This window comes from Petromyzon marinus, chromosome 32, assembly GCF_048934315.1.
Source record: "Petromyzon marinus isolate PM22_M1 ecotype Great Lakes invasive population chromosome 32, UKy_Petmar_22M1.pri1.0, whole genome shotgun sequence".
NCBI classification, from domain to species: Eukaryota; Metazoa; Chordata; class Hyperoartia; order Petromyzontiformes; family Petromyzontidae; genus Petromyzon; species Petromyzon marinus.
Window position 1 is genome coordinate 7,119,581 of NC_133698.1, and position 288,358 is coordinate 7,407,938.

Sequence of the window (288,358 nt, forward strand, 5' to 3'; positions counted from 1 at the left end):
GTCCTGCTACGTTTTCTCGGCCTGGGGCGATATCGTTGCTGTGTAATCCGAATTGAGTTATTTGCAGGTATTTGTGTTTTAAATATCCGTTTGACTATGGGAATCACTGGCCAATACCAATTACGTGGTGCTTTTTTTTAGCTCTGGGAGGATACTCAGGGGGTGGACAATACAAACGACGCAGAAACGCGACCAAGTCAGGGATAGAACCCAGGGCCTTCTTGTTGTGAGGCACACGTGTGATACCACTGCACCACGCTGTCACCATAATATGGTTGATTACTTTATTTTAGGCAAGAGATATTCGTATAATGCAAAGTTTTCATTTGATTTATTGACCAACAAACCCCCCCCCCATCCCCCCCGTATGTATATTTTGAAGTAACGTTGCATTGTTGGTATGTATGAAAAATGGAAAATGAAGTCACAAAATCCTCTGTAGATTAAACACCCCTGCAACAGAATCACAACCTCCTAATAATGTCCTCCAAATCTCTAAGCAAATCACAGCACTTACATTTTGTGGCATGTGTAAGATTGGAGTGTACCATTCCTTATAACAGAAACTCGACAAAAAAAATCTCCTGATCAATGACTTGTACCTTTTGTTAGAAAGATCGCTATTTTTATTGTTTTAATAATTATAACACAGTACAATGCCTAAATGGGAAGGCTGAGATTTTTGGTAATCATGCCGCAGAGGAACAGAGCAACACGCACCGTTACAATATTAATTTGTAATGGGCTGCATCACTTAGGCTTTATTAGGTTTGGGTGGCCCTCATACCGGCTGCAGTCCCACAAATTCCAAACACAGAGGGCTTTTTTTAATGTACAACTGATTTTTATAAGGTAATTACTTTTTTTATTTTAACGATTCAGACAAGTGCAAATCACATAAGGCAGGACTTCCAAGCGTAAATACTGTCTTACTAAACATAAATGAAAACAATTAGGCCTTTAGCACAGTCCCAGTTAACACATGAGTATGGTGGGCAATTGTTAGTCCGAGGGTTCCATCCCCATGCCAACGTTGGCCCAACGTTGCATGTTTACTGGGGTTAATGTCAGGGGCAGCCCGAGACTAGCTGCCAGCAACTGGCGCCCTAGGCGAACCAATCGGCGCCCCCACCCCCAAACCCCAAGGGCAGATCTAGGCTGAGGTTTCTGGTAAACTGGGAAACATTTTGCCCCCTATTTTCCGTTTAATGTTTTCGTAAGCGGGTTTTTTTTTAAACAGAGGCGTAATTATTCGGATTGTCCGTCCATCCGTCTGTCGAACCAATACATCCTCAGACATGTTGAGAAAATGAATTACAATTCACATTCCTTCTGTAAGCGCACGGAAATTAAAATAATGACATCTTCGCTATTTGGATTTGAATTTGTATTTTTTTTCCTCGAAATTGACGCCCCACTTAGTTCGCTTATATGGACGGGCCGCCCCTGGTTAATGTATTATGACTGCACCTTGCTCTGGGTCTTTAATCCAGAGGGCTTTCACGCTTAGACCAATTCGCTCTTGAGACCACTTCTTTCGGTCCCTTGGGTGGTTGCAATAAAGGTTTTCCAACATTATTTATTTTTTTCTTCCCAAAATACCCAGGAAATTACTCAGAGGTTACTTAACCACTCTTCCCAGCAGCGTTAGGCAATTATACGTCATCCCATATGCCAGGTCACGCATGCACACTGTCAATACAGAGCATAGATTAAGCGTAGCATTCATGCAATATGCAATGGTTATTCCTTGTGCTGATTATCTTGCAATTTTATGCATATATTTTTTTGGTAACAACTAGTGCACATTTGCATAACGGTAGTTGCATTCAAGTGACAATGACACGCACCGACCAGCGCACAACGCGTACAAAGACCATCGTTCATAATAACGGGGGGGTTTTTTGTTGTTCAAATTGATTTTCTAAATCCATGGTGAGGATTACGCAGAGGGCTCAAGAGAGATGCCCGTTCATTCGCCGGGTTAAACGAACCCACGGACGAGGGTCAGGGAGTGCGTTTTCCAACCGTGATGCTTCATTTCAGTCCAAACGCTTCCCCGCAATGGACTAATTACAGCGTTACTCATCGCTCGGAGCTCAACGGGGCAAACCCCAGCTCAAGAGCAAGCATGGCCCGCGGGGTCTTCGCCACTCACCCCATCCCCACCGTCTCACTTAGCTATAGGGATGCCCAGATAGTCAAGGAAATTAACTTTGCCGTGCTCCTGCCGACCCAACAACGACTCCAAAGGCTTACAGCACCTTTCACCTTCTGTCAAAATGCCCCTAAGTTCAACGTAAACAGCTCCTCGCTCCCGTCCTACGCCCTAAAGTGGTTATAATTAGCCCATAGATCCCACTCAGTTGACCCAGGGGCTCCCAACTTCGATATAAAGGCCCCCTCAATTCTACCTTCGTAATGATCATCATCATCGTAAGCCATGGTCTCTGCCCAAAGGCTCGTTAATTGGGACTCTCTCGGCTGCACCCATTCGATCCCCTTCCAGTTAGCGACCCAAATCTCGAGGAATTCTGGTGTCGAGTCAGGTAGGGAAAGGCATCAGGTCACGTGGACTGGGCGCTCGTACTTTATTTTAAGTGGACAAAAAAAGAAGACGGTGATTATTGCACGGCTTAAATGTAATTGCCAGGTTCATAGAAAGCAGCCGAAATCAATGGTAACTTTGATTTGTGTTAAATTCAAGAGCAATGCTATTTTATCACAAGCGTAGATGTATGCAAGGCAGTTCTATTGAGATTGTTACAGCTCATTCGCATAGGCAGTCCTGGGCCATGGGTAAATACATTAATGTTACAGAAACGATTGTTCTGTTAACGGCAGCTTGACTGTTTTTATTTTATTTCAACATGGTTAACTTTTGCTTCCTGAAGTTACTGAAGTCAAGCATTAATGCTGTTTCTATTGCATGCAAAAATATTATTCAGTATTATTCAGTTCATTTGAACCTGTTACAGTCTTGTATCACGTATCAAGCAAGTCATACAATGTCAGACCTATTGTATACATTTTGAATACACCAATGTTATCTGTTATGGAGCCACTTAATTAAAACATAATTCATTTTAGATATCTGTAAAAGACATCTACTTCATAGACGCACGCGATTTAAAATGTACAGTTTTCATGGGAAGGGTGTTGTGAGCTATTTTGTAGGCACTCATACTGTATTGAAAATATAGCCTCGACAAATTTAAACCTTAAAACAAATTGGAAACTCAAAAGCTTCCTTCGGGGGTTAGTTCAATGAAAATGGGCAACATTTGCCAATGTAATTTTACTGTAGCCATGTCGATTCACGACTCTGCTTGTCACAGAAACTCAAATGAAAAAGGCTGCCACGCTTTACAGCCGAACAACTAATTGCTTTCAAAAGAAAATCAGTTTTGCCACCTGCATGGTCATGCGGCTCAGGGTTGATTGCCAAGCCTCTATTGACATGTTCGTGGAAAAAAAAAACAGGTGATTCACCGTATTCTCCTGCTTATAAGACGCCCCCTATAATGGACATCAGTGAAAAAGAGCTTTCCAGCTCATCGGGTTCCTCCAGTATAAATAAATAAATATTCTGATTCTTTAATCCTGGTATTTAAAAATCAAACGCTTTGGGGTGCGTCTTAGAAAGCAGTGTCACGAGGTTTATGTAACTTTTCTAACAACGGGCACAAGTTTTGAGTGCAACGAACCATACAATCCGGAGAATACGGTAACATTTGTATTCCCAAAACAATCCCCTAATGTTCCTGGATTCCTAGCTCTGAGTTTGGGATCGAAAAGTATCGGTTAATATTATTATACCCCTGAGCTCTAGGTTCAAACTCTCCTTGCAGAGAGACTCCTAAATGTGGAGCGCTGATGTTGTTGTCCGCTTCAACCTGCATCGCTGGGGTAGTGATTTGTGATTTTTTTTTTTACTAAGTCATGATCAGGTGACGGCAGATTACACGGGTACTGCTTGGAAGCACTGGATTAATTGTGATTTCTACTGGTGCAAATACATGTTTCTTATAATAATAATTACATATTTCGCTACTGGCAAAGGAGGTTCCAATGGTACATGTTTCTTATTGTATACCTATGTGTACACACACACATCCGCACGTATTACGTACACACGTCGTTACGTGCATGTTATTAGGACAACACAGTGTTTATTTGTTGCATGTGACTATCCCCTTCGTGATTCATTCCTTTACGAATGAATAAAAACGAGCACTCGTGTTGGGTTTCCAATGCTAATGAGTCAAATGCATTCTTTTTACTGAGGTTACGTATACCATGGAATTGTGTTTAGCGTGTTATTTTCTAACGTTATTACTGGCTACAGATTCAGAGCGGAGACGCTTTGTTTGCGTCTTTGCTGATCCCTTTGATCGTGGAACTCAAAACACACCCTTTTGCAACGAACTGCCCTGGCACGAGACATGATGGAACTCCTAATAATATCGCAGCAAAACTGATGCATATATTTTTTTTCACCTGCCCTGAAAAGGAAGTTCAAGAGTTCCAGAACCAGGCGTTTCTTCTCTTCAGTTCGAGCATCACGGACCGACTGGATTGGGACCATCAGACTCATTGCGCGTTGAGAACTCCTCTGTGACCTCTGAGAGGTAAAATCACGTCCAAGGCTCTCTGAAACGCTGCGTCGCCAGCAAACTCCACGGGGTTGCTGACTCAGCTCCCTGCCATCTGCCACCGAAACTACGCGGCCACCTACATAGTGTCTAAGTATATATATACACACACACAAAAGAACGTGATTGAGGTTTGGGTGTCTGTTTCACCAGAAGAGGTGTGGCTATTGGGACCAAGAGGGGGGTGGGAGAGTTGGGCTGTGGGGGAATTATGAAGCAGGCTGGGCCACGGACGTGCAAAAGGCAAGGTTATGGGGAAGGTGTTGGTGGAAGGCGAGGTGTGAATTGAAGCCCAGGCAAAGCCATGAGCTGCCTCACGTCATGCACACGTACATACAGTACCAACGGAGCATTGCAAGTCCATTAAAACGTTTCCATCGTGTGACTGTCGCGATCACGTAAGCGGATGACTGTTGCACCGTGCAGTGTTAATCCGCGATTTTTGGTGTTCCGTTTCCCGCGACAGATGTCGTTCCGATTCGAATGATGCACAAGCTGCCGCCACGGTGACGTGGGTCATTTAACTAGACCCCCAAAAGAAAAGGGATACATCTGTGGTTGATTTTGTTTTGGGGAATGGAGCGGGTCGTTGGAAGAGCGGCATTACGAATGTACAATCTGCGAAGCCAGAGAGAGGGCGCTCGACATTACCGGGTTTTCTTTGTCGGGGCGTTGCGTTCCGAATTTGCACGTGAACAGTTTTTGGGTGGAGTGTTTTTTTTTTATATATCAACTCCGCGTCGAGAAAGATTTCGCGCAGTGTGTAGAACTCTCGCGGTTCCAGAAGTGCACTTTGAAACGTACAACGTCCCGCCGTTTCCCCGCCTAGGATGCGCGAACGAGATTCGAGTGCGGCGGTTAAAGCTTCCTTTTGTTGTTGTCAGCAACAAGATTTACAATCCAAGGAAAGGTGGAAGTGGCAACTGCAAGAAGGCGCGCCGTTGAGCAGCAGGAGGAGGAGACGCGACATTTGGGCGAAGGTCCACGCATACGTGAGCGCACTCGCCGCACTCAAAACTCGTTGGTGCCATGAAGGCGGCGGCCAAATGCCATCCATAAGCAGACTGTTCTCAAAAAAACAATCTAGATCGCCGCTAATCCAAAACATTTGAAGGGGGCACACACAAAATGCAACGATAGGCCTGACGACACATTTTTTTTCCTGACGTAAATTTAAAGCTAAACAGAACCTAAACAAATGGTCAACTCTTATTACTTTTCACGCACGCGCCAATTTTCTTTTTTAAAGTAAACGTGGGGACAACAAGGGAAAAAGTAGCACAGTACATACGGCTATATATATAAATATGAATTACAAATCTTGATGTGAAGCTTTCGTGACTGCAGGAATCCATACTCTTTGGTTCTTTCGGTAAAGTCACGTAGGTATCTACGTGACTTTAGGTATCTACGTGACTTTAGGTACCTACGTGACTTTACCGAAAGAACCAAAGAGTATGAATTACAAATGTATGCACACATATCACAGCATATTTGTTATACTGGTAGGAACCTCCTGGTTACACCAGCCCACAGGGGATTATTGTAATCCGTCCGTCCGTCGTGCATCCAAAAATGGGAGGGGTGGGGCTGGGTGGAGAGGGTGGGGAGGGGCTGGGTGGGGAGGGAGGGGCTGGGTGGGGGATGGGAGGGGTGGGGCTGGGTGGGGAGGGGCTGGTCACCCCGTGGTGCCCTTATAAAACTCAACGTTTAACCTACTCACGCCGGCTTGTGCCCGCCCTCACAGTCGGGCATGTTTGCGGAATACACCACGTGGTGCCGCCGTTGACTCTGGCCATTGACCGAGCAACCCAACGTTCCTACCAGCTCCCTCCGCAGGAGAATGTGTTATGCAGCATCCAAAGAAAATTTTGTATTTTGATGTTGACAAAAAAGCAAACGACATCGGTTATATACTGTATACACACACACACAACAGAGTTCTGACGCATATTGATGTTAGATGGTGAATGGGGGGCATTGCAGTCTGGATTTATACAAATGCCGAACGAGATCCTTCAGGCGACGTCATGTCCCCCGCTAAAGTTCTCGCCACTCATTCGGAAGCAATTTTATATCACGAACATAAAAACCCCAACGTAGAACTCTGAGGCATCCATTGATTGTGCAGAGCCCCGTTCGTGTGTACGTGTGCATGCGTGTATGTACATGCGTGCGTGTACGTGCGTATGTACGCGCGTGTACGTGCGTGCGTGTACGTGCATGTACGTGCGCTGCGTGTGTGTTCGTGTGCGGCGTGCGGGTTTCTCGACCGTCAAGCGAGCCAGGAGGCTCCACGTCGCTCACAACGGAAGGGGCACGCGCGCGCGGGGCTCTGAAGGTCTCTGGAGTAAAAAGATGAAGAAACAAGAAAAGCCGCTGCTGCTGATGATGACGACGACGACGCCGATGAGAATGAGCTCCGGTAGGATGACGGGTGGGCATTCGCATGCAACGCGCGAGGTCGTCTACACGGCAATCAATTTGACTCAAGTAAAAACATTTTTTGTTAAAACCATCAAATGATTTTCACGTGTTTTTTTTTTCTTTCAACTTTTTTGTTTTGTTTTAAACTGCCAAAGCGCCACTTGATTCAATTTCAGATTGGAAGCCTTGACCGTCACCGGAACTGCGTTACCAGAAAACGAGATTCCTGACAAGGAAACGGCACTGTGCAACAGGCGAGGCGCTACAGGCCCGTCCACAGCGCCAATGTCCCTCAACTTCACCTCCTGGCCCTCCACTCCCGTCCGCAATGCGGGCCTTATAACCTTTTCCCTTGTCCCCGATACATTTTAAGTGTCCTAAAATAGGGGGGGGGGGGGGTATAGGCATCATATTGAGTGCAAACATTAATTTATAAACGGGGCCTGTTTTGTGCAAATCGTGCAAGCAAATGGGACCGAGGCCAGCGCATTTTATTTTGTCCCAAACAAGGAAATCAGGGCTTTTAAGCTAACGATCCTAAGAGATTTTGGGATCTGTATCTTGAGATGTGAATAACGGTCTCACAGACATGCTCGATCAATCGGGTCCACTCGGGCCATTGCGGAGGCAAATCGATGTCTCCAACGTCACCCCCTGCCCGGGGCCGACGAAATGGGATGCTCCAAACCATGATGGCCCGCTCCACGTGTGAGGAGGGATCAGGTGCGACACAACGGGCTGCTGCAGCTCATACAGGTGTGGCGGTTTATCTGTGGGTCATTCCATTGCACACAGTGGCGGGGTGGGTGGGTTGGTGGATAGGGGGGGGTGGGTTTATGAAAATTCCCTTTCACATGAGCAGACACATTTTGAAGTATGGTTAAGTGCGAGCATAACCTGCGGAGGTCATTGACCAGTCTATGATACATCGCACGCCACTGATAAGTTTGTAAAAAAAATATGTGACTTACTTGACGATATACAGCATGTGTATATGTATGTGCATATATACACACACATATGTAAGTGTGTGTGTGTGTGGGTATATATATATAAATGACATTGATAATCATGTATGTTTTTCAGAATTTGGCAGTTTTTCGATTTCAGTGCATGTAAGCATACATTAGATTTCATAGTGCATATCAACCGCTAAATTTACATTACAGTATTAGTTCAATATAGAACCGTTATAGAATAGCTAGCCCTAATATATACGTGTCATATAATTATATTTTATGTACAGTATACGTATAGAAAATGTATGAAGTGCAATGAATTATTTTATGCATTGAGTGATTTGTTTCAGAGTTTTCTCAAGTAAAATTTGCCTCAGATCCCCGATGGAAAAGCGCGTAGAAGCTGCATTGCACTAATTGATTTATATCTCACACAGTTTAGCACTTCATGCAAAGTTTTTTTTAAAAAAATGTTTCCTTGGTTGTATAAGCCGTGATGTCGCGGGTCGTCTTCTGGGTGCCATCGCTTGACCTTTGCTTGACCTTTGCTTGACTTGTTGACCAGGAGATTGTCCACCTCCCGCCCCCCCGACACAGTCCGCAAGGCCTCCTGCAATTGTTTGGCGGCGACAGCAACAACAGGAAGGGCTGTCATCGACACAGCCACATCACTCATTTAAATGTGCACGTTAAAATGTATTTATTTATTATTCATAATTTACTCATCATCTCTAGATTGAATACTCGTTTCTTTAGAATTGCTTTTTGTGTTGGCTTCGTTGTTCTCGCCCCCCCCCCCCCGCACCTTCGATTAGTATTGAGTTAGACTTAAAATTTTAATCTAAATTGTATTATGATCGTTATTGTGATCTCGCATCAAAATGAGGTTTTATTTTGCACAGCTTAGTACGCAGCATAAACAAATGGTGCTTTTGCTGGAAGATGTTATAGTTTTTGTAGGGGATGTCTCAAATTGTGTACAGTAAATTTTATCTTGTAATTTTATTGTTTTCTGCGGTTGCACCCGAATCAAGAGCCTAATGGCTCACAGGGTTATTCCAAATAAATGAAACTGAAAACTGAAAAAGACTGAGCACGGTTCGCTACATACAGTGCGAAAGGAGTGCAACGTACATACACACGTAATAGATTTCTTGGGTGAGGCCGCATTATGATCTGAGGCCCTCCGCCACCCCACACAGGCAAACAACATGAATTGTTTTGTGCACGACCATTCACCGTGCCAATTTAATAAATAAATATTTCTCGGTTCACCCATGGGGAAGTTGAAAAACGATTCCATTTGCTAAATTTGGTTGTGAGTATTGCTCTATAACTCTTTAAAAAAATATATACTGTGGCATTTTAACACGCAACAGATTTCACACGGACAAGCGAAAAGGCAGCCAGAACAGGCACGGCCAACAATTGCCCAAGCTCTGTAGCCCTATATTGGGACGTTTGGCCAACTACATTTAATGAGTATTCATACACACGGCAGGATACTGGAGTACCTGGAGAAAATGAATACACGCAGAATGGGGGGGGGGGGGGGGCTAACACAAAATCCTGTACAGAAGAAAATCAATCCACTTGCACTGCCATACCCTCGTGAGCCGGGAGATGACAACTTTGGGACCCACTGGTCGGCAGTGCCATGAATTTGTGTGATCTGCACAACCTCCAAAGTGCTGGATTTACAAAACTCATATCATCTGCTCCGCTCCTGTAACTCTTCATGTTTAAGTGTTTCCAATGTAATCTCTGTTGGCTCACGCAGAACGAGATGCTCAGGATGTAATCGTGCCAAAAAAACGTTGATGGCAATACACCTCCGGACACTTTATACCCCCTGCCAGAATCCGCAGCTGCTGGACAGTAGACATTTGCATACCTGTCAACTCCTTATCAGTGCCTACCTTAGTACAGACCAATTCAGACCTTATTGGTCACCCCGTGCCCTTATAAATCTCAAAGTTCATCCTAAAACGTCCCATCACAAGAGAGAAACAGACATTTTTTTATGAACCTAAAAACTAAATTTCCCTGTACAAGAATACGGGGTAAACTGTATGGGTTGACAGGTTTGCTTTTGACCTCCACGATCTACTCTAACGGTGTCCCAGTCTGGCCTTCCCCTTGCTCGCCAAACTCACGGAGCATCTTCGAAATAACTTTACAGTCATTATGAGACCTCCTTTGCCAGTAACAAGATATAGAAATTGCTTTTACCCTTTTAACTGGCACAAAAAACTGACACCTTTATTCAAGGACAGTGCATATTATTATCAGAGTTGTCTCTTTTGTTTGCATTTTGACTGCTTGTGTTGTGGTTATTGCAAACATGATGCCTTGAATAAAGGTGTCAGTTTTTGTGCCAGTTAAAAGGGTAAAACCTATTTCTATAAAATTTACAGTCGTTATTTTTTGGCCTGATCATATCTACAACACTTACCGACCTTGTTCTCTAATAGACGTCTGCAGCGCTTATCCTGTCTAGCCACGAGATTCCTAGCATCCGTCTCAGACACCTGTGCCCCAACAACTTCGGTTCCAGCCGCTGAGTTTGGGGTCCAGCTCTCTGATCCGTGCAGCAACACGGATGACGCAGATGATGCCGTTTCAAACGTAGGCAGCCTGTCCGTAACGGCCGTGTTTTGAACAGGAGCTGTCTGCATTTCAGACAAAATCCATTTGCATTTGTACGCATCGCTGGCTAGTTTGTGCTTACTGTCTTGATTATCAGTCAAACGCTCGAGAACACATTTCTGCAACAAACTGCCCGCCTTCAGCAGAAACAAGCTGGCAATTATTTAATACGCTGCTATCCATAACCTCCGTCTAATGCCCTCATCAATTATTCCTCTCTTGCCTGCCGTGCTTCCTCCACTCTCTCTGCTCGACGATTCGTCCCAGTGGGAGCCGCAATGTGAAACGAGATGCGAGCGTATTCGAGTTACACGCCCGGGCAAAAAGGCACGGCTCATCAATAGAGCGACTGAACGATGCGGTCAGCAAATCAGAATGGATCGCGCTTAATGGTGTCGGTGAAAATTCAGCATCCACAACATAAATAGCACCCGCCTACCATATTTGTCTCTCCGCAAAATTAAATAAATATGGGAATAATTTATTTATTTTTCACGACCCACAGCCTTCTGAGAGAGCATCGTGTTGTCAGCAACAGCGGTTCAAGACAAGCAAACACAGGGCCGGTATCGACGATGGGTCAGGGATTCATGAAACGGGCCAACATGCATGGCTATGCCTTGGTACTTCAAATCTGTGCTTAACAAAATCTCAAGAGCGCGCCTTTAAATGTTGCATAATGTATGTCGGTGTTTTACAAAAAAATACATACAGTGCTTTTCAACACTTTGTTACCTTATTATTTATCACGTCCGTGCCTGAAGGAGTTTTAGTTTTAACGAGCTACGCAATAGGATCAAGCTTTTTGTTATTCCAATAAAAAACTCAAATTTTGATGTTTACTTTGGCAAATACAATTTCTCAAACTGGGTTCCACTGTAGATTTGAAGCTTTCGTGACTGCAAGGATCCATACTCTTTGGTTCTATTCGGTGAAGTCACGTAGGTAAAAAATAAAACAAAAATCACGACGTTTTGGCCACAACACAAGTGGCCTTCTTCAGGTGAAGGAACAGAACTGTCGGGATGACAGCGCTTCAATGACCGCTGCTAAGATTCGCAGCGTCTTTTAAGCTCGGTGGGAGGAGCAGGGAGCCTTGACAAAGGAGTTTACATATCAAAAATAGCAGTGTTAAAGTGTTGAAACAGCAGGGTGTTAAAGTCAGAAAATTAGCATGGGGGATTAGCATGTTTTTGTTGTGTAGAGGGAGCGGAGGATGGGTCACTGTGTGTGTGCAATAGAAACGGAAAAATTAAAGATCGGCAAGAATGTGCTGTGAGGGGAGAGTAGAAAAAAGGGTTTAATAGAAAGTTCGGAAGGAATATGCTTGGTATACCATTACTTGAAATTGCTGTTAGAAATTAGTTGACGTTTGGTATGATTTAAAACGTATTTCCAATGGTTGCTTAATTTGAAGCCATCCGCTCGGTTGAAGTTATGTCTGTGTTTGTATATCTGAATGGCTTCGTGGACAAATCTCTGGTGATAACCTGCAGGTTTACAGAGAACCTTGGTATCGGAGAAGACAATCTCATGATCACTTTACCGAATAGAACCAAAGAGTATGGGTTCCACTGGTTCTTACACGACAGCATTTTTTTTCAGATCTGACAGTTTCCAACTGTTTACAACGGTGTACTGTGCCAGCACAAAGCTTTCAATTGTCTCATTAAATGTATGAAACAATCATCATTTACGACCCTCTGTCAATCCACTGCTGGATGAAGGCCTCCACCCCCCCCCCCCCCCATAATGTCAGTTTGATCACACTTCACTCCTCTGGCCAGTGGAGGATGCAGAAGAGGGGGATCCCGGGACCGATTCGGATTTCACTCCCCCACAATGCCACCACTCGCCCCGTTTATTGCCAACGTCATAGCAAAACCACTGCCCAAGTCCAACATTCTAGCTAGAGGTGGCTTACTTTTAATAAGGTGAAGTGAGTGATGAAGCGACCCCCTTTCTTTGTAGGAGCACCCCATCACACAAATGCCACCTAATGCATGAATTAATTTTAAATGCGTAAGACAGTAATGTGCACAATTTATGCATAACGTGTACATTATAAATAAACCAGGAACACATTTTCCACGACATTGATGAATGCCACTTAAAATGTTACGTGCATTTTGAAGTTGTGTTTGCGAGTTACTGTACGGTCTGTGGTGTATTGCTTCAAAAAGTGCATTCATCAAGTCACGGACGGCTGAAACACAAGCATCACACAACATTATGAATACGACACAATGCGTTGCACAGCCCTGACAGATTAAGTGTCCTGTGATCGTCGTTGAACACAAATGAGACATCACAAGGACTGCTTTTGCAGTGAGGTGTGCTACCCAAAATAAAATCGATAGCTGGGCCTACATCTTATAATTCGGAGCGAATACAGTTCTCTTCCGCAAGACATATTTTGACATATCTTCTTTGGGTCTTTCGGTAAAGTCACGTAGATAGGTTGAAAGAAAATAACAAAAAAACTACGACGTTTCGATCACAACAAAAGCGATGACGATCTATCTCCGTGACTTTACCGAAAGACCCAAAGAATATGAATTTCTGCAGTCACGAAAGCTTCAAGTCAACATGTTTTGACAGTTGTTCAAAATCGTCTTCTGGAAGACGGTTCTCCACAATGTATGTGTATGTTGAACTTCTTTCGCACCGTACGTAGCCAACCGTGCTCATCGCAGGCGTGAGGGGGGGTGCTGCAAAAAAATCCCTCACTAACCGAGGTGACAGAAAGACACCACCACCACCACCCAATCAGAATAATCTTCCATAAGACATCTCTCGCCATGGCTCTCTGTATAGTACGTCACAGCCTATGCAAAGTAAAAGCAAAAACAATCATGGCCCAAAAGTTCAACGTGCGTCTTACTTTCCCAAGTGTCTCATAATCCGGAGAACAGAGTAACCTTAAATTTTGATTTAAAGCTTTCGTGACTGCAAGGATTCATATTATTGGTAAAGTCACGTAGAAGGGAAACAATAAAATAATACAAATATAAAACAATACAATTCTCACGACGTTTCGACTGCTAACGTTAAAAAAAAAACGCCACTGTTTTTTTTTCAAATTTTCTTGCTGTGGTTTTCACACCTGATGATGATTGCTTGTGTTGCAGTCGAAACGTCGTGAGAATTTTATTGTTTTATATTTTTATTATTTTATTGTTTCCCTTCTACGTGGTGACTTTACCAAAAGGACCAAGAATAAAATTAACAGAGTAACCGTTGAACTCGAGATCGGCTTCGACAGCAAGCTGGACAAATTCAACATATCCCGAAGTTTACTCCCTTCAGCCGAATCTAATACACATGTAGTGGAATAAACAGGCGCATGGGGGTAATTGGTGCGTTTGCGCGGGAGCAGGACACTAGGGGGTCATATTTGGAACGATGAGGTAACGATTGTGCCAATTAAGCTGGGGGGAGCCAAGGACGGCTGTGATTGGCTGGTGTTGTTATCAGGGCTGAGTGGCGTCTTGAAGTCTGGCGAAGTAACAGGTGCACGGACACGTGGAGCGTCGTTGGGACTGCGGGTTAATTAATTGGGGTGTAATGAGAGCGGGGATAAATTGGGGGCGACGCGAGGAGAAACGGTGAGTTGGAGTCGGGGGCTGGACGAGGCAAGACGTGGAGCAGCTGGAGAGAGAAGCAGCTAGCAGTGGAGAGAGCAGAGTGATAGCGAAGAGCGGAGAACAGAGACGAAGCAGTTAGCAGTGGAGAGAGCACAGTGATAGCGGAGAGCGGAGAGCAGAGACGAAGCAGTTAGCAGTGGAGAGAGCACGGTGATAGCGGAGAGCAGAGAGCAGAGACGAAGCAGTTAGCAGTGGAGAGAGCACGGTGATAGCGAAGAGCGGAGAACAGAGACGAAGCAGTTAGCAGTGGAGAGAGCATAGTGATAGCGGAGAGCGGAGACGAAGCAGTTAGCAGTAGAGAGAGCACGGTGATAGCGGAGACGAAGCAGCCAGTAGTGGGGGAAGCACAGAGACATCGGAGCTGACGGAGAAGTGGAGAGTGGAGAGACAAAGGCGGCGAGCGAGTCGAGTGAGGCACGGCGAGCGAGCTGTGGCAACAAGGGAGTTGTGGAGCATTGAGGACATGTGGAGAACTGTAAATAAAGTGGTGTTGGAAGAAAGACAAAGTTGTCTGAGTGAAATCAACCACCACACACACAAATCCAGCTTAGGAGCTGGGCGATTCCGCAGGCTTGGAGGTCAACCATGTACCGTGACCCTATTTAAAGGGGGGGGGGGCATGTAAAACTCAAGGTGGGCACGACAGCCACTTTAAACTTTAAATAAACGAAAAATGCTAAACACAATGAGTAACGAAGCGATCTGATTTTGTCTATCGTACACTCACGGTGGCTAGAAGACGTTAACTTCCTCGCCTGGCATACAGAAGGCTGTGGGTTCGATCCCGACCCTGACACCTGTATATTTGAAGTTTGCGTGTCCTCCCCGTGGTCGTGTGGATTTTTCTCCGTGACCTCCGCTTTTTCCCTCACACATTTAGAATCAACAAGCATATCGAGTATTTGCCTGCTACACATTTCCACACGATGATAAGCCACTTTGGTGAGCTACCATTTGTGGCCAGGTCGCTTCTGAGAAATAGTAGGCCTTACCTGGTAAACATTTTTTTAGCTTAGTTTTAGTTTGCTGTAGCTCTCACACCCCGTGTATAGGAGGAATGACTGCCATGCCCGGCACTTGATTGTGCCAATGTGTTTTTTTTTCAGCAGGGGGGGGGTTACACTTTCAGTAGGGTGGGGGGCCCAGCTCCCTCCCGCCCCCCCAGACGCTACGGGGGTGTGCGGGGGGGGGGGTAAGGGAAGTACCTGGCTGGGGTGCAGAAGAGTGCATCACGGGTTGGAAGCTTTCTCCACCTCCTCCTTGGAGTTGTTGATGCAGTTTTCCACATTATCATGCTGGGGGGATGAGTTGACCAAGCAGTCTTTCCTGGTGGCAACATACAGGGGAGTAACATCACACACGGAGGAGTAGCATCTCATCTGCATTTCGTTTACAATAAATGTTTCCTCCCTGACCTATTAGTGGGGGTGGGGGGGGGGAGCGGCGGGGCTGGTGGGGCATTGTGCCCTAGGCCTCAGATTTTGAGAGGGCCTCAGCAATAACAACAGGGGCTTCATCTCGAATTTTGTTTCCCCCGAGCCTTCAAGAACCTTTCGGCTCGCCTTGACAATGACGCCCCTCTCTGCCCTGAGAATATCCGTCCATCGTGCCGCCAACCAAAAGGCACGGCCGGGTTTGCGATACCAATGCGAGATTCCACCCGCTGTCGTCCGTCCCATTGCCTTGGGCCTTACTTCTCCTTGTTGGCGTGCATCCTCATGGCGAATTTGACGACTTTCTTGATGATGACGAAGAGGATGAGGAGGCCGGCGAGTCCACCCACCGAGGCGCCCACGATGAACATGAGGGTGCGGTCCTTGGGCTCGACTTGGGAGGTGGAGACGCGGGCACGCAGCAACGGGGGAAAGCAGCACAAGGGGTTGAGCGATTAGGCAAGCGACCGACCAGTCAACTCGTCCTTCCAACCAAGCAAATGACTGATTAGTCAAACACCGACGGAGCAACCATTCACCCAATCATCTACCCAGTTAGCCATCCCACCAGTTAGCCAACCAACTCACATGTCCAAACAAACAACCGGCTGCCCGATCAGTCAACCAACCAAACAACAGATAAGTCAAGCAACCAACTGATCGACCGATAAAGCTCCCAATCAGTCAACCAAGCAAGAATCCAAGCTAGTTCGCAAACACTACCAGCCAACCAATTAGTCAATCGACCAACTCATGGTCCAATGGCCCGATCAGTCAACCAGGCAACTGCTGATTCAGTGAGAGCTGCAACTGACGACTGCCGAGTCTGGTGAAATGTCGCCAACCATGTTAACCGGAGGCGAATGTATGTATGTTGAACTTCTTTCGCACAGTACGTAGCCAACCTTACCAATCGGATGTGCGGGGGAAGGACACGTTTCACCGGGGGGGGGGGGGGGGGGGGGGGGGGGAGATGGGAGGATCCAGCAGGACACACATACTCTCCGAGACGACGTTGAGGTACAGCAAGGTGGACGCGATCTTGAGCTTGTCGTCGAGGTGCCGGGCCGAGCAGTTGTAGACGCCCGAGTCCTCGAAGCGCGTGTCGTAGAGCATGAGCGACGCGTCCTCCTTCGCAATCTCGCCCGTCCACTGCAGACGCCCGCGGAACTGCGAAGCCTGCGTGTACCACGCCTTGCCCGCCTTCATGGAGAAGAGCTGCGTCGTGGCACCCCAGGCACGGCAGCCGAGCGCGCGGGCCGGCGGCAACGCACGCCGGAGAAATCGGGAGCGTCGGTCGAGAAGAGGAGGGAGAAAGAGGAGGAATCATCGCACTGCAGGATCCGACCGTGTCCATCCAGTGCTCGCCGAGCTGCATTGACTCCCGGTTGCCGAACGAAAACATTACGAGGTCGCGCTCATTACGCACGAAGTGCTTGCCACAAACGAACCACAGCACCTTGCTGATCCCGTCAAGGAGCATAAAGCATCACACGACCTCCGGTCATTCTCGCAGCGACTTTTGGCGAGCCGTCGAACAAAGACGGTCACCGCATAGCGCGTTTTCAGATGCGCTTCTGCGGCCGTCTGGAACGCTCTTCCTTGCGATATTAGGAAGCCACTGGAGCCGTGCACTTTTAAATCTGTATTAAAACTAATTTCCTTTAGAACTGCTTTTTTGCGTTACCTCCAATTAGCACGGTTAGCTGTGTACGGCGAGAAAGAAGTTGAACATACGCATGATCTCGATTTAAAGCTTTCGTGAATGCAGGGATTCATATTCTTGGTTCTTTTGGTAAAGTCACGTAGAAGGGATATAATAAAATAATACAAATAAAACAATTAAATTCTCACAAGCAATCATGATCAGGTGATTGATGATTGCTTGTGTTGCAATCGAAACGTCGTGAGAATTGTATTGTTTCATTTGTATTATTTTATTATTTCCCTTCTACGTGACTTTACCGAAAGAACCAAGAAAATACATACTTATGATCGTTCGGGTAGAAAACTACAGGACTATGGATAGGCGCTCCCAGTGCTCCATCGATACATGGCATGCCCACCTATCACTACGATGATCTCCACTCAGAGCCAGCATAGCAGCGTTACGGAGAATACCGAGTTGAACCTAAAACTCGTTTTTTTATGTTACCAGGTAAGGCCCACTGAGCTAGACACCACTTTTTCGGAAGCGACCTGGCCACAAATGATAGCCCAACAAAGCGGCTCATCACATGGTAATTTATAGCAGCCGAATACTCTAAGCGCATGCCGATTCTAAATGTGGAGGGGAAAAAAACCGGAGGATCCAGAGAGAAAAACCCACGAACAACCACGGGGAGAGAGAGACACGCAAACCCCAAATATACAGCAGGCGTCGTCAGGGTCGGGATCGAACCCACGACCTCCTGCACACCAGGCGAGGGAGTTAACATCTCCTAGCCACCGCGACGTGCAGCCTGCGGATGAGGGCACGTGCTTTGTCAGTGGGTGTCCTGCGGGGGGGGGGGGGGGGGGGAGGGGGTTCGGCCGGGCCGTACCGCGCGCTGTCTCAGCGTGGAGTTGAGGCCGTAGAACCAGTGCACGTTGATGACCGCGGCCTTCATGCGGTAGCAGGACATGATGCGGCACTTGAGGGTTACGTTCGTCCCGTTCAGCACCGTCAACTTGTTATCTTTGATCTCCACCTCGATGCACGCCATCGGCACGGCTGCAGGCAACAAAGACAACGATGCCCCCCACCCCACCCCGTGCACCTCGTTATAGACTGCTGGGGAAAGTGCCGTTCGCGGCCCACAACGGAGACTTGTGCGGCCGGAACCAAACCTCGGCCAATCGCATTTGCTTCTCCCCCTCCCCCCCCCCCCCCCCGTGCCGGTGTTTTGCGCACCGCACCAGGCACTCATTTGAGGCCGGGTCAACCTAGCGGATGCCCGGGAGAACAACTGAGATCATTCGGCACGATCCTTAAGGCACGGCCAGGAATTGACAGCGCAGTGCGCAAAACCACTGTGCCACCGCTCGCTTGCACGGCGACGAGCACGCGCGCGCGCACGTGAATGCAACCAGACTGATGTGCGCACACACACACACACACACGTGTGTACACGCATGCACACATGAGCACCACTGTTAGCCGTGGCGGCTGGGGATTTCACTCAGGTCGCTGGTTTCAACACCTGCGGACCGATGCGCTGCTGCTCCACCACCGTGCAGTCATTATCCTTGGTTGCAAAAAATATACATGCGGGTCAGCGGCGTACACGAATGTGCGTTCAGTGCACCCTCAAATGGCAACGCCCCCGCGTTGACGATGAATTTCTCGTGAACTATAAATGTGCCGTCGTGCACGGGCGTCGCATTCGCTGGGCTGCCGCTCCCTCAAGCAGCAACGAGCAGCGCTGTTGAAGATGTACCGGCGACATGTGTTTACTGAGCCGAGCAAGGTCGTCGTATGATCTTGGGGGAAGAGAGACGATGGGAGGTGTGAAGCAGAAACAGAAGCCACGTGGCCTGAAGTGCGGCAATGGTGGTGGTGGTGGTTGAACGCGCTGTGCGGGATGAGATGGAGCAGCCAGTCCTCGACGTGTACGGAATCGCGTGCGAGAGAACCGATGATTCAGAATGTGCGCGAGCTGTATGCAAACGCTGTGGTGATGCCCCTGTCGATGTTCCTTTCGGGCTAATGGAGTGAACGGAATGGTCAAAACAGGAAGAAAATGCGACCAAAGGATACACGGGCAAAGAGTGAAAATTCTACCGCATTTTAAAAAAAACAAGTTCTTCCTATCTATGTGTGTATGTTGAACTTCTTTCGCGTCGTACGTAGCCAACCGTGCCAATCGGAGGTGCGGGGGAAGAACAACAAACCAAAACACAAAAAGCAGTTCCCAAACAACAACGACCCTTCTTCACGGTGGTTCAAATTCATGGAAATATTCATGGCAATATGAACCACGGTATTAGCGATAGAGGAGCGATAAGAAAGAGGCGCCTTGACCGCCAACGAGCGAGTGACCGGAGTGAATCGAGCGTCGGCCTGGTAGCCTCGACATGGGATTCCCCGCCAGTGTGGTGGGCGTTGAGCACAAGGCGAGTGTTCGTGTGCGCCCTCCTCACCCAGCGCTAGGCACACCACCACCACCACCACCGGCGTCAGCCACGCGGGCCAGCGGCTGGACCCGCTCACCGCTGCTTCACTCCCGCTCGCCATACCTGGGGGGGGGGGGGCAGGGGGCGGGAGGGGGTCAGAGGTCACGCAAGCAGGGCAGAGGTCGCATAAGGCTTGACCCGCTGTTATTCCTCGTATTATTATTTTTTTTTGTTTGGCAGGGTGTTTAGGAACGCTACACGTTGAAGTTGAGGTTGGCGGGCCAGTGGAGGGCTGCAGGTGTGATGCTGTGAATATCTCAGAGGCTGTCAGTGAATGAGCAAAGTGGACATCATTGGACGATGCATTCCACGGATTTCGCTTTGATAGCCACCGTCACAATGTGGGCCGCTTCAATGAGCCCCACTGACATGGCCCTACTCAGCCACACAGCGCTAATCAGCTGCGAGGTGGCCAGAAGATGACAAGGCAGCAAATCCATCTAAAATATTTCATCTGTCGCAGCTTCTAAAGACACAAAAACCCAACACATTTGTCAATAACACTGTGATAATAGGTTTTTCCCCTTTTTTCTGGCAACAAAACAGGTGTTAAGATGTTAAAACACCAAACTGAAACATTTTTTCAAGGAATCATGTCTGCATTAACCACAATACTTGTGGTCAGAATGCAAACAAAAACACACTCTGATAATATATTGGCATTGTCTTTTAAACTGATTGGTCCACAGCAGAGACAGCTTTCTTTTGAGCCTCGTCTCAAACGGTGTTAGACCAGCGGACGCCAAAAGGCACTGTGCTAAAAGGGATATATATCAGCCAACGTTTCTAACAATGGTCCTTTTTCATAGCCCATTGCCCCAAAAACGTCACCTACGATGTGTCGTTTCCTTTGCAGGGCAGTGCTATCGGTGAACGCGCCGAGCTTTTGTTACACGCGTGCCTTGTGCGCCGGGACCAACGCGTCGGCGTCGCAAAAACAACTGTCGGAGAAACACAGCGGCGGTAAACAAAAAAAAAATACACCGCTCGAATCAACCGCGCACAAAAGCACCTCCGATTAGCACGGTCGGCTACGTGCGGAGCAGAAGAAGTTCAACGTGCAAAACGGTGCACGCCACGCCCGTTGAATGAAACACCGCGCGCGAGCGGCGCGCCTCAAGCCGGCCCCAGGAGCGGCGTAGCTTGGGCGTTTTGTTTTGGAACATTTCGCTGCGGCAAACGGAACGAAGCGGTTGTCACCTGTGAGAGGCCGTCGATCCACGTCGCCATGGCAGCGGCAGCCTGGGACCGGCCATCATCAGGGGGACGGTGGCCAGGATGCACGCTCGAGTAAGTGAGCCTATTTATATATATTTTATATATGTACTCTGTAAGAGTGTGTCTGTGTCTGGGGAGCGGTAGCATAGTGGTTAGCGCGCTGCTCTACAAACTCAAGTTTCCCCGAGTTCGATTCCCCCGCTCATGGCCGAACACCAGCGACGAATATCTGAACCGGTCCCGGGGATACTCATTTGAGTCCCGGGACAAATGAGCACCTGGTGTCGTGTGTAAACTTCCCCACTTGGGAAACAAAGGCAAACTAGGCGTGGTTCCGGCCAACCACCTATTTGTGTGCCATGCCGGCCTTCATTAGTGTTCGCTAACAGCACTTGCCCCGTAAAGTCTATTAAGGCTATACGGGGGGGGGGGGGCGGGGGGGTCTTTGTCTTGTGTATGACGTGTATTTGGGTGTGTGTAATTTGTTGGTATTATTATTTGTACGCGTGTACTTTGGATTTCTTTCGCTGTGTTTTCCAGTCGCGTCCCTCTTGTGTGCCCCTGATTATTGTTCCAACATTTTTTTACCTTCCAGAATTTTCCATCGTTCGTCGCCATTGTTTGCCATGACGACGAAGTCATTGGCAATTATGAGGTGGCCAACGTGCTCCCTGTTGATCTCCATCCCTTTTGTTCCTCCAAATGCAAGCCTCCTAATTGATTCCAATTGTGCAATCGGTGTCATGCCATGAGACAAAGGGCCCCATGCGCCAGGGAACAGCTTTGGAAGAGTTTATAAAAATATATATTTAAATGATATTCTTTCCACAGTAAAGAATGTACAGTAAAGAATATGATAACCCATTAACACCAACAGGAAAACTAAAAGTTGTAATTGTTCGGGAGAAAATGGAAGGAACCAGAAAGAGGAAGACCTTGCAGAGAACGGCTTGATGAGACGAGGACGTAATCATGAGAAGAGATCGGTGCCAGAAAGAAGTGGCCACTAGCTGAGCGATTTGGCACAAGACAGAGGGGAAAGTGGAAACAAATGACGAAATGTGTGTGCAGTGGACACCTACTCTGCCCACGGAGCGTGATGATCATGATGATGATGGCACCTTGGGGGTCGCACTTTACCGACACATTCTGCCCGGATATTGTTTTGTCACGTGACAGTGGAACCAACATTTGTTTTAAATCGTAGAGCTGGAATTCACTCAAATCAAATGTAAGGGCGGGGGGGAGGGGGGGTGCTTGCGTTTTATTGTCGTAATAATTGGTGCGTTCGTGGGTGCCTACCTGGCTTCTAAAGCAGGACCACAGCGGTGCCAGGCCAGCCCTCTGATCTCTGAGCCACCCAGCTATCTCCACCAGCAGTTCTCAATGACACGCGCCAACAACAACAACACACACCATCACCTAGGGGATTATCTCTGTCCCAACATGCATGACAAAGATTTGCTGTCATCCTTATATACTATCCAGGAACACGATGATAGCAAGCACGCATTAAGACCAGAAGGGCACACGAGGGAATTCACGTGGCCAGCCACGATCTCAACCACCTTTGTATCTCCGGTTCTGATATTTATACACAGCACCAATTTTCTCGCGGATAATGTTTACACACTTAAGGCGGATACTGTACTCGTATATCAGTTTGAGTCAGCCTAGCGGAGAGTTTCCGAGAATAGTTCCGGCACTGGTGTTAGCCGTGGACGGCGATTGAACTCGGGTTACCAGGATTGCATTGCGATTGCACGTACACAAGCGACAAAGGTCCCCCATATAGCCTTTAAAAGTTGAGCGAATACCTATTGTTCACAGACGTCTACTGCACATCTTGTAAAAAAAGAGCGTTACAGCTCATCGGATCCCCCACCCCCCCCCCCCCCCAGTAAAATACAGATTCTGATTAAATCACGTAGATAGGTAAACATTTAAAAAATATATAATATATTTTTTATTAGACCCAAAGAATATTAATTCCTGCAGTCACGAAAGCTTTATGTCAAGAGTCTGATTAAGCCTGGCACGGCACAAGGCGCGCGAAGGGGTGGTGTGACCAGCACCATTGCCCCTGCCACCTGTCTTCACCCCATTGCCTCCCTCGTACAAGAAGAGTCTTGTGCAAAGACAAAGATCCCCCGTGTAGCCGTAACCAGATTGTTGGGGCAAGTGCTGTTAGCGAGTAGCACCTATGATGGCCGACACGTCACACGAGGCAGTCTCGGATTATCCTAGTAGCACGAGTAGCTACACGTGTAGTAGCTATGGGCCCCGTACTTTCAAGGGCCCCGCGCTAAATGCTTTCAATTCCGGTTCAGTGATTCTGCACTTGCTCTATTACTAGAGTACTATACTGCCTTCGACTTTTATGAACGACTGCGGTGTTTAAGGTTAGCGATTTGTCGTGTTATCTGGCTGTATAGCAAATGAAAAAACACAATTACTTTACTGTGAAAGTAAAAAAGGTATGTTTTAATATTTACGTTTTTTTTATTTAGGGTCCCTTTATAACATATGCTACAGGCCCTGCACTAGCTTAATCCGGCACTGCACATGATGGTGGTGGGTGGCCAACACCCCGCCCGGCCGCCTTTGTCTCCCCCAGTGGCAACGTTCACACACCGCACCGGGTACTCAATTGAGGCTGAGTAGACCCAGGGGAGATGCCCAGAACCGGTTCATATAGTCGTCACTGGCGTTGACCGTGAGCGGGAATCGAACCCGGGTCGCCGGAATCGTAGCATAGCACGCTAACCGCTACACTACACACACGCAAACGTGGACACACACACAAACATGGACACACACACAAACATGGACACACACACACACACAAACATGGACACACACACAAACATGGACACACACACACAAACACACACACAAACATGGACACACACACACAAACATGGACACACACACAAACATGGACACACACACACACATGGACACACACACACAAACATGGACACACACACAAACATGGACACACACACACAAACATGGACACACACACATGGACACACACACACAAACATGGACACACACACAAACATGGACACACACACAAACATGGACACACACACAAACATGGAAACAAACATGGACACACACACAAACATGGAAACAAACACACAAACATGGACACACACACAAACATGGACACACACACAAACATGGACACAAACATGGACACACACACAAACATGGACACACACACAAACATGGAAACAAACACACAAACATGGACACACACACAAACATGGACACACACACAAACATGGACACAAACATGGACACACACACAAACATGGACACACACACAAACATGGACACACACACACAAACATTGACACACACACATGGACACAAACACACAAATATTGACACAAACACACACAAACATGGACACAAACACACACAAACATGGACACACACACAAACATGGACACAAACACACACAAACATGGACACACACACAAACATGGACACACACACAAACATGGACACACACACATGGACACACAAACATGGACACACACACACACATGGACACACAAACATGGAAACAAACACAAACATGGACACACACACAAACATCGACACAAACATGGACACAAACATGGACACACACAAACATGGACACACACACAAACATGGACACACACAAACATGGACACACACACAAACGTGGACACACACACAAACATGGACACACACACAAACATGGACACACACAAACGTGGACACACACACAAACGTGGACACACACACAAACGTGGACACACACACAAACATGGACACACACACGCAAACATGGACACACAAACACACGCGTCCACAAATTAACCTATGGGTCAAGCACTCATTTCCAGCCTCTGCCACTCTTGGAGGGGGGGAGGGGAGCGGGCGGAGTGGTGGTAAAAGGTGGATGAGAGACTCTCATTAAGCGGCAGAAGCTTCTAATTGTCGCAGAGAGAGAGAGAGGGACAACAGAGCCCTCGGGCACTCCCGTCAGGGTCGGCGCCGCTCGGGACAAATTCATTGAGGACGTCTCGCCGACGTCACTGCCCACGATTGGGACGTCACTGCCCCAGCGAGAGAGACTTTTTTATGCAAAGACAAAGACCCCCCCCCCCCCACCCATAGCTTTAACAGACTGTTGGGGCAAGTTGCTGTTAGCGAGCACCTACGAAGGCCTGGCACGGCACACGAGGGGATGGCTGGCCAGCATCACGCCCGGCCGCCTTTGTCTCCCCAAGTGGCGATATTTTTACACACTGCTCCAGGTACTCATTGGAGGCTGAGTCGACCTGGGGAAAGGCCCAGAACTGGTTCAGATAATCGTCACCGGTGTTGGCAGTGAACGGGAGTCGAACTCGGGAGGTGCCGGGTTCGGAGCGCAGCGTAGCGCTAACCGCTACACCACCGCTCCCCACTTCTTCAATGCACCCACGCACACCTCTCCCGACTCAAAGAGACCCAGAGTGAGAAACAAAAACAAAATTCCACGGAGCTATGTGCTGTACTGTTAAGTCATGCTGTGCACCACTAAACCACCCTGTTTTAGACACCAGTAATGGGTAAGTAAATGTTCCTGTGCCAATCTTGAGACTGTTCATTCCGGGAAACATTTAATTCAAATGTCTATCAGGGCCCCGTGGTGCTTCGTATTGTGCAAGTCTACAACTATTATTCTCTCTGGCCTCACGATCTGTTGCAAAGTAGAGGGGCCACACCACGTAACGTTGCCTATTATATATGTTTTTACCTTTAGGGCAATGTCGTGCTTATGCACCGCTGCCAACGCGACATCACACAAAAAAAACAACAACTTCTGTTTGCACACAGAGAGGTGAGCGAAATTAGAAAAAAATACGGTCCTCGCGTTCCTCTATCTGATGCCACGGTTGGCCACATCCATCAACGTGATCGGCCATGCTCAATCCACTGCTGGACGGAGGCCTCCCCAAATCCGCTGCCACCCTTCACGATCGTTCGACGTAACAACTCCCGACCAGCGGCTGCGCACGAACCGATTTCACCACTCCGTCTCCTCGATGGGGCATTCTGCGGGACGCGCTGCGTTCCTTGGGAGATTAAAAAAAAAACACAACAGCGCAGGGCGACGGATGTTTATTTTTCGTGAGCGCACTGCAAGGACGTCGCGGAGGAGGGTCCTGCATTTTTTTTTTTTGGAGGTCAGAGTTATGTCTGAGATGAATTTCCTACACGTTTGCGAGTTTGTGATTTATTGCGGGTTTTAGAAAAGGGACCCCTCTACGTAACCAGAGCTGAGCCCAATATAGACTCCCGTGCGACATAGAGAACATTGGGCCTTGCGTTTTCGACTAAATTTGCTGCGCATTTTTCATCGCTTAGGGAACGACCGGATGGTAAAAGCATGGAGCATTCGTTATCCAATCCAAAAATGCGATGCTGTTAATAATAACCATAACGCATTTGTTAGACACAACTACATGTAAATAACTTTTATTTTATTGCACGCGATGATATTTATTCATTTATTTTTGTAAGACGTCTGAAAATTGTGACTTTTTTAATTTTGGAAAGTGAAAATGTTTACGAATGAGCCTTACGAAATGGTTTTGTGTTTTATTACCACCGTAAACTGTGACATGGATACATTAATAGGCATTGGCGATATCATCCACCATCTATCCGCTGCTCGATGAACGTCGCTATTTCTCAGAATCTTTTGACGCAACCATCCATCCAGTACCAGCCCTGGAACTGACTCCATCGCAGTGTTCACAGTTGACGTTCTGCCTGGGTGTGCTCCCGCGCCTTTGACAGCCACTCCATAGTTAGTCTTGACCATCGGACCGGAAAGTGTTCGCATGGTCGCTTACAGATTAGCCATCGAGAACGTATAGTCGCGTCTGTGTTCCACATCGGACAAACACGATCACCGCATCGCGCGCTTTCTTGATGCGCGTCCACAGCCGTCTGGAACGCTCTTCCTTCCGATATTCGGAAGCCACTGGAGCTATGCACTTTTAAATCATCTCGATTAAAAACGCATTTCTTCAGAACTGCTTTTTGTGTTTGGTTTGTTGTCCTTTCCCCGCGCCTCTGATTAACACGGTTGCCTACGTACGGTGCGAAAGAAGTTCAACGTACATACACGAGGATTAATTATCGCTCAGGTGAGGGCATGTATAATTCTCATTTTCAATCACAAGTCCTTGGTACGCGGAACCCAATCATTGTAAAGCCGATTGAAGCCTCGTTGCGCTCGCCTTACCAATCAGCTTCACATAGCCACGCTGCACACGCGCGCGTGTATGTGTGTGTTTGATCATCGCATGCTACATGCCGTATATATATTTGGCAGAGAATAGTGGGGCGTACAGTATAGTATTGATATGGGAGCGCAGAAGCACAACATATAACGATGGATGTTGCTACACTGCCCTCTGTTGTTCTCCATCATGTGGCCCAGATGCAGCCTATAATGCTGTGGTCACCCATCCAAGCACTATCCGGGCCCAAAAATTCATGCTTAGCGTTCCAAACTTGACAAGACTGGGTTTGTGCATTCTGGGTGATATGCATCATGCACAGAAATGAACTGACCAATCGCGGGATGGCACAGCTGCCAAGTGGCTGTCTTAGCAGAAGTTTTTCATTCGGTCTTCGGAGTCATTAAAAACTAAACACATATATTTTTTATTTTACAAGGTAAGGCCCACTGAGCTGTATAGCTCTTTTTCAGAAGCGACCTGTCCATCACAAATGATACCTCAACGAGGTGGCCGATCACGTGGAAATTTCATAGCAGCCAATTTATAGCACCCGGAGGAAAAAAATCCACGCAACCAGACAGTCTCGTCCCTTCACCTCATGAAGGCCGCTTGTGTTGTGGCCGAAACGTCGTGAGAATTTTATTGCGTTATTTTATTTTATCACTTTATTATTTTATTCTCATTCTACGTGGCTTTACCGAAAGAACCAAAGAAGATGAATCCTTGCAGTCACGAAAGCCAGAACATGTTTATACGTCTCCGTTCATCCTTCCGGTGGCTGTGAGATGTTAACTAAGATGTTCTGACCCCTCCACTCAGCGATGGCCTCCGACCGTTCAGAGCCCCCGATCGTCAACGTTGCCTCAAACACCCATCGGAAACGCCACCCGGGTGCCGTAACCGCAGCGGGGCTCGCGCTTATTTTAAATCGAGATCTTTCCGTCCGCGCGATGAGCACGGTCGGCTACGCGCGGTGCGTTCGGAAGTCCAACGTGCGCGCGTGCGTACAGAAGCACCGGACTCGCACGCAAGTATCGATGGCCCATTTCGTTTGAAAACCGTCCTTTAATCCGTGGCCCTGATTGAAGCGCCCATTCAAGGCGGGCATCAGAAACAACACTGGGCCAATGAAAGAGGCTTGCGACCGCGCCCACCGCGATGAAGTCCTCTCTTGTATTCACCCACACACGCGCGCGCACTTTAAGACACTTTAGACTGCAAATAAAAACACTGAAGAATCCATACAGGAGGGTGTACAATTTGTTCAGCCTCGGTTCATATAATGAAAGTTTTTGTTTTTTGTTATTTCGGTGCAAAAACCCGCAACTCGACACTGAATCAGGACAAAAAGTGGACAGAGCTTTTGGGGGGGGGGCGTGGATCACGTGACTTCGGGAACTTGTGAGCGAATAATCCCCCCGAAATTCAACGACATCCTCCACCGGCACATCCGCCGTTCTTTGTCGCGGCTTGGATGCGACGTCGATGGATTTCCATCGACAAAAGTGACGACGCAGTGAAGTGACGTGTGAATTCGATACGCGACTATCGGTTGTCTTTTTCCCCCTCGTGCACGGCGGCTCCGAGATGACTGCCGGCGTCTGGCGCGACGCCTCTGCCCAGGGTCACCAAGACAGGGCCGTTCGCCGCAAGGCTGCGGGCATCGATGACCGCGCATGTGGATAAGTAAATAAATAAATGGTTTGTGCGCTGAGAACGAACGTCAGCGCCACGTTGCGGCAATGGAACACGCAGACGCCGGTGCACCACGTGGAACGAATGCCTCACTGACGCAAAGACAAAGGTCGCCCGGGTAGCCTCAACAGACTGCAGGAGCAAGTGCTGTTAGCGAGCACCCATGAAGGCCGGAACGACACACGGAGGGGGTGGGTGGCCAGCACCGCGCCCGGCCGCCTTTGTCTCCCCCAGTGGCGATGCTTACTCACCGCACCGGGTTACTCATTTGAGGCCGAGTCGACCTAGGTGAGGCCCACGACCGGTTCAGATAATCATCACTGATGTTGGCCGTGAGCGGGGAATCGAACTGGGGCCGCCAGGTTTCGTAGCGCAGCGCTAACCGCTCCGCCACCGCTCCCCACTCACTGACACAAAGCACACACACATACACACGCGCGCGCGCGATTCAACAAAGGCCTGTGACTAAACCCGCGCCGATTAAGAGGCGTGGGCAACGTCGTCTCTCCCCCTCCATTGTGGCCTCAACTAATTTGGAGAGTGCGTGGTGCGGAGGGGTCCACAGGAATCAGTGGTGTTGATGTGAAGGGGGCGCGACATAACGAAACGCGAGTGAGAACCACTGGATTCATATTGCCGCTGGTTGTGCATTGGCACCGTGTTTATTATAATACATGTGATCGTCCGACGTGTAATTGTGCAGGGTAACACACTCGCAGGGAGTCACTTGTGAAGCAGATGTGAAAAGGAAGTTGAACCGTGGTGGTGGTGGTCATCATCAGAATAATGCCTTGAGCAGAACGGTTCTCCATTTAGAGAGTGAAAGCATGACAGGATGTCCCAAGATGCCTTGCAAGTCAAGACGACAACACCGTCCTTGGCTATATTCGACACGCAGCCTCCTGTGATGGCCATCGGCTCAAAAGTGCTGGTAGTGAGGCTGCTGTATGCACGTGTGTGTTGAACTTCTTTCGCACCGTACGTAGCCAACCAGCAGAACAACAAGGTACCTGTATACAGTACTTGCATCATCCTTTAAAGACTCATCAGCAGAGTAGAGCTAACGGTGCTCTGGCTGATTATTTGTCTAAACGATCTTTTTTTTTAAAATCATGGATCGCACGTCAGTTGTTCTCGGAAACATCCTGGCAGATGGGTCTTCTCTTTACCTATGGCACAATCGCGATAACAATTTGATGCAATACAGCATCCACGTTCGATCGCGTCTCTCAAGGTATCGTACGGAAACAGTTGGGCATATTTATTTTCTCGAGAGCGGCAGTCAGTTAGAGGCAAGTGACAGAAGGATGGCCGGAAGCCTGGACTTGAGCAGAGGCAGGGAGTGGGAAGCATAGGGTGGATGGGGGCAAGGGCGTTCCAGACTCTGAGGTGGGAGAATGGGCGACCGCCCACTGCCTGAAGGTTGACTAGGACATGGACAGAAAGTCGTGGTTACCGTAGTGGAGAGTGCGCGCAGGGGAGTAGAGTGAGATGAGAATGGAGAGGTAGGAGAGTGCGTGGAGGGGAGTGGAGTGAGATGAGAGGGGATATGTAGGAGAGTGCGTGGAGGGGAGTAGAGTCTGATGAGAGGGGTGAGGTAGGAGAATGCGTGGAGGGGAGTGGAGTGAGATGGGAGGGGAGAGGTAGGAGAGTGCGTGGAGGGGAGTAGAGTGAGATGAGAGGGGAGAGGTAGGAGAGTGCGTGGAGGGGAGTAGAGTGAGATGAGAGGGGAGAGGTAGGAGAGTGCGTGGAGGGGAGTAGAGTGAGATGGGAGGGGAGAGGAAAGAGAGTGCGTGGAGGGGAGTAGAGTGAGATGGGAGGGGAGAGGTAGGAGAGTACGTGGAGGGGAGTAGAGTGAGATGAGAATGGAGATGTAGGAGAGTGCGTGGAGGGGAGTGGAGTCTGATGAGAGGGGTGAGGTAGGAGAGTGCGTGGAGGGGAGTAGAGTGAGATGAGAGGGGAGAGGTAGGAGAGTGCGTGCAGGGGGGTAGAGTGAGATGGGAGGGGAAATGCAAACGAGAGCGAGTCCATGAAGCATGTTTAAGAAGGTGAGCGCTGTCCTGTATTACAATTCATCTGGGATTGGATTGGGCGGGGTAGTGGAGACATTTGGAGCATTGGAACGATGTGGCCTCATTTATGGGTGTGCGTGAGAAGTCTATCATCGGGAGCATTCTGGATCATCAAGGATGTGGAACCGAGCCACGGACACTGCACGAACCTGAAGCCCAAGCAGTTGTGAGCACATCACGTGGCTGACCCCTAGACCTGCGAGGGATGAAGTTGAACGGAGGAGCGATGCCTTTAGCCTCCAGAGGCAGTGCATGACGCGCCTACCCACAATCCCCTGTGTGTGTCTGTCTGTGCCACGACTCTAAGCGTCAGCACAAGCTGTGCCAAACGGAAACTCGGGGTTAATGGACTGCCGGCCCAAGGACAAAGGGACGTTAACAATCACCATGTATATATATTGCCCGGGCGAATTACCAGCATGAATAATACACGGATACAAAGAGGGCATATATAATTAATAGGGCACGTGTGCCGCATTAGCGTAAATGTGATAATAATTATGACCACGAATACGCTCCCCCGTGCTATTGCGGCATGAGAGGTCGCACCTCGGTATGGTGATGCTGAGATTTTACACGGGGAACAATGTGGGTTACAAGGGAGCTCCTCTTATCCGCCACGGTGATATGGGGAGACTCAAATCGCAGATCTTATTATCTGCTGGGGTTTCCCGCGATGTTACTCTACTGGACATCTGTGAAAGAGAGCTTTATAGCTCACCGGATTCCTCATCGGATTCCTCCACTACAACTAAATGTTCTGATTCTGATTCATCCGCGGGGTGAAACATTTGCGGATAATCGGCAGAAATTGGCCCGCGGATAATGGAAGATTTTGCCGACCCTAGCAGCTGCCGTGGATAATGAGAGTCGCGGGTGACAGGGCCGCGGACACTCGAACAATTCTCCCGTACGTGCACGAAAGAGATTTCTCATGGACGTGTTGCACGAGCCACGCACGCGTGTAGCGCAAGCAAATTGTACTCAGTCGCGCACACCCAAGAGCATCACACAACTGGTGGCGGAAAGAGGTCACGAATGCAGGAGGAGACAGCCCATCCAAAGGCCTCGAATACAGCCCATCCAAAGGCCTCGCTGGCTCCCTGTCCGTGCCCGTACTGATTTCACGATTCTCTTTGCCGGTATTCGAGGCCTTTGGATGGGCTGTCTCCTCCTCCTACATTCGTGACCTCCTCCCGCCACGAATATTCCATCAAGATCGTGAAGATCTTCGGGCTGGGCGTTGCTCGAGGTCCCACGGTCTCCATGCTTCACACTTTGGGGGCGGCGGCGCCTAAACTCTGTGACTCCTTGCCCCCTTCGAGGTCACCACTTCCGAGGCACTCACAAATCTTCAAGTCTCGACTAAAAGCCTATCCGTTTAAATTGGCGTTCTCTCTCTTTAAGCTATTTTAAATAAAAACCGTCTTCGTCGCTTCTTCCTTACTTGCTTATTGTTAGACTATTTTTTCCGCCTTCCCATGCACAGCGCCCTGAGAACGACTGTTAAAGGGCGCTTTATACATTTAAATAATAATAATCATTATCAATCCACGCATATTCATTGGCAGAGCAGCAGAAAGCCGGGATGGGTCACATTGAACGCAACGGAGCACGTGTGCATTTTTTTGGGGGATAACGGCAGTGGTATGCGGCAGCGATGTTTAAAATAAAATGAAATGATCCCTGTACACGTTGTCACATCGCAATGAAGGGTCATCGTTGTACGCGCGCGTAAACCGTGATGATGCAGACCGGGTCGTGCACTGCATGAACACATCGGGATACGCACACGTACAGACAACACTCTCATTATAGCAAAGACAAAATATCCTCCGTTACAGCCTTTAAACGGACCGTTGGAGCAAGTGCTGTTAGCGGGTTAGCGCCTATGAAGGACAGCACGGCACACGAGGGGGGGGGGGAGGTTTGGAGGCCACGCCCGGCCGCCTTTGTCTCCCCCCCACCAGGTACTCATTTGAGGCTGAGTTGACCTGGGGGAGACCCAGGACCGGTTCAGATAATCGTCACTGATGTTACCAATGAGCGGGAATCGATACCGGGCACCGGGTCCATAGCGCAGCGCGCTTCCCGCTACACGACCACTCCCCAAAGACAAAGGTCCCCCGTATAGCCTTAACAGACTGCTGGGGCAAGTGCTGTTAACGAGCACCTATCCCCACGCACACACACACGCACGTGTGTGTGTGTGTACAGTGCTATAAAATATTGCGTGGACTGCCCAGCCTTCACTCGATGAAATACCGCATTAACAAAAAATGGGCACTGATCTGGCCTGCAGTGTTCTCTCGTGCACTGCGCTCCGGCTATGACTGTGATGTTCTGCAGTCAAGCGGTGCAAGAGGTGTGACGACTCCGAGTAGCGACTGGAAGTCCTCATTACTATATGGATGGGAGGGCTTCACATTTGTCTAGCCAGGAGACATTGCTGTGAACATGTCAGTCCAAAAACACAAAGATAAAGATGCCCCCTATAACCTTCACCAGGCTGCTGGGGAAAGTGCTGTCAGCGAGTAGCACCTATGAAGATCGGCACGGCACACACGGGGGGTGGGTGGCCAACACCACGCCCGACCGCCTTTGTCTCCCTCGTAGCGATGGTTACACACCGCACCATGTACTCATTCAAGGCTTAGTCGACCTAGGCAAGGCCCATGACCGGTTCAGATAATCCTCACTGGGTGTTGGTGATCGTGAGCGGGAATGAGTCCACACGCAGAGACACATGACACGTTACATGTGTAAGTTTACACTATGTATATATGAGTACTGTGTATATATATTTGTCCATGTGCAGGAGTAAGATGGATTATGGCATGGGGAGGCCTTCCTCTAGCAGTGCATTGGTTATGGCTGTGGATATGTTACTCATGTACTGTGTAATGTTAGTATAAGTAGATATACAGAGTGTATTCTGTAAGCATAAAGGTACAGCCCCGACATGTGTCGCTTATACCACTGCTGGCAGAAAGGCCTCCCACGAGAGAGGAGCTCTAGTGAGCCCCACTAGGAGGCTATTTTGGCCTCCTCTTCCACAATGGCCAGACGTCTTGGAAGAGCATTAGGAGCAGAGACACTTCACCCGACCATACACTACCTGACAATCGACTGCTCTGTGCTGTACCCAATTATTCGGTGGACAAAAGCGGTGGGGGGGGGGGGGGGAGGATTTAAGAAGCTTGCCACCATTGTTTAAACTGCCGCGCCCAGAGATCGAATCGGCGACTCCGAGATTGCAAGTGCAATGCGCTCACCATGACACCACAGCAGCACCCCCTGAAGTGCAGTGTACAAACTGTACACCAGGAGGCAATTACACTGCGGCACATATCAATTGTTATTAACCCATGACGATGTGGGTTAACGGTGGCTAGGAGATGTTAACTACCTCGCCCGGTATACAGGAGGTCGTGGGTTCGATACCGACCCTGACGCCTGCTGTATATTTGGAGTTTGTGTGTCTCTCTCTCCCATCATCATCATCACGGTGGCTAGGAGATGTTAACTCCCTCGCCTGGAACACAGGAGTTCGTGGGTTCGATACCGACCCTGACGCCTGCTGCTGTATATTTGGAGTTTGCAGGTTCTCTCTCTCTCTCTCTCCCGTGGTCGCGTGGATTTTTCTCCGGGGCCTTCCGGTTACTTCCTCCTCGTTTTAGGAACAACTGAGCTATCTAGCTCAGTGGGCCTTAGCTGGTAAAATAAAACAAAAAGAGTTTAGTTGAACGTTCGTTATATACATTGGCAGGAAGGTGGCAGTTTGGAATCTCCTGCACTCTGCAATGCTGCAGGGAACTTCCATAACAAGCATGGCATGCGTCGTAAAGTGGTCACACTAAATATGTCGGCACGTGAATTTACGTAATTAACAAAAGTCAAAACGCGGAGCCACTTCGTATGAGTCTCTTGTCCCAGGGGTTTCCTGTCAGGTGGCTCAGCGGTAGAGTGGTGATAGACTCACAATACGTGAAGGTCGCGAGTTCCAATCCAAGTTCTGGCGATTGACTCAGCCCATCATCTCTCTGGGGGGGGGGGGGGGGGGTGGGGTCGGTAAATGAGTACCACTCTGTGGGGAAGTCAAAAGCAGTCGACTCGCTCCACGGTAGGAATGGCGAATTTCCGCTGCTGGCTCAAGGCTATAAACGGGAGACGGGGGGAGGCTGCTTGAATGCTAATTTGAGTAAGACATCAATCTGCCTTTTGAGTGGGAGGCGATGAGGAGACGTAAACAATAACAAATCCTCCTTCGTGGACTTGTTGGGGGGGGAGGGGGGTAATAAGCGCCCATATTGAGATTGGAGGGTCTATCCGTCAACGAACTAGAAAAAAAGGTAATTAACAAATAACGTTGTCTATCACAAGTTTTGTTCCTGGGTAGTAAGTGATATTTTTTGTTTATTGCTTATGCCTCAACAGTATAGAAAATGGCCATTCTTCCCCACAAACTTTGCTTTTGTGACCAGGACTTTACGTGAACGAAAGACACAAATGCACACTTTTTATAGGTACATTTCAAAATATCACTGTCCTGGTCACAAAAGCAAAGCTTGTGGGGAATAATAGCCATTTATCTGTACTTTTGAGGAATAAGCAATTAGGAATTAACACTTACTAGCCAGGAACAACATGTTTTTTTCGTTACACAGTGTAATTAACGTGAAGGGTATCTTGAAAGTTGAGGTGGGTGGGTGGGTGGCTGCGGGGTCAGAGTCGGCATCGCTGAGATCCAGGACTCAAAGCCGGATTGTCACTACCCGTGATTAAACGGCGTTCTGCCAATGCAGTGAGCTGATGGTCAGCCGCTTCTCTCAGATCCTGCTTTGGAATCCGCTCATTGATAGTCCCGGCCCAGTTACAAATGCCCGCACACACACACGAAGACAAACAACCTATCATATTCAATGTCTTTTTTTTCCTTCACTTAACTTTCGTTTTTGCTTAATTTGACAAAATTACACTTCTTTGAGATAAAAAGGGAAGGTTGATTGGCAAAGTACCTTCAAAGCTGTTTTTTTTTAAACTCGGGTGCGGACGAAGGGGCCGATTGGCAGTGATTTCAGAAGTAGTTCTGTGACCTCATCTTCCGGAGATGTTCTCTGGCACAGGGTGATGCACTGCTCTCTCTCTCTCTCTCTCTGAGAATTCTGAACGGAAATGTGTTCAGCTCACCACACGTGACAATTTCAATAGAATCGGGGGGAAGGGGGACAGAGCGTCAGGACTACTTTGCGGCGAATGAGTTTGCACATTTCTCAAGCAGCAACCTCAAACTGCCCATTGCAACTACAGTGAGGGAAAAAAAGTATTGGATCCCCTGCTGATTTTGTACTTTGCCCACTGACAAAGAAATGATCAGTCTATAATTTTAATGGTAGGTTTATTTGAACAGTGAGAGACAGAATAGCAACAACAAAATCCATAAAAACGCATGTCAAAAATGTTATAAATTGATTTGCATTTTAATGAGGGAAATAAGTATTTGACCCCCTCTCAATCAGAAATATTTCTTTGCTCCCAGGTGTCTTTTATACAGGTAACGAGCTGAGATTAGGAGCACACTCTTAATGGGAGTGCTCCTAATCTCAGCTTGTTACCTGTATAAAAGGCACCTGTCCACAGAAGCAATCAATCAATCAGATTCTAAACTCTCCACTATGGCCAAGACCAAAGAGCTCTCCAAGGATGTCAGGGACAAGATTGTAGACCTACACAAGGCTGGAATGGGCTACAAGACCATTGCCAAGCAGCTTGGTGAGAAGGTGACAACAGTTGGTGCGATTATTCGCAAATGGAAGAAACACAAAATAACTGTCAATCTCCCTCGGCTTGGGGCTCCATGAAAGATCTCACCTCGTGGAGTTGCAATGATCATGAGAACGGTGAGGAATCAGCCCAGAACTACGCGGGAGGATCTTGTCAATGATCCCAAGGCAGCTGGGACCATAGTCACCAAGAAAACAATTGGTAACACACTACGCCGTGAAGGACTGAAATGCAGCAGCGCCTGCAAGGTCCCCCTGCTCAAGAAAGCACATATACATGCCCGTCTGAAGTTTGCCAATGAACATCTGAATGATTCAGAGGACAACTGGGTGAAAGTGTTGTGGTCAGATGAGGCCAAAATGGTGCTCTTTGGCATCAACTCAACTCGCTGTGTTTGGAGGAGGAGGAATGCTGCCTGTGACCCCAAGAACACCATCCCCACCGTCAAACATGAAGGTGGAAACATTATGCTTTGGGGGTGTCTTTCTGCTAAGGGGACAGGACGTCACCGCATCAAAGGGACGATGGACGGGGCCATGTACCATCAAATCTTGGGTGAGAACCTCCTTCCCTCAGCAAGGGCATTGAAAATGGGTCATGGATGGGTATTCCAGCATGACAATGACCCAAAACACACGGCCAAGGCAACAAAGGAGTGGCTCAAGAAGAAGCACATTAAGGTCCTGGAGTGGCCTAGCCAGTCTCCAGACCTTAATTCCATAGAAAATCTGTGGAGGGAGCTGAAGGTTCGAGTTGCCAAACGTCAGCCTCGAAACCTTAATGACTTGGAGAAGATCTGCAAAGAGGAGTGGAACAAAATCCCTCCTGAGATGTGTGCAAACCTGGTGGCCAACTACAAGAAACGTCTGACCTCTGTGAGTGCCAACAAGGCTTTTGCCACCAAGTACTAAGTCATGTTTTGCAGAGGGGTCAAATACTTATTTCCCTCATTAAAATGCAAATTAATTCATAACATTTTTGACATGCGTTTTTCTGGATCTTTTTGTTGTTATTCTGTCTCTCACTGTTCAAATAAACTTACCATTAAAATTATAGACTGATCATTTCTTCGTCAGTGGGCAAACGTACAAAATCAGCAGGGGATCAAATACTTTTTTCCCTCACTGTAAGTGGCAGAGGCTAATGATGCATGCATCGTGACGTTGCTGACTCAGCGATGTAACTATCAGGAACATTGCATAATTTAGTACGCAGACGCTCTACAGGGAAGATATGCACTTACGTAAGTACTGCAGAACGTTTGTAAGATGGAAAATATTTGGTGATATGATGATGATCAATAATGACCATTATGATATGATTATGTGATTGCAATGATTACAGTATCATGATGATAATGATAACAATATGAATGACGATGTTGGTGATTGTGATGTTGTTGGTGGTGATAATGATGATGATCATATCAATGATGATGACGATGCGGACATGTCCATGTACGATGTGGGGTCGTGGCGCCATCTGACTACACTCCACCACGCTGGCGATGGCGGGCTGATCAAGGCGGGAGAGAATAAATATGGGACTCATAGAAGTACACTACAACAACGGATTGTGCTCCCGCTTCTGCTGCCGCATAGAAATCAGGCAAGTCGTTCAATGTGCAACACGACGGAGTGACAATCGTGAGATAAATTAGGAACACCACTGATGATACCACCAGCATTCCATTGGGCTATTATGCCCAATACTGCAACTGCTTTAAGCACTCAGATATGCAGTGCTGCAATACACTGCAGACACGCGCGCGCGTGCACACACGCACACACACACACTGCCACCGTCTCATACCGACACAACTGTAATTTTTCGCGCAATGCAAGGAGCGAAAGTGCATTTGAAAACACGACGACACAAAAGCACCTTTCATCTCTGTCGTCTTATAAATAGACCGTAAGGGGGCCAAGCGCTGGTAACTGCGTACCTATTAAAGGCAGAACATTTCACACGTACATACACACAGACACACGCGCGCACGTACACACACACACACGCGCGCACGTACACACACACACGCGCGCACGTACACACACACACACGCGCACACACTGACACTCTGCGCTTGAGTAGCCGCATGCTGCAGTGGCTACTCACGGCCACACTCCCGACAGGCGAGGCAGTCGGTCGCGGCACTCGCAGAGTCACGAGAGTCAAGAGCCACTCATTGTCGCACTGAAGTCACTGAAAGCCGGACACGAACATTTGCACCCCGAGTCAGTGATTCGAGCCGATTGTCGTGAGAGTCATAGAGTCACTAAACGTACAGCTCGTTCGAGACGTAGCTACGAAAAACGCACGGTCGCTGGGGTCAGAGTCACGACAGAGAGAAGAAAAACAAAACAAATTTTTTTTCTACACGAGAGCCGGTCAGTCAATGACGGTCGGTCGGTTGAATCGGTCATTTAAAACGCCCTACCACGAGCGTGGCGTCCCCTCGAGTGGTAAGTCACGGAGCCCTCTGGCGTCGCTGGGCTCACAGTCACGGGGCGACCGGCTCGCAGTCACGACAACGACCGCGGTCACGGAAACTCCGACGAGTCAACGCGGAACCCGTCGCCCGGCCACGCGACCCATCGAGGCGCTGTGCCGGTAACGGGACGCTGGCCGGGGTGGCGTGTAAACAAACAAAAAAGGAAGGAAAAAAAATTCACGCAAAATTATAACAAACAAACAAACAACAAGAACAACAACAAAAATCCCGAGCCGGTCACGGGGGAACGAACACTCGCCGGTCGCGGCATCGAACACCGCCAAAGTGTCGCGGGTCGGCGTTTGTCCACACGGCCGCAGCTGGAACGGTCGCGCGCGCCTCACCTGGGGCGAGCCGACGACGGCCCCGGCGGGGAGACGTGAAGCAGGGACGCCCGAGCACGAGAGCGCACGCACGGCCTCGAGCAACCCGCCCCTGCTGCTGCTGCCACTGCCTGAGACCGCTGCTATTGCCCAGACTGCTGCTGCTGCTGTTGACGCCCCTGACCTTGGGAGACGACGTGAGTCCCTCCTCCTCCTCCTCCTCGTCTCCAGCCTCATGCGCGTTGCGCACCCGGGGGGGGGGGGGGTGTGGAGGGGGAGTGAGGGAGCAGCAGCAGCCCCTGAATGGATGAGAGAGATGTGGAAACAAAAAATCCTTTGGGGGTGAGTGGGGCTGTAGGGGGTGAGAGAGGGAGTGTGGGGAGGTGAGGGAGGAGAAGGAGTGCGCGGTGAGTGAGTGAGAGAGATGCATTGGGAGAGGGAGGAGAGAGGGGGGAGGTGAATTGTGTAACGTCACTGGAACTGTGCTTGCTTCGACGGGTGAACGAATTAAGAATTTGCAAATGCTGCGAGATGGGCCTTTTGATGATACGTCTCTGTGTGTGTGAGTCGGCGTAGCTGTGTGTGAGTGAGTCTGCGTGGCTGTGTGTGTGAGTAAGTCTGTGTGGCTGTGTGTCTGTGTGGCTGTGTGTGTGAGTGAGTCTGCGTGGCTGTGTGTGTGGCTGTGTGTGTGAGTGAGTCTGTGTGGCTGTGTGTGTCTGTGTGGCTGTGTGTGTGAGTGAGTCTGTGTGGCTGTGTGTGAGTCTGTGTGGCTGTGTGTGTGAGTGAGTCTATGTGGCTGTGTGTGTGAGTGAGTCTGTGTGGCTGTGTGTGTGAGTGAGTCTGCGTGGCTGTGTGTATGTGTGAGAGTCTGCGTGGCTGTGTGTGAGTCTGTGTGGCTGTGTGTGTGTGAGTCTGCGTGGCTGTGTGTGTGTGAGTCTGTGTGGCTGTGTATGTGAGTGAGTCTGCGTGGGTGTGTGTGTGTGAGTCTGTGTGGCTGTGTGTGTGAGTCTGCGTGCCTGTGTGTGTGTGAGTCTGCGTGGCTGTGTGTGTGTGTGAGTCTGCGTGGCTGTGTGTGTGTGAGTCTGTGTGGCTGTGTGTGTGAGTGAGTCTGTGTGGCTGTGTGTGAGTCTGCGTGGCTGTGTGTGAGTGAGTCTGCGTGGCTGTGTGTGTGTGAGTCTGTGTGGCTGTGTGTGTGAGTGAGTCTGTGTGGCTGTGTGTGTGTGAGAGTCTACAGGGCTGTGTGTGTGAGTCTGTGTGGCTGTGTGTGTGTGTGAGTCTGCGTGTCTGTGAGTCTGCGTGGCCGTGTGTGTGAGTGAGTCTGTGTGGCTGTGTGTGTGAGGGTCTACAGGGCTGTGTGTGTGAGTCTGTGTGGCTGTGTGTGTGTGTGTGAGTCTGCGTGTCTGTGAGTCTGCGTGGCTGTGTGTGTGAGTCTGTGTGGCTGTGTGTGTGAGTGAGTCTGTGTCGCTGTGTGTGTGTGTGAGTCTACGTGGCTGTGTGTGTGTGAGTCTGCGTGGCTGTGTGTGTGAGTGAGTCTGCGTGGCTGTGTGTGTGTGTGAGTCTGTGTGGCTGTGTGTGTGTCTGAGTCTGCGTGGCTGTGTGTGAGTGAGTCTGCGTGGCTGTGTGTGTGTGAGTCTGCGTGGCTGTGTGTGTGTGAGTCTGTGTGGCTGTGTGAGTCTGCGTGGCTGTGTGAGTGAGTCTGCGTGTCTGTGTGAGTGAGTCTGTGTGGCTGTGTGTGTGTGTGTGAGTCTGTGTGGCTGTGTGTGTGAGTCTGTGTGGCTGTGTGTGTTAGAGACTGTGTGGCTGTGTGTGAGTCTGCGTGGCTGTGTGGCTGTGTGTGTGAGAGTCTGTGTGGCTCTGTGTGTGTGAGTAAGTCTGCGTGGCTGTGTGTGTGTGAGTCTGTGTCCGGCAAAACAACCCCCTACCTCCTCGGGGTGCCGGAAGAGCAACTCTGTCGTGGACAGTGATGTGGGGGGAGGTTCCAATTGTGATTGGCTCCTCCCCTCATGGCATATGTGTTCACCACAGGGGCTAAACGGGGGCTCTGGACGGGTGTGAGGGGCTGGTAATCCCTCCACCTTCAATTAATTACCACTAAACTGCGAATTAAGTATATAACTAATAAGCTTGTGCCGGAGGCCCCGGGGGGCCAGGCATCTATGACGTCTCCTGGCCAAACCCCAATTGGCGGAGTCAGGAGATTGAATATCTACCCTCGGGGCTCCTCCAGAAACAACAAAAAAACACTACGGGTGGCCACGTGGAATGTTCGAACGCTCACTGCGGAGGAGAGGCTGCCACTCCTCTGTCGGGAGCTGGACCGGTACCGCCTGGATCTATGTGGCATTCAGGAGGTCCGGTGGACCGGCTCTGGCTCCTGCCACCATGAGGGGTGGACAGTCCTCTACTCGGGGCAGCAGACTGCCAAACAACAGGGTGTGGCTCTTCTTTTGAACAAAAGAATGAAGGGGGCGTGGGAGCGTGGCAGTGAGGTGTGGGAAGCTGTAAGCCCCAGGCTACTTTGGGCTCGCCTTCTCATCAACCGGAGGCGAGGAATGGTGGTCGTGGTTACTTATGCCCCCACCGAAGATGAACATCCGTGGAGGGATGCAGGCAAAGCCGATGAGTCGGATGCCTTCTATGACCTCCTGCCACAGGTGCTGGCTAAAGTGGCCCCTCGGGATAGAGTCATCATGTTGGGTGACTTCAATGCCCGAGTTGGTCATGATACTGGCACCTGGTCTGGAGCGATTGGAGGGCATGGGCCAGATCAGCTCAATAACAACGGTAGGAGGCTGCTAGATTTTTGTGCAGCCCATGGGCTTGTAATTACCAACACGCTGTTCCGGCATCGGTGCATCCACACAACATCATGGATGCATGCCGGGTCCAAGCAAGAACATCTGCTGGACTACATAGTGACGGACCAGCGGATGCGAGCCCATGTCCTTGACACCAGGACCTACCGTGGAGCTGATCTACCCTCTGACCATCGACTAGTCATCTGTAAGATGCGCCTGCCATTCTTCCACTCCGGTGGTGGGTGTACACCCAGGACCCCATTCCAACCTAAAGTGGCCTGGTCTCAATTATCTGATGAAAGTTGCAAGCGAGAATTTCATCATCGCTTGCGGCTGGGATTGGCATCGTCCCCGACTCCTCCTGATGTCGAGGGTAAATGGGCGAGGTTTAGGACTGTGACTCATGCAGCTGCAATGGCTGCTTTGGGTATGCGGTCCAGACCTCCCCAGAGACCCTGGCTGACAGAGGAGGTGTTCAGGATGATTGAGAAAAAGCGACAGGCCCACTGTCATCGGCTACAGAATCCCACGTGAGAGAATGAGGAGGCTTACCGCAGCCTTCGCTCAGAGGTTCGGAGAGCCGTGAGGCGCTGCAAGGATGGGTGGTGGTCGCGGGTTGCTGAGGAGATGGAGTCTGCCTCAGTGGCCCGTGATCACAAATCTCTATTTAACTCCATCAAAAAAGTAATCTGCAGCACCACACCTATTACCATCATTAGGGGAAAAACGGTGACCCAATCTCCAACCCCCAGGAACAGGTTTGCAGATTTGCTGAGCATTTCTGTGAGGTCCTGGGGGAGGGAAAATCCCTCAGCCAGGAAAACATCGTGGCACAAAGTGAGGATGACCCTGCTGAGGCTGCGGTGCCTCAAATATTGGAAGAAGTCACCCCCTGTGAGTGGCTGGCTGAGGTGCCATCTGTTGAGGAAGTACTGAAGGCGATCCGGAGTCTGAGACCAGGAAAGGCAGCGGGCAAAGATGATCTCTCAAGCGAAATGCTGAGGGAGGGCGGCGTTTGTGCACAGACTGCCCTATATGACATCATAACAACAGTCTGGACCACTGGACGGGTTCCGCAGGATTGGAAGGATGCCCTGGTGGTCCCCCTTTTTAAGAAGGGGGACCGCACAGACTGTAACAACTACAGGGGCATCTCACTCCTCAGTGTGCCGGGAAAGGTCCTGGCAAGGATTATTCAACATCGCCTTGCCAGGCACGCTGAGGAGAGGCTTGCGGAGTCCCAATGCGGTTCAGGAAAGGGCGGTCCTGCACAGATGCCATATTTTCTGTCCGTCTGCTCCAGCAGAGGTGTAGGGAATTCCAACAAGACCTACATCTCTGCTTTATTGACCTGGTCAAGGCCTATGATACCATCAGTAGGCCTGGGCTCTGGGTTGTTCTTCGTGCTTTTGGAGTACCTGACCCTCTGCTCACGATCATTAAGGACCTTCATGATGGTGAGCGGGCCCGGGTAAAACTACGTGGCCGGGAGTCAGAGCCATTCCCTGTACACCTTGGGGTGCGACAGGGATGTCCTCTGGCTCCCACATTATTTAACATCTATTTTGACCACGTAGTTCGTGAAGCCTTCAATAGCTGTACCGGGGGAATCTCCATATGGTACAGATATAATGGGAGGCTGATCGATGCCCGGGTGCGGTCAAGGGATGGCTCCCTATTGCTCAACCACGTTATGTATGCTGATGATTTGGTAATAGCTGCTCATTCAGAGGAGGAGTTGGAGACGCTGCTTCTGAGACTGGAGCGTGCCACTAAGAGGTGGGGCCTTACCATCAGCCCCACCAAAACTAAGCACCTGCCTGGGTATTTTGTACCATCGGACACTCCACCCCCACAACTCCCAATCGGTGATGGGGCAGTTGTGGAGAGAGTGGAGAGTTTCCCATACCTGGGCAATGTGCTTATGACCGGCTCCAGTTTAACAGCAGAGGTCTCACTCCGAATCAGTCGAGCGGCAATATCTTTTCATCGGTTGCGTAACGCTGTGTGGAAGCTACCTGGTCTGTCGCTCCGCACTAAGCTTCAGGTCTTCTCGGCCACGGTCATTCCGTCCCTTCTCTACGCTTGCGAAACGTGGACCCCCCTAATGGAACATCTTCGCCGGTTAGAAACATTTAGGCTGGCCTGCCTACGATCCATCCTGGGTTTAACCAGACTGGATTGTGTGAGCTCACAAATCCTTGAAAGATCTGGGCAAGGTCCCATCAGTGAGCTCCTCCGGCGGGGAAGGCTGCGATGGCTGGGTCATGTAGCCGCATGCCCAGCCACCGCATGCCGAAACAGCTTTTGTTCGACCCGTGGCAGCTGGGTCTGCCCCGTGACCTCCTGCCAGCGGGCGTTCGACACTTCACGTGGCCTCAGGGTGCACATAGCCTGGCACAAGCGTCGAGGTGACGTCACCGCCACTTAGTGGCGAATGGCGGTTGTTGTTGTTGAGTCTGTGTGGTGGGGAGCGATAGTGTAGCGGTTAGCGCGCTGCGCTATGAACCTGGCTCACGGCCAACAGCAGTGACGATTTTCTGAACCGGTCCCGGGCCTCCCCTAGGTCGACTCAGCCTCAAATGAGTACCTTGTGCGGTGTGTAAACATTGCGACTCGGGAGACAAAGGCGGTCGGGCGTGGTGCTGGCCACCCACCCCCTCGTGTACCGTTCCGGCCTTCATAGGTGCTCGCTAACAGCACTTGCCCCTACAGTCTGTGAAGGCTATATGGGGGATCTTTATCTTTGTGGCTGTGTGTGTGAGTCTGCGTGGCTGTGTGTGTGTGAGTGAGTCTGTGTGGCTGTGTATGTGTGTGAGTCTCGGTGGCTGTGTGAGTGAGTGTGAGTCTGTGTGGCTGTGAGTGTGACTGTGTGTGTGAGAGTCTGCGTGGCTGTGTGTGTGAGTCTGCGTGGCTGTGTGTGTGAGTCTGCGTGGCTGTGTGTGTGTGAGTCTGCGTGGCTGTGTGTGAGTCTGCGTGGCTGTGTGTGTGTGTGAGTCTGCGTGGCTGTGTGTGTGAGTCTGCGTGTGTGAGTGAGTCTGTGTGGCTGTGTGAGTCGGTGTGTGTGTGTTTCACGGTGTGTGTGGGGGGGAGTGGCTACCGCGCTACGAACCTGGCTCTCCGGGTTCGATTCCCGCTCACGGCCAACACCGGTGAGGATGATCTGAACCGGTCCAGGGCCTCCCCAAGGTCGACTCAGCCTAAAATGAGTACATGTGCGCGATGTGTAAACATCGCCACTAGGGAGGCGACCGGGCGTGGTGCTGGCCACCCACCCCTTTGTGTGTGTTGTGCCGGCCTTTATAGGTGGTCGCTGTGTGTCTGTGTGTGTTTAGGGATTATATCGTATTGCCATGAGGCCAGTCGTGTTAAGTGACGATGATCGCCGCTCATGCTCACAGCCACAGCCCTTTGTGTGTGTGCACTCTCTCGCGAGCAGGTAGATGGGCACCTGTACAGCAGTGCACGGACCACGTGCACCTGCGCAACGTTTACGGGCGTCATAATCGGTGTGTACATATATGTGGTCATCATGCTGACACTGTGTATGTTGTTCCGCACACACGTCTAGACAAAGATGCACGGTGTGGGTGTGGGTAGATCTACGTGTGTGTGTGGGTGTGTGTAGATCTACGTGGGTGTGTGTAGATCTACGTGTTTGTGTGGGTGTGTGTAGATCTACGTGTGTGTGTAGGTGTGTGTAGATCTACGTGTTTGTGTGTGTGTAGATCTACGTGTTTGTGTGGGTGTGTGTAGATCTACGTGTTTGTGTGTGTGGGTGTGTGTAGATCTACGTGTGTGTGGGTGTGTGTAGATCTACGTGTTTGTGTGGGTGTGTGTAGATCTACGTGTGTGTGTAGGTGTGTGTAGATCTACATGTGGGTGTGTGTAGATCTACATTATGGAACGTATCGTACAGAGTAAACCACTTTGGTCTGCGCTCCTTCCACGGAGGAGGAGGAATAGCAAAACTACACGAACTCTCTGCTGAAGCCCTCTGATAGCTTTGCAGACCTCAACGTTGGCATTTAGCTCCTGAACATATTTCCATCATACGCAATAAAATAAAAGTTGTATACAGTCCTACAAACAAGTGTAACCTGTATAGTTTATTGGTCTATTTATCAAACAGAGGATCTGTCGGTTCAGATTCAGTCTACGACCGACTCACTCTCAATGCTCTTTATCTTGTCAGATTTCAGAAACTATGCAGTACCACGGTGGCTAGGAGATGTTAACTACCTCGCCCGGTATACAGGAAGTCGTGGGTTTTTGCGTGTTCTTCCAGTGTTCGTGTGGATTCTTCTCCGGGCCCTGCGATTTTTCCCACTACATTTAGAAAGATGCGTTTAGAGAATTTGGCTGTTATAAATTTCCACGTGATAAGCCACTTCTTTGAGCTATCATTTGTGGCCAGGTCACTTTTGAAAAAGAGATATATAGGTCAATGGGCCTTACCTGGTAAAATAAAAATGGTTTAGTTGAATGCGCATTATATACATTGGCAGAAAAGTGGAAGTCTGTAATCCTCTGTACCCTGAAATGCTGCAGGGCACTTTGATAAAAGCACGCCATGCGTCGTAAAGTGGTCACACTAAATATATCGGCACATTAATTTACGTAATTAGCAAAAGTCAAAACGTAGAGCCACTGCGTATCAGTCACTTGACCCAGGGGTTTCCGGCCAGCTGACTCAGCGGTGGACCTGGTAAAATAAAAAAAAGAGTTGAGTTGATGCAGGGAATGAGTCGGGTTGCCACGCATTGTAGGCACGTCGCTCCCGTCTGTATCCAGGGGAATGCCGGTGCGTAAGTGGGTGGTTTATTTTAAATTCAGGGCTATCTGGTCTTCTCCCATATGACGCCAAAATCTTATTCAAGATATTGACATGACACATAGCTACTCAGTGAACGTGCAACGTTGCGCCAACGTTGGCCATTCGCCCCCTTATTGGCAGACCAATGTCAGGAGCTGAGTTGACTTAGCTTGTGCCGCATAGGGACAGCTGCCACTAAGGGGGGGGGGCGGGGGGGGTTCCCTTCGGATGCGCTGAGACGAGATGTAATCATGTAAGGCGCTTACCTCTGAGATCCCCGGTGTTTGAAGGGAGCTGGATCCTAATGAATGATGCGACTGATGTTATTCGTGATAGAGTTGTTGTTGTTGCTGTTTGGGTTAGATCGCGTAAATGTGTCGTACACCCACCGCCACCCAACACAGCCAATCAGTGAGGTTTGTCACGTGAACCAAACGTGTTACTACTTTAGCACCACGGCATTTACAATTAAGGACGACGTTTCGCTGGTGATTCACAACCAGCATCGGCGAGGCGATTGACAGGAATGTGAATGGCGCGGGTTTGCTCTCCAACACACCGGCGGTGCTGAAGCAGCAACTAATTGACGCGTTTTGTTCACGTGACAAACCTCGCTGATTGGCTGTGTCGGGTGGAGGTGGGTGTACGACACATTTACACATTAACGCGATCTGACCCAACAGAAAGAAAACAAAAACCTTATCATCAATCATTTATTTTGTATCATTATTGGCTAAACATCTCAAATGCAGGACTCTCTTTAAAACAAGCCTCGAGACTCAGTGAGTCTCTTCACGGATTAGTTGTCCACTATGGAGGTTTCTCAGTTCGCGATACGATGTTCTACATCATAGGCCGCCTTGCAAAATAAAAGACGTTGTATGTCTGAACGGGGTTCGCCGCCCGGCTATAAATAAACTCCACGTGCTTTGCACGCGCGACCGTACGGAGTACGCACGCGCGCGCACGTGTAGGTAAGTGTGTGTGCACGTGTAGGTATGTGTGCACGCACGTGTAGGTAAGTGTGGACGCACGTGTAGGTGAGTGTGTGTGCACGTGTAGGTAAGTGTGCACGCACGTGTAGGTAAGTGTGCACGCACGTGTAGGTAAGTGTGCACGCACGTGTAGGTATGTGTGCACGCACGTGTAGGTAAGTGTGCACGCACGTGTAGGTAAGTGTGTGTGCACGTGTAGGTATGTGTGCACGCACGTGTAGGTAAGTGTGCACGCACGTGTAGGTAAGTGTGTGTGCACGTGTAGGTAAGTGTGTGTGCACGTGTAGGTAAGTGTGTGTGCACATGTAGGTAAGTGTGCACGCACGTGTAGGTAAGTGTGCACGCACGTGTAGGTAAGTGTGTGTGCACGTGTAGGTAAGTGTGTGTGCACATGTAGGTAAGTGTGTGTGCACGTGTAGGTAAGTGTGTGTGCACGTGTAGGTAAGTGTGTGTGCACGTGTAGGTAAGTGTTCGCGCACGTGTAGGTAAGTGTGTGTGCCCGTGTAGGTAAGTGTGTGTGCACGTGTAGGTAAGTGTGTGTGCACGTGTAGGTAAGTGTGTGTGCACGTGTAGGTAAGTGTGTGTGCACGTGTAGGTGAGTGTGTGTGCACATGTAGGTAAGTGTGTGTGCACGTGTAGGTGAGTGTGCGCGCACGTGTAGGTAAGTGTGTGTGCACATGTAGGTAAGTGTGTGCGCCACGTGTAGGTAAGTGTGTGTGCACGTGTAGGTATGTGTGCACGCACGTGTAGGTAAGTGTGTGTGCACATGTAGGTAAGTGTGTGCGCCACGTGTAGGTATGTGTGCACGCACGTGTAGGTAAGTGTGCGCCACGTGTAGGTATGTGTGCGCGCACGTGTAGGTAAGTGTGCACGCACGTGTAAGTAAGTGTGAGCGCGCGTGTAGGTATGTGTGCACGCACGTGTAGGTAAGTGTGCACGTACGTGTAGGTAAGTGTGCACGCACGTGTAGGTAAGTGTGCACGCACGTGTAGGTAAGTGTGCACGCACGTGTAGGTAAGTGTGCGCGCGCGTGTAGGTATGTGTGCACGCACGTGTAGGTAAGTGTGTGTGCACGTGTAGGTAAGTGTGCGCGTGCGCGCAGGCTGGAGGAGTGGGGAGACCGCTGCGGGATGATGTTTGTCTGAGGGGTGCGCAATTGGGTCGGTGTTTAATTGTGCGCGCGCGTGTCAGCGGCTAAACGCGTGCGTGCGCGCGGACCCGCCAATGTGTCCTCGTGCATGAGCGGACTCTGGCTCTGGCTAGAGATGTCAACTACCTCGCCTGGAACGCAGGAGGTTCGTGGGGTTCCATCCGGAGACTGCCGCCTGTATATTTGGAGTTGTGCGTGCTCCTCTCTCCATATCTAGAAACGTGATTTCGGAGTATTTGGTAGCGAGAAATTTCCACGTAAAAAGCCACTGTCGCTGAGCTCGCATTTGTGCTGAGGTCGCGACCTGAAAAAGAGCGAGACAGCTCAGTGGGCCTTACCTGGTAAAATAAAACAAAAACAAATAGTTTATAGATACATTTGTAGAGTTACTATACGTGCACAATTGTACCGGTGAGTGCACGCGTGTATATATTGTATAACTGTGCCGTTGTGTCAATGAGTGTGTTATCCCCTACGGGAGTGTACGTCACTGAATGTGTGATCGGAAATAGTACTTGTCCCAAAAGTGGGTGAAGGCTACAAGGGGAACTTTGTGTGTGTGGGGGAGGTGTAGTGCTTAGCGCGCCGAGCTATAAACCCGGCGACCCGAGTCATATTTCCCACTCACGGTCAACATTCGGGGACGAACAATCTGAACCGCTCCTGGGCCTCCCCTGTCTCGACTCAGCCTAAGCCGAGTGTATGTACCTGGTGCAGTGTGTAAACGTGAGTACTAGGGAGACAAAGGCTAGCCACCCACCACGCTATCATAGGTACTTACTAACTTTACACCACAATCAGTGTGAAGGCTATGCAGGGGGTCCTTGTTGAGTGTGTGAGTGCATGTCAGTGTCTATGTGATTGTTGCGCGCGTGTGTGTGTGCCGTGTGTGAATGTGTGTCACTGCACCTGTGAGCGCATTTCATCACAGTATGTGTGTGCATGTTTGTATCTTTCGTGTGTGAGTACATGTGAGTGTGTGAGTTTGAGCGTATCTGTCTGTGAGAGTTGATGTGTCGGTGTCTATGTGAGTGCACGCCAATGTCTGTATCGGTGTGTGTGCTTACGCGTGAGTATGCGTCTGTATCTGTCTGTGAGTACACGTGTCTGAGTGTTGGATGAGAGAGCCGTAGATGTGTGTGTGTGATGAGGGAGAGTGAGGTGTGTGTGTGTGATGACAGAGAGAGAGAGAGAGGTGTGTGTGTGTGATGAGAGAGGTGTGTGTGTGATGAAAGAGAGGTGTGTGTGTGTGATGACAGAGAGAGAGTGAGGTGTGTGTGTGTGATGAGAGATAGTGAGGTCTGTGTGTGTGATGAGAGAGAGAGAGGTGTGTGATGAGAGATAGTGAGGTCTGTGTGTGTGATGAGAGAGAGAGGTGTGTGTGTGTGTGTGTGATGAGAGAGGTGTGTGTGTGTGATGACAGAGAGAGGTGTGTGGGATGAGAGAGTGAGGTGTGTGTGTGTGTGATGAGAGAGGTGTGTGTGTGTGTGATGACAGAGAGAGAGAGGTGTGTGTGATGAGAGAGAGTGAGGTATGTGTGTGTGATGAGAGAGAGAGAGAGGTGTGTGTGATGACAGAGAGAGAGAGGTGTGTATGTGTGACGAGTGTGTGTGTGTGTGATGACAGAGAGAGAGGTGTGTATGTGTGACGAGTGTGTGTGTGTGATGAGAGAGAGAGAGTGAGGTGTGTGTGATGTGTGTGTGATGAGTGTGTGTGTGTGATGAGAGTGTGTGTGTGATGAGAGGGTGTGTGATGAGAGTGTATGTGATGTGTGTGTGATGAGAGTGTGTGTGATGTGTGTGTGATGTGTGTGTGATGAGAGTGTGTGTGTGATGAGAGTGTGTATGATGAGAATGTATGTGATGTGTGTGATGTGTGTGTGATGAGTGTTTGTGTGTGATGAGTGTGTGTGTGATGAGAGTGTGTGTGATGAGAGTGTGTGTGATGTGTGTGTGATGAGAGTGTGTGTGATGAGAGTGTATGTGATGTGTGTGTGTTGAGAGTGTGCGTGATGAGAGTGTGTGTGATGTGTGTGTGATGAGAGTGTGTGTGATGAGAGTGTGTGTGATGAGAGTGTGTGATGAGTGTGTGTGATGTGTGTGTGATGAGAGTGTGTGTGATGAGAGTGTGTGATGAGTGTGTGATGTGTGTGTGATGAGAGTGTGTGTGATGAGAGTGTGTGATGAGTGTGTGATGTGTGTGTGATGAGAGTGTATGTGATGAGTGTGTGTGTGATGAGTGTGTGTGTGATGAGAGTGTGTGTGATGAGTGTGTGTGTGATGAGAGTGTGTGTGATGAGAGTGTGTGTGATGTGTGTGATGTGTGTGTGATGAGAGTGTGTGTGATGAGTGTGTGTGTGATGAGTGTGTGTGTGATGAGAGTGTGTGTGATCAGAGTGTGTGTGATGAGAGTGTGTGTGATGAGAGTGTGTGTGATGTGTGTGTGTGTGCGCTCTGCATTGCAGTGGCTCCAACGCGCTGACGTCAGCGCAATCTGAGCGCCTGCAAAGGCGTCGAGTCACGTGCAGCGGAACATCGCAACCCGCAAAACACGGGCACGACGAGGCGCCCCACTTCGAGATGGCTCCCCTACCCAAACACCCCCACACCCACACATCCACACCCACACAGCCACACACCCACACTCCCACGCACCCAAACGCACACACCCACACACCCACACATCCTCACCCACACACCCACACACCCACACATCCACACCCACACAGCCACACACCCACACTCCCACGCACCCAAACGCACACACCCCCACACCCACACACCCTCACCCACACACCCACACACCCACACATCCACACCCACACAGCCACACACCCACACTCCCACGCACCCAAACACACACACCCCCACACCCACACACCCTCACCAACACACCCACACACCCACACATCCACACGCACACATCCACTCCCACACAGCCACACACCCACACAGCCACACAGCCACACACCCACACCCACACACCCTCACCCACACAGGCACACACCCACACACCCACACGCACACACCCACACATCCACTCCCACACAGCCACACACCCACACAGCCACACACCCACACTCCCACGCACCCAAACGCACACACCCACACACCCTCACCCACACAGCCACACACCCACACACCCACACATCCACACGCACACACGCACACACCCACACATCCACTCCCACACAGCCACACACCCACACAGCCACACACCCACACACCCACACGCACACCCACACACCCACACACCCACACACCCACACGCACACATCCACACACCCACACGCACACACAACAACCGCCATTCGCCACTAAGTGGCGGTGACGTCACCACGACGCTTGTGCCAGGCTATGTGCACCCTGAGGCCACGTGAAGTGTCGAACGCCCGCTGGCAGGAGGTCACGGGGCAGACCCAAGTGCCACGGGTCGACTGACTGAGATGACTGGCTGATGCACCACCTTGTGCCCCCTACTGTGCCAACCTGCTGTGCTTTAGCCACCCGGCGCTCCGCTCGTTATTCTGAGCGTCGCTCCTCCGCCCTCCGTTGTTGTTGGAGGGCGACTGCCTCCAACTGCCCAGTAGCATCCTTCACGAGCCTCCTCCACAGAGGTCGATCTTGACACCGCTGGTACCAGTCATCGGCAAGTCCACTCAGCTCCACGTCATCCTGTACCACATCACTCCATCTCTTGTCTAGCCCGTGCCGCGCCCGCTTAGCCCCCTCAATCCTGCCGAACAAAAGCTGTTTCGGCATGTGGTGGCTGGGCATGCGGGCTACATGACCCAGCCATCGCAGCCTTTCCCGCCGGAGGAGCTCACCGATGGGACCTTGCCCAGATCTTTCAAGGATTTGTGAGCTCCTCACACAATCCAGTCTGGTTAAACCCAGGATGGATCGTAGGCAGGCCAGCCTAAATGTTTTTAACCGGCGAAGATGTTCCATTAGGGGGGTCCACGTTTCGCAAGCATAGAGAAGGGAGGGAATGACCGTGGCCGAGAAGACCTGAAGCTTTGTGCGGAGCGACAGACCAGGTAGCTTCCACACAGCGTTACGCAACCGATGAAAAGATATTGCCGCTCGACTGATTCGGAGTGAGATCTCTGCTGTTAAACCGGAGCCAGTCATAAGCACACTACCCAGGTATGGGAAACTCTCCACTCTCTCCACAACTGCCTCATCACCGATTGGGAGTTGTGGGGGTGGAGTGTCCGATGGTACAAAATACCCAGGCAGGTGCTTAGTTTTGGTGGGGCTGATGGTAAGGCCCCACCTCTTAGTGGCACGCTCCAGTCTCAGCAGCAGCGTCTCCAACTCCTCCTCTGAATGAGCAGCTATTACCAAATCATCAGCATACATAACGTGGTTGAGCAATAGGGAGCCATCCCTTGACCGCACCCGGGCATCGATCAGCCTCCCATTATATCTGTACCATATGGAGATTCCCCCGGTACAGCTATTGAAGGCTTCACGAACTACGTGGTCAAAATAGATGTTAAATAATGTGGGAGCCAGAGGACATCCCTGTCGCACCCCAAGGTGTACAGTGAATGGCTCTGACTCCCGGCCACGTAGTTTTACCCGGGCCCGCTCACCACCATGAAGGTCCTTAATGATCGTGAGCAGAGGGTCAGGTACTCCAAAAGCACGAAGAACAACCCAGAGCCCAGGCCTACTGATGGTATCATAGGCCTTGACCAGGTCAATAAAGCAGAGATGTAGGTCTTGTTGGAATTCCCTACACCTCTGCTGTAGCAGACGGACAGAAAATATGGCATCTGTGCAGGACCGCCCTTTCCGCACATTCCCACACACCCACACCCACACAGCCACACAGCCACACACGCACACATCCACTCCCACACAGCCACACAGCCACACACCCACACGCACACATCCACACCCACACACCCACACATCCACTCCCACACACCCACACATCCACTCCCACACGCACACACCCATACAAACAAAACAAACAAAGATCCCCCATATAGCCTTAACAGACTGTAGGGGCAAGTGCTGTTAGCGAGCACCTATGAAGGCCGGAACGGTACACGAGGGGGTGGGTGGCCAGCACCACGCCCGACCGCCTTTGTCTTCCTAGTGGCAATGTTTACACACCGCACCAGGTACTCATTTGAGGCTGAGTCGACCTAGGGGAGGCCCGGGACCGGTTCAAATAATCGTCACTGGTATTGGCCGTGAGCGGGAATCGAACCCGGGTCGCCAGGTCCATAGCGCAGCGCGCTAACCGCTACACTACCTGATGAAGGCCGCTTGTGTTGTGGCCGAAACGTCGTGAGAATATTATTGTGTTATTTTATTTTATCAATTTATTATTTTATTCTCATTCTACGTGACTTTACCGAAAGAACCAAAGAAGATGAATCCTTGCAGTCACGAAAGCTTTAAATCGAAATTTAAGTTGAACGTGTTGTCTATATTTATTTAAAGTTGCGCATTTTGATGTGACGTCACATTTCTCAACCCCCCCCCCTCGTCACACATCGTCACAAATGTCTGACCCCTCCCCCCTAGGTGCGTGACGTCATTTATGTACGGCCCCTTTGCAGGGTTGCACATTACATAAATCATTTTTAGACATTTTTGGAACGGAACCATGGAGTGTGGTAACAAGGGCACAAAGGGATATTGTCTTTATCTTACCAGGTAAGGCCCACTGAGCTATATAGAGCTCTTTTTCAGAAGCTACTTGGCCACAAATGATAGCCCAATGAAGTGGCTTATCATGTACAAATGTACAGCAGCCAAAGATTCTTAAAGCACGTTTCTAAATGTGGAGGGAAAACCCGGAGGGACCGAAGAAAAATCCTTGCGACCACAAAAAGAGAGACACACGCACACTCCAAATATACAGCAGCAGTAGGCGTCAGGGTCTGGATTCAACCCACGACCTCCTGTGTACCAGGCGAGGTAGTTAACATCTCCTAGCCACCGTGATGATGAGAGAGACATGCACACTCCAAATATAGAGCAGGCGTCAGGGTCTGGATCGAACCCACGATCTCCTGTGTACCAGGTGAGGTAGTTAACATCTCCTAGCCACCGTGATGATGATGAGAGAGACATGCACACTCCAAATATAGAGCAGGCGTCAGGGTCTGGATCCAACCCACGTCCTCCTGTGTACCATGCGAGGTAGTTAACATCTCCTAGCCACCGTGATTATGGTGAGAGACAGAGACAGAGACACACACACACTCACAATATACACAGCAGGTGTCAGGGTCTGGATCGAACCCACGATCTCCTGTGTACCAGGCGAGGGAGTTAACATCTCCTAGCCACCGTGATGATGATGATGAGAGACAGAGACACACACAAACTCCAAATATACAGCAGGCGTCAGGGTCTGGATCGAACCCACTACCTCCTGTATACCAGGCGAGGTAGTTAACATCTCTTAGCCACCGTGATGATGATGAGAGAGGCATGCACACTCCAAATATAGAACAGGCGTCAGGGTCTGGATCCAACCCACGTCCTCCTGTGTACCAGGTGAGGTAGTTAACATCTCCTAGCCACTGTGATTATGGTGAGAGACAGAGACACACACACACTCACAATATACACAGCAGGTGTCAGGGTCTGGATCGAACCCACGACCTCCTGTGTACCAGGCGAGGTAGTTAACATCTCATTCCCGAGACACCCCTCGGTGGCCAGTTCGTCCAATGCCACCGTTTAATGAAGGCAGCTGACTTAGTCGGTACACACTGGCCTCAAAGTACAGGGCCTCTCGCGGTCAAACACAACAACAACAGGGCCATTCGCCTCTTTGGGTCTTTTGGTAAAGTCACGTCGATAGAAAAATAATCGAATAATAAAAAATCACGACGTTTCGATCGCAACACGAGCAATCATCTTCAGGTGAAAAAATACAGCAGGCGGACTGTTGAAGCAGGACGAAATATTTTTTTATTATTATTTTATTAATATTTTTCTACCTTCGTGACTTTACCGAAAGACCCAAAGAGTATGAATTCCTGCAGTCACGAAAGCTTTAAGTCAAGGCCATTCACCTGTTGTCATTGTTGTTGTTGACAGTGACGCCACCCCAGCGCCTGTGCCAGGATAAGTGCACTTTGAGGCCATGTGCAGTGTGTCTAAGTGTCAAAGCGACGGGTGACAGACCAAGATGTGATCGGTTGACTGACTGGGATGACTGACAGATGCACCACCTGCGCTCCTCCTGCTGTGCCAACTCGCTGTGCGGAATCCGCCCGACGCTCCGCTCGATGGCGTCAGCCGTCGCTCCTCTGCACTCCGCTGTTGTCGGAGGGCGACTGCCTCCAACTCCCCTTCAGCGTCCTTCACGAGCCTCCTCCAAATCCTGCCGTAGCACATCAGTCCATCTCGTCTACACAAACTCCTAGCCTGACGAAGAGAAATCAGCGAAGGTCAGAGTTCAGGACGCACGCGCGGATTACGTTGAAGAGGGGTTACGCCGTTGGGTTAGATTTAGTTTCAGGGCAAGCGGCTTGGAAATTGTTATTACCAATCTCGGCGATTGATGGCGAAATTAATTGCGGGACAAACATCGAGCAAGTGCCACGTGCTGGCGATGCGGACGTGGATCGCCGGTCATGCCGCATGCCGACCCGCTTGAAGGCTGCATCTCTGCCGTTGCTTGCTCAGCCGTGACCCAAGTTCAATAGCAAACGCCGTAATTGCGTTTGCCCGGGACCGAATTTCCACCGATTATTTCTAAAAATATGCTTCATCTCCCGTCGGGGTGAGGTGCGGGAGGGAGAGCGGGGCAGGTGTCGGTTGTATCCCCGCAGAAGACGGGACAATGCCGAATTGAGTTTTCAATTAGATATTTTTGGGGGGTTTTACTTTGACATATTTATTTTTCAACATTTATATAATTCTGTACGGTATTTCTATGCACGGTAACCACTAGCAAAGCAAAATACACTTTTATGATTACAGCATGAATACCGTATGAAAGTTTAAGTTAACTTGATATGTTTGTAAATAAAGGGTGCTTCAAAACAACATTAACACTTCGGAGAATTTGCAACAAGACCACGAGAAGTGTGTCTCAAGCGCTGTAGACCACCTGCAGAAAATTCACGGCACGCGTTGACAATGATGGCGAACAAGTAGAGAGACTCTTTGACTTTTTGATGCCATGAACACACATTTGTTATCATGTTACAGTGCATTATCAACTATCAGTTATTTTTCCATCAACATGTGAGTGTTCACATTCTTTTGAAGCACGCTCTTTATATGCATGTTGAACTTTCTGTCGCACCGTGCGTAATCGGAGGTGCGCGAAGCCACACGGGCGGTTTCCAGGCTATTTTACACGGGCGATCCGTGGTGCCGAGTAAGCAGCAGCAGCAGCTAGCAGCTAGCAGCAGCAGCAGCTAGCAGCAGCTAGCAGCAGTAGCAGCTAGCAGCAGCAGCTAGCAGCAGCAGCAGCAGCAGCTAGCAGCAGCAGCTAGCAGCAGCTAGCAGCAGCAGCAGCAGCTAGCAGCAGCAGCAGCTAGCAGCAGCAGCTAGCAGCAGCAGCAGCTAGCAGCAGCAGCAGCAGCTAGCAGCAGCAGCAGCTAGCAGCAGCAGCAGCTAGCAGCAGCAGCAGCAGCAGCAGCTAGCAGCAGCAGCAGCAGCAGCTAGCAGCAGCAGCAGCTAGCAGCAGCAGCAGCAGCTAGCAGCAGCAGCAGCAGCTAGCAGCAGCAGCTAGCAGCAGCAGCAGCTAGCAGCAGCAGCAGCGCGACAGAGCCGACGTCAGGACTGTTGCACAGAACGAGTTGCAGGGCTCTTAATGGCGATCGTTCAGCTCACACAACGAGGTGTGTGTGTGTACCGGTCGCAAAATCAAGTTGTCCGATTTATTATTGTCGCTTCATGTTGTGAACCGTGCACAGCGCCCGCAACACGCTTTGAAATAGGTAAGTAAACCTGTAATTCATAGTCATTAACGCTATTTACTCAGTTCAGTTTATTTATTTGGTATAGCCCTGTGAGCCATTCGGCTCTTGAATCGTGTGCAACCGCAACAAACAAAAACATGAACAAGAAACATCTTAAAGTGACAACACGCAACAGAAAAATCCAGGAAAAAAACAGCAAAGTCTTCCAGGAAAAGCACCGCATATCAGCGCTGTGTGCAAAAATCCCAGTGGGATGCAAGTCAAACAATAACAACCATAAGATAATTTAGATTGAAGTTATCAGTCTAATTTTGTACTACAACAAACAAATATGGCGAAACCAAAACGTTTTCGAAATCACCAAAAGAAAGTTATTAAAAAAACCACTGTAACAGTGATCATAGGAACTCTGATTCAAATGTAACAATAAACGATATACATAACATACATGTACGACCAAACTTTGCAGCCATACTCAGGAAAGCCTCGTGAGTCTTAGGACCATATTTGCAAGAGGGTCCCGCGTTTGAACGTTTGACCGATTCCGTGCATTGAGCGTTTGGCGAGTGGCAGGAAACCGGAGTACCTGGGGGGGGGGGGGCATCGTGCACGTGGGGGGGGGGGGGGGACATACCCCACGTGCACGTGGGGGGGGGGACACACCCCACGTGCACGTGGGGGGGGGCCCATCGTGCACGTGGGGGGGGGGGATTCCCGTCGAAGCGCCACTCTGATGGATACAAGAATGCGTTTTCTCTACTGCTCTCTTCCGGCATCCTTGCAAATACAAATCGCTGCTTAATGTGTATATATATCCACGTGTGTGTGTGTGCGCGCACGTAAATTTAGGTCAGCTCAGCATGAAATGAGTAATGGGTAAGGTGATCTGGTGAGGCGTGATAACGGAGACAACCATCCCCTGCACACCCGCCCGATCGTCTGGCCATGCCACCAGCCTTCGTGGATGTTCGCCGGCCTCGCCGCGATGTCGCTTCAACAACACAAACACCATGGGCGAGCTGCTCTTTGTGCTCGGCCTGTTGTCCTTCCCACCCCGCGGTTGGCTACGTACGGCGCGAAAGGAGTTCTACGCACATGCATGCGATCTGAATGTTCATGCAAAATTTTGATTTGTTGTGATTGCCGTTTTGTCCGTCACATTCGACTGTAACGGTGGATGCAGGGGGCGTAGAAGTACGGTACAACAATTGATGTTTGCTGGTACTGCCCTCTGGCACCTGCTTCATGCGTGACGGTCACCCCTCTACTCGACTCAGGCTCAATCGCCGCGTAGCTCAACGAGATCTGTGCTGGATTGCGTCACAGGCAAGTACTTTTGAGGACTTTTCTTAAATTATCGACTGCTGTGCTTTGAGCGAAAGCGAAACTCTTGGACTGGCAGGGGTTCGTGCAGTCAAGCGCTCGATGTATGGTTTCCGTTTTGCCCAAACAGCGCCAGTGCTTGTCCGATCGCGCGACAGGAACGCCTGGAGCAAAACACGATCCATCTATTGGAATGCATTACGCGTGCACATTTTATTATCTCATGGAAATATTAGAGAGAGAGAGAGATAAAAATCAAATCAGTCATCTGAATTTTTTTTTTCGCTCCAAATCTCTACAAGACAAATGATTTCATCCAATTTCCTGGTTGTAAAAATATATATAAAGGATTCCGTTCGATTGTGTCAGACGGCAGCGGCATTATAACTCAAGCCATCAATTGATCCGTCAGCACGTCCATTCATTTGGGATAGATCGCCCCCTAATAAAATGAAATATGTAAGGATAGATAAGCACACGCACAAAAAAACCCCCAGCAACGGTTCGTATTTACGACAGGGTGCCCTAAATGTGGTTTTAGTGCAAAGTCTGCATGCCTCTGCAACGCTGACTGTGGGCATTGCTCAGAGTCTGGGGGGGGGGCGGGCTAAGGGACGGGGGGGGCTCGGGGGGGGGGCTTTGAAATGTGCGCCCGTGCAGTGACATCACGCCCGGTCCGAGCCATCACGCCGTAGTGCCCTTCTGAGAACCTCTGCATTTCTCTCTCGTTCCAAACGCAATTTTCACTCTCGGCCACTGAGGCTGAAACACGCGGGATTATTTTTTTCTTTCTTTTAGGGGGTCACGGAGGCAGAATGCCCTTTAAGTTTAGAATAAAAATAAAATTGATGGTGTGAAATTGAAATTTGCTGCGTGGAAAGAATATGGCTTACGTGCGCAGTTTATATCTCCACGCTACACTTATTAGCAGGAGTTGTATAAATGTATTCCCTAGTACTGGACAATGCTCACAATCCCCAGACCAGGAGGTAAGATGCGATCCAATTGTTGAAATTGATCATGAATTATATTGCAAACAGGATCTTGCCGTGGTTGGAATCACGGTTTCGCCAGTGTCCTTGCTATGGGACTTGTCAAAGCCATGCCAATAGAATCGCAGTGGAATGTAGATGCATGAATCTCCATTGAAGTTAAGGGTTATTATGTGGCCTGTCAAATTCTAATTAATTTCAATGTCATTTCCAGCATCTCCATTCCAATGACTGCGATTCTTCAAGTTTATCAACAGAATCCCAGTCATTTGACTGGAGGCACAGAAACGAGCGTTGATAAGAATAGGAAATTATTTGACAGCTATAGAATCACCAATTCCTTTCAATTTGTGATTCCTGTTTCCTTTCAAATTATTCCCAGAATCTCCACTCAGTGGCGTTTTAGAATCCCATTCAGGCGTTATGATCTCATTCAGGTGAGTTTTAAACATTGGAATCGGCCAGAGAAGAGTAATGATTCCTGAAGGAATGTTCCATGGTGGTGAGATTGGTGGTAAGATGTTAGCTACCTTTCCTGGTGTACAGGAGGTCTTGGGTTCGATCCCGACCCTGACACCTGTATATATTTGGAGTTTGTTCTCCCCGTGGTCACGTGGATTTTTCTCCGGGTCTTCCGGTTTTTCCCTCCACATATAGAAACGTGCGTTTAGACTATTTGGTTGCAATAAATGTCCACGTGAGAAGCCACTTCATTACGCCATCATTTGTGGTCAGGTCGCTTGTGAAAAAAAAAAAGCTCAGTGGGCCTTACCTGGTAAAATAAAAATGTGTTCTTCATAGTTTAAATCGTGCAAATCGTGAGAGTCAAACGCGATTCTTATTCTAATCTCCTCGGAGTATAATCCACAGGCTCGCATTTTCTCTAGTGATCACGATACTCAGCGAAGTCTCCAAACTAGGCAACACATCGTCTAACGATGTGTGTATGGAGAACTTCTTTCGGACGGAGCCACCCGTACTTATCGGAGGTGCGGGGGAAGGGCAACCAACTAAACACAAAACGCAGTTCTCAAGAAGTAGGTTTTCAATGTTGATTTAAAAGTGCATAGCCCAAGTGGCTTCCTAATATCGGAAGAAAGAGGGTTCCAGACGGCCGCAGAAACGCATCTGCTAACGCATGAAGCAGTTACTGTTTTTGTTCGATGGATAGCCAAAAGCCGCTGCTGCGAGGATGACCGGAGTTCATGTGACGATGTTTTATGCTCCTTGACGAGATGAGCGAGGGTATTGTGCTTCATTTGTGGCAAGCACTTGATGTGTAAATGAGTGCGAACTTATAAAACGATGTCCGATGCGTCACATTTCAGCATTCACAACATCGCCCCCTAACCGGATCACCAGGCTCCACATCACCACGTGGTGTTCATAATCACTCTGTCATATGAAAGACGAGCAAGTGAAATTACGAAATAAACTAAACTATTTTTTTTATTTTACCAGGTAAGGTCCACTGAGCTATATACTGTATAGCTATTTTTCAGAAGCGACCTGGCCACAAATGATAGCCAAACGAACTGACTCATCACGTGAAATGTATTGCAGTTAAATACTCTGAACGCGTGCTGATTCTAAATGTAAAGGGGGAAATTGTAGGATCCGTAGAAAATCCACACGACCACGAGGAGAACATGCAAACTTCCAAATATGCAAGCGTCAGGGTCAGGATCGAACCCCCGACCTCCTGCACACCAGGCGAGGTAGTTAACATCTCGCCACCGTGGTGGCCTCCACTAGCCCCACAGTACACAAAGACAAAGATTATCCACTCCCCGGTATAGCCTCGACAGACTATTGGGGCAAGTGTAAAGAAAAATCGAACGAGCACCTATGACAACTAAACTATTAAGCTCATTTTTAAATTAAATTTTACCAGGTAAGGCCCACTGAGCTGCTAGTGAAATGTAGTGAAGCGCTCCTTCGAATTGCTGTGAGTGTTCCAAAAGTAAAACACGGCATGGAACCCCAGCCTGTGCTCGACTGTCACACGAAGCCCTTGCATGAGCGCTCAAACTCCGCCCAGATACAAAAAAATTAGAAACTTGTGCGGCGTCTTGCAGAATCATTTAGAAGTGATGTCAGCACGAACGTGTTCGTATCGTCTGCGTCCATCGCGAATGACAGCTGCGCTCCCACGCGATGCCATGCTTGTGTCTCGAGCTTGTGAATCGATCTCATTCATTGCGTCGCTACGCGCCACGTGGCAATCACACACAGGGACGTTTTAGTTTTTTAGTTTATTTATTTTGGTATAGCCCTGTGAGCCATTCGGCTCTTGAATCGGGTGCAACCACAACAAACAAAAAAAACACGAACAAGAAAAACATCTTAAAGTGACTATGTGACTGTGCAAACAGAAAATCCATGAAAAAAACAACAGCAAAATATTCCTGAAAAAAGCACCGTGCTGACATCACTGTGTGCAAAAAATCCCAGTGGGATGCAAGTCAAACAACAACCACAAGAAAACTTAGATTAAGGCCATCAGTCTAACTCCGTACTACAACAAAACAAACATGTCCAAACCAAAAAACGTTTTCCAAATCACCAGCACCTTATTCATATTCTTAGCTCTTTCGGTAAAGTCACGTTGAAGGAAAACAATAAAATATATATAAAACAATAAAAATTCTCACGACGTTTCGACCATTATTATTTTATTGTTTCCCTTAAACGTGACTTTACCGAAAGAGCTAAGAATATGAATTACTGCAGTCACGAAAGCTTTAAATCAAAATTCACCAGCGCCTTGTTCATCATCATCATCTTGATTATCATCATCATCAGCAGCAGCCACGATCTATCCACGGCTGCCCTCCCCAAGCCCTCACCTTCACACCGCCGCTCACTCTCTCGCGATGCACAAAGATCCTCCTGGGCTCCTGGCGCACGGGGCAACTTTGTCGCTCGCCGCCCGGGTCGGATGCGCCGCATTTCAAATGCGATTGGTCTCTGAGACCGGAGTTGGTTCGAAGGTGTGCACCCGGATTGCACCTTCTGAAGGTGGTTCGCTGATCCTCGAGGAGTCTGAACAGCACGGACAATTTGTTCATCGCCTTCCACGAACCGACGGCCTTGGTCTGGCCTTGCGAGTCTCACGGCACCGAACGCTGTGTTGCGCGTGGGGGGTGGGGGTTCATGAATTTTACGCAGAGTACTCTTGCCGATGTGTGGTCTGGTAATCCGGCAGGATTTGACGAACGACCCTGACTCTGCTGGATGAGAGCCAGGGGTTTGGGGTTGGGCGGGCAGAAGGCCGTGCAGAGTTTTATTTGCTCAAATGAAGAAACGCTGCTTCGACCCTTGTCGTTCTGGGCAGCTCAATGTGTACATCCGCCTAGCACGGTTGGCTGAGTTGCGGTGCGAAGAAAGTTGAACGTACGCACGTGGCCGGACGAGAAAATAGATTTACGTGTTGGAAGAGGTGATGGTGGTGGGGTGGGGGGTGCAGAACGGAGCTTCTGGCTTTCGTTTTCTCCTCACCCGGCGGTTAAAGGCAGAGCGACAGAGAGCGACAGAGAGAGAGAGGAGAATGCGGTGAGAATCTCGCAGGGCTTTGATGATCACGAGGGGGGAACGCGCCCGCCCTTCGCCCGGGTCCCGTTCGGCAACGTGTCGATCCGCGCTTCCGAGCGGAGGGGAAATGACGACGACGCGGCTCGCTGTCGGTGCCATCAAATATTAAAAACGAAGGCGCTCGTTGGAGAGACCTTGAGACTTCCCTCCAAGGAGACACGCGCGCGTGACGGTGAAGAGTTCGCGGCGAAGGGATGCGGCACTCGAGACGAGGACCCTCTCTCGGAGCAGCCGGGAGCCGAGGGCTGCTGGGGAGACAAAGGCGGCCGGGCGTGGTGCTCGCCACCCACACCCCCTCGTGTGTGCCGTGCCGGCCTTCATAGGCGCCTCGCTAACAGCACTTGTCCCAACAGTCTGTTAAGGCTATACGGGGGAGCTTTGTCTTTGTGACGGTGTGTGTGGAGAGCGGTGGCGTAGCGGTTAGCGCTACGCTGCGCTACGAACCTGGCGAGCCGGGTTCGATTCCCGCTCACGGCCAACATCCAGTGACGATTATTTGAATCGGTCCTGGGCCTCCCCCAGGTCGACTCGGCCTCAAATGAGTACCCGGTTAGGTGTGTAAACATCGCCAATGGGGAGACAAAGGCGGCCGGGCGTGGCGTTGGCCACCCACCCCTCGTGTGCCGTGCCGGCCTCTATAGGTGCCTCGCAAAAAGCACTTGCCCTTACAGTCCGTTAAGGCTATACGGGGGAGCCTTTGTCTTTGTATTATCTTTGTGCTACGCAGGATGTGTAGCACAACAAAGAGGAACACCCCCCCCTCCCCCCACATGCGTGCCATGGGCGTCCATCCATGCGGGATTAATCAATCGTTTGACTAGAGCTCATTACGCATTTATTGAAAAACACACACACAAAAGCAGTCAGTTTGTCGAGGAACCCCTCGGTCCAAGCCCGCACGGCTCCACACCCAAGTGAAGTCTTGAAGCGGAGCGGCACTTTGATTTGCCCTGGCGAGAGAAACGACGGCACTGACGGACAAGGAGAGACGTTGAAGAGAGCGAGATTTCAGTCGCCGAGTCAAATAATAATTACAGATAATTTATCTTAGACACGTGACGGTGTCGCCTCTGTCTCTCTCTCTCTCGGGCTCAGGGGTTTTATCGCGTGGAGGTGAAGCGGCGTTCCTTTTCACAGAGACGAGGGCGCACGGGAAGCGTGGCACAACAATCGAGTGCCGTGCAACAGCGGCAAAACTCTTAATAGTTTGGCACGATGTATGTACGCGTGTCGAACCTCTTTCGCACCGTACGTGGACAAACTTGCCAACCTGAGGTACGGCGGGGGAAGGGTAAACAAACTAAAGACACAACAACATCAATTTAAAGAAATTCGTTGTTTTTTTGTCAATCTAGATAATGATTTAAAAGTGCATCATGGCTCTCGGTGGCTTCCTAATATCGGAAGGAAGAAGCGTTCCAGACGGCAGGCAGAAGCGCATCCGAAAGCGCGCGGTGCCGGTGATGGTTTATGATCCTTGACGAGATCAGCGAGGTATTGTGGTTCACTTGATTCGAGGTAGGAGGAATAAATTCGATAAGAAGAACAAGAAGCAGAAGCAGCAACAGCAAGGGAGAAAGGAACCGAGTGAGCGGAGAGATAGGAGACGGTGACACGCAGACTCGCAGATGGGCTTCAGAGCGACAGGCAGAGAGAGAGAGAGAGATCTACAGAATTGTGAAAATTCAGAATACGAATTCAATTCTAACCAAGAATGGAAGGAAGAGCGGGGTGGGGGGTGGGGGGGTGGAGTTAAAGAGGGCAGTGAATAACCGCGTAGTGTAGACGAGAGGTGTGGGAGGTGTGGACGTCTGAGTAAAGTCGGGGAAAAGAGAGAAGGATAATTACTGAAAGCAAAAGAAGAGTGACTGCGAATGTTTAACGTTCTGTGAGCATCCCTGGGAAGCGGTGCACTCTCACGGGAGACTCGCAGAGGTCGTTCAAATCCTTGCGGCCCTCGTAGCAAGGTCGTGACGCCGACTCGCTGGAGGACCACAGACCCTCACGAGCCCCCCAGGTCACTGGCGTCAGAGCGAGGTCTGAGTTGGCCATTGTGCCCACACGTGCCAAGGTTCATCAGAGCACAGCTCATCTCACGAGGTGCTTATGCCGGCAAAGCTTCAGGCTTCTTCTCGATCAGTTCATGATGTGGGTTTTTTTTACTTCATTTATTTCTTTTTACTCCTCTGTGTCATCTTTGGTGACCCAGGTCGATCGCTCTTGCAAACTGTGAGACGTATCTCTTGAGTTCTCCCATGGTTACGTGAAATACACTCACCTGGTTACATTGAATACACTCACCTGGTTACATTTAATACACTCACCTGGTTACATTGAATACACTCACCTGGTTACATTGAATACACTCACCTGGTTACATTGAATACACTCACCTGGTTACATTGAATACACTCACCTGGTTACATTGAATATACTCACCTGGATACATTGAATACACTCACCTGGTTACATTGAATACACTCACCTGGTTACATTGAATTCACTCACCTGGTTACATTGAATATACTCACCTGGTTACATTAAATATACTCACCATAACCGTACCAATGCCAGAAAGAGCTAAGAATATGAATTACTGCAGTCACGAAAGCTTTAAATCAAGATTTGTATTTTACCAGGTAAGGCCCCCACTGAGCTATATAGCGCTTTTTCTAAAGCTACTTGATAGCATTTCTATGCCCCTGTTTCATAGCATCCCTCTGCAATCAAAAAGATCCATTGCCCGAAACGTCGCCCATTATAGCTCGTTCCTTTTAGGGCAGTGTTATTGACGAAAGTTTGGTGTTATTTGTGATTGTGCACCGCTGCCAACGCAGTATCACAATTCTCTGATTACACGACAAAGACAAAAGTCCCCCATATAGCCTGTAACAGACTGTTGGGGCAAGTGCTGGTAGCGAGCACCTATGAAGGCCGGCACGGAGTGCGAAGTGGTGGGTGACCAACACCACGCCCGGCCGTGCTTGTCTCCCCATTGACGATGTTTACACATTGCACCAAGCACTAATTTCAGGCTGAGTCCACCTACGGGAGGCCCGGTTCAGATAATCGTCACCGCTGCTGGCTGTGAGCGGGAATCGAACTCGAGTCGCCGGGTTTGCTAGCGCAGCGCGCCTACCGCTTGATTGCATGAGCTGCATGGGTCACCAACAACAGTCTCAGGGAATTGGTTATTTTTGGTGTAACACGGAATTTGCGTGTTCTCTCTTCACAGCAGCGCCTGGCATCGTGCGCTTCAATTTACACATCGCGTTAACTACAGCATCCTCATCCTCATGGTGGCATCGCTCTGTGCAGCTTGTCCGGGTTTAAAACTTTTACAACCGCAATCGCCTCGCAGTGGCTCCTGCCGCGAGGCCTCTGTGCAGGAGCAAGAGATCGTGGCGCGAAATAAGTTCAACATGCATACAACATGCATACAACATGCATACAACATGCATACAACCGTCTACGGCTGCGAGGTGCGTCGGGGAGTGCCGGGCGGACTGATTTTCCCCACACGTGCTGGAGGAGGCTGTCCCGTGGCCTCGTGGCTACGTGGGCTGACGTCCACTCACAGAACAATGACGTTCATGTGCGATTCATTGATTGGCTTTTTCGTGTACCTGGTGCGTGAAAGCCACGTGTAAAAAAAACATTCGCTTCAAGAATTTATAACGACTCGTGATGATTTAACAAACAAAAATCTCGATTGCAAAACTCATTTATTTAAAACCGCTTTTTGTGTTTGGTTTGTTATCATCCCCCCCCCCCCGCACCTCCGATTAATTATCATGGTTGGCTACGTACGATGTGAAGGAAGTTCAACATGCATGTGTGTACATATTGGCAGGTTTGTTCCGACAGAACCGCTTGTGGTTGGATGCTATATTCCTCGCCTGGTGGTGCACGATGGGTCTGGGGTTCAATCGCCGACCTCGACGCCAGTATATTTGGAGTCCGCATCTTCTCCCCGTGGTCGTGTCGAATTTTTCTTCCACGTTTAGAAACATGCGTTTAGATTATTTAGATTATTTCGCTGCTATAAATTTCCACGTGATAAGCCACTTTGTTGAGCTGTCATTTGTGGCCAGGTTCGCTTCTGAAAAATAAGTTAATAGCTCAGTGGGCTTTACCTGGTAAGGTAACAAAACATAGTTTGGATTTGTTTACTTTAAAGGTTATTTGTTTACCTCTCCTATACTTTGCACTCCAATCGTGATTTTGGAATTGTTTGTTGCTCTTACGGTCTGACCCGCCCCTACTGGGCATCTGTGAAAAAGAGCTTCATAGCTAATCGGATTCCTCCAGGATAAATAAATATTCTGATTTTGAGTCACAGATGTGCAGGGAAGGAACCAGAGACCACAGGCGTAGCAGGTAGAAGGCCCCACATTAAACTGAAAAAAAAACTTTCATTTAACTTTTTACTTTACCAGGTAAGGCCCACTAAGCTCTTTTTTCAGAAGCGACCTCGCTACAAATGATAGCTCAACAAAGTGGCTTATCGTGGAGAGAGGTAAAGCAGCCAAATACTCTAAAACGCGTGACGTTGATTCTAAATGTGGAGGGGGGGAAAAACCGGAGAAAAATCTACGCGACCGCGGGGAGAGAAACACGCTTGCTTACTCCGAATATACAGCAGGCGTATGAGTCGGGATCGAACCCACGACCTTCTGCATACCAGGCGAGGAAGTTAACATCTCCTAGCCACCGCGGTGCCCCCCCCCCCCCCACTCACCCCCCCACTCACCCTCCCTCTATTAATTTGGCGTTGTTTCCCATCGTGACCTTGATCCGCGTGAACTCGACACGGAGCGGTCCGAGCTCTTTATTTTGTAACCCGAGTCAGCTCCAATTAAGTCCTCGGGCGCTGCCTCTAAATGAAGCTTCCCCCGCTCCCCGACCTTCCCGTTAGTGGGGTGGGTATCGGATAGCGCTCTTGGCGGATGCCTGCTGCTTACACGCGGGGTTTCTGCCAGGTGCTTATTATACACGCGTCTGCGCGGGGTTTTCCGAAATAGACGGAAGGTTCAGTTGCTCCCCTTGACTTTCAACTCGACGTCGTTGTGCGTAATTGTAGCTTTCAGGAAGAAAAGAAACAACACAAACAACACAAACAAACAGCTATCAGCTCCATTCCCTCCGCGTGTTGTTTTTTTTTGCTCATCAAGAGATGCACGGAAGGTGGATTTGCATCGAAAGATACTGCGTTTAATCAATTGTATTACAAAGAGTTTATAGCCCGGGGCTAATTATTTTGGTCAAATACAATGATGCACCGATCTCGGTGTTTGTATGATCATATTTTTCATCAATGCTGGTCAGCGCAGGTTGGTAAAGGTAACAGAGGTTGGTTGCCAAGTGGTTACCACGCCGCGCTATGGACGCAGTTGCCCTCCATTCAAATCCTGGCCACGGCTAAACATGCGTTTAGATTACGTAGATTATAAAATAATGATTTGACTGCTAGAAATGTCCACGGTGATAATCGACTTCGTTAAACTATCATTTGTGGCCAGGTCGATTTTGAATAAAAAGCCAATAGCTCAGTGGGCCTTAGCTGGTAAAAGAAAATAAATAAAATAGTTTAGTTAAATGTGCATTACTGTATACAGTGAGGGAAAAAAGTATTTGATCCCCTGCTGATTTTGTACGTTTGCCCACTGACAAAGAAATGATCAGTCTATAATTTTAATGGTAGGTATATTTGAACAGTGAGAGACAATAACAACAACAAAATCCAGAAAAACACATGTCACAAATGTTATAAATTGATTTTCATTGAGGGAAATAAGTATTTGACCCCCTCTCAATCATAAAGATTTCTGGCTCCCAGGTGTCTTTTATACAAGTAACGAGCTGAGATTAGGTGTCTTTTATACAGGTAACGAGCTGAGATTAGGAGCACACTCTTAAAGGGAGTGTTCCTAATCTCAGCTTGTTACCTATATAAAAGGCACCTGTCCACAGAAGCAATCAATCAATCAGATTCCAAACTCTCCACCATGGCCAAGACCAAAGAGCTCTCCAAGGATGTCAGGGACAAGATTGTAGAGCTACACAAGGCTGGAATGGGCTACAAGACCATTGCCAAGCAGCTTGGTGAAAAGGTGACAACAATTGGTGCGATTATTCGCAAATGGAAGAAACACAAAATAACTTGTCAATCTCCCTCGGCCTGGGGCTCCATGCAAGATCTCACCTCGTGGAGTTGAAATGATCATGAGAACGGTGAGGAATCAGCCCAGAACTACACGGGAGGATCTTGTCAATGATCTCAAGGCAGCTGGGACCATAGTCACCAAGAAAACAATTGGTAACACACTACGCCGTGAAGGACTGAAATCCAGCAGCGCCCGCAAGGTCCCCCTGCTCAAGAATGCACATATACATGCCCGTCTGAAGTTTGCCAATTAACATCTGAATGATTCAGAGGACAACTGGGTGAAAGTGTTGTGGTCAGATGAGACCAAAATGGAGCTCTTTGGCATCAACTCAACTCGCAGTGTTTGGAGGAGGAGGAATGCTGCCTATGACCCCAAAAACACCATCCCCACCGTAAAACATGGAGGTTGAAACATTATACTTTGGGGGTGTTTTTCTGCTAAGGGGACAGGACAACTTCACCGCATCAAAGGGACGATGGACGGGGCCATGTACCGTCAAATCTTGGGTGAGAACCTCCTTCCCTCAGCCAGGGCATTGAAAATGCAAATCAATTTATAACATTTGTGACATGCGTTTTTATGGATTTTGTTGTTGTTATTCTGTCTCTCACTGTTCAAATATACCTACCATTAAAATTATAGACTGATCATTTCTTTGTCAGTGGGCAAACGTACAAAATCAGCAGGGGATCAAATACTTTTTTCCCTCACTGTATACATTGGCAGCAAGGTCTGGGCAGTTTGGAATCCCCTGCTTCCTGCAATGGTGCAGGGCACTTTTCTAAAAGTACGCCACGCGTCGTTAAGTGGTCACACTAAATGTGTCGGCAGATGAAGTTATGCAATCATTTTGTGATTTGCTTACCCTCCCTATACTTTGCACTCCTATCGTACTTTCTTTCATAGCGTTTGTCGTTGTAACTTGCTAACCCGCTCCGCTTACTGGGCATCTGTGGGGGAAATAAAGAGCTTCATAGCTCATCGAATTCCTCCAGTCTAAACGAAAGATTCTGATTCTGGCGTGTTTAGGGCCTGTAAGCGAGGGCCACGTCTTGAGCTTCGGCGTTCGGTGCAAAAGTGGCTTGCTGCTGTCGGGGGCATCCTTGGTCTTGGCTCGAAGGTTCGAGCAGACGGGAGTTGACGTCTGGGTTGCGCCGTGAAGATTAAAACGCCGCCTGGCGCAATCGTGGCCGAGATGGGCAAAAACCGCACGATCGCGTGACAGATTTTAACTCCACAAAACGCGTGGCCCTTAAGCCCCTTACCAGAACTAGCGGCACCACCCAGCGGTGCCACCGCCCTCCCCCCATCAACATCGTGGCGATGGTGAAAGGAACAGCCGCTGGCCTGCACATCGCCCGCTCACGCCACTGCTGGCGGAAAGGCCTCCAATTCTCGGGTAAATTGGCCTACTCTTCCAACCCGGCCAGACGTCCTGGAAGAGATAGGAGTATCGACTGGTTACCCCTCCGCACGTGACCTGCCGATTGTCTAAATGTGGTGTACCCAGGAATAGTGTACGGCCAGGTGAACAAAGGTGGGGGTGAGGTGTATGTGTTTTTTTTATCTGTGCAGCTGGTATACTATTGCCTAAAAAGAACAATGTATGAAGCATTAATAAAAAATAAAATAGTATTTATAATAATAATGTACTGCCCCTTTGTCAGCCCACTGCTGGATGAAGCCCTCCCCATGCTGTCATAGTCAGGGGGTAGATGTTTGACCATACTTTACCATCGGCGGGAATCGAACTCAGGTTACTCCTCGGTTCAGAGCAGTGTCACCGCTCTCTGCGTGTATATTTTGAGTGGTAAGCGAATACTCTAAGTGTAACGATGCATCGATTAATTAATATTGACTCTGAACCTCACAATGCGTGGATTGAATTGATCGTGAAAGATTGTTTTGTTTTACTCTTGCTTATGTAATGACAATAGACTGGTGGCCACTGGCGGCAATGACAGAGGAGTCAGTTGTGAGTGCGAAGGGACTGGTGGCCACGGGAGGTAATGGCAGGGGAGTCAGCTGTGAGTGCGAAGGGACTGGTGGCTACGGGAGGTAATGACAGGGGAGTCAGTTGTGAGTGGGAAGGGACCGGTGGCTACGGGAGGTAGTGACAGGGGAGTCAGTTGTGAGTGCGAACGGACCGGTGGCTACGGGAGGTAATGACAGGGGTATCAGTTGTGAGTGCGAAGGGACTGGTGGCCACGGGAAGTAATGACAGGGGTATCAGTTGTGAGTGCGAAGGGACTGGTGGCCACGGGAGGTAATGACAGGGGTATCAGTTGTGAGTGCGAAGGGACTGGTGGCCACGGGAAGTAATGACAGGGGTATCAGTTGTGAGTGCGAAGGGACTGGTGGCCACGGGAATGTTGGCCAGGTGACGGAAGAGGATGGTGGAGTCTGCCGGTGGAGCGAGCGTCCAGAGTCGGCGAGAATGATCGAGAAGGGGGGAGGGGCGTGGCCTCGTGTTGGTATATAAAAGGGAGATGCGCGGGAGACTCGGGGCTGTTGCGGTGGGGGTCTCCGCCTGATGTCAAGTGAACGCGTTTCCAATAAAGTGCCATCTCAAGAGAAGTGTGTCAAGTCGTCATTACACAAATGTTCTTTACGGTGGCCACCTTTCACCACCAGAAAGAGAAACTCGATTCTCGTAGCGAATCACATCCATGGAACTGGGAATTGTGTGGAGGGGGTGAATCGTTAATAAAACCATTAGTAATCCGGTCTAATATTTGTTTAAAAATAAAAACATCAAGATACAATTACCACTCACCTGTTGCCCTTCCGCCGCACCTTCGATTAGCACAGTTGGCTGCGTACGGTGCGAAAGTGGTTCGACACGCGTACATACATCGTGCCAAACTATTTAGAGTTTTGCCGCTGTTGCACGGCACTCGATTGTTGTGCCACGCTTCCCGTGCGCCCTCGTCTCTGTGAAAAGGAACGCCGCTTCACCTCCATGCGATAAAACCCCTGAGCCCGAGAGAGAGACAGAGACAGACAGAGGCGACACCGTCACGTGTCTAAGATACATTATCTGTAATTATTATTTGACTCGGCGACTGAAATCTCGCTCTCTTCAACGTCTCTCCTTGTCCGTCAGTGCCGTCGTTTCTCTCGCCAGGGCAAATCAAAGTGCCGCTCCGCTTCAAGACTTCACTTGGGCGTGGAGCCGTGCAAGTTTGGACAGATGGGTTCCTCGAAATACTGACTTTTTTTTCAACAAATGCGCAATGAGCTCTCGGAAAAACGATTGATTAATCCTACAAGGCTGGACCTCTTGTCCAGCGTCAGGATATGGATTCTTAAATATATCCGCAGAGTGCTTTGAGCGCCGCCGACCCATAGCACGTGTGTGGGGGGGGGGGGTTCCCCTCCGAGCTCCTTAACACACGACGTGAGAGAGCTCGTTAGCGGGCACGGTCAAACATCCCGATTTAGAATATTCTTCGAAAAGGAGTCTTGAGATATTAAGTGTGGGCTCTTTACTTTGTAAGTGAAAGACAAAAGGGGGGGGGGGCATCGTTATTATAATTTAATTATTTTTATTTTAAGGAGATGCAGTCGAATAAGTTTAACGAGCATGCAGTTTTGGCCGGGCGGTGGTGGCTATGCACACGTGGGCTGCCTGTGATCCAGCACTCTGTGGGGGCAGCAGCGAGGGTTGGTGGATCACCGCAACAGTTTTGTGAAACTCCCTCCCCGTGGACGTCGAGGAGGTCCCGTACCCTGGCTTTACAGGACAATGCAGTACGGCAAAAATGTGGCTTACGCCTTTTCGGTCTGAATCGGTTGGAGTGTTTCCCCCTCGCACACATGTGGGGTTTCTCTGGGTGCTCCAGGTTCCTTACATGTGTGTAGTGGGTTCAATTGAGGCGCACACGTGATCTTGGAGGCAACACGTTTATTAGCTAACACAACTGGTAACTTTTTACTACGGGATGACGACTAAGGGTGGTGACCGCCACGGGTAACTATATACACTGGGTGGGTCGCTTTACATGCTGGATGGGATAACTACTAACTCGGACCAGGACAGCCAACACGCTGCCTGGTCTTTCTGCATGAAGACCGGAGACCGAAGGACCCATGGAGACTGAGGATTTCTTCCCAGAGATGAACGACCCCGATCCCGACCGGGACTCGGCTTTTATCCGCTCTGGGCGTGGCCAGGCCCTGCTCCATGGCCACGCCCCCTTTCCAGATCCTTCTCGATGGTTCAGGACCCACATCACGTGTTCCTCTCACCTCCTCCCTGGTCCTCGTTACCACCTCATCCGGTCACGTGCCCCCCCTCGGGTTCACCCAGACTGTCATGACCTCACCCGACCTCTTCCCTGGTATGCTCACTCAGGTGTCAGGCAGAGGCTCCGCACATACAGTTCCACTCACCCGGTACTGTCGCTACGCTATAGTGCCATTATCTATGACACTACACATGTAGACACATTATTTTACCGATAACACCTTAATATATAGAGAGGGCGACAGAGCTTGGGCAATTGCTGACGCCGGTTCACCACGTGGCTGCCATCCCGCTCGTATGTGGCTTCTCGCGCTTCTGTTCACCGAGCCTTTGTCTCTCGCCGTGTCGATGAACGCACGGCGAGTGACGGATCACTTTAGGACCAAACCAATCGACGACTTGAAACATCGTAAGGGCACGCGACAATAAGTTTCCCCTTTTCTCATCAAAATCGTATTCCAGCAAAATCATAGGAAGGGGGAAAGGGCAAAGAGGGCGTGAGATGAACTCTGAACTCTCAACACGTGCTAAAGGAGGGGGCAGGGGGATGAGGGGGTTACATTTGTGAATGAGCGCTGCATGACGTATGGGGGGTGGGGGGGGGTGGCAACTGAGATTATTTATGAAGGCTTCGGTTTAACGACAGATGTCATGGAAGGTCAAGAATCTGTTTCGCGTTGTAGAACTTTGAGAGCCCAGTGGAAAGGGACCTACAGACACCGGGCGTGCTTTGGTAACTGCAAATCCGTGCTTGCAAACACCCCCAAAGCGCGCCTGCTCGTTTGAATGTTCCCTCGTGTGTATCGGTGTGCTACACACAAATACTCGCGCATATGGTAGTTTCAAACATCTATGTATGTCGAACTTCTTTCGTACCGTCCGTAGCCAACCGCGATAATTTGAGATGCGGAGCAAGGACAGCAAACTAAGCACAAAAATAATTTCTAAAGCAGTGAGTTTCCAATCTATATTTTAAAATGTATAGCTCAAAGGGGCTTCATAATATCGAAAAGGAAGAGCGTTTCAGACAGCCGCAGAGGCCCATCTGAAAGCGCGCAATGCAGCGACCGTCCTTCTTCGATGGTTAGCCAAAAGCCACCGCTGCGAGGATGATCGGAGTTCGCGCGATAATTGATGCTCCTTGACGAGATTCGCAAGGTACAGGGTGTTTAAAGATGATGGACCCGATTTGAAATCTCTGCAACCACGAACGGTCCATGAATGAAACTCTTACCACTTGAAAGGGCGGGGCATAGAGTTTCAAATGATTTCCGCGAGATGCCTCTCCCAGCGCACAAACAGCCCCTAGCCTCAGTCATTCACAAAACAACACTGCCTCAATGTTGGATAGGTCGCACGGTGCCCCAAGACTTGGCGCTACACTCTTGGCCCCCAAGATCCACAGACATGACACCCTGCAAATTTTTATTGTGGGGATACGTCAAAGACCGTGGTGTTTTTGTGCCACCATTAGCGACGAATCTGGATGACCTCAAAAACAGAATCACGGCAGCGGTGATTTCAGTGGAAGAAGACACTTTGAGATGCGTTTGGGATGAATTCCACTATCGTCTCGATGTTGTCCGTACAGCAGGTGGAGGGCACATAGAGCATTTATAAAATGGTTAGTAAAACTTTATAACTCATTCAATCGTTTGTAACTTTTTGTGTAATTGTAACATGTTAGCCATCGTGAAATATATTGCTTTGAAATTGGGTCCATCGTTTTAAAACACCCTGTATTGTGAGGTTCATTCTTGGCAAGCAAACAAGCCGCAATGCTTGAATCCGTTGGGGTTTTTTTTTTCTAACGGTGCTGGGTCCGTGTCTGGAGGAGGTTTTTTTTTTTAATTCGTTTTATTTAGCGTCTGCGTAATTGAGACGACCTAAAAACTCCAGGCGGAGGGACCGTCTCGTCAACCCAAGCCACGATCGAAGCCGGGTTCAAGGCATTTCCAAGTGCGTAAGGATCGCATTTCCGGGGCAGTTAATGATCACACAGTTAACACGTGATAGCCATTACGCTCATGAATCCGTGTGGGTATACTGAGAGACGCCTCATCGGTCACATCCATCCATCCGTGGCGTCTTTCATGACCGGCCTAGAGACTCGTTCGTTGCAGCACCGCGGTGGTGGTGGTGGTGGCTCTGCTCACGGCTTCCCTCCTTCCACCTTGCCCGACCTTCAACCTCTCAGATCAGCCAGATGTGGTGGTTGAATTCCATCAAACTCTGCCATGCTATGAATTCAAGTCTTCTTATGGGGGGGGGGGGGGGTGTCCACTTATTTCCCAGTCCACTAGAATGGCTCTAGTTCCCCCCCCCCCCACCTCTCACCAAGGCCGACTCTGCCTAAAATGAACGAGCGTGTAGGTTAAATCGACTGAAAGTTCGCTCGCAAGGGACGCTGCGGTGGCTAGGAGATGTTAACTCTCTCGCCTGGTATACAGGAGGTCGTGGTCTCGATCCCGACCGTGACGCCTGCACATTTAGAGCTCACGTGTCTCTCTCCCCGTGGTCGCGTGGATCTGTCTCCGGGTCCTCCGGGTTTCCCTTACACATTTAGAAACATGCACTTAGATTATTTAGATTATTTTGCTGCTGGAAATTTCCACGTGACAAGTCACTTCGTTGAGTTATCAATTGTATAAAGATCGCTTCTGAAAAAAAGCTATATAGCTCAGTGGGCCTTACCTGGTGGTAAAAAAAAAAAACAGTACCACATTCTCCTCAAGTTTTGGAGCCGGGTTGCCAACAAACTTCGGCGGCTCCATGCCATCATCGGGGGGGCTTCTCAGTCCCGTTGATGCGACGTCCTCTGCACGTTACTCAGCGTGAACGCAGCAACAACAACAACAAAAACCCATAAGCGCTAATTGTAGGACGAGTCACGTGCAAAACAAATTATCGACCCGACGGTCATATATTGAGCGGGATGTCCTTTAACGCCAGACGTCCTTCCCTGTGTCCCTGTATTTTTTTGCCACGTCCATTCCAACAAAAGGGGCATATTTCAAAATTGATTCTCATCGAGTTCAACATTGATTCTCAGCCTACAAGGGCGGCGCTGAACCTCGCAGCAAAATTGACTGCTGGGCAGAGTTGGCAATGGTGCCAGGCGCGAGACTTCTGCACCGATCAATCTGAGCCCAACTTGTGCCCACAATAAAAAAAAAAGTTGTTTTCGACCAGGGCGGTGTGCACACCTGTAACGCGCAAAAAAGTGAATGCGGGGTTGGTGGATCGTGCGGAGATGGCATCATCGTGCATGTGCGGTGAGATGCCTAGCGACCCGAGTTTGATTCCTGCTCACGGCTAACACGGGTTCTGGGCCTCCCCTAGGTTGGCTCAGCCTCAAATGAGTACCTGGGTCGGTGTGTACGCATCGCACTAGGGAGACAAAGGCGGCCGGTTCTTTCTAACATCAGCTGCTCCAAGCGTCTATTAAGGTTGGAAGTGGCGGTTTTGTTTTGGGGAGCAGTAGTGTAGTGGTTAGCACACTGCACTTGACACGAATTCGATTCCCGCGAATATTTGAACTGGTTCTGGGCCTCATCTACGTCGATTCAGCCTTGAACGTGAGCACCTGGTGCAGAGTGTAAACATCAGCACACTGGTGGAGGCAAAGGCGGCCGGACGTGGTGATGGCCACTCACGCCCTCGTGTGCCGTGCCGACTTTCATAGGTCCTCGCGAACAGCACTTTCCCCGATAGTCTGGTGAGGGGGGGGGGGGGAGGAGTGGGGGTCTTTGGCTTCGTTTATCTCTGGGAACGAGATCATTGTCGTGGCTAGGTCAGTGCGCCACGCATCACTGTGTAGCACACAGGCCCACGTTCGGGTACCAGAGATGAGTCAGTACCACCACTGAGGTCATGGTTTGGAATTTCAGAAAACACCGGGTGCTTCAGCCAGAAACTCAAGTTTTTGTTCGACGGTGTAGGTAATGCTGATCTCGTCAAGGAGAGTAAAACCATCAGCACTCGAACTCCGGTCATCCTCGCAGCAGCGGCTTTTGGCTTGCCGTCGAACAAAGATGATCACCGCACTGCGCGCTTCTGCGGCCGTCTGGAACGCTCTTCCCTCCGGTATTCGGAAGCCACTGGGAGCAATGCAACTTTGAAATCTAGATTTAAAATAATTTCTTTAGAACTGTTTTTCGCGTTTATTGTGTTGTCCTTCCCCCCCCCCACCCCCGTACCTCCGATTGGCACGGTTGTCTGCGTGCTGTGCGAAAGAAGTTCAACACACGCACATAACAGTGTCAGACACAGCCCCCCCCTCGGGGAACATCGCGCGAGCCCACGTGACGTGGTGGGAGCGGGCGGCACCGACAAGGATGCGGGGCACCGCGCTCCTCCGGGATGTGCGTCCACACATTTGGTACACTCGCGTCTGGCTGTTGCCTGATGATGCTGGTTGTAATCACTGGCGGAACGTCGTTACTCGAATTCTAAATGTTTCGGGTTTACTCTCTCAACACACCGGTGTGCTGTACCGGGAAACGAATTGGCACGTTTTATGTGCGTGACACACATTACTTATTGGCTGTGTCGGGTTGGCGGCGGGTTTATCGACACATTTATATCTTACGCGATCTAACCACCAACCCCCCCCCCCCCCCTAAAAAAAAAACCTCCCTCTATTATGGATAATATTGGTCGCGAAAGCCTCCTACTGCTGCTCCGTGTTAAACTGCCACGTCCATGCACGATCCACAATGGACCACGCATGGGCAATGGCACGGCCTCGAATTTCGGGAAAACGCCAACGTGCACCGTCTTGCGATCCGTGAGCACATCTCCGATCGCTGATTTGCTCGGGTGTCCGATTGGTATTGTCGTGGTCGTAGTCAGTATTATTATTATTATTGCCACAATGCCACGCACCGCGCAACGTCCGGCCGATACCCCCGCCGCCGCCGCCACCGCCGCCGCTGGCTATTTGGGTCCGAGTGGATCGGTAATGAATCCGCTCCGCCGAGTGGGGTTCTCGTTTATTTGGAATGGGAATGGCGGTGGATGGGTGGGGGGTGGAGACGAGTGGGTGGATGGGTGGTGGGGGGTATCGCATGCCAAGGCTCCTTCTAGCCGCCCCCCCCCCTGCTCTTGCTCCACCGCGTGCCAGCGCCGCGTAACCCTAGCGGGGGGGGGGGGGGGCTGGCACCCGTCGCTGGCACCTGCGCGCGGGCATTACCCCCTGACAGCCTCCAACGGCTATTGGGCCACCGCTGACTGGGATTAATAATAGTAAGTATTATTCTTATTACGATTTTCCATAGTTCATTTGCTTGTTATTTATTTGCCGGAGCTCAGCCGTGGACATCTCCGGCGGAAATGAAGCCCTACGTCGCGACCCGCCTTTGCCCTGCGCTGGCGAGATGTGAACTACCTCGCCTGGTACGTAGGAGGTGGTGGGTTCGACCCTGATCCTGACACCTGCTGCTGTATATTTGGAATGTGTACGTTCTGCCCGTGTTCGTGTGGATTTTTATCCTCCACATGTAGAATGAACATGGCGCATTTAGAGTATTGGGGCGCTCTAAATTTCCACGCGATGAGAATCCGCTTCGTTGAGCTACCATTTGTGATGGCCAGGTCGCGTCTGAAAAAGATCGACAGAGCTCAGTGGGCCTTACCCGGTAAAATGAAATTAAAGTTTGAAAAGTCTTTATTTTTTTTTATCTGCAACGACTTCATCAGACCGGAGGAGTAATGGATGGACATTTAAAGTTGAAAAGTCCCAAGTTCCGGACAAGCAGGCGGCTTGGACAATTCAACAGCTGCCGTTGAATGTGTAACAACAGCTGCCGTCACGAATACGCTCGTGGGTGATTCGGGAAAGATGAAGCCGCATTAACCCCAGGGCAAGTTTTTTTTTTTAAATTCCTTACCGCATCGATCATCGTTTTACGGGCAGACGCAGCTCATTGTCGAGTGTACGAGCACGAACTCAAAACTCGATCCATCACGAAACGGACTCCTTTGCAGAAGATCAAAGCGTTTCACCAACCTGCGCCGATGCTCCCAAGTCGTATTTACGTGTTCAATGCGTGAATTATTGTAACAGTTGTAATGTATCATCGTGGGAATGCGCGGCACTTTGTCAATGCGCTGCTGGATGAAGGCCTCCCCCCACACTGTGTCGGTAATGGGGGATTGTTCGACTATACTTCACCACGCTGGTCAGTGTGGGTTTGATGGAGGTGGGGGTATGGGGGTGGGTTGGCCAGAGCCGGTTCATATCACTCACCACTGATATTTCACTCACCACTGATGGAATCCGTGACCGGGAATTGAACGAAGGATGGCGTGTGCATAGCGCAGTGTGCTAACCACCGTGCCACCGCTCCTTTAAATCACCAAACACACATCCCGTTAAATTGCCCCTTCACATAAATACAAATACACTGCACGACGATAGCAGGCCCACCGTTCATCCTGACAACGTACGTTGACACGTGTCTAATTATTACAGCAGTCACACCTTAATGTCCCCACTTACACTTACAATCGCATTGTGCTATTTTCATTCACCTATTCTGCAGTGCGGCACTTTGGGAATGGCGATGTTTGTCCCCAATCCTGAATGAACGCGCAAATTTACATTGCCTGCTTATGAGCCACAGCATCAAACGCATCCCTCATATGTTTTCGTGCATATCTGCCGCCGTGTAGTCATGGCTCTAGCACGCATGGACTTGCACGACAGAGGTCGCCGGTGCGATCTCCCGTCGCGGCAACTGAACGAATGTGGACCACATGCTTCAACCCCCAACCCCATCACCCACCGCGTCTGTCCACCCGGCAATACACTTGGGTAGACCACAGTCGATCTGTAGGGGATGCCGTGCGGTGAGGAAAGCGTGGGTAGCTCCCATCTCTTGCAAGACGTCCGGCGTAGCGTGGAAGAGTAGGCCAAATGCTCTCCCGAGAGCTCCCTAGAAGTGGAAGCCCTTCCACCGATAGTGGCGCGAGTAAGCACTTGTAGGGCTGCACCTTTACCAACTGTGGCACGGTGATGAGACGTCAACTCCCTTGCCTGGTAGACGTCGAATGTCCGACCCTGACGCATGTACATTTGAAGTTTGCGTGTTCTCCCCGCGGTCGTGTGGATTTTTCTCCGGGTCCTCCGTTGTTTTTTTTTAATCTCCCCTCCACGTTTATAAACAACATTACGCGCGTTTCGAGAATGTGCCTGCTATACATTTCCACGCGATGAGCCAACTTCATTTACGGCCAGGTTGCTTCTGAAAAAAAAGGAGTTATATAGCTCCAGTGGGCCTTGCCTGGTGAAATACAAATTTCTAAGTAGTTTTTTTGCGTCCAATTTTCAAGGAATGGCAACCACTCGGGGTGTAACACGCGCCACACGCGCCACACGGGGTTATTATGCAAGGGGGGTGGGATGCGGAGACCCACGCGTGTGATAATGCGACGGCTGGCCACAGACGCAGCTCAAGCTCGTGGTTTCATAACAAGGGCAGAATTCACACGAGCAGCGCCACCACCACGATTCGGCGATACCACGATATGCCGCCGTGCGATATAACAATTATTCAAATGTATAATTGCGCATTCCATACGAGGATCCGAATGCGCAATGTGTGAAAAGCAGGAGACGAAAAACAGAACCAGGGGCAAGACGACCAAACGAAAGAGGGAAGGCCACTTCAAATGGATGGGGTTTTCAAAACAGATTCCAATGTATCTACGGACTCTGATTTCCTGAATTCAAGTGGCGAGGCGTTCCATGGTTTTGGTGCCACGCGATAATCGCATCGTCCGTTTGACAAACAAAATTGGTCGTGATTATTGTTACGAATTTGTTTTAAATATTAAAATTTCTTCTGACCAAATATGAGATGACTATAATAAAGTTCACGTTAATAAGGACAGCGGTGGGGGGGGGGGGAAGCGAATTTAGTAACTTTATCTAAAACGTTGTTTGGAGCATTTGGCGGCCTAATTAGGAGGTGCTATGAGGCCATCGTTTTCGGATGAGCTCGCGTTGCAAGCGGCAGACATTGCTCGGTTCTAACCGCGAGACGTCACTTTGGCTGGCTTGTTGAGCGAACATCAGTTGAATAACCTTTCCGCGATCTTTATTTGTATTTGAAGTACATCAAAGCGTAAAAGACACGAGACGATAACATTTGCGAAATGCAATTGCAAAGTTAAGAAAAAATATATATTGATATCGCCATTATTGTCATATCGTGATATTTAATGCTTTATCGCAATTGTGAAAATGTTGTATCGTGGCGATCCTCAATGGCCCACGTAGCCAATGCAACTTTCTTTCCACCAGGCGGCGCAAACAGCAATCTAGCAGCCTCTGTCCTGTGAACATTGAGACGCAGGTACATGAAGAAGACATTGCTGATCTATGCCGTCACGATATCGATATTGTCCACAGCGACTCCGATGATGTCTTCGGGTTGTGCAACCAGAAAAGTTCGTGCAGGCTGGAATCAAGAGAATCACCGTATTCTCCGGATTACAAGACGCTCCGGGAAAAAAAAAACAAAGATCCCCCGTATAGCCTTAACAGACTGTTGGGGCAAGTGTTGTTAGAGAGCACCTATGAAGACCGAAACGGCACACGAGGGGGTGGTTGGCCAGCACCACGCCTGGCTGCCTTTGTCTCCCCAGTGGCGATGTTTGCACATCGCACCAGGTTGTCATTTAAGGCTGAGTCGACCTAGGGGAGGCCCAGGACCGGTTCAGATAATCGTCACCGGTGTTGGCCGTGAGCGGGAATCGAACTCGGCTCGCTGGGTTCGTAGCGCAGCGTAGCGCTAACCGCTACACCACCGCTCCCCACAAATCACGTCTCACACACACGCACCTAGCGGATTATAAGACGCAACCCCCAACGTTTGCTTGAAATGGAGCTGGTAGATCTGCAAACCGTGTTCACTGCAGGCCAAAGCGGGACACATTTCTCAGTCAGTACTCGGCCTATTGCCAAAACGGTGCAGTCTCTACACAGGTTCAGCACGAATACCGGGCGCCACCAGATCACGGTACAAAGTCCTGCTGCCACCCCGTAAACACAAACGCCAAATCCAGAACTGTTTGGGTAAAACCTGGAGAGGTGGCAACCCTAAAGACAAGATGAAGGAGGGGGAGAGGGATCAGTGGGGGGGGGGGGGGGATGTGCCTTCTAATAGAGAGAATGTGGTAATGGACACAGCCTTGTCGAGACCACCAACTCAAAATAATCAAAACTATGGCCGCATCCTTTTAGACTGCGCGCTGCACGGACGATTAATGAGATAACTTCCAATTAGCACGGTTGGCTACGTACGGTGCGAAAGAAGTGCAACATACACACACGTGTTATACGGTCTTCATGCTGGATAGTTTAACACGTGGGTTTTCCCGACTAATACTATCCGTAATACGATTCTGGCAAATCGCCCGATGAAGCTGGTTGCAATCACCAGCGAAACGTCCTACTCAAAATGTAAATGTTGCGGGTTTACTCTCCAACACACCGGTGTGCTGGAGCAGCAACTAATTGGCACGTGTTTACGTGACAAACTTTATTGATTGGCCGTGTCAGGTGATAGTGGGTTGACGACACATTTAAATCCATGCGATCTAACCCAAAACAATAAAACCTTCATCCTTGTTAGCAAGGCAATGGCCAATCTGGCCAGATTGATTGCAGATGTTATTGGTGATTACATTGGACACTTAACGAAGCCATGGATTCGCGTCGATTATGATTAATTCTTATGCTCACGATTACACGCATCAAACGGGGCGCGTGAGAACCAATTGTCATCTAATGCAAGCTGTGCTCCGGTGGAGAGAGGAACGGTGGAGCAGCGATTGGCGCACTTTGCTGTGAACCTGCTGACCCGTGTCTGATTCCTGGCAACAGCCAACATCGGTAGCGAGCGATATCCCAGCCAGTCCTGTACCGCACGACTTCATCAATCCGCACTTTCTGTTCTATTATATTTCGCATTTATAAAGCGCCCTTTCCAGCACACTTTAAGATGCAATCCGACGGCGTTCGGTGAAGAAGGTGATGGAATGTATGGAGGGATAGGGGCTGGGAATGGAGCTGACGTTGCTGGGGTAGGTAATGCAGAATAAGGTGGAGTGTGATGGTGAGTGAGGGTGTCTGATGGGTGCAGCGTGGACGAGAGGCAGTGGGGTATTGGGGGACATGCGTGAAATGGGCACGGATGAGGATAGGTGAAGGGGTGGTAGGGGCAGAGGTCTGGTGGCCGGACAGTTGAGCCGATGGAGGGGGAGCACAGTGGAGGGCCGGTTCGAGAGATGTGGCCCGGTGCACGTAGAAAGCAAGACTCCGGGTCAGGAATTAGGGTCGTGGGAGGAAGGTTATTGGGGAGGGCTGGCGGAGCAGGTTAGAGGCGGGCGAAGGAACCGGTCGGGGTGGAAGCAGTGGAAGAGAAAAAGCAAATCGAGATTAGAAAGGAGCTGAGGGCCGAGCGAAAGGTGGAAAGCGAGGGCAAGAAGAGAGAAATAACGAAAGCGATGCATTCTGGAAATTAATGCCACATAACTACTACATAGCTTATGAAGCATAAGTAGTTGCGCCGTGTTACACCTTCCAGATGTAATTTAGCAAATTAAATTAGAAACCAACATGTCTCGGTGATTTGTCTGTAGTCATTGGTGACCCAGGCTGACACCATCAACTCTTTGACATCCCAGTTTAATCGAGGGCGGTTACCGGGTTTCGAACCCAGGGACCTCAACGCTGCGGGCTCAGTGCTCTGAGACGCAAAAGTATGAGCTGTCTAGATTAACCTCTCTAAATCAACTCTCTAGATCAACTCTCTAGATCAACTCTCTAGATCAACCTCTCTAAATCAAATCAACTATCTAGATTAACTCTCTAGATCAACTCTATAGATCAACTCTGTAGATCAACTCTCTAGATCAACTCTGTAGATCAACTCTCTAGATCAACTCTCTAGATCAACTCTCTAGATCAACTCTCTCTAGATCAACTCTCTAGATTAACTCTCTAGATCAACTCTCTAGATAAACCTCTCTAGATAAACTCTGAAGATCAATCTCTCTCTATATGCAAAAGTACGATGCTCTCTAGATCAACCTGACCACGTCCGTGATTGTCATTCTTTCGGAGACAAGGTGGGAGGCATTCTGATGGAGATCAGCCACCAAAGTGGGTCTCGTGCTACAGCTGTCATCCAGAGGTATTGACAGTCGTGCACTTAAATAGGCCACGCAGACGCACGTGTAGGCCTTACAATCAATACATATACAACATCACACCCTCCTGGGTGTGATATCGAGAGAGAGAGACAGAGAGCTCCGCTGGTGATGCATCAGGAAGTAATTGATAGGCACTTATCAACTTACACAGACGAGAGGCGAGTTCACAGTGTGGGAATGCAATGCTGCGTGGAACGTGTTTGACTTATATAGCCCCTGCTACAAAATGTTATTGGTAATGCAAGTAGAAAAGTAAAAGTGATTTCCTGCTCAAATGGGCATTGAGCCATTGGCACTTGTCTCTCTGCTGTTTACGGCCCTGAGTCTGTGGGTGGAAATTCCACATTCCTATGGCAGTGGCGAGTCAACCCATATGAACAACAATTGTTGATTTCCCCACGACGAGGTTTCTAATTTTATTGACTCCGGGGTGGATGATGGGCTGAGGTCAACGCCCCAACCACGAGTTGAACTCGCAAGCTCCACGTTTGCGAGTTACCGTTGAGCCACCTGGCCGGTGATGAGTGATATGCTATCAGTGTATGTACGTATGTTGAACTTCTTTCGCACCGTACGTAGCCAATTGTGCTAATTGGAGGCGCGGACGAAGGAACACAAAGCGAACACAAAAAGCAGTTCTAAAGAAATGAGTTTTTCAATCGAGATGATTTAAAAGTGCACAGCTCCCAGCGGCTGACTAATATCGGGAAGGAAGAGCGTTCCAGACGGCCGCAAAAGCGCATCCGAAAGACCGCCGTCGTTTTTCGATTCGATGGTTGAGCCGCAAGCCGCCGCTGCTGCGAGGATGATCGGAGTACGCGCGATGCCTTTAACGCTCCTTTGACGAGATCAGCAGTACCTACATGGTCAATCAAACTCGGGAGCTTCCGGCTCAAGCACGGGCGTTTGCTGAGATTCTGAACCGGGATCTCAGCGGTACTGACTCGCACATCTGAGTCCCCCGGAGCCATCTGGTCACAAACTACTTTTTACTTATTTTAGAATTATCATTATTACATACAATATAACTTAAACAATGCTGCACTGCGGATTCACTCCCTCCTCTCTACACCACAGACAATCAGCTTGAAACAAACACGATAAGTGCACAGACGTAGCGAGTGTTGGGGTGGAGCGTTTCGCGACTGGCGCGCGTGTGCACGCGGTGGTGTACGGGGGATCTTTGTCGGGGGATCTTTGTGTGTGTGGGGGAGTGGTAGTGTAGTGGTTAGCGCACTGCATTACAACCCGAGTTCGATTCCCGCTCACAGCCAACACCAGTGACGATTATCTGAACCAGCCCTACGCCTCCCTTAGGTCGACTCAGCCTCAAATGAGTACTTTGGGCGATGTGTAAACATCAGCACTGAGAGACAAAGGCGGTCGGGCGTGGTGCCCGACACCCACTCTCTCGTGTGCCGTGTCGGCTAATCGCTAACAGCACTTGCCCCAATAGTCCGTTAAGGCTACACGGGGGATCTTTGTCTTTGTTGTGTGAGTGTGAGCGCTGCATCTACCGGTCATCTCAGTCAGCCGACCCATGGCACCTACTGGGCTCTGTCCCGAGACCTCCTCCCGTCAGCGGCGAGCCTTCGACACTTCACGTGGCGGCCTCAAGGTGCACCTAGCCTGGCACGGGCGCGGCGGTGGCGTCGCCGCCACTTCGCGGCGAACGGCGGCGGCTCTTGGGTGTTGTTTGAAAGGCTCCGAGCGGGGTGAGGCATGAGACTCCGCCGGGAGCTCTTTAATGAAGGGCCCCAGGCCGCCTCTAATGCCTCTGCCTCCCTGGAGCCGTAGGCGACGTGGAGGCGTCGGTGCGAGGCTGAAGCCGTGGCAGCACACAGGTGCTGCTCATCCACAGGTGCTGCTCATGCGCAGCTCAGCAAATTTCCCCCTTGGAGGTCAGAGGCATCATCATCATCAAGGACTCCCCTCTCTCTGTCTTTATCTCTCGCGCGCGCCCACCAAGATCGCTCCTCTCATTTCTTTACGCTGGGCAGCCTGATATATTTTTTTAAAATCTTAAATATGTATTGCAACAACATTGGGGGGGGGGGGCGGCCAAGCACACGGGGAGAAATTCCAACAACAACAACAAGGATCCAATTTAATTCGTACAATCCGAGTACGAAACGTCGTGCTCGGATTGTAAACGTTGTGGCTTTGCTCCCCAGCGCACCGGTGTTGCTGTACTAGTGACGAATTGGTCACGTTCTGTTTAAGTGACAAACCCCTTACTAATTGGCTGTGTCGGGTGGTAGCGGGTTTAACGACACATGTATACATTTACGCGATCTAACCCAAGAAAACCTCCTGTTTTATGGACAAGGATCCAACAGAAAAAATCCGCGGACATCCAATTCCGGAACGGTGGCACCACATTGAAGGTGGGGACACGAACGGAGGGGAAAGGAGTAGCCCCCCCCCTCCTCCCCTAATGCCCTAGCCAAGTTGTGGGGGGGGGGTAGACGATTTAAATAGGGAGCGGAGACAGGGTTGGGGAAATAACCTCATCCAGGAGAAGATAAGGAGAGGCTTTACCCTATCAGGCAATTAAACAGATTCTACCTTTTTGCAAGGCATCAAGTCTGCATTGACCTACACGCGCTTGTGGCAAAATAAAAAAAAAACACGCAAACAAACATGCACTGATAATATACGCATCGTCCTTGAAACTGGATGGCCTACACTAGAGACGGCCTTCTCTATGGCCTTGTCTCACCAGTTTCAGTAGAGACCAGAGAACGGCACAAGGCGAACAGTGACAAAAACAATGCGAGAATCAGAACACTTAACAACTGTTTTATTTTTCATCATTTTGGATACTGGCATAAAGGTCCCATAGAGACACTAAGGGAAGGCCCTGGGTGGACAGAGGGGGTGGGAGAAGAGGGGTTAAACAACGGAAGAGGGGGGGGGAGTACGGATACAAGCTCTAAGAATTAAATTTAAATTAACCTACATGCGGCTCGAGGGTTTTCATGCCGGGGCTTCGCTCGCTCCCAATTGGGCATCTTTCATGTTTAACACCGACAGCGATGCCCAAAGCGGCTCTATTGGGGGGGGGGGGCGTGGCGGGCTGAGGCTCCTGGTTCGCGCGCTGCGCTCCGAACCCGGCGACCCGAGTTCGATTCCCGCTCACGGCCACCAACTTCAACATCATCGAAGATTATCTGAACCGGTCCTGGGTCTCCTTCCCCCCCCCCCCCACCAGGTTGAACTCAGCTTCCAAGTAGGTGCGACAAAGACGGCCGGGCGTGGTGCTGGCCACCCACCCCCCATCGTGTGCGGTGCCGGCCTTCATAGGCGCTCGCTAACGACACTTGCCACAACATTCTTCGAAGGACATGCGGGGGATCTGTCTTTGTAGTTGCACAAAAGTGCCGGGACAAGTTGTTTTGTTGTTGTTGTTGCGAGCAACGGCCGATGAGCAAATCGCCTTGAATGCCCCCCTGAATGTCCTCGGCAGATATAAAAAGGGGGGGGCGCTCGGAGCGATGCTCGATCATGCTGGGAGGGGGGAAAGGGCCGACACATTTCTGCAACTGAGCAAGGTTTCAGTTTTTTCAGTTTCATTTATTAGGTATAACCCTGTGAGCCAAGCGGCTCGTGACTCGGGTGCAACAAAACAAAAACATGAACAAGAAACATCTTAACAGAGAAATCCAGGAAAAAAAACAGCAAAGTCTTCCAGAAAAAACACCGCATTTCAACGCTGTGTGCAAAAATCCCAGTGGGTTGCAAGTCAAACAATAACAACCATAAGACAATGTAGATTAAAGTTATCAGGCTAACTCTGTACTACAACAAACAAACATGGCTAAACCAAAACGTTTTCAAAATCACCAAAATAAAGCTATAAAAAAACACTGTAACAGTGATCACAGGAACTGTGATTCAAATGTTAACAATAAATGATCTACATAACATGTACGACAAAAAAAAACAGGTCATGGGGACTTGAGAAAGGCGACGATGGGACGGATGGAGTTCCAAAGTCAAGCAGTTCCGAGCAGCCCAAAGAGGGAGGCTGAGCACGGCGCGCGTGAGACGAAACGACGGAGCTTGTCGAGAAAGTCCCGAACGCCTGGGGGAAGGCATCCAGGCGTGACGATCTCGAGTGCAACGGCCCCGATAGTTGGCGATGCTCACCACCAAATAACCCCGATCGAACTCAACGAGTACAATCTGGATTGCCGTCGCCTGGTTAACAATCGGCGCAAGGCTCTAGCCACGTGAGCGCACAATGTACGCCTGTGCCACGTGACGAGCCGACGGAGAGTGTACCCTGACTCCTCGTGATCCTCTCTAAGTGCCATCCTGGAGGGTGGGCGAGCGCGCGTTTATCCTGCACACCGCCGCAGTGGCGAGCGCGCAACAAAAAAAACCCCAAAAAATAGAGCGAGATGAAGACATTCCTGGAACAGTTCCAAACTGTTGCGGCAGGGAACATTTCTTGTTTTTTTTTTTTTTAACGCACAGGGGCGACGATAATGAATGATGATCGGGGCCCATTCCTCACGCCCCCCACACCTGGGAACGACGGCTGGTCGCTGTGGGGCGTAGGTGGGTGGGTGGTGGGGGTGCTGGTGGTGGTCGTGGTACAACGCGGATACTTGGCATTAATGTCCGGTGACAGCTCTGCTGTGTGGAAGTTCCCCCCCCCCCTCTCCCCAGAGAAGCCACACTACAGGGCAGCAGCTCTCATATAAACAGTGGTGGTGATAGGGGGGGGGGTGTCTCGGCTCTGTGAGCTCGTCCTCGTGCGGACAAACAGGTGAGCTGCTCGCAAAGGTGCCTTCTACACAAACACGGCCCTCGACGCCATGCCCTGTAGCCCGCAGGTGTGTTGATGTGGCCACCCAGCACCCCCCCCCCCCTTTTCTGTACCGTTCCGACCTTCGTCGGTCCTCGTTGGTAAAAAATAAAAGGACTGTAAGGGGTATCTTTGTCTTATTTGGTATGTGCAGGGCTATGAAGCCGTCCACCCGAGTTCCATTCCCGCTCACGGCCACCAACACCCAGTGACGATTATCTGAACCGCTCCTGGGCCTCCCTTAGATTGTCTCAGCCTCAAATGAGTACCTGGTGCGGTGTGTAAATATCGGCACTGGGGAGACAAAGGCGGTCGTGCGTGGTGCTGGCCATCCACCCCCTCGTGTGCCGTGCCGGCCTTCGTAGGTGCTACTCGCTAACAGCACTTGCTCCAAAAGTCTGTAAAAGCGTACACGGGGGATATTTGTCTTTGCCAACTTACTAAAAGCACTCTGTCTCTCTCTCTTTGTGTCGGTCTACTCGTTACTAGGGATTCGTGAACTGGATGATGAAGCGACTTCACCCTTCGTGATTTTGGCCTTCGCTGTGACGTTGGCTTAACACTCTCCTCCCGGTCACACGCATCTGTGCGTGGTGAACTTCTTCCGCACCGCACGTAGCCAACCGTGCTAATCCGAGGCACGCGTACACCACGATCCTACCATCTTAGTCTCTCTTCACTTCTCATTCCACTACCGACCGTTTCTCCAGGTGTTCCCTGTTAGTTTCTAACCCTTCTACGACGGTGCAGAGTTTGGGGTTTTTGTTCTCTCGTTCTCTCGCCAATCTCCTGCAGAGCACCGTCGCCGGTTCTTGCTCCCCTACCTGTCCGTGGCATTGCTCGCCCACGTGTTTTTTTGCCAAGCGTTGTCGTTGTTGTCGTTGTTGTCGTTGTTGTTGTCGCTACAAGGGCACGCGACAGGCCGGCGTGCCACGTGCCCGCGTGTTGTGTAAAAGAAGACACCGGCTCACCTGTGGACAGCGGTTAGCGCTGCGCTGCGCGACCACACGAGTTCGATTCCCGCTCACGGCCAACGCGCAGTGACGATTATTATCTGAACCGGTGCTGGGCCCTCCCCTAAGTCGACTCAGCCTCAAATTGTAGTGCGTAAAAACACACATCGCTAACTGGGTAGACGAAGGCGGTAGTGCGTGGTGTTGGTCGCCTTCTGTTGTACCCTGTCGACCTTCATAGGTGCTCGCTAACAGTCTGCGGAACGCTACATTAGGGATATTTGTCTTTGCAATACATGACACCACCGGTTTAGCGAGCCCACGCGCGCCTGTGTCTTTGCCTTTGTGTGTGGCGGTAGTGTCGCGGATTTGCGTGTAGCGGGTTTGCGCGTAGCGGGTTTGTGTGTGAGCGGGTTTGTGCGTAGCGGGTTTGCGTGTCGCGGGCTCGCGCACTGAATGACAAACCCCTCTGGCATTGAGGACAGGGCCATTCCGAGCCATCGGTGGTCGATTGGTGGGATTGTAAACATGGCCTGAGCCACACCTAGGTTGACTCGGCCTAAAATAAATACGTTGGTGTCGACGCCAGTACAGATTTCAGTCAACAGCCCCTCCGCATGCTCCAATCTGCGTTAAACTTGTAACACGTGCTCGCTTACAGCCTTGCCCACGCAGTGCATACATACACCCAGGTTTCTCTCGCTTTACGCGGGTTCCATTTGTGCGATTTGGCGTACGTGCAACTAGCCTATTTCCACCCAAAATCCGCTCTATTGTGCGGATTGATTTCGCTCACTCATATGCGGCTCTGCGGGCGGATGTGTGGAACAACATGTTGTTGTGTGTGTGTGCCGTGTTCGGCAGTCAGCTGTCTTCGTGCGTTTTCGCGCGGTGCGCTTTTTTTTTTTAGACGCATCTACCGCGTAATAATTTTTTCTTGGGGTTCTGTCGGCGGCGTACGTACATTGAACTTTCTTCGCACTGCACGTAGCTAACCGCGCTAGTCAGAGGTGCGGGAGAAGGACAACAAACTAAACACAAAAAAATCAGTTCTCAAGAAACGAGTCTTCAATTTAGTGCACGCCGCTACCAGTGGCTTCCCAAAGTCGGAAGGAAGCGCCTTCTAGACCGCCGCAGAAGCGCATCTGAAAGGCGCGAGCGATGGTTTAAAGTAGCTCACAAGAGCGCAGGCGGTGCAACTGCACCAGACTGCCCACGAAGAAGTCGGGGGAGGAAAATCGGACAGGGCTCTCTGTCCCTGACCCCCACCCCAATTCATTCACGGCACCAGGAACCCATTGGCCACCGGGCTGCGTCTCCGCTGTTGCGCACCGCGTGCTCGTGTCGGGGGTTACCGGTGCGGATGTCTCAATGCGCCGATATCACCAAGGACAGCTTCGTGCTGCTCTACCTCCTGCCCCTGGGGCTGCTGGCGCTCGTGCTCGTCGGCACGGTGGCCCTGCTGGGCACTGTGCTCGCGCTGCCTCGCCTGCGGACCACGCCGCGCCACCTGCTCTTCGCCAACCTCGTGGGGGCCGAGCTCATGGACATGAGTTTCACGGCCTCGGTGGCCGCGTTCGACGCCTGGTCAATCGTGCAGGAGACGTTTGCGGCTCGGCAGACGATTCAGCGGCAGCAGCAGGTGGCGGCGGCGGCGACGATGGTGCCACCTATTCCTCCGAACGGGACGTGGTACGACCTTCGACCCGAAGGTTCGACTCCTGGTTAACGGCGTGTGGGATGATAAGGCTACTGTTTTGGTTTGAGATGGAGGGTGGCATGGGCTCGATGGTCAGCGGCGTGGGAGAGTGCGTGGACACTCTGGCCTCCCTGAATTATGTGCACAATTAGGACAAGAATGATGCAATATAGACCCGTGTTTTATTCTGAAAACGCGGACATTGGTTCTGTGTCAGTTATAACATGGGTGGAGAGCAGTAGCTCACGACCAACTCCACTGACGATTATTTGAACCGGTCCTGGGCCTCTCCTATGTTGACTCAACCTCAAATGTGTACCTGGTGCGATGTATAAATATCGCCAGCGGTGGAGACAAATGCGACCAGGCGTGGGGTGCTGGCCTCCCCACCCCTTCGTGTACCGTTCCGGCCTTCATAGGTGCTCGCTAACAGCACTTGCCCCAACAGTCTGTTCAGGATTTTCAGGGGAATCTTTATTTGTCTTATTGATTCACCCACGATTGGAGCGCACTGTAATTCCTGGGACCAGCGTTAGCGCATTGTGAGAGTCTGAATGAAAGATAAAACGAATTCCGTACATTTAGGACTACAGTTGAGGCACGGTTAGGTTAAAGATTTAGATCACGGCTAATAGTCGATTGTATAAAACAAATTGAGAACAACATTCCCTTAGTTCCTATTTAATTCACACCTGGTTTGAATATTCCATGTAGGGTGCAAAGTCACGACCGTATTATATTGAAGTCTGCTTTGAAAACCCATCTCTTTAAAGTGGCCTTACCTCTCTCGTTTGGTCGGTTGCCCCTTGGTTCCGTTTTTGTTTCCTGCTTTTCACTCATTGCGCACTGGGATCCTAGGATGGAAAGCCGCATTATAAATTTGGATAATTATTATTGTTGTACGGAATGGATTGTAAGACTCGCCGGAAAGTAAGACGCGCCCAAAACCAGTGCCGGATTATTCTAGCAGCAAAAGTAGCTACACGTGTAGTAGCTAAGGGTTCCGCACTTTCAAGGGCCCCGCGCTAAATGCTTTCAAGCTATCAATTCCGGTTCAATGATTCTGTACTTGCTCTATTGTTATAGTACTATACCACCTTCGATTTTTATGAACGACTGCAGTTTTTAAGGTTAGCGATTTGTCGTATTATCTGGCTGTATAGCAAATGAAAAAAAAAAACATGCAATTACTTTACTGTGAAAGTTAAAAATGTATGTGTTTAATATTTGTGTTTATTTATTTATTTAGGGCCCCTTTATAACATCATGCTACAGGCCCCGCACTAGCTTAATCCGGCACCAACCAAAACATGTGCCCGGTGTCAATAAAGTTACACAAATCTGACAAAGGCACACACACACACCCCCACCCACACCTGCCGAATTATAAGACGCACCCCCTCCCAACTTTTGCTTTAAAATATTGAGGCGGAAAAAGTGCTTCTCACAATCTGGCGAACACGGCAATATTTTACCACGTCTTTAACCGCATTGCATTTTATCCATCCCCGTTAATCTGCCCGACGTTCCGGGCAATGTATCTTCAGAGCACAAAGATCAAGGAGGGACATTGACCGAAAACGTCACCTATTATGCATGCGGTATTTCCATTCAGCGTAGCGTTATTTACGAACGTTTAACATTTTTAAAAAATTTGTATAATGTTTTGTAACTACAATCATTTAGAGAGGAGAGTACGAATTGGGGGGGGGGGGGGGTTAGGGCGAGGTGGAGGGTCAGGCAGGGGTGGGGCCTTGAGTCATCGGGACTTCAGCAGTGGAGGTACCCCCCCCCCGCCACCCTTTACCCTCCTACGCTACGGGGCGGCGGGGGGCGACAGCTAACACAGCGTGGTGGCCTCTTCCTCCCCTTCCTCCTCCTCCTCCTTCGCGCTGTTGGGGAGCAGCTGAGCTGGCAAACTCCACGGCGTGGTGGCCGGGCCTCGTGGCCTGCCTCTCGGGGCAGGTGCTGGCCCTGACGCTGCACGCTGGCGCCGTGTCGGCCCTCGCCTGCATCTCGCTCGACCGCTACGTGGCCGTGCGCCACCCGCTCCGATACCTCTCGCTCTGCTCGCCCGAGCGCGTCAGCTGGTGACCGCTAACGCTGAGGCAGCGCCACCCTCCTGCTCCCACTCCCATCCCACCACCACCACCACCATCATCCCCCATGCAATTAAAATCATCGCGCTCCTTCATGTCCCGCGGTGGTGAGATGTTAACTACTTCGCCTAGTGAGATGTTAACTACTTCGCCTAGTACGCAGGAGGTCGTCGGTTCGATCCCGACCCTGACGCCTGCTGTATATTTGGAGTGTGCGTGTCTCTCTCTCTCTCCGTGGTCGCGTGGGGTTTTTTGTTCCTCCGGATCCTCCGGATTTTTCCCCTCCACATTTAGAATTGACGCGCGTTCAGAGTATTTGGCTGCTATAATTTCCACATGATGATAAGCCACTTCGTTGAGCTATCATTTGTGGCCAGGTCGCTTCTGAAAAAGAGCTACACATAGATCAGTGGGCCTTGCCTGGAAAATAAAACATAGTTTCTAGTTTGAGTTTGTGTGTTACCCGAGTTCGATTCTCGCTCACGGCCACCAACACCAGTGACGCTTATCTGAATAGATCCTGGGCCTCCCCTAGGTCGACTCAGCCTCAAGTGAGTACCCAGTGCGATGTGTAAAACATCGCCGCTTGGAGCAAAGGCGCCGGCCGTGGTGCTGGCCACCCACCCACTCGTGTGCCGTGCCGAGATTCATAGGTGCTCTGTTAAGGTTGGGGATCTTTATATCATAATAGGGGTTTTCCCCTTTTGTCTGCATTAACATGTCTGCATTAACCACAATACTTGCAGTCAAAATGCAAGTCTTGTGGTTAATGCAGACATTAATTCTTGTAAAAAGGTTTAAGTTTTGTTGCCAGAAAAAAGGGGAAAAACCCTATTATTATATTTTGGTACTGGCAAAGGAGGTCCAATGATATAGATCTTCATATTCTTTGGGTCTTTCGGTAAAGTCACGTAGATAGAATAATAACAATACAATAATAAAAATGAAGTGAATAAAAAAAAGATGATTTTAATTCACTTTATTTTATATATTATTTTATTGTTATAATTTTTTCTATCTACGTGACTTTATCGAAAGACCCAAAGAAATTGAATCCCTGCAGTCACGAAAGCTTTAAGTCAAGATTTGGGCATCTTTGTTATTACATAGAGCACATTCGTCTATAGCACTGCGTACGTGGCCTTAAAATACAAAATAATAGCCGACGTTTAGGGCAATGGCCCTCCTTCATAGCACCTACATCACGTACTATGCAGAATGGCCAAATCACTGATCCCTTATTCTGAGCCTTAAGAACACCGATCAATGTGATGTCTATAAGTGCGCGCTATTGAATTGGCTCTGTGCAGCGTCGAGCCACGTTAATGATAAGCAGCAGCAGCGGCGACAACAAAATCCGTGCACCGCGTGCCGCTGAACGTCTGGCTCCGCGAGCCTTGGGAATCGTTGACTGCATCGCGCGGCACTTTCAGACGCGCTTCTGGGGCCGCCTGGAACGCTCTTCCTTCCGATATTAGGAAGCCACTGGAGCTACGCACTTTTAAATCATCATTTAGATTTAAAACTCACTTATTTAGAACTGCTTTTTGTGCTTAGTTTGTCGTCCTTCCCCGCTCACCTACGATGAGCACGGTTCGCTGCGTACGGTGCGAAAGAAGTTCAACGTGCCCACGTGCACATTTACATCGACCAGTGGAATTGTTGTTGCTGGGTTGTGGCCACGGCAACCCCCACCCTCCCCTTGCCATCCCAGGTGCCTGCTGGCCACGTGGCTGTCCGTGCTGATGCTCGCGTGCGGACTGCGAATTCCCAGCGAGCAGCGTCAGAGCGCCGGCTGCGAGATGCTGATCCTCGTGTCTCACGAGAAGTCGCTCAACATCTTCTGGCTGAGCTTCATGAGCGCCCAGGCGGCCATCATCTCGTTCCTGCTGCACGGCGTGTGGCGGGAGGGGGCCCTCTTGGCCAAGGGCGGCGGCATGGCCAGGGCCCGGATCACGGTGGCCCTCAACGCGCTGCACGTCGCCGTCTACGTGCTGTCCACGCCCGTGCACAACGCCGTGCGCCTGCTGCTCGCGCACGGCGGAGGAGAGCCGCAGGGCGCCCCGGAGCAGCAGGTGGGCGCGGCCTGGAGTTTGCATGGAGGGTGCAGAGACGGGGAGCGGTGGTGGCGGTGTTGGCTATGGGGAGCGGTGGTGGTGGCTATGGGGAGCGGTGATGGTGGCTATGGGGAGCGGTGATGGTGGTGGTGGCTATGGGGGAGCGGTGGTGGCGGTGGTGGCTATGGGGAGTGGTGGTGGTGGCTATGGGGGGCGGTGATGGTGGTGGTGGCTATGGGGAGTGGTGGTGGTGGTGGCTATGGGGAGTGGTGGTGGTGGCTATGGGGGGCGGTGATGGTGGTGGTGGCTATGAGGAGTGGTGGTGGTGGTGGCTATGGGGAGTGGTGGTGGTGGTGGTGGCTATGGGGAGTGGTGGTGGTGGTGGCTATGGGGAGTGGTGGTGGTGGTGGCTATGGGGAGTGGTGGTGGTGGCTATGGGGAGTGGTGGTGGTGGCTATGGGGGAGTGGTGGTGGTGGTGGCTATGGGGAGTGGTGGTGGTGGTGGTGGCTATGGGGAGTGGTGGTGGCTATGGGGAGTGGTGGTGGTGGCTATGGGGAGCGGTGATGGTGGCTATGGGGAGTGGTGGTGGTGGCTATGGGGAGCAGTGATGGTGGTGGTGGCTATGGGAAGTAGTGGTGGTGGCTATGGGGAGCGGTGATGGTGGTGGTGGCTATGGGGAGCGGTGATGGTGGTGGTGGCTATGGGGAGCGGTGATGGTGGTGGTGGCTATGGGGAGTGGTGGTGGTGGTGGCTATGGGGAGCGGTGATGGTGGTGGTGGCTATGGGGAGCGGTGGTGGTGATGGTGGCTATGGGGAGCGGTGATGGTGGCTATGGGGAGCGGTGATGGTGGTGGTGGCTATGGGGAGCGGTGATGGTGGCTATGGGCAGCAGTGATGGTGGTGGCTATAGGGAGCGGTGGTGGCGGTGTTGGCTATGGGGAGTGGTGGTGTTGGCTATGGGGAGCGGTGGTGGTGGCTATGGGCAACAGTGATGGTGTTGGCTATGGGGAGCGGTGGTAGTGGCTTTGAGGGAGTTTTGAGCAATTAGCTTATTTTTCAGAAGCGACCTCTCCACAAATGATAGCTCAACGAAGTGTTCTATCACGTGGAAATGTATGAGCCGGCGACCTAAGTTCGATTCCCACTCACGGCCACCAACCACCGGTGACGATTCTCTGAACCGCTCCCGAGCCTCCTCCTAGGCCGACTCGGCCTTAAATGAGTACCTGATGCGATGTGTAAACATCGCCACTGGGGAGACAAAGGCGGCCGCGCCGTCATGCTGGCCACCCCACTTGGCGGCCCATGATCCAGAACCGTGGAGGCGGCAGCGAGGGTTGGTGGATCACACAGCCCGGCTGTGAAACTCGCCTTGCCCCTGGGCGCCGTTCCCTCGCTCGCCAGCAGACAGCGGTGCAGTACGTGGAGTAATCGCCACCTGCTTCCAGCTGCGTGGGGATAGAGCGTTGCCCCCTCGCGCGTGTGGGTCATCCCACGTGCATAATAAACACCGCTTGATTGGCTGATAAATAACTGTAGGGTAAATGAGATTGTTAAGAGAAAAAAAACACTCGACACATTTGTAAATGACAATGTTGTCGGCGATGCGTCGGACAGTGACTCTTCTTCGTTGTTCATGAGGGGCTATGCTAATTATCAGATGCGTGTACACAGTCCTTTTGCCAATCTACTGCTGGATGAGGGCCTCAAGATTCATGGCGGGGGGGGGGGGTGTATTAGACCATTCCTCACCGCCACAACTCGTCAATGCGGTCTGATACAGCCGTTCTCATCTGCGGTGCTATCGACATTGCTGTTAGCGTCAACTGGTGGAACAAAAGCAGTGTTCTTCACTCATTTTCAGAGGGTGGGGTGGGGGGAGTCACTTTCGCCGATAGACACCATCAGTGCGATGGCCGCAACACCGCCTGTAACAAAGGGAGGGGAGGTGTTTTCACGTTTGTGTATTGCCAGGGAGGAGCACGTCAGGTACAGCAAGGAAATGCGAGTGGCTTCGCGGGCCTTGCATTGAACTAACACAAACGTTTTGGTTTAGCCATATTTGTTTGTTGTGGTACAGAGTTCGACTGACAACTTTAATCTAAATTGTCTTATGGTTGTTATTGTTTGACGTGCATCCCACCGTGATTTTTGCACACAGCGTTCATACACGGTGCTTTTTCTGGAAGACTTTGGTGTTTTTTCCTGAAAATTTTCTGTTGCGCGGTCACTTTAAGATGTTCCTTGTTCATGTTTTTTTGTTTGTTGCGGTTGCACCCGAGTCAAGAGCCGCATGGCTCACAGGGCGATACCTAATACATGAAACTGAAAAAAACTGAAAAACTGAACTCTAAAGCGGGGCAAAACAAGCGTCACCCCTACTGTTTACCGCAGGACCTGTGCCAGGGCACGTCCAAACAGACGGAGGCGAGAACGCACCTGCTGATCGTGACCCTCGTGCACCTGGCACAAGGAGCCACCCTCCTGGCGAGTGGCCTCCGCAAGCCCGACATCCAGGCGCTCCTCCAGAGGGCCCTTCGCAAGCGAGTGGCCCCGCGCCCCAAGGCACAGATTTAGCACGGTCCTTTATTGGACTTCAGCTGCACGGATGCTGCTGCGCTGGGTAATATTTACTTTGTATTTTACCAGGTAATACTATTTACTTTGTATTTTACCAGGTAATACTATTTACTTAGTATTTTACCAGGTAAAACCGACTGAGCTGTTAGCTTGACCCGCCCCCACTGGACATCTGTGAAAAAGAGCTTTGTAGCTAATCGGATTCCTCCAGTGTGAAATAATACAGATTCTGATTCGGAGTCACGGTGGGACAGGGAACCCGAGTCCACATGCGTCGCAGGTGGAGGGCCCAAAATATTAAACAAAAAAAAACATTACTTGTATTTTGCCAGGTAAAGCCCACTAAGCTATACATCTCTTTTTCAGAAGCAACCTGGCTATCACTAAAAGATAGCTCAACGAAGTGGCTTATCATGTTTAAATGTATTGCAGCCAAATACTCCCAACGCATGTTTTCTAAATCATCGTTATCATCGCCATTAGCCACGGTCAGTAACACTGATCGGATGAAGGCCTCCTCCTAGCTGCTCACGATCCGGCGATATCCAAATCCACCTGCACGCGCGCTGAATTCACCGTCTCGTCCTCTCTCGGACGCGTTCCGTTCCTTTGCCGTTATTGCTCCTAAACCATCGGCCAGCGTCCATGACGTATACTGCCCAAAGCCCGCTTACATTTCTGAACGATTTGAATGATGTCATTAGCCTGTGTACGTTCTCCAATTCAAGTGTTCCTCGTTGTCTCCCAATTGTAGAATCAGAATCTCTATTTATACTGGAGAAATCCAAGAGCCAAAAATATTTTTTTTCACATGTCAAGTAGTTTTACAGATGTCCAGCGGTGCAATTCCAAGCTTGCCTATCCCCATGCTTCTTTGCACCCATTTCAGTTCTTAAACTGGTTCACAGGAGTCGAATGATTCACCGTCCCCCTCCCAAACGATTCGATAAATTGTCACCAATCTTGGTGAGTGTCACCAATCTTGGTGACTATTTTATTCAATCTACGTTTGTGGTTTCGTTTCGCTCCATTCGACCTAAATGTAATCCACAAATGAACATTTGTTTGCATAATTTTATTTCAACAAACTAATTGTCAGAAGGAATAGGTCACGCATTCTCACACCAACAATGCACACTGTATTTATCACGAGTGTAAGAATCAATTGTTAAATCAACACGTTGATGCATGGGCCACGGTAGTTTTTCTTTTTACCGTTTCCATGTCACCATCGCTCTCACGTCGTCCTCACCGCGAGAACGACGAGCGTGACCCCATCTCGGTGGCGAGATGTTAACTACCTCGCCTGCTAAACAGGAGATCGTGGATTTGATCCCAACCCAGACGCCTCTATATTTGTAGTTGGCATGGCTTATCCACACGATAAGCCACTTCGTTGATGTATGTTGTATGATTAATTTATTTCGCACCGTACGTAGCCAACTGTGCTAATCGAAGGTGCGAGAAATGTATTTACTGTTTGCGTGTTCTCCCCATGGTCGCGTGGATTTCGCTTGGGTCCCTCAGTTTTCCCCACCACATTTAGAATCAAACATGCGTTTCGAGTATTTGGCTGCTATACATTTCCACGTGATAATCCGCTTCGTTGAGCTATCATTTGTGAGAGGCCAGGTCGCATCTGAAAAAGAGCCATGTAGTTCAGCGGGCCTCACCTGGTGAAATAAAAAGTTTAATCTTTTTTTGTCCTCAAAAATTGTAACACCCATCTGCTTTGGGAATTGTCAACCGTGGGTCATGAAGACGGCGACCCGGGTGGCCACGCCGACTTGAAAAACAAAGGGCCCCAGAATGATGTAACCCCCCCTGACCCCCGTAGCGAAGCACTGCATCACTACTACAGCAACATAACTCGTTTGGAAATATGACCCTCGGAAAATGCAGCTGCTGAAATGCTAACTTGCCCACTTATATTAATGCATTAACTGATGTAAGTTATGTCAATATTTAAACCCATAATTTCACTGCTAAAACAGAACACTGTATACACGTTAGTCAAACTACTAATACCTAAACAAACCTCACCTGGGGCATAAACAAGGCAGACCGGATAATGATCTTTGCTCAGCTGTGTAGACGCTCATTCGGGCACCGTTTTCGATTAAGAGAGGGGGGGAGCAGGTCAAGTTAAATATCAATTTTATTTCAAAATAACACATTTTTCTTTAACTTATTCATTTCTCACACATGTCAACACAAAACAGTGTCAAGCCATCTGTTAGAATCATTCGCCGAATCTGAACTGGATTTACGTGGCCGAGAGCGTTTTAGAGATCTGCAGAAGAGCTCCATTAAATTTCAATCAAGGAAGTATTACATGCTTTGGATGCCACTCCAATTTGCTTAAACATAGATTCGAAAATAGCATGAAATGGTGCTGTTTTTCGATTCCATAATTTATTGGTCAATGTTATCCCGCGTTCATCTCATTTCAGTGCCTAAAGCAGATTTCTACAAAGCCCTATTATTCGTTCTGCCACATTTGAACTCAATTCAACTTATCAAATCTTGAGCAATCCACAAAGTTAACTTGTATAACCAATCGGCTCTGACCCAAAAAAAATCATTTGCGTATTAGAGTTGACATTCATTCACAAGTTTTAAAAGATAATTTAAACAAATAGCGGTAAATTCAACGTTATAATTAAATTAGTGCCGCCTCTACATCTCGCTGGGCTAAAGGATATGTTTTAAGGTTTATCAAAGGAGTGCTTCGGTCAAAATATCTACGTTTATAAATCAACCTTAAATTCACAACTAAAACATAACTTTCATCATAAATACTGAATTTGTACTTAATACAACTTTAACAGAAAACTGCGGCACTTCAAGTTCAAAGAAAGAAACATCCACTTAAGTTGTTTTAAAAAAAAACATACGTGTGTTAAAAAATTAAATTTCATTGCTAGTGTGTAAACGTTATACACAATCAAAAAACAACCCAAGTTCTCTCTCTCCCAGCTGACAATTTAAGCCAGTGAAAGCATTCTTCAGGGATTATTTAAGGTTATTTTTTTCCTTAAATCAAATTAAGACGTGTTTGCATCAATACTAGAAACATCTAATTGGGTGTTATAACGTGTTTTTATAGTACAGGATAAAACAAAATACACATGCTCTAAGCCCTTACTTATTTACTGTCTTGGGTCACTTACAATGACTGTACGCAGGGCCCACAGAAGTACACTCACTGCCTTATGTGCCCACTGCTTCCTGAAAGTTAAGGAGACTGAAATGGCCTTTGCTGCAAGGTTCTCACTAGGGGTTGGGAGAGTAGGAGGTCTTGCGCACACACACACACAGTGCTTCCAATGGGAAGAGACTCGTCGAATTCCTGCAGCCAGTTCTTGGAATAACACAAATCTCCCAGAACAGCAACTCAAAGTAAAACAACAAATATTGGGAGTAACGCACTTTCTCATGTACAGATTAGGCAGATGTTTTGCTTGATGTAAAAAAAAAACAATGACTTCAATGACATTAAAATAGCAAAGAAATTAAATACACATGCTCACGTTACCTCTGTTTCCTAACGAGCATTGCTTGGGCCTTTCGCTGCAGGTAACGGTCCCACTTGCCACCCAACTCGCCCAGCCACATTAAGCCATCACAAACAATGCAAATCAACGGCTCAAAATGTGAACGCAGGGTCAGTGTACGAAATAAAGAGACACCCCTCGGGGATCGATTCGCCGATCGACAAAAAAATCGAAATCGACTCAATTTTTTGTTGTTGCGGTTAAACTTCGCGGGGCCCCTTTAAAAATAGAGGCCACCCCCCGCCCCCCCCCCATAAGCCACGTCCAGCGTGACGCGGACGATGATGCGGATGACATCGTCAAGCCCTGCCCCATCACCTCCCGTCCAGCGGCACACGTGGAAACAAAAGCCATTTTTTTACTATTTTGTTGTTGTTAGTTGAGCAATCGAACAGCATCATCATGAGAGTAATGGTTTTCCTAAATAATCACGTAGCTCAACTCTCCCACAAATTGTAGTGTGTGTGTAAATGTACATTATACATGAATAAATGTATATAAACATTACATAGTATCAACACACACATACACGTATCGAAACAACTAGATACATGTATGCATGTCAATAATATGTATATATGCATATATACACATTGAGTATATATCTTGCAAAAAATGTTTTCGTAAAGTGGAAATCGCAAGTATCCAGATACTTTTGTTGGGCCATTCTCCACACACACACATATAATTTATGCATTTCAGTTCATATATTTACATATGATCAGTGACTTGGGAAAAACCCAGCTCAAGTCAACAAACGAGCACAGCGATCGGACACTGCCCGTAGCTCAATCATCCACACGCGCCAAGCAACGTAACCTGACCTCACCATTCTAGGCGTTCCACATTATTGTGTTAAAGACTAAATGTCATTGCCGATTATTTAGCAATTAACGTCAAGGGCAACCCCCCCCCCCCCCCACCTTAGGACGGCTTGCAAGTGGCGTTGCACTGTGGCAGAATGAACGAGCCGTCACCGTCACCAAAAACAATCCGCGGAAGCTCCAGATTCGTTTCAGTGCCGCAGACGCGACGTTGCATTGCGCGCGAGCGCGCGCTCCACTGACGGCGAACAGGTCAAGCTGGAATAGCTTAACGATCCGCCAAACGAGTAAATCAAATTGCGTTTCAATACAAACGTAACAAGGAACTTCCGCAGATTTCTATCGCCGCTATGGAAACACGCAGGGTCAGCCTCCCCCATAGGCGAATAGAGTAGCGCTCTGGGACTACCGGTACACATGTGGAGCATGGCATTAGTGGTCCAGATACTCCAAAGCACAACTCAAAATAGCCACTCTGTAAGGTCACTATGCAGATTCCCTGCTGCCCAATATAATGGAGCACACACACACACATACACACACATATACACACGCACATTGTACGTCTCTCCATTTCCAGTCGTTAAGAGACCAATACAATAAGGAAAACATGTCCTTTATCACCTTCAAGTCATTTTGGTAATTACAATAAATATCTTGGAGGGGCACATTGTTGGCAGAGCTTACCATCTATGGTTCGTGTAAATGTTTACGTTAGTTCTTGAATTACCTTCTAAAGTGACCACACAATGGTGCACGTAATGTGGTCGTACAACAGCAACTCAAGACGTATTTAAATAGTGCTTAGGCAACAGTAGATGCTGCTAAAAACATTCAATGTTTAAGGGCTACAGTACTTCCAGATGTTTTCAGAGCACGCGGATATCTCAATAAAGTTACCCAACCTTGAAGGTGCTTTCAAATAACCAAGTATCAAAGAGTTTTCTGAGTGGACGGTGAACAGTTGCCAGCTGTAATGGGGACCCCAAATACAATGATCCCCCCGTATAGCCTTGTATAGTGAACTTCTTTAGCACCGTACATAGCCAACCGTGCTAATCAGGTGCCTTAACAGACTGTTGGGGGAGGTGCCGTCAGCGAGCACCTATGAAGGCCGGCACAACACCACGCACGCCCGACCCCCCTTCGTCTCCACAGCGGCAATGTTTTTTTACACAAGCACCAGGTACTAATTTGAGGCTGAGTCGACTCAGTGGAAGCCCAGGACTGCTTCAGATAATCGTCACTGGTGTTGGCCATGAGAGGGAATCGAACTCGGTTCGCCGGGTTTGTGGCGCAACGTGCTACGAAACGTTTGGAATCCTGCGATTTTGGTTGGTACGATACATTTCCACAGTCACTTCGTTGAGCTATCGTTTGTGGCCAGGTTACTTCGGAATATTAAGCTAATAGCTGAGTGGGCTTTACCTGGTACATTTTGAAATAGTTTATAGTCTGGGGACCCCTAATAGACTGGGACATCCGTATTATGCCAATATTCTCAGAGTAAACATGACTTACACAAACTCGTGCGTTGCTGTGGAAGATTATGGGTAAAATCATAAACCGGTCCAGAGTTTGCTTGCTTCAACAACTGCTGCCGCTTGAAGAAATATTTGTCTGGAAAACCAAATAAGCTGATGGAGTAACATATATATTAATGTCTGGAGACATATCTGCGCTGAAACGTAACTTTAGTCAGAATGCACAAGAGTTTCCATCTTCTTTGGTTCTTTCGGTAAGGTCACGTAGAATGAGAATAAAATAATAAAATAACACAATAAAATTCTCACGACGTTTTGGCCACAACGCAAGCGGCCGTCTTCAGGTGAAAGGTACAGACCTGTCGTCCCGTCCCGACCTTTCACCTGAAGACGGCCGCTTGCGTTGTGGCCGAAACGTCGTGAGAATTTTATTGTGTTATTTTATTATTTTATTCTCATTCTACGTGACCTTACCGAAAGAACCAAAGAAGATGAATCCTTGCAGTCACGAAAGCTTTAAATCGAAAGAGTTTTCCAAATAGTCCAGAATCCTTCCTCTCTCTGAAGGGCAGCAGCGATTTGCCTGGTGTAAGTTTAATTGTAGTGGTAAGATGTGGTGATCGGGTGAGTGTTATAGCATCGAGAACAGAAGGTCGAATTTGGAACAAGGGTAATGTTAGGAGCACAATGGATTTTAGTTTGTGCACTTATTGCTCAGGGTATGTGCAAAGAATCGTGGAGAATTGCAATCTTGGAGTAAGATTAACAGACGGCTGGAATAGCAACATGTGGAGTGGAGAACGCATGACAGCTTAATGACATTTCCAACTGTTCAGCGATTGGGCTTGGGCAGGACACGTCATGGCAGCTATACGCGATGCTGGGCGACGGTTGACAATAATAATGGAAGTTGCTAACCGATGAATGTTATGCGTCCCAGAGGACGGGCACTGAGGAGATGGAGCGATAAAGTCAGTTCGTGCGCAGGTGCTCGGCGGATTGTTGCATCGCTGGAACGCGCGAGAGGTGGCGGCGGTTTTGGGAGGCCTCCATGCAGCAGTGGATTGAACATGGCTGGTTATGATGAATTCAGTTCAAATTGTGATGACGCGGGGGAGTCATGAGTCCATTCAATAATTGAGTTATTTACCGTTTGTAAACTCCATAATTTGCAAAAATCATAATCGATTGCTACAGGCACGGCTAGAAGAATGCATCGTTAGCATAATTGGTTTAAATCCGTGAATTGTTAAGATGCCTCCTGAACAGAATCCAAGTCTGCATTCTTTTTGTTTTTTTCGGTAAAGTCACGTACAGTGAGGGAAAAAAGCATTTGATGCCCTGCTGATTTTGTACGTTTGCCCACTGACAAAGCAATGATCAGTCTATAATTTTAGTGGTAGGTTTATTTGAACATTGAGAGACAAAATAACAAAAAAAAACAGAAAAAGGCATGTTAAAAATGTTATAAATTGATTCGCATTTTAATGAGGGAAATAAGTATTTGACCCCCTCTCAATCAGAAAGATTTCTGGCTCCTAGGTGTCTTTTATACAGGTAACGAGCTGAGATTAGGAGCACACTCTTAAAGGGAGTGACCCTAATATCAGCTTGTTACCTGTATAAAAGACACCTGTACACAGAAGCAATCAATCAATCAGATTCCAAACTCTCCACCATGGCCAAGACCAAAGAGCTCTCCAAGGATGTCAGGGACAAGATTGTAGACCTACACAAGGCTGGAATGGGCTACAAGACCATTGCCAAGCAGCTTGGTGAGAAGGTGACAACAGTTGGTACGATTATTCGCAAATGGAAGAAACACAAAAGAACTGTCAATCTCCCTCGGCCTGGGGCTCCATGCAAGATCTTACCTCGTGGAGTTACAATGATCATGAGAACGGTGAGGAATCAGCCCAGAACTACACGGGAGGATCTTGTCAATGATCTCATGGCAGCTGGGACCATAGCCACCAAGAAAACAATTGTTAACACACTACGCCGTGAAGGACTGAAATCCTGCAGCGCCCGCAAGGTCCCCCTGCTCAAGAAAGCACATATACATGTCCGTCGGAAGTTTGCCAATGAACATCTGAATGAGTCAGAGGACAACTGGGTGAAAGTGTTGTGGTAAGATGAGACCAAAATGGAGCTCTTTGGCATCAACTCAACTCGCCGTGTTTGGAGGAGGAGGAATGCTGCCTATGACCCCAAGAACACCATCCCCACCGTCAAACATGGAGGTGGAAACATGCTTTGGGGGTGTTTTTCTGCTAAGGGGACAGGACAACTTCACCGCATCAAAAGGACTATGGATGGGGCCATGTACCGTCAAATCTTGGGTGAGAACCTCCTTCCCTCAGCCCGGGCATTGAAAATGGGTCGTGGAACACACGGCCAAGGCAACAAAGGAGTGGCTCAAGAAGAAGTACATTAAGGTCCTGGAGTGGCCTAGCCAGTCTCCAGACCTTAATCCCATAGAAAATCTGTGGAGGGAGCTGAAGGTTCGAGTTGCCAAACGTCAGCCTCGAAATCTTAATGACTTGGAGAAGATCTGCAAAGAGGAGTGGGACAAAATCCCTCCTGAGATGTGTGCAAACCTGGTGGCCAACTACAAGAAACGTCTGACCTCTGTGATTGCCAATAAGGGTTTTGCCACCAAGTACTAAGTCATGTTTTGCAGAGGGGTCAAATACTTATTTCCCTCATTAAAATGCAAATCAATTTATAACATTTTTGACATGCGCTTTTCTGGATTTTTTTGTTGTTATTCTGTCTCTCACTGTTCAAATAAACCTACCATTAAAATTATGGACTGATAATTTCTTTGTCAGTGGGCAAACGTACAAAATCAGCAGGGGATCAAATACTTTTTTCCCTCACTGTAGGTAAAATAAAATAGAACAATTAAATCACGACGTTTCGGAGGCAACACACGCAATCTTGACACAGATATTCTGCTGTGACTGTTCCACCTGAAGACGGAAGCTTTTGTTGCCTCTGAAACGTCGTGATTTAATTGTTCTCAAATTTTACTAAGTTTGTTTGATTTAGTGTTGCCTTCTTCTCTTTCTGTCTCCCCTCGGTTGTTGCTTCTCTCCTCCAGCGGTGGCACTGGATCTCTCATTGACATGCTAATTCCTCTAACCCCCCCCGTCTCTCTATCCCCCCTCTCTACCTATTTAAGGCATCGACACAGAGGTGTTGTTTCTCTGTGTGCCCATGCGTGTGTCTCTCTCTCTGTGTCTCTGTGTTAACTCTTCCTGCTTATGTGTCTATATATGTGTCTCCGGTTCTGAGTCTTATCTCTCTCTTAAATCTAGCAATCTTTAGAAGAACTTAACCAGGTAGGGTGTTGACTGTCATGTTAGCCGACTATCTGCGCCGTATTGAATTATATTTCTAAGTTTACTAGGTTTGTTTATCTTTCATTTGTACCTGATGATGATTGCTTGCGTTGCAATCGAAACGTCGTATGATATTATGTAATTTATTTTCTATTTCTACGTGACTTTACCGAAAGAACCAAAGATGAATTGTTCTCTTTTATTTTATTTTACCTACGTGACTTTACCGAAAAAAAACAAAAAGTATGAATCCTTGCAGTCACGAAAAATTCAAATCTAGAATCAAGTCTGCATTGTTACAAATGGAACGCGGCCAAAAATAAAAACACAGAAACTGCGCATTTTGCAAATGCTCTCAAAACGTGGGCAGGCGTGGGCAATGGAGCTGAATGAAATGTACCTCGTTCAGCACCGGCACTCAATCCGGGACTTGTGTACACAGCAAGCAGCGGCGATCATCGCCCTCCATTTCCAAGACTCGTGCCCCGAGTCGCTCTTGCAAATGGAGACTCTATCCTGACCTCTCGAACTTCTCGCCCGGTTCAAACAAAATCAGTTTTGAGACGTACACGGAGCGCTCTCGTTATAGCAGCACACGGGGGTTTGGAAATGAATAACGCAAAGGGGAAGAAAATAAAAGACGGACAACTCTGCATCCCTTCACCAAATGCCGCACACGCACAGCAACAGCCACTTTCACTCGCCGAGTATTCCGAGGACGGGTAAACCTCGTTGCTTACTTACGTTAAACACATCTTACCTTGCTTTGCATGTCGTTAATTCTCTGTTATCCATGGGCGGATTATCCATGTTGCAGATAAACTGCGCTATTTTGCACCCTTCATTATCGTGCACGCCGGTTTCATTATTAACTCTTAACTTGTTAAGGGTCAGTGACGCCAGTGCGCACGTGACAAAACATGTTGGCAAGTAAACTGATTGCTTCCCATAAACAATAAAATAAATGATGTAAATAATCCGTGTTTAAAGTGTTAATCCAGGTAAAAATCCTCTGGCCCCATTACTCCGGGTAATCAAGAGTTGAGAGTGTTTATCACCTTGCATTTAAACGTTATGTGCGGTTGAGTTGAAGTGTGATTAACGGGCTGAGGGATCGCAATCATTGTATTTCCAGCCCTCTTTCCTCTGGGGATAACACAGCGCAGATGTCGACATCGAGATAATCTTCTCTGCCTCGGAGTGAAACACAAAGTATGGATCGGGGTGGCGATCAAGCCAGACTTAACACGAACACGTGCACAACGCAGCTGGGCTCCGATGGACCTTGACGGGAGAGGCCGGGAAAACGAACAGCGCACTCCGCGCCTCCCTGCCCCAGTGCGATCGACTGGTTGCAATGAAAACCCGACGAGGAATTTCTCCACCCCTGCCTGGCTGAACAATTTGCGAAGCAAGTGGCGTCGACGACGAAGGGACGAACGCTGAGCAAACGAATGATAGCAGCCAACGTTGGTGGCAGAGCCGTGGTTTGTTTCGCCGCCGGTTCTCGCCGGTGCCCGTGGGTTTGTGTCGCGCGAGACCACACAAGCCGTGAACATGGTGAATCCTATCGCTTGGGTTCTTCCGGTAAAGTCACGTAGATAGGTGGACTTTACCGAAAGACCCAACGAATATGAACGAAAGCTTTAAGTCAAGATTTATGGTGAATCCTCATTAGCACCCCCCACCCACGTTAGTATGACCACGTGGATGCCGTCCCTGGCAATGGGAATCCGAGGGCTGACTCCCAATTCTGCCAGTATTGGCATCTCGGGGCGCACGGCTTGTGCGATGGTACTCAATGACTGAGTTTAAATGGACGACTACCGTGCATTGCCTGCCAGGTGACGTGGGCATGAGGATGTGAGGTTTGGCCAGGAGATGGCAAAATGTTGAGTGATGCCCCTGATCTGTGTGGGTTTTCCACAGGTACTCCAGTTTCCTCCCACGTGCTCAAACACTCATTAATGGTATTGGCCAAATATGCCCTAAGTAGGGCCCTCCTGAAAACCTGAGTCTCGTGGGTCAATAATAACAATGATGATTGTTATAGAAGCTATGTGAACTGAAATCGACTTTTGGTTGGGCTTCTGCAGCCGTCTGGTACTCTCTTCCTTTCCATATTAGAAAGCCACCGACGCTATGCGCTTTTAAATCAAGATTGAAAACTAACGTATTTATAACTGCTTTGTGTGTTGAGTTTGTCGTCCTTCCCCCCCCCCCCCGCCCGCACGTCCGATTAGCAAAGTTGACTACGTACGGTGCAAAAGAAGTTCAACGTACATACGTGAAGTAGGCGGGGGGGTGGGGGGGGGGTGTCTCAGGGACACCGCGCTTGCCCATCACCGCCACAACCGCTGCGTTTGAGTCGTCAACCCCTCCACCGATGACACTGCGCGGGCGTGCGCTTTGACCAGCACTGTCCCCGCCTTCAAACGGCGCTTCCGGAAAGTCCGAAAGAAATACAACTGTTTTAATTTCCCTATTGTGGACGGGAGTTTATTCGCTTTTCGTCAATCGCCCTTAACAGCTGTCCAAATCCATGCGATGCAAAGATTTTGTTCACGAGTTCCACAGATGTGAGGCAGGTTTGTGTGCGAGCCTACGATCTAAGCTACGGGGCTACGCATCCTGTCCTTATCTTTAGCGCCACTCGTTAATGGTTTCACAGGAAACATTCGACGTGAAAGGCGTTGAAGACACCTTTAACAAATCTATGACGTCGCAATCAATGATATTGATAATAAGTACGTCCCCTTTCAATGTATTTTTTTTTCCATGAACCTTCCCATGATCGACAAAAGTGTCTGTGTTCCTTGCTGAGGAACCATTCTCAAAGAAAGAGAGTCTGGAAAATAGGGAAATTAAAACGGGACAGATTTGGGCTTTAAAAAAAGAAACCCCTTAAAAATATACCGTTTGTCAAACAACTATACAACAGGTTCACTCGTGTTTAAAAAGAAAAGAAAATGTCCTTGCTTTTTGTTTATACATTCAAGTTTCCCACCTCTCTCCTCCGGTTACCACCGCGTGTTGCCTGGCTGAATGGATACAAAGAGACGCCCTGGTGGGAGGCAGCGATCTTCAATAACTTCCAATTGGCCGCTTCCCTCACTTCCAAACTTGGATTACAGTAAAATGTAAATTGCACATGTTCCATGTTTTCTTCACAGGAAGAGCAGTTTGTGTTTTTTTTCTTCATTTTCCTTCAGCATGTTTTTTTTTAACATTCTTGTTGTTTGTAAATTTCAGGTGCCTTCAGGAACCTTCATCCCCTCCCCGCCACGGAGTGGAAGAGTCCGGAGAGTGAACGCCGCGGTGCAGCCTCGCCAGAGACTCACGAAGCTGCGGACACAAAACCAGGGAGGAAGAAAAATAAAAATGGTGCTTTATGCACGGATTCCGGAACGTGCTCCGACACGCGCTCATACTCGGAAGTCATTTGACCCTTTCCCTTTCCGAGACGTCTGCAAGTTGTAGGGTGGGGGTTCCCGTTCACCGTTGAATCTCAGAATGCGCAAGCGGTTCAGAATTAATTTTATTTAGAGACGCGTAGCGTCGCTGTTTTTAAAGACATTGTATTGTACTCACCGCAGAGAACTGTAGCGCGACACGACTGTGGGAGCCTCGGTACCGATAAAGTTGATTCTTTTCTCTTTTCTTCCGGTTTCGTTTTGATTACACCATCCGAACGGAATCGGAAGAAAAACTGACGAAGTGCACGAACGTCATCGGAATCGGAAAGGGTTAATCAGCCATGACGACGTGCCGCACAACGAGATGATGTTGCACGCCCGTGACGTCACGAGGCAAGGCGCCCGTGACATTTTAAGTCATCGCCTTGGACGAACAGGTTTATCCTTTTAGCAGTTTTTTTTTTTATCGCCAAGTATTGGGCAACCCTTGGCTCAATCTGGCTGGTCTTCTCTGCAGGGTTCGTAATAGCAATACAACTTTATACTTAACTTTGAATTGTAATGAATCATCTTTACAGGATTTAGCGTGACCCCACGTTAGAGAGAGACGGAGGGACAGGGCGAATGCATGAACGCTTTCAACCTTCGTTGTAAAGCGTCACAAAGGGACTACGCGTGGTGCGACGTAGCTCAAAAAGCAGGCCAAGATACTGTTTGTAACGGGACTATACAACCTGGGCAAATGAGAACCGATGCTTGACCTCGTATGAAGGCCACCGAATCGTGGGCAGACGCAACGATCGGCTGCATGCCTATTTAACACGTAATAACGCACGTTGGCACGACGAAAGCGCGTCGCGTTCGGCGCGCAGACAAAGCTGCTGCTGCCTGCTGCCGCCGGTGCCGGTGCCGCTGCCGCCCGGTGGTGCCGCTGTCTCTCGACGGCGCCCTCACCTGGTCGATGTGCGACAGCGTGAGCTTGAGAGCCTCCCTCCACTTGCCGAGCTGAGCCTCGTGAGCGCGTTGCTGCTGCTCGATGACCCGCGCCCACTCGCGCTCCGACTGCGGCACGTGCGCCCTGCCCGCAAACCGGCCACGCACCGGTCAGCAGAGCCGCCGTCGCCGCATTTCCGACCTGGGGGTTTGGCTTTTTTTTTTTCTTTTCCCCAAATTGAGCAAGCGCCGTTTATACTCTTTGGTTCTATTCGGTATAGAATAGAACCAAAGAGTATGGATCCTTGCAGTCACGAAAGCAATTAAATCTAGAATTGAAGCGCCGTTTACTTGACAAAATTGCCGGCGGTGTGCCCGTGTGGTGCCACGGCCTCTGAGCAACTCTGCAAGCGCCGCGACTCCACCCCCTCGCCCCCACACTGTCCCCTGCCAGGACACGACGCACACGGAGTGTCCTGGCAGGGGATCGCCCGGCACAAAGGGTTTGAATCCGAAGGGTCCCTCGGAGGAAAGTCCCACGGTTTCCCGGTGCCAGGAGATTGGCCGACCCTCGCGGCGCAGGTCACATCGCGGTGCCCCTGAGTTGGCTTAAAATTGTATGGGCGCAAAAAGGTTCACCGGGCCAGCAGCAATGAGTCATACGCGACATCGGGAGGGGCTGGGGTGGAATAATAAGCGAGAGGAGCAGACCATAAGGTCAGGGGATCGCAGTGCCACAACCCCCCCCCCGACCCCCACACTGAATACACACTCGCAGGGTGTGTATTTGCCAGCCGGACGTCCTTCCAGATTAACGAAGGTGAGTCACAAATGAATGAGTACGGATGGACAGACAGACAATGGGTCGCAGAAGCACCCGCCGCAGCGCTCGACACAAGGAAAAAAAACGGGCGATAATCACAGGTAGGCGCAGGATTGGCCGCGCCGTAGAACGTGACCCCGGGCTTTTAAAGTCAGGGGGATAAAAAGAGGAGCCTGGGACCGTTCAAGGGGGCATCTCGTCTTCATCCTCTTGGCCGCCAAAGAGCCACTCCCTGCCGTCCTGCCTTCTCGAGCCGCTCGCAGCGTCCGTGCGACGCCAGCGAATGCCGCCACGAGGCAGTGATAGGCAAAGTTATCTTTCGTCCTCCTCCCTCGGACTCTCACAGCGTCCGTGCGACGCCTTGAGTACAGCTGCGAGGTACGTGGTGGGGCGTCTGAGTGTCTGGGGGACTTGGGCAGCAGTAGGCTAGGCTCTTCTCGCAAAATATTCCCCTCCGGGGAGTGCAGAGTTTGCGCCGACAATAAAAGTTAGTACAGAGCATAGGCGTGGTGTCTGTGATTCCTGTGTGGGAGCGGCTGCGTGGGAGAACGCGCGGCGAGAGTGAACGCGGAGCCACAGCGTGTGTGTGTGTGCGCGCGTCGAGGTAATCGCTCGCAGGTGTGAGTGCAAGCATGCCGCTGTGTGCGTCAGGGTCGCGATCGAACCAACAACCCTCCCCTACACCAGGCGAGCCAGTCAACGTCTCGCTACCGTGGCGCCCTAATCAGCGATTAAGTGGACAACAATTTTGAGGTGGTGTGGTTTACGAGGACAGATGGAGCGCAGCAGCAGGTTCCTATGAACAAAGGAGAGCAAGGGTGAGGGATCCACAGATGCCAATCTTGGGATTAGGGGTTGACACACGGTGGTGGTGAAATAGTCTATGCATCCTGGGATCTTTCTTTGCCGCCTGATGACGATTGCTTGCGTTGCGATCGAAACGTCGTGATCTATTATTTTTTCTACCTACGTGACTTTACCGAAAGAACCAAAGAGTATGCATCCTGGGATGTCGAATACAAGTTTGAAACTTTTAAATTACAGTCTGGTACTCGCCATAGCACTCCAGTGACTTTACTGGTAGGAAACGTAGTGGACTGGAAGCCCAACCGGGATGAATTCACAGGAGGCAGGGGATTAATTGTTGTGTATGTCTGTGGATGTCTGTCCACGTGTATCCGGACACCCGGATAAAATGGGAGGGGTGGGGCTGTGTGGAGAGGGGAGGGTGGGGAGGGGCTGGGTGGGGAGGGGAGGGTGGGGAGGGGCTGGGTGGGGAGGGGCTGGGTGGGGAGGGTGGGGCTGGGTGGGGGGTGGAGAGGGTGGGGCTGGGTGGGGCATGGGAGGGGTGGGGAGTGGGAGGGGTGGGGCTGGGTGGGGAGGGGCTGGTCACCCCGTGGTGCCCTTATAAAACTCAACATTGAACCTACTCACGCTGGCTTGTGCCCGCCCTCACAGTCGGCCATATTTGCGGAATACACCACGCCGCCGTTGACCCTGGCTATTGACCGAGCAACCCAACGTTCCTACCAGCTCCCTCCGCAGGAATATGTTAAAATAAATAACCACAGTGACATAAACACGTGCCTGACCGTAATGTGACAGTAGAGTCTCAAATCTTGACTTAAAGCTTTCGTGACTGCAGGAATAAATATTCTATGGGACTTTCGGTAAAGCCACATAGATAAGAAAAAAATAATAGAAATATCACGTTTCGATCACAACAAAAGCAATCGTCTGCTTGTGTTGCGATCGAAATGTCGTGGTATTTTTTAAATAATTTTTCTATCTACGTGGCTTTACCGAAAGACCCATGGAATAAGTATAGTCTCATTCACAAAACCTCAAACTTGGCCTGGGTATATATCTAAGAGTCTTTTGGGGATGGATTTGCCCTTCAAATACTTATCGATACTTACAGTATATATTTTTTTGAATGCGTTCAGAACGCAGCGAGTGAGTGAGGATAAATAAATATCCATGTCATTTGGTCTCCCACATTTGACTGGAAAATCAGTTATGCGTTGCTCACCTAATAGCCCCTACACATTGACCACCGGGTCAGTACGTACGGGCAGAAGGCGGCCCAACACGTCAATAACAAGTCCATCAATTATTCAATTAACCAGCCATTCAATCAGCCAGTTATTCTTTAGGTGGGTCAATTAATTACTCATTCAATCAGTTACATGAAATAGACATCAATGGGCAATTGAAGGGCAAACTGGAGTGAGAGGGTAGCAGGCTCAAAGGACAATGGAAAAGCTACTTCATGGATGGATGTAGGAGTACAGTGAGGCTCTGCTGTATAAATTCGCATGGGTCATTAGCCCAAGGGGGCCTTCATCCAGCAGTGGATTGACTCACTGGCGATGACGGATCGTGTTCGACAAGTCAACTTTTATACGTGCGGCTGAAACACGTGACCAGTAAATTTTGGAACAACGTGTGTACTTTTCATAGCGATGCTTATATAACATGGTTAGATAACAGCAGGAGTCTATTTTTTTTCAAATTGGAAACTGGATATTTAATTTGTACATGAGTTTGAACATGGGAACGTATAATTAAATTAAAAGGTCACGGCGGAAAATAATACAAAACGGAAAGATAAACCACACTCAAATTAAAATGTGCAGCATTCATTTGTGCTGGACTCAGCGAAACTCAAAAGGGTTGAGACCCTTTTAATTTGACCTTTGTTTCAGGAAAAAAAAAAACCCCAGGTGTGAGGCCCACGTGTATTTTGTGCATGTGGCTGTGTGCATTTGTGTTGTGCTGGCCTCAATTGCTTGCGGGGGGAGCGGTCGTGTACTGCTGGCCCAAAGGGAGCGGGAGTGCAGTGGCTAGCACACGGCGCTACAAACTCAGCGACCCGCGCTCCATTACCAGTCACGACCAATAACAGTGGAGAATATTTGAACCGGTCCTAGTCCTCCTGAGGTCGACTCAGCCTTAAAAGCGTAGCTGGTGGGGTGTGTAAACATCAGCACTGGGGAGACACAGGCGTGGTGTTGGCCACCCACTCCCTCGGGTGCAGTGCCGGCCTTCACACGTGCTCGCTCACAGCACTAAACAGTCTGTGTAGGCTATGCTGGGGGAGAGGGATTCGTGCACCGCTACAAAGCCAGCAGCACCGAGTTCGATTCCCGGCCACACCTACAGTGAGGGAAAAAAGTATTTGATCCCCTGCTGATTTTGTACGTTTGCCCGCTGACAAAGAAATGATCAGTCTATAATTTTAATGGTAGGTTTATTTGAACAGTGATAGACAGAAAAACAAAAACAAAATCCAGAAAAACGCATGTCAAAAATGTTATAAATTGATTTGCATTTTAATGAGGGAAATAAGTATTTGACCCCTCTGCAAAAAATGAATTAGTACTTGGTGGCAAAACCCTTGTTGGCAATCACAGAGGTCAGACGTCCCACTCCTCTTTGCAGATCTTTTCCAAAGTTTCGAGGTTGACGTTTGACAACTCGAACCTTCAGCTTCCTCCACAGATTTTCTATGGGATTAAGGTCTGGAGACTGGCTAGGCCACTCCAGGACCTTAATGTGCTTCTTCTTGAGCCACTCCTTTGTTGCTTTGGCCGTGTATTTTGGGTCATTGTCATGCTGGAATACCTATCCACGGCCCATTTTCAATGCCCTGGCTGAGGGAAGGAGGTTCTCACCCAAGATTTGACGGTACATGGCCCCGTCCATCGTCCCTTTGATGTGGTGAAGTTGTCCTGTCCCCTTAGCAGAAAAACACCCCCAAAGCATAATGTTTCCACCTCCATGTTTGACGGTGGGGATGGTGTTCTTGGGGTCATAGGCAGCATTCCTCCTCCAAACACAGCGAGTTGAGTTGATGCCAAAGAGCTCCATTTTGGTCTCATCTGACCACACCACTTTCACCCAGTTGTCCTCTGAATCATTCAGATGTTCATTGGCAAACTTCAGACGGGCATGTATATGTGCTTTCTTGAGCAGGGGGACCTTGCAGGCGCTGCAGGATTTCAGTCCTTCACGTTGAAGTGTGTTACCAATTGTTTTCTTGGTGACTATGGTCCCAGCTGCCTTGAGAACATTGACAAGATCTTCCCGTGTAGTTCTGGGCTGATTCCTCACCGTTCTCATGATCATTGCAACTCCACGAGGTGAGATCTTGCACGGAGCCCCAGGCCGAGGGAGATTGACAGTTCTTTTTTATGTTTCTTCCATTTGCGAACAATCGCACCAACTGTTGTCACCTTCTCACCAAGCTGCTTGGCAATGGTCTTGTAGCCCATTCCAGCCTTGTGTAGGTCTACAATCTTGTCCCTGATATCCTTGGAGAGCTCTTTGGTCTTGGCCATGGTGGAGAGTTTGGAATTTGATTGATTGATTGCTTCTGTGAACAGGTGTCTTTTATACAGGTAACAAGCTGAGATTAGGAGCACTCCCTTTAAGAGTGTGCTCCTAATCTCAGCTCGTTACCTGTATAAAAGACACCTGGGAGCCAGCAATCTTTCTGATTGAGAGGGGGTCAAATACTTATTTCCCTCATTAAAATGCAAATCAATTTATAACATTTTTGACATGCGTTTTTCTGGATTTTGTTGCTGTTATTCTGTCTCTCACTGTTCAAATAAACCTACTATTAAAGTTATAGACTGATCATTTATTCGTCAGTGGGCAAACATACAAAATCAGCAGGGGATCAAATACTTTTTTCCCTCACTGTAACATCGGCGGTGATTATCCGTTATCTGTCAGAGACATCACATTGACTTTTAATAAACGTTAAGTGAGCACTGAGAGGACATGCCACGGCTGGAAGGGGATGTTTGGACCCTTGCCATGGTCCCCTGTCCTACTCAGCCCTGCCCACTCTTTCTTCCACACTCATGTAAACATCTTCGTTATTTCTGTAAAGTGTCTTGAGATGCGATTGTATCGAAACTACCACACACATCCAGGTTGCTGTCCCATTCTAAAGACCAGACTGTGTTTGTCTATGGGAGACGGAGCTTTTTGCAGCCAGGCTCCACGATTTGGGAATTCCCTTCCTCGGTCCCAATTAGGTTAATCTGAATCCGTTACACTTTTAAAAATCGTGTCTTACAAGTCAACTGCTTTTACACAGGCGTTCCCTGTAACTTAAAACTTCATGCAAAGGGCTTGAGGCCTTGTGCGAATTGCGCTATATTAATACATCATTATGAGTGCGTCGTTGCCTTTGGTTGCAATTCGCGAGATTTCTGCCGCTCATCGGCCTTCCGCGCCGTAATCTCGCGCCGCCGTGACGGAGCTCACGCGCGTTCGGGCTCACCTGCTACTCCTCCTGAGGCTCTGCAAGAGCTGGAGGTTTTGCGTTGTCGTCTCGAGGGCCCAGAGTTTGTAGAAGAGGACTCCGTTGAGGCACAGCAGCACCAGGAGGCTGCACGACAGCAACGCACGCTCGTCAAGGTCTCAAACGCGGACACGTCGGGGCTCTCAGGTGGGGCGCAATGCCACCGTCTCTCCCGTGCTTCGGCAGTCTGCTCATGCAACGGCTGATCTGCTAAACAAGCCGAGACCCTTTCTCCAGCTGATGAAATTCTCCAAAACATGGAAATAAATGTATAGCCTAGACCAGGGGTTGGAAACCTGCGGTTTTGGAGCCGCATGCAGCGCTTTATTAAGGACTGCATAGTGACGTTATTTATTAAGGACCACCGTCTCGTATTCACATGCACTGAGGTTCATAAAATATTGAATTTTTTTAGGCCATGGCAATCCCATGGCCTAGACTGTACAATGCTGATGATGCTGATGATGACCTGACAAACACCGAGGATGGTACGTTGGTTTTCAAGTTGATTTATTGGCCGTCTGATCTAATGCAGCCTCCCAATGCGTATTTTAAACATCGACACGACTTGTGTCACGAGATATGTGAAGAGCATTGTGGGATTGCTCGTGGATGAAGTAAAGGATTATCTGTTTGGGCCACTGTTCCCAAATCGTGGGGGAAAAAACGGGTGACCCCCGTGATGATTGGCCACACCAATAAAACGGGTGACCCCCGTGATGATTGGCCACCCCAAAACAAAGGGTTACCCCCGTGATAATTGGCCACACCAAAAAAACAGGTGACCCCCATGATGATTGGCCACCCCAAAACAAAGGGTGACCCCCGTGATAATTGGCCACACCAAAAAAACAGGTGACCCCCATGATGATTGGCCACAAAAAAATGGGTGCCCCCCGTGATGATTGGCCACACCAAAAAAAAAGGGACCCTTTTTTGCCAGTATCAACTAATGAAAAATTTCGCCTTTTGCCGTTCGCTGGTCTAACACTGGTTGAGACTAGGCCCGAAAGAAGGCTGTCTCTTGTGTAGGCCAATCAGTTTCCAAGACAATGCATATATTATCAGAGCATGGTTGTTTGCATGTTCACCACAAGAACGTGTGGGTAATGCAGACATGATTCTTTGCAAAAGGTTTCTGTTTGGTGTTTGAACATCTTAACACAAATTGTTTTATTGTCAGAATGGGTAAAACCTATTCTTATTATTTTACACAAAAAACATTTAGCATTCCGTATACACCAATGCTCTGAGAGTAAAATAAACACATCAGCTTGTGAATTTGAGAACCTTGTTAGTTAAATAAGAGAAGAAACCATTGATTTTTTTTAAAGTTAACTTTCCAATGACAATTATAATTTGCGAGTCTTCATTTTATTATATTTACAAGCACGTAACTAGATTTCCAAACATTCCTGGGCCACCGCCATGCATCATCAGCCGTGATCATCAAGCCTCACTTCACCCTAAAGCGCTCACTTTTATGGCAGAGAAAAAAAATCAGTACCTTAAGAAACTCCTGACAAGTGTGCGGAAAGAAGAAAAAAAAAGGAAGGCAAATTAATTTAGGAAGTCCTGATGTGCGATCGAAATAACCCGCTCAACAATGAATGTTTCGTAACAGATCCGCCGTTTCTCACCACCCTCGAGACCAGCGTGGCATCCGCGGAAGTCACACCCAACGTCACAAACATCCGATAGGAGCACAATATTCCCTTTGTATATCGTTAAACGCTTTACCAGGTATGAGCTGAACTTCATTGTTCAAGTATACAATTTGATTTTAGGTATTTTGGTAGCCATTATCATCGTCAGCTATGATCGATCCACTGCTGGATGAAGGCCTTCCTCCAAGCCGTTGCCATCTCTTGGTCCTGCTAAGCAACATTCGACCAAGCACCTGCACACGAGCTGATTTCATCATCGCTCCATCTCCGTGATGGGCGCCCGCTCGGGCATCTTCTCTTCCTGAACCACCACTCCGTCGTTAAACTCAACCACCCGCTTGACATTTCATGCGGTCCTCCACCAACCCGCAACTAACCCGGCGTGGTGAAGTATGGTCAAAGCACCCCCACGTTCATCACGGCTTTCACCCAGACTTACAAAGCACCGAATGCTTAACATTTTAAAATCAGTTGCTCAGGGACCTATCTGCCGAGTGACGCCTCAAAGCATGCGCGTGTGTGCGCGTGTTTTCTCTGCTCGCTCCGGTTGACCGTGGCACCGCTGTTCAAACCGTGCACGGTGACACACGCACGGCACCGTGAACAGCGCGCAGGCGAGCCACGGCACACGCGACAAAGCAGCTGCGCGCGAGCAGCTGCCGGTGGGCCGACCGGTGTTTCGGAGAACGACACCAGGAGATGGTTTCAAAGAACTACTTCTGAAAGCACTTTGGCAGAACCTTCCTGATAGAGAGGCACTGGGGGTACACTCTTTTAAAATGCGCTGAAATGAGTTTCCAGCACATGGCAATGATACCGATTGTTTCAAATGATGTAGCTCAAGACGTGCCTGACTGAATGTGGACTGTAAGGAAAAGCCAAATATAAATCAGTTTTCGTTTTTTCTTCCACACCTTGCCCATCCCACAATCACTGGTGGCGGGGTTGAGACAATGACACTCGCTCCGCTTATTCCATCACGGGTGGCTGGGCAGCAGTGATCGAAGGGGTGTGCCGTCACTCACACAAACGCCATGAGCAGCAGCACGCGGGACAGCGGTGAGCTCCCGGCGTCCCGCCTCTGCCGACTGTCGTCGTAGAGAACCCGGCAAGTGTTGGAGCCTGCGTGCGTGTGGGGAGGTATGGGGAGCAGGGGGCGGTAGTGCAACGATTAGCATGCTGGGCTACGAACCCAGCGACCCGAATTCGATTCCCACTCATGGCCACCAACACTGACGATTATCTCAACCGGTCCCGGGCCTCCCCTAGGTCGACTCAGCCCTCAAATTAGTATCTGGTGCAATGTGTAAACATCACCACTGGGGAGACAAAGGCGGCCCGGCGTGGTGTTGGCCGGCCGTCATAGGTGCTCGATAACATCACTTGCCCCAACAGTCTGTTAAGGCTATATGGGGGATCTTTGTCTTTAGAGGTACGGGGGCCACAGAGACAGCATGCGGTCAGAGGCAAGGCTCGTCACACAAGAGTGGAGGGCTACGTGAGAGTTGCAGAGGTGTTCCAGGTCATACAGGTCAGCATTATAGACAGTACACAATGGAAGGTGAAACACGAAGCTCTCCTGCTCACATAGTAGTCGATATTCAGACCGGTGTATGGGCGTTGGCACGCAGAGAGACAGCACGCAACAGGCATCGGTTGCCATGCCCCAAATTAATGTTTCACGTTCTCATTCATGTCACTGAAACTAAAGTTTATACTACATACGTAACAATGCAAATTGATAAGCGAATTACCCTAGAGGACCCGGTTTCATCACGGATGGTTGAGACCTAGATGGAAACCCAGCTCTGAGCTCTGAGCCACTTAGCCTCCTCAACATAACAAAACGTGAATCTACATCACAGCACCTACGATCGTAAGATCCACGGCACTCAAGGCCTAAACCAGATCCTCATAGCAGGCTACACAGATGAAAGCTACTCATAGGTTGGATGCTTTAAATAGAATGATTCGAATGTAAACAAAAGTATACAAGATGATGGTGACCTCAATACATCAATACGGGCAAGAGTTCCGGATTATCTGGAGAGCTGATGTACACCAACTGCTATCCTGCAGAGGTGGGGTAGATGAACTGAATGCTGGTTGTTCAATAACTTCAGAAAATAAGGGGTCAGAACAAGAGGCAATGCCACTGAAATGGTTCAGGACATGTTTTACGAATGAATATGGAAAGGACACCACGTCTAGCAATTAGTCGTGTACAATGAAAAATTTACATAGGGAGATAATGAATGAGATGGATCGATGCAATAAAGAATGACACTGAAGGGTGCTTGTGTGACTGAAGCAACAACGCTGGTACAAGACAGACAGGGATGGAGTGAGTTAATTCGGTTCTGTCGACCCTCTTGAGGTGACGGATGGAAATGTAATAATAATGATAAGACTATTTATATTTTACCAGGTAAGGCCCACTGAGCTAAATAGCTCACTTTGACAAGTAACCTGGCCACAAATGATAGCTCAATGAAGTGGCGTATCGTGTGGAAATACATAACAGCCAATTACTCTAAGCACACGTTGATTCCAAATGTGGAGAAAAAAACGGAGGACCCGGAGAAAAACCCAAGCCATCACGGGGAGAGATAAATACCAACTACACACATACAGCAGGCGTCAGGCTCGGGATCGAACCCACGACCTCCTGTATACCAGTAGGGCCAGTTAACATCTCGCCACTGCGGGGTGCTCCCCGCTAAGCTAAACCCCCGTCCGTTTGCCGCACAGTGGATCGCGGCGGAACGAGAGAAACTTTGGCAGTGGTCGGGCACCGGTGGAGGCGCGTGGCCCCGGCACGATGCGGCGAGGGTCCACGATGTCCTCGTCCGTCGGCGTGGTGACGGGCGACGCGGCCGATGCGGCCGCCACCCCGACGCGGTGCAGCAGGCGCTTGCGCCGCCGCAGCCCCAGTGGTTTGTCCGTCTCGACGGCCAGCAGCAGCTTCTCCGCGCGGCCCACCTCCGACTCTGCCGAGAGATGATATGGGGAGGGCCCAAATCAAAAACTAAACAATTTTTATTTGACCAGTAAAGGCCCACTGAGCTATATAACTCTTTTTCAGAAGCGACCTGGCCACAAATGATAGCTCAACGAAGTGGCTTATTACGTGGAAATTTATAGCAGTGAAATACTCTAAAAGCACGTCTCTAAATGTGGATGGAAAACCCAGAGGACCCGGAGAAAAATCCACGCGACCACGGGCAGAGAGAATGCACACTCCAAATATACGGCAGGCACCAGGGTTGGGATCGAACCCACGCACTCCTCTATACGAGGCAAGGTAGTTATCATCTCGCCACTGTGGCGCCCCAAGCGTACAAGCATACTACCGTCTCTCTTGGATGCGGGTGACGCCGCGCCGACCGGATCGTGGGAATTTTGGGCTGGGGTGATGGGGCGGTGGGGCGGTGGAGTAATTGGGCTGGAGTGGTGGGGCGGTGGAGTGGTGGGGCGGTGGAGTGGTGGGGCGGGATGTACCGAGATGCCGGAAATAATCGTCGATGCCATTCCACGTGTTCCTTTCGATGAAGGTCTTCACAAGACCCCAGGGCTGCTTACGGTAGCGAATCTCTGAAGATACCCTGCAGTGAAAGATGCGCGCAATCAGCAATCGGGAGAGATGAGAACACATCGGACCATGACTAAAGCACATCATGACCCACACGTGCAAAGCAAGTCCAACGATCTTCCACCTTCTTCCACGGGCACAGCCGAGCTGTTTCGAGCCAACGCAGAGCCCTAATGGTATGGATGCTTTTCCACTGGCGATTTGCAATTCCGTGATATTTCCCTTCCTGAGGCCATTCTCGAACAATGACACGAGTGATTTTATACTACTTCGTGTAAGAGTTTCACGCTGAAATATCGTCCTTTTCGTCACCTTACAACGATGAAACGCAAATGTAATGTAATTGGGATAAAACACAAGCATATAACGAGGCAAGGGTACTTTTGCCAATGCTGCACATGTTGTGATTATTAAATAGAATAACGTTCTCCTGGCATGGTAAACTGAAGGAAAAAAAAACCTCAAATGATATGGACACGAATGATCAAATGCACAATCAATGACTTCCAGCACAATAAATGGCCACCACGGTAGAGGGGGAAACGGAGGTCAGGGAAGACCGAGAGAATGAAGACAGATCAAGGACGCGAGCGACAGAGCTCAGAGAAACACCATGGGCTGCAAAACCAACAATACCTACTTGGGGCGCTCTTCCTTCCGATATTCGGAAGTCACTGGGAGCTGTGCACTTTTAAATCAACTAGATCGAAAACGAATTTATTTTTGTTTTGTTTAGTATGTTGTCCTTCCCCCGCACCTCCGATTAGCATGGTTGGCTACGTACGGTTGGAAAGTTCAACATACATAGAGTTGAACTTAAAAAGAGACTTTCAGAGAGCCATTGCCAACAAGCCATGCACCATGCAGCTTCTGTAGGTTAGAAAGGGATGAGAGATGGCCCGAGGCGAATCTAGAAACTTCCCAAAGAGGTGGGAGAAACGGTCCCAAAATATCAAGCTTTAAAATGTGGCTGTCCACTACAACAACAAAACATTCAACGTACTGCGCCAGTGAATACAATTAAATACCAAGATTCGGTGTCTCAAGGGGGGGAGAGGTGGTGGGGGATTGCATCTCGCCCCCCCACCCTCCCGAATCGTCCACTAGAAGTGGCGAGCCTGTAACGCAAAGCGACTATCAACCTGGAGGCTTCCATCATCCGAGCTGAGCAGTTTCGGAAGACGAAGAGGAGAAGGCGGAAAAGCGACCCTCGGACCGCGACCGACGTCAGAAGGTCGCTCACCGAAGTCGGCACTTGTGTTTGGTGATGCGCAGGATGCAGTAGCGGTGGGCCGTGTGGAAGTAGTCCTGGTAGGGGATGTCGTGCGTGAAGATCTCGGCGTCGACCACGTAGCACTCGCCCTCCCGGCTGTTCTTGTACAGAGTCTGTGTGCGTACGTACGCGCGTGCGGTTAAGCGCACTGCGCTGCGAATCCGGCGACCCGAGTTTGGTTTCCGCTCACGGCCAACACAAGTGGCGATTATCTGAATCGATCCCGTGCCTCCCCGAGGTCGACTCAGCCTCAAATGAGTACCTGGTGCGGTGTGCAAACATCGCCACTGTCGGCCTTCATAGGTGCTCGCTAACAGCACTTGCCCCCAACAGTCTCTTAAGCCTATCAGGGTGATCTTTGGCTTTGTGGCCACACAAACAAAAGTGGGGACATAGAGACATTAGTGATTGATGTCAGAGGAAGACCCAAAGACTTCCCAGGTGGGGTGGTGGGGGGGGGAGGCGGTGGGGGCGGGCAAGTCGGTCTCGAAATGTCAAGCTTTTCAAATAATCCATCGGCCTATTGCCTTTCCAGACCAATATTATACAGCAAAGTGTCTAATTAAGCAAACAGACACAGAACTGAGTTTGCTTTCACAGGTTGTTCCTGTAAACTCATGGCAAATATTTCAGAAGCCGGATCAGGTGACACAGTTAATCTGACTTCCCTGGGTTCTGATCTGAAAATACAGTTCCACGTGAAACGTTGTTTCTGATTGTTCAATTTGGTTGTGACAATTGTTCAACTTACCGGTGAGCTGGAACAACAATAATAGGTTTGGTAAACGCTTGCACACGTGACAATTTATGTTGGTCAGTGGAAGTGGTGTCAAAACAACAAAATCTGAAAAAGATCGTAAACTAAACTAAACCTATAAACTATTTTTCTTTTACCAGGTAAGGCCTACTGACCTGGCCACAAATGATAGCTCAATGAAGTGGCTTATTGCGTGGAAATACATAACAGCCAAATACTCTAAACGCATGTTGATTATAAATGTGGAGTGAAAAACCGGAGGACCCGGAAAAAAATGCACACAACCACGGGGAGAGACACGCAAACTCCAAATATGCAAGCGTCCGGGTCGAGATCGAAGCCACGACTTCCTGCATAGCAGGCGAGGTGGTTAACGTCTCGCCACCGTGGTGCGCCTTTACGTGGCCAAACCCAAACATTTATTACGGAAAACAATACTGGCTGCAAAAACCTTCTACATGTGTTAAGTTGCGTAGGTTTGTTGTTGTTTTGGCCGCTGCTGCCAAACCTGTGTTTCCGTTCCGTTGGCCGACTTTGGCGCGAGCGGGTTGGACATCGCCACGCCGTAGGTGAGCACTCGCGTCATGTGACCCGTGGCCTCTTTCCTCCACGGCTGCACGCAGAAATCTGAGCACGCACAAGGGGACGTGCGTGGCGGTCAGTGCAGTCGCCATGGCGCGCGCAACTCAACGCAATGCACGACAGAAATGTGTCATTTCATTGAGGCGCCGTGTGTTGTCTTTGGTGTGGTTTGGGACTGGTTTAGTTGTTGTTCTGCTGCCTTGCCCCAAGCGTGCATATGTTGTTGGTAAAATGACAGGAATTCAAGTACAATATGTAGTTGTTATGTAATTCATTAATATTTATATATTTATTCATAGTGGCTTTCTTACCTTCTCAATTTTGCACTCCTATCATTTTTTTATATTGTTTGTTGCTGTAACTTTGCTGACCCGCGAAATACTGGGCATCTGTGAAAATGAGCCTCGTAGCTCATCAGATTCCTCACGTGTAAATAAAGATTCTGATTTTGAATCTGAACTGCAGAAATGCCACAGTATTTACACACAGCCCTGAAAGTAAGCAAATTTAATTCAAGTGGTAATCATGCATTAATTATTCACAGTATGCCGGACATCTACCATAAGCGGAAATTGCGCTCCCCTAATTTAATCCTGATTCGAGAGATTTTACCGTACAAATGAAAAAATATGAAAGGCAAATGGCTGGCTTTTTTACTGTGATATGTCCACGTTTATTATTTTTATCTGTTACACTTGTTCACCCAGGAAAGCCTCACTGAGTCTCACGACTCGTTTTTCAGGAGACGCCTGCCACGTCTTCACAGTAGGGGGCGATGATTGCTAAGCGATATTTCAATCGATTAATTTGCGGTGTAATTTTCCAAATTTGACAACATTTGGACCGCGATGCCGTGGGCACACGCAATGGCCTGCTCTTGCGAATGACGTCACGGGACCGTCAACCGTGCAAACGGAAAGGCTTAAGTACAAATAAGTTGCACCTATAAACCTGTTAAACATTTATTTGCAGTCACTCGCAAAGCCTTTTAAAAGAAACGAGCCGTTTGTTTTTCGTGTTGCACATTCCATTAACGGAGCACGTCGCGCCGAATGCACGTAATGCAGAGAGACACGCGGCGCTGGTCACGCGACTTCAAGGCACGGAGGTCACGCTCCCCTTCCGCGCTCGAGCAGGTACCGAAGGCTGACACCCATAAACCCTTGTGCACAACCAGCGCTTGGACAATCACCGGTGGGGGTCGGGGGGGGGGGGGCCTCACCCAGCAGCTTGCGAGACTCGGCAAAGTTGCGGCCAAACTCGGGGTCGTGAAAGAGCAGGTCGAAGAGCTTGTCGGCGCCCAGGTGGAAGACGGCGTTCACGACGACGCGGCCCGACAAGTCCCCCATGCCGCAGTCCACCTCGCACGGCGCTGCACGCACGCACGCACACACACACACACGCACGCACGCATTCCACGACACACGTCGACAATCACGCCGCCATGCAGGCGCACGTAAGTCAATAATAAATGAAGCGGTAACGTGCCAGGCCGCCCCTGGAGGAGAGGGCCTTGCTCATGCCGTGCGGGTCGTGGGGGTCATTTGGGCATACCCTCGTCCAGCAGTGGAACGACAAATGGACTGCACGTGTGCACATGCGCTTGTGCAAACGGTACGTTTCAATGTACGTTGTCTACGAAGGGAGTGAACAAAAGTGTACGAGACGAGACAGAAATAGCACAAGCCACATGCAAAAAATTCGTCGAAAAGTCACGCACGGCCATGGGTGTTTATAAAATGGTTTCCAAAACGTGCCCTGTCCTCGAAAGCATTTCGTTACAAATGATGACCGCTGCGTTTCAAGCTGCACAGTGGGATGACATCACATATGGCGCCCAACGTGTGTGACGTCGTGAGATGATGTCACACACGTAACGACGCCATCGCCTTGGCTGCCAAGAACAATCCTCTTCGCTAGGTTTTTTTAATCGCCAAAACTGACCAAACTGGCCAGTTTTCTTGAGGCTATATCGCTTACAGCAACAAAGCGCATTCACGCTTTCAACCTCCGTTGAATCCACTCTCCAGTCACATTGTGACCGCTCCCCGACTGTGATGAGCTTCATCAAATGGGCTGCAGGTTACAGCGCTGGGTGAGCGGTTGAGAGGCGAGAGCGCTCGCGCTCCACACGCGTGAGCAAAGACGAACTCACCGTGCTCGTCGGACGTCTCCGAGGAGTCGCTGAGCTCCGTGGGGATACCCTCGTTGGTGTTCATGTCGAGCGACGGCGGCGACGGCGTCTGGGGCATCGGCACGTCGCCGCCGCCCAAACCCCGCTCCGAATGCCCGTCGCCCGAGCCCAGGTCGTCCCCGTCCCCGTTCGCGAGGGTGTCGAACTGTAGAGGGGGTAAAGCGACACGCAGGGGAAAGGCAGGGGCAAGGTCAGAACAGCATTAAAATGGGGTCAGGATAAGATCGAAGTGGTGCAAGGTCAGGACAGGGTCGGGACGGGATCAGGACAGGGTCAGAGCAGTGAGGCAGGGCAGCAGGGCAGGGTACAGGCTATTACTACTTTTGGTATTTGCGTCATTATTAAAGTACAAGGCTATCACAATAGGTGCCATGTTTAACAGACAGTGTGCAGTGATTTTGCAGTATGGGGCGACGTTGCTGTGTTTTCTCAACTTTGTTAGGTAAATTCTCCATTGTGGCTCATGTGGACCACGACGCAGGCAGACATCGCCTGTACATGTGCACATGCGCTTGTGCCCACTGTGAAGCAGGCGGCGCGTAGTGATTACGGTTACCACCCCCGCAGCGTTAACCCAGGCGGCCGTAAGGGTTCGAACCGCTGCAACGAGCGGGAGTCACGTCGCCAGGTCGGACCATGACACCGCTCCGGGTGGCAGTTTGGGGCAAGGCACGGAGCGTGGTGACTCACGGAGTTGTACTTGTGGTAGAGCCGGGGGCTGGGGTTGGAGCGAGAGTCGTTGGTGGCTTTTGAGGAGTCGTTGAGGTCCGGGTCCTCCCCGACCAGCTCCTCCACGAAGCTGCAATGCAAGCGAGAATCACGTTAAACACGGCCAAAGCGCACATCACCGCTACACCCTGTCCAGCACTACCAACGCTACAATAAATAAAGTTCATAATACCCCCCGATATATATAGTATGTGCTTAAAATATCTGACAATGTTACCAAATCTTTCGGCTGTGTATCATACGACTGTTACGAGCGCCACCAAAATTTGAAATAATTAGGAAGGGAGATGTGCAGCCCTGAAATTGTCTTGCTCACGCCAGAAGGGCTTCTACCATAAGAGAAGGTTCTAGAGCAGTGTTCTTCACTTATTCTCAGATTGGGAGGCACTTTTGCCGATGAGACATCGGTGTGTGTGGGCCGCCACACCGGCTGCTCAGGCTGTTTTCACATGTTGTGTATTCATCTTCTTTGGTTCTTTTGGTAAAGTCACGTAGAATGAGAATAAAATAAAAAAAAGAACACAATAAAATTCTCACGACGTTTCGGCCACAACACAGAGCTTCAATTGAAGCTCTGTCGTCCCGACAGTTCTGTTCTTTCACCTGAAGAAGGCTGCTTGTGTTGTGGCCGAAACGTCGTGAGAATTTTATTGTGTTATTTTATTTTATTATTTTATTATTTTATTCTCATTCTACGTGACTTTACCGAAAGAACCAAAGAATATGAATCCTTGCAGTCACGAAAGCTTTAAATCGAAATGTTGTGTATTGTAGGGGTCCGCACTAAAGACCACCAGGGGCCAGCCAGTGGCCCACGAGCCTTGCAATGAAGAACACTGTTTTTCGAGAGCTCCTCTGCACGGCATTTGGCCTTCTCATCCAAGCTGACCAGACGTCTTGGCCAGACGTCTTGGAAGAGGTGGGAGTACCCACACACTTTACCCCACTGCATGCCACCTACCGATCGACTAACGTTGGTGAATCCATTTATGCTGCCGGGCGGACAGAGGCCAGGGGATTTAAGAAACCTGCCATCTCTTCAAACTGTCACGCAAGTTAATTAAACCGGCAACCTCTGCTAACCATTACACCCTAAAGCTTAACAAGTACAATTCTAAAAATGCAAGATGAAAAATTGCAATCACATCAATAAAAAAAATCAACACGGAAAAACATAATTTCAGTTAATAGATAAGAAGTATAATATTGTTAGTCACATTATTCTCGGAAACCCTCTTATGAATTACATTTAACATGGCCGTGCTTATACTTTAAGCAAGTTCAGCATTTATTTCGTTTACATTTTCATCACGCATTAACTCGCGGTCTGTAGTGAATTTGTATGGAGTGTAAAACTTACTGAGTTCTCGGCCTCACGAAGAACCCTACCCCAAACCTGCACCCTACGGCACCACTTCGCTCGCCCCTGCCCCCCTGACGCCCCTACACGCGGAGTCGCCCTAACGATAGTGGCACAGCATGCGGTGGCTGGCAGGGGCGTCCGACGGCACGGAGCGACCGACCGGCGTCCAACAGTGAACTCAGGCGGAGCCTGCAAAGGGGCCTGGCGGGAACGGGGATGGAGTACCTGCACAGTCTCCTGTGAAACACACGAAGGAAAACTTTCAAAACGCTGCCCCCTTTTTTCCACGACGTGACAGAGCTGATTCGCCCCCCTTCCCCCCCCCCCCCCCCCCCCAAAATCGAGAGTGGCAAAAAGGTCAGGGGGAGGAGGCGGGGGAATGGGTGGGAGTTGTGAGCGGAAGCCAGCCAGAGAGGAGGATTTGAGTAGGTGAATGCTCAGATAATGCCACCGATGGGTTTCCAGGGCAGCGTGCGCGAGCCGTTTTCCAGTGACGCAGGGAAAGAGACGGGGGAGGGGGGGGTGTGAACCTGGCCGTAAAGCCTGCAACCACGTAGCGGGCGTCGCCGCATCGGCTAAATACAAAAGGCGAAGGCAACAACAGGCCGCTTCTCCGTTGTCTACCAATCGGCAGATGTGCTTCATTCAATTTGCAGGTGAATGGAAAAAATGATTAGCGGAGCTGATAGCGTGTCCACACGGGCAGATTTGAAGGGTCTCGACGGATTCTACAGCACCAGCAAATCACCCACAAGTAGGGATCGCATGAAGGCCTTACATTTTAGACTAATTAGGCTATTCAAATTAAAAACGTGGACCGACTAATCACGTATCAAATGTAAGTGGGACGAATAAACACCAACCACAAAAGTAGGTGTTGCTCATTATCTGCGCTCTTATTGATAAGTGTAAGACTTCTTACAGAGTCAAAGGCCACAGGCTAAGCATGCACGGTTGTACGAGTCTGCGTGCACTTGAATCGAGGCTGACTGCACAACCAATCGCTCATCAAGATTCTTAAGTGATTTAGATTAATCGAGTATTCAGGTAAATGTATGGGCTCTGGAAACATCAATCATTGCAGAGTCCCAATCATCACTGAAACATCGGATTTGATTATAATAATACTCTGAGAGAGGGCTGTAGCTACCGCCATGACATCATAACATAGTGAAGATCTATAAATGAATCATCTCTGCATTGTGCTGGAGGGATTGGGAGGTGACTAACCTGGATTGTTCTTTCCCTGCGTCACTGTGACCGCCTCGCATTGGTGTTAGCATGGGCATAGAGCCCAGACATGACCGACGACTCCAAGCAATCAAGCGCTCTAAGCAGAGCACGGCTTTTCCACGTCGGCCAATCAAAATCGTATTCGTGAACAAAAACAACACGTGTACTTTATTTCACGGAAGAAGGCCTTGAGCACAATGTGAATGAACAGTACGCAAATTAATTAATTTACTTTTGCCTGGAAAACCTCGCAGACACATTGTGCTCTGGGTCAGGTCTCCATTGCTTGCAAAAGTCACTGCGTCTCAACGAGTTCCCGCCTGCTTATAATGCAGCGATTTCATTCAATTATTTGTACACATACACTGCAAGAGGGAAGTCCATGGCACGACTTGTTAAAGGCGGGTGTGCATAATTTAAAATTAGTAAAAAATATTTTTAAAAAGACGTCGAATTACAGGGAAAGGCAAATTAAACCTTGTCTAGCGATTGCTGTTACAGAAAAAAAAAGTCCACTTCCATTCTGCACGATGTTTCGGGAGGACAAAATAAATGTCAACAATATTGGATGTTTAAACCAAACTCACGAATGGAAATGTCAATGGCCATTCCAGGAAATAAAGTACATAAAACAGATACGTGCACTAATTTCACCAGCTGACTGGCAAACCACAAATAGGGCCTCTAAACTGAGTTTGAACCCTGATATTTGGAGTTCTGCATTGGTGGAAGGCAGGTGCTACGGTCAGCATTATTGCTGAATGTTGACTTTAACAAAGCAAAACACAACGATAATATCCCATCCGCATGTGCATTGCTTTCACTCGGTTCCCTAGGGTGGGATTGGCCCATTCAAATAATGACGGCTTTTGGGAAGTTTGCCCCCCCCCCCACCCCTCCCCCAATACTTAATGAGAGGCTTGTATAGATGCATCTCACTCGTGCCTGCCAAATGTGTTTGGTGTTTGCGGGATGAGTGGCGCGTGTGCGGGGAAGGAGGGAGGCTTGTCGTCTGGTCTGGGCAAACTGAACACAATGCACCTGGGACTTGTCCCAAAGTGTTGAGCCGCGCATGCGACAGACCGGCCGATTTTTCACGAATATGTCGCCTAGGCAACTTCGTGGGCCTACGTCAAAGGAGATACGGGCAGCCGTTGGAGAAAGCACGCTCCGTTGGCGAGCATAAATAAACATCTCTCATTCACGATGGGACGGTCTTTTCCGGGTTATACGAGGGCTGCGCTAAGACTCTTCAAATCGACCGTGCACCCATGTCAGTGCATTCGTGCGAGCTGTACAAAAGTCGTGTTTCAACGTTGCCCCCCCGCCCCCTCTCCATTGTAAACGGTCATTGGCTTTGAGTTGTGGTTCAAAGAAGGGCTTGCCTGGAGGAAAAGCAGATGACATGGGTAGCCAGGGAAGGTGTTGCTTGAATCTAGGTGTAATTATTTACTGAAGATGAACCAATTTTTACTCTTTTGGAGATTTTTACTGAGATAAAATTCCCACTGCCCGATAGAAATTGACTGCACCGCCAGCATCCTTGTGGCAGTGCCAGCAAGTGAGGCTCAGCGTTTTGCATGGGATTTAGTGAAGCACTTATTTTAGTGCAGCAATCTTCTTTCAGCTCTCAACGCAAGGCACTTTCAATGTTCGTGAGCTTAAACCAAAATCGGTGCTTCCTCAAGTCCAGTCCTCAGTAAGACAACTCAAAGTCGGCACTCGCCATCAGTTACCAAGAGACATGTATAATACAGATTATTTAATAATAATTGAGAGAATGTTAAAAACTGGAGTGAAGGCACCGGACTGGAATTTTTACGAATCATTGACACAATTGGAAACCACAAAGAATATCAGCCAATTCGGACCCACCATGGATATTGCACAGGGCGCCTTTGCAGGTCAATACCAACTCTCAAGGCCAAATATTAAGGAGACCAGACAGTGCGAAGCTGGAACCTTTAGCTAATTATGAGTGTGCAGGCCTATGTACAGCCATGGGTGTGCATGCTGTGCGATAAGGGAGATTCACACCCCAAGTTAACAATGAAGCCCATCCATTCTTGTTCCCGAATACTGTCCAACCCAAAAAAAGTTCACAGATGTTCAGAGCAACAACAAACAAAAAAACTCCTTCGTGAAATCCCCAATATGGAATAAGGGAGGACTTTGGGAACGGCATAGTTTGAATGTCAAGTTAGGCTGCTTCTAAACATGTATGGCTTCTAGGCATGTGACAATTCTTCCGATTCAAAACGACTACTTTACGCTCAAGATATGAGCATAAGAATTATGCACGTGGGAACTTACGTTCACAATTCACACACATTTTCTGTTAATTTTATTCGCGACATTTAGGCAAGCGTAGCAAACAAAACTGTACTGAGGAAACCAAAAGAACAGATTAATTTCTTAGTTTCAAATCAGAGACGACAAAGGCGAGGCTCGAAGAAGAATCGATTCCTGTAATGTTGTCGGTTTATGCTCTGGTGTGCTGTACTAATAACGAATTGGCATGTTGTATTAACGTGACAAACCTTACTAATTGGCTGTGTTGGGTGGTGGTGAGTTTAACGACACATTGATATTTACGCAATCTAACCCAAAGAAACCTCTATTATTGATAATATCTGGTCGCAAAAAGCCTCCTATGTGTTCAATCGATTCTTGACTCGAATCAGGACGATTAAATCGGGCCACCGATGCGCGGTTGGGGCAGATGGCTGGGGGATGCAGCAAGGAAAGTGGAAAGGCCGGGAGAAAAGGAGCATGCGCAAGAAAGGTGGAGGCAGGCGGGACCGGGAAGGGGGGGGGGGGAGAATGGCGGGCAACAAGGCGAGGGGGCCACTCACCCCATGGTGGCGATGTCATCATCCGGAGGGACGTAGTCCTCGTCCTCGCTCGTTAGGCCCAGCTCGTTGCCGTAGCACTGGTGCACAAACTGCCACAGCTCCTTCGGGCAGAGCGGCTGTGACGCCAAGTCACAGGAAATGGATCGGTCACGTTATTCTCGAAAACCTTCTTGAGGAGCATAAAACCATCAAGCGAACTCCGGTCATCCTCGCAGCGGCTTTTGGCTAGCCATCGGACAAAGACGTCACTGCATCGCGTGTGTTCAGATGCGCTTCTGCAGCCATCTGGAACGCTCTTTTTTTTATATCAGGAAGCCACTGGAGCTATGCACTCTGAAATCTAAATTGAAAATGAATTTCTATAAAACAGTTTTTTGCCTTCTTTAGTTCTTTCGGTTAAGTCACGTAGAATGAGAATAAAATAATCAAATAAAATAAGACAATAAAATTCTCACGACGTTTCGGCCACAACACAAGTAGCCCTCTTCAGGTGAAGTAACAAAACTGTCGGGACGACAGAGCTCTGTCGTCCCAACAGTTTTTTGTCTGAAGAGGGCTACTTGTGTTGTGGCCGAAACGTCGTGAGAATTTTATTGTCTTATTTATTTTATTATTTTATTCTCATTCTACGTGACTTTACCGAAAGAACCAAAAAAGATGAATTCTTTCAGTCTGTGAAAGCTTTAAATCGACAGTTTTTTGTGTTTAGTTTCTTGTCCTTCCCCTGCACCTCCCATCAGCACTGTTGGCTATGTATGGTGCGAAAGAAGTTCAACATACATACATTATTAATTCCATTTAACATGGCCGTGCTTACATTTTAAGCAGGTTTAGCATTTATTTAGTTTACATTGCATTCACGCATTCACTCGCAGTGTGCAATTAATTTTTAGGGAGTGTAAAACTTACTGAGTCTCGGCCTCACGAAGAACCATGGCCTGACACTAATCCGCTAAGCCCCTTGTCCTAACAGTGCAACAAACCGACCACTTAACTCATGCCAGACTAATCACAAACACCAACACTAAACCTTCTGACCCCAACACTAATCCTCAGTGTTCACCCATGACACTGACCCATGAGACTTATTTTGCAAAAGTCAAAATGTAAGTTATTTCCTGCTCAAACAAGCTTTGAACCAGTGCTCATCCTGTTCACAGCCCTGATCCAGTGGCGGAAATTGTACATTCCTATGGCAGGGAGAAATCTGTCCACAGAACAACTACCTGACTTCCCCACAAAGCAACACTCAATCAATCAACCTCGGAGGTATGATGGGCTTAGTCAACCCTCAATAATAATTTTCACTCTATAACTTTAATTTTTACAACTTAACATTCACCACTTTGGAATAACGTGTCACGCTTGAAGTCGTTACATTAGCTATGAGCACGAAGCCCCACATTTGGATCAATAATGAACAAAGACACCAGCTAGAAGCACCTCTCTAACCCTGCAATTTTACCTCTTCCAAGCTGCCCCCTACACCAGGCCCAAAGCTTGATTTGGAGCTTTCGTGACTGCAGGAATCCATACTCTTTGGTTCTTTCGATAAAGTCACGTAGTTAGAAATAAAGTAAAATAAATCACGACGTTTCAATCGCAACACAAGCGGTCGTCATCAGGCCTGATGATGACCGCTTGTGTTGCGATCTATTTTATTTTATTTCTAACTACGTGACTTTACCGAAATAACCAAAGAGTACAGGCCCAAAGCCTTCGATAGTTCGGGTTGCCCGAAGAGAGTAGGAAGGGGGGGTACCTTGTCCAGCAGAGCGTTCTGCCACAGTCGAAACATCATCATGAAAGTGCGGTCCCGTGCACCCAGTGATGTGAAAAAATGCTGCGTGAAAAGAATGCGCACATGCAAAGCAGTCACTCGACCGTCCATTAAATAGACATCACTTCCCTATTCTGTATCAACCAAAAATAAATAACACCTTCTTCCCATAAGCGTCTCGTCATCATAATAAAATTTAATCTTTTTTGTATTCAACACACCGGCCGCACGGCTTTCTCGGAGTGTTTCTGGGAGTGAATCGGTCCTAGTTTGATACAAAGCTATAAACTGTAATAACATAATCATTTTTTATGTTATGTACTTATCTTAGAATGGCTCACATCTTTTATTACGAATGCAGAGTGGTCCTGCACTAGGATAATAATTTCAACTTGTAATGCTCACAGTATTCACTCACTCTGGATCAGAGAGAGAACAACTCAAGAGGAGGTTTTGGAAACCACCTTTCAATTCCCGTGCTTTGACCAAAAACAACGATCCACACAAAGCCACGTGATAGCCCCACTGAAGTTAGCATATCCCCATGCACATGGAAAAAATTACGGACAAAATAACATCTGAGATTACCCTGTTCTAATGGCATAATTTGATCGTGACCAGAACAGAAACTCTTCAGGGTGAGATATCTAACAGCTAAAGAAGTAGAGTGGATGGCGAAGGGCATGCCCAAGTACGGTCAAAGATTCCCCACAATCGACACGGTGTGGTGAGGCCTTAATCCAGCAGTGGATTGGCAAAGGGGCTGCCAATTATTCTAGCTTGTAAGCAAGTTGCGAGCTTGTCATACCAACCTGTAAGCAAGTTGCAAGCTTGTCATACCTTGTCATTCTCGGTGCATATCTGGATGGCGTTGGGTATTAGCCTTGCTGTTTTCTCTTTAGTCATGGCTGTGATTTCCTTCAGGCGTATCGTCAGCTGTGCGCACAAACAACACACGGCGCGAACCATGCTTAGATGGAGGTCAGCATCACCATCGTCATCATCACGACCACGTCGGCTCACAACTCCGAGGGGCCGACGCGTCGTACACAATCCGGCTCCATCTCACGCGGTCAAAAGCCTCGCTCTCACGGCGGCCAACTGACTGCGTCTTCTGCCTCCGTCTTCGTAAATCATCCGCTTCGTCGAGCGGCGCTTCTCGAATCCAGTGCTCATGACAACCTCCCCCCCCCCACGGTAGGGCTCTGCTCTGCGATGACCAACCATCAGGCGTGTGCCGTGGCTTAATTTGCATATGAAAATAAATGATCGGTAATCAAGGGAAGGCAGACTGTGCAGGGTCGCGAAGACTTGAGTTGAGTAGCACCGCTGTAGACCACGGCTTCTTGCACTCTCACTCAAAAGTATTCAAGCTTCCTTTTGTCAAATGCCGATAAGAAATTCCGGTCTCCACCAATCTCCACCCGCGTCCAGGCTATTGGCATTCCGTTCAGCAAACACCGTAGTCGTTCGCTATAGCACCGCAAGCTGAAAAAACGATCAATCCTTTTACGGTCACGTACAAGCCTGCACCTGCCCAATTCACGCAACCAGAGCTAAAGGGCGCACGTCGTGACACGTTGGCGTTCAACACAGCCAACGGCGAGCGGAGCACCCGGCTCAAGAGCGCAAATAGTGCGGCACGTGCACAACTCACCAGTGTCTCCCAGCGGAAGATGTTGCTGTAAAAGCAGATCCAGTTCTCAGAGAGGTAGAGGCGGCCTTGTAACAGGATGTCCCTCTGCAGTGCACAGGAGTAGTCTGTGCAAAGAAACACAAAGGTCTTCCTGCTCAGCGGTAACGATCGGCGTGGAAAGTGCTGCTATCGAGCACCGGTTTTAAGTAGAGACCGGCACAGGGAAGCTTGGCGTGGCCAGCAGCACACCCCGGCAGCCACCTCCGTGCGGCCTCTGGCTGAAGCTGCAATTTACTTTCAGTAAAAGAGAGCTTGAAGTTCAAGTTGCATGCCGACCGACGGAGATGGCTCGCCGAGAGAGCACGGCACCGGGCGGCGTCCGCTGCTGTAAAACGCACCTACGATGAGACGCTCGGACTCGGGCAGCTGCTTGAAGAGTTTTCTGAAATCCTCGTTCCGCTGCTTGTACGTTGGACTTAACACCTGCTTTTGCACCGACCAAGAAAGCGATCGCAGTAAATATTGCAGAATGGACAGAAATCAAACAAATCGATCATCGTCAGCGCTCTTTAAAAGCCAGCTGAGCACACGCCGAGATTCATTATTGCTTTTCTGAGAGCTCCTCCAAAACATCGCAGTTATGATCTCTCTTTAACCAGCTGAGCATGCACCAAGACTCATAATCGTTTTTTTCTGAGAAATACTTCAAGCGCCGCAGTTATATAGCGAGAGACATATTTTTATTTTAGTGAAATAACGATAGAAGGCAATCAGGCTGATTTATGTCATTAGAGAAGTCTCTGAAGGGCGATTAACCTGCCAGCTAACCTCAGCTCGTTCACTTCTCATAAAATGCGCACCACAAGCTGGTAACGTTGTTTATAATGTGTGTAAAATGCGGCCGACCTCGCAATCACTCGGGCTGTTGCATTTAATGAAAATGTTAAATTGGACAATTCTTTGTTCGGAGGCAAGGTAATTGAAAATTGTTGGTCACGATACAAAGAGTGGCATCGTTTACATTAGATGAATACTGTATACGACGAAAAGAGACCAATTATAGTATTGTGCATTGAAAAAAGAATAGTTACTTACATTGTACCAGCTCTGACTTTTCTGTAGAGGGGGAGGGATAATCGCATACACGTGAACGATAATCGGAGCTCGAATCCAGGATATAAGCAAAGCACTGACAACCGCCACTAACGAGCACTAAACCAGCTTCACAACCCATTACTTGTATTCACAAAGAGGCCATTGTCACTAGGAGACCCAGACAGAGGACATACACCATCAATAAATCCCATTTTAAGTGGGATATGTGCAGCATCATTGATTTTTTTTTATATTGAATAATAACGTAGGCTGTGCAGATGAAACTCGGCTGTACATTTCCAAGATATATGTGTAATGATGACAAATGTGAATGGTATTTAGGAGGGAAAAGATTGGTAAGCAGCTTTTAGTAACTAGTAAATTGAATCCCTATGTTTTTGTTTAAATATGAAAGCGACATTTTTTTCTTCTTCAATAAACTGCAAAAAAATGTGGAAAAATTGATATTGATGTGAACCCAGTGATGTCACTACATGGAAAATTCAATCAGTCGTGCAAATTAAACTAAATTCCACCCTGCACGGAAATAAAGATATGCCCTTGTACACGACATTGCACTCACAACGTGTGTTTTAATACACCACAGATTTTATTGTGCTGTACTTTACAGGAAATAACAAAAAAACACCTAAAAAGCCAACCAAAGGTCAGAAATCGAAAAACATTTTGAATGTGACCTTGTTCTACAACTTCTCATGACACCCCCTTAGGTGCCCTAGCTCCTCAGCAGAGCCAGCAGATCAGAGAAGAGAACTTGTGGAGTGTGCCACTTCTCAAAGGGGGTGTGAGATGTGTTTTTTAATTGATGTCCCATCTACGATCGACAAGCCCCATGGCTCGCTGGCGAGCATCAGAATATTTTCAGAATCAGAATATTTACTTATACTGGGAGAATCCGATGAGCGATAAAGCTCTTTTTCACAGAAGCCGACGGCAGAACCGTCTACTGGATCCGAGTTTAGTTCTCCCCTGGGAGAACTATGCAGCAGCATTAGGCGACACGGTGGATTACCTGCAGAGTGTGTAACTTGACACCCTTGCAGATGAGATGGTCCACCTCAAGGCTTCACCCAGGAACACTATTGCAATTAATTAGTTTAACACGTAGGCTTTCGCAACCAATATCATTCATAATACAGGGTATCTTGGGTTTGGTCGCGTAAATATAATTTCTCCACAAATGTGGCCGTTGCCTGATGATCCTAGTTGTAAAACCTACTGGCGAAACGTCAATACTCATTGGAAATGTTGTGGATTTACTCTCCCAACACACCGGTGTGTTGTACTAGTAACGAACTGGCATGTTCGTTTACGTGACAAACCTCACTAATTGGCTGTGTCGGGCGGTGGTGGGTTTAACGACACATTTATATTTATGGCATCTAACCCAAAAACCTGTATTATGGATGCAATTCATTAATTAAACAGACCTTCCATCACAGATCGCCAAGTCATATATCGCATTATGACAAAATTAATTACGGACTCAATGAGCAATATTTACATTTGGTATCATAATTAAGATAAGGTTGATTCATACTCTTTGGGTCTTTCGGTAAAGTCACGTAGGGAGAAAAATAAAAGAAAACAAAAAATAATATATCACGACGTTTCGATCACAACACAAGCGGTCGTCCTCTGGCGGAAAAAATAATCCAGCAGTGGAACTGCTGAACCAGCGAGAGAGCTGTTACAACAAGGGGGTTATATACGTGGCGATGGGCAAGCAAGCGGGGTCTTAGCTTGAAAGGAATTCCATCCCCGGACGCAAGCACGTCAGTTGTGTTTTGAGGGGAGATTAGGGAGAGAGAGATTAGGGAGAGATAGATTAGGGAGAGAGATTAGCATGAAATGAGCTTCCGTCGCCGCATAAGAGTATCGTCGCCGCATAAGAGTATTGTCGCCGCATAAGAGCACAACAGCAGTGTTAATGGGAGATTAGCACTATGTTGATGGGAGAGATTAGGTAGGGAGATAAGGGGCATTATCAAGTTAATGTCATGTCTATGTGTAACACAAGCTGCGGCGCTGCCAACTGCGCTGTGAGAGGCAAGCGCATCAACGCAAGAGAACCATCGCAACGGTGGTCGCGCCAGTGAGACACACAGCCCATCACACAGCCAAAACCATCGGTACATCGAGGCTAAGGGAGGAGAGGTGGCCATGTTAGTGAGACCCCAGCCCGTTAATGCAGAGGCACCTAACAGGGCAATGCAACTCAGAGAGTCGGAGATAACAGCCAAACGGCAGGGAAGAATGGAAGCACCACAGGAAGTTACGACTTTGCTTGGTTAATAACGTCCTTCCAATGATTTCTCAGCTTATACCCATCTTCTCGGTTGAAATTGTCTCTGTGTTTATATATCTGGATAGCTTCATGGACACATCTTTGATGGTAGCCCGAAGGTTTGTAGAGTACCTTGGTCTCGGAAAAAACAATATCGTGTGAGCCCACTGCGTTATAACAATGATCAGCCACTGCAGAGGTATTGGATTTGCCATGTTTCAAATCTGGCTTATGTTCGCGAACACGGTCCGAGACATGTAGTTTCGTTTCCCCAATGTAACTGCTGCCGCAGACACAACTTAGTTTGTAGACACCAGGGTATTGCATGTCAGGAATGACATCCTTCACAGATGGGATAAAATCACGGATTTTGTGTACTGTATTGAATCGGACCTGGATCTTGTGTTTAAGATTTTGGAAATCTTTTTGGTAACACCTGCTATGTATGGCAAGGTGATGGTTTTGATTGGGTCCTCAGATGGTTGTCTCCCCATGGTTGGGGATACAGCTTTGCGGATTGTGTGGTCCGAGTATCCATTCATCTTGAGGGCTTGGCGTACGTGTCAGTTCACTGGCTAGGTGGCGCTGGTCGGAGATGCAGCGGGCCCTATGGTGTAGTGTTTTGATGAGAGAGTTCTTCTGGGCCGGATGGTGGTGGGAGTCAGGCTTTAGATAGGAATCCGTGTGGGTGGCTTTCCTGTAGACGGAATGTCCCAACGAGCCATCAGGCCTCTTCTTGATCGAAACATCCAGGAATGGTAGCTTGCCATCATTTTCCACTTCCATGGTGAATTTGATGGATGGGTGTATGGAATTAATGTGGTTGAAAAACTGGTTCAGTGTTGGCTGGCCATGTGACCAGATGACGAAAGTGCCATCTACGTATCTCTTCCAGAGGGAAGGACGTAGGGTGGATGTTAGAATGGCATCTGTTTCAAATTTCTCCATGAAAACATTCGCTACCTCTGGGGATAAGGGAGAACCCATAGGGGTACCTTCATTTTGTTTGTAGAATGTACCATTCCAGACAAAGAAAGTGTTGGTAAGGCAGTGCCTCACCAAAGTTGGTACATCAGGATTCAGTCCCTGTTGGACCTAGTCTTCAATGATTGCTATGGTGTCAGGTACAGGTGCCTTGATGAACAGAGAGACTACATCAAAGCTGACAAGAAAATCATCTGGAGACAGTGAAATGTCCTTGATTAGAGAGACCAAGTGAGCTGAATTAAGTACTGCTGAGGTGATTTTGCCCGTGAATGGAAGCAGGGTCTCAGACAGAAATCGGGCCAGTTTGTAGGTAGGTGAGTTGATGGTAGAAACGATAGGACGGAGTGGAGTACCTTCTTTATGGATTTTTGGAAGACCACAAAATCTGGGTGGTCTAGCAGCCCAAGGTTTTAGAGAGAGCTGCTTGGTCGGTTCGATTAGAGAAGTCGAATTAGTGATGATATTGTTGTTTTTTGTAGCCAGACGGTTGGTAGGATCTTTGTTGATATTAGTATAACTGCCATCATTAAGAAGGTCCTGGATTTTGTTGTTGTATGTGGTTTTATCCATGATGACCGTGGCATTGCCCTTATCGGCTGAAAGAATGACAATGTCATCTCTCTTTTTCAATTGAGCGAGTTGAGAGCGCTCATTCCTGCTGATGTTACTAATGGGTTTCTTAGCGTTTTAGAAGATGACGGCGATTTCAGATCTTGCCACGTCTGCTGGGATGTGACCTAAACCTCTATGCTTCCTGCCTCGGATAACCTCCACTGACCTGTGGGGTTAAAGTATGGTCAGAAATCACCATGTCTGCATGGCGTGGGGAGTCCTTTATCCAGCAGTGGAATTAAGAGAGGGATGTTCGTGTACACTACAATATCATTAATCAAGGGATTACATTGTAACTTACTTATTCAACATTACTCAATCTCTTGGAAATAGCAAAATATCCCAGGAGTCGGATGCTATAAGAGCGCTCTGTGCCAGTAACGCCGAAACCCTGGGTTCGCATAGGGGCAGCCAATTATATTCATTATTAGACCGGGTTGTTCAGCGGAACGAGTTGATGGTCACAAAATAAATGCACCGAAGAGCTGCAACACCAAATTTTCTTTCACTTAATTCAGCGAATGCCATCCCTGAGCATTTGAATGTTTAGTGAGTTATTGCCACGCAAGCAATGCTCTGTGCAGGGCATGGACCCGTGTGTCCCAAGGTTGAGTAAAGAGCACACCGAAGGAACTTTGGAAGCAGCTCTGTGCTTTCATCTTCCAGGGCTGTCCAATGACCGCAAGGCCACCCCCCCTGTAAGAGTCTTCATCTCATGACGTGAGAGTAATGGCCCTGTAAAGTGAACTTGTTTGAGTTCTGTGCAGCTGCCACGTCTGACAGGAGGACCACTGGAAGCGTTATTTAGAAAAGGGCTACAATTTGAATGCGGCAGGAAACTGCTGTAGTCAGCGACGAAGAGCACCGTGCGATTGATGACGCACTCAAGTAAGCATATCAACGCAATTGATGTTCTTTTTTCACCAGCAGCAGTGCTTAGAATAAAAAATGCCGTGTCACAGAAAAAAAGAGAGCATACATGCCTGAGCTTATTGTATTCACGTCAGTTTCTAAATGAACCAGATGCACCGAATGGATTCATCATACGCCACAATACCGTGCGGCCTTGCTCGTTCTTTGCATGAGCGTAATATTTTCCGAGTATATTAATGTGAAAATGAATGCCAAGTGGATGGTAGCAACCGCATCTTGAAAACATGGCTCCATTTTTATATATATAAAAAAAGAGGTGCTTAGCCCATTGTCTTCTTCGATTTGTCTTTACTTGGGAAGCATGCAGAGATGGCAAATGCCCAGCCAGAGTACCGTACACGTGAACCTCCGCTCGCAGGAACAAAAACGAAGCCACGTTGGCAACTCGACCACGAGCCGCACTTTTACCGCGAGTGTTGAACGTTACTTGGGTGGAAGTGTACATTCCGTCGGCCGAAACCAAACCCGTTTGAGTACTCGGCTTCACTCCCAATTACCGCCCGCGCGTGCGTGTGAGCGTGCGGGCGAGCGTGCAGACGAGCGTGCAGACGAGCGTGCAGGTGAGCGTGCAGGCGAGTGTGCAGGTGAGCGTGCAGACGTGTGTGCAGGCAAGCGTGCAGGTGAGCGTGCAGGCGAGTGTGCAGGTGAGCGTGCAGACGTGTGTGCAGGCAAGCGTGCAGGTGAGTGTGCGGGCAAGCGTGCAGGCGAGCGTGCAGGTGAGCGCTGCTGTCGCGCACGGAGAAACCCGCTTCGGGTCACATCACCGGGGCCTCAGAATCGGCGTAAAATATGGGTTGGCGATGACCAGCGGAAAGACCCGCCAGGTCACTTTTGTTCACCGCATCGGTACTTCTGAACGGCCATGGCAACATACGCAAAAAACCTCAACCCTGCGAGGATCGGACAAGGACAAGAGCCTTCCAAGCGAGCATCGCAGAAGCCAAAAATGCCACTGCTGCCATGAATTTCCATGGCCCCCCCCAGCGTTGGCGTGCAATTTATTTTCTTTCCCAGCGTGACTCTAATTCCTTTACGTCTTTGCGAAGCTATTAAAAGAAACTAGCCAACAAATGTGAGCATGCTCCTTATGCGTCATCACTCCTTGTGACAATAACCGGACAGCACTTACATAAATAAACACGAATCACAAGCTGCTGGGGTGCCTATGTGCCGCCCTAGCAGGAGGTTTTGCTGGCGGCACGGCGGTCACCAAGAACCCCGCTGTGGGCTTGTAGACCTGACGGCCTGCGTAAAACAATGCCCAGCCAACTCCCAGCGTAAAGGCAATGGTCGCCACTTTGCAAAGGGGGGCAAATAAACTAGGCTTGATGGTGGTGATGTTGTTGTTGTCAGCCTGTAACGTCCCACTGCTGTGCAATAGCCTCTCCCATTTTATTTCATTTCTTTTCACCCAGCTGCAGCCTCTAAACTGTGAATTTCATCTCACAGCTGCCATCTTTTCTCCTCCGTGTTCCTCTCCTTCTTTTGCCTCCTCTCGGCCTCCACTCAGTGGTTAATTACTCCGCATCCCTCATGGCCGTAACCAGACTACTTTTCTACCCAGGTCCTCCATGGATAGAGCAAATCCCTCATTCGACACAACCCACGTTTGGCCCAAAATAAGTAATTTCTGTCAGTGGTGGTGCAAGGCTGTAATGCAAGCACTTTGCAGGTGGGGGGGGGGGGGGGGTCGGTGGATCAGGTAGGCATCACTGTGTGAGATGCTTACCAGAAACGCTACAGAATTGCCTGCAGAATGCAGTAAAGCAAGGAGGATGTTAGCCTTTCAGTGCGTAATTTGTATCGTCACCCCTCCTTTTTATTCAAACAACAACAAAACTTTTTTTTTAAGTAGTTTGATTGAAAAAATATTTTGTCTTGCCACTCAAGAAACTATCCTAATAGTCTCAGCCGGCCCCTCCTAAAAATTGTCTTGAGGCTCAGTTGAGGCCTTCCTTGCAACAAAAAAAACACAATGGCACCGTATTACTCCAGATTACAAACCACCGTGGAAAGCAAAAGGCCCAACAAAGTTGTGCACGGTGTTCATAAAGCTATGCAGATATGGTCTCTCTCACGGTCGCACAGCTACCAGGTTATAAGATGCACACCCAACATGAACTTGAAAATACTGGGGGGGGAAAAAAAGTGTATCCAATAATCTGGTGAATACGACATCATCGTTGTTGTTGTTATTATTATTTCACTATGGTTGCAAAAAAAACTGTGCTGTTGAGTCAACCACAGGTATTACTATTACAGAAACAAAATCGAGGATAATGGGGGGGGGGGGGGGGAACAGAATAAAACATCAACTCCGTAGCGGAGAAGTTCCCAAGCTGTGGTCCCGCAAGGTCGTGCGTGGGAAGTGGACCGCGGAAGTGTTACAGATGCAACATTTTTTTCACGCGAAAAACACCGTACACTGCCCATTGCGCGGCTACTTATATCTCATTAATGTGAGTCAATTAAAGGAAAGTTAATCCTTCGGATGGCTTTTATAAAGTAACGCTTTTTTTGGCGCCGTTCGAGCAGTTTTAAATTTTTAAAAAATGCCCCACGGCTAATTTGGCGTATCGTCACGACATTAGCACGCTTGGCTACGCACGGCGCGAAAGAAGTTCAACACATGCACACATGCATTATGCTTGAGGGCTTGAGAGTCGTCCGGCAGACCAGTGAGGTTGTGGGAACCGCTGCGTTTAGCAGAATCATTGGGCAAGGAAAGAAACTGTGAGTGCAAGTTACAGCTGCAATTCCACTCCCACTCCATGAGGTGGGGAGAAAAAAAGCTCTTCCACAGTCTCAACTTTAAATATAACATGGCCACCTTGTGAATACAGGCTTTGAGCAGAGCTCTGTTGTGAAGGGAAAGCAACAATATACTAAACGAAGCATCTCTTCATACCCAGCTACCAAAGCAATCTCTACTCCCACAGCCAATCTCTATCCCGATCAGCAGCAAAAGTTTGTAGATAAGCACATTCCAGATAATCACACACATTATACACAAACTCACATGTATATTCTTTACACTGTATACATGCACATACGTGTACACACACATACAACATGTATAGTGCTTTACTAACGCTATTACCTTGCAGCTTTGCCCACATTTGACATCAGAAAAATTATACACACTATAAGGCGGGGCAGATTCAATAAAAAAAAACTTACCAGAAGTCGACCCATGTTCATTTTTTTTTATCAGTTCAACGCACAGACATGTGAAAACTTTGCAGCGAATGTGCCCAACCTGAGCCACAGCACTCGACACATCTTGAAAGCAGCCCGTTAATTTCCGCTTTCTACGCGTTTGTTTACAAGGTGGGGTGGGGGTGGGCGGTGGCGGTGGGGGAACAAAAATTAAATAAAACACTCCCTTACTTTTATCAGAGTCATTCGCTCATACTGGAAGAAAAAAAAAACACGAGATGGGAACAGAAAGAAAACAAGCAACAAACAAAACGGAAGAGCGGTGAGAAAGAATGCGTGACCGACACAAAAGAGCCGGCGACAAGCGTGGAGGTGTCCGGTTCAGGCGGCGGCGGCGCGCAAGGGTGAGGCAGTGACACCGGGGCCAGCGCCGGACGCCGTGTGGGAAGGAACGGCCGGCCGTGGTGGCAGCGTGCCACGACAAAAGTTTTACGCCACTACAAGGAGAGGCTTTCACTCGGGTCGTTTGTGCCACGGAGAAGGGGGTGGGGGGAAGAGGATAGGGCGTGCGCGCTGTGCGGTTATGGCTATAGCCAAACCATGGCGCGCCGTGGCAAGGTGCCACTCCGTGAAGCTAAGCGGGGGGTGGGGGGGGGGGAACGCCTTGGCACGGGGGGCCGTTGGTCACATTGCTTCAGACTGCATTCACCAGAGGACCATTCAAATAAATGACCGTCGTGACAAAAAGCATTTAATGATGATAATATATCTGAATTTGAGGATTGAAGTGTTTGCACGCCACTAACTCGTAAGCCAAGTTTTCCAAGGTTTGTTGGGCTGCTCGTTGATTATTTATCTTCCCTGAGCATCAACCGTGGACATCTTCGGAGGTTGAGTTCTAATAAGTGAATTCCTGAAGAAGCCTACAGTAGCGCGTGGGGAAAGCTTGAGAGAAGCAATGCTCAACGGACAGCCAAACAACCCCTAAAATCCGTGCTGAGATAACCCACTGGATTTGTCCACGCTCAATTCGCATTACGGCACGTTTTACCACAAGCGTGACGTAGCAATTCCCCTTCACGAAAGCGAAAGTTCCAACCTGCCACTGGGACGGTTGCATCATCCACATGCAGGTAATGAAACACGAAACCTGGAATAGTGGGGCGAGGGGGCGGGGGGCTAGGCTAGATGAGACCAGGGTAAGGTGCTGCCCTGCCCTTCGCACAATGCGAGGCCAGGTGGAGTGGTGTCCCCCCCGTTGGTGATTCCCGCAGAGCCAGGGAGACAGACAGTATTTGGGGAAAAGGGACCACAACTCTTAAAGCATTGATCGTACAGCAGAAGGGGTACGATGGCGTTGCGGGTTGCTACACCGGAAAAGGTAGGTCATTAGCCAGATAGAGAGTTGGCAGGTGACCATGCATCAGCGCACCGACTAAAATTGTTATACTCACGGCACATGCTTCGAATCACGCGAGTGACAGTCGCTCGCTTTAAAGTAATGCGATTTGTTTGCAAATGTTAGCTGCAGACTAATGGAGCGAGAAAAAAAACTGGACAAATAAGACAACAAATGAGACAAAAAGGATTCATCTAATCTAATTGCTTTGGGGGGGGGGATGAAGATTTCAGCATTCAAAGGTATATAAATAAAGACAAACGGGGAAATGCTGGTAGTTGTGTGCTATCTAGGGCTGCAGATAGGTACGCGAGTATGCAAACAGGCAGGTAAATGGGGAGACAGACAAAGACGGTGAGAAAGGATCGTGCTGCGACCGACACAAAAGATCGACAAGCGTGGAGGTATCCGGGTCAGGGGTGGTGTGCAGGAGACAGGCAGGGACACCGGTCAGTTCTAAAGCTAAGCTACTACAACTATTTTTACACTATTTTTTATTTTATCAGTATAACTCTTTTTTGGAAGTGACCTGGCCACAAATGATAGCTCAACGGAGGAGCTTATCATCGCGTGGAAATTTATATCAACCAAATACTCTAAACCCACGTCGATTCTAAGTGTGGAGGGAAAAACTGGAGGACCCGCAGAAAAACCCACACGACCACGGGGAGAACATGCAGACTCCAAATATAAAGGCGTTAGGGTCGGGATCAAATCCACGACCTCCTGTATACCAGGCGAGGTAGCTAACATCTCACTACTGTGGCCCCAGTTCGTAGACAGACAGAGATCAACAGGTAGCTAAGATATGATAGTTTGGCTTTGACTCAGACGAGCGAAGTGACCTGTCAGTTGGTTGACCAGGCAGCAGAAGCACAAAGGAGTGGCTCAAGAAGAAGCACATTAAGGTCCTGGAGTGGCCTAGCCAGTCTCCAGACCTTAATCCCATAGAAAATCTGTGGAGGGAGCTGAAGGTTCGAGTTGCCAAACGTCAGCCTCGAAACCTTAATGACTTGGAGAAGATCTGCAAAGAGGAGTGGGACAAAATCCCTCCTGAGATGTGTGCAAACCTGGTGGCCAACTACAAGAAACGTCTGACCTCTGTGATTGCCAACAAGGGTTTTGCCGCCAAGTACTAAGTCATGTTTTGCAGAGGGGGTCAAATACTTATTTCCCTCATTAAAATGCAAATCAATCTATAACATTTTTGACATGCGTTTTTCTGGATTTGTGTTGTTGTTATTCTGTCTTTCACTGTTCAAATAAACCTACCATTAAAATTATAGACTGATCATTTCTTTGTCGGTGGGCAAACGTACAAAATTAGCAGGGGATTAAATACTTTTTTTCCCTCGCTGTACGTTGTCAGGGCTGCCATTCACAGTTGATTATGTACAGAAGCTTCGCTGCCCGATCAGTATGCTTCCAGGAAATTCTGCCCTTTCACAAAAAGAGCGGAGGCTCTACACCAAGCCGGCTGACGGGGGAGATGGCCACAAATTGCAGATACGTGTGTTGAACTCCTTTCACGCAAACCGTGCTCATCGGAGTTGCGGAGGAAGGACAAAAAACTAAACACAAAAAGCAGTTCTAAAGAAATTAGTTTTCAATCTAAAATTCCCACGAGGACAGATCCAGGGGTAAGAGTGAAATTTAAACTAAGAGGAGGCATAGTGCCACGTTTATACAAAAACAGCTTCTTCCGTTGCCTGTCAAAACTCTCCCTGAACAGGTCACGCAAATTCCGAGATGCAGACCCAGAGAAACGTCTGCACGGTATCGCCAACGTTTGTAGAGGTTTCAATTTCGTCACCGTCACTCGGAACTCACCTGCTGGCCGGGATACATTTGCCAGAGGCAAGGCACGACCCTTACTTCTCCCCTTAAAGTCACCTTGGGGTACAACTCAAATACAGCAGTACCCTCCGATAAAACTATTCTGCGCGTTACAATGTATCATATTCCACGTCTCCCTAATTCATTGGCGTTAGGCAGGAACGGAGTGTAAATGCTGGGGAAGAGACTCACAGTTGCCCTTCCCTTGTCCCCACAGCCCCATTTTTCTTCAAGCAATCTATATTTGCAGGCTGAAGCAGTGGCGATATGGTTAGCATACTGCCTTATGAAGCCACCACCCTAAGTTAAACACCTAGCGATATCTGAACCGGTCCTGTGGGCCCCCAATTCAACACCCACTGACCAGCATGATGAAGTACAGTCAAACAATCCCCATATCCGCCGCGGAGCGAGAAGGGGCCTTTAACCAGCAGTGGATTTGCAAAATACTCTAAACTATGTGATCATATGCAACTTAACTCCATTAAAAATGTAATAAATGGTTCTTTTTGGGTTCAAGGGATAGAGAGTGTGGGAGCAAGTGACTGAGACAGGAACCACAGCAGGGCAGCACCAAACGAGGTCATGTGACGTCTAAAAAAGAGAGCCGGTACAGTTTTGCTCTTCATCCCATTTTGGCCACAGAAAAATGAAAAACGCTCTTGTAAAATCTTCCGTTTAATTAAAACGTTTCCACACCCATTGACTAAAGCAGAAAAAAGAGAGAGAGATTGAAATGCAATTGCCAACTTAGAATCGCTTTGTTTATCAAATTACAAGATAAATGAAACTGAGTTGGACAGAATTGTTAAGTTATTAAAAAGCGAGAAAATTTGTTTTAAAATGAGGGGCCGTCAAATGTGGGCCTACAAACAATTATCTTTGAACTAACGAACCAGGCATATTGCCTCTTTAATTAAACGGCTTTGTACAAATGCAGTCTTTCGCTTATGTATGCACTTTAACGTGAAGCTTTGAAACCAAAAAAATCGGACAAAATGTGGGTTTGTACATTGCAAGCAATTGCATTAAGTAAAGCAACACAACTCGATAAACAGCTTACTTTAATTCTCAACCGTCTGTAAGACTGTCATGGTGAAAAAGAAAAAAAAATGAACAAACAGACGCAAAGAAGAGAGAGAGAGGAGAAAGAATGCCGTAAGATCACGCACGCACGCAACAGCGACCCACACGCAGTCAAACGTGCACAAAGGTGGAATAAAATAACGAGAAGGATGCAAACATAAAACGTAAATGTTTAAAATAAGGAATAGTGAGTATTGTGGGGCTCCAGCGCTGGGATAAAAATTCAAACCCTATCTGAGCACAGGATCAATGAAAATATTTTCATAAAACCACTTTTTTAAAGCCAGTTATTGTAAACAAAACGCACCTCCATACGCTGATGCTAGCAGTGTGACACGTAGGCTTTTGTGACCAATATTATTCGTAGCAATGTTATTTCTTTAGGTTAGATCGCATAAGTATAAATGTGTCGTTAAACCCCCACCATCCGACAGCCAATGAGTAAGGTTTGTCACGTAAACAAAACATGCCAATTAGTTACTACTTCAGCCCACCGGTATATTGGGAGAGTAAATTCACGACATTTACAATTTGAGTACGACGTTTTAGCTGGTAATTACATCCAGCAACATGGGACGATTTGCCACAATTCTGGCCATAATTCGGGCAAAATCGGCCGATGATGCTGGAAGCAATTACCGGCGAAACGTCGTACTAAAATTGGAAATTATGCTAGCAAGTGAAGAATAATAAAGGCTTCTCACTCAAATGCAGTGACATTAATACTCGAATCCAAACACAAGTCAACAATAAGGTGTCAAGTTTTTTTTTCTTCCCCCCTGTTCATGTTTCTTGCCAATGCATTTCAAAATGACCCGTGGCTCCGAGGATGGCCCCATTCACATAAGATGGGCAGCAATACGGTTGAGGGATTCAAGACCGAAATTTCTCAACGCTCAGTTCCGCATGACTACACCACGATCCGGACTCCCACGCCTAACCATTTCTTTAATCAAACGCCGCTCGTGCTGAGCACAACTAGCCAGTGACTCATCTCACTTTCAAGGATGTACACTGCCACGGCTCCGTAATTATTCACTGCAGATAATGTTCAAATTTGGCAAAACTTCAACCGTGACACCGTGGCCCACTCTCAATAATGGCGCCAGAATATATTTTTTTCTACTCACATCTACTTTGTTGACAGTGCAAGTAAGCCATGCTCAGCGACATTGCCGAGGGGGTAGAACCGCGACCGTCCGGCTCACTTCGACTACCGCGTTCATCATCCATACAAAACAAGCGGTCACATGCATCAGCACACCGGCGCAACAACGCATGCACAAAAACGATGCCCGGCATAGCCAATACAAACTGTTGGGGGCAAGCGCTGTTCGCAAATTTAACTAAACTAATTTTTTGTTTATTTTACCAGGTAAGGCTCACTGAGCTAGTCAGCTCTTTTTCAGAAGCGACCTGGCCACAAATGATAGCTCAACGAAGCGGCTTATCACCTGGAAATGTACAGCAGCCAAATACTCTGAATGCCTATAAAGATCAGCAGGGCACAAGAGGGGGTGATGGTGTCTCCCCGGTGCTGGCTTTTTCACACTGCAGCAGGTGCTCATTTAAGGCTGAGGTGACCCAGGAGAAGCTCAGGACCAGTTCAGACATTCGCCAGTGATGTTGGACATGGCCGGAAATTGAATTCAGTTGCCAGGTTCTTAGCACAGTGCTCTAACGACTGCTCTACATAGCCTCGACAAACTATTGGGACAAGTGCCGTTTGCGAGCACATACATGCACACACACACACACGTACGAATGTGCATGTACGAACACACGCACACACACACGGACACACAACAACAACCGCCGCCAAGTGGCGGTGACATCTCCGCAAGGCAAAGATCCCCCGTATATCATTAAACAGATTCCTCGGGTAAGTGCTGTTAGCGAGCACCAATGAAGGCCGGGTTGGCACACGAGCGGGTGGGTGGCCAGCACAAACCCTGGCCGCTTTTGTCTCCCCAGTGGCGATGTTTACACATCGCACCAGGTACTCGTTAAAGGCTGAGTCGCCCGAGGGGAAGCCCAGGACCGGTTCAGATAATCGTAACTGGTGTTGGCCAGGAGCGGAAATAAAATTCGGGGCACTGAGTTTGTAGCGTAGCATGCTAACCGCACAAAAAACAAATATCCCCCATATACCCCTAACAGACTGTTGGGGCAAGTGCTGTTAGTGAGCACCTATGAAGGCCGGCACGGCACACGAGGGGGTGGGTGGCCAGCACAAACCCTAGCTGCCTTTGTGCCCCCAGTGGCGATGTTTACACACCGCACTCGGTACTCTCTTGAGGCCGAGTCGACCTAGGGGAGGGCCCAGGATTGGTTCAAGTTATCGTCATCGGTATCGGCCGTGAGCGGCAATCAAACTCGTGTTGTCTGGTTCGTAGCGCAACATTCTCACCACTGCGCCACTGCTCCCCACGCGCGCACACACACACACACACGCGCGCGTGCACACGAACCACTGCACACACGGCTGACCTTGCTACCCTTGCCGCTGCGCGACGAGCCGGACGAGGTGGAGCTGAGCCTGGCGCCGGGCCCGTCGCTGCCGCCGGGCGAGGCTGTCGACGAGGCCGAAGCCGCGGCGGCCGCGGCGGCCGCGGCGGCGGCGATGGCGGCGACAGCGGCCACTCCGGCCGTGCTGCCCGTGGGAGAGCGGTCCGCGATGCAGGCCGCCGCCTCCGAGCCCTTCTCCACCATGCCGCTCCCGTCGGCCGCCGCCGCCTCGGTGGGTCGCGGGGTCCCCGGCCGCCCCTCGCCGCCCTGCCCGATGGGTCGGCCGGGGTCAATGGCGGGTCGGGAAATTTAATCATCTCGCCAAATGTGCCGCGAGGCTCTCCCGGCAGCCGACACAGCCAAACGTTACATTGTCACGTGCGCAAGCGTTATTTTAAAATTATAACATTGGCTGAGGAAACCTAGATGTTAAGCTAATCCCTGAACCTTGTATAGGCATAAATAGGCTATGTGCCCTGTGCTAACCAAAACATGTTGGGAGCTGGCGCCAAGGTGGCGAGATGTTAACTACCTCGCCTGGAATGTATGTACGATGAACTACTTTCGCACCATACATAGCCAACTGTGCTAATCGGAGGTGCGGGGGAAGGACAACAAACTCAACATGACCTCCAAGTATACAGGAGGTCGTGGGTTCAATCCCGACCCTGACGACTGTATAATTGGAGTTTGGATGTTCTCCCTGTGGTCGCGTTGCTTTTTCTCCAGGTCATCTGGTTTTTCCCTCCACGTTTATAAGCAACATGCGTTTAGAGTATTTGGCTGCTATAAAATTGCACATATGCCAGTTTTGCTGAGCTATCAAGGGTGCCCAGGTCGCTTCTGAAAAAGAGCTATATGTCTGAGTGGGCCTTACCTGATGAAATAAAAAATAGTTTAGGGTATGGGAGTTACGTCACTTGTGCCACTTTGCTCTTGGCCGTGATTTTAAAGTCTATTTTCACAAAAATGATGTTTCTACCTGTGCCAGGCAGCACAGGACCCGCAGCCTAGATAGGCATCTACAAGATAAAAAAAATGTTTTTTTTGGATTGCTCTTCCTGCAGCATTAAACAAATAATTTGGTGATACTGCATTGTAATGTGGTGAACAAGTACAGATCAACAAAAAAACTCAACATATTCGTCAAGAGAGGTCCCTCTAAGGCCTCTCTCGAAGAAGAAAAGGCCATTGTACCCAAAACGTCACCTTTTTTGAAAGCAGTATTATTGATGGACGTGTTGATTTTTGTTGTTGTTATTCTTTTTGTAGGCGTTCCACATGTGGGAAGAACTAAGAATATCCAGAGATAACCGACGCACACATGTGATGTGATGGGAGGGAGCTAGACCTAACCAGTATTGGCTCGGTCCTTAGACATGGATATCACGAAACCCCCTGGGGCCACCTAAAAAAAATCAGGATGTCCGACACACAAACTACGAGCTGACATGAGTCGTAAATTTTCATCGAGTCTTCCCGCCGCCATTGTCTGTCTCTTGTCCCTTGCTCCCACTGTCTGACCAACCGGTCAGCTGGTGACATTGCCGGGGCACAACTTGCATTCTAGCAGGAGATCTCAGACTCAAGATCAAAGATTAAGATGTCATGGCGGCCAAAGCCACTGATGCGACCACACCTCGCCAAACGCCTTCTCCCCTAGCGCCAGATCCTGCAGCTGCTGCACAGTAGACACGCGGTGACCTCCAAGATCTGCCCTCACAGCATCCCACCATCTGGTCTCAGTTGTTCCCGTTGGGCACCAGACTCCTGGAAACCACTCCCAATCCCTGATCCAGTAACCGGCTTCTCCTCAATTCAGCACGCGTCCTATCCAGAGCGTAACCTTTTTTTCCCCCCCGAACAACATCTACAAAAACTCACCTGCCACGCTCTCTTCCGGGCTTCTGCATCGCATATCCTGCCGTGCCACAATATCCCTAGCATCCAACACCTGCGCTCAAAGGCCAATAACTTATTTGCGAGTCCGCCTCTCCGATCCACACGGTAATGCAGGTAAGCACTCCCGCAGTAAAGAACCCTTTTCTTCACGCTCGGACCTCTCTGTCGTCATCGCGCAGACTTCCCATAACGACGCGAGGCTGGATCCCGGCCACTGGCGACGCGGGTGGTGCACACGTGGGCGGTTGGGGACAGGTGACCTCATTAGCCGCTCACTCACGGACGTGTTGCAGAGTGCCGTGTTCGCGCTGCGCCCAGGGTAATGAGTGTACAGCCGCGCTTGCACGACACAATCAAGGGCGCTAGTACTCCTACTGCTGCTGCTATTGCCGCTGCCACTGCTGATGCAGGTGTGAAAACCACGGAAGGAAAATTTTCTTGACTAAATTTTCTTGCCGTGGTTTTCACACCTGATGATGATTGTGTTGCAGTCGAAACATCGTGAAAATTTTATTGTTTAATATTTTTATTATTTAATTGTTTCCCTTCTACGTGACTTTACCGAAAGAACCAACAATGTGTGTATTATTATTTAGTCACAAAAAACAGGGCCATTATTGTCATTGTGATAATGTTACCGTTATTTTATTGGGAATGTTAAAATTGATCCATCCTATTTACACTCATATTTATTTTAATTTATCGCTGTTAAGGCTTTGTGGAAATTTGATTCATTCATTCAGAATATATTCAAGGAATTACATTTATTCACTTGCCCTTAAATACCAGCAAAGTCTTATATGCTTATTATACAATAACACAGGTGGTAAATTAAAAATTAACAGCTCATCGTACCATTTTATTGTTTACGAGTTACAATATTACTGTTGGTTTATATTTACTGCTTCGGGCAATAGACAACCAAACCAACCTAACCTGGTGTTAGGTTCGGTGAGGTGTTTTAAATCATTATCGGTGAGGTGTTTTAAATCTTTCACAATGACGAGGATTAACATTTCACTTACGGCAGAGACAACGGGCACACAATCACAATCCGTCATCCTGCCAGCAACGGCGCGTTACGGCTGTCAGCCCCGGCGCTACGGTGACGCAAACTAAAATGGCTGCGTCGGTCGGTCGCTGCGTTTTCGGGAGGTGCGCTCCGGCCGCCGCGACGTACGCGCACGCGCGGCGGTAACAGCCCCCCCCCTCAACTCCACCCCCCCCCCCCCCCCCCCACACACACACACCACCACCTTCCCGAATCCGCTCGCCACTCCGCGCGTGGCGCACCGTGACCCCCCGAGTGGAACGGCGCTCGGGGGGGGTCGGCTCGCAAACGGGGTCACGGGGGCCAAGACGAGCCACCGCCGGCTGTCAACAACATCAGCGCCGTCGATCTCATTAACGATGGATGGAGGGGACACCTCATTTCTCTTACGTGGCCAAGCACAGAGATGAGCAATGACCCCCCCCCCCCCACCACCACCACCCCCCCCCTGCGGCCACGGGAAATCTGCGAAAGCAGGTTACGCAACCCGATAAACATGCAATTACTTTTTGGAGAGAATGCACGTTCAATGCGGCAATTATTACCATGCATGAGTGTTACATTTCCTGCTTTAATGACGTGAGAATATACTGAAATTCTCTATATTTGTATGGGATATGACAGTTATGAATGGTTGGCGATGCTTCGCAACTCAGGTCGTCTGCCTGTCCGTCTGTTTATTTGGGATTTACCCTGCAAGAAAGTAGCCAAATTGCGATAAAGAGTTGTTCAAAACCTGGCGGCAAATAAGCAAACACTCAAAAGTAATTGCCTTGCTGGCCAAGGCAAAAACATCATTACAGGTGACACCGTGAGAAGACATCATTGCGTGTGACGTCATCTAGCTGCGTGACTTGGAACACGTTATCCTCGTCAATTTAGACTTTCAAGAGGACAAACGCATATTGTAAAGTGTTACAGGAATCCAGGCGTATGCGTGACGTTTCTTCCTTGTTTGGTCATTGATAAAACAAAAATTCAATAATTCACATCCCGCTTCACAACGTGTTACCACACAAAGTTGCGCCAATTAAAACTCCCTACAAACCAAAGCAACGGGACTAAGAGTTTCATGTTGTGGACACGAAGCCAGGTGCGGTAATGCATACCTGTAATCCAGAATTGTTACAAATGACACGGATCTGTTTAGAGCTCTTAAGTCCACTGGGCTGCGCGGTGGGGGGGAGTGGGGGGAGATCGCAGGACAGCAACGGGGTTCATGGCTCCCCCTCTGTGCAGACCTTTGAGCGGTATCATCTCGAATGTGTGGCTTTTCTCCAAATGCTCTGATTTCCTCCCAGAATAATTATTGAGCACAACATCTCAATGCAAGCTCGTCCGGGTAACACTTGAAATTCATTGAGGCTTTCATGGAGTAAAACAAAAAATGATATCATACATGCGTGGAAAAAAACGCGGTTTGACAATAATATCATTTTTTATTTTTTTTAAACACATCATTAAACCTGGGACGTTAAATTCACTCGAGGATAGTGCAAACTTGGTAATGGAAAGAAAAGAAGAGCGTCACGTAGTAGCAACCGGGCCTATCGAAACACGTTCCGTCCGTGGTCAGAAACAATTAAGCGTCGCGGTGCGTAATTATCACCGTTACAACAAGCGCAACAGGAAACCTATTTCGGGTCTCTGTCGTGTCCACACGCGCCACGACACAAAGACGCAGCGGAAAAATCACGTCCAACGCACAGACACGCGCTCACCGGACGTCGGCCATGCTCCCGCGGTTGGGGGCGGCCCCCACCAGGGCAAGAGGCCAAAGGAGAAACGGACGCAGAGAGGTTTTTGTTTGGGTTAGATCGCGTGGATACGAATGCGTCGGGACCTAACCTTTAATCGTGAAAAACGTTGGTCACCAAAAAACCTAACGCGTTAAAACGCACATGGAGAGCGGCCCCGCCTCGGCCAACGCGCGAACGAGTATCCAGCAATGCCTCCTGACGTGGGCGGCGTCGACGCGATGCCGTTCTGCCCCGGGCGGATATGCGCACCTGCATCATCGTTTTCACGGAGCCCTTCATCAACGCAAATCCGTCCGTTGGCTCCCGATCCAATCCCGGATCAACTTCGAGACTGCACTCGCCATCGTCAAATCCTCCGCGTCACTCCCCGCCCACCCCCCTGCCGCTGCTTCTCTGCTTTCCTCGCACTCCACTCCCCTCCTCGAGCTCTCTGCTCCAGCCACCAGGGCTTTTCTGTCGAAGCCCCCAGTCAACCTTCTGCTTTGTGGGAGGTCGCTCGTTCTCCTCTGCTGTCCCTAAAGTCTACAAGTCCCTCGCCTCAGCAGTCCGGTGTCATCAACTCTCTGCCTCAGATTTGGCACCTTAGACTATTCCTCGTCCTCGCGAGTAACTAAATAAATATGTATTATTTCCCATGAATGATTAAGTTCCATTGTTGGAGTTGTATTTAAATGCTATCATATACAGTAAAACCTTGGATTGCGAGTAACTTGGTCTGCGAGTGTTTTGCAAGGCGAGCAAAATTTTAAAATATTAATTTGATAAACGAGCGAGGTCTTGCAATACGAGTAGTACGTGTACGCTTTGTCTGCCGAGCGTCACGTGATCACGACTGATATACGAGTACTTTGATATGCGAGTGCTTTGGATTACAAACACGTTTCCGGAACGAATTATGCTCGCAATCCAAGGTTTTACTGTACATCCAAATTGTATTGAATGGCCATATATTAGCATTGCCAGGTGACCGACATCCAGAGAAAACTATTTCCGACTATTTTACCAGATAAGGCCCACTAGCTCTTTTTCAGAAGCGACCTGGCCACAAATGATAGCTCTATGAAGTGGCTTATCACGTGGAAATGTACAGCAGCCAAATACTCTAAACGCGTGTTTCTAAATGTGGAGGGAAAAACTGGAAGACCCGGATAAAAATCCACGTGACCACGGAGAGAGACATGCATACTCCAAATATACAGGTGCCAGGGTCGGGATCGAAATCGCGACCTCCTGCGTACCAGGTGAAGAAGTTAACATCTCGCCGCCGTGGTGCCTAGGTACCATCACAGTCTCCCCTCCACTGCATCTCCCACTGAACTCACTCCATTCTACTCAAGGCTACGTAAGGATACAAAGAGCAAGAAGGAAGCTTAGAATTTGGGTGTGGCGGTGCATATAGGTTAAGGCTTTGGAGGCAAGGGTTGGTGAATCACATAGATTTGTGAATCTTCCAAACCCACTGAGCTTTGAGGTGCCTAGGAAATAGCAGCACAACATAATTATTCGTGAGCCCGCCCACACAGTAGACACTGTGAGCACTCTCCCCTCGTATGCATGGATTTTCCACTGGCACTCCCAATTTTCTCCCACATTTAGATATATTCCCTTAAATACTCCTTAACATAAGGGCAGGCGAGGTCAGGTGTTTGTCCTTGTGGCGTCTCTGACTATTGACTCCGGAGTCACATTCGGCCAGTGGTGTCTATCTCTTGGTAGTTTTCGATTTAAAGCTTTCGTGACTGCAAGGATTCATCTTCTTTGGTTCTTTCGGTAAAGTCACGTAGAATGAGAATAAAATAATAAAATAACAAAATAAAATTCTCACGACGTTTCGGCCACAACGTCCCGACAGGTCTGTTCCTTTCACCTGAAGACGGCCGCTTGCGTTGTGGCCGAAACGTCGTGAGAATTCTATCGTGTTATTTTATTATTTTATTCTCATTCTACGTGACCTTACCGAAAGAACAAAAGAAGATGAACTCTTGGTAGTTCTTCGAAGTTCATCCAGTTGCTTCCGGTTGTTACCCCATGTTTTGAATTCATGGATCTCTGCATTTCATAAAAAAAAACAAGTCGCTCCACTGTGTCCAGGACGTACAACCGGACTTTTACCTGGTGGATCCCATTTGCAAGTTACCTTTGCCAGCCGCCTATAAACTCAAGAGCATTATTTTAGCCGGGCGCTGCGCAGCGCCCGGCTAAAATAATAAAGATGGCACAGCAAGTGGGTGAGTGGTTGGGATTTCTCCGGGCACTCCGGTGCATTCCCACATGGAAAACGCTCGTTCATTGAATTGACGAATCATTCCACCTGTGAGGAACCCCCTTTTAAAAAATCTTCCTGATAACACGGTGAAGCCTTCCTGGATTATTGCTGGATAAATCACATCATCAGCCATCCTCAGCCGACACGCGAGCACGGGACTTACCCTTAGGTCGCGAGGGGAGGGCTGGGGACTCGGCGGTCGGCAGTCAGCCTGCGGGGTTGGGGGTCGCAGGTCAAACTGCGGGGTTGGGGGTCGCAGGTCAGCGGGGTGCTGCGGGGTCGGAGGGCGCGGCTCGGATAGCTGCGGAGTTGGGGGCCGGGACTCGGGCAGGGAGCGCCGGCCCAGGGTCGGGGAGCAGTTGGGGGTGCCACCACTTGCCCTGCTGGCGCACACAGCAAAAGACAAAGATCCCCCATATAGCCTGAACAGACTTTTGTGATGAGTACTGTAAGCGAACACCTATGAAGACCAGCACGGCACACGAATGGGTGGGTGGCCAGCGCCATGCTCGGCCGCCTTTGGCTCCCCAGTGGCGATGTTTACACATCGCACCAGGTACTCATTTGAGGCCGAGTCGACCTAGGGGAGGCCTAGGACTGGTTCAGATATACATCACTGGGTGTTGGCCGTGAGCGGGATTCGCACTCAGGTCACCGGGTTCAGAGCGCAGCACGTTAACCACTGCGCCACCACTCTACAGTAGCCGCGCACACCCCATGACTAACACAGGTGTGTGGATCTTATAAGTGCCTACAGGGCCCAAGGTCAGTGGCATGGAATATTTCAAGTGATATTTTCCCTTAGTTTGCAATGTAAATCGGTATGAACCTGGGGAGAAATCCTCCTTAAGGTATTTTATGCAACTGGATCCTGGTTAGACCAGGGGTGGAGGGGACTCAGGCCTGGGGGCTACGGGATTCATGAGCTGGGCATGGTGGTAGCACATATGCCTGTTATCCCAGGGCTGGATTTAGAGGCAAGGATTGATGGGTCAAATATATGAGTCACTGTTACACCTGCCAGGCAATGAGATGGCCAACAAAAGGCAGTACGGCATCCGGGTTAATGCACACATCTGTGCATAGCTAGGGTATTCCCTCGTACGCATGGTTTTTCTTTTGGGTATTCCGGCTTTTATTGCGTGCACAAAACGCCGGTTAAAATGGAACCGATTGAATAACCCACTGCAGAGGTCTCCGGAACAAAAGAGACTCGAGACACAAATGAGGCTTTCCTACTCAAAATGTGCCAGCGGATCTGCAAAGCTAAAGCAGGAACCGGTGACGGACCCATGAACCCACACATCAGGAGACACTTTAAAAATTCCTGAGGCGTGGCTCCAACCTGTGATATAGTGCGACCATACAATGCTGCTTTCTGTACCAGGCCTGTGCGATTGTCACGGTGGATGTCAGGGAGTGCCGAGCGCGCACTGCAGCTACGTTCACATCCTCCACGCTAGCACCCGGCCACGTCCAGGGCAATCCAGAGCCGCGGCTACGGCCGCCGCATCTTTCATGATCCCGGCCAACACGCAACAACAGTTACACCTCAAACCGTGCAGCCACAGGTGTAACTAGCATTGGCTAAATAAATAAAAGTACAAGGAGTTTTGGGAACCACTAGATTATGCTAACGGGGGGGGGTGGGGGGCAAGGATTGTTAGCGAGCCAACAGCTCGGCTGGTGGGGTCGGCACAACACCCGGGGGCCACCTTCTCATTTCCCGGCGTGAGCGCGATGCTCACACACGACCGACACCGATGGGCATGTCCAGTATTTAAGGCCAGTAAAATAGCGCCGCGCATCTGGATATAGGTCCCCCCCCCCTCTACTACACGCGCTGCCGGCCTTGAAAGGATGACGGTTGCAAGGAGAAAGACACGAAAGGAGGCAGAGTGGCCCCCCCGAGGTCTTCCGGGAGTGGATGAAACCCACTTAGGCATAGTCCCACATGAAACGTGCATAACATAGCAAGAGACAGCAGCAGCAGACATGTCCTTGTCAATGCAAGGCGTCGTGTCAATACAGCGATGAGTCAAAATTGATTCTCAGTGACTCCCAACCATTCTCATCAGCGAATGCAAATTGTGTGTGTGTGTGTTACGTTGTTGTTGTTTGTTGGGTGCTGTTAGCCATTGCCTCTTTAAATGCAATGTGCCAGTTGAACGCAAGATAGTGTTTGGGTAGGAAATATAACAACAGAGGAAGACAAATACTCCTCTTGGAGGCCTAACAGACTTTTGGGACAAGTGCTGATTGCGAGCACCTATGAAGGCTGGCACGGCAGGGTACACGTTTGGCTACGCACGTAGCCAACCGTGCAAATCAGAGGTGTGGGTGGCCAGCACCATGCCCAACCGCCTTTGTCTTCCCAATGGTGATGTGTTCACACTACACCAGGTTCTTAATTGAGACTGAGTCAACCTAGGGGAGGCCCAGGACCAGTTAAGATAATCGTCACTAGTGCTGCCTGTGAGCAGGAACTGAACTCGAGTTGCCGGGTTCGTGGTGCAGTGCGGTAACCGCTACACTACCGCTCCCCACAATTAGAGAAGATACATATCTTAAACAAAATCGATTCATAGATCAATTGCCTACATCAACTTATGCAAAAGCACAGCTTTCAGGAGACTCGCCCACTTGACTGGCTCACCAAGCTTCTTTTTAAATTGGTATATGATGCTCTGAAGGCATCTATGGCCCATGCATTATGACTTGTGTGGCTTTAGTTACAGGTCTCTCAATTGCCTGTTTACAATACCGGATGTTTGTGCGTTACGGTGACCATGTGATATCATTTACGTCACGTCTAGTTGCTCTACCATGCCCTAATGGTTCGAGCAATTTTCATCGTGCCCTTCATGCCAAACTGTGTTTTTTTCTTTTTTACGCAATGGTTCATTATGTCAACATCTCACTCTGTAGTCCCGTGCCAATGTGAACAGAACCAAACGTTAATTGTGCCCCACTGAATTAATTTAACATGAGCCACGAATTCCAAGCAAGCAACTCGCTTCTTTCAACGAATAATCGTCGATGGTCTTTTTTGCAATGCACAATCTTGTTTTGTTTGTTCTGTGCCATGCGGGAATAACATTTAATCCAAGGGCTGGGATTCAAACGTCAATTTTTTTTTTAGATCGTCGCCAAAACAAGACAAAACCCGCAGTGAAGATATTTTGTGACTGCCTCAGTTATTACAGTGCAATTAAACGCGTGCCATGCCTCAGTACCTTCAGTGCTCGGCGAGGGTTTGGTTTTCTAAAGCAATCTTGAAGGATGCAATTCCTGCAAGCGTCCTGGTACCTGGTGCTGAAATTTAGGCTGGCCTAACGGTTCCTCGAATCTCATTGAAGAATCACAATCAATCAATCAGTTTTGTCTGTTTAACCAGGCGGGTGCTCATTGAGACGCAGCATCTATTTTACCAGGGAGAACCTGTGCTACCTTAAGTTTGAATTAAAACATTTGGGGGGGCGAAATTGACGAGTTTACAGTGAGGGAAAAAAGTATTTGATTCCCTGCTGATTTTGTACGTTTGCCCACTGACAAAGAAATTATCAGTCTATAATTCTAATGGTAGGTTTATTTGAACAGTGAGAGACAGAATAACAACAACAAAATCCAGAAAAAACGCATGTCTAAAATGTTAAAAATTGATTTGCATTTTAATGAGGGAAATAAGTATTTGACCCCTCTGCAAAACATGACTTAGTACTTGGTGGCAAAGCCCTTGTTGGCAATTACAGAGGGCAGACGTTTCTTGTAGTTGGCCACCAGGTTTGCACACATCTCAGGAGGGATTTGTCCCACTCCTCTTTGCAGATCTTCTCCAAGTCATTAAGGTTTCGAGGCTGACGTTTGGCAACTCGAACCTTCAGCTCCCTCCACAGATTTTCTATGGGATTAAGGTCTGGAGACTGGCTAGGCCACTCCAGGAGCTTAATGTGCTTCTTCTTGAGCCACTCCTTTGTTGCCTTGGCCGTGTGTTTTGGGTCATTGTCATGCTTGAATACCCATCCACGACCCATTTTCAATGCCCTGGCTGAGGGAAGGAGGTTCTCACCCAAGATTTGACGGTACATGGCCCCGTCCATCGTCCCTTTGATGCAGTGAAGTTGTCCTGTCCCCTTAGCAGAAAAACACCCCCAAAGCATAATGTTTCCACCTCTATGTTTGACGGTGGGGATGGTGTTCTTGGGGTCATAGGCAGCATTCCTCCTCCTCCAAACACGGCGAGTTGAGTTGATGCCAAAGAGCTCCATTTTGGTCTCATCTGACCACAGCACTTTCACCCAGTTGTCCTCTGAATCATTCAGATGTTCATTGGCAAACTTCAGACGGGCATGTATATGTGCTTTCTTGAGCAGGGAGACCTTGCGGGCGCTGCAGGATTTCAGTCCTTCACGGCGTAGTGTGTTACCAATTGTTTTCTTGTTGACTATGGTCCCAGCTGCCTTGAGATCATTGAAAAGATCCTCCCGTGTAGTTCTGGGCTGATTCCTCACCGTTCTCATGATCAATGCAACTCCACGACGTGAGATCTTGCATGGAGCCTCAGGTCGTGGGAGATTGACAGTTTTTTTGTGTTTCTTCCATTTTCGAATAATCGCACCAACTGTTGTCACCTTCTCACCAAGCTGTTTGGCAATGGTCTTGTAGCCCATTCCAGCCTTGTGTAGGTCTACAATCTTGTCCCTGACATCCTTGGAGAGCTCTTTGGTCTTGGCCATGGTGGAGAGTTTGGAATCTGATTGATTGATTGCTTCTGTGGACAGGTGTCTTTTATACAGGTAACAAGCTGAGATTAGGAGCACTCCCTTTAAGAGTGTGCTCCTAATCTCAGCTCGTTACCTGTATAAAAGACACCTGGGAGCCAGAAATCTTGCTGATTGAGAGGGGGTCAAATACTTATTTCCCTCATTAAAATGCAAATCAATTTATAACATTTTTGACATGCATTTTTCTGGATTTTGTTGTTGTTATTCTGTCACTCACTGTTCAAATAAACCTACCATTAAAATTATAGTCTGACCATTTCTTTGTCAGTGGGCAAACGTACAAAATCAGCAGGGGATCAAATACTGTTTTCCCTCACTGCAGGGTGATTTTGGAACCGGCTGCATGTAAACGTATGCCTTTTAATTAATCCACAGTGCACGAGGGTATTTATCCATAAAATACAGCGATGGTAAGAATCTCCGGCGACTGGGTTGGCCTGCGATTATTTGCGCCCGTGTACCGACGCAGTCCCACACACAAAAATGAATAAATCTGTGATCGTTTTAACTATTTCTGACATTAACACAACATAATGGCGAGCTGAATTAACATGTTTACAAAAATAAGAATTTAAGACATCGCTATAGTGTGGGATATAATGAAGTCCAAAGGCGTTGTCAAATGACATGTTCAATTACATATCAAACAGCCAGTTTCTACAGTGCATCTGGTCTGCCCGTATTGCCACTGTAATTCGGTTAACCGTTAAATTGCTCACCAAGTCAAAATAAACATGCACATGACGTACCCAAGGACACAAATGCAACCTGCAAAGCATTGCACTCGCCACTTGCCGGTGGACGGATGGCCACATTAATTATGAATACAAACAAAAAAAAGCACGGACACGCCACACGCATGCGTACGCACGCACGCACGAGCGTGCACGCACACGTCATATGCCGCATCCTGAAGAAGCAAAGTCCCCGAAATAGACCGTGATATTTTTAGCACAGCTAGCATTGTCATCGGCAGCACACCTTGCATCTCACCGGTGGAAAAGAGAGAAAATACATCGCGAGAAAAAACAAGCATCCTGACCGAGGCATTACCTCAACATTCCCGTGAAGGCAGCGCCGATATTTTGTGATTTTTTTTTACGTGTTTATTGTTGAGCACTGACAGCATTGGTCGGCGCCGAGTAAGCGGAGAGCTACATTATCCGCTTTCCAATAGGATAGCGGGCGAGCACATGACCGCATCAGCTGTTGGGACCCGCTGCATCCCGATTGGCTGCAGCTTGAGGGTGGTTTCCGTGGCGACGGGAGGATAAAGGAGGTGATGCGGAAGGGGCAATGGCGTGGGAGAGAGGGACAGAGAGAGAGACGGCAGGCACGAGGGTGGTTGCTTCGCAAGCAGCTGACCAAACGGGGAGAGCGAACGCAAGTGATACCAAGCGCAGACGTCGTGCGGGGTGGGGGGGGTACGGGGGACGGGGAGTGGGACAGTGAAAGTGAGATTGCGACTGGGAAAATCGGTGAGAGAGAACAAGGGGAGGCGCAATGGGGCGCACAGGAAATGAGTTGCGGAAGGGAAATAGACTGGAGAAGGAGAGTTAAGATCCATTTACATGACCACCACTGGCACGAGCCACTTTTGATGAAATAAGAGCACATGGATGCACATGCATCCATCACGGACTCGAAGGAACTGCATCATGACTGCCGGGCGCTCATGTAAACGGATAAAGGGACACTGACGGAAAGGACAGAGTATTCAATTATGTGCCCAATACTAAAAATAAATGCGGTACGTCAGCATCTCAGTGCCACACCGTGTCGCCAATACACACGTGTACATTCATACGGTAGCTTACTCACCCTATTGTCTCCGTTGACGAGTCAAATCTGCAAAAGAGAAAAAACGCACAAAAGGATGCGTGAGATCATGGATTTTTCCTTACATGAATTCATTCTTTAAAGCTGCCATCCATTTTGCAGTCACGATGCACCTGACCGTACCATCGTGACGGTTTCCTGGCCAGCAGAAGAAAACAAAAGAGCAATCCACAAAAGCCCCAATATTCCTCACCTTGTAGACAAGCACGTTGGCCCTGTGTCTGCGGAATTACAGTGCAACATGACTCGGCAGCGTCATTCATAAAGATGATATCACGGACTTTTTTTCCCTTTAAATTATTTAAAAGCAAAAGTTGGCGGTGCATCTTAATCTTACCCATTGCGGTGACGTAGGTATATGTACATCATCGCAATGGGATGTATGTGTACATCATTTTTTTCCGGCTCCCACAAGGCCATGCGGGAGGGTAGTGTGGCACAGTTTGATGCCAGCTATCCATGCAATGCGGTCATGTCACTGCAATTCCCTACGGTGAGAACAATGTATGTAAAAACAGCAGCGCAATGCCTCTCGAAATAAAATCAACGCTGAACCGCTTGCGTGTTTCGAGATTCAGCGGTGAACGGGACCCACCATGCAACGTGCAGACGTCTCGGAACGGGCAAGGGTTAAATTCCAACGATGTGGCCTGAAATCTGCCATGTGAACCAACACGCTACAATTGTGCTAAGCGTCTAATCTACATGCCACTCAATCCACGTGCCACTCCGACCAAATGTCGCAGTCTACATGCCATTTATATTTACATATGACCCATGTCACATTTACCCATATCATTTTATATAATCAAATTTACCCTAAAACTGGGAGTGCATCTTATTTTCCAATACATCTGTTAATACAGAAATTACAGCAAAAGGTCCGGTGGTGAGATGTTATCTGCCTCGCCTGGTATGCAGGAGGACACGAGTTCGATCCCCAACCTGATGCCTGTATATTTGGAATTCGCAAAGAAACGTGCGTTTAGATATCTTGGCCGCTACTATGATTTCCCATGTATGATGATGATATCAGCCACTTCGATAAGCTATCATGTGTGGCCATGTCACCTCTGAAAAACATCTGATAGCTCAGTGGTAAATAAAATCGTTTATTTTAGTTGAGGAGTTCCAGACCGTGGGGGGCAGAAAAATGAGAGCGGGCGACCCTCCTACTCCGATCAGCATGGTCGGCTACGTACGGTGCGAAATAAGTTCAACATACATACAAAGGAAATGTTCACCGACGACATCGACAAGAGCCTTGATTGCGTGCGAGCAGGATTAAATTGGATCCACACCTGAGCGATCAGGTGTGCAACTTGGTGGCTTTTAACTGAATCGTTTGTCATGTAGACGTCTCCGCAACCAGTTGCGAGCAGTTGCACAACCAGCTGCTTACAGTGGAGACAGACTCGACTTACAACAAGCATCGACCTGCTCGGCGATGCGTAGCTAACGAATTTCATCACACGCACACCCTTGCCAACTACGATTGGTCGATGCAAATCTGCAAATGCGGTTTGATTTATCGGTTGTGCAACTAAACGCTCAGATGTGGACAAAGCAGTGGCAGGTGATAAGTCGGGCGATTTCGAGAGAGCAATTTTGGTTGGGCTGCTGATACACTACGCAGTGGACTCAGGTTTAGGGTTAACAAAGCTTCTTCACACTCTCGTCAAAAAAGCTGAGGACATACCAGCTGGGCAGATAAGTAAGAGTTAAGAGCTATTCGTCTCTTGGGTTGCATCTTCATTTTAGGTGGCTTGGCGGCACATTCAACCGCAATCCACATTCTCAATCGAGGGACACTAATTATTCAACCAAATGCTTAGCCACATTATAATAAACATGCCTTAAGATATGTAACAACAACAATACTCTTGAATATTTATAATTTCTTGCATCAATTTTCGTTCAATAAGCATATGTAATTCCATGGCAAAATGCTGATTTTATATGGACACTATGTAGTCCACATATACAACACATGTCGAATAAAGAAGAAATGTACGACACTTTGTCAATCCAATGCTGGATTAAGGCATTGAGCAACAGGGGGGGTGACTGTATATCAACCACCATATCTGTAATAATTTATGAATCCGTGTACGAATGTGCACAGATGCACATTTCCATATCCTGTGGATAATTATTAAATAACTGTAATATTGTGTAAATCTCCGCTTATGGTTTCTCTAAGTTAACGTACGGCAACCAACATTTTGGAGAAACAGTACCGTGTCATAGTGTCGCTTGGCAAAACTTCCAGCTAAAAGTATTCTCGTTCGTGTAAACCAAAACTTTACAAACTCGTTGTAGAGGAAGTGCAGACTGCACATTGAGCGACCACGTTGTGCAACGAATTACAAGTGTTCCCCAGAAACTGCAGACTCAAGGTGCCTTTGGATAAAGTGCTGAACAGAAGAAGAAAAAAAAGCAGGCGAGCAAGCTTCCACTCGCTCACCTTTTGGAACAATTTTACGTCAAATCAGTCCCGTGGGTCTGGCGCTGCGCGGGTCCGATTTAAGCGAACAATGTGCACGGAGACGATCTCCCCACGTCGACAGAGACGTAAATGCTGGCCGCTGCACAACACGTGGGCCGCGAGCCAGGAGATCATTAAATAAGGAGCACCTGTCTCCGCAGCGACGCCAGAACTCCCAGGAGGCGCGGGAAGGGGCGGATTACGCAACTCACGATGCAACTCGGAGCGCCGGGACAATACCGCAATTAATGCGCGGCCTTAGGAAGTCATTAGGTGCGGCTCGTCCAGTGATGAAAAGCACCTTTGAATACCAGCTACCAGCAGGTAACGACCACAGGTAACAGACCTGCAAATCACCCCCTTGGCTTTCCTATAAGACAGTCACCAGCCATTATGGATATGCAATTGGTGTCACGTGATGTCGAACCATTTGTCAATATACTGACGGATGAAGGCAGCTTCTCTACGCTGCGACAGTCACAGGGGGGATTTAACCACGCCGGTCACAATGGCTTTATGAGAAGGGAGTGGAGGACAGGTGGCGGGCGGGGTTGGAGGGCAGCTCAGGATCGGTTCAGATATCACTCGCTTGTCGATGCAGCACTCTCCTGCCCCACAACCCTAGTGGTTAGATGTTATCTGCCTCACACCTTGGTGGTGAGATGTTGTCTGCCTCACCTGGTATACAGGAGGTCGTGGGTTCGATGCGAACCCTGTATATTTGGAGTTTGCATGTCTCTCTCCCAGTGGTTGCGTGGCTTTTTCTCCGGGTCTTCCAGTTTTTCCCTCCACATTTATAAACATGTGTTTATGGAGTATTTGGTTGCTATACATTTAGACGGGATAAGAAGCCACTATCATTTGTGGCCATGTCGCTTCTGAAAAAAAAGCTATATAACTCAGAGGGCCTTACCTGGTAAACTAAATAAATAAAAAGTGATACTCAAATAAATTCTCAGTACTCGTTGCATTATTCTTACATCACCTCCGATTAGCACAGTCGGCTTCATACAGTGCTAAAGAAGTTCAAAATACATACATCAGAACCCCTGTCCCTGCTTATGGTCACATTGTATATCCTCATGGTGTCATCACAAAGTACTTCAGCTGGCGCGTTGTGTCGCATGCCTTCGCTCGAGAGCTTTGAAGACGGTTGTTAGTGCATATCGTAAATCAGCGACACCCTTAAATGCACTGAACTGTAAGGTGGCCAGAAGATGGTACAGCAAGCGGGTGAGTGGGTGGGTTTTTCTCCTAGTAATCTGGTGCCCTCCCAACATTAAAAACGCTCCTAAAAAGGAATTGGCCAAACATCCCGACGCAGCACTCTCCTGAAAGTCTTGCGACTCAGTGAGGCTTACCTGGAATATTAAATTACACTCTACAACATTACTAGAAAGAAATGGTCGACCACATTGCAAACACGTTCACAGGCATTAGTCGGCTTTTATTTGTGACACCTAACTCAAACATGTTTAACCACCCATGTAAGTCTTCTTCTTTCGTACGGCTGCTGATATAGATACGGAGCAATAATTACCATTCACATTTAGGTGGTCAAGCCAGATAACCGTATCAGAAGTAGCGGAGCGTATCACTGTGATGCCTCCTTCTTATTTGTGAATCGGGCATTGCATTATTATACGATGTACAGTCTGTTCTGGATGACCACAGTTGCACGCTACTGGAGAGTTTTTAAGTTTCCATTTGTGCATCAGGTATCCACATCTGCCATGGTTTGTGCGGGTGCAGCTTAGAGTAGACCATGATGAGCACACTCATCCTGCAAAATATAGATTTGTTGGGTAGCCGAGTGTTGCATTTCCTTGCCTCTGGGCTTAGGCATTCTGTGAAAAATCGCCGTGATCATCATGTTCATATCAATGGCGCTAACCCGAGTGATGATGGGTGATGTCCAGCCCGACCACGATGAACCTGCTGTTGAGGCCACCGACCATGTACATGTGCAGTCCCTTTTGTCTATCCACTGCTGGATGAGGGCCTCTGCACACCTTCCTAGATCTTAGATCGAATGGGATTGGGCACATTCCGATTCATAGGTAGACTGATCCATGCCATATCCCCAGCCATCACTTACTGGAATACTCCTCGCGTAAACCCCGCCGTGGCTATTCACCGGTGCACTGGAGAATTACTTATCTCATCCATTGTTGCAATAATTATGAGCGGACAACAATTAGCACGTATGCATAAAACATAACCCTCTTAACTTGCCACATGGTCTATTAGTCTTTCATTTTTCATTATCGTAATTGAATTTTATTTTTTTCGCTTTCCTTCCTGTTTCTTTCCGCCGCTCGTGATGCTGCGTCTCGCCAAGTCGCCCCGGCCGCTCTTTTCCCACCCCCCCCCCCCAGCGTGGCCCCCTGTTTTTTTTTTCTCGTACCATTGCCTTCACTCCCCACAGCCTCCAACCATGCGTCCCCAGCCGCTACCCCCCACCCGACATGCCACCGCTATCTCCCTTCCGCCACAGCCCTCCGTCAAACTACTGACGCCCCTCGGCACCCCGCACAGCTACTGCCCGACCGCACCGGGACCCAGCGCGCCTGACCCCCATCTGCCCTTCCTCACAACCCTTCTTCCCCTTGCTCCGAGATCCATTAGATACGAGTGCCACCTCTCAACCCATGCCTCCATAATGGTTGTTGAAAGCTTTCTGTCCTCTTTAATCCAGGGGGCTAAACGAGCATGCCTGCATGATCCGCTGACAGTTTTCCCAGTACACTTTCATGGGCATTTTTTTATGTGCCAAAATTAAAAAAACATGAACTTTTTTTTCTTTCCAAAACGCAACACGGGCCACCAGCCGTGGTCTTGTTAGCAATTTCCCAGCGTTCACTGAGGCTGCGTGGCCAGCATTGCATTGCTTTTAGGGGGCACGGCAGTGTCGAAAAGTTCATGATTATATGGGGAGATGGGTGGCTAACCCTGTGACCACCTGCATGAACTGCAGTGGCTCTGGCTGGGCCACGGTCCTTCAGGTCAGGTGTCCCCCACACACCCCCCCCCCCAAGTAAGAGGGAGCTCCTGCGGGTTGCATAGGAGGCACTCGAGATCTATTGAAAGAGGACATCAATGACCGATAAGGATGACGCCGCCCAAACATCGCCGCCATCGCTTCTTTCCTCTTGCCAGGTCAAGTAGTTGCTGTACAGCCACATGCCGATCTCCCCGTTGCATGTATGTATAATGAACTTCTGTCGCACCATACGTAGCCAAATGTGCTAATCGGAAGTGCGGATGTTCTGTTCTTAACGTCTCCTGGTTATAGAATGTTACATACACGGTATGAATGTGTGCCCCCCCCCCCCACATGTTACAACTCCCCCCCACCAACTATTAAAACATTTAACATTTCCTAGAATCACCACTGGTATAGTGTCTGTGCATGGTTAGGAATCCCTGGTCATGCCCTCACTTTGAAGGGATGAAAAATCAAACCCCGTCACTTTAATGTGGACTAATGCATCTCAACGGACCAACGCTTGGTCAAATAATGGGCAGTAACTTTATAAAATGTAGATAATTAAATCCTAAGAGGTGCACTAAAAAATGCACAGTACAAACACAAGCACTCTATTCTAGATTTGAAGCTTTCGTGACTGCAAGGATTCATACTTTTTGTTTTTTTCGGTAAAGTCACGTAGGTAAAATAAAATAAAAGCACTGTATGTTTACTGCAAAAGTAATAAATAATTTATTCATGGATTCATATTGATTATTTAGCCCATAATACCTGCGTCAAATTGCCTTGCGATGTAATCACTGTTTTTAGATTTGCACAAAAGAGACGAAGATACCACCCTGCTATTAATTGCTCATGCCACTGCGGGCGTAAGTGTCTCCGCTCGAGAGATCTGTCGACTACATTTATTTGGCCTACTCTACGACGAATGAAATACCCAGACCGTAATGGTGACCGTAATTTGTGAAATGTTGAGATCGTTTCATTGGCAGAGCAGAAGTTGGGGGGGGGGTGAGGGGCTAACTTGTGTTACTCTGTTTTTAATATTTAAAAACCAAACACTGGCTCAACCCCACTCTCCAGGAGGCTTTAATGTGAGAATGCAGGAGAGGAGACAAACGAGAGCTCCGTTACAGATTAACCTCCATTCAAGTTATATATAGAGCACGTGCTTCTCAAATGGGAATTACTGGTTAAAGCACGGTCGTGCACAGGAGCACGCACGCACGCACACGTCAACTCTCCCGTGTGTGTCCCCGCTCGCCCTTCAGCCAATCAATGCTGCGCACGGCCAGCGTCGGGGTGCGCTCGGGCTTAGCCCGGGGCGCCGGCAGCCATGGTGAATCCACGGCAGCGTCGCGCATTCCACCGAGTTCCACCGCTGTTATTAACCAGGCGTCGTGATACAGTACCGTGCGTCTCAATCGGGCTCAGTACAACTGGGGGCAAATCGCTTCCACAGAAGAATCCAAGAAGATCTGTCCCAATTCAATAATAGTTTTGGTTGGTAGATTTACGTTCACGAATTAGGAAAATTGTGATTCAGGGTCGTTCTTATAGCCTCTTTTACTTTGTATGTACAGCCCATTGTCAATCCACCGCTGGATGAAGGCTTCCACAGCCGTGGAGGATGTTTGATCATATTCCGTCCCGCTGGTCAGTGCGAGAACTGGTTCAGACATGACTCGCAAGTGAAGTTAGCCATGGCCGGGAATTGAACTCGGCTCACCGGGTTCACAGTGCAGCAAACCAAGCACTCTTTCCATGGCGCCCCTTAATTATATTACCCGCTTGTACAGTTTGACTCACGCCACCAGCAATGCGTGTAAAGAGACCGTGAGAGTCGACATGGTTTGTTCTTTAAAGCGACGCATCCTTACTCAGCCTACGAGCGACGCACAGGAGCGGCTCCACGTGTTTGTTTTGGCCCGTTCGATCATCGTCTCTCACAACAGATCCAGTTGCACCTCCTCCTAGGCACGACACAACACTGGATTAAAACGCTTTAATATTTAATTTCAACTCTGAGAGTGGAAAAAAATGTGTTCCTGGCACTTTCGTCCGGTTAAACACAACAGCGCCGCAAACACACAGCGTGGCGGTGGGGAGGGAGGGCAAAGGGGCCTTGGCAAGCAGTCGAACGGTCCAGGAGGATTTTTGTGCACGTCAGCGAGTGGAGGGGGTTATGGGAGGATGGATAGGGTGGGGGGCGGGGGTGGTGAAACGGGCCTAAATGCAAGCAGGCGTCAATAGAGGGCATTACTGGGATAAAGCTTCGGAAAAAGCACGCAGTCATTTACTGCAGACAACCCAGAAACCGCAACAGGCGAGCAGCGAATGGAGACGCGTGTACAGAGGAAGCTGCTCAAAACCAGCCTGCATCAGCGATGTGTCGGGCGGCACTGGACCTTTCATGCCCTTCCGTTCCTTTCCATTAGTTTGCGCCCAGGTCTTTTAAAGCTGCCCAGCGTGGCGAGCCCACTCAGCCCCGTGCTCGTAACGGATGGGCGTAACGTAAAATAGATACACGGCATCTGCCGCACATGCGAACACTTCTGTGGTCTTGGCTTACACAATTTGTTAGGCTATTTATAGACGCCTTTGTTGTGCCTTCCAGTGGTGGTCTGTTTAAAACAAACCTCCCCATGTAAACATTGTGTGCAAACCCAAATGGCTTATAAAGACCCAGGTGTTATGACCATTTACAATTTGTAAAGGTTTTAAATCCTTGTGCAGCAATTTAATTTCTCGGCAAGTTTATTCATCAAGTGTGACCACAGTACGAGTGATTAAACAGCTAAAACGCAGTAAGCCGAGTGGAAAAATCACACAAGGTGGGGCAAACGTGGGTACAGCAACACCTCTTGCAACTAACTCATCTGGTTAGCGTACATGAGTAGTCAACGTACCCCCAGGGTGGTGGCATGGCCCAGTGCCACTTGTTCATTCTTAACGAGTTCGTGCTGCCTTATGTGCTGGGTGTCATGGTCCAAATGTGCCAAAAATCGGGGAAAAAATAAGTAGCAAATTACTACACAACTTGGGATTTCACGTAGCAACATTGCTCCCTACTATGAAACTCCTGCAAAATGTGTCCGTGAATTACAGCGCTTCTGTGATTACCTGCGCTATAGGAATAGCACGAATACCATACGTACAAAATTATTATATCTGTTGTGGGAGGCAGGCCCTTTTCTTGCAATGGGAGAGTATTGATCCATGACTACCCCTACCTTGGAATTGATCTCACGGGGATATTATGGGGTCTTTTGCAAGCGTAAGCTACTTTTCTTCTTCTTTCCCGAAGCACCGGACAACAGCAGTTAGACAAAGTAGTTACGATCCTTCACGTTCAACCAATGATTATCATCAACAGATTTCAGCTCAACAGAAGTAAGCCTAATAAAATACAAAAATATACCATAATATAGAGGTGGCTGGCGGTTCACGGGTCAGCACACTGGGCCAGCATTGCTAAGATCCTGGGTTCGAATCCAGGCAGCCGCTCTTGATTAAACTGTGTAAACAAGCGCAGTAAGTTGACGGTATCAACACAGTCACCAATGACTGCACAAAAACAAAAAAAAACCCACATCAGATGACATTTGTACTCTTTCCACCTTTGGCTGAAATCCAGTCTGAAGTCTACAAATTTTGTTTAAATGCCATACAGTGGCGATCATTTCTCATGGCGAGGAAAACGATCCTTAGTGCGTGGGGGGGTGGGGGAAAGACCACTTGAAGGAAAAGTCAGAAAAAAGTTACGTGAAATTTCCTTCCGCAAGTCGTTGCCTAAGACACGGGGAATGGCCTGCCCCCCCGCGACAGATCGCCGTGTTGATACTTTGTCTCACGACAAGACACCGACAGTACAAGTGTAACAAACATTTGAGATTTAAAGCAAAGGGAGCACTCACTCATAGACTTCATTAACAATACCGCAATAACAGCCGTGCGCTAACTGCACAGCTGTGTTCGCAAAGCAACGTGCTGGGGACGACGGCCTCGGCTACGATTATCGAGCTATGTTTGGCAGAAACGGGAAGCCCGCAATCGCTCTCGCATCGCGTTACACGCGGCTCTAGGTTCACGCAGAAATTTCACTCTTAGTTTCTCGCGGCGCTATTAATTGGCGCTATTTTTAAGGGCTCTGCAATTTGATACAAGGCCTTTGGGCATCGATATCGATGAATGTCAAATTTCCTGCCATGGGACAAGGGCTATCGCGGGGGAAATTAAATTGATCCACTTCAGGGCCTAAAAGGAGTACAAAGCTTTAAAAGCAGCATAACTCAAGCTAATTATTAATTTCGCGACAGAATTGTCCGAATTGAATTTCAAAACATTTGCAGGTGATTCTCACATGGAATGACGCGTCAATTGAGGGGATTTTTCTATCTACGTGACTTTACTGAAAGAACCAAAGAATATGGGATACCACTCATGAATCTACATATAATGGTCCGTAACCTATTATAAATTGTGAGTACATTTGGTATATTGAACCTTTCTTACCACGCAAGGATATTAAGAAGGCAGCATGGTTCACAGAGGAGTATAGCGTAGCCTGCAGCAGTTTCATACTCTTGCCAATGGCGGCTTCAACCAATTCAGTGATTTGCATGTAATTTGCTAATTTGACAAAGTTGGACCGTGGCAAGAGCACACACGGCCTATTCGGGTTTCAATTTCGTCAGAGGACCTTTAACATCCACTATGAAGCATTCGGGCACAGTATTTTTTGGTTAAGACTCTCGCAGTATTTACCAGGGCGGCCGCTGGGCTCGAACTGCGAACCTCTGCAACGAGCAGAAAAAAGAAACGTGCCGCTGGTTGGACGTGTCACAGCCTCAACCTATCTGCTGTAATGCTTCCAAGAGGCCGTCTTGTAATACCTGGCAGTCTCACACACGACGACAATCTGCACCATCTACCAGCAGCACGTCTGTAATGCTGGATTGCAGGTTTGTGCCAACATATCTGATACAACGGATTTATGTAACATATTTGTATAATAAGCGGCTAATCTGTATGTGTGGTTGTCTAGAAAACTCCAAGAACTTGCCACCAATTTCAATGAATGAGGCGTCATTTGAACGCCCAAGAAAAGTAGTTTATGCATATTAGGTCAATCACAACATTTATATTTTAAAAATACCCTTCGGCCAATAATTAATTCGGTGCATCAGCCATGGTGCTGCTTATCCACTCTACCGTTTGTAAAAATCAAGTGGCGTGACCCCGTTTAAAAATCATGCAACGGATAGGTGTGCACAGCTGGGAAGGTGTATGGCAGGTAACGGGGTGGAGGGAGCTTTAGAATATCAACGGGCCTCCCACCATGTCGTATAAAGGGACCGGTGATGAGAGTCAGGTGGGTGGGGAATGTTTGATAGGTCAGGTGAGTGTTATGTATCACGCAATCCAGTCCGTAGGTCAGGCTAGCTTTCTAGTTATACATTGAAGAGTTTGCACACGGTATGCCCACATTCAGTAAAACAAGTCAAGGTAATTTCCTGCTCAAATGAGTACTGAGGCGGTGTTCATCTCCTGTTGACAGCCCTGAACAAGCGGCGGAAATTCCATTCATATGGCGGGGAAAAAAATCTATCAATAAGACAGCCAACTTTTTAATTCCCCACAAGCTGATTGTATCGACCCCGGAGAGATGATGGTCGGAGTCAACCCCCAACGAGGATTTGAACTCACAATGTTCCAATTGCAAACAGCTCGCTCTACTGCTGAGTCAGGCACCTGGCCATGTTAAGGCTTAAAAGGCTGCTGGAGCAAGGATACATTGACAAATAAGTGGTTGGGATATGTTGGCCAACACCGCGCCTGGCACCAGCTACTCATTCAAAGCGCAGTCGAACTAGTGGAGGCCCAGGACTTGTTCAGATATCACTCGTCACTGATGTTAGGCCATGGCTGAGAATCAAACTCAGATTGCTGGTTTAACAGCATAAAGAGTTCACCGCTATGTCACTGCTCCCCAAAAAACAAAGACACATGCACACTTGCACACACAAAGATAAAAGACAAAGATCCACCATATAGCCTTAACAGACTGTAGGGGCAAGTGCTGTTAGCGAGCACCTATGAAGGCCGGTAACGGTACACCAGGGAATGGGTGGCCAGTACCACGCCCGGCCGCCTTTGTCTCTCAAGTGGCAATGTTTACATACCGCACCATGTACTCATTTGAGGCTGAGTCGACCTAGGGGAGACCCGGTTCAGATAATCGTCACTGGTGTTGGCCGTGAGCGGAATCGAACCCGTGTCGCCGGGTGCATAGCGCAGCGCGCTAACCGCTACACTATCGCTCCCCACACACACACATACGCAAGCATTGTTATTAAGTGTATTAGAACCTGCATCGATATGATCGCCGGTGAAAAAAGTGGAAAAATCGGCGAAGTGGCAGGCATACCTACCAACTGCAGCACTCACTCCCTCCTATTTTGGCGAGCGACACAGGACACGGCCCCAACGTGCGCACGCACGCACAACACTACGCACAACACTCAAACAGCTGAGATGTGCGGTGACTCAAACATCCGGTGTGACTTATGCGTAGCTATGATTAAAATGGACGTAGGTCACGCTGGACAGGACGAGGAGGGCGGACTCATGTGGCTGATGGTGAACGGGGTCTTCTAAGCATCTGCGTTTAGCGTTACTTCATTAATTCCTTCCTTTTGGACGCAACAATGCAATCGCTTACTCCTATGCCAGAGCCACCGACAACGCCGCCAGCGGAATTACTACGGATAACAAAACACAAATTCAGCCAATTGCGTCACCGCGCAAAGCAATCTGACCACTTCAACCCAACAGGCGAGCCTTCTCGATAAACTCCTATTCCGACTGTTACTACAGTGTGGAAGGGCAAACGTCTTTAGTTTTGTTTTCTTTCACGGAAATCAGCTGCTTCCTGCATAAACCGTCAGTCCGTAAAATGCCCACAATACAGCGGAGTGCCAACGTGAGTTCATACAAAGGAAAAGTAACAAACAATATTTTATCAACTAAAAGGAATCAAGGCCCACCCCCCTCCCTCCCCCCATTTGCAGTCTGTTGTCCGATAATGCCGCGTGTTTTCATAACGCGAATTGGGAAACAACGCGATGATTGTATTCGGAACACTTTTGTTATAACGCGGATGCAAATCGGATATAACGCGATCGTATGAACGGAACTACGTTCGCGCAAGTAGGAATAAGCGGTCGTACGTCTGGCTCGGCGTAGCATCGCACAAGGCGGGATGCTGCTGGATGCTTCTACACGCTACCCACACGCCTCAGTCTTTGTGCAGCCTGCATACGCATCTCACGTGTTATTGCGGACTGTGCTTTAACCCTATATTAAAGATTCTTTATTAAAACGCAATTTTTTCCGCAACACGTTGCTCTTCGGGAACGCTACGACTTCCGAATGAGAGAACAGACTGTGCTAAAACATCTTCGAGCCCCATCACATTGTGCAGCACTGGGTTAAAACCGTCTGTGTGCACACCACGCCGCACGCACACAGGGCTGGCACGTGCGGCCTCACTTGGCTACCCAGAAAAGTTCATCAACCCCTTAGTTCACAGCCGCTAAATTATAAACAAACTCGGTAATTTATTAGCGTGAAATAGCAAACATCTCGATACGCCGCCGGTGCGATGCAACACTTTCGTCCCGTTTGTTTGTTCTCGGAGAAACGTGACCCCCCCCCCACCAAGATCATACGGCGAATGTTGGGGACACAGCTGTACCTTTAGACACCTGAGGACAGCTAAGCGCCATTAGTGGTGAGTCCCCACGAGCTTCCAATTCCTCCACGCATAGTGAGGCTTTATTATTAAACATAACACGACCGGTTCGCGGTGTGACGTGTGCGTTCACAAACCACTTCCTTGCTTTACATGTCACTTTCATATGCTGAATATATTTTTTCAACACTTGTCCACAGTTGAACTCCAGCCTAAACAGAGCAGTGAGCCTTCCTACAGTTCCACCCGAGGGGATGCTGTCACAGGGATGTAGTGGTCAGCACACTGGACTTGCAAATCCAGAGGTCGCCGGTTTGAATCCATCTTCTCGCACGACAGTTGAAACCCTACGGGTGCACGATTCCCAAATCCCCTCTGCCTCTGTCCACCCAGCGGTATAACCCGGTACACCTCAGTCGATCGGTAGCTCGCGTGCGGTGCGGTAAAGTGTGAGAATATCCACGACTTCTAAGCCATCCGGTAAACATAAAAGAGTAGGCCAATTATATTCTAGAGGGGCTCCCTACACCTCGCTAATGGAGACCTTCCTGCCTGCAGTGGCATGAGCAAACAATTACAAGGCTGCACCTGTGCACCCCTTTAACAGTTCCACTCCGCAGCAAACAATAATAATGATGCTATTTATATATCCATGAGAGGCTCACCGAGTCACAGGACTTGTCCGGGAAGGTCCTGCATTAGTATGCCGAGTCAATTCCATCGATTCGTGTGTTTGTGTTGGAAAGAAATCCAGTTAAAAACCCATTAATGTGAGAATAACTCCCAAAGCTCTGCACAGATGGGTTTTTAAGCCATTTGCTGTACTGTCATCTCCTGGCCACCATGCATCCCAGCCAGTTTGGCGTTTCACAGATACAAACTATCACGTAACCCTTGCCTTGCAAACACTGTGTTACAGGCATACATCAACCACCCTTAATAAGCCAATCGTGTGGCAAGACAGAATTGCGTATCCAGTGGCCAGCTGTTAAATTGCCAGGCTGACTAGTTCAGAGATGAAGCGGAAATGTTGGGCTTATGTCAAGTCTGCATGCATATTAGCATCAATTCCATCGAGATCAGGGGACAATTTCAGAAGTTGGATCCACACCAGGTGCTCACGGTCAAATAATGCCATATTTAGCTGAACACCCAGATTTTAATAATATTGAATCACTTGCAAAAGCCACTGGTAAAACAACACCATAATAGCAGTTTACTAAAATGAGAATTACACTGAGAGATAGGAAGGGGATTTGCCAATTATTTGCAAGCTAGAGAACATCACAATGACTTAAGTGAAGTTTCATGGGCCAGAACACGTCAGAAGAAGGGAGGATGCCCGGTGGTCGAGACGAGCGATGGAGTGACAGTCAAATGACAGAGCACGCCTTGAGAAGGTGATCCCGCTGCAGGGATGGAGTGATGAAATCAACTCGTGTTAGATGGATTGTTGCATTGCGAGATGGTGAGAGATGGGCAACAGTTTCAGGAGGCATTCATCCAGCAGTAGACAGATTAATTCTCGAATAATGAAAGGTAGAAGTCAGATGAAGATTAAGGGGGGGCATATCTGGGGTAAAGTTGAAAGGTGGGGCCAGTCAGGAAGCTCCGGGAACCTGCTAGAAGGTTCTGGAAGGGGTTGTGGCCGGAGGCGGGGCTTGGCCGTACCGGGGTGTATATAAGGGGGACCCGAACCAGAGGTTCGGTCCTGTTGCGGGTCCTGCGCCCTGGCTGCGTTGCTGCTCGGCGTCGTCTCTCTTGGTCGTCCGGCCACGTGGCCTATCTTCTGCAAGGCTCTCATCGTCGCCGCGCTAGTCAGACAGCTGTGTAGTTGGACGCTGACGATGGGATTGTGTAGAAGGGTCGGCTATGTGTAGCTACGTAGAACGTTACATTGAAGTGCATAGATGTATCGCCCAGTGTTGTGCTTAAAGTGTGAGAATAAATAAGAAGCCTTCTACATGACGTGTCTCATTAGTCGCTCACGACACATTTTTAAGCATCAATGTAATCGTATTTCTGTGTGTATATTGTGAGTAATGATTAACGTCACACTTGCAGCCACTGTAGGTGCTTCCTTATACCGCAATGTCATAAAAAGGAAGAACACCCATAAAATGCTTTTCAATGATGCATTTGTCCTCCTCGTAAGCACTTCATGAGCGATCATGACGATACCCTATCCTGTGAACAAATCACCAGGAAAGTGATTGATCTCATCAGATCTCGGAGGCTAAGCAGTGTTGAGCCTAGGCAGTGCTTGGATAGGTGGCCCTCCAAAGACAAAGATCCCCATAGAGCCTTAACAAACTGTTGGGGCAAGTGCTGTTAGCGAGCACCCATGAAGGCTGTAACGGCACACGAGGGGGGTGGGTGGCCAGCACAACGCCAGGCCGCCTTTGTCTCCCCAGTGGCGATGTTTACACACCGCACCAGGTACTCATTTGAGGCCGAGTCGACCTCACGAATTGACTCGGGTCACCGGGCTCTTAGCGCAGCGCTGCGCCAACCGCTACACAGTACTGCTGGGTGACCCTCCATGCACAAACAGACGGGTGTAATAGGCCCTGCGGGGAGGAAGAGGGCGGCCATAGCAAAATCCCAAACGCTGTGCTCCATTCCTCCCACCTTCACACCAACCCGCACTGACAAGCGTGGTGAAGAAGTACGGTCAAATAACTCCCAAGACCCGTGAGGCGTCGGAGAGGTCCTGATCCAGCAGCGGAATGACAAAAAACAGGCTGATCGTGCACAATAACGTGACGCTCAAGCCGCATAGAATGATGACGTCACACGTCAATGTGCTTTGTGATGCCGATGGGTGACATCATATGCAATGACGTAATTTGGGAGGGGAAGCGGGGAGGTGCGCACTTCCTTTTAGCGCTGGATTTTCGTTTATTCCTTTTAGTGTTTGTTTTCCAAATTTTGGCCAATCCTTTGAAAAATTTGACCAGTTTTTAGTGGGGTAAAGCCCAAACAGCAACACGACTTTATACTAAACATTGATTAATATTAGACCATCTTCATGACTTTTCATGCGCCTCACATGTTACAGGGCAAATACATTCACCCTTTCAAACTTCCATTGGAAAGCATTAAACACAACCAATTCTTACATTACACAGTGACTATTTGTTTAATTGCCGGGATGAGAATCCTTCCACCACGTTTACACAGCACTTCAACTAGACGTCCACATATGATGTGCAGCGAATGTTTTAATGCAGTATGCACACGTGCCACGGTTAAGCTTAAGGCCATATGTACGCAGCCTTTATGCGAGAAATGAGAAACTCAAGAAGCTTAGCCCTATCTATGGAAGCCATGTGTCTCCAGCGCTGTCCCGTTTAGGACAAAGAGGACAAGCCAAGGTGCATTCGGATCAATGAAAAAAATGCAGGAAATGCACTACTTACCAACAGTTGAACGTCAATCAGACCTCAGCAGGCCATCTGCTCCATTCAGCAAAATCATTATCATTAAACTCGTCACGTAATTGCTGTCTTTTCACAGCAATTTCCAAAGGCCGTCTGAATTGTCCCTTGTCTTGCTGTGTAATCTTTGATACCTCATCTCGTATTTGCAACATAAACTCGTTATCATTACAGATTTTGCTCGTCTCCAGTAATGACATTATTTGTATAACCTTAATAAGGATTGTCTATACATCACGTTAGACCCATAAAAAAAACCGTGACCTTTATACAGTGCGTCACGCCACTTTGCCCGACGATTAACCATAAACGTATTCTTTATTATGTGTTAAATAGCCCTTAAGTAGCAATCATTTGAATAAGCACAGCCCATTGTGCAACAGTAATTCATGAACAGGGATCCTCTTTGTTAATTTCTCCACTACTTCCCAGGTCCATTCCTGCGAGTGTTTGAACGTCTTTGTTGGCCGAGTGGCGGCAGTGATAGCTTGCCCCGAGTTCTGTAACTCATCTCTCCTCTGGAACCGAGGAGTAAAAATCCGAACTTGCCCTAAACGGGAAACGTCGCGATTATCCCAACGACCAGCAGGCACACGGCTGACACTCGCACACATAAACCAGACCACCACGGAGAAATGAAATCCGTACACGGATTTTAAAAATATTTTTTCCTGTTGTCTCTTATCAGATTTTTTTAGACTTCCGTAAATGATAATTATGCAATCCACCCAGTGGCCCCTGGATTCAATCAGCCTGTGGCTCGCCTGCTTACAGTATGCACCTGCAAAGTGGGAGTGCAGCACACAGCTTTTTTCGTCTGTCTTCTTCTTCTTACTGGCTTCCCAAGCGCATACCGAAGAGCACACCCCCCCCGCAAGTACTTCTCCATTATAGAAATTCTCCAAGTTGTTTCAAAGAACAAATCACCTCCAACGTAAACCACAGCCCCAAAGCACGTCCCACTACGTAACACAACCACTCACTACCACCAACCCCTACGAAGACAACTCAACCACTCTTAACGTCCGCCACGATCCCAACACATGACTCGACACTGATCACAACTCAAAAAACTCAAATCAACATGAACATTTTAGGTACAGCCTGGGTCCATGAGACCCTGCATCGTGTCTTAGGTATACATGTCCGGCACCCGTGCGTGCCGTTATGCAAAACACGTAAAATATTTTTACATAAAGGGGGCAATGTGTAAAGCTTTTGTGAGCAAACACACATCATTGCTTGAATGGGCATCATCCAGAGCCGAGAAATGTAGCCAGAAATCCAAGTTTTATAACCCTACTACAATCCCACACCAAGCCCAGTGCCAGCTACAACCAGCACACCTCTCCTCAACAGAGCTACCATGACACGAATAAGCAATGCCAACACACAAACCTCGACCGCATGATCTGTCACAGCCCCAACCCCTCTAACACACCCATCTACTCGAGCCCTCGCATATCACCCCACCCCCCCGGAACTTGCAACGCGCACCTGCCACAAGACACACCGATACAGAGAGTCACGCAGCGAGCAGCGATGATGCCGCGCTAACCTTTTGAGGACGAAGCGCCTTTGCCCCACAAGAGAGCCGGCTATGCCACCCGACCCCAACAATTGCTGCTCAGAGCGGGACGGAGATTGACTGTGTTGCACTTGAACTGAAAAAAAAGCAACAGAGCTTACAACGGCACTGTCCACGCGTACTGTATGCGCCTGCTGACACGGGCGATTCTAGGTGGGCCCTTGACATCCAGCGCACAGATGAGCACCCTTTAAATATTAAAACGGATGTTCAGACTGTCTCCACAACCCCCCACTAATGAGGCGCTTAATAAGCAAGTACAGAGACGGCAGAGAGGTTTCTCTTTAATCCCAAAATAATCACCCCAACGCTGCCCACAACCAAACGAGATATTCGTTATTCAGAAGACAAACCACAATGTAGGATGGTCAGTTTAAAAAAAAAACATGAAAATAATGCACGATACCACAAATTCTATTACCACTGTGCAACTCGTAAATAATGTTTGGGGATTCTTTGGAACAATTCCATTAATTTACCAAGCTCAAGCATCCAAAATAAGACGGTCCGGACCCGGTGTTCCGAACAGCAAAGATACAGAGGGAACAGTGGGTGGCATGTACGAAAACGAAAGGAACAAAATTCCCGGCGACTGAAAATCCAAGCGCGATTTCCTGCAAACGCACTGCCGAAATGCAATCGGCACAGAGAGCGCACAACCACTGGCAGTGCTCTTAGGGCATGGTGCGCATAACGGACCCAAAAAAAAAACACAATCTCCCGCAGTGTCTGTGCTTAGAAGCAAAGCTGCTGTCGCCAAGGGTTTGAAACTCTCGCACGCTCACAGGCACGCCACGGACTCACCTTTTCCGCACGCCGGCCTGCGCATCGCTTTTCTCTGTTTGCACGGTCGGCACCTGGGAGTCGGCAGTGTCGTTAGCACCCCCCCCCGGTCCCACTGCCTAACGTCAGAGCCGCCTGCAGCAGTGGGCTTCACTGCACGTGGGAACTGCGACCTACCACTGGTACAGACCAGCACGGACCACTGGGCAACTTTGTTGGAAAACAAAACATTAATACGTATTTTATATTAATGTTCAACTAAAAAAAAACTCAAAAGCTCCGCACCCCTATTTGGAGAGGCGTTAATGATGCGTCGTTATACACCGGCGTATACTTTTCTACTGACACGAATACAGCAGAAGCCCGATCTGTTTGAGGATGTGGACGCGACCATTCGACTGGAGGGGGTGGGCGGAGTTTAGAGCTCGGACGATCTCGGTCGCAAAAAACCCAAGCGCAGAAACACGTCATCGCACGAATAAAAAATATATTCGTGTAACCTATTTTACGTTCACGTTATTTTATTATAAAACAGATAGATTTTTTTTCCCATTGATTTCCAGTTGATGAGTTCACCATTAATTCGTATTTTAAAACCCAACTCCAGCCACCACCGTCCAGAATTCCCATAACATGCAACTCATTTTCTTGCTCCCAGCACGCAGATCACCAGTGAGTGTCGCATGCCAGAATGTACCAATTAGTATTGGCACTGACGGGGCTGAGCAGGCACAGGCAAGAGGGACGGGCAAAGGAAGCAGAGTGACACATACAACTTGCCAGCCAATGTCTCTCCGACTGCAAAACAATCGATTGATTTGTTCCCCGTGCGCAAACGCTTTTCGATGGGCTAAGGTGATCGGGGATGCTTCGAGCAGGGGAAATTGGGCACGGGAGGGGAGGTGTCGGAGGTGTCGAAGGTTTGAATGGACGTGTGCCCATCAAGGCGATGGCTAAAGCGGCGCAAACAAAAATCTGCTCGAGCGGGCTGAGCCACGGGAGGTGAACACGTCGCACCTGGCGCAGCAGGGCGTCACACACAAAAAAAACAGCGCCCGAGATACTCCCCAGCCAATAATGTACCGCCAGTCCCGTCGTGAAAGGAATGCAACGGTGCCCGATGCGTTGGCATCCCACATGACGGGTAAACGAAACGACGCTGGCGCAACAACGAATGGGACGCGCGAGGACGTTATTAACAATCATGATTAAAAAAATTGTACATTTGGCATTCGTGCCATTTTTTTAACAACGGAAATGCTATCGTGAAAGAAGGCGCTACGTTTCACAAATATAGCCTGCTGGACTATGAGCATGCGCCACCACACCTGGCTATAAGTGGAAGATGGAGTGGAGGGCACACTGTGATGGTGGTGGACACAGAGGTGGAGTGGCCAAAAGAAAGAACGACGGTGAGTTTCTTGGACACTGTATGTTGAACTTCTTTCGCACCGTACGCCGCCACTGGCAATTGTGAGCGCTGCGGTTTCACTTTCACTCACCTTTCATCGTGCCTTCTTTATATTTTGATAGCACAGTAACCGGGAAGAGCTGCATTATCCATTGTTGTGCTGTCCCTCTGCAGTCCTGCGACTGCGCTTCCTGCCGCCACAAACTTACCCCTGATCGGTGTAGTGAAGTATGAACAAATAAACCCCCACAACCAGCATGGGAAAGCCCTCATCCAGCAGTGGATTGACCAAGGACTGGACATGTACAGTCTGCCTTCCATCGACTTTGCTTTCACACCAATAATTACTTTGGTCGCTCATCATGAGAATCATATTTTTTAAAGCAGTTAGCACAATACTGGAAGCAATTAGAACTTCAAGCTGATCCCATCCTACAAATTAAACCATTCAAGGCTCCGGGTTATAAATATTTGGGTGCCCAATTTTAAAAAGATATATTTTGCGTTTGAATTTTTCAAATTAAAAGCAGACTTAATTATACTTGTGCAAATTGTCATATTTATAGCCCTTGAAGAATATCGTTAAGATTTACAGACGCTAGTGTTTTTACATATGTAAAATATAATTTGTTTATAAGTCCAAGTACAACGACACACTCTGCAAGTCCCTGCGTGTGTTTTGTGTGTATACCTATAATTCTGCACGAGTATACATGCATACACACGCAGTGCGGTGTAGGTTATGAGTATGGCATATATGATTAATTGATGTTCTTTATTTAAACACGTAGGAACCTAATGATATTAATCATCTCATTTACAAGGGTGTTTTTGGATAGCCTTAGAAAGGACAGCTATTAATAATTTATTTTGACCTTTTGTGAATAATTCTCCAATTGAGGACACGAGTTCACAATAGCCTGTGAAAAAACAAAATATCCACTTTTAATATTCAGCTCATTTGCTACTGGGATTTTAAGCTGAAGATAATGGCTAACTATAGGATCTTGAATAAACAATGCTATACAAACCAGCCCAGCGATAGGCGCGCCAACCCACCATATTACGCGTGTAATGTACACAGATTGAACACCATTGATCATATGCCAAGTATTGCTTGACAGCAGTTTTGACCCAGATCAATGTGTCTACTCAATACCATAGCACTTTTGGATATCGTTTAATATTATACATCCGGTATGGGTTTTTTTTCCCCCAGAAACGCTATGGTCTACGTTAAACACTAACTGTTTTGCTTCATGGAAGATTAAATTCCAAAAAAAGAAAAAACAATCAGCTCATAGGAATAAAAACAATTAAAGTTTGTAGAAGATAAACAGTCAGAACGCCATTCCGTGCCACCACATGAATAAATTGTGTTTGTCCATCACTCTATTGGCTTCCAAGACCAATATCATTAAGCAGCATTTGTTTAGGCAAGCAAAGAGCCAGGCTTAACCAAAGAAAAAGTCCGAAGCATTATATCTGTACTTGGAATATATCACTGCAGTAATGTTGCTGAAGCGCACAAAACAAAAAAAACGATTGCCATGTGGGCATGCGGCAGAGTGCCTGGGTGCATTTGTACAAGGCAAGAGGACATTTGTTTGGCAGTTTGCATCTTTTAAAGGAAATCCAAAACTAACCCACAGCTAGTACGGCATCCCCCGACCTACAGCTGAGTCGAGGCCACACAGCGGAGAAACTCGACCGAAACGACACCAACATCCACATGCATAATGCTTCCCTGCTGCGCCACTGCATATATAAGCAGCCACCAGATGGGGATGCCTAAATTGATTGTGACCATCCGGTAAACACTTTACAGAGAGGTGGACAAAAACGGCTTGCAGTTCGTCGCACGTTTCATCCACCGCAGTCAGAGATCGTACGGCCAAAGGCGACAGCGGCTAACGTCTCGGCCGACACGCACGAGGAATGAGAAGGAATTCAAGTGTTTTTTTATCATCACGCCGCCGTCAAAGCCACTTACGTTTTGCAGAGGACACCAGTAAAATTGATAAATGGTAATTACCGGAAAACTTGCAATCTTTACACGAACACGTCCGGGGAGTAAATTACGCGGCACACCTTTAAAAAAAAGTCTCACTTTCATGCACTTCAATGGATAACAGAATGCACACCTGTTGTTTCACTTTATTGACAGTATTTCATTTAGTTTTTCCTCAAGAATAAGAGGATTACGTGCAGGCACAATGCTGGTAAAGTGTCCTGGGGACTGAATCAAGCAAGCTTTGTGAACAGCTGATTGAATATTACAATTGGTGCATGGATGAGTGGGCATGCGCCGCTGTTTGATGAGCTCTCCGTGTTTAAACGAACCGTTATTCTTCTCACGGAACACATGGGGGTTTGGGGGGGGGGGTTTCGGAGCCTTTTATGCCAAAGAGAGAGCAAAATTATTCCACAAAGCTCTTTGTGTTTCTTCCCCACCCCCTCCACAACACTTTTGCACCGGGTGCATTTTACGCTGCAGTCCGGTATACACCGGTGGAGAGTTTTTGTTTTACTGGTGACTCAAAACAAATATCTCGCCACCATCATCATGATCAGCCGTGATCAGCCAATCCACTGCTGGATGAAGGCCTCCCAAAGCTGCCGCCGTCACCACCTCACACGATTCCTGCGATGCAATAATCCATCCTCGCTCCATCATTATTCCTAATCGCCGCCCATCAACGCCGTATGCTGACAGGCCCCACTGCCTTTCATCGATAGTTTGTTTGCACGATGTCGTGGACCTGCGTGCGTTCTCGAAACGGCGAAATGCGCGACCATAAAGAGGCGCTATGAACCCGGACGAAACCGCTGCCGATCGCATTCGCTCCACATGGACGCATGTTAGAAAAAAAATATTGAAGAATAAATTTAAACGGTATGTGAAACACAGTAAACCGTGCTACTATGCAGCAGCATCATAAACTACGGTCAATGTATTAACTTATTAAATACTTTAATGTGAAAATTGTATTTACCTTACTTCGTTTATTATAACCAATTTTTGTCGGGCATAATGTTTAGGAGTTTACTTATATATTTATTTAAGGCGATTCATGAAAAAATATAGATTTTCACAGGCCAATATTATTTTCCGCGAATTATGCTATTCACGTGTCTCCCGAACGTAACCCTCGCGAATAACGAGGAACCGATGTCAACAACAACAAAAAGTGGCACTGCTGAAATGTTCCTGGCGGCTGCATTCTCAGTTGACGATATGCCAAAACTCACAACCACTACACTCCTTTGTAGGGGGGGGGGGGGGCATTTTAGTGGCATCTTCCAGAAGGGGGCGCATATATCTGTGGCTAAATCAACGACACTTGAAATGTGGGTGCGTTTACACCGTAGTATATGCCGCTAAACATTTTCACTGGTTATAATCAAAAACAACGACAGTGCCCTACATCATCATCATCACCACGATCAGCCATGGGCAATCCACTGCTGGATGATGGCATCTTCTAGAAGAGGACGCACGTCTCCAAACATCCGTCCCTCTAAAATGGCAAGATCAGCGTACCTACAAACACGACCACATTATGCAAAAACAGCGTCCACTCTTCCCAGCAGTCCAGAGCGCTGACATGAGGATGATGATGACTTTCGGAAGATGCCAAGGGAATACAATTAAAAATCAAAACGCCGCCCTCTCTAAAACATACCACTGGCGGGCATCCAATGAGAGCGGAGGGGAAGCCGTCGCGCTGGCAAGGATGCAGCCAATGGCAGCGCACGCAACAATGACAACACACAGACAGACAGACATGTGTGGCGAGTTGTTTTTGTTTTAGCAAAAGACTTCCTCTCCGTGTGAGACGCTCCCTTTCGTTAACTCCCAGGGTTGTTACGCTTATTAAAAATAAGAACGCGCCTGCCGCGAGAGAGAAATATATTAGACTTTTTGCTGTTGCGTCTCTAAAAAAAAACCTGTCGCCTACAAACGGTCGAAATAAAATCCTCTAGCGTGAGAAACACGACTCAACAGACAGATGGCTCAATGTGGGAGTCTACACAATACATTAACAATACTGTGCATATGCATAAGCACAAACAAGAAGCAATATACAGCGACTGGCATCATTCATTGCAATACAATACTGTTGACAAATATGTAAAACACGCGCACAAAATGAATGTTCAGCCCTTTGCCAACCCATTGCTTGACGAGTGCCTCCCCATGCCGTGCTGGATTTAATGGGCCATACTTCCCCATATTTGTCAGTGAAAGTTGGTGAATGCGGGGAGCATAGATGTGGCAGGTTCGAATACGGTACATGGAATATTGCTACACCTGCCTCCACTGTACACCCAATTGAAAAAAATAAACTATTTATATTTTACAAAAGTAAGGCCCACTGAGCTGTATAGCTCTTTTTCAGCAGCGACCTGGCCACAAATGATAGCTCGACCAAGTGGCTTATCACGTGGAAATTTATTGTACTCTCAACGCACGTTCCTAAAAGTGGAGGGAATATCCAGAGGACCCGGAGAAAAACCTACGCGACCATGGGGAGAACATGCAAACTCCAAATATACAGGCGTCAGGGTCAGGATCGAACCCACGAGACCTCATGCATACCAAGTGAGGTAGTTAACATCTCAGCAGGAGCCCGGCAACAACCTCTTACGCACCGTGGTTGCCCATTCAAGCACCATCCAAGTTCAAACCTGCTTTGCCTTCGAGATCTGACGAGATGGGGTGCAATCCGGGCGAAATGGTCACAAGCGCACGGTACACACCTCCCACTTTGGTGCTCTCCGCAAGGCATGTCGCACTCTTCCGTAAGGCTCCTTGATATGCCATCGCATTCAGATGCTAAAGAAAACCGCCCTTCCAAAAATGGAATCAAAACTTTGACTAAGTGTGCAATGGCCCAACTCTAGGAGTCAGCTCACACCAAGCAAACGTCGGCTGCCTCGTCTTTCCTTGCATACGACGATACAGTATGTGCAGGAGCTAAATGCCAATGTAGAGGTCTGCTAGGTATGAGAGATCTTCAGGAGAGAGTATGCATAGTTGTGCAATTCCCCCTCTTGTTAAAGGAGCATCGCAGCACTACAGCGGTTCACTATACTGTCCACAGTGTGCGGTTTGCAGGGCCACAGTCGGGACTACTCTACGGTGGGTGGCTTGTAAATTTTCTGGCTGCCTTGTGGCAGCATCGAGCACAGCCCTATGCTGCAACCTCCCCCTACAGGTAAGCATAGGGGCTTACAGCGCATCAGTGTTTACTTTGTAAACGAAATCAGTGACACGTGTATTCTTCCATGGAGTGTATCAACGAATGCTCCGAGTGCACGGAAATCGTCAAGCATGACGTTCACAACGACTACCCACCAACGATCTAAAGCGTGACTGGATTTGATGAGACTAAGTTAACGAGACGTGAATGAAGCCGCAGACTGAGATCATTTAGTAACGTCATTGGAGACTGAAGCAAACGGCACAAGACAAAACATGCGACACTAATTGGCTTTACTGTATATGTATATATGTATATACAAGGATGAATTCATTTAGGAAGGTTTAAAAAGTGAACAACTAACATTTTATAACTAAAAGTGACTACATTTCTTGACTGTTTTAGACGCTTGTGTTGCGCCCGAAACGTCGTGATTTATTTTAGTTTTATACCTACGTGACTTTACCGAAAGAACCAAAGAGTATGGATTCCTGCAGTCACGGAAGCTTCAAATCAAGATTAGACACGGAGAATCAGTGACAAAGAGAATGAGTAAAAAACGACAAAAATTTCAAAGGTTACCAAACTCGTCATTATACATTACTGTGGAGTATTATGGGTCAAATGAAATAGAGTAGAAGCATGTCCATCAACCTCTGGGTTTACCAGACGAATATTTTCAAGCAACATTTGTTTAAGCAAGCAAACTCTGGATCGGATTCAACAATCTGGGTCCCGTTAGCAGATTCAGACTTGTTAAACAAATGCCCGCTCAGGTTGCCAGATATGATTGGCAAGAGCACTCCGATATAAACTATGGGACCCCATTCAACGCAAAAAGCAATACAGCACACTAAACTCGATATGTGTTGCTGTGGAGTTTCATAGGAAAACACTAAAATACTCAATTGTTCTCTGTCACAATCCAAGTGATTTCCTGGTCAAATGAGCATTGAGGTGGTGCCTATTTCCCGTTTATAGACTGGGGACAAGTCTCACTGGTGACTTGTCTACAAAATGGTACTTATTGTATCCACCCCGGAGAGATGATAGGCTGAGTCAAACCCCCCCCCCCCGCGCCAACCAGGATTTGACCTCGCAACCTTCCAATTCTGAGCAGGAGGTTTGACTAAGCCCATCATCCCTCCGAGGTCAATAAAATTACTCCCACTTTGTGGGGAAGTTAACCGCGGAACTCTTGCAGCGAGCCACCTGCCCGACTCATCTGTACCGCTACGTTAAAATACATGTATTTTTGCGTCTAGATATTTATATGTGGAGCTACGAAAACCGAGTCCTTGCTGGCCTGTGCTTTTGACTAAATTATCTCCGCTCTACACAGACGTGGGACGCGGGGCAGCCCCACGTGGTGCCGGCACGCTCCCAGCAGGGGGGGCTACAGTTACATGGCTCTTAAGCGCAATGGGGGGGGGGGGGCTGTTCCGGTGGAGCCACAACCACCACCACCACCCACCACCACACAAATTAAACACAAAGGCTGATCCTACCGGGCAGTGAGCCCCCCTCCTCCTCCCACCACTTCCCACAAAGCAGCAGGAGAGCAGCCAATGATATGTAAGTGGAATCCAATTTACCAAGACGGAGTTGCAAAGCTGCAAAGGATTAAGAACGAGTGGGGGATAGGCAATGAGAGGGGGGAGGAGGTCTTCGATGGCCTCCCACGCACATCACATTGGTTGAACGAGTGCCGAAGAGTGTAACAGAGTGGCCACAAAGTCCCTTTACGTTAGAAAAAAAAAACAGAACAGCATCTCTATTCGCAAAGCTCCACGTGCTGCCCTCCTCCATTCTCAGCACACAGCTGGATTCGTGCCCAAGTTCCCCTTGACGGATTCTTCCAAGCGGATGGCTACGTACTGTAAATACAGTTACTGGACTGATGATTTTGAGCTCATCCAAAATTTGTCCAATGCCTAGCTTGCCCTGAGGAATTGTAGACAGTGCTTACGTTACATTGATTTTAAGTCGACCTCGCCGTGGATGACAGCCCATTTGCCAAGTAATATGGGGTTGTCCATCAAGGTATCACCATCATCGTTAGCCATGGTCAATCCACTGCTGGATAAAGGGCCTCCCCCACCCAAGCAGCCACTACCACCACCTCTTCACGATCCTGCAATGTAATAATCCACCCAGCACCTCCACACGCGCCAATTGAATTTCCTCCTCAATGCAGCACGGCCTTGTCGTGGGGTAAGAGGCTCGAGTACATGGTGGACCTGAGGAGCTGGAAATGTGACAGGCGCAGCCGCACCAGCCGGGTACTCGGCGAGAGACAAGATGTAATAAGTTCTCCCTTCACCCGGAGGAGTGTGAAGTATGGTTAACCCCCGGCCATTAACGACGAACCGAAATCACATCATAATTTGTTAAACAATCACATTTAGAGACAGCACTGTCGGTAAGGTTGACACAATTACTTTATACGCGCACGTGCCCACACTTGCTTGTGTGAAGACTTTATCGTACAAGACGCCTCCCTCTAAACCTTCCACCATGGCATTGGTGATGCACGTCGTATCGAGATTTGAGAGAATTCTGGGTATTCGCCAACGTCTCGTGCATCTGATTTTTCCCGAATGCTTCCGTTACTTGCTGCCGAAGATCAACCCGAACATTTCAGAGTTTTATTGGCAATCACTATCTTTCGCATCGCCATAAGATTCAACCACGCGGAACAAACTCCTGTCCAATCAACACTTTCGTACTGAACACAATGATCGACACCCCATATGCAATTCACAAAAAGGCACCAATACACGTGTAACAGCCCAATGGCAATCCACTGCTGGAATCGGCAACCAAAATAACAAGAGCAGCCATTCATTTTGTCGAATTCGGTAAAAAAAACCCTCAATATTTCAAGAGCCGCAATGCACTGTGGTGAATACGAGACGGTGGTCGTGAATAAATAACGTCACGAGCCAGTCCGTAATGACCCACCGCCGCACGCGGCTCCAGAGCCCGCAGGTTGCCGACCCCTGGTCACGGGCGTTTTTAGGCCATACATCACTACAGGCCGGTCACTGCGGGTCGGTGAAGGAGAGCCACATGTGTAGGAGCACAGGAGAACGGTACAACAATGGGTTTTACAGCACTGCCCTCTGTTGCCCATCACGTAACCCCACAAGCTTGTAACATCTGTTATGCAGTGGTTGCTCATCCAAGCATGGATCCAGGCACAGCCGTGCTTAGCTGCTCTCTAGAGATTTCGCACATTCCTGGCGGTTTGCCCAAAGGCAGGTAACAATTACAGACTTTAAAAACCTCTGACTAAACAATGAGCTACAAAATGTGACATTAAAAAAAGACGTTCGACTCAGTACTTTATCCAAATGAGTTAAACCTTTTCGAAAAAAATACAGTGCTCATTTTGGCGATCAAATTAACGTAAAAGGCTTACCCGTCACTCAAATTGCCGCCAACAACAAACAAAACAGAATCCATTTTTGGCGATCGCTTACAGCGCTTACTTTAATAATTTAAGAAATTAACCAATCACGCGCCGAGTATACTGCTCATTAAAGAACACTTCACACCACGCCAACGATGACTATGAGTGTGTGGGATTCATGGTGTGTAACCTTTAGCCTCTGAGTTTTGGGTCCAAACAGCCCGCTGGCGTTAATTATTAACACAATCTAAGGCGGCAAATAAAATCACACTGATATGAGCAAGGGGCAAATGCACACATTTTGCTTCAGTTATCTTGCAAAGGCTGCCCACAAGAAAATATAACATCACGTTTTTACTTATGCTGAAACTTTTGTAACAGGGGCAGACCTCGCTTAGCGGCTCAAGATGCGTTCCTGGAGAAGGGAGCGCTAATCGAATCAGCGCTGTATAAACTAAACGATAAACTATTTTTATTTTACCAGGTAAGGCCCGATGGGATATATAGCTCTTTTTCAGAAACAACCTGGGCTCAATGAAGTGGCTTATCGTGTGGAAATGTAGAGCAGCCAAATACTCGAAAACGCATGCCTCTAAATGTGGAGGGAAAAACCGGAGGGTCCAGAGAAAAATCCACGTGACCACAGGGAGAGACAAGCAAACTCCAAATATACAGCAGCAGCAGGCGTCAGGGTCGGGATCGAATCCACGACCTCCTGTATACGAGGCGATGTAGTTAAAATCTCGCCACCGTGGCGCTCATACATGGGGATGCGTTACCGCGAGAGTGTGATGTCTTTCGTATGCGCAATACATGAGGGCTTCATTGGGGTATCGGTAATTGGGCAAATAATAACACCGATGGTTAACATTATATCATGCATTCAAACGTATTTAATATAACATCAGTATTATTACTGTACTCGTGAGTACATTCGACTGTACAAGGCAGCGGTGGGAGACGCGGTTGGAGCTGTTGCGCTCCCAGGCTGGGTCTTAGCGATGTCGCCGGTCAAAATTTCTGCGGCGAGGTTTCTTTTCGGTGGAGCCGAAGACTCTCTCCAGGAACGAGTTAGTTTCCAGAGGTCTGTTCGTAAGTCGATTTGGTCGTAATCCAACTTTACTCCTGCCGATTCCAAACGTGTTGTACAGCGTGTACACCAAACACTAGGAATGACTTTGAAAGTTGTATAATCTCCTGTAGATGCCACTGGTTCTTCCCGTTCTGCAGATGTAGATATCACCACCGCCATATCTATTGCGTGGCGATTGAACTTTCGACTCTCGGTCCGAACAGGCAACTGGACATACGGACAGGTTTGTTCGTATCTCTGAAAGTTCGTAAGTAGAGGCGTCCCTGTATCCTTGTCTCGTGAGTTCTCACCTGGCTAAAAGCACTGTAATAACATTGAGGGGGAAGTCATCGATCAAACAAATGTTAAATCGTGACCACGAATCGCGATAATCGAATCGCGATAATCGAATCGCGGGGGGTTAGGTCTGAGCGAATGATGGGGGCGGGGTACGTTTCCTCAATTTGCGCTGCTGCGTAATTTCACGCGAAAGCGCTTTTTAGATTATTTGATTTAATGTTGTTTGTAAACATTTCCTCCAGGACAAAGAACGCTATAACGAATCAGCGTTCTACGGGGCCGCGCTAAGGGAGGTCTGCCTGTACTGCGTTGCCAGCGGTGCATATGCACAAGTAATAAAAACTCACATTTGTCAATAACAATAGATGACATTCTCTCTGCTGTAAAGAAGGGCCATTGACGGAAACGTCACCAATTATAGATAAAATCTTGATTTAAAGATTTCGTGACTGCAGGGATTCATATTCTTGGTTCTTTCGGTAAAGTCACGTATAAGGGAAACAATAAAATAATACAAATATAAAACAATAAAATTCTCACGACGTTTCGACTGCAACACAAGCAATCATCATCAGGTGTGAAAACTACAGCAATAAATTTTGAAAAAAGTGGCGGTTATTTTTAACGTTAGCACCACGGAGAGCGATTTGACAGTTTGTTCAGATGGACGAGTCCATCTATATTCTTGGTTCTTTCGGTAAAGTCACGTTGAAGGGAAACAATAAAATAATAAAATATATATAAAACAATAAAATTCTCACGTTTCGACTGTAACCCAGTCATCATCAGGTGTGAAAAAAACCAACGGCAAGAAGCATTTGAAAGAAGTGGCGGTTTGTATTTATTTAAAAAATTCAAACGTTGTCTTTATTTATTTATAAACGGGGTTTGCATTTATTTATTTCTAAAAAACCGTTGGCGCCACGGATAGCGATTTGACAGTTTGTTTAGAAGGACGAGTCCATCTATGTTCGGAAAAGAGGAAGGGGGAGACGAAAATGTAATGTATGCTGTCTGAAAGCCACCGTAAGCGTGGACAATCAATTAAGACCCGAAATGGTTTATAAAATCCTTCCAATGATTGCTAAGCCAGAATCCATCTTTTCACTTGAAATTGTTTCTGTGTTTGTATATGTGGATAGCCTCATGAACGAATCTTTCATGGTAGCCCGATGGCTTGCAAAGAACCTCTATCTTGGAGAAGTCAATGTCATGTGAGCCTACTGAATTATAACAGTGATCTGCCACGGCCGAGGTGTTGGTCCTACCGTGTTTAAGGTCTGCTTTGTGTTCACGAATGCGGTCCGAGACATGTCGTTTGGTTTCTCCAATGTAACTACTACCACAGAGGCAACTTAGTTTGTAGACACCAGGGTACTGTATGTCCGGAATCACATCTTTTACAGACGGAACCAGATCACGGATTTTATGTAATGTGTTTTGTCATCTGGCCACATGGCCGGCCTGCTCTAGACCAATTCTTCGACCACATCAATTCCATACACCCAGCCATCAGATTTACCATGGAAGTCGAAAAAGATGGCAAGCTACCTTTTTTGGATGTCCTAATAAAAAAGAGACCTGATGGTTCAATGAGCCACTCTGTCTACAGGAAAGCTACCCATACGGATGCTTACCTGAAACAGGATTCCCACCACCATCCATCCCAGAAGAATTCCCTCATCAAGACTCTGCACCATAGAGCCCAATACATATCCGACCAGGAACACATAGCCAGTGAACTCAAGCACGTATATCAAGCTCTTAAGGCTAATGGTTACTCCGACTACACAATCCGCAAGGCTATCACTCCAACCATGAAGAAGGACCCTCTTGAGGAGCCTTTCAAAAGCATCACTTTACCCTACATTGCGGGGATCACAAAAAAGATCTCCAAAATCTTGAATAAACACAAGATCCAGGTCCGATTCAACACATTACATAAAATCCGTGATCTGGTTCCGTCTGTAAAAGATGTGGTTCCGGACATACAGTACCCTGGCGTCTACAAACTAAGTTGCCTCTTTGGTAGTAATTACACTGGAGACCCCAAACGACATGTCTCAGACCGCATTCGTGAACACAAAGCAGACCTAAAACACGGTAGGACCAACACCTCGGCCGTGGCAGATCACTGTTATGATTCAGTAGGCTCACATGACATGACTTCTCCAAGATAGAGGTTATTTGCAAGCCATCTGGCTACCATGAGAAATTCGTTCATGAGGCTATCCACATATACAAACACAGAGACAATTTCAACCGAGAAGATGGATTCTGGCTTAGCAATCATTGGAAGGATTTGATAAAGCATTTCGGGTCTTAATTGATTGTTCACGCTTACGGTGGCTTTCAGACCGCATCCATTATTTTCGTCTCCCCCCTCCTCTTTTCCGAACATAGATGGACTCGTTCACCTGAACAAACTGTCAAATCGCTCTCCGTGGTGCTAACGTTAAAAATAACCGCCACTTTTTTCAAATTTTCTTACTCTGGTTTTCACACCTGATGATGATTGCTTGTGTTGCAGTCGAAACGTCGTGAGAATTTCATTATTTTATATTTTTATTATTTTATTGTTTCCCTTATACGTGACTTTACCGAAAGAACCAAGAATAATTATAGATTAGTTTCCTTTCGGACAATGTTTTGATGAACACGCTGAGGCTTTTGTTTGTATCTCATTATAGGTGGCTGACGAAAAACACATACCTGCTCATGTAGCCCTCTGATCCACCAGCTGGGAATGGTGACTACGGACTTCAGGTGGCGTAAACAGACTGGGAAAAGCCACTCAATGCGTCACGCAAAAGGCGATATCTCAAAGGAAAAACTGCGATTGTGACCAATGCACAAGTCCTCTCACCGTGCCTTGCATGTCCCGTGACATCGCCACGCTGGGAGTGTAATGCAAGCAGTGACCTTGTTTTATAGGCCGGAAATGCAAAAAAGTGCAAACTGTGGACTGGTGGGTTCGATCCCAACCCTGACGCCTGCTTTATATTTCGAGTTTGTGTGTCCCTCAATCTCATCATCATCACAACGGCTAGGATATGTTAACTACCTCGCCTGGAATACAGGAGGTTGTGGGTTCGAACCCGACCCTGGCCCCTGTATATCTTAATGTATTTATGTGCCTACCGACCGAATCGCTCTGAAAATGTTCCTGGATGCCATCAGATCTCGGATACTAAGCACGGGTTGAGCCTGGATAGGTCTTGGTGGGTTGATTCAAGGGCTGCATGGTGTACAGGGTGGCCACAAAGTCCCTTTGCAACACAGACTGTATGTTCAACTTCTTTTGCAACGTACGTAGCCATCTTGCATTGCGCCCTCGGAATATTCGGGAATATTTTAATCGGGCTTTTTGGTGGATGATGGATTGGAGAGTGTCTGATGTTGATGTTGCTGTCTCGAAGACGAGACCTGACAAACATGTGGAGAATTACCAAGGAGAACTGTGACGGAGAATACTTTCACACTTGAGGTTCATATTCTTTGGGTCTTTCGGTAAAGTCACGTAGATAGGTTCAAAGAAAATAACAAAAAAACTACAACGTTTCGATCGAAAAACAAGCGCTTGTGTTGCGATCGAAACGTCGTAGTTTTTTGTTATTGTGGTCGCGTGGATTTTTATCTGGGTCCTTTGGTTTTTCCCTCCACATTTAGAGACATATTTAGAGTATTTGGTTGCAAGAAATTTCCACGTGACAAGCCACTTTGTTGAACTATCATTTTTAGTCAGTCACTTCTGAAAAAGAGCTATATAACTCAATGGGCCTTACATGTAGAAATATAATCTAAATATTATTTTTATTATATTTCTACATACGTGACTTTACCAAAAGAACCAATGAGTATAGTAATTCCTGCAGTCACGAAAGCTTCCATCCTAGATGGGCCTTACATGGTTGAATAATTTCGTTAAGTTTGTGCCTCAGCAGCTCCATCTGGACCAGCGCTCCTCAATCGCTGCTGGGACAGTTTGGCAACTTCCGAAGGGTGACAATACCGTAAATCAATTCTAACTGCTTTCCCTAAATGATGAGAAACTTGTCGGACAGAAAAGTGGGGTGTGCAGACTGCCAAACACTGATGCAAATGTTTGAGAAATAATCAAAGCCGTGCGGATAAGTCGTCAGTGGAAACTCTATGGCGTTCGTCCCTCTCTCACTGCAGTTCCATTGCAGCCCACGATTCGGTAACACAGAGAAAAAAATTGGCAACAAGGCACAACAAAGAACAACACATCACGGCCCAACAGCAAGCTGGCAGAGAGTGGGCTGGACTTGTTGCATGTCAACGCAGCAGTATCCAAGCAAGGGTGGCCATGATTGTGGCTAAGATGACAGCCGGGGTGGTCCGGTACATTTTCACAGGCGATGCCAGTCAGCGGCACCAGCATTAACTTTATTATTTTGCAATTAAATGCCTTTTGTAATGTGAACCATTGTCGAACAAGCCCGTTTAAAAGCTGCCCTAACACGATACGTGTTACTTACGCGATCTGACCCAAATATCTATTATGAATCAAAATTAGCTTTGTTTGTTCCATTTTTTTTACTGCTGCACGGCGGATTTTTTTGATCTCTTTACCAGAAAGCCGCACTGCGTGACCGGCTGTCGACTGCGACAGGGGATTCCAACGACTTGGCCAAACCACAACAGGCTACCAGGGTCTCCTTGCTTTTTGGTAAAAGCCTGGAACGGTGTGTCCAAAGGAGAATGTTAGAAATCAGTGACTACACAGTACACAATTGTTTGTTTTCAGGACATTCTGTACCAAAAAAGAAACGTCTGAAAAGTGCAATTGAGCGTCGTCACGTTGGCGTATGCTGCCTGCTACTGCACTAGAAGAATGAAGAAGACTGCTCTGTGGGTTGTGTTGTTCGTAGACACACTATGTCAGAAAGTGGCATTTTCAGAAAGGGCAGACGGTGCTGGCAGGCTGCTGCGTGACAAGGACCTGAGATGTTTTTAACCCATTATGAATGGGCTTCCAATATCAAGTCCTTTGCAAGCACAATAATAAGTAGTTTGCAAGAAAAAATAATAATTGCCAAGCATAACACATTTAAGTCCCCATATTTCAGAATCATAATATTTATTTATACTGGAGGAATCCGATGAGCTATTAAGCTTTCTTGCACAGATGTCCAGCAGGGGTGCCTAAGAACATTATTTCCATCCAGCAGTGGATCGCTCATGACAAATGATGATTTATTTGCAACATTATTTTTTTAACACGTGTTTAATTAGCATTGCCTTTTTGACATTACTGTAGTCTCGTGAAAATAAGATGCTCCGGAAAGTAAGACGCACTCCAAACTTGTGCCCAGTCTCAATAACATTACATATATTTGCCCAGACACATACACCTCCTGGATTATAAGATGCACTTTTCATGTTTAGCTCCAAAATTCACGGGAAAAGTGCATCGTATAACTGGAGAATAAGGTCATAGTTTTTTTAACAAGAGCCCATGCTGGTGTGCTGTCATTTCGCCTTGCACGCCACTGCCTGATGTTATAACATCGTGGGCAATTTCATTGCCGTAATTAGTAGTCCTGGGAAATTAAATTACACAAGAGATACAATTACAGGATATGTGCACTTGTACATACGATGCATATTTTACGGAGTATATTTATCATAGGACAATGTTAAGTTGTCGCTGTAGGCATTGACTTAAGAGTTTGTGGTTATGTCACAGTGGGGACACAAATCACTTGCCCTTTGGCACAAGGGGGATATTGTTTGGACGGCATTTAACTTTCCACTGTTGCAAGTCACTTCTCCGCCCACCACTAACGTGAATTGGGTACGCGCTATTCATTTCACTATTCTCATATGATTTGTCCAGAAACGGATAGAGGATTGCGTGGATTCGAGGACATACGTGGGTTAAAGACACGATTTCAACTATTCGTCAAATTTGTGTCCATCATACTAACTTTAGTCAGATTAATGACGACCGTTTGTGGGCACACGTTGTTTGTGGGCACAGGCCAACAACAGCACTTTTACATTATAAGGTCGCACTCCTTACACTCAAAGTGCTTGCTAGAAATGAACCACAATATCTTGCCGATCTCGTCAAGGAGCATAAACCATCATGCAAACTCATCATCCCTCGCAGCGGCTTTCGGCTAGCCATCAAACAAAGATGGGCACCGCATCACGTGCTTTCAGATGCGCTTCTGCGGCCGTCTGGAACGCTCTTCCTGCCGATATTAGGAAGCCACTTTAGCTATGCACTTTTAAATCTAGATTGAAAACTTATTTCCTGAGAACTGCTTTTTGTGTTTAGCTTGTTGTCGTTCCACCGCATCTCAGATTAGCACGGATGGCTACGTACGGTGCAAAAGAAGTTCAACATACATACAGGCTTCAGCTGTGCACGACTGCTCTGACAGACGACACCGGAGTAGATGAGTGGGGCATCGTCCGCTCTCCACCGAAGACGCAGTTGTCTCCCGGGCCTGGTCAACGATTAAGAAACGTAAAAGTGTGCTTGGACAGGAGATGTCAGTGGAGAGGAGAAAGGTTGATGGGTGAGAATAACAATCGAGTTGCAGACAAAGGAGGGAACGTGCCACAGAGGATATCGCCCGAGGAAGAGGGATGAAATAAGCTCATGTGCTGGTGCTAGGTGGATTTTGAGAGATGGAAGATGGCTTGTTTTAGCCTTCATTCAGCACTTAATTGATATGGATGATGATGATGATACTATTTACACATCGATTCGCTATAACCCCGGTGTTCCCACCATCACTACAATATGCTGCACTCTGGCAACATACAGTGAGGGAAAAAAGTATTTGATCCCCTGCTGATTTTGTACGTTTGCCCACTGACAAAGAAATTATCAGTTTATAATTTTTATGGTAGGTTTATTTGAACAGTGAGAGACAATAACAACAAGAAAATCCAGAAAAACGCATGTCAAAGATGTTATAAATTGATTTGCATTTTAATGAGAGAAATAAGTATTTGACCCCCTCTCAATCAGAAAGATTTCTGGCTCCCAAGTGTGTTTTATACAGGTAATGAGCTGAGATTAGGAGCACACTCTTAGAGGGAGTGCTCCTAATCTCAGCTTGTTATGTGTATAAAAGACACCTGTCCACAGAAGCAATCAATCAATCAGATTCCAAACTCTCCACCATGGCCAAGACCAAAGAGCTCTCCAAGGATGTCAGGGACAAGATTGTAGACCTACACAAGGCTGGAATGGGCTACAAGACCATTGCCAAGCAGCTTGGTGAGAAGGTGACAACAGTTGGTGCGACTATTCGCAAATGGAAGAAACACAAAAGAACTGTCAATCTCCCTCGGCCTGGGGCTCCATGCAAGATCTCACCTCGTGGAGTTGCAATGATCATGAGAACGATGAGGAATCAGCCCAGAACTACACGGGAGGATCTTGTCAATGATCTCAAGGCAGCTGGGGCCATAGTCACCAAGAAAACAATTGGTAACACACTACGCCGTGAAGGACTGAAATCCTGCAGCGCCCGCAAGGTCCCCCTGCTCAAGAAAGCACATATACATGCCCGTCTGAAGTTTGCCAATGAACATCTGAATGATTCAGAGGACAACTGGGTGAAAGTGTTGTGCTCAGATGAGACCAAAATGGAGCTCTTTGGCATCAACTCAACTCGCCGTGTTTGGAGGAAGAGGAGGAATGCTGCCTATGACCCCAAGAACACCATCCCCACCGTCAAACATGGAGGTGGAAACATTATGCTTTGGGGGTGTTTTCTGCTAAGGGGACAGGACAACTTCACCGCATCAAAGGGATGATGGACGGGGCCATGTACCATCAAATCTTGGGTGAGAACCTCCTTCCCTCAGCCAGGGCATTGAAAATGGGTCGTGGATGGGTATTCCAGCATGACAATGACCCAAAACACATGGCCAAGGCAACAAAGGAGTGGCTCAAGAAGAAGCACATTAAGGTCCTGGAGTGGCCTAGCCAGTCTCCAGACCTTAATCCCATAGAAAATCTGTGGAGGGAGCTGAAGGTTCGAGTAGCCAAACGTCAGCCTCGAAACCTTAATGACTTGGAGAAGATCTGCAAAGAGGAGTGGGACAAAATCCCTCCTGAGATGTGTGCACACCTTGTGGCCAACTACAAGAAACGTCTGACCTCTGTGATTGCCAACAAGGGTTTTGCCACCAAGTACTAAGTCATGTTTTGCAGAGGGGTCAGACACTTATTTTCCTCATTAAAATGCAAATCAATTTATAACATTTTTGACATGCGTTTTTCTGGATTTTTTGTTGTTATTCTGTCTCTCACTTTTCAAATAAAGCTACCATTAAAATTTTAGACTGATCATTTCTTTGTCAGTGGGCAAACGTACAAAATCAGCAGGGGATCAAAAAATGTTTTCCCTCACTGTATATGTGGATGGCTTCATGATCGAATCTCTGTTGATAGCCAGTGGGGTTACAAAGTACCTTTGTCTTAGAGAAATCAATTTCGTGAGCCAACCGCATTAAAACAATGATCAGCCACGGCCGATATGTTGGTCCCTACCGTGTTTCAAATCTGCCTTATGTTCACGAACACGGTCCAAGACATGTCGCTTAGTTTCCCCAATGTTACTGCCGCAGACACAGCTTAGTTTGTAGACGCCGGGGTATTGCTTATCAGGGATCCTATCCTTCACAGATGGGATCAGATCACAAATTTTATGCACTGTGTTAAATCGAGCCTGGGATCTTGTGTTTGCTCAAGATTATGGAAATATGCTTTGTGACCCCCGGTATGTATGGCAAAGGTGATGGTTTTAATTGGGTCCTCAGATGGTTATTTCCCAACGGTTGGGGTGATAGCTTTACGGATTGTGTGGTCCGAATATCCATTCATCTTGAGAGCTTGGTGCACGTGTTTCAGTTGACTGGCTACGTGATGATGGTCGGAGATACATCGAGCTCTATGGTGTAGAGTTTTGATGAGGGAATTCTTCTGGGATCGATGGTGGTGGGAGTCAGCTTTTAGGTAGGTATCTGTATGAGTTGCTTTCCTGTAAACAGACATTGAGCCATCTGGTCTCTTATCGATAAGAACATCCAAAAATGGTAGCTTGCCATCCTTTTCCACCTCCATGGTGAATTTGATGGCTGGGTATATGGAATTAATGTGGTTGAGGAATTGGTTCAGAGCTGGATGATATCATTGCCCATGTCGACATAGCCCTGCCACTTGTGGTCAGACAGGCGAGGTCACTCACCTTGTTTAGGTCTTCTCTAAAGACTCACCTGTTTCACCTGGTCTACACTTCCCATGTATGACCAGTGGACTCTGGACTTTGCGTTCTTTATAATTCCTAACTTCGTGTATGGCGCACTGAGATCCTTGGATGAATTGCGCTTCATGTAAATTATTATAGGTATCAGCTACTACAATAAAGAACAAAGATGAACTAAAACGTCACACAATGTGACAAGGTCCACTCCAAGTCTTATACACCACATTCCAGAACTATGACAAAGATAAATCTGAGGTCGAAGTCTGACTCGGCCAAAGTAACAACCTCTGAACCTTAGCAACGAGACCCAATTTCTCAAAACGACTCTTTTGCTCCAGGAGAGTCAACGATTGATGATGGTCCACCAACGTCTTGAAAATTTTAGGAACCCAAACCATTCTTTCCACTTTTATGCTTCCAGAATGACTGGGCTGCTGGTGGGTATGCTGCATGCCTGTAGTCCAACACTGTGGGCAGTGAGGTTTGGTGAATCACACAAATTGAAGAGACTGTCAAAACCCACCAGTCTGCGAGGTCACAATCTCCTTGCTTGGCAGAGTAAGGCAATACAGCAAGTAGATGAATTTCCATCTGTATGGGGATCCAGCGTTAACCCCATCGCAAAGTTTGGGATTTCTCCGGGTGCTCCGGTTTCCCCACATACACATTAGTGGAATTGGCCAAACATCCCAACACAGGGCCAGAGAGCTTGCCCAATATTTGGCGCCAGTTGTGGTTGCCTTCCCGCTTGTGTTGGAGTTCCCCCCTCCCCCCCGCCCGCCATACGTCTAATGTGCGTGTGCTTGTGTGTTTTCTATCTTTGTAACCACACATTCTGGTGATTAAAGGGAATGGGAGGAAAGCTACACGTCAACACCCCTCCCCAATCTTGTTGGAAGTGAATCTGTGGCTCTTGTTCCTTGGGTCCGAAATCTGGAAACGGTATCGTGCGAAGCAAAAAAATGAAGTACCCTAAACCGACACACAATCTCCTGAAACACCCGACTGGTGAGCTCCCACTCTCGCGGACACAAAGGTTGCGTCCACACTCAAGTGATCATCCGCGCAACTTAGTCATCTGCAACCGCTTTGTCCACATGTGAGCGAGTAGTTGCACAACAAGGATGCATCTGGCCTTGGTTCAAGTGTAACAGGTTGTGCAACAGGTTGTGCGGGTTAATGACAACATCCAAACAATTAATTGGGCTTGGGACATGTCACTCTAAGGGACAATTGACGGGGGTCAAGAATATTTATGGAGTGGCAGGCCCTTAAGGAATGGAATATGGCTGAGGATGTCCACCGAAGAATTGGAGCGATGAGATTGATGTGTGCAGGTGCTGGGAGGATTGTTGCATCGTGGGAGGTAGTGGCGGCTTAGAGGAGGGCTTCAGCCAGGAGTGGATTGACCATGGCTGATGATACGTATGACGAGAGGACTGCTTGAACTCGGGCTGGTAATGTGTCTCAATAAACAGTTTCATCTTACGGATTGGCGACAGCGGCGGTGACGCAGGGAAGAAACTGAAATGAGGCGGCCGATGAAACAAATAAGCAAAGCGCGCAACTCTTACGATGTCAAAAGGATTGCAATACATATTCAATAACATCATAAATTACATGTTTGCAAATGGTCTGACCAATGTGCTTTTTTATCTGTTTAAAATGTTCAACTAAAATGCATTGTGCATTGATACTTGGCCTCTGGAACAGACAGAAAAAATATTTTTGTTCCACTACCACATGGTAAGACACGACAATTCACTTTCTTTACCCATGACTATGTACGGTGCAAAATAACTTCAACAATACATACATCCTGCGCAACTTTGGAACTCCCATCGATGGGCTCTTTACTCATCTTCCTATAACTTTTCTCAATTCGAGCAAAGTGTTCATTCTCATGTGCGATACCCTCATTAGTGATCTTTGTTGTTAGCAGCTCTCCTACTGGATCATGCTCAGCAAGACTAAAACATATATAAGACGCACTTTCCCCACCTGTATTTTAAAGCAGGCTTGCACAAGTGTGAGACCATGTCAACTTTATTGACACCAAGGACAAGTTTGGAAAGCGTCTTATAACTCGGAGAACATGGTAATCATAACAAATGCATTTCATGAACAATTACTCAACGCACATGGAGGTGTTAATGCATGATGACGGGCAAGTCCAGAACACCAAGTTCGAGTGACACATGGATGACACTTCAGAAGCTAAGTATGTGTCGTTAAAACCCGCCACCACCTGACACAGCCAACTAGTAAGGGTTGTCACGTAAACAGAACGTGGCCAATTCGTCACTAGTACAGCACACCGGTGTGTTGGAGAGCCAAGCCACAACATTTACAAACCGAGTACGACGTTTCGCCAGTAATTACAACTAGCTTCATCAGGCGACAGCCAGATTGGGTGGTGGCAGGTTTTAACGACACATTTATATATTGACACGATCTAACCCAAAAACCTCTATTATAGATGATATTGGTCGCGAAAGCCTACGTGTTAAACTGACTTCAGAAGCTGATAGTCTTATTTTTTTAGTCCTTATAATGTAGTCTTATTTTTTTAGTCCTTATAATGTGGCAAAGGGGATGAAGGCAGTGGTGTCAGGGTACACTTGCAATCCAGACGTCACCGGTCCGATCTCCCGGCAGGGCGATGAAAACAACGGCCAGGTTTATTAAACCCCCCTGCCCCCCCCCCACCTCTGTCCACACAGCATTATAAATGGGTACACATCACTAAAGTCGACCGGTAGGTCGCATGTGAAGTGTGGGTACTCCCATCTCTTCCAAGACGTTTAGCCAGCGTGGAAAAGCAGACCATATGCCCCCGAGAGGAGCTCTCTGGAGCTCACTGGTGGAGGACCATTCCACCACAGTGGGGTGAGCAGGAAATTGCAGGGCTGCACACCTTTTAATTGTGGCAAATTTTTTCTCTGGCTGCCGTGGTAAAAGTGGCCGGTTGTGTCCAAGTCCTTAAACACGTTTTGGAATAAAACTACTTAAGATAAATCATACATACTGAACATAATATACACGCCAAATTAGCAAATGCACTCTGTTTTTTGTGCTACGGATGTCTATTTTCTAGCCGAAGATGTTTGTGTTCGTTGCCTTGTTTTGCGGGATCATGTAGCCGGATTGAATTCATTGTGCTTACTCGGCGAATGCTTATTCATGTAACACGCTGAAGGTCATTAAACATTCACAATACTAATCGGAGCGAGCATTAAAAATAGTTTTTACTTTCCGAGATGCATTACCGTGTAACCTGAAAGAGTCACATACTTCCCGCTCTACGTATTATGGTTATTTTTTTCTCAGCAGCGAGAGCCAGTGGTATAACCATTACAAGTGCAGCGATGTATTGGTTCACCCAACGAGCCGGGCGAGAGTTGGCGGATCGCACAAAATGTTGTGAAGGCTCCCATCCCGTGAGCATCAACGTGCCATACCCTAGCTCGCCAGGAGCATGCGGTACAACAAAGCGTGTACAGGTAGTCCTCTACTTACAATGGAGATGCGTTACGACGACCCCATCGTAAGTCAAAAATATCGTAAGTCGAAGATGGCCTAGCCTACCCAGGAGTCTTAAAGAATGGTGATAATTTAGCAAAACATAGCAATTTACAGTACCATACTGTATAAACTATATACTGTATGTATTTATTAATGACAATACTGTATTGCACAGTAAAATTTTAAGTAAAAAACAAGGTAAATTCTTAGCCTACCTATATGAACTGCAATTCAATAGAAAGTTCTTTTCAGGAAACAATCCTATCTGCTATAAAAACGTTTGACATGCTTTGAAACACAAAAAACACAGTAAAAAATACACGCGCTAACACCGAGACAATTTAACTCCGTCGACCGCTGGTGGGAGTGAGACATTATCACACAAGGCGGGAGATGCGTACATCCCGGCAGCGTCCCAACATACAGTATCGTACCTCGTACGCTGCTGCGTTTGCCTGCCGCGCGAAATTTAAAATATTTTACAATTTTGTCGTATCGCTATCGCCATCGTAAGATCGAAATATCGTAAGTCTGACCAGCGTAACTCGGGGACTATCTGTACTAATAACATCTGTCACTTCATGTACGGGATAGAGTGTTGCACCCCCTCACACGTGTGGGTTTACTCCGGGTGCACCGGTATCCTCCCAGGGGTATATACACTCATTAATTGGCTGAAAACACCTTAATACACAGAGGACTGCAAAGCTTGGGAAATCGTTGGCACCAGCTAACCGCATGGCTGCCTCCGTGTTTGCGCATTGCACAGTGTTGTATGCAATTAGCTTAAATCTTCTATATATAAAAGGGAAATTTGTGTTATGTGTGTCGGTTCAAAATGTTTAGCATACTTCCCGACATGACAACAAACTTGAAATTTGCCATGTGGATACTTTCCAGACTGTAAACCATGCAACAATTATAAAAATAGACTTTTGTATTTTTTTTTTGGGGGGGGGGGGGAGGGGGCGCAATAATGCATATATTTTTGCACGGCAAGTGAGCTGTGACGTCACATCTGTCATGTGACCCGTATGCGGAAGCGTGACGCAGTGTGCCTGCTGATGTCACGCATCTCCCCCAACCCTCCGCGGGTACAGTGCCATACAAATGTGTTGCAGGTCTAAGGCGTTCTTCGTGCAGCATTGCTTTATTATTTCAGTCGTTTACTGCCATACGCACCCTGAAAGTTGTGTGTGTCTGCAACAAGCGCATGTATGTGTACCTATGGACGCGCGCGCGTGTGTGTGGGGGGGGGGGGCAAAACAACCCCCTACCTCCTCGCGGTGCCGGACGGGCAACTCTGTCGTGGACAGTGCTGTGGGGGGAGGTCCAATCGTGATTGGCTCCTCCCCTCATGGCATATGTGTCCACCACAGGGGCTAAACGGGGGCTCTGGACGGGTGCGAGGGGCTGGCAACCCCTCCACCTTCAATTAATTACCACTAAACCGCGAATTAAGTATATAACTAATAAGCTTGTGCCGGAGGACCCGGGGGACCAGGCGTCTATGACGTCTCCCGGCCAAACCCCAATTGGCGGAGCCAGGAGATTGAATATCTACCCTCGGGGCTCCTCCAGAAACAACGAAAAACCACTACGGGTGGCCAAGTGGAATTTTCGAACGCTCACTGCGGAGGAGAGGGTGCCACTCCTCTGTTGGGAGCTGGACCGGTACCGCCTGGATCTATGTGGCATTCAGGAGATCCGATGGACCGGCTCTGGCTCCTGCCACCATGAGGGGTGGACAGTCCTCTACTCGGCGCAGCAGACTGCCAAACAACAGGGTGTGGCTCTTCTTTTGAACAAAAGAATGAAGGGGGCGTGGGAGCGTGGCAGTGAGGTGTGGGAAGCTGTAAGCCCCAGGCTACTTTGGGCTCGCCTTCCCATCAACCGGAGGCGAGGAATGGTGGTCGTGGTTACTTATGCCCCCACCGAAGATGAACATCCGTTGAGGGATGCAGGCAAAGCCGATGAGTCAGATGCCTTCTATGACCTCCTGTCACAGGTGCTGGCTAAAGTGGCCCCTCGGGATAGAGTCATCATGTTGGGTGACTTCAATGCCCGAGTTGGTCATGATACTGGCACCTGGTCTGGAGTGATTGGAGGGCATGGGCCAGATCAGCTCAATAACAACGGTAGGAGGCTGCTAGATTTTTGTGCAGCCCATGGGCTTGTAATTACCAACACGCTGTTCCGGCATCGGCGCATCCACACAACATCATGGATGCATGCCGGGTCCAAGCAAGAACATCTGCTGGACTACATAGTGACGGACCAGCGGATGCGAGCCCATGTCCTTAACACCAGGACCTACCGTGGAGCTGATCTGCCCTCTGACCATCGACCAGTCATCTGTAAGATGCGCCCGCCATTCTTCCACTCCGGTGGTGGGGTGTACACCCAGGACCCCATTCCAACCTAAAGTGGCCTGGTCTCAGTTATCTGATGAAAGTTGCAAGCGAGAATTTCATCATCGCTTGCGGCTGGGATTGGCATCGTCCCCGACTCCTCCTGATGTCGAGGGTAAATGGGCAAGGTTTCGGACTGTGACTCATGCAGCTGCAATGGCTGCTTTGGGTACGCGGTCCAGACCTCCCCAGAGACCCTGGCTGACAGAGGAGGTGTTCAGGATGGTTGAGAAAAAGCGACAGGCCCACTGTCATCGGCTACAGAATCCCACGTCAGAGAATGAGGAGGCTTACCGCAGCCTTCGCTCGGAGGTTCGGAGAGCCGTGAGGCGCTGTAAGGATGGGTGGTGGTCGCGGGTTGCTGAGGAGATGGAGTCTGCCTCAGTGGCCCGTGATCACAAATCTCTATTTAACTCCATCAAAAAAGTAATCTGCAGCGCCACACCTATTACCATCATTAGGGGAAAAAACGGTGACCCAATCTCCGACCCCCAGGAACAGGTTTGCAGATTTGCTGAGCATTTCTGTGAGGTCCTGGGGGAGGGAAAATCCCTCAGCCAGGAAAACATCGTGGCACAAAGTGAGGATGACCCTGCTGAGGCTGCGGTGCCTCAAATATTGGAAGAAGTCACCCCCTGTGAGTGGCTGGCTGAGGTGCCATCTGTTGAGGAAGTACTGAAGGCGATCCAGAGTCTGAGACCAGGAAAGGCAGCGGGCAGAGATGATCTCCCAAGCGAAATGCTGAGGGAGGGCGGCGTTTGTGCACAGACTGCCCTATATGACATCATAACAACAGTCTGGACCACTGGACGGGTTCTGCAGGATTGGAAGGATGCCCTGGTGGTCCCCCTTTTTAAGAAGGGGGACCGCACAGACTGTAACAACTACAGGGGCATCTCACTCCTCAGTGTGCCGGGAAAGGTCCTGGCAAGGATTATTCAACATCGCCTTGCCAGGCACGCTGAGGAGAGGCTTGCGGAGCCCCAATGCGGTTTCAGGAAAGGGCGGTCCTGCACAGATGCCATATTTTCTGTCCGTCTGCTACAGCAGAGGTGTAGGAAATTCCAACAAGACCTACATCTCTGCTTTATTGACCTGGTCAAGGCCTATGATACCATTAGCAGGCCTGGGCTCTGGGTTGTTCTTCGTGCTTTTGGAGTACCTGACCCTCTGCTCGCGATCATTAAGGACCTTCATGATGGTGAGCGGGCCCGGGTAAAACTACGTGGCCGGGAGTCAGAGCCATTCCCTGTACACCTTGGGGTGCGACAGGGATGTCCTCTGGCTCCCACATTATTTAACATCTATTTTGACCATGTAGTTCGTGAAGCCTTCAATAGCTGTACTGGACGAATCTCCATATGGTACAGATATAATGGAAGGCTGATCGATGCCTGGGTGCGGTCAAGGGATGGCTCCCTATTGCTCAACCACGTTATGTATGCTGATGATTTGGTAATAGCTGCTCATTCAGAGGAGGAGTTGGAGACACTGCTGCTGAGACTGGAGCGTGCCACTAAGAGGTGGGGCCTTACCATCAGCCCCACCAAAACTAAGCACCTGCCTGGGTATTTTGTACCATCGGACACTCCACCCCCACAACTCCCAATCGGTGATGGGGCAGTTGTAGAGAGAGTGGAGAGAGTTTCCCATACCTGGGCAGTGTGCTTATGACTGGCTCCAGTTTAACAGCAGAGGTCTCACTACGAATCAGTCGAGCGGCAATATCTTTTCATCGGTTGCGTAACGCTGTGTGGAAGCTACCTGGTCTGTCGCTCCGCACTAAGCTTCAGGTCTTCTCGGCCACGGTCATTCCCTCCCTTCTCTACGCTTGCGAAACGTGGACCCCCCTAATGGAACATCTTCGCCGGTTGGAAACATTTGGGCTGGCCTGCCTGCGATCCATCCTGGGTTTAACCGGACTGGATTGTGTGAGGAGCTCACAAATCCTTGAAAGATCTGGGCAAGGTCCCATCGGTGGGCTCCTCCGGCGGGGAAGGCTGCGATGGCTGGGTCATGTAGCCTGCATGCCCAGCCACCGCATGCCAAAACAGCTTTTGTTCGGCCGGATTGAGGGGGCTAAGCGGGCGTTGCACGGGCTAGAGAAGAGATGGAGTGATGTGGTACAGGAGGACGTGGAGCTGAGTGGACTTGCCGATGACTGGTACCAGCGGTGTCAAGATCGGCCTCTGTGGAGGAGGCTCGTGAAGGACGCTACTGGGCAGTTGGAGGCAGTCGCCCTCCAACAACATCGGAGGGTGGAGGAGCGACGATCACAACAACGAGCGGAGCGCCGGGTGGCTAAAACACAGCAGGTTGCCACAGTAGGGGGTACAGGTGGTGCATCAGCCAGTCATCTCAGTCAGTCGACCCGTGGCACCTGGGTCTGCCCCGTGACCTCCTGCCAGCGGGCGTTCGACACTTCACGTGGCCTCAGGGTGCACATAGCCTGGCACAAGCGTCGTGGTGACGTCACCGCCACTTAGTGGCGAATGGCGGTTGTTGTTGTTGTGGGGGGAGCGGTAGTGTAGTGGTTAGCGCGCTGCGCTACGAACCCGGCGACCTGAGTTCGATTCCGCTCATGGCCACCACCGGTGACTATTATTTGAACTGGTCCTGGGTCTTCCCTAGGTCGACTCAGCCTCAAACGAATAACTGGTGTGGTGTGTGAACATCGCCACTGGGGAGACAAAGGCGGCCGGGCGTGGTGAATCCAAGTCCCAGGCAAAGCCGGGTAGTAAAGCTAGTTATAATATATAAAACAACTATTATTAATATCAATTCCTAAGCTCAGGAATGCCTGCAATGATTCACGTGTGTAGGAAGCGATTACCATAGGATCTATACAGTGTACGTTGTATGTCATGCTTTTACGTCACCCCTTTAGCCAGTAGGGGACGCTACCATTAAACAATTTTAGTTTTAAATGTTGAATTAAATCGCAGCCTCTGAATCGCAACTATTAATCAAATAACTGCGGATGTGAACCGTTTAATCCCCGATTAATTGAAACAAACTATTCCGTCTGGCGAGATTTTAATTAGCTCGATGCATCTCAATCCGTGCTCAAAAAAATAATTTGAGCCGATTGGCCAAATTCCACCAAATCCCCAGCCGTGATGCAAACATAAACAGAGCCACCTCGAATTATCATCTCCATTCATCACGAGTCAGCCATAAACCAAAGGGAGAAGAGCAAAGGTCTACACGAGCTTACGGACAAGCGTGGTGCTACTTGTAAAGCCTCTGTCCATGCATCCTCAATCTCACTTTCACCGCAAATATAATACATTTCCATACAAGCACGTGCATGCACATACATGCAAACGATCTGAGTCATCGTTATCATAATCAGCCATCGCATAGCCACTGCTGGATATATTCCTCCCCGCGACGTTGCCATACTTAAGTCGTGTGATGTCACAATCCATCAAACTATTGCAAATTAATTTGTCCACTCCTGCAGGACAGCGGCTCTACTCCTACAGGACAGACTCATTTAAACGTAATTTCTCTGGCTGGTTGTACAATGGTACAAGCGATCATTGGGTCTTCAGCAGCTGGCAATAAGAATCAAAACCACATGCTGTTGGTGGAAAAAAAATGAATTCACAACCTCAGGATTAGAGCCAAAATCATTAAACCAAAAAATCAAGCAGATCAGTGTGATCTAATAGATATATTCACTCCAGCGCTGTCCTACCAGACAGTCTCGTCCTTCACCTGATGAAGGCCGCTTGTGTTGTGGCCGAAACGTCGTGAGAATATTATTGTGTTATTTTATTTTATCAATTTATTATTTTATTCTCATTCTACGTGACTTTACCGAAAGAACCAAAGAAGAAGAAGATATCAGGTAGTGCACCTCCGATTATCACAGTGGGCTACGTACGGTGCAAAAGAAGATCAACGTACACACATACATACGATGCCACAGGCCTACAGTATCAGCCATCAAATTCTGCATTGAAACGCTAGGCTTCGTTTTGAATCACAACATTGAGGAAATTATATCATCGGCAAAGTGCATTGGCATTTGCGGTGCTGGTACTGAAATAAAAAGGTGCGGCCCTACAATTACTTACTCAGACCACTGCTTGCAGAAGGGGCCTCCATGAGAAAGAGCTCTAGAGAGCCTCTCTAGAAGGCATTTGGGGCAACTCTTCCACGCTGGCGAGATGCCTTGCAAGAGGTGGGAGCACGCACACACTTTGGACATCTGCGAAAAAGAGCTTCATAGCTCATCGGATTGCCCCAAGGATAAACAAAGATTCTGATAAAGATTCCGACTTGACCCCACCACACGTGACCCGCCGACCGACTGTCCGTGGCGTAACGCATTCTCAGCGTACTGCTGGGCGGGCAGAGAGGCAGGTGGGAGAGATGTAAGAAATTCGTGCTGTTGTTCCGACCGCCGTGCGCCGGGAAGGTTTGAACCGGCGACCTCTGGATTGCAAGTCCAGGGCACGAAACCGTTAACTCCACTGTGGCGGCTTCAAACCTTCTAACCACAACTCGCAGTGCTCCCTGTGATGCTGCAGTGTATGAATAAAGGAAGACTTTATTAGTGTATTTATTTGTTCTCCCCCCCCACCTCCCCCTACATTCAGCACCTTCCAATTCAACAGGCTTAGGAACAGAAATGTCAAGGCGACCTCGATGGAAGTACTCCTGCGCAAGCCTTGGGAATTAACATGCATATTATTTGCTTGGCATTAACTTAAAAACAAAACAATAAAACATCGCGTGAATAGCCATAAATGCTGCTGACAGGATGGCTTTTTGGCGAGCACCTATTAAGGGCAGCACATGAGAAGGTGGTGCGGCCAGACCCACAGTCCTCGGCCTTTGTCTCCCCAGTGCCAATGGTTAAACACCGCAGCAGGTACCCATTTTCAAACGGAGTCAACTGGTGGAGGAGCAGGACTGAGTCAGATACTGCTTCCGTGAGCTTCAGGCACACACGCAGGGATGAAACCGTGGTCATCAGGTTCGTAGCGCAGCACGAAAATCACTACACTGTGCCCCCCCCCTTCACGCAAATACATACACAGATATCTGCGTGTGTATTTATGTCAATACTTATGTCAATAAGTGTATTTTAAATCATCACACAGAATCCACGAGGAGTGGAAAGAAGCATCAATTCATCGACATCAATCCATAGGGTCAGGATACATGCATCAACTCAACAATCACGCGTTTGGATAAGAGGAGTAAAACCGCGGATAACCCCACGGGTAAAAGGATCCACAATATTGGTCCCCAAATCACCGCGAACAAACGGAGTTCTTCTCAAGATGTGTAACGACTCCAGGAGACACTGCTCTTTTGATGATTCTTTATTGAGACACGTTCACTTGACAGGCGAAGACCCCAACTCCCACAGCAGCCTCGAGCCTCTCCTCTCGACCCCTTTTATCCTCATCGTGGCCATCCCTTGACCTTTGGCCACGCCCCCTACTCTCGAACCCTCTAAATGACTCTCGATCCCTGCTCCCCCACCTGTCCCATTCTATCACTTGGCCATAGCCCCTATTCTCGATCCTTCTCGTAGACCCCAGATCGTTGCCCTGTCTGTCCCTTAACCTGTCATTAGCCCCGTGTGGCCCCTCGTCTCTTCCTTTGCTAATTCCCCTGTCATTACCCCCTGTGACCGCAAGAAACCGATGAGACACACACGTGGACACACTCAACTTGTTGCGAAACGAACCACGTAAGCAACGAAGGGTTAAATACAAATGGAAATAACGGGGCTATTTAGCCTTAAATGACATCGTGTGATGCCAAGGCGTGATAATTGGTGTTGTTCAACACTGGATCTCTGAGCACAAGTGCAAAATTCAGTGTTAAATTGCTCCAATGTAAACCGGAAGCAATTAATTCCACCCCGCTAGTAGGCATGGCATGACAGCACGCGCAGCTTGCATAGGGAATTCAAAGCCTGCTTCTAGTTTATTATAATCAGGCTGAAATTGTTCACAGCACATGGCTTTTACAATAGCAACGCGTTGGATTTATACCGCAAAAGCTGCCACAGCACGTGCTCCTTGTACATTGAGCTGCATATGTACGTAGCCAACCGAGCTAATCGCAGTTAAATCGACGAGTGCAGTGACGTGCATCATCAGTGGTACAGAATCATCAGTGGCACACACAGAGAACATAAATAATCAATGTACAAACGTCAAGCACTGTATACTGTACACACCGAATAATAAAAGTATCTAAATAAAAACATGAAACCAACTATGATCCGAAATAAAATCATTAATTGCCACCTGAACACGCAAGTTACAACTACACTCAGTTTCTCAGTCAGAGTCTTTATTTATCCTGGAGAAATCCGATGAGCTATGAAGCTCTTTTTTCACAGATGTCCAGTAGGGGCGAGTCATAAAAAAAACACATTGGAATGCAAAGTATAGGAAAGTTAAGAAAATCACTGAACATGAATAAATAAATATTAGCCTCTTTTTATTTTACCAGGTAAAGTCCAGAGGTTTTAGTTATTTTTCAGATGTTTTTCTTGTTCGTGTTTGTTTTTTTGTTTGTTGTGGTTGCACCCGATTCAAGAGCCGGATGGCTCACAGGGCTATACCAAAATAAACTGAACTGAAAAACTGAACTGAACAGAAGCGACCTGGTCACAAATGATAGCTTAACGAAGTGGCTGATCACGTGGGAATTTATAGCAGCTAAATAAAGCCAACGCACGTTTAATCTACATGGCACTCAATCTACACGCCACTCAATCTACATGCCACGTGGTCTGCATACCACTTGTAACACACATGCCACTCGATAACTAAGGACGCCAACGGGATTTAAGAATGTGACCAGGAATATCCACAAACTCATACATATTTCGATTTAAAGCTTTCGTGACTGCAAGGATTCATCTTCTTTGGTTCTTTCGGTAAAGTCACGTAGAATGAGAATACATTATTTTATTTTATTATTTTATTCTCATTCTACGTGACTTTACCGAAAGAACCAAAGAAGATCATACATATTTATTTTAATATTATTTTTTTACAAGCGACATACTGTACAGGTAATGTTGCAACTGTGCTGAGACTCCCGGCTACTGTTGTTGTGCACGCCAACACAACGTTAGCACTGTATTCACATTGGTACCATAATTCTGTACTACTATTCTCGCAGCCTGCGTTATTATTGCTGTACATTTACCTGTGTCGCATTTACCCACACAAAGGTTTCATTTTATTATTCCCTTGGGTGTTTGTCTGAATTTCTGGTACAATTTTTTTCAATCTGGAGAATATAGTACGATGATTCATCTCCTTAAATGGCAATATATTTTTGCATTTAAATAAATGTAATGAACCAAAAGAAAAAATATATATCGAGTAAATCAAAACAGATGGAAGCTGCGTGTCGAGCAGCATAAACCATCACGCAAACCCCAGTCAACCTAACAGCGGCTTTTGGATAACCATCCAACAATGGCGGTAACCGCATCGTGCACTTTCAGATGCATTTCTGCGGCCGTCTGGAACGCTCTTCCTTCCGATATTTGGTAGCCACTGGGAGCCATGCAGTTTTAAATAATCGAGATTGAAAACTAATTTTCTTTAGAACCGCTATTTTTTATTTGTTGTCCTTCCCCGCACACCTCTGATTAGCACGGTTGGCTACGTATGGTGCGAAAGAAGTTCAACGTACATATATACATACCTGCGGTGTGGCATACAAGCATGCACAAGAGGCGACGTGTTATTGTGTCCAGCAGAGCGGTTCCAAGGTGGCCTGGCTGCTTGAAGGTCAGAAGACTGAGCCAGCACCACCGAGACGCCGGGTTCAAATCTGGGATGCAACGGGCCGTGATTAAACTTGGCTCTCGCATGGAACAGGTTGACGGTCCCGACCCGGTCACCAATGAGTGCACGCAAATTACCGATAGCGTAAAATGTGACGTTGAACACAATTTGGACATATTCCAACCTCGGAAAAAAATTAAAAAAATTATTATATCGGTTTGACTACCATATGACAATCTCATAACACTATGCGGATGGGGAAATGAAACCCCCGACGGTGTAAAAGATAAGGATTTTTTAAAGAGAAGTTCGGTCAAAAATATTGCCCACGTGCTCTCTGTGACGAACGAACCAAAACCTGCTCTGCACAATTTCCAAATGTATTATTTGTTGCGCGGCACAGTGCTAACGGCACAATTGTCATCAATTTGAGATTGAAAACACCAAATTAATATATTTTTTTTTAAATAGGGCAGCTTCAAAACTGGCCATGCATATCAAGATTTTTTTTGTTACATTACCCATAAATATAAATCTATAAACTTAACAAAAAATATGTTTTATTTTACCAGGAAAGGCCCACTGAGCTATACAGCTCTTTTTCACAAGCAATCTGGCTCCTACGTCAGCAGTCCTCCTGCTGTGTTTGTTTCACACCTGATGACGATTGCTTGCGTTGCGGTCGAAACGTCGTGATCTATTATTTTTTCCTACCTACGTGACTTTCACCGAAAGAACCAAAGAGTATGCAAATGATTGCTCAACAAAAAGTGGCTTATCATGTGGAAATATATTGCAGCCGATTACTCTAAACGTGTGACGTTGATTCTAAATGTGGAGGGAAAAACCGGAGAACCTGGAGAAAAATCCACGTCACCAAGGGGAGAACACGCAAACTCCAAATATACAGGCGTCAGGGTCACGATCGAACCCACAACCTCCTGTAAACAAAGCGAAGCAGCTGATATCTCGCCACCGAAGGCTCCCTTTTACATAGCTTGCTATTTAACAGTTAGATATCAATATATTACACCACCATTGGTTATACTGTATCGTAACGTACTGTGCTGAATTGGGGTACACAGCTGTTGCTGAACTTGTGGTTTTAGGGCTGCTTTCGTTTGGCTGACTGAGCATGAGGAATTCGCTCGGTGTGCCCATGAACCTGAGCGCAGCAATCTCCAAACAGCCCCCTAGAACTCAAGTCAGTGCCATCAGTGTAGATTGCGAAGTAGGGATAGGTCACTCATTAAATCAATGACCACTGTTACAAAAGCCAAGCGTTTGTAGCTCCCTCTTATCTATCTGTGCAGTCGCTTATCAGCATTAATGACGTTTCTTCCCCAGAGTGTACGCACTTGGCCGATACGTTTTAAAGCGGCACTGCTCACACCTCGTCCCACCCACAGCCCACGGACCGATAGTAAGTCACGCGATAGGCATGGAACCTCTGCGAGATGCACTCGCGCGTCTCACAATTCCACTCTCTCTAACAGCCGCACGCTAAGATAAAAAAGAAAACCTCTCAATCATGCCCAACACCATCATTATCGCCGCTATTGCCTGCGTCTGTTACTGCACAGCGGTTCAGTGCTTTATTTTTGAATGTGTTATGTAAACTACTCACAGTCTCAACATAGCTGGGGCTCATCTCCTGGGTTCTTTCGGTAAAGTTACGTGACTTTACCGAAATAACCCAGAAGACGAATCCCTGCAGTCACGAAAGCTTTAAATCGAAAATTATAGCTGGGGCTTTGAAGTAAGCGCTACGGGTGCACAACGTGGGCGCTGGAGGTGGTGTTCCATCGCGCACAACGGCAGTCACGTGTATTTGTAGAGCTCCAATCAATGCAGCTTTAGATAAATTACAACGATCATGATGATTATTACTAAATAAATAAATATAACATGTGGTTTCAATGTAGGCCGCCAAAGCTCAAGAGAACAGTGCATTACCATTTACCTACTTAAAATGCCAGCAAACCAAACATATAAATATTCAGCCAACAAAGCCACAGATAACATGATTAATGAGCATCTAACATGCAAATGTGCAGACTTTTGTCAAGCCAATGCCAGAAAATAAACCTCCTCATGCCATGTGGGCTGCGGGAGCTATTTGACCACACTTTACCACACACCGATTGGTGCGGGTTGGTGAATGTGAGCAGCATATATATGGAAGCATTGAAGCACAGTACAACAGTGTGCCTCCACTGTCCTCTGCTGCCCATAACAAAGCCTATAACAACTTGTTGTGAAATCACTATCCAGGCTCACACCTGCTGGGCTTCTATAATCTATCAAGAATGGGCTCATTCCAAGTAATTTCATAATATGCTGTAATACACTTAGCTAATCAAAATGCCTGCAAGCCAAACGGATAAACATTCACCGAAACAAAACCATCAATAAACACGTTCACCGAGCTTCAATCACACAGTGTGTTGCAACTAAATACAAACAAGCTTTTACCGAGTTTTCATCATTCGAATTTTAACAGGTACAGCACTGTATTTTTGTAGACATCTTGTGCGAGCCAGTTACACGGCGGAGAAAATTTTTCCCCGTCATCGGAAGTGGCACAGACAGCGCAGCGAGCCGTGCGCAGCCCAGGAGAAAGGATTTGAAGTGAAAAAGAAGAGAAAAAAATCCTCGATTTAAAGCTTTCGTGACGGCAGGGATTCATCTTCTTGGTTCTTTCGGTAAAGTCACGTAGAAGGGAAATAAGAAAATAATAAAACATAATAAAATAAAATTCTCACGACGTTTGGGCCACAACACAAGTAGCCTTCCTCAGGTGAAGAAACAGAACTGTCGGAAAGACAGCGCTGTCTCATTTTATTATGTTTTATTTTTATTATTTTATTATTTTCCCTTCTGCGTGACTTTACCGAAAGAACCAAGAAGAAAAAAATCCTCCTTGAGCCGCTGATTTCATGTTCAGATTTTACCATAATAGGTGGAGGCTCCGTCCCTCGTGACACTGCATCGCCTGCCCTCCCTTGACGTGGAGTTACCTGCATTGGCTTCTGAACAGCCCTGTATGTAACCTGGCTCCTGGCACAGGCCTCTATCACCAGCTTCTTTGCATCGGGGCTCTGGTTTGGCGAGAACTGTAACCGTGTTTTGCCATAGCTGCCTGTGCTGTGTTTTATTTCAGACTTGAAATACATGCAAATCCGCCATCAGATGTGGACCGCCCCACGGCGTGTGGGTTACTTGACCATACTTCGCCACGCTGGTTAGCACCGGCTGGTGAAAGCGGACCCGAGCAAAGACGTGGGAGGATGGAAGTGCAATACAACACTGGATTCTTCTGCACTGCCTTCTGCTGCCCACCACTTCCACGTAAAAATGCTTACACTTTTTTTTTTTACAAAAATACCATATACAAAAATACCATATTTTTTTTTACAAAGATGTGGCAGTTCACCAGCATTGGTTCGAGCAAGCTTGACTCTGCTGATGAGACACTTCCTGTTGAAACCGTTCCAGAATTTGCTTGTGCTGAACCAATGCTGTTGAATAAAATCACTCCCAGAAGCCTGCGTGGCTAAAAGGATCCGTAAATAAAACACTTTTACTTTTTGTATGGAGAGACAAACGTGAAAAGGTGTGTCGTCTGGTTATATATTTATACTTATCCACGCTCAATCCTGCTTAGCTTGAGAGATCTGATGAGGACGGGCACATTGCAGGTGATTTGGTCAAAGGCAGACCTTTGACTAACACTACACTAATTGCAAACACTGATTTATGATAATGTTGTTCTTTAGTGCAGTCATTGGGTCAGGTCAATCATTCCAATGCATAATAAATTTTGTGAGCCAAATAAAAAATGTAATAAGCCTGGTCACCATGGACACAAGAAGACAAACATGGATAAGAAAATAAACACGTATTATACACCCATCAACCATAATTTAAAAGCTAAAATAATCACAATGCCTTGGGAATAACACATTATCACTCAATAGACTTCATCAGTAATAGAAAGGCAGCCGAAAGAAATGAAAACGCATAATGGTGTGACCACCAGGGTACTTATTGAAAAGAAATGGAACAATCTTTAGCAATGATAAAGGCACCATCCTAAGCTGCAATGTAGTATTCCTGTATGCCGCATTGTACAATCCAACATGACCAGTGGCCAAGTCGTGATTCCCTTCACATTCTATATACCTTGAACACGCAGCACACTATTTGCTGCGGCATGTGACCCTGTGCAATAAAGAGCTGAAATGACTTGCAAATCCGGCCACAACAGATCAATGGGCACGCACAGTTGGAGCCAGACAAGACACACAGACATATGGTCAAACAAAGGGAGGCAAACAGATACGCCACAAACCTGTGACAGAGAGCGGTTAATATAGGGCACAGAGCAGAGACGGACAGAACGATACGCATAAAAAAAATCACCCGGAATGTGCCGCTCACATCACATCTCGGAAACTAAGCAGGGTTGAGCCTGCACAGTGCTGGGATGGGTCCATTGTTGCACTGTGTTTCTATGCTCCAGACCTTCGACAACCCGCACTGACCAGCGTGGAAATATATGGTCAAATAACCCCCACGGACTTGTACGGCATGGGGAGGCCCTCATCAAGCAGTGGATTGACATATGTACACAGAATAACAAGTCAGATAAATTCAAGCTTCGTAACACGGACAGTACAGAACAAATAGACAATGAAGATATATGTCAGGTTCACTAGTTTGTATCTTTACTCTCCATTGTTCCCATCAAAATAATTCTAATATTTAAGCATAGCACAGGGTAAAACAAGGGTGCCAGCAGATGTGATACATTTCAGGATGCTACGTACAAAATTAGAAAGTACGCCTACAAGAATAGTAACATATATAAAGAGCTACAACTTTTACGAAACATGACCCTTATACTCGCCGTTCTACCCCAGCGTCACAGAAATCAACGGCAAATGAAGAGTCGCACCTACCCAGTCAAAAGCGTTTGGCTGTTCTGAGCAACGCACGGGTATTTCAGTGATTGGGTGAAATTGGCTGCAAGGCCCACGCCAGTTTAGTCAGTATATCATGGTAAAGCTGCGACGTGAAAATAATTAAATTAACGTACAGCACTAATCTTTGGTGCCACAGAATATATAGCACGGCTGTCCCGAGCGGCTGTCAGATTACTAAAGGACGGTTATCTTGAGGATTAACATTGTGGCAAGCGGGCACATGTGGAGGACACGGCAGAACGCATGAGTAAACGCAGGTATTGGTATTAAGAGGGGGATTATGAATCTGGACGGGCAGTGCGCTAGGTTGGAGCTATTTAAAGTCAGAGATGCCAAAGTCACATATCTACAGCACGTATAAATATACACTTTAGTGAAATCTCAGCAGGTGTCCATGACCACGACCATTGCCCGTCTACGTCAATGCGTCGGTATTAATTAGGCTTGTGAAATCTGCAGCGCACACAACGCCGTGTAACGTCGGCAAGAAGGCGCAAGGTGGGCGCGCGCTTCTGGTAGAATTTACGCTTTAAGGGTTTGCGACGAAGATCACACAAAGCTCCTCGCCGCTATCACAACACGACGGTTCAGTCGCTATGAGCAGGTGATGTGTTTATTCAACGACAAGAAATTATTCTTATCCTCACGAAACAAGCGCCGAATCGTGCACTCGAGAATTGAGTGCTTACAGCCATGTGGATTTTATGCAAAGTGTACCGCTCATGTTCAATTTCGAGCGAGCAAAACTGTGCAAGAGACAAGAGAAAATTGACACAATTCAATCGAGGCAATAAAAACAAGACAAAAACAAAACCAATTATTGAATCAAATTGCGACGCTCAAATCGTGAAAGTGCACGAAATATCTGCAGGGGTGAATTGTGATGAGCCTTGTTATTCGCGTGTCCATGAAACTCCTCTTTAATGCGAGTGTAACAGTTGTCGTCTTGGTGGAGTGATGTGTACCGTCTTACAAACAAACCAAGCCCACCTGAGTTCCGATTCCTGCTCACGTGACCAACAATCGGTAACAACCATCTGAACCGCTTTTGTGTCTCCCACAGATCGAGTTGGCCTCACACGACTCTACCCGGTGTGGTGTTCAAACAAGATCACCGGGGGGAGACAAAGAGGGCCGAGCGTGGCTCTGACCACACCACGCACCACATGCCACTGTGCGCCGCCCTACATCGACGCTGACATCACTTGCTCCCCCACAACCTGAGTAGCCTATACAGGGGATCTTTGTTTTAAAATGCAGTCGTGCGAACTCCTTTTCCACCGAGGTTTGCTTGTAAAGCGGCCTGGAGCCCACGCTCATGGGAAACACTACGGTAATCAGGGGCTAAACCCCCAAAGCAATGATTAATGCACTTATTATTAAAGCATTTCGCGAGACAAGACCCCTTTCTTCGGTGGCTCTGCACGCTTCTCATGCATGGCCAAGCCCCCCCCCCCCACCAAGTCGCAGTGCCGGAAAGCCGCACACAATGCCCGGCTTTTACGTGCAGCAATCTTCCCTGAGGTCGGCATAAACAAGGGGTGGAGGTGTGGACCAACATTCAAGAAGTGCTTGCTCCTCGCAGCTTCTCGCCACTGGATGTTGCGTGTGGCACGCGCCTCGCCAACGTCATAGGCACGGCTATGGGTTTTCCTTGTCAGAACCAATGTTCTGACAAGGAAAACCCATAGCCGTGCCTATGCTCAGCCCAATCTGTTGCTGTTCACACGGAGTCACGATAACTCTTGTGAAGATGGTCCAATATGAGCGAAATTTAAGTATGCGGTCACGTTGCCATTTGGAACTACAGAAAACTGGCAGAATTGATCAAAGGGCAGCACAAAAGTTGGAGATGAACCAGCACGGAAAGGATTTGCCTCAGTGTCTGTGCGCTGCATACTGGAAAGAGTTACTTAATCCATGCATATGCTTCATTCCTTGTGTGTAACAGACAAATCTTCAAAATCATTAAACAGACCATGACACACAGCCTAAGTAACATATGGTGCATTGGGATCTATGGATGAAATGGTCCTAACATACGTAAGTATTATTATATACGTGAAGCGATACTTTATGCAGTGAGATGCATCTTCTCTTAAATGCATTTTCTTGAGGAAATGTAAAAAAAAAATAAGTATCTTTCAAAAGGACTGCTTTTCAATGCCTCCCACATTGAAGAAACAGCTTCTGCTGCACGAATTTGCCAGGAAGCGTGTTTGGAGCCCACACGCGCACGAGGCAGGAATCGATCAATCAATCTGTATTTTATGAGCCTATATCGCCCCCAATAAAGTAGGCATCAGCGCAAATTACAACGGAACGGGAACGGCACAGGGGGAGCATATAGCGACAAGAAAAAAAGTAACCCGTCACTCCCTCAGTGGCCAACGCCGACTGAGACACTCAGACACTCGGAGACAGATGGAGATACCCAGAGGCTCATAGACACTTACAGAGATAGACAGGAGCCATGGCGTGTGTGCCACCCATGGGCAGGAAGCCGGCTGAGCAACTGACCTTGCAGCATTATCCTCCCGGTTCAAATTTCCCACTCGCCTGTGTCGGGGGGGGGGGGGCGCCCACCGCACTCGTTACATGCGCCACTGGGCCGGCAGCAGCGCAACGCTGAAGAGGCGCCCCCCGTCACTCTTTGTTGAATGGCCGCGATCGAAATAGGCGGCAGAGCGTGGTGGGGGAGGTTGGTATGGCGGGTAGTGCGATGGCAGACGGACCACATTCACAGCCCATTAACAATCCACTGCTGGGTGAAGGCCTCCCCATGGTCATGCGCCTGGTTTGTTTGACCTTACTCCGCCACACAGGTCAGTGCAGGATTGGCAAAGGGTGGCCCCGTCATAACCAAGCCATTCACCGGATTCGAACCGAGAACCTCTACAACAAGTGGCAAGCACGTTATCGCTGGGCCACCTCCATGCCCGAAGAGAGACACACGTTCTGTGTTGAGACACGGAAAATAATCCTTTGTATATTTGCTTTAACCACAATTCTCCAAGGCAACGCAGAAAGAGTGTGCGTAAGGGTTTTGGCTTTTAATTACTTTTGCTATCCCGGAACTCGGTACGTCAACCTGACGAAATTAAGAAAGCACCGTGACGTCGAAACGCATGGCAGTGCAGATCTGTGTGATTGAAAGCTGCAGTCCATCAACATTTCCTTGGAAGCTGGTCGTGTCTTCTCGATTCACCCCCCGCCCACATAACAACGCACCTCGGAATAAATGTAGCTGGGGCTGAACTATTCCTCTTGTGAAGCCCCACTCGAAGCAAACACTTGACGCTACACGCCCTGCCCGGACTCCCAAAAAAATAGGCATGTGAGATCACGAAATACAACGTGCCCAAACTTCCATAATAACATGGACCTGCAAGGTGACACCCAAACAACACAAAAATGGCAGCTGCACACTCCCCTTCTTCATAAACAAGGATACATCGATTCCACAACCCAATTATGAAGGATACCGCCGCCCACCCCCTTCCCAAGTAATGTCGAGGAAATATTAAAACACAGTGTGAAAATCGGTATTCTTAGTTAGTCATCTCATCATTTGTGTTCATATGATCTGGCCGAGTGGCCCGGTGGCTAGAGTTTGTGGCTCGCAATAAGGTCACAGGTACAAATCCTAAACGTGGGTCAAATGAGCCACTCATCTCTCCAGGATGAGCGCCACTTTGTGGGAAATCCAACGGCGATTGTCATACACAAATTTTAGTTGCTGCTGTAGGCACATGGAATCCCCAACAGTGCTGAAAAGTGGAGTCTTACCCGCATTTAATATATCTGGAAGGTAAATAGCGTAGAAAATTATTGTATAGTAAGCTATCAACAAAACTTCTTGAAAAATGTTGATAGATTTTCTACCAATGTCAACAATTTGAATACTAAGAAGGCCTGACCTTGTTTAGCTTCTGGGACAGGAGGTCAAAACTGCCATTGGAAGGCAATCGCTGTACATTCCTTTGCTTTTCATTTCAAAATAAAAAATCTAGTGGTGGGGCACATTGTTTTAATCAATGCATACTACCTGTTGTGACATGGATGAGAAACGTAGACATTACTGAATTTTTTTTTACAAATTATGAAAAGTGTGAACAGAAGCATGGAGGGGAGAGGAGGCTGCTTGGAATTACATTGAGACAGGAAAAGGAACAAATGGATTAGAGAAATATAGAAACTCAGAGCAGAATGACTATGCTTCACTACGTTGTATGAAGGTCAGCGTGTCCGAATTTCAACACATCCGATTAGCACGGTTGGCTATGTACGGTGCGAAAAAAATTCAACAAACATACACACATCACGCCTTAAATTAACTTCTCCCGCACTTGCTTAAGTCTGACAATTGCCTGCCACTGATTTGCTTCTGATGAATTCCAGCACCTGAAGTCTGACCAAGGCCAATAATGGAGAATTAAAGCTCCGTGAAATTTCCATTTATGGGTTTACACCGTGGTATGTAGCGAAGGTGGAATTTAGTTTTTTTTTAATAAAGTATAACACGAGTTTAAATAAACAAACATTCAAAGAAAACTAATAACAAGCACCGAAGGCATTGTAGCTGGCATTCTCAAAATAAAACAAGAAATGTTTTCAACCCCTTTGTCTGTATTGATGCCAGGTCGTGCCCTGAACGGTATAAAACACTCAACAAGAATAGATTTAAATAGACACATTGTATCTGGCAGCTACGATTATGTCATATCTGCTAAAACAAGATTAAAACAATCGTGCAAAAGTTTAATTAATTCCAACGATGGGTTCATACCCACCGGTTTATGAAGGCTGCAATAGCGGTTGCGTCTCTGCGTGACTAACATTATAATGATTACTACAGTTAACGTGATGCTCACACTTAGGAAAATACCATATGATAAACGGTACACAAATAATCGTGTTTTTTTTTTAAACGTAATATAACCTCACACAATTGATAAAATATCCACTGAGATTTTAAACAGTCTAAAGAAACAAAGTGACGAAGCTAATTCGTTAACACTTTTAACCATAATGCAGGTTTTCAAGTTTTTGTGGGAACGTAAGTAGTAGTCAATGGACTGCGCTCCAAAACAAGCAACCTGAGTTAAACTCCCAGCCACTGTTAACATCAATGGCGAGTTATACCTGAACTGGTCCTGTGCTTCCTCTAGGTCTACTCAGCCTTAAATAAGGTGTGGTGTGTAACCAACAGCACTTGGGACACCCAAAACGGCCTGGCATGGTGCTGGCCACACACCCGCCTTGTGCTCGATGCTGGCCTCAACAAGTGCTCGCTAACAGCAGCTGCCCCAACAGTCAGTAATTAACCAGATGAATAACCTTTGCCTTTGCTACGTCAGGGATAAAGTGTGCAACGATCACGGCAATTCACGTTTTATTTAAGGCCATGGCGTACGTCGGTGACGGTATCTAAAACCTCCTGTAAGTTGACTCAACCTTGCATGGGTAGATTCTGTAGTGCGGGACTATTCACAGTAGCAGCAGGGAGAAGGAGGAGGGTAGATTCTGTAGTGTGGGACTATTCACAGTAGCAGCAGGGAGAAGGAGGGTAGATTCTGTAGTGTGGGACTATTCACAGTAGCAGCAGAGAGAAGGAGGAGGGTAGATTCTGTAGTGTGGGACTATTCACAGTAGCAGCAGGGAGAAGGAGGAGGGTAGATTCTGTAGTGTGGGACTATTCACAGTAGCAGCAGGGAGAAGGAGGAGGGTAGATTCTGTAGTGTGGGACTATTCACAGTAGCAGCAGAGAGAAGGAGGGTAGATTCTGTAGTGCGGGACTATTCGCAGTAGCAGCAGGGAGAAGGAGGAGGGTAGATTCTGTAGTGTGGGACTATTCGCAGGAGCAGCAGGGAGAAGCAGGGTAGATTCTGTAGTGTGGGACTATTCACAGTAGCAGCAGGAAGAAGGAGGGTAGATTCTGTAGTGTGGGACTATTCGCAGGAGCAGCAGGAATGAGGAGGAGGGTAGATTCTGTAGTGTGGGACTATTCACAGGAGCAGCAGGAATGAGGAGGAGGGTAGATTCTGTAGTGTGGGACTATTCACAGTAGCAGCAGCGAGAAGGAGGGTAGATTATGTAGTGTGGGACTATTTGCAGGAACAGCAGCGAGAAGGAGGAGGGTAGATTCTGTAGTGTGGGACTATTCACAGTAGCAGCAGGGAGAAGGAGGGTAGATTCTGTAGTGTGGGACTATTCACAGTAGCAGCAGGGAGAAGGAGGAGGGTAGATTCTGTAGTGTGGGACTATTCGCAGGAGCAGCAGGGAGAAGGAGGAGGGTAGATTCTGTAGTGTGGGACTATTCACAGTAGCAGCAGAGAGAAGGAGGGTAGATTCTGTAGTGTGGGACTATTCGCAGTAGCAGCAGAGAGGAGGAGGAGGGTAGATTCTGTAGTGTGGGACTATTCGCAGTAGCAGCAGGAAGAAGGAGGGTAGATTCTGTAGTGTGGGACTATTCACAGTAGCAGCAGGGAGAAGGAGGGTAGATTCTGTAGTGTGGGACTATTCACAGGAGCAACAGGGAGAAGGAGGAGGGTAGATTCTGTAGTGTGGGACTATTCACAGGAGCAGCAGGAAGGAGGAGGGTAGATTCTGTAGTGTGGGACTATTCGCAGTAGCAGCAGGGAGAAGGAGGAGGGTAGATTCTGTAGTGTGGGACTATTCACAGTAGCAGCAGGGAGAAGGAGGAGGGTAGATTCTGTAGTGTGGGACTATTCGCAGTAGCAGCAGGGAGAAGGAGGGTAGATTCTGTAGTGCGGGACTATTCACAGTAGCAGCAGAGAGAAGGAGGAGGGTAGATTCTGTAGTGTGGGACTATTCGCAGTAGCAGCAGGGAGAAGGAGGAGGGTAGATTCTGTAGTGTGGGACTATTCACAGTAGCAGCAGGAAGGAGGGTAGATTCTGTAGTGTGGGACTATTCACAGTAGCAGCAGGGAGGAGGAGGAGGGTAGATTCTGTAGTGTGGGACTATTCACAGTAGCAGCAGGGAGAAGGAGGAGGGTAGATTCTGTAGTGTGGGACTATTCGCAGTAGCAGCAGGGAGAAGGAGGGTAGATTCTGTAGTGTGGGACTATTCGCAGTAGCAGCAGGGAGAAGGAGGAGGGTAGATTCTGTAGTGTGGGACTATTCGCAGTAGCAGCAGGGAGAAGGAGGGTAGATTCTGTAGTGTGGGACTATTCACAGTAGCAGCAGGGAGAAGGAGGAGGGTAGATTCTGTAGTGTGGGACTATTCGCAGTAGCAGCAGGGAGAAGGAGGGTAGATTCTGTAGTGTGGGACTATTCACAGTAGCAGCAGGAAGGAGGAGGGTAGATTCTGTAGTGTGGGACTATTCACAGTAGCAGCAGGGAGAAGGAGGAGGGTAGATTCTGTAGTGTGGGACTATTCACAGTAGCAGCAGAGAGGAGGAGGGTAGATTCTGTAGTGTGGGACTATTCACAGTAGCAGCAGGGAGAAGGAGGAGGGTAGATTCTGTAGTGTGGGACTATTCGCAGTAGCAGCAGGGAGAAGGAGGGTAGATTCTGTAGTGTGGGACTATTCACAGTAGCAGCAGGAATGAGGAGGGTAGATTCTGTAGTGTGGGACTATTCACAGTAGCAGCATGGAGAAGGAGGAGGGTAGATTCTGTAGTGTGGGACTATTCACAGTAGCAGCAGGGAGAAGGAGGGTAGATTCTGTAGTGTGGGACTATTCACAGTAGCAGCAGGGAGAAGGAGGAGGGTAGATTCTGTAGTGTGGGACTATTCACAGTAGCAGCAGGGAGAAGGAGGGTAGATTCTGTAGTGTGGGACTATTCGCAGTAGCAGCAGGAAGAAGGAGACGGCCGTTCATGGTTTTGGCCACACCATTCCTCCTCTGTGTGCCATGCCGACCTTAATAGGTGCTTGCTAACGGCACTCGCCTGTTGCAGTCCACGAGGCTAAACAAGGACCTTTGTTTTTTTTATTTAAAGCTTTCGTGACTGCAGGGATTCATATTCTTGGTTCTTTCGGTAAAGTCACTTTACCGAAAGAACCTAGAATATAAGGACCTTTGTCTTTCGATGTGCCAGGCAGCGTACGAATAGGCAAATCCCACTCCATCGCGCCCGAATGTGGGCAGAGCATGAGGCGCCCCAGGCAACGCAACAAAGGAAGCGATCCCCTGCACAAAGAAGGCACGCTCAGACAGTGTGCCTTTAAAACTTTAAAATGCAGACACCAAACGCACACAGATGGCAGTAAGCCGTGGGTACCCAAGTCGATTACACTGATGGATTTAGACCACACCTTCTCAGCAAATCACAAGCTCATCGCCTCCGTTCGAGAATAAGTAAATACTCAGTTCGGATTATTCGCTTTTGTTCTTTTGCTTGTGCTACTTAATGTAAAATCCAACGGACAGCTTAGCTGTATGCTGTAAAAAGGCAACACTGTCTTGCCTTACAAAGTGACAGTTCAAGCAAATTAAGCCACTGGCTCATGCACATCCCCCCAATTTCATACGGACCAAAACATGGAATAATATTATTGTTTTTTACTACTTGCACGGTCCTCTTTTTTTATTAATCTACTGCTGGATGATGGCCTCGCCACACTGCATGTTGTAGGGGTTATTTTGACCATATTTCGCCAAGCAGGTCATTGGACATTGAAGACAGGGAATATAGACATAGGATAAAAAAAATAGGCGTAATATACAATAAAAGATTTTGCCAACCTGCCTTCTACCGACTACAATGTAGCCCCATGGTAGCCGATATCACAATGTTTACTGAACGGTCATCATTTCAAGCGCTATACAGGCTCAATCATCCTTAGCCTCGAGATGTGACAAGACACTGGTGCATTCCGTGTGATTTAGTCAATAGTTTTTTTTTTGTTGTTGTAGAGCTGGAACGATCAGTGGGTTAAGTCAATAAATCAACAAAAAGTCGTAATGTTTTCAACGTCAAAGCTAGCGGCTGATGATGAAGATATCACCAAGAAGCCATGCCCAACACCTCCCCGTTTGACGGTCCATGTGGCAATATCAGCCGTGACTTTTGTCCAATTACAGGATAACCATGATAACTCATTTGTCAACCGGTAACTGGTTGAGTAATTAATTACTTCCATTAAAGTGCTTGGAAAGTCGATCCCTTGGAGGTCGTGTTAACCAGTTGACTAATCCATCGGTGTCAGCTCGGGGTTCGTAGGTCAACGGTGAAGGGTACAAGAACACTTGACTCCTCTTGGCACACGAAAAGAATTAGTTAAACATCATCTTGCAATAAACTAGAGCGGAGTAGTAGGAAAAAGTGAACTGAAACTGGTGCAGACAGTACCTGTAAACACTAAACTCTTTAGCCACTCAACACACACAAAGTAGTACGCGTACCAGCTTAAACAATTACACTTAATTGTTTTAATAAGTCGACAGCGCCACAAGGCGAGTGTGAATTACGCCACTTACATTCTATGAAGCTCACAGAGGAAGCCAATCCCACACCCCAAACAAAAAAACCGGACTAACCTTAAAGAGAAAACGACATCCGTTAATTAGTGTGCAAGCGACAAATGCTCCTTCAAACATAATACAAGTTTTTTTAGTTAGATCGTGTAAATATGTGTCGTCAAACCGGCCACCACCCAACACAGAAGATTAGTAAAGGTTTGTCACGTAAACAGAACGTGCCAATGCGTTACTAGTACAGCAACACCGGTGTGTTTGGAGAGCCAAGCCACAACACATCGCTAATCTGAGGACGACGTTTCGCCAGTAATTACAACCGGCATCATCAGGCGGCTGCCAGACCTGTGGAGAAATCCTCCCGTTTCGTTCGCGAAAGCCTTTAACGTGTTAAACTCCACCTTCACAAAAAAAACCCGACTTACCCTGTGCTTCGTCAACGAGCGGGTGGCTAAAACAACAACAACGAACTCCACAAAAGCACGCGTTGCTCTCGCCAGGGTCAAGGCTTGACACATCATATACACCTTTGGGGTTGGTGAAATGAGTAAACTCCCTGCTGGCGATTCACCACTTGACAGGCAAGCGCTGTGATTCCTGCCACACACACAGAGAGACTGGACCCCAACCACAGCAACGTGGAATTTCCACACCAACGTGCAAAAGTGAAATTCTACCGCAGTACGTGCACCGTTTTGTGCACAGTGGAACAATACAGTACAATACCGCCGTATCATCACCGACAAAGGTGATGAATCAATACTGTAATACACACAAAGGTGTGTATTACAGTATTGTATACACAGTGTACAGTATTGGTGCTGTGCACAGTACGATTGTGTATCCAGCAATGCCGTAATGGAGAACAGTGCTGTAGTCACACACTGTTTGTTAAAGATGATGTACATTCTTACCAGTTAGTCGCGTATACAGTATTGTATACTAAATATTGTCATTGTAACATTACCATAGACAAAGAGGAATAATGTTTGCATTGAGCTGTGTACAGAACAATATAATGTGGCTAAACAGTACTGCACAGTACCGTGCAGCACGCTGCAATGTCAACTACTACACAAGGAATATTTACACAGTAGACTATAAAGTCGACTTTACTGTATATTGTACACACGTTAGTGTAGATTGTAAGGGCTAACGCATGAAGTGTCTAGTATATAATGTACAACATTCATGCGGTATACTTCAAATCTACACAGTGCACTGCATTGCAAAGCATTGCACACGGTAAGTACCGTTTCTGTGCTGCATTACTTACAAAAGTATTAACTCTATTTTAGACTAAATATAGGCCACTTTAGATAAGCATATCGTGGACGAAACATAAAACTGGAGGCAGTGTACACTATTGTAGGCGTAATATAAGCGAGCGTTATAAAATCATTAAATCCGATTGTAAAGTATGCAATCTCTTCGCAAAGTATAAAAGTTAAACATTACAAACCCATTTGTCAAGTACAAAACTATTGCAGTGGATGTACGTTGGAGCACGAACGTGCTGTGACCACTATATTGTGCTATACACAATAAATCGAACACAATACATCATTATACATCACTGTTTACAAAGCATACACTCTATTGTGCATTTAACAGTGCATTGTTTCAAAGTGCTAACTCTATTGTGGCAAAATATAAACTATGGACGAATCATAAAGCCTAAGTGAGGGCGAATTGGGCAATCCCGCAGTCAGTCCAGCACTCACAAGCTGTAGTAACAGTGCTACTACACAATGATGTTAACAGTACTGTGCATTGCTTACAAAGTATATAATGTATGCCGTAAACAATGCACAGTAAACTCTGCTGTAGAAAAAAGTATTAACTCTAGCGCATTACACGTCTGTAGTGTGTTAGTGTACAGGTGTAGAGTAACGTGTAGCAAACACTGAGTGCCATTGTGCCACGAACGGGCTCCACGCCATCCACGTGTCTCGCTCAATCACGACGCAAAACAACAGCCACTTCGTCAACAATAAACATCATTATCATCATCAGCACCGACACATCGCAGCGACTCTCGCATCCACGTGTCTCGCTCAATCACAACACAAAACAACAGCCACTTCGTCAACAATAAACATCACCACCACCATAAACATCACCACCACCACCATCATCACCAACTACACCATCGCCACACATCGCAGCGACTCTCCCATGCACGTTTCCTCGCTCGATCGCAAACTAAACGGGGACCATCTTTTAATTGCATTACCACCATCATCGTCATCAATCACCGTAATAACCGCAATCATCATCATCGCCCACCGCCGCGCATCAACACAAAAAGGGGGCACCCCAATCCCCAACCACACGTTTCGCTCGACCACAACACAAAGCCACCGACAACTTCAGCTCCATCACCGCCGCAACCACCACCATCAAACCACGCGCCACTGACCGCTCGCCCGGCGCCTCCAGCACCGTCACTTCGGGGATGGCCGTCATCGTTCCCCCCCCCCTGCCCCCGTGGCAAGTCGAGCCGAGGGTGCCGAAGTCTCTGCGGGTGACCCTGGGTACCGGGCGACCTGGGTCCGAGAGATCCGAGCGGCGAGAGAGCTGGTCCGGGAGCCCTGGTTCCAGCAGCTGAGAAGTCGGGACTTTGGGGTGCTGGGGTCCTGGGACTAGGAACGAGTGACGCTCCTGCGCCCTGCGACGCGGGGAACCCGATGACCTAGGAGCTTGAGACCACTACTCGGAGGATCTGAGACCACCAGATACTGGACCTAGCCTGGGAACCGGAGACCTAGAACCCGTGACCTGGAACCCCGTTACGCGGGACTCTGACCCCGTTAGCGGGATAACTGGGACCCGTTAACCGCGGGTAGAAACCCGTTACTTCGCACTAGGATCCGATAATCGAGATTTGGACCACGTTAACCTGACCCTATGACCCGTTACGCGGGACTGGGACCCCCTACCCAGAGAACTAGAACCCGTTAAGCGGATTTGGGACCCCCGTTACCTAACTCGGGACCGCTAATCTGGGACGTGGTACCCCGTTAAGCTGGAGCCCCGAGACCCGCTTAACCGGCGGTCTGGACCCCGGGATCGGGGGAACCGAACCTCGTGACACGGGAAGCTGCGATCAGAAACTCGTTACCTGGACCCCGTTAACCTGGGGGGGGACCTGGGGGGGGGTGGTGGGAGGGGGGGTCCTGGGGAACTGAGGACCGGGAGCGACCGGGAGCCGCCGACCGCCGCCGCCGTCGCCGCTGCTTGGAGCCCGGCGCGGGGATCACAGCTGATCGTCCCACAATGCAGCGCGGCGACACCAGGGGCAGCAGCGAGTCCACTCGACGCGATCCGATTCTCGCGATTAAGAATTCTACCTCGGATCGATTGCGCGAATCGATTCCTTTTTTGTAATATCTGTGGGGAAGGTTAAATTTAAAAAAATTAAATGCCAAACCAAAAACAAATCGTCAATAACACTTGCACCGAAAGGAAAAGCACATGAATAAGGGTCATTGCCTGAAAAGTCGCTGGAGGGATTGTTGCACCACAATGCACACTCCGAGATGTTTTCCAGTGGTGTCACCCCAACTGATATATTTACTTGACATCTGTAACAAAGAGCGTCATAGTTCATAGACTTCCTCCGGTATAAACAAATATATTTATTCTGACAATACCGTGAAGGATGGGCGACGGCCTCCCTCCATCAGTGGTTAGATCATGGCTCACGATGATGATTATGTAGCACAATAAACTACAGGAATCAAATACAGTAGTAAGGCTGGCCCATCATACTGCTGCTGTTGTATACCTACTCTTGATAAGGATGATGCTCACATAAATATATGAAGAGACAATTAAAGCGTTCCTCAAACTCGATATTTTGCACTGTACATCCACTTAAAAATCAAGATTATGTGTACGCTGGTCAGCAGTGCACATTCAGAACATGGCATATGACTCAACAGGGAGGCTTTAAATACATGGTGTGCAATTTGGGATAATGATGCTTGGAAAGTAAATATCGTAATAAGAATTTCCAGCCTTTTTACAGTCCACCCTTCTTGGGTTTATTTGTAACATTTCACCACGATGGTTTGAGATGGTTAAGGGAGGATCCAATACCAATTCAGATACCACTTGCCACTGATGTTAACCAGGGCCCGGAATTGAACTCAGCTTCAGAGTTCATAGCGCAGTATGCAAACCACATAGCAATCGCTCCACCTCCTTGGTAATAGTAGTACAGTACAGTAATTTGTTTACAATACTTTCGTGCAATCACAATCCTGTAATACTGTAGTGTTAATGATATTGCGTGACACTATCGGTCATAGAATAGAATTTCTAATTATCTATGTACCGCAACACAACGATGAAACACACCAGTTATCATAAGACGTAAATTATCACACTGTTGTGTGCTATTAAAGTTAACTTACAATTATGTTAAATGCTTATGATTGATGGCAATTATTGAACGTTCCGTGACGTCAGGAGACACGATTATCGTGTTTCATCACGTGGCTTGCATGTATAGATTTCATCTTGTGACCAATAAGTGCAAGCAAGTGTATTTTTGGCACATTCGCACAAGTAGGCATGATGTCAGAGTGTTTCCAAAAAGTGATACCTATATCAGATAACAACCTTGAAGGAGAATTACACACCCACAAACAATGTGAGGTCTCACGTACGAAGTATGTTACGTTGGTCTTCACACCCTTGGGTAATTAATTGGCGTCTGATATGACTTTACAAAGCTGGCTGGTTGGATAAAGCAGCTCAAGGAAAATTACCTTCAGTTGCTACCTAATATAGTGTAATCTCTGGAACATTTTCACTTATGTTTATACAACTGTTCTAAGCTTCCTATGTGTAACTAGTAGTTTTTGTTGTTGTTGTTTTGATTTACCACCAGGATTTGATTGTCACCATCATGTTTACAGATGTATTCAAGAAGAACTTGTTTTTACATGAAGGTAAATGCAGTTGCCATTTGAGTCAGGATTAACCCATTAAATACAACTTGCATGAATCAAAAACATGTATTCTTAAACGCGTGATTCAGTGCATGTATCGTTGAGCTTAATAATCAATTTTAATTGATGACTCCATGCATCGTTACACACCTCTCGTAACAAGTCACAGCATTCATTTGGAACAAATAAAAAAAACACGTCACATTGTTAAAGTTTATTTTGTTACATGGATGATCCCGTTTATCCAATTTCCAGACTATTTAAAAAGGGAGATCCGTGATGCGTGAGCATAGCAACAACAACAAAACAAAGACATCAATATTGCAGAGAACGAATACACAAGGTCCTTAAGGGATATTGCACAACTAACAAAGGAGGCATTTAGCGATCCTAAAGGAAACACAAATCAAAAACAGTGCAAATATGATCATAAAAAAGTTAGGTGGTGTAAGATTAGTCTAACAGTGACAAACACACGTATGGTCAATGCGTAGGTTAACATGATGTGGATATCTGTGTCAATCTTATCTTTGGCTGATTTGGGCAGTGTTAGTAATCTTCACAGTAGGAAGGGCCATTGTCCATAACGTTAGCCTTTTAGAGTTTATTATTTAACCATGTTTCTGTTAAAAGGCAGTGTTAATTGTGAATGTGGTGAGGATTTTTTTTATTTGTAATCATGTACAATTGCAAATAATATCCATTCATACTTTAAGTTTTTACCATGGAAGATGTGTAATGCACGTTTGCAAATTCAAAATGTAATTTGTTCAATTTAAATAAGTCAGCTGAGGGCGCATCAAAGTGTTTTGCGGGGTTATTCATAGCGATGTCGGTCTTCGATCACTAAAAATAAATGGGTACGAAATAACACCAGCTCCTCCAGAAAAGGTTATGTGTTACAAACGTCAATAAGTTTCCACTTCACCTGACAACGACGTTTGTTCATTGGCATGAGATCGAGTGGCTTCATCTCCTGGCAAGTATTTAGTGCCTTTTTCTTTCTGCCATATTTCTCACTCGTGGGGTCTGGATTCCTGATCCTCTTGCACCATTCATTCCTGTCCTGAGCCACCTTCACGTCCACTCCACGTGTTCATATAACGGAAACACCATGCAATAATTAAACGCGCCCTCCTTCGGATACCTGCAAAAATACAGGTTGTAAGGATGACAAGGACAACACACTGTATCATCTAAACTGGTAATTTTTAAAAATGGTTGGAAAAAAAGTATTTGTACAAATGTTACTTGTGTTTGCTAATCTGTTTTGACTGGACTATTGGCTGCTACATGATTTGTTTTTACTTGGCCTGGCCAACTCGTATCACGACACAGTCCTTCAAGGACACCAGCAGTGCTGAGATGTGGCCACCAAATGCAATCGTGGATGCAACACAAGGGGAGATAAAAAGGTTTTTCTATGCAATGTTTACATCGGAAATTTACAGAGGCGGGAATGTTTATTCTTCAGTTACAAGCGTGACATTGACTCAGGCACAGCGGAACGCTTTTAATCAGGGTATACTAAAACAGACTGCATTACTGCATATATAGATCATATAAATTTTATAGAGTTGGAAAAATTCAACACAGTACCGTACAGGCACTGCATAATAATTGAGATCTCTTTGCCAAAAATATCACTGCATGAAGGCTTAGCCTGTGTCGTCAAGGCGGTTGTTTCACTATACTACAACACAATGGTCAGTGCAGGCCAGTTGTGAAGGGGGGTCAGGGAAAGGTTCAGATATCACTCGTCACTCATGTTCACTCGTGGCTGGAAAATAAACCTCAGGTGGCAGAGTTTATCAGTAAGATATATAAGTAGCAAACGCACATTCTCCTGAGCACAGGATGATGGCAACGGCTGTGGTAATCCCAAGGTCTTTGGGAGAGATTAATACTATTACAGTACAGCACTGTAACAGTATTAATCGTCTCAAAATTCCATTATGCCAAATGCACTGCGTTGTAGCTTTTCAAGTCACATTGCTGATGTCTGTGGAACATTTTTCACGATTGCATTTGCTACGTACGCTCAGTTACACACCGGCTATAAGAAACAAAACTGAGACATTGGTAAGGTGCCAAATTTCTCAAGATTGTCATATTATGTGCCATCAAATTTCAAAGTGACCGTACCAAAACTGGCTATTACAAATGGTGGACATGCAATTACCCAATAAACCACGTCACCGTTGGCCCAACGGTGGCATTTGGTTGGCCCAAGGTTGAGACATAGTTGGTATTTAGTTGGCCAAACGTTGGAATATGTTGGCGCAACGTTGAATCAAAGTTTGTATGTTGTTGGCCCAATGTAAAACCAACGTTGGCATGCCGGTTGGAACCTTTGACCTAACGGCCGAACGTCCCATGTTTACTGGGTATAGGCTGCAAATACCTTCGTTTGTAAATATTTTTTTTTAATGTCTAGTTTTATTCACGTTTCACCTTGCAAACCGACCAACAGTTGTACACCTATTTTTTTATCATCATCACCAACTCCTTATTTTAGACCAGGTAAGAGCCATTGGACAGCAAACGATCCTTTTGATAGCATTAAATTGAAAAAATACTGGGGCATCATCATCAGTCTTGGTCAATCCACTGCTGGATGAAGGCCCACCCCCAATGTAACAATAATCCACCTCGTCCCTGCACACGAGCTAATTTCATTGCTCCATCTCCCCTCTGGATGTCCTCTCTGGGATGCGTTCCATTCCTTGGATATCAGTTAAATTACGTGACCACCAGCCACCCTCCAAAAGCCAAATACTGTACATTAACGTTACAATTATGAGGCTTTTTATTTCAAAATTATTTTTAAAATAATACTGGAAACTATGCACATGATAATTAATGTGAGTTATACTGTCTTTGGTTATCAGCGTTAATTTAGAAAAGTCATTAACATGTCCTGTACCATTACATGGCCATGGCATTAAAGGACACAAAACAAGAAATCAGGATGCATTATCAGCCTTATTTAGGATACATCCCACGACGTCATTCTTCTAATAAGCTACCCGACTAATTAATGCTCCGAGACACACGACTGTTAGTCACAATAATTGGTCAATTGTGACCTCAGTATAGTGCCATGTGAAACGTATAATTAACACATCAGCATCATGTTAACGTAAATACGGTGGCGCATTAACCGTGCCGTATTCTCCATGTGTAGAGGCGCACTTCTCTCCCACCGACCACCGTACATGTAATTTTCAATCACGAGTTGGGGGTGCGTCTTTTTTTTAACCCCGCAGGTGAATGTGTGTGACAATCTTTGCGTAAAAAAAAAGATAAGTTTTGTCTTACCCTTCCAGGTGTTTAAGATGTTCAAATACCAAATAGAAACCTTTTTGCAAGGAACCGTGTCAGCATTCATCGCACGTACTTGCGGTGAACATGCAAACACAACATATGCTCTGATAATTATTATACACGGGCATTGTCTTTTTAAAGCTGATTGGCCTACACCAGAGACAGCCATCTGTATGGCCTCGTCTCACCACCAGTGTCAGAGCACAGAACGCCAACAAATGAACAGTACAAAGACAAGCAGTTTCAAAGACTGCCATATATTATTATCAAAACATGTTTTGTGTTTGCATGTCCACCACAAGTGCTGTGTGTGGTTAATGCAGACATGATTCCCTCCTAAATGTATTCTATTTGGTGTGTGAACATCGTAACCCCTGTCAACTCAGTCAGTCGACCACATGGCACCTGCTGGGTCTGTCCCGAGACCTCCGCCTGTCAGCAGCGAGCTCTCGACACTTCACGTGGTGGCCTCAAAGTGCACCTGGCCTGGCACAGGCTCTGTGGTGACATTTAGTGACGAATGGCGATTGTATTGGTATTAGTGGTGGGGGGTGGTAGTGGTGGGTACAGCTGGTGGTGCATTGAGGTGGTGGTGGGTACAGCTGGTGGTGCATTGAGGTGGTGGGTACAGCTGGTGGTGCATTGAGGTGGTGGTGGGTACAGCTGGTGGTGCATTGAGGGGGTAGTGGTGGGTACAGCTGGTGGTGCATTGAGGGGGTAGTGGTGGGTACAGCTGGTGGTGCATTGAGGTGGTGGTGGTGGGTACAGCTGGTGGTGCATTGAGGGGGTAGTGGTGGGTACAGCTGGTGGTGCATTGAGGGGGTAGTGGTGGGTACAGCTGGTGGTGCATTGAGGGGGTAGTGGTGGGTACAGCTGGTAGTGCATTGAGGTAGTGGTGGGTACAGCTGGTGGTGCATTGAGGGGGTAGTGGTGGGTATAACTGGTGGTGCATTGAGGGGGTAGTGGTGGGTACAGCTGGTGGTGCACTGAGGGGGTAGTGGTGGGTACAGCTGGTTGTGCATTGAGGGGGTAGTGGTGGGTACAGCTGGTGGTGCACTGAGGGGGTAGTGGTGGGTACAGCTGGTTGTGCATTGAGGGGGTAGTGGTGGGTACAGCTGGTGGTGCATCGAGGGGGTAGTGGTGGGTACAGCTGGTTGTGCATCGAGGGGGTAGTGGTGGGTACAGCTGGTGGTGCATCGAGGGGGTAGTGGTGGGTACAGCTGGTGGTGCACTGAGGGGGTAGTGGTGGGTACAGCTGGTTGTGCATTGAGGGGGTAGTGGTGGGTACAGCTGGTGGTGCACTGAGGGGGTAGTGGTGGGTACAGCTGGTTGTGCATTGAGGGGGTAGTGGTGGGTACAGCTGGTGGTGCATCGAGGGGGTAGTGGTGGGTACAGCTGGTTGTGCATCGAGGGGGTAGTGGTGGGTACAGCTGGTGGTGCATCGAGGGGGTAGTGGTGGGTACAGCTGGTGGTGCATTGAGGGGGTAGTGGTGGGTACAGCTGGTGGTGCATCGAGGGGGTAGTGGTGGGTACAGCTGGTGGTGCATTGAGGGGGTAGTGGTGGGTACAGCTGGTGGTACATTGAGGGGGGTAGTGGTGGGTCCAGCTGATGGTGTATCGAGGGGGTAGTGGTGGGTACAGCTGGTGGTGCATCGAGGGGGTAGTGGTGGGTACAGCTGGTTGTGCATCGAGGGGGTAGTGGTGGGTACAGCTGGTGGTGCATCGAGGGGGTAGTGGTGGGTACAGCTGGTGGTGCATTGAGGGGGTAGTGGTGGGTACAGCTGGTGGTACATCGAGGGGGTAGTGGTGGATACAGTTGGTGGTGCATTGAGGGGGTAGTGGTGGGTACAGCTGGTGGTGCATTGAGGGGGTGGTAGTGGGTACAGCTGGTGGTGCACTGAGGGGGTAGTGGTGGGTACAGCTGGTGGTGCACTGAGGGGGTAGTGGTGGGTACAGCTGGTGGTGCATCAAGGAGGTAGTGGTGGGTACAACTGGTGGTGCATTGAGGGGGTAGTGGTGGGTACAGCTGGTGGTGCATTGAGGTGGTGGGTACAGCTGGTGGTGCATTGAGGGGGTAGTGGTGGGTACAGCTGGTGGTGCATCGAGGGGGTAGTGGTGGGTACAGCTCGTGGTGCATTGAGGGGGTAGTGGTGGGTACAGCTGGTGGTGCATCGAGGGGGTAGTGGTGGGTACAGCTGGTGGTGCATTGTGGGGGTAGTGGTGGGTACAGCTGGTGGTGCACTGAGGGGGTAGTGGTGGGTACAGCTGGTGGTGCATCGACCGGTATTCTCGTTTAGCCAACCCATGGCACCTGCTGGCTCTGTCCCGAAACCTCACCCTGTGTCAGCAGCGAGCCTTCGACACAAAATTTATATAACTTTATCGGTATAGCTTTATTGACACTGATCAAGAGTTTATGGCTGAGGGGGGAGACGGGTCGGTTGGGGGGGGGTGTTGGTTGGGGGGGGGTGGGGGGTGGGTTGGGGGGGCCGACTCGCGAGTGTACGGTAACACGTCACGTTTCTAATTAGCATAACATCGCGAGACTTGGTGGCTACGTCCCCCCCCCCGTCAAGCGAAGGAGTACGCGCGGTGGTCTCTCGCCCAACATGGCGGAGTACCTGGCGTCCATCTTCGGCACGGAGAAAGACAAGTGAGTGGCGCCTTCGCGGGGCTCTCTCGCCGCGTCTCCCTCACTCGGGGCAGTCGCGGCAGCAGCGGGCAAGCGGTCGGTCGCTGTCGGTGGTGAGCGGCTGCCCCCGGGGCGGCAACGGCCTCGAGCGCGGTGGCGCTCCCCCGCCACCCCCCACCATGGCTAACCTAGCGCAGGCCCAGGCGGCTTTCAGTGAATTAAATTGTTGTGAATGCGATTATTGTTGTTACGAATTGTGGCTGTGCTGCAGTAAATCCCCGGATTGTCCGAAGTCAACGGTGGTGTGCGTGTGCGATGCGGAGGCGTTTTGAGCGCGGAGCCGTCTTTACAATGGGCGATGTTACTCCACACACACATGTGGCGGACGCAGTAGAACGGACGCTGGCTACAACCGCGGTGTCGTGGCCAACGCACTGGATTTGCGATCTTGTCGGTCGCCCATTCCATTTCGTCTCCCGACGGGGAAGCTAAAAACGATGGACTTTGTTTCCTTGAAATATCCCTACCTCACGCCACGCAGCCCTATAATTGTGTGCGGAATATTTTTCGTGGAGGTCACGTATGGTTTGGCAAAGTGCGGGGTTTACTCTCGCCTCGAGCGAGACGCCTCAGGCCGGCGTGGAAGTAAAGTCAATTGTGTTTTCGCTTAAACACGTGGCGCCTTTCTAGGCACAAACATCTGCCACCCAAAGCGCAAATGGTTAAGTACAAATACCACAGAAGTGAGCTCCCTTTAGTGGAGGCTGCGCTTGCAGCAGTGGCGTGAGCAAACAATTTCACCGAATGTAATAACACCGGATTGTGCTGGTTGTCAGATGTCAAAGGCTACGCACGGTTGAGCCTAGAAAGAATATGAATAAGCCTACGCACAGTTGCGCAAAGATATCATGTAGCTACAGGTCTACGTAATGGGCAGTAGAGGGCAGTGAACTATATCGTACTGTACCATTCGTCTGGCGTTCGCAAACCCCCAGTGGCCAAAGTGGCGAAGTCTTGTCAAATATAACCCGCATGTCCGACGCGGCGTGGGGAGGCCTTCATGCAACAGTGAGGTTGTCAGAAGGGTTGTAAATGTACAAATCAAAAAAATCGCCCAAACCAGCACCGTTATTAATGTTTTAAACAAAATATTAATCCAGTCAAAGTTTTTCATCAAAATTGTGGGGCGTTGCTGATCTGTTTAGTCTCGGATTATTCGTATAATACTGAATACACATTTCAATGGCGGAAAAGTCTTCGAAATGATAACCAGTGTTGATATCACAAAGTGGCATTTGATTTCATTGACCGCAAAAGGTTGATGCAAGTCTGCTATCGAATACGATTTGACCTTAAAAATTCTGATTGTGAGCCAAGTGCCGACCAACACCGCCCCACCTGACCGAATATTAATTGTATACGTCGTGCAGATTGTGGAGGTTATATTGGCATACTTCACTCGCAGTACGGGTTGAAGGCAGGGAGCATTGAAATATATAGTACGTTACTGCACAATGGATTTTTTTGTACTTTGATCTGCTGTTCACGTAGCCCCCCGAGTCCTAATAGTAGTCAAGATGGTGACCCATCTAAAAACAATCCGGGCGCAACACTACTCACTTTCGAGATTGGGAGAATTCTGTGTGATTTGGTCTTAGGCAGCACAACTACGTTGAAATAAAAATACCTTGAAAGACATATCTGTAAATAATGTTGGCTTCCCCACAGTGTTGTGTTATTCTAATTGATTGTATTATGGGTTGAATCAACCACCAACTGGGATTTGAACTCAATACCTCCAAATTGTCACATCCTGTTCTTTGGGTCCTTCGGTAAAGTCACGTAGATAGGTTCAAAGAAAATAACAAAAACTACGACGTTTCAAACGCAACTGGAGACGACCGCTTGTGTTGCGATTGAAACGTAGTTTTTTGTTATTTTATTTGAACCTATCTACGTGACTTTACCGAAAGACCCAAAGAATATGAATTTCTGCAGTCACGAAAGCTTTAAGTTAAGATTTGTCACATCCAGCTACTCGCAGTGCCTTCCAGCTGGACACTTTAATACAGTTTGAAGACAAACGAGCCAGATGGGTTCATTTTAGGGTTCTCCAGACAATAATCCGTGTTAAGTCGCCTGTAATTGTAGTCCAATGCTAAAGGTGACACATGGCGGCAGGATGTGATGCGGGGCATAACCGACCGGGCCGTCTCAGATTGCCGTGTTGGTAACCTGAAGAGGGGTTTCTCGTGTTTCTTTGTCGCGTGCCACTTTGCTTTGTGTCAAGCACAGTGTTGTACGTGCCGCCGAGTGTGTGCGCGCGATTTCACGGCCAAGCCATTACACTTCGCTTTTTGTTGTAGGCCACCCCACTGCCCATGTCGTGGTCTTTGTTCTCGTGTCACACTTTGCTTGCCATTTCAAGTGCAAATGTTCACCTTATTTGAACGCTATCGGTTCACTTTGTTCTGTTTGAACTAGTGGTGTTAATTTGAATTAAACAAATTGGCGATACTGCATTGGCACTGGTGCTTAATCACAATTAAGACAACAACTCTTAACACCTTCCTCAATAACACTGGCCTTTCCTTCATATCACAAACGATGCAGTGAGACTTAATTATTTCCTGTTCTGATGACGTACGTGTGTACATCAGTTTTCCTTCCGATTCCGTTCAGATGACGTACGTGGACGTCATCGGAACGGAACCAGGAGAAACTGAAATAAAATCACTTTATTGGTACCGAGACTCCCACAAGGCCATGCGGGAAGGTCTGTGCACAGTTTGGCGCCATCTTTCATAGAGTATGGGTCGGTGGCTACAGTTCTCTGCGGTGAGCATGGCGCTATGCCTCTCTAAATAAAATTAACGCTGAACTGCTTGCGCGTTGTTGAGATTCAACGGTGAACAGGACCCACCCTGCAACTTGCAGTTGTCTCGAAATTAGTAAGGGTTAAGACGTGTATTTGCACTCTATGGCCAGCACTGTGTACACTAACGCACGGATTGCTATTCCACTGTGAAACCCTTGATGGCTTGCGACCGCCCATTTCTGAAAACTGCTTTGCCCCTGTATATATTAGTCCACTTTTCTCAGCTGTGACGTCTCTTCTCAGGGTCAACTGCTCCTTCTACTTCAAGATCGGTGCCTGTCGGCATGGTGACCGCTGCTCACGCCTGCACAACAAACCGACCTTCAGCCAGGTTGGACTGGCGCAAGCGACTCAAGCCATTTGGTCGTGCTTTTTTACTGCGCTTGATTAAGTGTGTAAAGTGTTGCCAGTGTGCATAATCTTAATTTTATTACTTTATTAACATCGATTCCGACACTCTTGTTACGTGCATCAAATTGTGGCTGTATGAATTTATTTATTTGTGAAGATCTTGCTTATTACAGAGAAACCCATCTTATCTGTGCTTATAAGAAGGACAACTATAGGTGGTCACTTATTGGTGGTTAGCCATGTAGTTTAGTACTTTTATCCACGCGAATAATTGCCAACGAATGTTTATAATGGGATGCATTGGTTGCCACTTCCTGGTCTTGCTCGTTGGAGCACAGGTTGAATGACCTTTGGGAAATTCCAGGATCAGATCAAAGCCAAATTTTATAAAAGTCTGGAACAATTTATTATGGCAGATAATGGGAAGAACGGGTCATGGAGTGGATAAGAGAATCTTCAGTTTATATGCTAATGTTACATTGAGGTTAATGGAACAAAACACTCTACACCGATAATTTAAAATATAAATGAAATTACAAAAGAGCAATATGATTTATAAATCTGAAACTAGATCTCAAACTGTGACAGATGATTGAATTGTGTGGCCGGTGGATTATTACATGACTAATATAAAACACCAGGCAACCATTCACGTAACGCCACACACTATATTGAAGATTAGTACTTACGATTAGCATGGTTGACTACATACGATGCGAAAGAAGTTCTACATGCATGATATGTATATATACCAAACCCACCCTGTGTTTTACCTGCTTAAAAAAATCTGTTGAAACCATTGATACAGAATGCCAGTAGGCTGACTGGCCTACAGTTAAATGTTACTTTATATCTTTTTTTGACAAAACACCCCTCGTCTCTCACGATTTTGTATGCAATGATGTTAATTGTGCAGTGTATGATGACTACGTGTTGTACTAATTGTCATGAGGTGACCCTGTGCAACAGACCATATGCCTGCTGAACCTGTACCAGAACCCACAGAATGTGGCCCAGACGGCCAACGGGACAACCTGTAAGTACTGCGTCACCGGGCCCTGTACACATTCAGCATCGGGGCCCACATTTCGAGATGCCCTTGTTTCAACACATCTACACATGATAACCAGTGCAGGGAATTACCAAAGTGTGCCATCTGCTGTGATGTAAATAATGTTGCAGGGTATTTCAGATTGGCAAGCATATTGTAGTTTGTGTGCTGGCTCCGTGTGATGGGCACCAGAGGGCAGTTGCAGAAAAAAAAATTTTGCACTGTAGGTCTATGCCCAAACATCTATGCGCAACCCCACCTTTACCATCCTTCACTGAACATCATGGTCATGTATGGCACAATAACCCTGAGAACCCTCGAGGCCTTTCACCTAGCAGTTGCTTGACAAAGGACTTCACCCACATCCTTTCATATTTTTATTTCCCACATGTGAGAAATGGATTAATGGTATTGGAATAATTAAATAACATGATTAACTGATATTGGATAGTAAAATAAATACAAAGGAAATGTACGCCCTCTTCTGGACACAACTTTTCCAGTTCTCTTGTAAAATTGGCAAATAGAGGTTGGTTCGTGGACATTGAAGTGTTGTGTTTTGAGCTGCTTAACACTACCACCCTGAGGCAGACATGGTCATTGCGTCTATACGAGCACATGGACTCCCATCATCGGAGCAGAATCGCAATTACTTTTGGAAGAAAACAAGTGGAAAGAATATGTATTTTTTCCAGTTTTGCAGATATGTGATTGTTATTATTATTGTTGTTATGCTTGTTTAACCAGGAAAGCCTCCGTGAGTCTCGTGACTCTTTTTCAGGTTGGTCCTGCCAAACTTTCGCAGTGGCGATAATCGCTATGCGTTAACGAATTTAGTTATTCGGGGGGTAAAATGATTATTTTTTTTTTACCATGACACCGACGTAAATTTTTCAGCTTTCGTGATGACATCACGGCGTGTTTAACGTTCACCGTTAAGCAGACTGCGCGTATATTTTTGCGGTTAGTACTTCCCCCAGTAATTACCGGGATGGCTGTTGGATTAAAACCATGAACCTCAACAACACACTACAGCTGGGCCATGTCGCCACCCCCTTGAGCGGGTTACATCCCTTTGACACGCGTTTGACACGAGCATGTGACATCTGCTGCAGGTATGATCAGCGATGTCGAGATGCAGCAGCATTATGACGACTTCTTCGAGGTTAGTGAGTTTACATTAAACTGCGCATGTGTGTGTGCGCGCACGTTTGACACTTCACGTGGCCTTAACGTGCGCATAACCTGACACAAGTGCCATGGTGACGTCAGCGCCACTTAATGTTGTACAACTTAATAATTTTTATTTAGACTGTAGGAATCCGATGAGCTATGAAGCCCTTTTTCACAGATGTCCAGTATGAGCAGGTCAGCAAGTTACAACAGCAAACAATACAAAAAAACGATATGGAATGGAAAATATAAGCAATTAATCATAAATAAATAATGCGTTGATTCATTTTATTTGAAGCTTTCGTGACTGCAGGAATCCATACTCTTTGGTTCTTTCGGTAAAGTCACGTAGGTAGAAAAAAATAATAGATCACGACGTTTCGATCGCAACACAAGCGACCGTCTTCAGGTGACGGTCGCTTGTGTTGCGATCGAAACGTGATCTATTATTTATTCTACCTACGTGACTTTACCGAAAGAACCAAAAAGCGTTGATTAATTATATAAGTCCGATTTATCAAGATTGGGCAAGGCAGCAAAAACAAAACAGTCCCAGACCACACCAAGATAAACACACAGCCCCTCAATAAAAAGGTACATTAACATTGAAGTATAGACACACTGGTAATGATCACATTGGCAATTTTTAAAGTAAGTATATAGCTATGGAGGCCTTGCGATAAACCATATCCATAAGTGACATTTACCATGTGTATTCCAGCATTTACCTGAGCCAAAGGTGCATTAGCTGTCATTGTTGTATGGGTTTGTAGTAATTTTCAACAGTTTGTTGAAAATACTGGCATTGTGTACGCAGCTGTCCTGTGATTGCAGTTCCTCCCAGAACAAATTGGAAGGTAAATGCCTCAAGCGCATTACTAGAGATTGTTTTAATAGTCGTTATACTTATATTACATTGTATTCATTTCATGTTATTTTGTGTAGTACGGTATCATATTTTATCAGTTATTCTTTTGAAACAAAAGCCCTCCACAACACATTTGTTTTATTATTACGTATGCTATTGACCTTACATATACAGTAGATACAAAAATATGAATCATTGGATTAATTGTCTGAAAGAAAATGTAAGCCTGCGGAAACAAAGCAATACAGCTCAAGTCATTGTGTGCATGAGGATAATGTAACAATGCTTTGTTAATGCCTTTGATATTTTACTGGGTTTGGCGATTTGTTCCAATTGCACCTGCACAGACCGTAGCCAGGGCATGCATATAGGCCATCTCTTGTGGATGCACGCTGCCTTGCTGTCCAATTTCATATATGTACTCGGGAAATGCATACAATTGGGCATTGCGCGAATGGGTGTGTTGGCGAGTTCAGTGGCCGGCATGCGTGTTGCGGTCGGAGTGGCTCAACGTCATTGCTGCTAATGCTTCCCACCACCAACAGGAGGTGTTTGTGGAGCTGGAGGAGAAGTACGGAGAGATTGAGGAGATGAACGTCTGCGACAACCTGGGAGATCACCTGGTCGGAAACGTCTACATCAAGGTAAGCTCATCGCCTGCGCAGTGCCACGTAGACGCGTCGCTCGGCATACCACTGCACGACACGCTGCCACCCACACCGGCTGGCCGTTGCCATTGCTCTGAGGAGTGTCTTAGGCTGATGCTTACTTTATTGAATGCTGTAATAACACAAAGGTATTGTTGTTGCCTGTGGCCAAATTGTGCAGACTACATCCCTTCTTGTCACGTCTGCTAAGCTAACTAGAGTTGATCCTGGGTAATGCTTGGATGGGCTGGGCGACCACCGTGCACCAACAGGTTGCCATAGGGCTACGAGGCTTACACTGGGCAGCAGAGAGGCCAGCGCATGTGATCCTGTGCAACAAATATTAGAGGGCACACACAGTTGGAGCCAGACAGACACACAGACATATGGTCAAACAAAGGGAGGAAAACAGATACGCCACAAACATGACACACCAAGGTTAATATAGGGCACAGAACAGACGCACTAATGATTTGCGTAATGTTTTCAAAATCACTCGGGAATGTGCCCGATCTCGGAAGGGAAGCATCGTTGTTAGTACTTGGATGGGTCATCGCTGTGCATGGCAAATTGTTACGGGTTGTGGAGCTTTGTGGTAGGAAGCAAAGGCCAGTGCAACTAAAACAATTGTTATACTTTACTTCTTGGCTGCCACGTCTATCTTTCCTGTCTTGTCTAAACTCCACCGACCGGTGGGGTTATGACGTTTGGCGACAGATAACCACCATGTCTGCATGGTGTGGGGAGGCCCTCATTCAGCAGTACCATTGCCTTTAGAAATACCGTAAACTTATTTAACATGTTAGAATGAATAGGTTATTACAATACATTTTAAATAATATCTCACAGAATTATGGTTACTTGACAAAAGTGCAGTTATGGGTAAAGTTACCAATTTATGTGTGTCTGTCTGTGCTTGTGTGTGGCCATTCGTAGTTCCACTCTGAGGAGGATGCAGAAAAGGCCGTCAACGACCTCAACAACCGTTGGTTCAACGGGCAGCCCATCCAGGCTGAGCTCTCTCCTGTCACTGACTTCCGGGAGGCCTGCTGCCGCCAGTACGAGATGGGGTGAGTCGCACCTGAAGACTCGTCGATATTGGAACTCGCTGTGAAAGCCTTTTAGTCGTCGTACTTATATTGCGTATCTTTTACCAGTTTTTAGTTTTTGCGTTACTTACGTTTGACTTATTCTCATATGTAACCATGTGTGACTGAGCCACAATCTTTGCTGTGGGCTCTGAAATGTCCTTGACTGTGTTATCTAATGGACTTTTGCTCCCCCCCCCCCTCCCCCTGCTTGTTTTTGGTATCTGTAGGGAGTGCACACGTGGAGGCTTCTGCAACTTCATGCACCTCAAGCCCATCTCTCGCGAGCTGCGTCGGGAACTGTATGGACGTGGCAAGCGCAAGCGGTAATTACCAACGCGGTCCACAAGCACATATTTTGTTCCAATGAACGTTTGTGTATTTGAAAGAACAGAGTGATTTCCCGATGCTAAATTCTACAAATACTTGTGCAGTCGTTCAGATGAGGGCCTGCCAACACCGTGCAGGTTGTGACGCTTATTTGACTGTTTTTCACGCTGGTCACTGCGGATTTGTGAAGATGTTGGGTCATGGATGTGGGAGCATACACACTGCATCACTTCTCTCTGCTGCCCATTACCTAGCTTGGCGGCTTATAACAACCTCGTGTGCATTGTTTAATGCATGGTCACCCATCCAAGGACTGTAGGCTCAAGCTCCCAAAATCTGACTCATTCTGGGTAATTTTGGCCTTGGTGCCAAATGCAACAATTTGGGGACTTGCAAAGTTTAACTATGAAGACGCTAAAATTTTGATTTAAAGCTTTCGTGACTGCAGTAATTCATATTCTTAGTTTTTTTCGGTAAAGTCACGTTGAAGAGAAACAACAAAATAACAAAATATATATAATTGTTTTATATATATTTTGTTGTTTCTCTTCAACGTGACTTTACCGAAAAAACTAAGAATATGAAGACGCTATCGTAGCCGAAACATAAGTTGCAGAGTTGGGCAATATGACTGGAGAATAAATTTTCATTTCTGCATTGTGTGGTCCGTATATCCTAAAAAATATCTGTGAACTGAGAATGCATTTGAAACTATTTTGTTCCAATAGGCAGGTGCTAACAGCTGGTGCAGTTAAATCCAGTTAATGACCAATGCTTTGAGATAATCTGAATGCGGCCATTAAGTTTGTACCTTCGCAACTCAAACCACCACAATGTGCGGAACCTACCACATACCTGGTTGGGTAACTTTGATGCAAAAACTAGCAAAAAAGAATGTGTTTGTAGTGGACAGGCGGCAGATAAGCATTGGTGTGCGTGCGCGCGTGTGTACAGACGCCGTTCCCGGTCACGCTCGCGGGAACGTCGTCGATCTCGCTCCAAGGAACGGCGCCCTGACCGCAGCCGTGAGAGACGTCGTTCCAAGGAGCGCGCCGGCCGCTTCTGAAGCAGTGGCTTCCTTGCTCCCCTCCCCTTCTTTAGCTCCCTCTCTCGCTTGCTGGCTCCCTTCTTCACCTCACCCCTCACTTCTTTTATCCCTCGCCTCCTTTCCATGCCTCCTTGCTCACTCCCTCATTCGCTCCCTCCCTCACCTCCCATGCTTCCTCCCTCTCTCGCAGCCTTCCTCACTCACCTCCCTCACTCATTCCGCCCCCTCCCCCCAACTCGCTCCCTTGTTCGTTTACGAGAGAGCAGATTTTACGTAAACTACCAGGGCTGCAAAGGGCTTCTGTCTGCACGTGCACACTCACTCGCAAGCACGACAGCCCGCAAGGCAATTTCTGTACAAATACGAGCATTATACATGCCGCTCCCCACGTGAGCATCCGTTTTTACCGATACCATCTTCACACCACGCATGCGTGCACACAATTTCTGAGGCCGATCTTAAAGGTTGCAGGTTTAACTCAAGGTTGCACCAAAGAAAGTTTGGCTGACTTAATTTGGGTCCCTTTGGCTCCCAGCGGCCAGTTGCAGTGGCCGACCTGCAGTGTTGTGTAACGCAAGTTAATTTGTATTCATCGCGAATGAAACAGTTTAACCTTGACTTCAAACCTGCAGTCTTGTTAATTTAAAGTGTTGAGTCATACCCCAGCAGGTCGTGTCTGTTGCGTGTTAAACAGTCTAACATGTAGCGTCTGTGTAAGTTGCACTGCGTTGTAGGATTTCATTATAAAATCACAAAAGACCAAAAAAACCTGACTGTTTTCCTCTTTTTATTTGCCATTAAGAGAACGTCGCTTGTGTCGTTAATTTTGTATCTGGAGTAATCCACGAATAAAGACCCATTTGGTGCCGTATGGTTTCCGTCTAAAGTGGATCTATATCACGATTTAAAGTTTAGTGTGCATTGAAGGATAGAAACCAATAGCAAGGACAAAAAAACCAAAAGTAGTTTCAAATTAGTTTTCAATATAGATTTTTAATTTTATATAAGCGAACGATTGCATGGAAAAGAAAACACAATTTAAACTGCAATAATATTCAAGCTTCCCATAGTTGGGCCTTTTAAGCCTGGATGACTTGTAAGGCAGCCTCTTGTCAATTTTCAGAGGCAATTTGTGGTCTTGATGTCTTCTATCAGGTTCAGGACGTTGTCCATCGACTGAAGCCCCATCACGTACATCCGACTGAAACACGGGTGCACATTAGAATCATGCCATTCGTTACCGATGTGGGTCTTCGTAGTTGAGGACATTGAAAGTGCCTGAACTATACAACAATATCTATTGACAAAAGAATAGAATATGCCTGTATGATTTTTCAAAGTGCTCCGATATTGATTTCCACCATTATAAAACGGTTAATATTTTTTTGAAGGGCCCGAAAAATAAGGCTGCGGCCTCAAAAACCTGCATTAATCCAGCCCTGGTCACATCACACATTACAAGTTGCATGGATCAAGCTGTGAAGTCAGTATTTAGAGAGAGCTGGTATTGAGGTAAAGGGGCAAAACTGTGTTATGAGAACACGGCTGTTATGGTGCAGTGTACGCTGTTAGGTTGTGCTTTCGTGAAATGAGTCGTCCATAAGATGTTATGTCGGTAGCCAAGTGACTCTTTGGAACTTCCCCCCCTGCATGCTACTCTCTGTGCCCCCTTTTTTGAGCCTTTGGCCGTTCTGAATTTAAAATTAAGTTTGATTTGTGACATGGATGGCCCCGTTTATCCAGTTACCCAGTTATTTTTACAACGGGGGATCCGTGGTGCGTGAGCACAGCAGCAGCAATAAAATGTTGCAGAAAACCAGTACGCGGTCCTTAAGTGAGAGTTGCACAATTGTTAACGAGGTGTTTTAATGGTCTTCAAGGAAACGAGTGAATCAAAAACAAAACTGCTCCTCTGAGAGCAAAAGGTGTCAAGAGTAAAAGTTAGGTACAAATTGCAAGGAAGCTCTTTTTTATTTTAGGGAAATAAGAGTGGAAGTGAAGGGAGGGGGGCAACCAAGCTGCAGGTGAGGGACAAGGGGCATTAACTTGGTGCGGCAGCGCGTAAAGACTTTACCGGTGTTTTAGCAGGTTGAATTGTGAGTCGGAATGAGAAGGCGCTGCTGAGGCCATGGGAAGGAGAGGGTCTAAATGATATGGTAGATGGATTTTTTTAACAAGACCTTTAGGATGAAGATAGCCCAATGGTGGCCTCTCCAGATATCCAGGGGACAGATTTGAGTTCATGTTTTGGTTGCCATGATGAGTTCAACAGGTGGGGGGGGGGGGGTCAAGGGGCAACATGGAGAGAGCGGAGTGGAACAGTGAAGTGAGAAGTTTTAATGAGATTCAGAATTGAGGCGGTAGATGGTGTTATAAAAATCAAATATGGGCAGGATGGTGGCTTTATATTTCGACGGAATCGAGGTGTAATAACTGGACAGCATTGGTTTCTGTATAGGAATTCAATGTTGATTTTCATCTTATTCGCCATGTGGTCAATGTGGTTCTTGAAAGACCGTTTTGAGTCCAGGATAAAGCCTAGCGAGTTTAAGTTATCAACCTGCTCAGTAAGGTGGGAGTCCAGAGCTGCAACGTACATTGGTGGTGAGACATCCATAGAATGACATAACTTTCGTCTCTTTAGAATTGAGGATCACTTTTAGGGCGTTGAATGTTGATATTGAAGGTTATCGAAGTCCCCTTGTTGATGCCGTTGTAACGCCTCTATGGAATTTCCGGTGGCCATCAGAGCTTTGTGGGTCTTAAAGTTTGTGACGTTCCCCAGACAAAACCCCAGATTTTAAGAGAGATCTCAAATTCAAACAAAGGAGAATAGGGTTTTTCCCCTTTTTCTGGCAACAAAACTGAAACCTTTTTACAAGGATTTTATGTCTGCATTAACCACAATACCTGCAGTCAAAATGGAAACAAAAACATGTTAATATATGCATTGTCCTTGAAACTGATTGGTCCACACCAAGGGACGGCTTTATTTTTAGCCTCGACCCAATTGGTGCTCGACCAGATGACGCCAAAAGGCGTACAGCTCAAAGACAATTGGGTCGAGGCTCAAAAGAAAGCCGTCCCTTGGTGTGGACCAATCAGTTTCAAGGACAATGCATATATTATCATAGTATGTTTTTTTGCATTTTGATTGCAAGTATTGTGGTTAATGCAGACATGAATCCTCGTAAAAAGGTTTCAGTTTTGTTGCCAGAAAAAGGGGAAAAACCCTATTCTTATATTTTGGTACTGGCAAAGGAGGTCTAATGATGTAGATGCTCGCCCCGAGCCCTCATTACTTTGATAGTGCATTGTCTTTGAGCTGTACGCCTTTTGTTGTCATCTGGTCGAGCACCAATTGGGTCGAGGCTCAAAAGAAAGCCGTCCCTTGGTGTGGACCAATCAGTTTCAAGGACAATGCATATATTATCATAGTATGTTTTTTGTTTGCATTTTGACTGCAATTATTGTGGTTAATGCAGACATGAATCCTTGTAAAAAGGTTTCAGTTTTGTTGCCAGAAAAAAGGGGAAAAACCCTATTCTTATTTTTTGGTACTGGCAAAGGAGGTCTAATCAAACAAAGGAGGTTATCGCAAGGCTGTTGCGATTCAAGTTACAATTCAACGTCGCCAAAGAGGGGCTTTAAAAAAAAATAGCGCCCTACATGAATGGAATTTTTTTTTAGAAGGATAGTACACAAAGTAGGGTGGGGGGGAAGCAATGTTTACCTGGTTTGCCCCACATTGAGTTCAGTAACAGCGTAATGGACGGTTATCTGATGCCCTCTATGGTACTATCATCAGAGTGGCACTTGCAAAAATTATTTTATAACGCTCATGAACCTGACTGCATTGAAAGTGGCTGGTTATGTATGTACTGTATGCGTGTTGAGCTTCTTTCGCACCGTACGTAGCCAACCGTGCTAATCGGAGGTGCGGGATGGAGGCTTTTCCCGTCAGGTGCAGACTTAATGAGTAAAAGCAGTTACTCACTGAAGCTTCTCTGCCACGGGAGACTCGAAGATGCCCGTGATCACACGCAGGATCCCCTCCTCGATGGAGCGAAAGCCTGACTTCACAGTCTTCCTCAGTGCCTCTTGGTTTAGGGGCAGTTTGGCTGCCATGCCTAGGGTGTGAGAGGAACGGAGAGGGGTGAAGGAAGCTGATAAGGTTTTGGGGAGCTGAGGAAGAGTGCGACAGTGTGAAGTTTAAACACGCAGCCACAATTCTGATAAGTTTTTTTTCTTTGCAGGGGGTTAGGCCACAATGATCGGCCAAATTTGTGTCGTAAATACCCTCCGCCATACGACAGCCAAAATTTAGATTGTCACGTGTACAAGCATGTCGCGCACTAAGAATGACTCGCAACAAAATCAGCAATTATTATCGAAGGCCACAATGATCCGGCCAAACATCGACTCAGCCTCAAATGAGTGTACGGCGGCGATGTGTAAACATCGCCACTAGGGAGTCAAAAGTGGTCGGGGCGTCATGCTGGCCCACCAACCCCCTCGTGTGCCGTGCGGCTGTCAGAGGTGCTCATCACACATCACTTACCCCAACAGTCTGTTGTGTCCATACGGGTGATCTTTGTACACACAAATCGCTTAAGCACAGCATGAAGTACACCTTCCGCTAATGGTGCGTTTTACCTTCAGCATGTGAACTACCCATATTAATTATCCACAATAAAGGTTTGAATAACGGTCAGTTGTAGTCTACACACATCGACGTACGTGCATGAGTGAGTGGTATTGTCCAAACATCCCAATTGGAGCCACTTGAAGATGAATCTGGAGACCTCAGCCAGGCCATATCCTGCGTGAATAATTGGTGTACGTCGTAGCTGTCGTGTTACGTTTCTTTCAATTGTTCTAATTATTCACGTTTGTGTGGAAGCAACCGTTCAATCACACCTCTGTTTGGGAGATTGTCCTTAAACCAGTGTTATAATTGCGCAGTATAATTTTAATCTCAATTATATAGTACTGTCGATGGAAGCATAATTATGTCTACATTTCTGTGCATTTATGAATTTAATTTAATTTAAAAAAATACCGTTAATGTAATGGTAATAAAGCCAAAGTTTATTTTTACTGAAACTTCGTATATCTAATAATCGCATATCGAGGTATTTACTTTATAGGATAGACGGATTATTGAGGATATGCAGTCCAGTACTCACCTGTAGCCAGAAAGCAGAACAGCAGCACGGTGAAGACCTCTGCTCGTGTCATGACTCCTCTGTTGCAATCACCCGAAAATAAACCACAGTGGGTTCCGAGCAGAAGGGATCAAAATCATAAGCATCTGTGGTGCGCTGTGGTGGGGTGGCGGCTTACAATGCACGTGGTGGCCCGTAATCCAGCACTGTGGATCGCGCGATTGATGCGAAACTCCCGAACCGGGGGGCATTGAGGTGCCATGCCCCGGGGGTTTCCAGCAGATGGCAGTACAGCAAACACTCTATCCCACACGTTTGTCTTTGCGCACACGAATCGCATGAGCACAGCATGAAGTACACCTTCCCCTAATGGTGCGTTTAAACTTCAACATGTGAACTACCCATATTAATTATCCACAATAAAGGTTTGAATAACGGTCAATTGTAGTTTGCGTGGGATAGAGTGTTTTAAACAAAGCTATATTTTCTTTATTTTGCCAGGTATGACCCACTGAGCTACGTGGTTCTTTTTCAGAAGCGACGTGGCCATCACAAATGATAGCACGTCGAAGCGGCTTATCACGTGGCCATTTATATTTCACCTGAAGACGATCGCTTGGGTTGCGTTCGAAACGTCGTGATTTGTTTTCTATCTACGTGACTTTTACCGAAAGACCCAAAGAGTGTATATATACACTGTCTAGCAGACAAATACTCGAAACGCACGTTTATTTTAAATGTGGAGGCAAAACACCAGAGGACCCGGAGAAAAATCCACGCGACCACGGGTAGAGAGACACGAAAACTACAAATATACAGGCATAATGGTCGGGATCGAACCCACGCCCTCCTGTATAGACAGGCGAGGTAGTTGACAATTCGCCAAACGTAGTGGACCACGAGTCAGTTTTTTTTCCCGAGTGCTCCAAGTTCCCTCCCGCCACCTCTCCCCGTATATAAACGCTCATTGGTTGAGCGATAACACCTTAATATATAGAGGACGGCAGAGCTTGGGCAATTGTTGGCGCCGGCTCACTGCGTGGCTGCCGTCCTGATTGTCTGTGGTTCCTCCGATCGCCTCTGAGCCGTTCTCTCCGCCACGAGAGTGAGCGAAAACTGTGCGACTGCGTGTTACACGTTGAATTTTATTGTTATATAAAACAAATATAAAAGTACGCTTTATTGCAAGGATAGTTTTTTATAACCAAAATCACTCATATCATTAATCAGATTGCAAAACACGAGCAATCGTCTTCAGGTGAAATATAGATGTCCACGTGATAAGCCGCTTCGACGTGCCATCATTTGTGATGGCCACGTCGCTTCTGAAAAAGAACCACGTAGCTCAGTGGGTCATACCTGGTAAAATAAACAAAATATAGTTTTGTTTAAAACACTCTATCCCACACAAACTACAATTGACCGTTATTCAAACCTTTATTGTGGATAATTAATATGGGTAGTTCACATGTTGAAGGAAGGAGTGCGTGGGTTCGATCCCGACCCTGACGCCTGCTGCTGTATATTTGGAGTTTGCGTGCCTCTCTCTCTCCCCGTGGTCGCGTGGATTTTTCTCCGGGTCCTCCGCGTTTTCCCTCCACATTTAGAATCAACATCTACAGAGTATTTCGCTGCTATAAAATTCCACGTGTTGATAAGCTACTTCGTTGGGTTATCATTTGTGTGGCCTTGTTGCTTCGGAAAAAAATATCTGCATATCTCAGCGGGCCTTACCTGGTAAAGTGTCCGGGCTCTTCGTATATACGACGGTAACGAGAGCTGATCCTGGGTGGTAATGCTTTGATGTGCGACCACCCTGCACAAACAGGTTGCCATAGGTCTGTGCGGTTTACACTGTGGGCGGCAGAGAAGGCAGTGTGCCCTGTGCAACAAAGATCAATTGGCACGCACAGTTGGAGCCAGACACACAGACATATGGTCAAACAAAGGGAAGAAAACAGATACGCCGCAAAACTTGTGACAGACGAGAGTTTAATATCGGGCACAGAGCAGAGACGGACAGAACAATCCGCATAATGTGTTCCACGCAAGCCTTGGACTAAATCGCCAGGGAATGTGCCCGCTCACATCAGATCTCGGAAGCTAAGCAGCGGTTTGAGCCTGCACGGTGCTGGGATGGGTGACCGGAATTCACATGCAGATCGGCATCGGCCCTGGTGAGCAGCAGAGGGGCAGTGCACCGAAGGTCCATCGTTGCACTGTGTTTCTACGCTCCCTGCCACACCTCCGATTGGCACCGTTGGCTACGTCCGGTGCGAAGGAAATGCAACAGACACACACCATCACCAGCTCACACCGACCAGCATGGAGAATGGACCGTGGTCAAATGACCCTGCGTTGTGAACCCCCCCCCCCCCCACAAACCAAGCTCACGTGGATATAAGCCAGCTCTGGGAACGGACATTCATATCAGCCATAAGAGGTCCACGTGCCAACTAAGCAAGGATTTTGCAATTTGTGGACATTTTCGACCGAAGCTTTGAGTAAGCGAAAGAGATGCGTGCGTTATTGTGAGCGCACAGTGTGTTTAGTGAGCGCGCTTGTGAGCATGTGACCGCGTATGAATGCGTCTGCACACACGTGTAGGCGCATGGTTGGGTGTGTGGTTGTATGTGTGCGAATGTGCAGAGCAGCGGTGCACTGGTTAACGCATAGCGCTACGAACCCGGCCGCCCGAGTTCGATTCCCGCTCACGAATAATTTGATCCGGTCTTGGGCCTCCGCTGGGTCGACTCCGGCGAGTACCTGGTATATGTGTACGTTGAACTTCTTTCGCACCGTACGTAGCCAACCGTGCTAATCGGAGGTCCTGTGCGGCCATTCATAGGTTATCGCTAACAGCACACGTCCCAACAGTCTGCTAAGGCGACACGGGATTTTTAGTTTGTTTGTGCGGAGCAGTAGCAATAGTGGTTAGCACACTACGAAACCCAGCGATCCGAGTGCAGTTCCTGGCCATGGCTAACATCGGTTGCGAATATATGAACTTGCTTCTGGGCCTCACATCCCATCGGTTGACTCAGCCCTAAATGCGACATCGTTGCGTGTGCGCGGCACACCAACCCTTCATGCACAATGCCATCTTGAATAGGTGGTCGTCAACAGCACTCGCCTTACTATTCTATGCAGGCTGCGCGGGGAGATCTCAGTCCAGTTGTCGTGAACGTGCAGTGCCTCTTTTAGTCACCATACTAAACCATCGGTCGGTCAGCGCGAATGTTGAGATGCACTCTTGACAAACGTGTTCATCCGACAGCACTTCATGTCATTTTTTATTTTACCAGGACAGCCCGAGTCTCAAGACTAATTTACAGGAGGCTCCTGCTAAGTGTTGCAGTACCGGGTGACAAGTTATACTTGGCTTTAATCAAGGCAGGGCAATTTATCATCATTTGCAGTGTAACGGCGGGACAAATAGCCTACTAAAAAAAACTTCACTCGATATTTAACGTCCACTATGAAGCAGACGGCGTGTATTGTTTTGGTTAATACACTCGGCAGTATTTTCCAGGGCGGCCACTGGTTTCGATCAGGGAACCTCTGCACACAAGGGGGGAGATGGTGGGGGGTTGGCAAACGGACGACCGCTCAGCCATGTCACGGCTCCAATCACGTAGTGCATGGGCCAGAGCGGAAATCGGAACAGCGCCACGTAAATGCAGCAACGCTTTAAGCAATTCACATCTATTCATAAGGTTACTAAGAGTGGAATTAGTTAATAGCCCCACGCATTTCAAACGGTTATCTCGAAAGTCGCTGTTATTGGGCACGGAACGAGATTGCGAGCACGAAGGTTGATGCCACTTCGGGTGGCGCCGACAAGCGAGATATATCTGGTCTGGGCTCTTGAACTAAGATCGCTTGTTTAAAAGGAGAACCACAGTTTACGCGTTTTTATTATTATTACACGCTTTTATTTAATTCGTTCCGTTTGTTGTCGTTGTATCCTCAAATCTTGTAACTAAATTTTAACCCACTTCCCAATGTGGTATCGACTGCAAACTTGGTATACTTATGTCATACTGATGACAATACTATATTGTATCATTAAAAAAAAATGTCAACATTCTTTTTTATATGTTATGTTTCGGCTTGAGTCTAATTGTCCACGGTCAACTGACGTTGGCTGTAAATCACCACGGGTCCCCTTACGTTGTGGCAAGCTTCAGGGCCACTTCCTGGAGTCGTGGAGTTCTGCCATTACTCGTACGGTACATTTCATTAAAGCGTGTTTTTAACAAAAAGTTTTTAAAAATATTACTTATTTTTCTCAGTTGCTTGATTTTGTTCTTGCTGACCGTGCGATGAGGCCCTGTCGTCGGTGACTCAAGAAGGGTGTTTACATGGCCTTTAATAGCTCCGGCATGCCACTGTCGTAAACGAAAACACATGACCAGTTTTTTTTGTTTGTGCCCACTATCAGAGACTCTGTATGTGTGCTTCATGTGGGTGCGATTGGGTTATTGAGTGGATGGAGTCTGACAAGTGAATGCTGGGACTGCAAAACTTTGGACTCCAGACCACAAATCAATGCAGAGTGATAAGAGACTATACAGATAGAAAAACAATAATATTCCACCATGCCATCCTCTCAGTGCCGGATTAAGCTAGTGCGGGGCCTGTAGCATATGTTATAAAAGCGCCCTAAATAAAAACAAAACACATACATATTTAAACCCAAATGTTTAACGTGCATAGTAAAGTAATTGTATTTTTTCATTTGCTATACAGCCAGATAATACGACAAATCGCTAATATTAAACACCGCAGTCGTTCATAAAAGTTGAAGGCGGTATAGTACTACAGTAATAGAGCAAGTGCAGAATCACTGAACCGGAATTGATAGCTTCACAGCATTCAGCGCGGGGCCCGTAGCATATGCTACTTTTGCTACTCGGATAATCCGGCACTGCATCCTCTTCGATACACACACCGATGCTTTGTTTGCTCGCGGGAAGCAAAGGTTATGGGTCGGCTTTGGAATGTGAACTGATAACACGTGTTGCCCCAGAGGAGAGGTCTTTAGGTTCGCATTCACAATAAACATACACATGTGTTGAACCCAAGCGCAGATGCTCACAAAGCAGAGCTTGAGAGCAGACTACACCCGAACACTTTGTGGTACACCTCCTTCTGCCACTGACCACAAATTGGTTTACATTGACACGTGGCATGATGATACATTTTGGGTCTCATCAGCATGGCACGTTGATATGTTCTGTTCGACATAGGGGCGTATCATCGTTAGCACGGGCCCCGGGGCACATGAGGGACCACCCCCCTCCCGTCCAATTTCTTAAATGTGTCTATGGGCCCCCTAAACCGTGCAGTTACAAATACAAGCTGCGCACACGCTCACAACACAAACCCACAATACAACGTCGTTTCACGTGGCATTAAAGTATTACATAAATCCACAAATGTTATTCGAATGCTTGAAACTGGGTAATAAGTAATGTCAATTTGCAGACATTTTGCCAAAACATTGCTGGGTGAGGGTAAGTACACTTATAAACGCGCAACTCTTTTCACATAGGTTTTCACGAGTGTGCAAATATTCATACATTGTAAGCTCTACGTAAACAGTTCCGTCTTGAATTTTCTACTGAACTGGTTTTCTGTCTGTGAAGAGTCTCGAACATGGCGAAGCGGCAGTGAGTTCCAGGCCAATATACACGCTGAGTAGGTGGGTGGGTGAGAAGGCGAGCGGGTGGAAAGGTGAGTTGAAGTGCAATGTACTGCTGAGTAGGTGAGTGGGTGGGTGAGTAGGTGAGTGGGTGGGTGGGTGAGTTGAAGGCCGATGGATCTCTGACCATGAAGATATGAGGTTCAAATCTCGCTGTCCGAGTGCGCGGAATGCTCAGGTCATCAAGAGCTGGGTCTCGCCATACCATGTTGGCCATGGGTGGGGTGACCAGAGGAACTCAGATATCACTCGCCACTAAGATTTGAACTCAGGTTGTAGGGTTCATAGCACATTGTATTCACCATTGCGCCCTCAACCCCCCTCCCCTCCATCTAATACCTTATTTCAGATGCAGTGGCGGGCCGTGTATTTTACACCTAGTCCTTCGGTGCTATCCTTCCGCAATTAAACCACCTTTGAATAACCTCACTCGGGCTATAGGCTATTGTCATTCGGCATAACCACCCCATATTCACAGTGACAGTAACCTTTATCGAGTGGAATAAAGTGATTTAACACGATGCTCAACACCTATAAGAGTTGCAATACACTAATTGCAGAGGTCATGAATACATGACAACTGAAACCATCAAGGATGTACCACTATTACGTAGTATGACAGGATTCTGCATCACAAATAGACATCGTATTGCCCAAATCAATGTCATTACCAAAGAAACAAGAATAAACTCACAACAACAAGTCACATTTACTCATACGACCACCAAGCAAGCAAAAATGCCGTAAAACACAAATAACACAATCAGGATTTAATAGGCTTCCCCGCAGAAAAAAACACACATCTAAAGCACTACATACAAAAATCTAAACGTCACGAAATGAAGTTTCAATAAATCTTAGATGATGCTACGTTACGTGCTAGCTATTTTACTTCAGTTAGCTAACTGTCCCTCTGATCACGCCACACGAAAAATGCGAACGTAGGTGGCTAGGCCAGCTAGAAGGCTCGGGCGTGTCAAGGAAATACGCCCAACATGGCAAACTCGAAATCTGATTGGTTAAAGAATATGACAACAACATTGTCCCCATTTGCTTCAACAGAATAGGGGATTCACTGGAAATTCTGAAGGCCTCTGGGTAGATTTTTCACACGGAGACAGCACAGGTGGAAAATCTGATTGGATAAAAGCTCTAATTTATGAGCTGCACTGGAAGCAGCGGCAACTGAGGAAGAGAGTAGCAATGAAATGACGTTAGTAGATTGATGGGATCGAACGTTGTAAAATACATATAGCATTAATTAAAATATATATTAAATTGTCAAATTAAAAATGTCTGATTCTGAAAATCTCTAGGCCAGCAGAGAAGGCCTTGCTGGCCCTGACAGCCTGCCTCTGTTCAGATGTATTCATGCACACGGACTACAATACCAGCCGCAAACATTGCCCGAGTCAGAAACGTCAAATCATAAATGTAATATCTTATCGGGGAGTCAAATGCAAATTCCAATGCAAGCGACACAGCGTAAGTGTGCATGTTACCTCTCTCGGCCATGCATTATCTTATGAGTTCGGAAAAAATATACGTAAATTAAGGTTCAAACATACCGATTATATTTTTTTATCACCTTCAATTTTGTTGTGTGCTTAATACGTGCTTTGAGAATTCGCGAAATGTGAAATTGTAATGTTAAAATCAGTAATGAAAAGTATTTTGCCACGGCTGAGGAGCTTTATCGGTCAAAATTTGATCAACACATCGGTGTGTATAAATAACATCTTTGTAAACGTGGCAATCTTGTCAGGTGGTGGAGGATAAATGACAATAATGTTGCCATGAAACCTTTACCCGTGGCCTTACCCAAAAACCAAGACAGATCATTGTATTGCATAGGTGTTTGACGATTATGCGACCAACATTACTAATGTGTGGAAGTCCTGGTTAACAAGTGCTGCCCCCTACTCTGTGGACTAGAAGTCACGTGTAGGGATTTCAGAGGTAGCTCCGTGAAATCCACTTCCGTGGGCCGTTCTCTAACATGAACGGTTGCACCGCTCTGCTGGAGATACGTCATCTCATGAGATTTACGTCTCATATCTCATGAGATTTACGTCTCATCTCATGAGATGACGTATCCGTATCGATACAAAAAAATCGGGATACAATTGAGAAAGACGTAAAAAATGTAAAATGTTGTCCCACCCCACGCATTGTTAGAGAGACGCAATGAGAACTCTGTCTCGGTTAACACATTCCTGCGGAGGGAGCTGGTAGGAACGTTGGGTTGCTCGGTCAATAGGCAGGGTCAACGGCGGCACCACGTGGTGTATTCCGCAAATATGCCCGACTGTGAGGGCGGGCACAAGCCGGCGTGAAGGGTGGGGACCGAGTGGGGACCTGGGATGGTGGAGAGAAATAAAAAAGCTGTTCCTCAAAAAAAAAGTGTACAATACCCACGAATTGGCGGCTTATAATGTAGAGATTGAGAGCAGCCGCCATACTCCAAACGCATGTTGTTGATTCTCCACGTGGAGGGGAAAATGTCGTGAAGATGGCCGCACGTGGTTGGTGGCCACCCACCCCCTCGTGTGTGCCGTGGCCGCCTTCCCCACCCACTCAGCCCCTCCCTCCCCACCCAGCCCCTCCCCTCCCGTCCCTCCCCACCCAGCCCCTCCCTCCCCACCCTCCCCTCTCCACCCAGCCCCACCCCTCCCATTTTTGGATGCACGACGGACGGACGGACACAATAATCCCCTGTGGGCTAGTGGAACCAGGAGGTTCCTACCGGTATCACACCATCAGCCGCAGTTCATGGTTATATATATGGAAAAAAACATGCCCCGTATAGCCTGTAGATACTCTTGGGGCAAGTGTTGTTTGCGAGCACCTATTGAGGTGGGCACAGTGCCCGAGAGGGTGGTGTGGGCATCACCGCATCGACCGCATTTGTTTCCCCTACCGCTGATGTTTTCACACTGCACCAGGTACTAATTTAAGGCTGAGTCGACTTAGGCAATGCCCAGGACCGATTTAATTATTCGTCACCGCTTGTTAACCATGAGCAGGAATTGAATTCTGGGTCGCTGGGTTCGTAGCACTCTAACCACTAAGCTACCACTCCATGCACAAACGCACACAAATATTCCCCGTGTAGCCTGAACAGCCTGTTGGGGCAAGTGCTGTTATCGAGCACCTATGAAGGGCGGCAACGGCACACGATGGAGTGGGAGGCCAGCACCACGCCCGGCCGCCTTTGTCTCCCTAGTGGCGATGTTTACACACCGTACCAGGTACTCATTTGATGCTGAGTCGACGTAGGGCAGGCCCAGGACCGGTTCAGATAATCGCTGGGTTCGTAGCGCAGCGTAGCGCTAACCGCCACACTACACTCACATGCACACACACACACGTAAGTCGGATCATAGACACGTGTCAGACTTTGAGAGCGAAGTCCGTTTGGCTGCAGTGACCACAGTACAGAGTAAAAAAACACACACGCACAATTAGCATCCCACACCACACGGCACGAGTGCTCAGGGGTGGCATTGACTGACGGTGCACAATCATATACAGGGGTGTCTTAAACTGATTCACGGTGCGTGACATAAACACTCTCATCATTCTCTTTGCGTTTTTTTTCGGTAAAGTCACGTAGGTAAAATAAAATGAAAATAAAATAAAAGAAAACAACTAAATTAAATCACGGCGTTTGGGAGGCAACACAAGCTTCCGTCTTCAGGTGGAACAGACACAGCAAAGTTCGCTGTATCAAGTGAACAGCTCTGGGACACCCGAGCTTATATACAGGTTAAGGGGGGGGAGGAGCCAGGAAGGGACGTGGGTGGGGAGGGGAGGGCTAAGTTAAGGAAGGGGGAGGAGCCAGGAAGGGACGTGGGTGGGGAGGGGAGGGCTAAGTTAAGGGTGGGGAGGAGCCAGGAAGGGACGTGGGTGGGGAGGGGAGGGCTAAGTTAAGAGAGGGGGAGGAGCCAGGAAGGGACGTGGGTGGGGAGGGGAGGGCTAAGTTAAGGGGGGGAGGAGCCAGGAAGGGACGTGGGTGGGGAGGGCTAAGTTAAGAGAGGGGGAGGAGCCAGGAAGGGACGTGGGTGGGGAGGGGAGGGCTAAGTTAAGGAAGGGGGAGGAGCCAGGAAGGGACGTGGGTGGGGAGGGAGGGCTAAGTTAAGGGGGGGGGGAGGAGCCAGGAAGGGACGTGGGTGGGGGGGGAGGGGCTAAGTTAAGCCGCCTTTTGTTATGCTGCAGGGGGTTCGGGAGGAGCGATGGCGTGCTGCACAAGAGCAAGCACCATCCTGGTAGAAACGGAAACGGCTGTACAATTATCAGCCAGCTAACGTTTGACTTGGTTGATGACATCTTTCCAAAAGTTGCTCAATTTGAAACCATCCTCTCGGTTGAAGTTGTGTCTATGTTCATAATTCCAGTTTTTTCGCCCAAATGTTCAGTATTTTAATTCTCTATTCAGTGTGAGAACCACGACGCTATAGTTACATTTTTCGTCCAGTTTCATTTCCTCTCAGACATGGTCAGGGTTTTTGTAACCTATCATTTTATAGGGCCTTTAAAACAACCAAAAATAGAATTCATGCTGACATAATTGAATTACACTCGTCCGCGATTGCGCAATTCATAATGTCCGTAGTGACACCAACAAACAATGAGTTGTGGTGAGAATGAGTCCGGAAATTAGGGTCGAAGGCCACTTCGAATTTTCGACTGAACAACGTTTCAGCTGTCAGTAGTGAATGAAGGCCTCACCTTCACTAACAGCATAGCTTTATTATTGAGGGCTATAGACAAACGGTATGGCTTCTAAAGTTCGTGTTTTTATTTAGTCTATTTTGAAAGATGTACAATATTACACCTTTTTTTCTTCTTTCTCTGGCCTCTCTGTGCCTCAGAAATTAAAGGCAGTTAGATTATTTTTTTATTGAGATGGTGATCGGGCCCAGGACTGCACTGCTAGGCGAATTGTACCTCGGCTTCACGAGAACAAAAATAAAACCTTCCCACAATGCAATATGCCAGCAGCATTTTATACATTTAACTTTGCCATAGAAATTAGTTAATTTAATAATATGTTTTGATTATAGAGGTGTTTGTCCGTTACTCAATATCCATTATTATTATGTAACTGTTCATGTGCCAGTTCAAAAACTGTTAATCAAAAAACATTTTCTTAAATGTAATTCTCCTCCGGCCCCATGGTGTTAAGTGCAGTCACCAACTTTATTATAAACTCTATCCCTCTGGCCTCTCTATGTATGTGCTATGAAGAAGGATCATTGCCTGAAACGTCACAAATGATATATTTTTTTTTATTTCGAGGCAATCTTATTGACAAACACGTTGAGTTTGTTTTCATATTCATTGTGCTTGTGCACCACTGCTATCGCATCAGCAGCATCACCGCACGATTTGGTCCTTCTAAACGATGTGCAATGAACCGTCGGACATCGTGCCCAACAACACCATGGCTGTACAACCCAAAACAAAGCACGCACATCGGAAGGCGTTGCATCACAACCACCGCGAACAACCTGCGTAGTGAGTGATGTTTTTAATATCATTAGAGTCACCTTGACAGTAAACAGCACACTCTGCCAATCGTGAGCAGATTGTTAATCTGGACTTGAACCCTGAACTTTGTACACACACACGCAGGCTCTTTTTGACACACACGCGGATAAGTAGGGTACCCACAGCAGCAATACGTCCATAATACAGGTGTTTTTGGGTTAGATCGCAGAAATATAGCAATGTGTCATTTAACCCGCCACTACCCGACATAGTCAATTCGTAAGGTTTGTCACGTAAACAGAACATGCCAAATTCGTTACTATTCAATCTAGATTTCATTCGTTACTATTCCTTGGAAGTACATCAGGCGACAGCCAGATAAATGTGGCTGTCGCCTGACAGCCGCGAAACGCCGTACTCAGATTGTAAATGCTGTGGCTTGGCTCTCCAACACACCGGTGTGCTGTGCATCCTCACGTGCACGCACCATACAGACAGGGAATCTCAGCACTCAACATAGCACCCGCCAATCACACGCACGGGAATGCACTGGACGGGGGTCAAGGGTTAAAGGGCACTGACGTCACACGCACTCGGCGTGCGAGACGGAGATGTGGATTGGGAACGAGGGTGGGGATGGAGGGTTTGAAAGGGGGCTGTTAAACGCGTGTTCGGGGTTGGTTTTAGGAACGAGTGTGGCTCTGGTTTAAATAATAAAGAAGCGCTTAAGCAGTCTCCGACTCCTATTCACTAGTAACGAATTGGCACGTTCTGTTTACGTGACAAACCTTACTAATTGGCTGTGTCGGGTGGTGGCGGGTTAAACGACACATTTTTATATTTACGCGATCTTACCCAAAACACGTGTATTATGGACATTGGTCGTGAATGCCCACGTGTTAAACTAACAGCAATACGACTTCTAATGCTTTATTGAAATACGTTTAGTTGGTCCCGTTGATTATAACCCGAGAAGCAAGAGCAGTGTGAACGAGGATTAGCATCACGTTAAAAGCAAGTCATTAAATCGGTATTACATCTTTTAAAAAATTACTTTTTCTTGAAAGCGCGTGATCTGACCTGGAGAACGGCCAACGTGTACAATGGGATAATCATTGGAAAGCCACGGGAGTTATGCGCTTTTAAATCAACTAGATTTACAACTCATTTCATGAAAAACTGCTTTTTGTGTTTAGTTTTTTGTCCTTCCCCCACACCTCCCATTAGCAGGGGTGGGCCAACTCCGTACGGTGCAAAAGAAGTTCAACATACATATTGCTCGGCTGTGGTAGCTCGTTAGAGACAACAATTGAATGATGGCTGAGTCATATTTTTAAAATCATCATTTTGCTTTGGATTTATAAAAAAAAAAGTTTGGTTCATCACCACCAAACTAATATTGATGTTTCAAAGATGTTTTCCCATAATTCCACTTTTAACTGGATGTGTCCAAGACATTGGTCCATGCGTTCATCACCAGTCGCGCGTGGACGATTGTAACAGCATCTTCAGTCGTGTGTGCTGTTCACCGTCATGCCCTCCTGTCAGTTCGAGTGCAGAAGCAGCAGGAGTGTGATGACATCGGAGTCGTGAACCATTGTGAGGAGCTGGACAGGCTTCCAGTCTCACGGTGGATCGATTGCAAGCTGTCCACGGCTGTGTAACTCTTACACCAATCCGCACCGTCCTATCTGGCCGATATGAGGGCGCCAAGATGACGAGATGTTAACTCCCTCGCCTGGTATACAGAGGTCCGTGGGTTCGATCCTGCTGTATATTTGGAGTTTGCGTGTCTCTCTCTGCCCGTTGTCGCGTGGATTTTTTCTCCTGGTCCTCCGGTTTTCCCCCTCCACATTTAGAATCAACGACACGCGTTTAGAGAATTTGGCTGCGATAAATTTCCACACGATAAGCCACTTCGTTGAGCTATCATTCGTGGCCAGGTCGCTTCTGAAAAAAGAGCTATACAGCTCAGTGGGCTTTACCTGGTAAGATAAAAATAAGAGTTAAACATAAAAAAACATGTGTTTAATAGTTTTAAGATGTGCGCGGTACCAGTTTCCACCTACGCCAGTCGCCATCAACTGCCCTAGTTGGCAGCGCACGGGGATCGCAGAGATGACGTCGAGATACGGTCCGTGCAGTCTGCCACATTTACTCACCAACTCACCCAGCCACTCACTCACAGAGGCGTTCACTCACCCACCCATCCACTCACTCACCCAGCCACTCACTCACTCCCCCAACCACTCGCTCGCAGAGCCATTCACTCACCCACCCATCCACTCACTCACCCAGCCACTCACTCACAGAGCCATTCACTCACCCACCCATCCACTCACTCCCCCAACCACTCGCTCGCAGAGCCATTCACTCACCCACCCATCCACTCACTCACCCAGCCACTCACTCGCAGAGCCATTCACTCACCCACCCAGCCACTCACCCAACCACTCACTCACCCAGCCACTCACTCACCCAGCCACTCACTCACCCAGCCACTCGCTCGCAGAGCCATTCACTCACCCACCCATCCACTCACTCCCCCAACCACTCGCTCGCAGAGCCATTCACTCACCCACCCAGCCACTCACTCACTGACCCAGCCACTCACTCGCAGAGCCATTCACTCACCTACCCAGCCACTCACTCACCCAGCCACTCACTCACTCACTCGCAGAGCCATTCACTCACCTACCCAGCCACTCACTCACCCAGCCACTCACTCGCAGAACCATTAATTAATCCACACATCCACTCACTCATTCACCCAGTCACTCACTCGCAGAGCCATTCACTCTTTCACCCAGCCGCTCATCCAGCCACCCAGCCACTCACAGAGCCATTCACTCACCCACCCACACAGCCACTCCCTCACGCACTCAACCACTCACTCAGACAGCCATTCACTCACCCACTCACGCACCCAGCCACTCACAGAGCCATTCACTCACTCACTCACCCACTGACTTCCTTCACCCCCTTACCTATCCACTCAGTCACTCACTCACCGAACCACTAACTCAATAATCCACTCACTCCCTCACCAACTAACCTCCCACTAAGTTACTCACTCCCTCACAATAATCACTCACGCACTCGTGTGGTCTGGCCCACCTACGTGCAGCTCGCCGCCCGATCAGTCTGCGATTTTGTCACCGTGCCAGCGAATTCTACTAAATGTTCTCTCGAGCTTAGGACGCATAATGCTGCCACTTTCGTACAACCTTTTGTGCTATACGAATGGCGCAAACACCCAGTGTACTTGTGTGTGTTTTGTTTAATCGACAGTGGGCCTACCTTTGTAAATACCACACGGTGGTGAGACGGTACCGCCATAGCTCGTTATTAATATTGGCTTTCAACATTTTCCATTTGTTGATCCATACGATGGATTTCTAAATTTAAACGTATCTCACTGAATATAATATTATCACAAGCAAGACGAGGACAAATACTCACACCTCCTTGTTAGATTTTAATGTCAATCGGTCATCTCGCCAAGCTCCAACTGAGTATCTATACTCTCCTGCAGGCTGAACATCGAGGAGATATGGTTTTTGGGCGGAGACGCGCAGTCCAGCGATAGTGTTCGCCGCTTGTCCTTGTTGCAGAGGTTCACGGTTCGAATCCAGCGGCTGCCCTGGTTATTCCTGCGCGTGTAAGAGCCACGGTGACATCACGCGCCGTCTGATTCACAGTGGACGTTAGGGATTGCCGTGATGGCATTTGCAAGGGTAGGCCATTTTGTGCCAGCGTCAGGGTGAGAATTTGCCAAATTCTAAAATGACATCGCAAATTATTAAATATATATGCTGTACAGGCGTCCCGAGCATAACGCGTGACATGCATTCCTGAAAAACAACGCGTAAGTCGAGTCGTGCTGTGTGAAGCCTGTTCTCCCATAGACATGCATGTTATAAGGGGGGGGGGGGGGGGGTGTTACTGAAGAAAGATTAAGTATAATCTAATTTAATTATTTTACACCTGGATTTACAAAATAAGTGTAATAATATTATTAATATGATGAAAATACTTAAAAGGGGAGTTTAATAACAAATAATGATCGGAATTAAGATACAAAAAAAATCATGACTACTTTCAGAGATGACTTAATGAGGAGTCATTTGAGGGCTTCTTGAACGCCGCTTCTACTCATATCTAAGACGGCTGCACCCAGCCCGTGACGCTGGGTGCTGCCATGGCACGTGTGGTGACGCTACCAGACAGATTGAGATTTCTAGTTGGTTAACCTGTGAAAAATATCTTTCTTACGAAGGATTTTTAAGTAATAGAAAATTATTTTATCCCTGGATAATAAAACATTTACAACATTTTACTGTTTTTTCTTCAGCGGGTAACTGAAGTGTGAAGTAAGTCCCTAAATGATTAATCGTTTTACTGCGAAATCCCTCTATGGGGGGGGAAGGGGGGCACACGAGATACTCCCCCTACTGGCAGACTGAAGTCCCAGGTCACCCTTGCGAATGAGATTATATTATCACGGTATCTCGAGTTATCATGTGCTTTGAACAAAACAGAGTTCGAACCTTCAGATCTGCGTATTATCGATAGCAAGGTATCGTTGGAACTTCTAGATTTAAAGCTTTCGTGACTGCAAGGATCCATACTCTTTGGTTCTATTCGGTAAAGTCACGTAGGTAAAAAATAAAACAACAAAAATCTCGACGTTTCGGCCACAATGAAGGCCGCTTGTGTTGTGGCCGAAACGTCGTGATTTTTGTTGTTTTATTTTTTTACCTACGTGACACTTTACCGAATAGAACCAAACAACAAAAATCACGACGTTTCGGCCACAATGAAGGCCGCTTGTGTTGTGGCCAAAACGTCGTGATTTTTGTTGTTTTATTTTTTTACCTACGTGACACTTTTACCGAATAGAACCAAAGAGTATCGTTGGAACTTGTTTTTTGTTTCGTTTTTTTGTTGAGAAAGAACTGGAGCACATTCCGCACCATCTCCCTTGTTCTCAGGGATGCCCACCGCATGCTACCGCATCCCCCACAACGCGTGGCTTTGTAAGTACACACGCGCACACACGGTTTGCTTTCGTCGCTGTGATGCAAAGCCTTCCAAAGGTCAAGCCCCGTCGGAGCGTTATCTCTGTACTTTGGGCTGCCATGCTGGCCCCGGCCAGATGAATGTTGTAAACACACACACGCACACGGGGATGCATGCACACACACGCACGCACGCCCAGGACTCATGCACAGGCAGTCCACAGTGGTCTTAGAACATGCGCGTCGCCAGCGGTTACGTCGGCTTGTTTCGTGTCCAACTTAGCGAATTTGGCCACTGAAAACGTTGACGTGGATCCATTGCCAACAGGCACCTAGTGGCAGTTTCTGTGATGAATTACACAATTATGACGCTAATTCTAAAGGAGGCATTTACGGTCATTATTTGTAAGAGCAACTCCTTTGTTTGCCGGTATGAATGATAATCTAAATCCCACGTCCTCTAAATTACACCCAGCAAAGTTCAAAAGCGACGACACATCTCGTTGCTTGTTTTTTATGATTTAGAATTTACTTTATTACATGGATCAGGCGGAGCAGAAGCACAGTGGTGTACACGCTTCGCCACGAACGTGGGGGACCTGACTTTAAATTCCCAGCCGTCTCTAACATCAGTGGTGAGTGATATCCAAACCGATCATGGCCCCTTACCTAACCTTCACCAACCCGGACTGACCAGCGTGGTAAATTATGACCAAAACATCCCCCGCACCTAACAGGTGTGGGGAGGCCTTAATCTTAAAATGGACTGACAAAGAAACTCCACATCATTATGCGGATCATGATTACAATTTACTCTGGAAGTGGCACATGTATTGCCACGTCTTTTAAAATATTACTGTATTGCCAATTAGGATGGCAGGGCTGTAGGTGTACTCTACCAGCGATCCACGTTGTTAAGTGAGAAATCACGAGGAAGGGCATCAACGCGAAGACTGAACATCGATCATCGACCTCCTGCTTTGCAGAGAAACAATACAGGCCATGCCAATGGCCCTGTTCAGGGCCAAACAACGTACCAGATAGGCCCTGGGACAAGGATCATCTAACTGAACATTGAGGGACTCTCCTCAATGTTCAGTTAGTGCTAGTATCTCTCGAACATAATAAACACACATCACATTGATGTCCTAACGCTCCAAGAAATCCACGTCTAAGATGCCCTACATGCCAGTCGCGACCCGACCCATGGATACAACTTCATGATGAGTCACTACCACCAGAAATATGGATTAGCTATTTACATGAAGAACACCATAACAGAGTTATACACATATTCTTGGTTCTTTCGGTAAAGTCACGTTGAAGTGAAACAATAAAATAATAAAATATATAAAAAAATAAATTCTCACGACGTTTCGACTGCAACACAAGCAGTCTTCATCAGGTGTGAAAACCAACGGCAAGAACATTTGATAAAAAAGAGACCTGATGGTTCAATGAGCCACTCTGTCTACAGGAAAGCTACCCATACGGATGTTTATCTGAAACCGGATTCCCACCACCATCCATCACAGAAGAATTATCTCATTAAGACTCTGCACCATAGAGCCCAATGCATATCCGACCAGGAACACATAGGCAGTGAACTCAAGCACGTACACCACGCTCTTAAGGCTAATGGTTACTCCGACTATACAATCCGCAAAGCTATCACTCAAACCATGAAGAAGGACCCTCTTGAGGAGCCTTTCAAAACCATCACTTTACCCTACATTGCGGGGATCACAAAAAAGATCTCCAAAATCTTGAATAAACACAAGATCCAGGTCTGTTTCAACACATTACACAAAATCCGTGATCTGGTTCCGTCTGTAAAAGATGTGATTCTGGACATACAGTACCCTGGTGTCTACAAACTAAGTTGCCTCTGTGGTAGTAGTTACATTGCAGAAACCAAACGACATGTCTCGGACTGCATTCGTGAACACAAAGCAGACCTTAAACACGGTAGGACCAACACCTCAGGCGTGGCAGATCACTATTATAATTAAGTAGGCTCACATGACATTGACTTCTCCAAGACAGAGGTTCTTTGCAAGCCATCTGGCTATCATGAGAGATTCGTTCATGAGGCTATCCACATATACAAACACAGAGACAATTTCAACCGAGAAGACGGATTCTGGCTTAGCAATCATTGGAAGGATTTGATCAACCATTTCGGGTCTGAATTGATTGTTCACGCTTACGGTAGCTTTCAGACATCATACATTAATTTTTCGTCTCCCCCCTCCTCTTTTCAGAGCATAGATGGACTCGTCCATCTAAACAAACTGTCAAATCGCTATCCGTGGCGCTAACGTTTAAAAATAAATAAATAAATAGATTTGAACCGACACTTCTTTCAAATGTTCTTGCCATTGGTTTTCACACCAGATGATGACTGCTTGTGTTGCAGTCGAAACGTCGTGATAATTTTATTGTTTTATATATATTTCATTATTTTATTGTTTCCCTTCAACGTGACTTTACTGAAAAAAACAATAATATGAATCACTGCAGTCACGAAAGCTTTAAATCAGAGTTATACACCTTCCCACCAACTGAGAAAGAAGCCACCAGCATGAAGATACGGGAGCTGCACATCATCAACGTGTACAAAAACCTCTAATTTTAAATGGCCAAAGCCAGCACTCCCAAGTGCATCAATATTCACAGCCACCATACTATGTGGCGCTATGCAGTAGATCAGGTCGACGGCGACGACCTCACTGATTGGATGTCTGCCAAAGATCTGTTCCTGGTTTTAGACCCCAAGCAGCAAGCAACTTTCCACTCTGCTCGCTGGCAACGCGACTACAACCCTCACCTTCATTTCCAAAGATCAGAGTGGGAGCACACTTCACGCATCCCGCAAAATGCTTCCAAGCTTCCCCAGAAGTCAACATAGGTCTATTGTCACCCACATCGGCATCGAAATCCCCGTAATTGTGTCAAGACGATTAACACAATGGAACCTGATAAAAATCTGACTGGAGGCCGTAGAGAGTGGTGAGTCGAATTCCCGTGACACCGGAATGCTCTCCCCATTTTGTTGGTCTCCTTACTGCAGCCGCCAAGAATAGTATCCCCCCCCGGGGCTTCCGGAAATAATTCACTCCCTGCTGGATAAAAGAGACCTAGAACCTGCTCCAACAGTATGACCAGTCGGGCAGCCCACAGGTTGGAAAGGCCCTGTTAGAGTCTTTAGACTCAGCCAGATGGCAGCGGTGGATCGAGTGCATTGAAGGCCCTGGACTTCACACACTCCAGCCGCCATGCCTAGGACCTACTACGATGCCTGGGTGCTGCTAACCCAATAGAATACCGGACCGCGAGAGTCCTACCCAACTTTATAGCCTCCAAACTAGTGGAAAACACAAAATGACTACTCGATGAAAACATCAAGCGAGAAATCCATCGCTCATTACACCAGACAATGCCTTAATTTCTTCACAAGACCCCACCATCATCAGCACAGAGGATGTGAGGGAGGATCTGGCTGCAATATAGAAATGCAAGGCTGCCGGCAGAGATGTTATTGCTCCCCCCCCACCCCCCCCCCAGAAATATTCCATCAATGAGGCCCTAGGGGACTCCAATGGCTGGAAAAACTGTACACCAAAACCATGAAGACCAAATGCATCCCAAAAGCATGGCAGGAGGAGATGGTCATTGCCATACCAAAACCGGGCAAGCCAACTGATGACCGAGAAGCTATAGGCCGATATAACTCCTGTGACGACCGATAAACTCCTGGAACGCATCATCCTCCAGAGAATCAGCCCCTTCTTAGAGTCAGTGATCCGTGCAGAACAAACAGGATTTCTGCTTGGACACAGCTGCTGTGAACAAGTTTTGGCCCTTGTGACACACATCGAGGCCGGATTCCAAAAGAAATCCAAGACCGATGCAGCCTTTACGGATTTATCATTGGCCTATGACACCGTCTGGATTAAGGGCTTGATGCTAAAGCTTGCAATGACCATTCGCTGCCTCAAAATAATACGTCTGATGTGGACGATGCTGAGTAATTGGCGGCTGCATCTTTATTTTGGCAACAACAGATCCAGTTCACTCCGGTTCATCAACAAATGATTTCCACAAGGTTCAGTATTTGTGCAAACGCTCTTCAATGTCTACATGAGCGATATGCCATCAACCGGGTTATGCAAATATGTAAATGCGGAGACCTTGCTCTGGCCAAGCAAAGAGCCACTTTCAACAACATTGAATCCTCTCTGAACCAAGACCTAAACACCACGGGGAATATTTCCGGAAATGGAGGCTCAAGCCAAATCCCCACAAAACAATCGTCACTGCATTTCATCTTCATAACAGGAGTACCAGGCACACTCTGAAAGTGATCTTCTGCGGCAACGCTGTGCGACACGACCCCACTCCAAGCGACCGTATATCAGAGTGAAGATGGACCCTATGCAAACCTTCCACGACCACCTGAGAAAGGTAGCTGCCAAGACCAAAACAAAGGTCAAGCTAAATAGTATAACAGTGTAATATTTAACATAATTCATAAGGCAATATATAGTATCGTAATTGTATCATTAATATACAGCAGTGTGGTATACAGTAGGGTTGGTAGAATAATATATAGTGTGATATTACAAGTCTAATATTTTTATAGTCTAAAGTATAGGGTAGTGTATAGTAACGCATTGTATAATTCAATGGTGGAGTTTGTCTATGGTAGTGTATATTACGGTGTATAGTCGTGTAATGTAGAAAAAAGTTTAGTTGGAGGCATATCAATATAATGCATAATGTTAGAGCTTACATTGGGCTGTGTATACGATAATATACAATGTAGTTTAGATTGGAAAGTATAATATTGTAATGTATAGTAGTCTAGTTTATAGTATAGTTGTAACGCAACACAGGACAGAGCAGCGCAGCGTGGCTGTTTCTCTCTCTCCCCCTCCTCCGTTCCGAGCATAGATGGACTCGTCCGTCTGAACAAAGCTCGTCGCTTTCCGTGGTGCTAACGTTGAAAAGAAAAAAAGAAACCGCCACTTTTTTCGACATAGAATTGTAATGTATAATGACTTATTGTTAGTAGCTCAGCTGATTGGAGAGTATATTGAGTTTATTGATAATATTGATGTAGTTTATATATTAGTTTTTTTTATCAGTTTACTATATGGTATTCATTATATAGTGTAGTGTATACCCAGTTACTTTATGTTAATAGCTCAACTTATTGAAGAATATATTGAGTACATTGATTATATTGATGTAGTTTATATTTAGTTCTTTCACATAGGTTTATTGTATGATAGTTGGGTAGTTGCAGTTCTTTAGCGTCAATATACTAAATGCCTCTGTTGATATGTAAACTCTGACTTTAACATTGCTACTTCCGTGACCAGTTACGTGCTAATCCCTCACAATAACATCACGCTAATCTCCCAGTTACATGCTAATTTCTGACTTTAACATCCTGCTAATCTAACACATTAACACAGCTACTTCAATGCTAAATTCTTCTGTTGGTATGTAAACTCCTTTGTCAAGGCGCTCTGCTCCTCCCACCCAGCTAAAAGACGCTGCCAAGCTTAGCAGTGTTCATTGGAGCGCTGTCTTCCCGACAGTTCTGTTTCTTTACCTGAGGATGGCTGCTTGTGTTGTGGCTGAAACGTCGTGATAATTTTATTTATTATGTTTTCTTTTTATTATTTTATTATTTCCCTTCTACGTGACTTTACCGAAAGAACCAATAAGATGAATCCCTGCAGTCACGAAAGGCTTAAATCGAAATTTAAGGGTCAAGCTGGTCCAAAAACTGGCAAGCACTAGCTGGGGAGCATCGGCACCAGTGCTGCAGACGTCAACGATGGCCCTCGTGTACACTGTTGCCGAGTACTGTGCACCAGTATGGACCAGAAGTAGCTACACTCCACCTGTTGATGTCCAACTGAACACTGCAATGCAGTGTATCACTGGAACCATAAAGTCGACCACAAGACGCTGGCTGCACGTGCTGTTAGAAATCTCTCGCTCACCTATCTGCCGCAACGCTGAAACCCTCCGGGAAATCCTGCGAATCAAGGAAAACAGTCGGCTTCCCAATACAGTGAGGGAAAAAAGTATTTGATCCCCTGCTGATTTTGTACGTTTGCCCACTGACAAAGAAATGATCAGTCTATAATTTTAATGGTAGGTTTATTTGAACAGTGAGAGACAGAATAACAACAGCAAAATCCCGAAAAACGCATGCCAAAAATGTTATAAATTGATTTGCATTTTAATGAGGGAAATAAGTTTTTGACCCCCTCTCAATCAGAAAGATTTCTGGCTCCCAGGTGTTTTTTACAGGTGTAGTGGAGTAGGAAGGTGCGCAGTACAAACAGCGTGATTACATGATCACACAGATAGTACGGGTTATCTTGGGTCAGCCTGTAGTGAAGGCAAATACAGTGCAGGTTATGTTAGGGCAATTAAGCTGGGAGAGCCGTGGACGGCTGTGATTGGTTGGAGCTGTTGCCAAGGCTAGAGTGGCGCCTAAAGGTCTGGAGGAGAAACAGGTGACGGTTACGCGGAGTGCCGTTGGGATGCGGAATAATTAATTGGGGCGTAATGAGAGCGGGGATAAATTGGGGGGTCGGCAATTGGATCGGGGGGGGAGTTGGAGTTTGGAGAGCTTGGAGGCGGAGGTGGTTGAAGTTGGGGAGCTTGGAGTGAACAGCGGGGGAATTGAAGTTGGAGTCAACAGCGGGGAATTGAAGAGTGGAGAGAATAGCCAGCAGTGGAGAGAGCGTAGCGATAGCGGAGCTGAAGACGAGAACAGCCAGCAGTGGAGTGAGCATACTGACGGTGATAGCGGTGAACAGAGATGAAGCAGTTAGCAGTGGAGTGAGCATAGTGACGGTGATAGCGGTGAACAAAGACGAAGTAGTTAGCAGTGGAGAGAACACAGCGACGGTGATAGCAGAGAGCGGAGACGAAGTAGTTAGCAGTGGAGAGAACACAGCGACGGTGATAGCGGAGAGACAGAGATAAAGAAGTTAGCGGCGGAGTAAGCGAAGTGATCGTGGGGAGTGGAGAGACAAATGTGGCGAGCGAGTCGAGTGAAGCACGGCGAGCGAGCCGTGGCGACCAGGACACTGTGGAATGTGGAGGACATGCTGAGAGTTGTAAATAAAGCGGTGTTCGGAGAAAGACAGAAGTTGTCCGAATGAAATCGAACACTACACAGGTAACGAGCTGAGATTAGGAGCACACTCTTAAAGGGAGTGCTCCTAATCTCAGCTTGTTACCTGTATAAAAGAAACCTGTCCACAGAAGCAATGAATCAGATTCCAAACTCTCCACCATGGCCAAGACCAAAGAGCTCTTCAAGGATGTCAGGGACAAGATTGTAGACCTACACAAGGCTAGAATGGGCTACAAGACCATTGCCAAGCTGCTTGGTGAGAAGGTGACAACAGTTGGTGCGATTATTCGCAATCTCCCTCGGCCTGGGGCTTCATGCAAGATCTCACCTCGTGGAGTTGCAATTATCATGAGAACGGTGAGGAATCAGCCCAGAACTACACGGGAGGATCTTGTCAATGATCTCAAGGCAGCTGGGACCATAGTCACCAAGAAAATAATTGGTAACACACTTCGCCGTGAAGGACTGAAATCCTGCAGCGCCCGCAAGGTCCCCCTGCTCAAGAAAGCACATATACATGCCCGTCTGAAGTTTGCCAATGAACATCTGAATGATTCAGAGGACAACTGGGTGAAAGTGTTGTGGTCAGATGAGACCAAAATGGAGCTCTTTGGCATCAACTCAACTCGCCGTGTTTGGAGGAGGAGGAATGCTGCCTATGATCCCAAGAACACCATCCCCACCGTCAAACATGGAGGTGGAAACATTATGCTTTGGGGGTGTTTTTCTGCTAAGGGGACATGACAACTTCACTGTATCAAAGGGACGATGGACGGGGCCATGTACCGTCAAATCTTGGGTGAGAACCTCCTTCCCTCAGCCAGGGCATTGAAAATGGGTCGTGGATGGGTATTCCAGCATGACAATGACCCAAATCACACGGCCAAGGCAACAAAGGAGTGGCTCAAGAAGAAGCATATTAAGGTCCTGGAGTGGCCTAGCCAGTCTCCAGACCTTAATCCCATAGAAAATCTGTGGAGGGAGCTGAAGGTTCGAGTTGCCAAACGTCAGCCTCGAAACCTTAATGACTTGGAGAAGATCTGCAAAGAGGAGTGGGACAAAATCCCTCCTGAGATGTGTGCAAATCTGGTGGCCAACTACAGGAAACGTCTGACCTCTGTAATTGCCAACACGGGTTTTGCCATCAAGTACTAAATAATGTTTTGCAGAGGGGTCAAACACTTATTTCCCTCATTAAAATGCAAATGAATTTATAACATTTTTGACATGCGTTTTTCGGGATTTTGTTGTTGTTATTCTGTCTCTCACTGTTCAAATAAACCTACCATTAAAATTATAGACTGATCATTTCTTTGTCAGTGGGCAAACGTACAAAATCAGCAGGGGATCAAATACTTTTTTCCCTCACTGTATCAGGACCTCAATAATGTCCCTCGGCATTGCTTGAAGTCACACAAGCCCTTTTGGACCCATGCGCTTAACCTTCAACAATGCGAGCTCAACCCCGATGAGAGCTCAATGGAGTTCAAAAAAACTCACAAACTTCGTGAAAAACGCAAAGCAGAGGTTCCCTTGGTTTTATCTTCCACGAAGCTCATGGTCATCCGAAACCGCATCCATTGCACAAACCATGGCAGATGAGGAAACGTGATGCACAAATGAACAATTCAAAACTTTCCAGTCTGAGCCTGTGGCCATCCAGAACAGACCATGTGTCGGGGAGGCTGACCCCTGGCTCCTCGCTCACGTGAGATCCACTGCTCCCCTCTTCCGTGTCCTGGGGAGGGTTACTGCTCACCGACTCCCCCCCCTCGCTGCGGCCCCTCTGGGCATGATTCGTGGCTGGCGCTTAACCACCTGGGATCTATTTACACAATCTCTGCGCACACTTACTCACACCCCCTCACCGGAAATCCGACGTCGCTCCTCTCCCGTGCCACGCACCAATCGCGTGCGCGGGACGCGGGGTCGGGGGTCAGAGGGCAGGGACGTCACTCGCACACGCGCAGCCGATTGGGGGGGTTGTCTTGGAGATGTATTTAAAGGTCTGTATGAACAATCTCACGGGTATGCCACCCGTTCACACTCACGCACACGCTAAACAAAAGGCCACACGAATAATCTCGCGTGTACGCCGCCCGTTTGCCTCATGCACACGTTAAACGCAAGGGCGTATCAGTAATCTCACGTGCCCCTGTACGAGTCCGCCGCCGCTCACCACACGCACACGCTAACCAGGAGCTACACGCATGGGCGAGCGCAAACATGTGGGTAAATAACAACAACAACTGCCATTCACCACTAAGTGGCGGTGACGTCACCACGATGCTTGTGCCAGGCCATGTGCACCTTGAGGCCACGTGAAGTGTCGAATGCCCGCTGGCAGGAGGTCACGGGGCAGACCCAGGTGCCACAGGTCGACTGACTGAGATGACTGGCTGGTGCACCACCTGTGCCCCCTACTGTGCCAACCTGCTGTGCTTTAGCCACCCGGCGCTCCGCTCGTTGTTGTG

The 288,358-nt window shown here is 47.9% G+C and overlaps 4 protein-coding genes and 1 long non-coding RNA gene across 16 annotated transcripts; 3 read left to right on the top strand and 2 right to left on the bottom strand.

Annotated features, from left to right (window-relative positions):
- Nucleotides 1-596: 596 nt before the first annotated feature.
- LOC116948120 (sodium channel regulatory subunit beta-4-like) lies at nt 597-40,024 on the bottom strand. Its single transcript, XM_032964490.2, has 7 exons — nt 39,811-40,024; nt 19,893-19,988; nt 18,314-18,483; nt 16,772-16,988; nt 16,032-16,164; nt 15,543-15,663; nt 597-8,651 (listed from the first exon to the last, which is right to left on the bottom strand). Exons 2-6 carry the CDS (start codon nt 19,984-19,986, stop codon nt 15,567-15,569), a joined length of 711 nt encoding a protein of 236 aa, XP_032820381.1. The 5' UTR covers nt 19,987-19,988; nt 39,811-40,024; the 3' UTR covers nt 597-8,651; nt 15,543-15,566.
- A 4,619-nt stretch (nt 40,025-44,643) lies between these two features.
- On the top strand, nt 44,644-54,945 carry LOC142929626 (uncharacterized). The gene is made up of 2 exons (XM_076071249.1): nt 44,644-46,096; nt 52,013-54,945. Exons 1-2 carry the CDS (start codon nt 45,966-45,968, stop codon nt 52,866-52,868), a joined length of 987 nt encoding a protein of 328 aa, XP_075927364.1. The 5' UTR covers nt 44,644-45,965; the 3' UTR covers nt 52,869-54,945.
- Nucleotides 54,946-102,358: 47,413 nt separating this feature from the next.
- LOC116948121 (protein Aster-B-like) lies at nt 102,359-240,300 on the bottom strand. Of its 11 annotated transcripts, none has more exons than XM_076071251.1 (22): nt 239,393-240,300; nt 222,455-222,583; nt 169,091-169,117; nt 162,649-162,868; nt 155,489-155,773; nt 140,679-140,699; nt 139,982-140,066; nt 139,605-139,708; nt 138,788-138,883; nt 137,930-138,010; nt 136,168-136,283; nt 130,678-130,786; nt 129,949-130,132; nt 129,016-129,165; nt 127,720-127,838; nt 126,425-126,567; nt 125,091-125,194; nt 124,385-124,579; nt 122,615-122,711; nt 119,902-120,009; nt 113,801-113,924; nt 102,359-112,775 (listed from the first exon to the last, which is right to left on the bottom strand). In XM_076071251.1, the coding sequence occupies exons 1-22, from the start codon at nt 239,437-239,439 to the stop codon at nt 112,689-112,691; spliced, it is 2,631 nt and encodes an 876-aa protein (XP_075927366.1). In that variant the 5' UTR covers nt 239,440-240,300; the 3' UTR covers nt 102,359-112,688. The 11 variants fall into 11 exon arrangements, with proteins under 11 accessions (XP_075927366.1, XP_032820397.1, XP_075927365.1 ...); XM_032964506.2 differs by having other exon boundaries at nt 139,982-140,069; XM_076071250.1 differs by having other exon boundaries at nt 139,982-140,069; nt 162,649-162,865; nt 239,393-240,299.
- LOC142929627 (uncharacterized) lies at nt 223,875-229,189 on the top strand. Its single transcript, XR_012945817.1, has 3 exons — nt 223,875-223,960; nt 225,701-225,888; nt 228,589-229,189. It is a non-coding gene; the product is annotated as an uncharacterized LOC142929627 (long non-coding RNA).
- A 7,452-nt stretch (nt 240,301-247,752) lies between the features above and the next one.
- On the top strand, nt 247,753-258,195 carry LOC116948122 (splicing factor U2AF 35 kDa subunit-like). 2 transcript variants are annotated; one of them, XM_032964507.1, is made up of 8 exons: nt 247,753-247,911; nt 251,012-251,099; nt 252,089-252,155; nt 253,286-253,335; nt 254,757-254,855; nt 255,795-255,928; nt 256,177-256,272; nt 257,231-258,195. In XM_032964507.1, exons 1-8 carry the CDS (start codon nt 247,868-247,870, stop codon nt 257,340-257,342), a joined length of 690 nt encoding a protein of 229 aa, XP_032820398.1. In that variant the 5' UTR covers nt 247,753-247,867; the 3' UTR covers nt 257,343-258,195. The 2 variants fall into 2 exon arrangements, with proteins under 2 accessions (XP_032820398.1, XP_032820399.1); XM_032964508.2 differs by lacking the exon at nt 257,231-258,195 and adding an exon at nt 256,381-256,670.
- The last annotated feature ends 30,163 nt before the right edge of the window (nt 258,196-288,358 follow it).

Bases quoted from the DNA above. Each gene is read 5' to 3' on its own strand.
- LOC116948120 (XM_032964490.2), bottom strand. From the start codon at position 19,986: ATGGCGAGCGGGAGTGAAGCAGCGGTGAGCGGGTCCAGCCGCTGGCCC. The intron at 16,989-18,313 runs GTACGGCCCGGC...GCCACGACGCAG, and splicing joins CCACGCTGAGACAGCGCGCG to CTCTTCTCCATGAAGGCGGG. The intron at 15,664-16,031 runs GTAAGGCCCAAG...TGTTGCCACCAG, and splicing joins ATGCACGCCAACAAGGAGAA to GAAAGACTGCTTGGTCAACT.
- LOC116948122 (XM_032964507.1), top strand. From the start codon at position 247,868: ATGGCGGAGTACCTGGCGTCCATCTTCGGCACGGAGAAAGACAA. The intron at 255,929-256,176 runs GTGAGTCGCACC...TGGTATCTGTAG, and splicing joins TGCCGCCAGTACGAGATGGG to GGAGTGCACACGTGGAGGCT. The intron at 256,273-257,230 runs GTAATTACCAAC...GCGTGTGTACAG, and splicing joins GGACGTGGCAAGCGCAAGCG to ACGCCGTTCCCGGTCACGCT.
- LOC116948121 (XM_032964506.2), bottom strand. From the start codon at position 239,439: ATGACGGCCATCCCCGAAGTGACGGTGCTGGAGGCGCCGGGCGAGCG. The intron at 127,839-129,015 runs GTGAGGCCCCCC...GTGCGTGCTCAG, and splicing joins CGAGTCTCGCAAGCTGCTGG to ATTTCTGCGTGCAGCCGTGG. The intron at 112,776-113,800 runs GTGAGGGCGCCG...TTGTGTCCGCAG, and splicing joins CGCTGTCGCACATCGACCAG to CTTCGTGAGTCTCTGGCGAG.
- LOC142929626 (XM_076071249.1), top strand. From the start codon at position 45,966: ATGATCGCCGCTCATGCTCACAGCCACAGCCCTTTGTGTGTGTGCACT. The intron at 46,097-52,012 runs GTGTGTACATAT...TCTGCATTGCAG, and splicing joins GTTTACGGGCGTCATAATCG to TGGCTCCAACGCGCTGACGT.